Here is a 255,676-nt window from a genome sequence, read left to right on the forward strand (position 1 = left end):
GCCAACACTCCAATTATCTACTAAGCCAGTATTTAAACAAACATTATTAACACATTTACATGTATACATATTAGTCACCTAGCATAATCGTCTCTGGCGATGCACTTTATACGTTTTTTTTGCTCATTAGTGACTCCTTGGCTTTAAATATATAATCTCCCTCTGCTGGTAATGCAACTTCTGCATGCTTGTCCATTTCATGTTTTGGAGAGGCAAAGCATGAAATGGACACAATGTACCGGCGTGTCTATTGCACGTATTACATGGGACTCTGTGAGAGTCAGAATGAAAAACTATATTGGGCATGCTCATTGGGTCGGGTCAGACTGTCATGGTTTGCTGTACTCACCTTTTCCTCCAGGGCGCTGTCTGGGTGTTTGGGCCATCTTGGACTCCACGCTCACGCACTACTCACCTGCTGCTCATCTCTGCTAATTGCTTCAGGCAGTACTTAAGGCCTTGGTGGAGTGTTGGTCCTCGGTGGATCGTTGTACTTACTTCCACCTTCTTGGACCCCCGCCTGTATTCCCTGGACCCTACCTGGATTAGCAAGAGTGTGAATGAGGCACGGCGTGGATTTTGGACTGAGTGTGTTTTGTATCATGGGCTAAGTGAAGAGGAGTGTGAGTGTGTTTCCTCCCCCAGCCTTGGACCTTCCCTTGGAATCCCTGGAGGCCACTCCCCACATTTGCTGTATATGTGTACATATCTCACCTGCTGCTGTAAATAAATCCTTTTCTGCATGCACAGCTCTGAATGCCACATTTGAATTATTATTTTTATTGTTATTAGTATCCCATTTCGTTTAGTTAACATATTTTTGTGCTACTACTTCCCTACTTTAAATCTTCCGTGACAGGCTCCGCCCTTTTTTAATGCCATGATTAAGCCCACTGTGATGCATTTGCCTCCAGTTACACCCCCACATACTGTATCTGAGACTTTGCTCAATTCTTTCCATCATCTTGGATAAACTCTATAAATGTATTAACTATTGCTTTTTATTGTTTCTTTAGAGCTGTTGCCTGTTCCTCAGTTTCTTGAAGTACATGGACCTGTCCCTCATTGTGAATCTTTGGTTTGAACGTGTGTGAGTGGGCAGGCCTTACTTTGTCAGAGGTTTTCCTGGATGCACATACTCTCAGCAGTTCCTGTTTGATCCGTAACTGGTACACCTGCACCAGATCGCATCCCTCGTGAATATTTAAGGACTGGCTCAGTCATCCAGCCTTTGCCAGATTCTACAGCTCAACACTGGTATCAGATTCAGCCTTTTTTTCTTTCCTAGTGTGTGCCTGAGCTTCTCTCCCCGTCTCACATTGTCATGTGCCAGCCAGTCGGACTGAGAATTCACTCTGAAATAAATCTCTCAGGAAAACCTCTGTCTGGGATTCATCCGTCCCCTTGCACACGTCATCCTAATAAATAAACCTTGAATTGAGCTCCCACTGTTTGTGTCTGCAATTTTGACTCTGCTAATTATGCTTCATTCATGTTATTTGAGACATTGACTGTTTTACTGAGCAGTCCTGCTTGGTGCACTTTCCTGACCTGGAACACAGCTTGCACCTGATGAATAGTACATTTTTTTGTTTGTTTGTTTTGCTGTTCTGGACCCTGTTTTGCATAACTATTTAAATCCTTTAAATTCTTCCTTTTAAATTCTAATCCTTGTAGAACTGCAACCACATAAGCTAGCGCAATAATTCTTTTTGCATATGAAACCGGAGGAGTTGTACTTACATTTTATGCCATCAGCTTGTCCTGATCAGCTGTTCATAACACTTCCTACATTGGAATAGCTGTTAGCACAAACTATCGCATGTCTGCCATTTCCTGCCCAAAACCGGAAATGACATCATTTTCACGGAAAATGTAGTTTTTTATCTTCGGGGCCTTGTAAGCCTATTCTGGTGTTTTTAAAAGTCGTGTTTGACTTTATGCTTTTCTGTATAGTTTCTGGGATGCTTAGAACTCAAATTGCACTGCTGGAAATAGTTTATTTTGATGCACTTTTTTTTTTTTACAAATTTACATGATATTTATTTTTGGTTTTTCCTGCAGTGTATAAAAATTGGTATATCTGAAAATAAAACTATGAAGACACTCAAAATAAATTTCCTGTGGTGGGAAACTAATTTGTGCTACTTATTTGTATTTACAGTTTTGAGGGATAAACCTCTTAAATTTCTCTAGCTATGTATATATATATATATGTAAAAAAGAAACAAAAACGATTTTCAATTTTTTGTAGTTTCTTTCCACTTTTTTGCAATTTATGTAGTTACTATGGACTTAATGCATACATATTATTAAAATTTGGGATATAACAGTTGTATTGATGTATAGCAATTTGAAATGCTCCCAATAATGGCACTACAGCATGTAAAAATATAAAGATAAGCTCTGGCGGACTTGGTTCTATGGTAGGTAGGGTTAAAGTGATAATTTGTAAAACTATCCCTTTAAATTACTAAGAGGTACCTGCAGTAACTGTCTGCTATTATTTGAAATAGAATAACATTTTACACTTGTTAATAAATAATCAGTCCTGAAGCAGGGGTGCTTTTGAGGAAGTTTCATAGAAGTTACCTTTCTTTGTGAAGCCACGGATTGGACCATTTAATTTCATCAGAAACTGGATTTGATTCTTGAGTCATATCTCTTCAAAGATGGCGGTGTCAGCCCATGGTGTGCAGATTAAAAAAATTATCATCAAGTAGGAAACTCTGGATTTGGACCAATGCCTGCAAAACTCACCTTTATCTTTGGTAAATAGCATATGATAACATTCTAACATGGTGGGAATAAATAATGCATCGATCAGTTCTGGTATGATTTTTGTTCAAGCTGACTTCCTAGAAACCAGCCAAAATTAAAGCACTTATTATACCAACCCGTTCTCACTCCCAAAGCGTAACATTTTACGCTAGGTGACAAATCGTCACCATATTACGTTTTCGGCTACCCACCACGTTCCTAAATGACGACCTCGGAAAAAGAGGAAATATGAGAACCGTCTGGACTGAACCTACACATGTTCGCTCTTTTTCTTCAAATCGCTTAGAAACACGCTATTTAACATCATTAAAGTCCTGGTTAAGGCCAGGAATAAGGTTATGGTCAGGGCTAGGGATAAGGTTAGGTTTAGGGCTGGAATACAGGGCTGGAACGTCTACTACCGCGGGAGCGTCATTGCACTGGATTCCAGCCATAACCCGCCGCGTACCATAGGAACGCCGAAGGTCTCCTTTCGCGTTCCTCAGGAACGCCGCGGGACGTGACAAAACGTCGACATGTTACGCCTCGGGATTATACAGACTAATAAGTAACTCGGAGAGCTGCTGCATGTTTTGCATTCTGGAGTGGGCATTCTAAAACTTCTTGCGTACATTTATGTTCACTAAGAGCTCACAAAGAAATGAGTAATTATGGACGTGATTGTTATGTTTATCACTCTGCACCTGCAGATAAATCACTTAATTCTAACAAACACTTCATGAGAGAACGAAGAGGCATCTGTACAAACATTCTGGGATGCTACTCTTTTGAATCAACTTAAACCACAAAGGATGTAAGCAAAACATAATAGTTCTCTGTCCTAATGTGCTGGCCATGGTTATCCAGTGATTTACATAAATACATGCTAAACAGAAATATTCCCCGAACAGTTCGTAGACAGCAGATATATTTGTTACTAGCAATTTACTCTAAAATCCCAGAACTGTTTTCACAAAAATCAAATCAAATGTGTTTGGTTATTTTCCTCTGGAAAGAAAACTCACCAGAGTCCACTGACTACACTGGAAAGAGGCTCTTCTGGCCACATTTGATTTGACGGACACTCTCACCATTTCAAATTAAATACACTAGAATTTGTTTCAGCTGAATAGATTCGAAGTGAAAATGCTTAAAGACATGTGGCCTAAGGATGAACAGTCCTTTTCACGTGCTGCACATTAAGGTCTCTGTTTCAGAAATAGAAGAAAAGCAAAGGTGCAAATTGCACAGTTGTTCAGTTTTGTGCATCTTGCAAAGATAATCCTGTATAATATAGAATTAGAGATCAGAAAATCATACAAACATTTACTGAACCTGACTGTTTTCCCCAATAGAGTGGCTGAGCAGCAAAAATCATGTCTGAAAAGTCTAGAGATTACAGATACAGTTACAGCTATTGTATGCACACAAAGGGACCGAGAGTAAGCCTGACGAGTGAGAGAGACAGAAGCTGATTTTTTTTCATGAGTCATCCAACCATTACACCTCCGGTTAAGAAATCACCAGACTGTGTAACCCTTCATCACTAAAGGACTTTTTTTGTATTACTCAGTGGTTCAATAAGTAAGCAAGTAAGACAATTCTGCTTTCCTCTGCATTCACCTTTTTTTTAAGAATTATTTTTGTTGTGGTATTAATATCTTAAAATATTTTATATTATTTGAAGTACCATGCTTTGCCATTATTTATGCTGTTTCTTTATAGCTTCTCGATTGCAAGAATCCATGTTTTCCTGTGTGGCAAATCATACCTGCGCTATATTTAGAAAGGTGGATGTAGAAACAGGCTGTATTACCTCATGTAGCTTTCTTCTTGTGGACTGTACGGTTACATTTTTTTTTCATCAACATTCCAACTTCAGCAATAGTGAGGGAAAAAACATTTCTTTGTTTTCCAGATACATCAAAACATCAGGTTTATTTACCAAGGCTTTATGCAAATATGATGACCTGCAGACTGGGCTCATGTTCAGTTTCAGTGAATAAATGCTAAGTGGCAGCAGACTTTGTAAACACATTGACGCTCTGATTTGTTTTCAATGTAGCTGTCACAAAAAGAAACAACAGTGTAAGAAAAAAAACACACAAAAAGACTACTGTCAGGTTTGTTAAAGGCGCTTTTTTCTTCAACTTGTTTTACTGAATAGCAACCTGATAGCTCTTGCAGATCTCACACATAAACCTGTGATGTGAGAAAAAATGCAGTGTCCTTAATTTACTCTCTTAAAAAATGCTGCTGTCTATCTGATAACCTTTCAGCTCAGATCCTATAAAAGTGTATATCTGAATATCCGTTGTATCGTGAAAACACAAAGCCCCATTCCAAACGAACTTCCCGACGTTCAGCACGCAGCGGTCATCTTCCTCTTGAGCCTTCAGGAGGTGCACATCGCTGTCTTATCAAGCAGCGCTTGGCCCTTGTGGAGATTATATTTACTCTGTGCTGCCGTAAGCACCTTTCCTGACAGATTATATGAATTAAGGCCTTATTATGGGCTCTGGCCAGGAGCTGCATGTACCGGTGATTTGTAATAAGGGCAGTGCTGAGGTGAGTCAGCAGCAACTGGCCTGATTACAGCAGCTGGACCTCAGGAGGAAAACCCGTGGCTCATCTGCGGCAAACAAACACCGCATGAGGGGAAGAACACTCCATTAGCTTCTTTGTACTTTGTAGGCAGACGCGGTTAGACAACACTTTCCATTCATAAGGATCACATTTGAAAAATGTCATCAATAATGGAATCTGTAAAGTAACTTGATGTCGCAGGAAGAAGAAAGACAGAAGAGCCATTTTGGTTCATAGGAATTAGACAATATTTTATATTCTTTTGTAGCAAAATGTTTTCACACATAAACAGGTTTTTTTTTCTTGTTTTTGTCCTGGAACCTCAGGTGAGAATCATGACTATGTTGAGTCAAATACACACTTAAATTTATATCTTAGTTAGCAGAGTGGAGGGGGATGTTATATGATGTCACAAGCAGAGACGGCAGGTTAAAGGGTCACTTCACACATTCACTAAAATACATATTTCAACGTGTACCCCCAGTGTCACAAAAGCAAATGTTTTCTGGTTTTATTTGCTCAAATTCCAAAATAAGCATCCTTGAAACTTCAGATGAAATAAAACAGATGGGAATAGATTTAGGTTTCTTCTGCTTATAGTCACAATGAATTCAATTTCAAAATCTTTAGCAAAACAACTTGTTTTAATATGTAAGGTAAAATGCTCTCCGCTTATAATAATGAGTGAAACTATCAGGATATAATGAGAAATTAATAGAAATGAAACCAAAAGAGGGAGGATGATTTGTTGCATGAAAGTGGACAATATAGATAAAAATGTACCTAACTTGTTTTTTTTTTTGTGACTTTGTTGCATCGTTGTCATTAAAACCAACTGTTATTGGCAAATTAGGCAGACAAGTGTCTGCAAACAAAATACCTGAGATACTAAAGTAACGTGCTGATGATATTGGGTAATCTGACTTATTCTGTTAAGAATAAATAATAAATGTTATGAATCACACGGTCTGTAGCACTCATTCATTTGCAGCAAAGACAAAAATCTTCAAAAATGTAAGCTAACAATTGTTTAAAAAGTTGTAATGTTTTGGCAAACATTAAATTGAGGGTAAAACGACATTTGTTGAGGACTCAAAATCTCAAAGATAAAGATTAACACTTTATTACGGGCTCAGTCATTTCGATTTTTTCTGTTCAGCATTGTGTAGGTATTCCTCAGGCTAGCAAATTCCTGCGAAAAGTTACATAGTTGGCAGTGATTCAAAGTGTTTCATACAGGTTTTCGTGGAAAACAATATGCTGGGAACAAAAAAAAATCAGACAGTGATACAGAAGCATGTCTGTGTAGCTTATTGCTGCACCTGGGCTACAGCTCTGGTACAGAAGAACATTTACACTGATATTGGAGGGTTTTGATGAGAACGGTTTTGCTGCTGCTGCTGCTGCTGAATTAGTTTTTGTTCAATTCATGAATCAGATCATTTTGGAACTGAACTGGAAAATGGGAACGATTGTCAAAACAGTAGAAATGTTATTATAAAACAATATATGGTTCTTAAAGAAGTAAGGACTAATATGGGTACTTTTCTGTCACTTTTATGCAAACAAACAAGATAATTTTGCAAAAAAAAAAAGAAAGAAAGAAAAAACTGTATAGATGTTTTTTCCTTATTTCCTTAGTTTTCTTTTCATTGATTTAATATCAATCAAACTTTTGAGTGTAAATCCAAAACTGCTGCTGGTTAAGTCGAACGTGGGTCTTAAGGTGAAATATGACATGTCTCTACTGATTAGAGTCACAACACTGACAGTTGGTAAATAATTGTGTGGTGAAAGCATAGAAAGAGCAAAGAAGGCAGAAAAGTCACTGCACAGGTATGTTTATATCTAGCCTTTGCCACAATAACACAAAGAATGTTTCGTTTTATAAAGGACTCCATGTAGATTGCTTTTGTTCAACAAACTGTGATGTGGAAACTGATTATGAAAATCCATATCTGGCTACAGGCAAAAAAAAGTGAAGTAAAATAATACCAATCGTAGTTTAAACATAACATTATTGCCATTACCAAGATGAATGTTATGTGCAAACACACCTACACATTGATTTTATGTCATTTATGCTCTCACTCTCTTATTTGCAAACTGTGGAAGCTGCCATGCTGACCAACAGAGACTGCCCACGAGAGTGAGCTCAACAGTAAAACCTTTGGATTTAAAAACAAGGTTGTTTTTTTATGTTTTATAATGCAAATGTAATATTTTAAATGACACAAAAGTAACTCCATGCCTCAACTGTCTCAGTCCTAAATGCACATGTGGCTTTCTGGAACAAAGTGCTATCCCTGCAACTGAATAATAAGAATAATAAGAAAAAAGTCTCATTCATCCATTGGAGCAGTGCACGCTTCGTCCCATAACCCTGTTGCAATCATCTTGAACAAATGATTTATGTCGTTGGCCACTTTGTAGGTATTACTCTGAATTTATCATTTATTTTAGACACATTATTAGAGAATGTTTGTGCTTTTTAAATTGCTGAATTTATAAGCTCATGATTTTAAAGCTCATTTGGATATACTGTATGTCATATACAGTTAAACACACTTAATGTCAGCAGTGTGGCTCACTGGCTAGAATGGATATACTGTATGGCACGGATACAGTGCAACTCAGTATTGCGGCAAAACATGTAATATACACTCTGGTCCACCGCATCCATTTCACGCTTTGCCTCTCCAAAACATGAAATGGACACACATACAGAAGTTACATTACCGCATTACCAGCAGTGGCAGATAATATATTTAGAACCAAGAAGTCAGTAGTGACCAAAAAAACATATGCAGGACATTCCAAGGTCCTTAATCGCCACAAATGGTTAAGCTAGGGGGCTAATATGTATTTACATGTAAATGTGTTAATAATATCTATTTAAACACTTTACTGTGATTCTTTTCAAGTTGGCTTGAAATAAAATATCTCCCTCTTCTTTTACTGCAGCTTACTGGAACTTCGACATGCGTGTCCTTTTCACGCTTTGTAGAGGCAAAGAGTGAAACGGACACGGTGGACTGGCGTGTCTATTGCACGTTTTGTGGTGATATTGGGTTAAACAATGATTAAAGCTTTAGGTAGACAGGGTCCTGATCATTTTTGTAACAGATGTAACAGATCTATAGAAGAGATACATTGTTAAACTATATATATATTGGTCTGCATTTTCCAACACCGTTGTATTGCACTAGAGGCAAAGCTCTCTGAAACCATGAGCAAATAAAACCAAGATTGTCTACAGTGTACATGCAGGAATACCACTTGAGATAAGTTGGACAATAAGTATTTTAGTCATTTGAGTGGCTTGACCCTTTAACAAAAGCCACTCCTCCACTCCCATTTCAGTAAGCCAACTAACAATGATCAAGTTGGTACGTCACAGTAAAGCACCTTCTCACTGTTTGCTTCACATAAAAATAAAAGTACTACTGCACGATTGCCCCCTTCCCCCATCCCCATTTACATTCTCACCCAGTTATTGTACAAAAAGAATGCCAATATACAGAACGGTACACCTACTGTAGGGAAGAAACGAAAACCGATGACCATCCCACATGTTAAAATGCAGCAGAGATCCACAGAATATCGAGAAAGGCATTAAAATGCAGAGATGTTGCAGTTTTGATCAGCAGTAATCTGAGTAGAGTCTAATTCAAAGTATTTTACTGCAATGTACAGCCCTGTATGAAAGAGAATGAAAGATAAATGGGCTCTCTGATGGATCAATTGAAATAATACATAAACCAACAAAGGTTCTGTATCATGTAACTTGGTGAAATGTTTGGCCCTTAATGAGTTATCGTTCCCCTTTTTTCCTTTCTTCTAAGCAGCACGATGACCTTTATCAAATGACAAATTCCTCCATTTAACCTGGCTAAATGAGTAATTGCCATACTCTCTTGTTTGTGTTACCTCATGAGAATAACAGCCTGACGATAAAACCCTCTTTTTGGCAGCTTTGGGCAAATGATTAAGTGGGCTTGATGGATTTCAAACACCATCCACGTCCAGTGACTATAATATATCTTGATAACATCTGAAACCGTACCCTGAGGCGAACACTCTGTTTACATCAATGGGCCTTTTGCCTGCAGGGACCATTGTCACCAGGGCTAACCTATGGGGAGAGTATCAAAGCACTCAAACTGACATTTTGTTAGAGCAGGATTTAACCTGAGCTGGAAACACACTGGATTTTGACTGGATGGCAACAAATAGTTTTTTGACAGCTTTACAATCAAGCAAAGAACTTTGTGTGTGGAGCTGTTTGTGTTCAATCTTAGCTGTAGTCCTACTTGCTTTAAAATAACAACGTACGATACATAACCTGAGGTACAAATACAAGACTGGCTTGCTGTGGTTCATTGTTATGGTATCTAGAAAATAGGACCATATTGTTACTGAAAATTAATCATGTTATCAAATTGAAAGTGTTTGCAATGGCTGTATGAGAGATGGTAGCCTCTACATATGTGTATGTGTGAAAGGGTCTATTTGTATGTGACCAACAGCTACAAACTCAGTACCGAGATGTGCTTCTGCTGATGAATTGCCTCAAATAATAAATAGTAAAAATGATAGAAAAAATGACTGAAAATAAAAATGACTTTGTTTTAATTTTCTACTAGCTCCTCTGGTCTTTCTACTGTTGCAGTAGTCCCATTTCATGCTGAAGGTCCATGACATTATGATCCACTTCACCACAATCGAGGCAAATCCTCTTGGTATTCAGTTGTTTTAATAAAGACATAGTAAATCCACTTAGAATTTCTTGTCTTTCTTTCCCTTTTCTCCCCTCAGGGATAATCTCATGTACCCTGTGGTTTGGGAAATATTCCTTGTGGGCCATTTCTGCAGTGGTTTTAAAATGGGGACATTTTTCAAATACAGTTTGACACTGTCAGAGATGAGATCATGACCAGGAATCTATTGATTTGAGTGTCTTATATTGTCACTTGGGTTAGCTTCATGCAGAAGATAGTTTCCCTTTGGGATATCCTTCACTTTTCACTCATGTTTCTTTTATTCTCATATAGATTTATTGTTTGGTCATGAATCTCACATGTGGTCTTTATGGTCTTCAAACCGTGCTCTCCATTACCCACTCGGAGCTCTCAAAACTGGGCTTCTCATCCTCACTGTCATCATACTGCAGCAGCATGCCATTAACAGACAGACTGCGTTTAGTCCAGATATTACTGATCCTGCGTGGGTAGCTGCTGCGACTCTGTGTGGCCCCTACGTGACCCATGTCAAACGAATGGCTCCTCTTTGGCTTACCCTCCTGGGGGAGCCCTAGGATGCGTCCCAGCATGGTTGTGGACTCTGCCCTTCCAAGCAATGGTTCTTTATCAGACGGTGGTACCACAGCCACTGCCATAGCATTGGAACTGGTGGAGGGTCCAGAAGTCCCTGCGCCATCTCTCCCTGCCCCTCGCAGCTCCAGTGAGGTGAAGGCCCCTAAAAGGTGGTCCAAGTTTGGGCGTGCTTTGGGGCCGTGCCTCCTGAACTTGTTGCTGGGCAGGGTGGTGCACTCACTGCTTTGCATGCTGTAGCGGTCACCAGCCCCTCTTGCTGTTTGGCTGTCTAACGAGTTAGAAGAGGAGGAGGACGAAGAGAGACTGCTCTGGAGCGATCCACACTTGAACTCTACCATTTCCTCACGCATGACCACCACTGTAGATTTGACCTGTGGTGGGGCACCGTTGAACCTGTTCATTCCTCCGTTCGTCTGAGAGTATGTGTTACTCACAGTGGGCAGTTTATTAGTCTGGATCCCACTCGTCACCTTATAGCGAACCATGAGGATAATGATGAAAACCAGCAGTGTGGCCACGATGATGCCACCGATGACCAGGATCATAGTGCCACCCATGAAGCCACTGTGAATAGACTGACACTGTGGGTAATCCTCAGTGGTGACAAATTGGACACAGCCTACAATATTGGTGGCAGTGAGAGTCGTAGCAGTATCATCCCAAATGGCCAAGACACACAGGTCATACTGCATCCCTGGGACCAGATTAGTGAGTACAAAGGCCCTGTTAGTCATGGGAATCATTCTGAAAACAGAAACAGAGAGACGACATTAAAAATACAGACTTCTTGCCACAGGGATTCAAAACAAGGCCATAGTGCCAAAATGTTGAAAGTAGTTTGAATTAATATCTTATGCTTTGACATATCAAGGAAATAGTACACAATTAACCATGCTAAGTAGTTATTTATATGCACAAAGTAATTCAAAAAGATGACTTCATTGCTCCCGGTATATACCATTTGATATCCATGCAAGCAAATAGTAATGAGATAAATAGTGAATGGACAATTTTTAAATATTGTTTTGGCTAAATGTAATATCTTGTACAATCCATTAAACACGCATTAAGTTGTTTCAAGTCAATTTGTTATTATTTCTGATGTTTTAATATGACTGCTTAATTAAGCTTCAGTGCTTTTTGAGTTAAACTGAAACTCAAATCTGCAGTAAGTTAATTGCCCAAGAGCTTTGCCAATGAAAAGGGTGTTTTCAAAACCTGTATTTTGTTGCACAGACAGCAACTGCTTTTATCCACTCATTCATCTGGATATTTGATCTCAGAGACATTTAATTAGTAAATCCTCTTTCTCCACGTGTCAAAACATGTAATTTAAAACCCTGCGCATGACTTTCCAACTGAATGCAGTAAAGTTTTTTAAGTGTTACAATTGTCTTGCTTCTTTGTAGGGTAATTTGCTGTGCTTGACAGGTCGCACATGCTGCCATCGAATCCAAAACTTCAAAGTAGTTGGATTTAAAATGCTGTTTTGATGCTAAATTAATAAATCTCTGGTAATGCCAATTAGTGGACATGCACAGTTTAGAAAATACTTTTTCTGTGTTTAGGATACTTTACGTATAATTTGACGACCACTTTCAGCTACCGTGCCCTAGACCATTAGATTTTTAAAAATCTAACACAGGAGCAGTACCATAAGGAACAGGTTGCACCTTGAAGTGACTTTCTGTGATTTGGAAACTGAACTGAATTAAACAGAATTAAATAGAATGGACGTTGGCCATTGATCTTCTGCCAAAAAAGACAATAGATGAATATAATTGGCCTTCAATCTTGCTTTAACATCATGGTTAGAGAAGCCTCAACAAACTTTCGAATCCAAGCCATTTTTGAGGGGTGTATAAAACATAATGTATTTCAACTTTTGATTTGAAAATGTATCATATTCCAACACAATTTTGTAATTACATGTACAATACAACAAATAATTTATTGATGTGAAACTGGAAAACACTGGGGTAAAAAAGGTTTAGACTCCAACATACCCATAAGGGCATGTATAAATAGATTCCTCAGTCATTCATCCATTGTTGCTTGCTGTTTTCTTATAGCATATGTGTTGAAAGCTTTGATCCCTCTGAAGTGCCTCCACCAAAGAGCCCAGACACCAGCGGGGCTACAGTTCATTATTCATCCTTAATTGCCTCTTTCTCCCATAACCAGGAAGAAGCTGTGCTTCCTCACATGTTCCAGTGGACTCATGCAATCCCTCCTCTGCTCCACATGGCTGTGATTGATTTTTAATCATGCCATTGTTTCAGTGCAGGCAGTGGGAAACTACATCGGCCAGCTAGGGGTGCACATATGCATGCTATGAAAGGATATCAGTATTAATTCAGAAACAGTAGTTGTCCTGTCTTTTCACATTATCTTTTCCTTCCAGTTTATAATGTGTATTCTGGTGTGCAGATAAATGAATTGCTTTAGGCCATTTTTTCTTCTGTATATAAAGTACATACTGAGGATTACATTAAAGAATAAAGCATCAAATCACATGGTAAGCAAAGTCAGTGCTCAACACTTAAATTAATGGCTACCAACTGTGCACTAAAGTGAAGTTAAACTAAGAAATTCATCCTTAAATCTGCATTTAAGAACTTGCATGGTTTTAATATCTCAAACTAGCATTCAAACAAATAAATGTACATGTTTTGTTATATGGGGCCAGTCTTGACTGACAACATCAAGAATGCAATTTAAATAATCTCTTTCCAGGGAAACAATTTTGCTGCTGCGAATCACTGAATGAAAAAGGAAAATACATTTTACAAAGCTTACATTAGCCTTACAGTTGCAGTTTTGTACAAATTAGAGAAAATTCATAAGGCCGTTTACTAGAACACAGATGAGTCATCCACTGTTTCTGTCACTGGGATGAAAAAAAATCTCAAAATTCATGTTGTTCCCTTTTTCTGGCATGAAAAGCTGGCACTAAGTATGAAAGCAAGGATATCAGATAAACAGCTTATTATTGAATTTACAGTGATGGCAAGTTGCATTAAAAGCATTTGGGCAGAGTGATATCTTTCACAATTGCTGTGCACAGTTCTATTCTTAGAATCCTAGCTAATACCCAGCCGTTTGGATTTTCTTATTATTTCATTAGATCAGGTATTGGTGATCAGATATGGTGTTTGATAGAGAAAGTAAGCCTCAGTTATCAGTGCTAGTAATGAAAATGCTCAATTTCCTGCCTAAAACAGACCATAATGTGGTAATGTATAAACTTCAGCATACTAGTCATTCAAGGATCCTTCAGTGAGTTTCTTTACATAAGTTAACATTAGTTTGAGGAAACAAAACACATTATGTGGCAAAAAAAAAGGTGTAGGGGGTCGGGTTAGATCAGTGAGTGAGCAGACAACCATATGCCGTATGGCCGGAGAGCACTAGGCCCAAGTTAGAGTCTGACCTGCGGCCCTTTGGTGCATGTCTTCCCCTCTCTTCAAAAAAGGCCAAGTTGTCCTATAAATTGGGACTCATACTGTATGAATAAATCTGATTGTTGTTACTCATCCTTTAACCTCCTAGGACCTGGTGTCCACATATGTGGACATCACATATTGGGTTGCCTAGAGTCTAGACCACAATACGAAATTTAGCTCTACGAGGGCCTGATATCCTCTTCTCAGAAACTACATCAGGTAAAAAGATAATTCTTTGGTTTTACATTCATCAGGTCCCAATCAGCCAAAATAGCAAAGACAAATTAAAAATGCATGCAATGAAAGAGTTGGGGTCTTAGGAGGTTAATGTACCTAAATGCATCAATTTAATATTAAACAGCATGGCTGTATTTTTGTATTTCCAAACAGTTATCTTTGCTGAATGTTGCCGCTTTCACTGTCTCATTTGACATAGGAAATTGATTTCACAGAGCCCAAAGATCTTCAGTAACAGTCTCCAAGCTCACACTTTATGGACTTGAGCAGCTTAAGAAGGATACATTGAAATGAGGGTCTATAATCCTTTTTCTTCTTGGATTTCTAATTAATGGTTCAGGGCAAGGATTGCACTTTGGATTGCACTTTTTGCTTAAAAATGTGAACACAGCAACCCGTCAATTCTTAATTTAAACAAAAAAATCTCAAGAAGGATTAAGAAAAATGAATGTTGATCTTCAAGTAACACTTCAAAGGAACTGACTGTCTCAAGTACTCACCCACCAAACAATTAACAGCTGAGAGAAGAAATCCAACTGTATGTATTCTAAAGCTAAAGATTACACTCAAGACTCAGTGTGCCACTTTGAAGAGAGAGTTTTTAGCCCATACTTAGATGTAATCAAGTTTCAGTAATCACTCTTACCTGTAAATGAGGACTTCATCTTCAGAACAATTGTACTGAAGCTGATACATTTTGACCTTTGGAGTTGCTTTGCTAACACTCCACTTGACCAGAGCAGAAACAGCGGTCACTTCTGATACAGACACCACCTTCTCTGGAAGAGTTTTAGGCTCCCCTTTACTGATCTTAGTAGAGCTTGTTATGTCTGACAGGCCTGACTTGTTCTGGGTGGTACGGTTTGTACCATTACTCAGATGGGGGAGTTGAATGATTGATAGTTCAATGGACGCTGTAGATTCTCCTGCAGCATTAGCAGCAATGCAGGTGAATGTACCGTAGTCCTTAGATGTGGTAACTGTTATATCCAGAGTCCCATTTTCATATACAGTTGCTCTGGAGGAGTTGCTAATCAAACGGTCATCAGGAGCAACCCAATGCACAGTTGGCATTGGATCGCCAACAGCTTTGCAGCGCAAGCTAGCTGTCTGTCCCTCGAGCACGAGCAATTTGTGTGTATGTTGTGTGATCAGAGGGGGCTCACACACAAATTCCTCCTCACGAACAGACCAAAAGTAGCGTCCCTTTAGACTGGCAGGAGAAGCACAGGTTTCCATATCGTCCTCCCGTTCCAGTCTCCGAAGCCAAAGCACTTCACAATTGCAGTGCAAAGGGTTTCCACCAAAGCTTAGTGAGAGCAGGGGTGCATATGGTGTGCTCATCACCACATTGCTCTGGGAACGTGCAAAGATAGGATCTGGAGGGAGCTTCTGAAGACGATTAGAGGTGAGGTCCAAGCGTGCCAGTTTGTCGAGATCTGTAAAGGTTCCCTCAGCAATGAAGGAGATGAGGTTATGGTCCAGACTCATTTGATGGAGGTTAACCATCTTTCGGATGGCCTCCCAAGGCACAGTGCGCAAGTTGTTATATGACAGATCAAGATCCTCCAGTGTCAGTAACAAGTCATCAAAGGCTACTTTAGAGATACGGCTCAATTGATTGTTGTTGAGGATCAGGTGTTGCAGGTTAACCAGTCCTCGGAGGTCATCTGGTCCCAGTTCAGTCAACCGGTTACTATCCAGGTGTAACGATCTTAATGTCTCCAGGTCAATAAATGAGAAAGGCTGGATGTCGCTGATGGTGTTCCGGGACAAAGTGAGATCCACCAGACCTGTCATATTGGCAAAGTCCAGGGTGGAGATCTTTAGGATGAAGTTGCCACCCAGCCGGAGCTCCACAGTTCGCCGGTCAATGTCTGGTGGAACAAAGAGCAGACCTTTGGAGGGGCATAAAGTCCCCAAGGACTCTGACAAGTTCTGGCAGACACAGTATTTGGGACATGCATGGACCATCGTAACTGCAGTTCCCAGGAACAGGAGACTGATGACCACTTTGTCCATGTTAGCTTATGCAACGAGGACCTGAAAAAAAGAAAAACAAAACAAAAGATAATCAGAATCAGAATACTTTATTGATCCCTGGGGGAAATTTACAACTTAGTTGTATGGAGACTAGTTTAACTACAGTATTACTACAGTATTAGCATTGGTTAGCTTAACATAAAGAACAAACTGTCCAAAGGAAACAAAACTGGGCTGATTAATATATTTTATCTCTTTCTAAAGGCTATGTCATGTTTGGGAAAAAGATTGTGACTTGGGTTGAAATACAGCCATTCACAACAAGTTGATGTGATGCCTTACTTCAATGGTTTTAAAGATGTAAACAGAAGACACTTGAATCAGAAGACTAAATCCAAACACCATACTTTTAATCCAACAAGCTAAATATCATTAACAGGTGACTGAAAATGAAAATGTAAGGTCCAAAAAACAGACAAAAAAAAAAAAACAATAAGATGCACAAAAGAACAAAAATACACAACAAAAATGTAGAAACTGGGAAAACACAAAGAACACTAGTTTGAAAGGAGAAAATGACATAATGGTGGAAACCATTAACTGCTTAGTACAAAACATAAAGATGATCAAGCAAGTTGATGGTAAAAGATTGTGAAGATAAGATATGGAGAACAATAATTGTATAATACGACCGTATGTAACAGAATTAAAACCCCATAACTATGACAATGACCAAGCATCTTTTTGTGACCCACTGTGAATGAGACCATTCTAACCATTGGTGTAAGGAGTGCATCAGCCCAACAACGCAAAGAAGACATTGTGCCTCTCTCTCAGATGCCAGTGGCTTTGATATAAAGACAGCATCCCACACCCTAGTAATGAGGACACGCTTGAATTAGGGGAACACAAACACACAAGGACGAAAAGTTTGTCAAAAACAAGGTGTATTTTTTGTTACAGTGCTCCATTAAGCTTTATGATCAAAACTAACGTTATACATTTTCAGTTGCATGTAACTTAATGAGCCTGTGTGATCATGGATTGTGTACAGGGTTGAGAGCCATAAAACCAGTTCTGACAGAATGCCAGTATAGTCTTTGGACCATATGGTCCAAAAGCGCTTGTTTAATGAGCAGGTCTGATATTTATGCTTGAGAATATTTTACATTAATATTCTCTATTATAACCTTCATATGCATGTACTTTGCAATGCAAAGAAGGTGTGAGAAATCACACGAGGATTGTCTGAATGAAGCTCAGGATTAAACTGTGCTAAGAAGCTATTTTTAATGACGCACATGCTTATAAGCTGTCATTACAGATACCGACATACATGCAGTGGAAACTAGTTCAAGTGTAGGGTACCTGAACTAGTTTCCACAACAAACAATGCATGTTGTGTTCTTTCTTGGGATGTTACACAATTTTGTTAAGACAAAATGCAAAAGTTACATGAACTACTCATTTACTACATTTTTTTTATGCTGTGCGCTATATATGATTTTACACAGTTTTTCTCATTTGTTTCCTTTTTTCATTGTGTCTGCACCATTGTAGTCAGAAATTTGGAAAGAATATTACACAAACCACATGTGTTAGACATGGAAAAAGTCAGCCTGCCTCTGTACATTAACAGTCCTCACACCTGGCTGACTGCTCCAAATGGATGGCCACACTTGACTTCATACAGCTAGCTTTTAATTCCCCCAGATATTTGTATCATTAATTCCTAATACACTCAAAACCTAAAAATCAATTTCAATCATCCTTTTTTTTTTACATGAGCAATTTTGATTAATGGGAAACTCTGCCTTGTAGTCTGCATGGTTCTCTCTAGAACCATGGAAGCATGGTTGTAATTTGTTTTACATTAACTACGTCAATTCAGATATTCATTATTATGTATGTGTGAGGTGCTAGTTGCAGCATTGTGACTTATGTGTGACTACCTTGCAACATCTCTTCATGTGTAGGCTGTGCTTTTCAATAACTTAGAAGAAGAAATATATGACTATTTTTTCTAATTTACAAAATCAATCTGTAATCATATCACAAATGCTTCCTCATTTGGGTTGTGTGTCACAGTGAAATGCTTAGAAAGCTCATGCAAAGTGGTTTGTTTTTTTTTTTGCAATACTCACTTTCACCAAAGAAGTTAATTTAAAAAAACAAAGCCAAAAAAACAGCGGAACTACCAAAATTATGATCCACAGTTTTGATGAGGCCAAATGGTACTATAAACCTTTTAATACCAAGAAGAAATACAACACAAAATTCTTAGAAATAAAAAAGCAACATGTTATAGATATATGAGAAAGAGAGAGAGAAAGAGAGATTTCTCATTTTTCAGTTCACACAGCTAAAGTCCTTTTCTTAATTTTTAGTATCGTAGAAAAAAGCTACAATGTGGTGCTAATATTTATGCTACAGACTTTTCTGAGGTTTCACTGTCTCAATCCTAATGTAACAATTTAAAATCAGCACTATTTAAAACTGTGAAACTCTGTGCAAAAGGTTTTTCTTTTAGCCAAGTACTGCAGGCTGGATGCCTACTGTTCTGACCCTCTCAGCGCTCTGAAGCTGATCCCCAAAAGGCCTCATGGTGAGAGCTGTCAGTGATGACAGACAGGTTGTCTCATGTACTCATTTTAATGGACACCATCTAGAAACAGCAGCTGAAAAGTCCTATAACCTCAAAGAATCTGCCTTTATATTTTATGTATCGTTTTTCATTGGCAGTTTTTCACTTGAAGGGTACAATTTTGGTGGGTAAATATTATCAAAAAATATAGAAATTCTGTAGAAATTCATATGTATTAGATATAATCTCAGAAAGATTCCTAGTATTATCTACGTATATTCAACGTGTATTACGATTACTGGGCAGAGAAATGTAGGCAGAAGAGATTCAGAGGTGACCTTTCAGGAAGAGAAGAGGTTCACTCACAAAGGCGTACAGTATAAACCGTGGACCATGTTTGAGGCCCATATCTATTTACTCATGACCTTTACCAAGCCTGCACCACCATCTAAAATTTACTGTAAGGGACAAAATAACAGAAATACCAACAAGGATATGTTCTATACAGTTCCACAGTACATCAATGACGCTGACATATAGTTCAATAAGAAGAGATCATTAGAAGGAATTGAGCATGGTTTATTTATGTACAGAATTCAATTTGAGGTATTTGGCGGTTAGACCTCAATGGGATTAGGGCAGGACCCCCTGGAGTCTAAACGCTGGTGGTGGAGATAAAGATGGAGTCTTGAATAGAGCCTGAATAATTAGAGATGGTGATCGGGGAGAGGGTTAGTTGGAGGAAGGAAACTGCAAGACAGACACAGTGAGATTTAAAGTACGCGGAGTGAAGGCTGATTGGCCGGCAGAAAGCCGATTGGACTAGACCAGTGATGTCACAATCAGCTTGACAGTGTGGGAAAGTGGAAGTGACTACAGATGAGTGACTACAGATGTTCCTTATTGATCTTACAGATAAGCTTCTGTGAAATTAATTCAACTTACGACACAACAATAGAAGTCGAACAAATAGACACAAAGTGTTCATCTACTTTGTTAGATATTTTATAGACATATATTTTATTGTAGTATTTTTGTAATATACTATATGTCTATGATTGCATCAAAAGTTCAGAGATCTTTTAGCACTGGGAAATATTCACCTTTTCAAATTTTTCGTATTGGTTGCTGTCTTTGTATGAGACTCTTTATCCACTTTATGTAAAAATGCCGCCCATATGTACTTTTAAACAGAATTCATGAGCAATAAAAGCGATTATTTTTTCCTGAGGCACGTAATATAGAATATTATTGCACCATTAGGAGCTTCTGCTTGAGCTCCTTGAATTTAGTTTCATAAATGAATTTATAAATCCATGAGCAAATGCAGTTTTCAAACTTCTTGTTCTTGTATTTTATCGGTAAAGGTTCCACACAGTAATGTGGAGAAATGCGAGATTAGAGTAATTAATGTTTTTTTTTTCTTGTTTTGTCCATTTGCTGAAAGAGAACATGTATTATTGGAAATTATTTTCTGTCAGAAACAAACCAGAAAGAAATCTTATTGACTGCTAAAATGCACTGATTGGACAGCTGATGGCTTTCAGTCAGTTTGAACTAGATTGAAGTATTATTCAGGTGACCCCAAACTTTTTATACATTATAAACTGAGTAAGAAATCTAGCTGAAAGCAAGGTATATACTTAGTTGTATGGAGACTAGTTTAACTACAGTATTACTACAGTATTAGCATTGGTTAGCTTAACATAAAGAACAAACTGTCCAAAGGAAACAAAACTGGGCTGATTAATATATTTTATCTCTTTCTAAAGGCTATGTCATGTTTGGGAAAAAGATTGTGACTTGGGTTGAAATACAGCCATTCACAACAAGTTGATGTGATGCCTTACTTCAATGGTTTTAAAGATGTAAACAGAAGACACTTGAATCAGAAGACTAAATCCAAACACCATACTTTTAATCCAACAAGCTAAATATCATTAACAGGTGACTGAAAATGAAAATGTAAGGTCCAAAAAACAGACAAAAAACAAACAAACAATAAGATGCACAAAAGAACAAAAATACACAACAAAAATGTAGAAACTGGGAAAACACAAAGAACACTAGTTTGAAAGGAGAAAATGACATAATGGTGGAAACCATTAACTGCTTAGTACAAAACATAAAGATGATCAAGCAAGTTGATGGTAAAAGATTGTGAAGATAAGATATGGAGAACAATAATTGTATAATACGACCGTATGTAACAGAATTAAAACCCCATAACTATGACAATGACCAAGCATCTTTTTGTGACCCACTGTGAATGAGACCATTCTAACCATTGGTGTAAGGAGTGCATCAGCCCAACAACGCAAAGAAGACATTGTGCCTCTCTCTCAGATGCCAGTGGCTTTGATATAAAGACAGCATCCCACACCCTAGTAATGAGGACACGCTTGAATTAGGGGAACACAAACACACAAGGACGAAAAGTTTGTCAAAAACAAGGTGTATTTTGTAAGTGGAAATTTGTTGTACAAGGGTAACCATCACATGAACATGCTTACACAGCTGTGTTGCCATCTGTTAGACAAAAATCCGACTGTACTATATAGGTTGAGTTAGCCCTGAGGGAGATGACGGTCACTCTGATGGTTTTGCCTTCCCTTGGCACCAACAAAGCCTTGTCCGCATCAGTTTAATTCCTAATGCAGGTAAGCCAGGCTGTAAACGTCAGGACAATCTATGTTATACAAATTTTCATTCTTTCTTCGACCCATTGTCGTGTTAAAAGAAAAAACAATAAAACCTCTAGCTGAGTCCTTTCACCGAGATTTGTCCTTTTTTGCCTCAGTTGTCAGCTTTGTTCACAAATCTTCCAATACATTGCTGTCTCCTTAACAACGGGAAGAGAGCGCAGTGCAGACGGAGCTGGACTCTCGAGCATTACATCTTTCTCTTTCTTCTGGTATGCTTTGATAAAACATGTCACAGGCTGACAGCTCAGTAAGCCTGACTGTGCTACATACAATCCACTGATGTCATGTTGCATCATTTGTGGGTGCTGACGCTCAAAGTAGTGACAACAGCTCTCTCTCACTACCGTACGGGGTTGCCAGCACATATAAAGGTGCCTTACGCAGGTGTAAAATGACAGGCTAAGCAGTCTTCTTCCTTTCATGTAATATAAATCTTTTGATTTGATTATTAGAATATATATGTGAGAGTATATACAAGCATAAGAGGACAACTGCTCACAGGATTTAGAAAGTGAATTTTGCAATTCTGGAATAATCTCGACAAAAGATGGAAATTATCAGAGTGAAAAATGGAGGGAGGATACAATGGCTGAAACCTTCTCTGGATGTTAACCAAAGTAATCTGTGTGCTCAGTCAAACATACGTGTTGCACAGAATTGCCAGTGACTGGTAGCAAAGAAAAGATTAACTGAATAGCTCCACCTTTCCAGAACACAAAAGCCAGCTACTGAGGATTACATCAACCAGCTGTGAGCTCGTCTTTTCAGCTACCTGTCCTGACAAGCTTCTCAGACATGGCTCTATGAATTACATGCAGTCCTGTATCAGACTTGAACCTCCTGGATAGCTGCACAAGCAGACTGAGGCAAAGCTTGGAGGGAGTCTTGGCACAACAAAGTTCTGTTGTACCAAGAGTTTTTTTTCTTTTTCAGAAGGGTGCTCTGATGTTAAATTGGAAATTTCACCACTGCCAGCTGATTTTTGGATTCTAGAGACAATTTTTAAGTCTGGACAAGCTTCACTCTTGAGGGTGACAAGTGTCTAAATCCTGTCCAGACTTTCCTTCAGCAGATTCACACACACAGCCTTTTGTCTATAGAGATAATAGAAAATACTTTACTGTAGGATACTAAAGGAAGAAATGGGATCAAGCTATTAAACTGTTCTAAGGTCCTTTCTGTTCCCCATCTAAATCTGCACACTGCGTGTTATATACTGAATACAAAAATACAAAACCAATGATGAACTGAGTGTTGGTACAGTCAGTAGAGAAATGACAGATACAGATAATATCCTAAATTTAATGATATTTGTTGTAAACCATAAAACACTAATAAAGTGATTAAAGGACTGTAAATTTAGTTAGCTCTTCTGTGCGCTGTGGTTAAGCTCCATGCTTGGCACCTTTCTTTTTAATGAGGACAGAGTAACAAAGTGAGAACAGTTATTTCTGGTGTCCAGGAAATGCCAGTGCAGCATTAAGCAGTCTGGCTGGTTAATGGTGGGCATTGGGGCACTTTCTCTCTTTTCAATTATCCAGAAAAAAACGAAAAACAAACTCTACTTATTCAAGTTAAACATAAATTATTGATCCATCTTCTTCCACTAATCCAATTCAGTGTCATGGGGCAAGAGTGCTGGAGGCTATCCCAGCACAAGAGGCAGGGTATACCCTAGACAGGTTGCCAGTCCATCACAGGGTCAACAGAGAGAGCGAGGGAGAGACAACTATTCACAAAATTATTCACAAAGATTACGCAAAGACATCTGCCAATTTTCCCAGAACTGGACTTCCCAGGAAATTCGCCACATGCTCAGACTGCAAAATAACCCAAGAGCGACATCAGATACTCCAGACCTAAGTTGACATGTTAAACATTAAAGGTAATATTAGAACACTTGGGAAAAACACTGAAAGACTTGTCTTTAAAAAGATACATAAAAGCTTAGATTTGAGAGAGGGTGTACTTTCTTTTCATCATGGCTATATTTCTATAGTAGTAGCCAGGTAAGTACTTTAATCTTTGCAAGCAGGTGACTCAAGACTGACCAATTAAATCTAATCTAACAAGCTGTATATATTTTATAGATATACAAGCATTTCCCAGCCAGCATTTTTTTGTATTATGCTGGTGTTTATTTCACTGCTCCTAATGATGGTTTGAAAAAAAAGGAAATTCATATTTGCTGAGAAGGAAACTAAAAGTTAAGAAAGCTACAGAAAAAAACATCCCAAAACAAAACAAAACCAACTTGTCATATGTTCATAAATCTGTTATGGAAGAAAAAATATTACCAGTTGTATAGTTATGTTTCAATCTTACACAAACTACTCATCTCTTCTTGGTTTCTATCAGTCTCCTTTCCTCTCATTACAGACAGAAGTTATTCAAATATATCTCAAGTCTGAGATGAAATCTAACTGAAAGACATAAAATTTCCAGGATGTTTAACTATAAAATGAAAATAAAAAATCCACACTTTGCCTTCAGCCTCACACAGCTTATGAAGTCATTACACAATTAGACGGGGCTATGTAAGACACAACTAAACAGATCTATTCTTTGTGGGTGGGTAAAGAAGCAAACTTTGATATGGCAGACTTAACTTTTGTTGAAAATGAGACGTTCTTGAAAGCTGTGTTCACTTCAATTCTTAGTCAGTGAGTGTGTTAGCTGTGGGCTACAACTTCAGCCCTGTGTTTGCTACATTTTGGCTTTTAAAAGTAAATTGAATTAGTTGTTAACAGCACCTTTAATGTACAAAAAAGAAAAGGATCACTATCAAGAGTACCAAGAGGGATTTGTTTTCCCCTACGCTTTCTCTGTCTTAGATTTAAGGATATGTATTTCCAATGAACATGTAATATTGACATCCTTGCAAAGTTTAATTCACACTGAATCTCTGAAAATATCAGTTACTGATGATGTTGAACTTATTTCCTGTTGTTGCTGTTATTGCTTTACATTTCACCCTATGTAGCAGTTTTGCGTCGTGTTTCTCAAATAAGTTGTCTAATAAACGAACCAATAGTTCAGGAAAAGAAAGCCTAATTGCATTTGAGCAAAAACAAATCTCCCTAAGCTTTCTTTTCAGCACTGTTTGCAGCATGCACTTGCTGATACATCAACATCTTTGACATCATTAACATTTGCAGGGTGTGAGTGGGTGTGTGTAAGTTCTCTGTGAGCATATGAGTAACCCTTTGTTTTACTGTTTCTTCCCTACATTTTCATTCATCACACATGACAGCCACGTCATAAACAAGTCATCAAAGTAGCAAAAGGCAGACATGTTAAAGCTGTGTAGGCCTACCTTCTTCATTCCTCTAGTTTACCTTTGTCATGTGCTCAGTGCAGGCATATCGCTGACATCCAAAGGCAAACACATGTTGTCACGCACGTGATAATTAATCAAAGAATACTCACAAACCCTGCAATAAAGATAAAGATTTCCTGCCCTTGCACAGAAATGAGTGCTAACAACAGGAGGTGGGGTGCGGGGAAGATGGCGGGTACTGTAGGTGAGGAAGGGGGTGGGGGGTTGAACACCCTCAAACAGCAACAAATTAATTGATGCCAACTTGAGGCCAGCAGTTAGAAATGTGACTGTTCATCATTTTAAAGCTATTTTCTGACCCAATTAACCTTTATCAAATTAGACAATGTCCATCTATCGCTGTTGTTTTGTCTGGCATAATAATATCTCACATGCTAAAATTCCATAATGTTTTCAAGTCTAAAAAAGGCAGAGAAGCAATTTGGACAATGCTAGTGGTCTTTAGATTAAAAAAAAAATTAATAAAAATGTTAATAAGTTTTAAGATAAATTAAGACGTGAGCTGCCAGAGTCTTAAGCCAAGTAAGAAGCTTGATCATGATGGCTATACAATGTGCACAGGCAGTCTGGAATGTCTGATATGAGCTTAATTCATATTCAGCAGATAATGTGCCAGTGGAGGTGAAGCTGAATCATCTGAGCAGAACAGGTTGCACTGAATTGTCAGGGATATTGTGCAACAAAAATGTGCCAGAAGCATGATTAAGACGCGGATCCTGCAGATGGAGAGTCGGGCTTTGACAGGGTTTTATTTTCTTTTCAACCACCATAATGATGTAGGCTGCTTAAACCATCTGGAGGTTGTCGCACAGTGACACACACTTGACGCCGCTCCTCCTAGGTAAAGAAATTAGCTGGTGACATCGTTGTTGGTCACTGGCATTTCAGTCCCGTCACGTGAGAGTTGTAATTACTCAGATTCTTTCACTGAATGCTTCAGTTTGAATTTTAGCTGGCTGAGGCAGTTTCCCCATTGATATCGTTTTTCAGCAGATGTGTTGAAAGCTCGCTGTGGGCAGCTCGTCCAAACAAACTACAGTGAAAATGCTGATCATTGAAAAGCTGTCACACAATTATTTTATGCCAAACAGTGTAGCAAAGGCTCAACTATACCTGTATGTGTGACTTATCCGTCAGGTCTGTTGTTAGCCATAAAGTTAAGACTGCAGCAAAGCAATTAGTTTAAGAGGAGAGAGCTACAGCAAACCAAAAAGAGTCTGTAATCATGACTGCACCACAGTTTTTACAGTCCTTTCATTCATTACTTTTTTATTTTCATGTTTAACCATGTTTAGTTTATATAAAAGGCCCTGAATAAAAAGTAAAAAAAAAGCAACGAATAGAGAGAAGAATCACAACAAACTAGCGTTTTAGAATATTGTAATGACAAAATTACTAAAGAATTACCCAATTCTGTAGCTGCTAATAGGAGGGGTTTAGTAGTATACAAGGATATATTGTAAAATTGTATTGTAGGGATGAGTCAGTATTCTGTGCACTTTCAGAAATCTCCCACTCAAATTTGACTTTAAAGCTATATATATAGTTCCAGTGGTGGATACGCTCTTGTATTCATCACATAACATCCCTCACACCACCTGAGGCAAGTCATAGGTTCTGCTCCGTATCAGACTTAAATGGGTAATTGACAAGTCATTGCCTACGCCTCATGCTCTTGCTCCCTTTATCCAACTAAAACATCTTACTTGTGTCTCTTATTCATTCAATATTTAGTTGGCCTCTTGCACAATACTGCTGAAATTTCAGATCAGACCTTCTGAACCGTTCAAGTGTGAGATGGAGCAAAGCGTAACATATTCAGGGTCATGACAGTGTACATGTGTATCTCTGCATTATCACTTTTTTTGTACGTATTCCTATGCTTGACAGCATGCCTAACACGAGAATCAAGATCCTGAGACACACAAGGCCTGAGGATAAGAAATTAATAAATATGCAAGTTGTGAAGTCATATTTTATTCATAGTGATTTGCCTCAAGCCTGAATTATACTTTTTGCACCCACGAGTCCGCTAGGGTCCACTCAGCTCCGCTTGACCTGAGTGAAAATCTCCATCAGATGGTGAGTAAAAGGGTCTGTGTGGATGCCAGTGTTTGCCTGAAATTTGTAACCTTGCAGACTAGACCATGGGGAATTTAAATTATGCCATTACAATGGACAAACTACACATTCACCCCAGCTGGTAGACTTCAAGCGGACATCAAAGAAGTATAAAAGGAATGATTGCTCATCTGTTGGGCCTTGAGCTGACTGTGTCTGTGTCTGCAACACAATCCAGGCATCAGTGTAAAAAAGCCAAAAGGCTAATGCTGTAGGAAAGAAAACATCTTAAAGACTCAAAGTTCTCGAAAATCTACAGTGAATTTTTATATGACAAACTTTTGGGCAAGTAATTATAATAAGTACATTACAAAATCATCTTGTATCTCAAATCCACATTATTTATTTACTGGGTTAAAAAAACTTCATTCTTTCTTAATTACACATCTTAAAAGATATAAAAACTTGATCCAACATAAAAACATAGTTTTGAACATTTCACATGAAAGATTTTCCTTACTTTTTACCGTGGTTTTCTCACTGTAGCTAATATCATATAGAAATGCTCTTTAACTTTTATTATGATAAAGATCCCTCTGCTTCCTCCCACTAGCTGCAACACTTAGTTGCAGCGATGCTAACAAGCCCATTTTTTTCATAAAAAATATCTTATATGCTAAACTCAGTGATCCAAATAAATTAGTGTCTGTTGTTTGTTTTGAAGCAAAATACAAATACACTCCTTGTGCAGAGGATATCTAATACCACTGCTAGCAAAGCTACAATCAATCTGTGGCTAATGATGCCCCACATTCTCTCACAGGGCCTAAACATGGAGATGATTATAGCAGTTAGGTATGTCTGGCTCTTTCCCCAGAGGAACATTTTGAATTAATTGCAGACTGACAAATAGTGAAAGTCCCCATGCCCACCCTTCTAGCCCTAGGTCAAGCACAAAATGAAACAAATGGAAAAAGTGAAACAGGGGAGATGTTTCTATTAGGAAGGCACACTATTCAACAAAGGAGGACTGGGAGTCGAATTAATACACATAAATTGCAGTATTTGTCCTATGAGGTAAGCATAGCTTCTAGATAAAAAATGACTGTGATAAACTACAGCCCATTGCTCAGATTTTCTATTCACAATCACTATGTGAAGGAATATTTAGATTTTCCAAGGTCAACTTTTACAGAGTGCCTCTTTGCAAGTTCAAACACACATTTCCTCACCTTTGTGCCAGTATTTGATAAACAGGCCACTCATAGAGCTTTCATATTAGCAGTGGATGAAACTACAGTGTAATGGTCATTTTTTAGTGATACAACCACAAAACCTATTAGCATAGGTAAGGGTTTCCTCAGTCTATTTAGGGTATTTTTTTACTTATTGTTTTGTTTTTACAGAAAGTGAGTTTAGGGGAAAAAACCCAAAAGGCAACAATAACAATAAAACTTCAGGTGCACAACTTCTGAGTGCACTCTGAGCACAGTGGCTCCCATCATTTGTAAATGGGAGATGTTTGGAACCACCAGGACTTCCTAGAGCTGGACAAACAGCTTAGGTCAGGGAGGTAACCAAGAACCCAATGGCCACTCTGACAGAGCTCCAGTGTTGCTCTCTGAAGAGCAACACTGCAGGCTGTCCTTTTGTGTGTTTTTTTTTTCAGAAGGCCTGCAGCACTTCACGAATCAGGCCTTGTAGAGTGACAGCCTGACTAAAGTTTTCCAAAGGCACTTGAAGGGCCCTCAGACCTTGAGAAACAAAATTCTCTGGGCAGATGAAACAAATACTGAACTCTTTGGGCTGAATGCCAAGCGTCATGTTTAGAGGAAACTAGGCACCACTTATCACCTGACCAATATCTTCCCTATACCGAAGTATGGTGGTGGCAGCATCATGCTGTGGGGATTTTTTTGGCAGCAGGAACTGGGAGACTAGTGACGGAAAGGTGAATGCAGCCATGTATAGAGACATCCTTGATGATAACCTGCTCCTGGGTTTTCTGAACCTCAGACTGGAGAAAAGGTTCATCTTCCAATAGGACAATGGCCCTTGAGTGGCCCAGCCAGAGACCAGCCTTGAACACATCTGAAAAAAGATCTGAATATGGCTATCAACCGGTGCTCCCAAATGAAACCTCCCCTAGAGGAGAGAAGAATGCAGAGAAGAAAGGGAGAAACTGCCCAAAAATTAAGTTTTGTGTGTGTGTTCCTACTGTACCCAGTCCAGACGTTAGGGCCTAAATTAAAGTAGCTGGTTGGGTTTGCAGTTCACAATTTCTGAAAGCTGGTGATGACGACAACATATTACACTGACAATTAAAATTATGTGTAAAGGCTTGTTGTTTTCTATGGGAAAGCATATAATTCCACATAACATGGCTCAGCCATGGAATATATAGGGTCATGATCATTTCATGTTTTTCTGTGAGACTAGGGTGTTCCACTTCTATTGTATAGTATATTCTTGGCACTGTCCTTCAGACATTGTGAAAAAAAAATCCTGGCCAGTGGTCTCCCTGGACACTCCGTCAAACCCCCCCCCAAAAAGAAAAAAAAATTCAAAAGAATCTCAGAAGGAATAGAACCAGCTCACTCGCTCTCTTATCAGAGGCTGCCAGATGCCAACCCACAACATCATCCCACACACAGCCTGAAGGTGCACCACAACATGGAGCCATTGCAGTGGGGAGTGAGAATGAGGGGGAGAGTGAGATACAGTAGAGAGGAGGGTGGAAAAGGAAGAAAGAGATGTATAGCCTAGGAACATTCAGAAGGAAAAGTGGATCACGGTGCGAAGGAGGGTCGACTGGAGCAGAGGGAGTCCGGGCAAAAAAACTTATGGAGACCAATCGCCTTTTCCCCCTGCTGTGCCCGATAGGCTAAAGACCAAAGAAAGGAGAGAAACAACTGTAGATATTCTCTGTTACCATGAAAAGAGAGAAAAAATGTGTTTTATGATGGTTCCCACGTAAGCTTTGTGGCAACAGTAAAGATGATGCAAATCACTTGTGAGTAACAGCCTCCATCCATCACCCTTGTTACAGCTCCAATGTATAGCACAACACCAGCGGCAAAGCCACTCAAGCTCACATTGTATGCAAAAGCCTACAGGCTGTCTTTTTCTGTGGGTGGAAGATTTTCTTAATTTTACATGTGGAAGGCAGAAAACCTTTTACCAGAGTGAGACACACTGTTTGATCAAGCCATCTGTGATTAGATTTTGACAGGCTGCTCAAAGTGTGCTGGTTGACAGCCTCAAAATTCAATTTTATTTCACTTTCTCATGTGCTCTGCTTAAAGACTACCATCTATGGTGACATTCAGATGCACACACAAACAGACACACACTCATGCACACGATGGCTGGCAGCTGTTCAGTGCCTTAACTTCTTTTTCAAGCCACCAGAAAAAGCTGATTACTGGCACCAGTCATCCTCCAACCAAACGGCAGAGAGCTAGCAGAGTATGAGAGCAGAACATTTAAGTTTAAGAGGAAGACAGAGGAAGACAGGAACATACAAGAAGCTGTCATGGAAAGCACTGAGCCTTGTATAGATACATAATTTGAGCGTGCCAGGTGAAAGAGAGAGGGAGGCAGCTTAATGTGGATGTTTTAAATGGTTAAAGCAACACTGTCAAATGTCAAAGAATAGAACTGGTTGAACCTGATTAATGATGAATAGCTTATATAACAAAAAACAAGCTAAGGTGCTACTTAGCAAAGTACAAAGTAAATGGCCTGTATGGTAAATGGCCTGTATTTATATAGCGCTTTCCTAGTCCCTAAGGACCCCAAAGCGCTTTACATATCCAGTCATTCACCCATTCACACACACATTCACACACTGGTGATGGCAAGCTACATTGTAGCCACAGGCGCACTGACAGAGGCGAGGCTGCCGGACACTGGCGCCACCGGGCCCTCTGACTACTTAAAGGCATCGTAAGAGTGGCAATCATATGGTTATTTAGGATAATACATGATGTACATAGTTTAGAAAATGCTTCAAGTCTCAGTTCTCCATATTCATTAGTTTTGGTGTGTGAATCTGGACTGTAGATTGCAGATTGCTACCGGCATAGTTTTTGTAGTGGTAGCTTATCTGCTACCTTGGTTGTAATGACTGTTTTGATTCTATTAGATTGAAGCAGTCTGGTCAATGTTCTCTGACCTCTTGCATAAAAGAGGTACTGAATATTTTCTCATTTCCACGCCACTTTCTGTAAACCTTACAGATGACTGTGCAGGAACAAACCCTTTGGGATGATCTCCCTGTTGGAGCTCAGTCTGGGGGGAGTTATTTTTTCTCCTCGTCTTTCCTCATGTTGTGCATTTTCCATTGTTATACCTCTCTGACCTGTCTTCCCCATATGATGTTGTAATGTATGTATGGTTGGAAGGGTAAGATGGCACTGGCAAAGGTCAGTGGTCTTAACCTAACAAATTTCCCACACGTGGGACTAATAAAGTTTATCTTATCTTATCTTATCTTATCTTACTTTAGCTTCCTCTCAAAGACATGTGTGTGGTTCGGTTAGCTGGTAGCCACAGACGTGAAGGTGAGCATGAATTCTTTCCCGTAGATATTTGTTGGCCCTGCAACAAATTCCAGTCTGTACTTTGCCTGTTAATCTCGAGGACCATTAGGATTTGTATTTAACAAAATCATGTAGACTGATAAGATAATTCATTTTTAAAACAAGTCTGAAACATGACAAAAATAACAAAATGCACTACAGAGTGATCTCCTTTTAAATCAGTGTATTAAGATTACCATGCCACAACTCTTAAAGTATTTTTTTCTAATAAGATGAAATCATACAAAATCTTCCAGCAGCTGTAAAGTCTGAAATGATCAGAAATTAACTCATATATTCCAGTCATACACTGATATGAAGTATATTGACCTTATTAACTACTATTGGCCAACTGACAAATAATGTAGCACTTGCCAGTCTCAGTGGCCCATGTATTTGTTATTCAACATCAGTTGGAAGTTTTTATTTTCCATTGTTCGATCTCTGAAGTCCGAGTTATCGTCAATGCTGCCTCCATCCCTAGTCCTTACCCTAAGGATTGAGTGCAGGGTTCAAATTGGGGTCATCACTGACATTGGCTTAGATCTCATAGGGATACCTTATCTGACCTACTGACCTCACAGTAAGGGAAGTGGAAGCTTTACTTATTTTGGCTGACCTGCTCAAACAATGCAAGCACATGAAATGTCTAGACAGTCAGAGGGAAAGTGTTTGCAAGAGGAATTAATGCTGCCATCTGTAATCCAAACTTTACCCAACACGGAGAACTCTAAAGTGCTAAACTCCACCCATCTGTCAGTGCAAGAAGGATAAAACAAATACCAAGAACTGTAAACAAATATAAATTTAACCCAAGCCTATCCTCAGATTGAGAGAAAGCTAATCAGTCTGTTGACAGATATGATATGAGGTGATTAGTCTCCATTTGTGGCTCGCAAACACTCATGCCAGGAAAATATGTGGCTATTCAGAAGACTGTCCATATGGGGAATTGTTATATAATTCATACTGCATGTGTTAAAGAGCTTAAGCTTGCTGAATGAGAGACAAGAGGCTTGAAATAGGGTCCCTCATATACAATGAGTCTACATGTTTGCAAAATGGCTGACAGGTAGAACTCATTGAAGAGAAATATGCCTGGGACAGAGGTACACAATGGGGGGAGAATATGAAGGGCACAAAAGTAATCAGCCAGCTGTCAGCCAGCTTTTTGTCAAACAGGAACATGTCTGATGTGAATCTTCCATTGTAGGGAGAATGAAGGATGTTTCAAATGTGTTTGAAGATGAGCTGCTAGAATAGATTCCCATCAAATCAAAATAATCTGCATGAAATTCAGAAAGCCAATATTCCTGCTACAATAAAAGGATTAACTTTTGTTTCTTGTTTCTTATTCAATATGTGATTTCCTTTCAAAGTCTGATAAGAGTCCATTTTAATTAGTATCAGCAATAATAAAAGATAATGAAAGAAATCAAAGTGACGTATGATTAAAGCTGGCAGCAATTTGGAGAATCGTCCCTTTGATGTGAGATGCACTTTGCTGCATATTCTGTATAGTGATATAGTGAACGTCCCTGTCACAGATGCTGATGCCTCTTTTTGTCATCTTCCATCAGTGAAGGCTTGCGCGCATATACATCCAAATAAATAAATAAACAGTAGCAGGAAAATTATAGTAGGCTTGAAGATAAATACTTTTCAGAGTCTCCCCACCTCTGAACTCTGTGGGCTTTGTGGTGTCACCAGTATATAATCAACTTGTGATACTGGAGGCAGCAAAGGCAAAGGCACAACTCTGTTATTTTTATTTTTTTATTTTTTTTGTTTTGTTCTGTTGGCGTCATCTGTTAGAGTTAAATTTCTAATTCAGCTCTCTCCACACTACATTCTCTTCTTCCTGTGCTGCATCACAGTTCAGAAAACAGATGTCTAAAAGTAACCATTTCAAAATAAAGTCTGGCCTAGGTTCTACTAATTTATCTTAACAACAAACAGGCTTTTTTTTACGATTGCATTACCACCATGGTTCAAATGGTATAATCCGTTAAGGTCTGACTAATGATAAATCACACGTAGCATTAGTATCAGTATGAAAATTGGGTTTTACGACTACAGCTGCAGAGCACATAATGCACACTGTGGCTCGATAAGCTGTGGGGATGATTGTGCTGACCATAGATGCCCATTCAGTAAAGTATATTGATTGAAATACAACATTCAAAGCAAGTGTCAGAAAGAGCAGTGTGTGTACTGTCAAACTCAGTCTGGAGGCCTCCTGAAATCCATTTATCGATCCTTGCTGGATGCTCACTGCTTCTTTTGACAAGGTACCCTCAGAAGGATGTCATTGATGCACAGTACTTCAAAAATCCTATACTCCTGCACCACGTAAAGCAGTTTGATTCTAAACTCTAGCTCTTTTGTACCTTATTGTTCTCTTTTTAAAGGAGTCCTTTAAATGTTTTAACAATATTAATGATCTGGAACAATTCTTTCTTCACTTTAAAGAGAACAAATCTTACTAACTTTGAAAATCTATGCTGAGGACATGTCACCTGTGAATTATGTTTGTAGTTAAGTGTTCGTGGTGTTTCTTCTCTTCATCTTTTCAGATTTAAATTAGATTCGATTTTCTGTGTTGGTTTATTTCTTGTCCTCACTGCATTTGAATCTCATAGACTCTGATAACTGTACAATATATTTTCCAGCACCATAAGAGACATCTGGCCTCATATACTAAAGAGGATTTGTCACCAGTTAGTTCCTTTTTTTATTCTGTCTGTCATTTCAATCAGACACTTTTTGAAAAAGTGCTCAATTTTTCCCACGCACTTGTGAGAACATGTTCAGGGGGATAAAAGAAGACCTTGGACTCATGCTTTCCTCTCAAAAACATTTCCAAAGCATAAAAATAATGCAGAAGCTATGATGCAATGAGAAGCAATGAAACATGTTGGACTACCATATTTCTGTCTACATACTTGTCCACAAAAGCCCTACACTTGATGTTGTACTGAAATTGAAAGCTAATCACAGAGGGGAGACAGGTGAGGGACAGCACCAGGAAAAAGAAGAAAGTTGAAACTGCAAATGATTTATAGAGGAAAAAAATGATACAGTATCACAAAAAAGATGCTCTTTCTTATCAGGATTGATCTTCTGCCTTTTGACTCTGTGTTAAACAGCAAAACAACTTTTCTTCCTCTCCACAGTGAGAAAAACACATCTGACAAAAGCACATGCCCGCTTGTGCAAATTTTAGCAGCATTAGCTGAGCTCCGGGGGGGTTGTCACACTGAATAGGGGAGTGGGATCAAAAACTTAGCGCTGATTAATTCTCCTCTTTTTCAGAAACTCTTCAATGTGTGCAACAGGTTTGAGCAACAGAGATGGCCTAGTTTGATTTAAATTTCTTTAGCTGATGGGTGCCGCTGCAGAGGGTTTCATTTGTGGACTGAATCTCATTAATTATCACATGAAATCACATCAATAAAACACAAAGTAATCCCGTGGTAATAAGTAATTACATCAAGCGATAAAGAAATATTCTTGTTGTTGTTCCAGTTGAATGCTGCAATAATAATATTCATCTGCTTTGATCAAGTAAGAAGACCTGCTGTATTAAACTAAAACTGGGTTTGTAACTTCACCTTGACTGAGCTTCGTGACCCCTGCTGCGACTAAAATGGTAAAATGGCCTGTATTTATATAGCGCTTTACTAGTCCCTAAGGACCCCAAAGCGCTTTACACAACCAGTCATCCACCCATTCACACACTGGTGATGGCAAGCTACATTGTAGCCACAGCCCCCCTGGGGCGCACTGACAGAAGCGAGGCTGCCGGACACTGGCGCCACCGGGCCCTCTGACCACCACCAGTAGGCAACGGGTGAAGTGTCTTGCCCAAGGACACAACGACCGAGACTGTCCAAGCCGGGGCTCGAACCGGCAACCTTCCGATTACAAGGCGAACTCCCAACTCTTAAGCCATGATCGCCCCATAAAGGACGAGAAAATCATGTTGGAAATGTTTGAAGATTTTGAATTTTTAACTACATAAATAATAAGTTTAGATCAGGGGTAGGCAACACTAGGCCTCGAGTACCAGTGTCCTGCAGGTTTTAGATATCACCCTGGGTCAACACACCTGAATCAAATGATTAGTTCATTACCAGCCCCCTGGAGAACTTCAATACATGTTGAGGAGGTAATTTAGCCATTTGAATCAGCTGTGTTTGATCAAGGAAACATCTAAAACCTGCAGGACACCGGCACTCGAGGCCTGGAGTTGCCTACCCCTGGTTTAGATCAACTTCCAGCTTGAAATAGTTATAATATACAGAAACTTGATTCTACAAAATACCTGCCTGTATTATGAAGCACTGCTGAAAACTCCAATTTAGAGGCATATGGCAATAATTGTGTAAAAGGGTCATTTCAAATGCATTGATGGGTTTTCCAGGATTAAAATGAAGAACAGTCAGGTCAGTCTGCATTACATTTTTCTGGTTTTAATGACTTCCTTTCAGTGATGATAACTACATCCGTCGTTAAACACAAGAACGCGTTTTGTGCTCTGGATTTTCAAAGGCGTCACTTGAAGCTGCACTTGCTGATGTCTTCATAACGACAATAACAACTACACCAGTCAGCCACAATGTGGATGACATTTCATAAAAATTCTACTTGGAAACTTTATTTTCCATCAACTTTTTTCTGCTTCTGAATTTTAAGAAGCAAAAACCAAAACACTTTAAAAGAAAAGACAATTTCTCTTTAATGAGACTGTGTTAAACTCCAAGAACACTGGGACTTACATTTCCCATGATACAACTCTGTGGTGTATTTCTTGTAAACACTTGTCTTAAAAAGTCATTGGTTCTGGTTTGTTATGCATGCTTTCAATTAAAATGTGATATCTCTAAGACAGCACTGATGCCGCTTAATTATTTATCCAAATTTCACAAAGATCCTCGAGCCTAAACATTGAACTGACTTGTAAAAAACGAAACATTTAAGGGTGACAAATGAGATCTGTGCCTGTAGTCTGATCTCACACTTCTTTTTTAATTACCAAAGGTGAAATACCAAAACAGTCATCAGTAATCTGAATCTGAATATAAAGATGATATTTTGAAATCAACAGATCTTAAAGGAGACAAGTTCACATTTTATTTTTGGACTTTACAAAAGTTACTTTGCATGATACACAAATGTAGTTTCTGTGCTCAAATCGCCACATTAGGGATACTCCCTCTGACAACATCAAACAGATTCAAGGAGGGAAAAAACATGTATGAAATCAAGCATTTAAAACAGTCTGAAGCCTGACATTTTCCCCTATAATGGCATACATTGATGTCAATATTTGGATAAAGTCTTTCCATGCTTAATAGGAGCAGCAACCATTGTGAGAGGATATACTGTATTTTGCAGAAAATATGTAAAAGCTTATTAGGTCCACTTTAAAGAAAAAACCCCATCAGTAATGCAAACCTTTGAGCTCATTAAATTCATGTTGCTCTGACACAGACTCAAAGACTTTTATTTTGTTGCACCAGACGTGGGCAATGTCGAAGGCGACAGAATGTAGTAATGAAAAGAATGAATAGGGATAAAACAAGTGTTACACCCACCCACAGTCCTCACTAATTTAGTTTCTATTCATCTTCATAAAGCAAAAGACAAGAGCTGTGTGGGTTTGCTGAGTGTTGTTCCTTGATAATTAGATCTGCAATAATGTTGTGTTGGGGAAAAAAAAAAAAGCATCAGTCAATCAATTAATCTAGTACTATTGAAAACTAGACTGATGTACCGTATCTGGCAGTGGGGTAACATTACACTTGTTCAAAATGCATATCAGTTGTTCGTTTGAAGATAATAACACACCCACTAGCAAACTACATCAGCGGGGGGAAGAAAAGAACTAGGCATGAGAGAACAAATGGCCTGCTAAAAGGACATTTCTTGCAGTGAAGATGCTGTATGCTCTATACTCTACATGTATCTTGATATCTCCTTTGGAAATCATAACGTGGGACATGGGGCAGATCAGAACATTTTCCATGGCGCCAGTGAAGTAGAAAGAGCTTCTAAGCCTGATATAGATACTGTAATTGGTTGATCTCTGGAGTGTAGTAAGGCGGAGAAAATTCTCAAAGCAGAAAAAAAAGGAAAAGGTTAGAAAGAGGAATGCTGCAGCCAATCAATAAGGAGCTGCAAGTAGAAATAAACCAAAGTAATTGAAAAGGAGTGGCATGGGTGGTTGTATTGTTTTTTTTACTATGTTAATATCGATGATGGGTCATTCAACTTCATAAAGAGTGGTCAGTATCGCATTTGAGCCACAATTGTGGTCTCCTGGAAGTTGGGAGAAAATAGGGTTAGATCTGTATAGAAAATTATTATTTTGCAGAATGGTTTTATAGCAGAACAAACTGGCAAAAAAACCCAACAAAAAACCCCAAGGCCAACAACAATGACGACAACAAAAAAAAGCACATAAAGGATACACAGTAAAGGAGCCATAGAAGCCAACATTCACAGCCAATTCCTTGGTATGTTTGGAGATTTGAAAGCTCTCAGAAGCATCAATGGTTTAATAATTAAACTAAAAAATGCAGCAGCTTTGCAGAATAATTGAAAGTGGTTTGTGATAGAAACAATGTGTGTGGCTGAAATTTATTTTTATCAGCGAGGTGTTATTACGAAATTGTGTTCTATTGTATTTTTATCTGTATTTACTGTACAGCACTTTGGTCAGCCTTGGTTGTTTTTAAATGTGCTCTATAAATAAACTTGACTTGACTTGACTTGACTGAAACGAGGAAAAGGTTTTTCCTTGTCCATTTTAATCACTTACTGCCATTACATTTTCTCAGTTTATGGGAAAGGGTTTCATTTGGTTTGTTTTAAACTCACTCACTCCATGTCTTAGCCTTAAAATCAAGTGATCTTCACACATAAAGAAGAGTCTGTATCTAAACCACAGAATAAAGATGCACCACATGGTTAGTGAAATTTCACCTGATAGCTTTGAGCTGAATGTTTTGGTTATCATCACCTGGGTATTTTGAAATCAGACATGATGTGGGAACCCAAGGGACTTTCAAATGGTGAACTTATTTTTTTTTCCAGTGGGGTTTATTACTTACAAAACTGAACGTGTGAAACAGACTGTCACCTCATAAGGAAAGTATTTACTTAGGATCAAACAAGGAGAAGACCAGATTTGCCATAAACTTATCCACACTCACTTTCCACTTCATTAGGTACACTTGTTACTGTTACTGTCAGCTGCTTGTTAACATAAATATTTAATTAGGCAATCTTATGGAAGCAACTCAGTGCATTTAGTTATGTAGACATGGTCAAGACGACCTGCTGAAGTTCAAACTGAGCAGAATCAGAATGGGAAAGAAAGGTGATTTGAGCGACTTTGAACATGGCATGGTTGTTACTGCCAGACAAGCTGGTCTAAGCAACTCAGAAAGTGCTGATCTACAATCTACTTTCCCACAGAACCATCTCTGGGGTTTACAGAGAATTGGCTGTAATAGCAAAAATATCCAGTGAGAAGCAGTTCTCTGGAAATAAAATGCCTTGTTGATCCCAGAGGTCAGAGGTGAATGGTCAGACTCTTTCAAGTTGATGGGAAAGCAACAGAGACTCAGATATACTTATTACTACCAGGGTATGCAGATGAGCATCTTTAACCTCACAGCATATAAAACCCTCTTTCTTATATCTGGACACTCTTGTCAGTTATAAGAAACGCAGGCTACAAGTTACTCAGGCTCAACAAAATTGGACAACAGACGACTGGAAACATTGCCTAGTCTGTTGAGTCTTGATTTTTGCAACAAAATTCAAACCCGTAGTTTGACATAACGAACATGGATCAGTCCTGTCTTGTCTCAAAGGCTGCTGGTGGTGGTGTAATGGTGTGGGAATATTTTCTTGACATGTGGCGAAGCTCAAAGCTCAAATCATTTCAAATGAGCTTGTTGAGAAAGACCATGAGTTGACTTTACTCAAATGCACTCCACAGTCTTCAGATTTCAATACAATAGAAGTTGCCAGCAAGTGTATATTCAGGCTGTGTTTGCAATGCAAATCTGATGACCATTAAACATGGGCTTATTTATACACAGTCTGTGGTCTAAATAAAACCTAGCAAGCTATTCTTTTTCTTTTTTCTTTTTTTTAAGTTTCAATCAAAAGGCAGTGCAGATGTTTCTTTAACACATCTAGTTCATTCTGTCTGTAGATTAGTCCAATTTTCATTCAATCTTTTTATCTCTGATTATGCAATAAAAATGTAAAAGCATTGCGTATCTAAGAAAATGTGTATACTTCACCCAAAGGATGTTAGATTGTTGAAGTTTCTAACATTGATGTTTGAAGTGAATTGTGCCACACTAAAAACCAATAGCGACTGGATGAGTAATTCAACACAGTTTATGTTGTTCTCACTGGAAGTGGATCCCATAGCAACTCCAGCAGCTGACTTCTCCCTCGGTATCTTTGATCACTTTTCTTTCATCTTTTGTGAGCCTGGGACGGGCACAAAATTGCTGCATAGCATGATATATGACATTCCATCTCAGCAGCGTATGAAAAATAAATTAGATTTCCCTACACCATTTCCTGATCACCCCAACCCCCCTCTACCACCAGCCCTCCCTCCTGTCATCACACCTGCCTCTTTCTTCCTGCCGATGCATGTGGCCGCTCAGCTGCAAGACACAAACACTCAGAGTGTGTTCACACCAAGTATGTGTGAGGAGGTTTTTTGTTTCAAGCTAGAAGCCTTGATTTGTACTTTGAATGGTAGTAGAAAGAGCCAAACATGGACAATTTCCAAGACCTGTAAAATAGGTGTACTGCTATGGCACTTAGTAGATAGAGTGCATTATTTTACAAGATCAAATTGATTTTAATTTTACACACTGATGATGATGACCACCTGTTTTCATCCATTCAGTACTTCTGTGTAACATCTGTGACTGTAGCAGCAGACGACATTGTATCAGACATGTTTTGAATTTTAGGCTGTGAACAGATTCAATCCTGACAACCTAACTGTGACAAAATCTACTCTGTCATGGCATATCATATTTTCAGGCAGAAATAATAAGTGGTTAGGTTTTCCTAGGGAGCCATGGGAAGAAACAGAGGCCTCTTTCTCAAATTTTCAAGAGGATTCACCAAATCAAAGCTCCTTTGATAGGTTGTTTTCCAAACATATTTGCATTTCTTAAAATTGTCATTCACAATAGAAAACAGAGGTTGTTTAAGTCAGCTTAGCTAACTTACATTATAAGACCATGCCAATCTTAACATGTTAGAGAATAGCAAATACATTTGACAGATTTTTCTTTTTGTGTGTTTTTTGTGTTTCAGCGGGCTGTTTTTCTGTTTTAGTGAGCATTAGATTGTTGACAAACCCAGGTTAACCACATTTCCCTATGCCTCTTGTATGCTAAGCGAGCAACAAAGAACATGGAAAACATCTACCATTTTAGATGCTACAATTTCTGCTCGTCACTGTTGTGAGTTATTCAAAACGTTAAACTTGCAAAGCAAAGACTCCTACAAAAAGATAGGAGATATACTCTTAGAGAGCTAAGAAGTGCTGCACAGGGATTAGTAGATGTGGATTTGGGTGATGGCTGCTTTCCTTCACAATGCACATGTCCACTGGGCTTAAAGTTTATATAGAATATTCATTATAAATTACAGCTTGGAGGTTGTGATACTTATTGTACATTTGTTCATCTTACTTAGTTATCAGATGATTAATTTGAAGCAGATTGCAATTAAGTACAAGAGAAAATGTAGATGTTATCTGACTATAGCAAGGCTCCTGTAATTTGAAAGTTAACATCTGTAGCATGTGTGCCAACAGTTTCCATTAACATTTCAGTGTTCTTGGAATCCTGGGATGAAAAGGGGGAACTAACAGAAACAATGCATGATGGATTTCCAGAGACATTCCAAAGAGGAATGCAATTACTGAGTCAGAGCTTGTCGGCTCCCCTTACTGTTGGTCAAAAATGATTTAGCAAGCTTTCACTCAGTGAGGTCTAAAAATATGTCCTCATCTATCTGTGTTTTATCTTCTCAGCCTCAGGAGTTTCCTTTTCACCAAAAAAAGATATTAATGAAAATATGTGACGCACCATCTTCCACGTCACAAAAGACACCTATGAATCATCTTGTACAACTGCACTTTACTTTATATTATGGGCATTAATATAATCACATTACACTGTATTAAATCCATCCAATCCAAACCTGTGTTAGATGTATAAAAAAGGTATGTCAGAGCCAAAGTACCAGCTTCAAATGATTTGTAACAGTTTGATTCTCTCAGTGCCAACAAAAACCAGACACAAATCCATTCTCTTTAAGTACTGTATGCTCTAAGCTGGACGTACTTTGGATGAAAACAAATCCCCCGCAGCTCTGAATGTAAGCATTGCTTTGTTTCATTGCAGGGCTTACTAAGACTGAGGCCAAATGGAGAAAGTAATGATATAAAAATAGAAAAAGTGGAAATAATTCTGCATGTCTTCAAATATCTCTATTTTTTTCACGAGCTTCATTTCCTTCTGAGTGAACCAGAATAAAGTGTCAAAAGCCTAAGAGCATCGCATTGAATCTCCTGCATATCATGATGGATTTAAAGTGTGCATCAAGAAAGTAGGACAGCTTTCACAGAGGCTCCAGACTGATGCTCAGTGACATCACTTTCACAGCAGAAGCCTCATTTTGAAGCATTTATAATCATAGAATCGCACCCATAATCATCATCACACTCTGCTGCACCTGCAACCTCTTCATACGTTTAATGTTATATTCAGATGTATAGGTGGAATAATGGGTGTCTGCATTTAACAACTTATCAGACAGCTACAAATGGTTCATAGTATGCACACTGTCAGTTTTTTCAGCACATTTATAGCCATCAGAATCCCATTGTGCAAGTAATTAAAAAAAATAAAAAAAAGCTCTGTGAGTAAGTATAAGAGAGGGCAAATATGTCCTAAACTGAGAAATAATTTGAGTTGTCAAATATACAAATACAAACTAAAATGCTATATTAAAAGTATTTAGTCAGTGTATCACTAAAGTGACTAAATGCACTAATTTTCAGTTACGTCCCTGTTCCAACTCCTTCTAAGTAATCCTTCTCAGTCAGTTGTGTAACTCTTTAGGTTGGTCAGGAATTTAACCTTTAAAGGAATTTAACATTTGGAGAACATTCTTGTGTGATTTTTGAGTAGACTGATACCTACTTAGGCAATAAAAAGCAACCTGGAACACTAACTTTAGCATATATACAAGAAATAAGGCAAATAAGTTAGTCAGCTAACTGCTGACCCCTGACCCAGGAAAACTTTGCATAGTTCCCTTAAGAATTTATTTGCAAAATCAGCATTTTTATTTGATTGTGTTTCAGACTGAACAGCTACTAAATATTGACACCAAAAAAATCCTTCACACCAAATGAACTCCATTCAGAATAATCACAGCTAGTCACCCTCTTTTTCAACAAGTCATTACCATCTTGATTGGCTAATTTTAGCATCTCCCTGTTTGATGGCGGAGGTCATTTTGAATATTGTTGTACTATTACTGGGAAGTTAAGGCTTTGACGCTTGGTATGTGGTGATTGATTGACACTTGCTATCCCTCCTGCATTCCTTGTAGCTTAATCATCTAACATTTGCTCACGTGTGAATTCATCTTTGTTTGCATTACTGTAAGTTTTTACATTTTTTTTTTTACTTTAGTCTCGCTGCTTCCAATTTGGGACCTTAGCTGGAAAAGTTAAAGTTGGTACAGTCTAAAAACTGCAAATCAGTGTAATTAATTGGTGGGACATGAATACATGAACCTATATAGAGAGTCTGTGGTGGAAACAGCAAGTGGTGTTTATTTTTTCCTATACTAATTGTATAGGCATGATATTGGCATCCTTAACATTGGCTTTCTTAATGCTTGTTTCTATAATTCCAAGTCTGTCAATCCAAAAATCACTCCAGATAACTCTTTGAGTGCTTTGTGCATCACCCTGTAACTCAAATATAAATTTGAACAAGTGGGCACTTCCATCTGCTGATCAAGATTATGTGATAACGCTTAAAGCCCCCGAATAGCTATCGTGTCAACATTGTTCTGTCAGGAGCGGGACTGTCGTAGTTTCACTGGAAACAGACAGTTACTGCCCATTTTTGTATTCATATTTCACAGGGACTTCAGACAAGAAAATCAAGATGAATAGGTAGGTGTGTGACAAAAATGTAACACAGGCAACCTTGAGACTGATTTGGAGCAAAGCTGAATGGTTTCTCCTTTGCTATTGTGAATGTTTCGGTTTAACACTTTATTGAACACTCAGCCAATAGGATTGTTTATCTATCGAGTAATTTTGTCAAAGTTCTGCAGGGTCTCAGAAGATATTCAATTGTTTTCAAATGCAGGGTAATAATTTCCTGAGTAGATGTACTCTGACATGCAAAATTGGTGGAATATTTCCCACAGTGCATCCAAATAATATCATCTCACTGCTTATGTATTTACCCACCTTACATTTACTTTGTAGGCATTTGTCTCTGAATTTAGAAATCATCAGGGTTTTCTCTTTCAAACTTTGAAAGGCTCCCTGCTGAGTCACTGAAGATATTATGCAACTATTTTCACAAAGTGAGCAGCAGTAATATTACGAGCAATGACCCGTGTGTGTGTGTGTGTGTGTGTGTGTAAAATTGGTGGTGCGTCACTTTAGATCATCAATATGATGTTAATGTAGTTATTAAACCTTTTCACCGACAGACCATACTAAAAATTACTCTGTAAAAACAGAAATATAGCACACACGTTTTGGTAGGTGGTTAATTGTGCAAGAACGCAACACTTTTAAGTCCATTTAATTCACCTTTTTGGCAGCTAAGACAGGCTATGTACATGACAGGTGAAAACTAGAATACTTTGTGCCTGCAATGACTAAATAATATGCAAGGCCTAATATGTGGAGGGCAGTGTTATTAGACTGTTTGACTTGTTTATGTTCTCCACATCTGTTATGGAAATTTTTAGGATATATTTTGACAGTTTCACTTTATTTCAAGACTTTGAAGAAAAGAAATGCTCACTAATGGCTGTAAGAGTCTGGTAGGAGTCAAATTGGGATTTCCTACTCAGGGCATTTAGGTATGGGGTAACAGCTGTATGTGGGAATGAATTTAATGGAAATGAGAGAAAAGAGGTTTCACTTGATGACAGTGAGCTATACACTTAATGAGACAGTCGAATATGTTGACATAGCTGCTAATTCACTGAAAGAAACTACAGGGTATTAAACACTGTAGTTTCTTTTTTAGCCATTGAGAGAAAGGTTACATACACTATAAAAAGAAACACTGTGCACTATCATGTCTTTCTTACATTTCCATAATATTTATTGGATTAAATATCTTTTGAATAGTGGATATCCTGCCAAGCCCTCATTTTGTATGTGTGCTGGGAAAAGAAAGGTCAAGGACAAACTATTCCTGTCTCCGACACAAAAATTGACAAAACGAGATCAAATCTTACCTATATTGTGCGGTATTTTGCCATATGGTCCCTTGGAAATATCTCAAGGCCACACATTCACACTCAAAGTGCAAGGTGAAGAATTAGCCTGGACAAAATAAAAGAGAAGTATATAAGAAGCCAAAAATGAAAAGGTCACCAAAGTTCAATTGCAATATACTTCTGCTAAGGACTATTTTAATTAGGAAGAACACATGCGGTGACAAATCACACTTCATATCGTACATGTCAGATATATGTCTGTGCGAAAATAACTTTGTATTGTGTGGTCTGAAATAAGGCCATCTGAAGTCCATCGCAAACAATACAGGTGTTATCATGCATACTTGCTGTGAACCAATCATGCCACTAAGCTGAGAAACCTTTTACAATTCAGGGAGCGCTATTATGATTTATAAGGAATTATCTGCTTCTCAAACAAAAGCCTATAAAATCTTCTTAAAGCACAGTGTAGGAGGGAGGGAGATTAGATTGGTTTATGGAAAATTATTGAAATAGAGCACAGCAGGGTGTTTGTGCAGGGCTGCAGCTCCCGAGTGACATTATAATCTCTGCAATGACTTAATGCACATTATTTGTCTCTTTTCTTTCATTTTTTGCGACCAGTTGTCCCTACAAGCTGTTTGCCTTTCTAAACACACAGTCTGGAAGCTGTGCTATGTCTTTGCCGTCTGTGGGAGTAAGAGTGTGGGTGTGTTTGAATGCGTGTCTATGAATCTGTTTGGGCACAGATTCATGTATGTGCTGCATTACAGACTTAATGCAGGATATCATGCATAACCATTTTTTTGTTCTTACATGCATTATATGCCATCTACAGTGAACAATATAATCTCTAAGAGTGTGCTTTGAAAACATGGTCTTGCTGTAAGTGATGTTCAGAAAATTAATGACTCTTTCTTTTCTACATTGATAACAAACATATTGGTATTCCACTTATCCTTTAGGGAGTATCACTTCTCTCTTGCTTTTTAATAAGTAAGTCAAATCAGTCAATTGAAGTCCAGAGGCAGGAGAATCCCCACAGTCCTCAGGGCATCAGCACCCAATTCGAAGTTCATTGTTGTACAGACTCCCCCATAGTCTCCAGATCGGAACTCAGTCAAATCCAACCAGTAGCAGTTCCCAGTCTAGAGCTTAGCCAGCCACACCCAATATTAGATTCTAGCTCAGGGCACACAATGATGCGTGCTGCGACAAAGTTTCTGGGCTGCCTTTCCTCAAGAGTCTCTCCATCTAAAGTAATGCATTATCAGGGACTGTAACATCTAGTCCTTCTTACTGAATCAGAACTCTGGAGTGATCCAGTGACCGCTGCAAAAGGGCAGCTGACAATCAGGGAAAGACCAGATGACAGCCTGGAAAGACTGCTGACAGGAGGGAATAGACCCTAATGGGGCTGGTGTGGGTTAGCGCCTCATACCAGATTCTTACTGAATCTTGCCTAACTACACAAAAGCCAAACGATCCAAATTCTCTAGTTTCAATTTTGTATTTTTCTGGAACCGAATCACGGGAACAATCACCTCAAGGTTCTTTATATTGTAAGGTAAAGACTATACAATAATACAGAGAAAACCCAGACAATCACATGACCAAGCACATGAGCGAGCACTTGGAGACCGTGAGAAAGAAAAATCCCTGTTTAACAGGAACAAACCTCCGGTAGAACCAGGGTCAGGGACGGGTAGCCATCTTTTCATAGCTAGTCAATGCTCCCTTTCACTGAAACCCCTTTTTATCTACTGTTCTCTTCTTGCCTGTCTTCAATGTCTCATAACACACCTTGTTTCATTCAGGTTCATTTTTCTCCTGCATCCCCTTTCCTCATCATCTCACAATGACAGGCTGGTGAATTGAAGGTGTCCAAGAGCACTACTAGCTGTATTTTCCATCCAGGCTAGATTTTGCTCATCAACAGTTGTCACAAGACCAAGGAATCCTACAAAAAGAACAACCTCAGCTTTTAGCTGGTCCCCAGTTGGACTTGACCTGTCAGTCTCAGTGTTACCAAACACAGCATGCACCACATACTTACCTAAGAGAATTGATCTGACTTCCTGGAATATTTAAGGTGAAATGATCTGAGAAGGTGTGTGGTGGGTTGATGCTGATCATTTGAGATTTCCCCGGTTATAATGTCATTATTAGCCTTTAAGGCACAGCAGCCAGGGAATGCAAATAACACATTATTGACCTGCTGTCATTAACTGTCTGCATTTAAAGACACTGCTTAGAGCAAATAACCTGCTGTGATGCCCATTCAGGCTTGGAAAATGACTGAGGGAATTGAGACTTTCAAAGATGCCAGGAGAGCAGAGTTTCATTATAACAACACAACAAGCCTATTAATAAAATGTATAATGCATTTGAAATCTGTTTGCTCCTCTTTCCGTGTTTCAGTCACCATCAAATTGATCTTTAAATAGTTCATTTACAAATATGAACTTAATATGAATGTAAAATCAGCAGCTTAATGAAGTGGTAGTGAGGGGACATTCTGTTTCAGCAGCTGAAATCAAATCTAGTGAACCAGCAGGCAATGAAGAAAACAGCTTGATGTCATAGGTGCTCAGAGAAACCATTTCACTGCTATTTGAATAATCTTCAGGCATTGTGGACATAATATGTAGTGATATTATTATGTGACTGTGCAATGGGAAAAGTTTAATTAGGTTTTGGCACAAGAACAAAACAATCCTGACCAACAGGTGTATCATCATCAGGGCAAATCCACCTTGACCTACAGTCTAGACTTTGTAGTTTCTATAAAACCAGCTTGTTCTTAGTCCCAGGACTATGTCGTAGTTTCTAAGCCACTGCCATGTCACAGATATATGCAGGATGTTCTCACACTCTATGCAATTTGGCATGATTTCAGTGACGTATGTAGCTTATAGCAACATTAGGGGCATATTTTAGTAAAAGATCCTTATTTGGACTAAACCCAACTGAGATTTTTGTGACTAAACTTCACCAGCAAATAAAAATGAAATGAATGAATCTAAGTGGAAAAAAGTGCAAAACATGAAGGTCCAAACAGGAAATAAACTGTGATCTTGAGAAGATATGACTTTTCACCATCACCTCTCGAACCTGAAAATACAGACTGAGGAGGAAGGCTGTGATCTAGACAATCAGCAATGCTGAAGCTGGTTAGAAATTGTTACTAAAAATATCACTCCGCTTCCTCCTTTATCCCTGTCATAATTGCAACACCCACTAGAGACCAATGTCTTCTGAAGACAAATGTGTTATCGTGTAAAGTTTTTCACTGGTTCTTTGTTTGAATTTTATGGATCGGATTTTGCTATGAAGCATTATTTCCTGTTTAATAGTTGGTAATAAGAAAAAGGGATCACAAGTCTTTAATGAAAATATCTGGATATTGTGGATATTATAGCAAAACTCTGCTCACTGAAAAAACGAATTGTCAGTAATATAATGCATTTTCAAGTTCCTAGCAAAGATAACTAGTTCTAAAAAAAGAAAGAAGGTCAATCTTGGAATCCATATATTCAATTAAATAGGGCTGTTGATTTTTGTAGCATTATTTGAAAGACAAACTATTGAATCTGGGTGCTTAATCTCAGTATGGCATCAAGTAAAATGAATAAATTCCATTTCATTTGCCTTCTTTGAAATTTCACTTTGAGGAGTTGAGGTCTGGCAGAACAGATTGCCGTCTGGAAGAAAATAACATGAGAACAAAACAGAGACTGATGAAGATTTTAATGAAATGTTCTGTTCGCTTCAAACTCCAGACGTGGCTCACTGATTGGCATTCATGCTTGAAACCTGGAAACACACGGTGTCCCAAACCAGTGCCTGACAAAAATGACAGAATGTACAGTGGAAAGTTTTACCAAGTATATCCAAATTAAGATGTTTTATGATTCATTTGAAGGGTTTATTCATGTTATTATCAAGGCCAGTGGCTAAGAAATATATTATTCAAAATAGGGACGGAGAAACATACTTTTAGACTTACTGTAATTCCAGATTTATCAGCTGTATCTCTTACCTGTTACCTCCTACAATTACTCTATCATTTTACTATTAGAGCAACCAAGTACATATTAAGAAATAAGACAAAATGAAATAGTACTACAAGACTACAAGTAAAACGGACAAAGTTTGCTTGTTTATTCCCTTGTGAAATGTATGTTACCTATAAGCCAAAAGACCTTGAGAGAGTCCACACAGGCACATGTAGAACATGCAAACTCTACAGAGAAAGGCCTGACCCAGCCAACAAGTCAAACTAGAAGCGCTTTTGCTGTGAGACAACAGGAGTGAAAACTGCACCACTCTTCCACCCTCCCCCAAATATTATTTATATTAAAAAGCATTATGAAAACAAGATTTCAGCTCACAACATCATCACCTTGGGGACATGACCAAAATACTTGCAAGTAGGTTTCAGTTTTATTCCTCTAGCAGGCATTGGTTAGCTCTGGATTTGTTTTTAACGTTCAGCTTCTCACTGGGGTTCTTTCCAAGTAATTGCAATGGCAGTTAAATGGATATTCTTACATTCCCACCCCATTTTTTCAGTATGTGCTTCAAGCTAAGACTTCCACTTATTTTAATTGCAGAACAGTGTCTTGTGCTCTGTACTTGACCATTTCACATGAGGAAACTGTATATTTGTCGTTCATTTTGAAAGATATGTTTTTCAGTAGGAACTAAAAGCCACTGGTAAAATATCAAGAGAGGAACTAAGGCATTATTGATCTTTTCATAACATTCGTTGACAAGAGAAACACCAGCATTATCCCTAAACATCAAAGGCAAAGCTATGGGCTTTCAGATGTTGGGCTTGCTAAAAGGATATCTTCAACCATTAATGTAAAGCATTAAAAAAAAGAAAAGAAAAGAAAGACTTTAAATATCAGCTATCATACATCTACTATGTCTACTCTGGCACACTGTAAGTGAGTTATTCATTTTCTCTTTTTCAGGAAAGTGTGTTTCAGTCACGAGAGCTGTTGGGAGCTGGCAGGCTTTTACCATTCTGGCTCAAACTAAAAACCCACTTTGTGACCACAGCATGTTGGTTTCTTCATTCACTCATATTTCAGTTCACTTTAACTTAATAGTCAGTTTACACCAGTGAGGCTACAACACATGCTGTCATCCTGTCATCCACATTACGCATCATTCAGTCATTATTAACTGACTCACGTTCAACTTAAAAAAAAGAAAAAACAACAGAGGAAAAAAAAATCACACATAAATTCTTCCTCCGCAATCTGCCTCGGACTTACACGCGTCACAAAGATGTTAGTGGGTTGAGGTAAGAGACAAACATGGGTCTCAATGACAAGCCAGGTAAACCCCCCGCAACAACATGCTACACTGCACCTCCCGCTGAGAAGTGTAATCACATTTTCTGCCAGGGTGGTTCTAGTGCCCGTGAGAAAAGGGTTTATCGAAACACACACACTGTCATTATGCAGTCCGTGTGGTTTCCCCTCCATATCTGTGACCACTCATCCAGCCAGTGCAGTTTAAAGAGCTTCAAAGCTTCAGAACACACACACTCGTCATTACACTGAAAGCACTGGAGATAACAGACAGAAGAAAATTGCAAGGCAGGTGAGGGATGTGTACTGAGTGGTATTTGTCTGCTTTTGAGCACACATACAAGGATCTTGTGTTGAATCCTTCAAGCAAGACCTTGAAATGTGTATACCTACACAATAGCAGCAGCCATGACCTAAATAATTATGTTTTCGGATTGCCCGACAGTATCATATTCATAAAAATAAATACACTGCAAAAAATATTTTAAATTATTTACAATTTGGCCTCCGTAATTCACTTAAGAGTGGGAAGGTCAAAGGTCACCGGCATCTCAAAAAATACATTTTGGTCATAACTCATACACCAGTTCTAACAAATTTCCATACAAATTCCAAATACTATGAACTGATGATTTGATCATTTCTTGGGTGCCTACCTATTGATTTCATTCAAAGACTTTACTTCATTCTGTATATGATACGAATGCAGACAGAACAAAACCAGAAGGGAGTAATTTTTGTTCCACTGTCATGAATTGATCATAATGGTGACTTAATCTATTCCACTGCAATCTTAAAGCCTCTCGTTGATTTAACTTGTCATAGAGCTGACAATTTTTCTGTAATCGGTTATTTTTAGGGCCTTTCTGTCCAAGCACGACTGCAAAATCTACAGTGAAGTGATTTCCAAATGGCATCCATACATACACTGGTGCGTCATTAGGTGAATAAAGTGTGTCTTATGATTTTGTGTCAACCCTATATTATTATTATCACGATTACTATTATTATTACAACATACAATTGTCTATAAAGCAACAGATACGTACTGGAGTTTACTATATTGGCACTTTGTGGGTGATAGGTGTGTATGTTTCCATACCCCACTTCATAAATTGAGAACAGTTTGTAACTTGGCCCTGGCCTTCAGAGTCACCACATTTCAACCAACTCAACAAATGAATAAAAGTATTACACTTTTTTAAAAGTCTACTCCTTCTGGGGGCCTCTGGATGTCTGGAGTTTTGATCTCCTCCATACCCGCTTCACACCCTGGAGGACGGGGCTGTGGCCCCCCCACACTCCCTAGCAGATCATTACATGGAGAAACCTTTGGAATGCAAGCATGCTGATCCACACAGGTATGCACACATGGGTATTCACAGACGCGGACTAAAGCTTTCTTGGCTGCTGCCTCAAAGCACACTGTGCGCTGTCTATCTTGCGTGCTGCACAATATCGTTTATTACTTAGTAAATACTGATATCTATGACTAGCTAGTTTATTGTGATGGTGCTTTGTTTTCTCTATTATTATGTTGCTCTTTGTTGTTTGCTGTCTCCTCTGTTTGTTTTTGTTTGTTTGTTTGTTTGTTTTTTTCCTCCATACAGGTGACCCAGGAGTTTTTTTTTTTTTTTCTCTCTCTTCCCCCCCCTTCTCACTGTCTCTTCTCCCCTTTGGTTTTCTTTCTTTCTCTCCCCCTCTCTCTCTCATTCATTCCCCCTGTCCTATTTATTAAAAAAAAAAAAAAAAAAAAAAAAAAAAAAAAAAAGACAAAGGATGAACTGAAGCTCTGCCATCACGTAATGTCGCATACTGCTGTTTCTGATGTCATTTAAAAAAAAAAAAAAAAAAAAAAAAAAGTCTACTCCATCCATTATAGTTATATTTTTATTTCTTTTACTTTTTGCCAGGGACGGTTGGTTGATAAAGCCATGGTTGGTTGGGTATCAACATGTATTTAACCCATAATGTGAGCTTATTATTTAAATGTTTCTTCTGCAACTTTCATTATTTTACTGTAATAACTCTAAAAGTGGGCTAAGAAGTTCTTTGGCCTGCTTATAACTTCAAACTATGTTATATATCCCTGACGTCTAGGCATGGAGAAGTATGAGCATGTTTACTCCAGTTTGGATGACACAGTCAGATTGGCCATCTGGAGTTTTTTTTTTTTTTTTTCCTTGGAGGTTGGTGGATGTGTTGTCCAGCAGCGAGCCAGGTTAAGTTTAAAATGCATCCCTCTGTGATATTGGCTGGTGGCTGTCATGAGTATAGTGCATCTTTCTACCCCCAGGTAATGTTACTTTGGTGCCATTCAGACACTGAGCAGACAGTAATATCTAATGTTTAATGTAAAAATGAAATGAAGTGTAAAATTGAAAAAAAAGGAAAAAAAGAAACATCCCTGGGGCAAAAGTGGCCTTATGCCACAAATTGATTCAGTCATTTTGGCATGACAACAACTACTGTCAGGACAACAGTGCTCCCAAAAACATCCTCAATTCAGCTAAATACTTTGTTCTTTTGCCTATAATGGCTCACAGGATTTATTCCCTCCTGAAAGGTATCTCAATACAGATCCACAGCTTCAAAATGTGAAAAGCAGTCCTAATTTATATTGGCAGGTGCCAGGATCGTTAACCAAAAGAGCTTGAAAAGAAGATGAAAAGAGCCAGCAAAGCAACTTAAACAGGCTAACACAATCTTCCCTTTTCAATATGTATTGATATAGTTTATTTAAATGGAGTGAAGGTGACTCAGATCATTAGGTAACGCTTCAAGGTTTCAACTTTAAACTGGCCAAGTTTCCTCTGCACACCCATCTTGAACAGAAATGAGGACCACCGCCTCCACCCTTTGTCTCCCTGACACTAAGAATATTTATTAATTTAAAACATTTGTCTTTTTGACCTTCATTTTTTTCCTGTGTTTGGGCAAGATACACATATCTACTGTAGATACATATACTCGTGACATTGTAAACAACTTTAATGAGCACAGACAGTTTAATCACACTTTTTGCTAATAAACTCTTGACTGAAAAAAATGCTTGGAGAGGACACATGAAGCACATTCTTTTTAAAATGCTAACCATCAAACAGCAAGTCTAACATTGACGTGCACTGTGGATTCTTTGTGGAATCTAAAATATGAAGATTTTGGTTGATTTAGGACTGTTTTGTTTTACTTTATGAATCTACTTCTGTTGTCTCACAGTTCTGATGTGTGAAGTTTGCATGTTCTTCCTACATTTGCTTGGGTTCTTTCCAGGTACTCCAACTTCCTCCCACAGTCTAAACAACAGGATAGTTTCCAGTAACCCCACTCCACCCCACACCCCCTACCCCCATCATGGATGGATGAATGGATTTGCCAGTGAGTTAATAAGGCCATGATTGCTATATTATTTTCACTAAGCAACATAAACATTCCTTCTTGATTATTCATTAAAGAGAGAAATCAGCCATTTGATTGTATTTTTGATTGTAATCTTTTCCTAGTATGTTTCTAATTAATCTACCCAGCCCAGATTTACATGCATATTTGCTCCATTACATTAGTTGTAAAGGTGCTGATTTATTTTAAGCAACTTTCAGTGTTTTTATTTTATAGCTTTCAATGAAGCACTGGGGAGGGAAAACACATTTTGAGAGCCTGCCTGCTGCTAAATTGGCAAATTAAAACATCTATAATTGCCACTCTGAGCATGTGGTCAATTTAGGAGTCTGTTTGGCTCCTGATAGCCTGACTTCTAGTGTCAAAGACTTTAGATGTGCATGTTTGAAGAGTACAACCCTTTGTATATTTTACAAAAATGGAAAGAAAATTTTAGATCTGTTGCTTGTCTATAACTTCTTCCGATGGTTGTTTTGTGATAATGTGGACCAGAGTAGAGCAATAGAAAATTCAGAATCTATGAGTTTGGACAACTTTGGACAGATTTCTTGACAATCACAGGAGCTTCACTTGAAACAACTAAAAATCAGTGTGCAGGCTTGTGCAGATACTCCACTTACAGTATGTCCTTTCTTTTAATAACAACCTGGTGTTTGTGCATAACCAAACCTGCCAGGATTCAAATCAGTTCTGTGAAATCAGTTTTACTGCAATAACAACAGATGGGAATTTAAAATTATGTGACTGTTTGTAGAAAACATGCATTCCCTACTGTGGTAGATGGGCCACTTTTTGAAAGCTATTTTAATGAATAAATACCTCACTTTGCAGTTGATGCGGTCTAGATTGAGGTTCAGCTTTGGTAGTTTTCATTTTTTTAATGGGGTAGTAACGGTGCATTTACTTGTATTGCAAAAGCTGTCTAAAATATAATTAGACCGAAAAACAAAATCAGACTGTGATAAAATAACTATAGAGAGATACTTGTTCATGACACATGAAACGCACCTAGGTGGTCTGGATCTACTATTTATGCACAATATTTTTAATGGTCTCTTGAATCAGCAGAAATCAGTTTTTGGAAGCTGACTAATCAGAACAGAATGGGCTCATTGGGGCCTTGAACAGATAGGAGCCAAAACAGCCTGAGCTCAACTGAACTGTTGCAAACAGGCCACAAAACATATAGAAAGAGTGAAAAAATATATTGCGTACATTGAGTGATGACATATAAATTAGACAAAGAATGAAAATGAAGGTTTCTTTAAAGATACTTCCTTATGAGAGTATGAGAAACAATTAAGTTATTCTCCACAACCCATGTCACAGCTGGTTTCACTACAATTCTGTAAATGATCCCTTTCACTCTTGCTGGTACCCATATGTTGGGAATCATTTGTGACTTTTATGTTGTTTTTCCTGCCATATGTCAAATGCAACAATCAGTTGCAGCAGTGAAACACACTGGAAACCATTTTTACTCACTTATTGCTATTAAATATTATGTTGACTTTACCTTTTTTTAACCAGATCAAAAAATTTCACATGTAGACTCCATCCATTTATCCGCTTATCCTTATTAGGGTCACATGGGTGCTGGAACCCACCCATCTAGACACATAATATTTAAATAAAAGAGTAAATTGTGTAACAAAATGTCCCATGTACCAACAATTTGCTAGAGTTACACAGTTTTAAATGACAACTTGTGCTCCATTCTGTGGAGGATATAAAGAAAACTGCTGAGTCATAATTAGCTGTTATCACCTAGACAACCCCTGGTTTTTCATCGTAATACCTTGTCATACACTTAACTCCTCTGGTACAGTATTTCACATCTATTCTCTTCCCCCTCTGGGATTAGAAAAAATCCTTACTACCAGTCATTTATAAATAGAACACCTCATCAGCCTGTGCATATTTTTTGACGGAAAGCCAAAGCTTCTCAACTTTGTGATTCAGTCTGAGAGCGGATGATTTTCATTCTTCAAGCCCATCTCCTGCTGCCTGTCACTGGCATTTTAGCACCGTTTGTCAAAGGGCTTTATGCGATTGGATGGGCATGATGCATCACCAGGATTTTCAGATGCAGGTTGGACGACGGTGCTCCCGATTGGTCTCAGTTGTTTCCGAGATGAATCAGAAAGGCTTTTAATAAGGAAATCCAAAGAGCTCACGGGCTGTATGGGTAACTTCAAAGGGAGGTTAATATAGATCCCTCGAGCACTTGCCACTCTGCCACAACCTTTACACAAGCTGAAGAGCAGGCAGAATTGCATTAAGTCAAGGAAACTCAATTTTTCAGCCTATGAAAAGTATATTTGTTTTTGTGCTCTCAGAACTTCAGGGTGAATTTGGTATAGCGCAATAAGATAAAACACAAAGAATAACAGCAATAAATGCAAGATGGATGCTGCCCGGAGGCTTAATGTGCAGTATCAAACAGCAAATACACACATAACATTATAACTATCCCTGCAACTCAAAGAGGAATATCAGAGTCCAAAAGAAAACACTTTAGCTCCAACGTAGGTGAATACAGTGTGTGCTAAAGGCCAGCTTTATAGTATAAAAAGTAACGTTGATAGAAGCTCACAGAGAGTCTGTAACAAGCAGCATGAGTGCAATCCAAGCAATTTTCCCTTCACCACCAAAATGAAGTGAGAGTAGCTGCCTTTTCCCATGTTATCTGGTCCTGCAGCTGACAGAGACATCAAAATCCTGACACACATACTATATTGCACATGGCAAATTCATGTCATCTGCACATGCTGCCAAAGATGAAAGCTAGAAGTCTGATACAAGGCATGTGGGAATAGATGTACAGTAATGAGAGCCCAGGGGCCTGACTTAATGAGCAGGATTAGTGAATCGTGATAGCGCTCTTGTGTGCAGCTTTAAGAGGGGTGATGAGTCGGGTAGTGGTGAGAACTGGACAGCTGAAGGAGTAGCAGTTTGTCAGGTAGAGGACGGGCTCACCTCAGCTACCAGGAAACTCTGAGACCAACAGAATAGGCCAGATTGTAAAAGCTGACAAGTGCAATCAATAGATCGCAAGTTGATATTAACTTGCTATCGTCTTTTTGATTTCCTGCTGGGATGGGACAGAATAGGAAGGCCATTCCCAGGTTCAGCAAATTTGCCATTTCTTCTCCTGGCTGCAAATTTTCAAGGTTGATTTTACATAGACATTGTGACCTTAGAGCACTTTAAAGTAATTTTAAGTTAAATTCAAATTAAAAGAGGCACTTTGATACTTCACTGTTACCTGCTACAGCACACGGGTATGAATGACTGCCATTTATCGACAAAAATGTTGCGAAAAAAAGGTTTTTGCTGAAAAAGGATTTATGATTTATTTCTTTTCATGTTCTATAAAAGTTCTACATTAGCCAGATTAGAAACAAGATGTATATTAATAAAAAAGAATTTTGTTTTAGGTTATAGTTCCTGTAATATGAGGTGTCTTTTATTATAGAACTATAACTCTGAGTATTGTCAATGGGTTAAGAAATTACAAGCATGATAACTAACCATCAGTTTCTGATCTAATGTGTGATTGGTAAAAATACTGCTCTTACATGTTGAATATCTGCTTAATAATTGACCCTCAGATTAGAAAATGTCACAATGAAGGTCACATAAGCTTACATGGGATACAGGTGTTACTAGAAGCTTTGTGAGGTAGGCATAACCTACAGGGTTACTTGATGAACTATAGTAGGGTCATATGGCTCTGTTCCCATACTTAATACAGGGTTTCTGAGAAGATTTAGTCATTCAAAGTATTCAAAGCGTCTTAAGCAGACATTATAGCCTGAGCCAACCTGAATGACCTACTAAAAGAAAACATATAGCATGGACTTTAGGTCATACAGAAATAAATATTTTGCCCTTCATTTTGGTTTAATAACTTTAGTAGTTTTAGGTAGGGGAAGGTATATTTTATCTTAAAACACCAGGTTTACTGTTTTAAAGCAAAATGTTGTGATATTATTTGATGATTATGTACAATGTAGGATCAAAGTGGGAAACAGTCTGCAACAAACCTATATAGTATTTGTGGCTCACGAGCTTCTCATTTCGTCATATTTTACTTCCAAGGAGACTTTCTTTTAATTTATTAACAGTTAGTTTCGAGCAATAGTTCTCCAGGCTTTCTGAAGGTTTTTCAAAGATTTCTTTGGACAATGGCTGCTTCCTCACTCATTTTCAATACCTGACTATTTTCCTTTTTTGCTTGTTCGTTTATTTTGTTAAGCCGCTCACCAGTGTGTCCTGTGAGCCATTCAAGCATAATACAGAAAGGGGAAATTCAAAGGATCAAACAGTCAATGTATATTTGCACATATTCAAACAAACTCTGCTCCTATTACCAATTTTCCTGAAGAAAATTATGAAGAAATGAGTGGTGACTCTGGATTTTTGCACAGTACCATATAACACCATGCCTGCAGCTTTACCTTTGTTCCTGGCGACATCTCTAGAGTCAAAAGGGGGGCTGACACAATGAACCTAATATATGGGTCATATTATGCTCATTGTACAAGCACCTTGCACAGGTGCTGTACCACAAATTGAAGTAAAGCCAAAGGCCAGACAAAAGGTTCACACAAACTTCATAAGTAGCTCCTTAAAATGTGAACTCAACAAAAATCATTGTCAGGAATTTTCAAATAAAAATTCAAAGAAGAGCACAAACAATAAACAGAACATCCATCACTCAGGTGGTGGTGATTTGTTTGATTGAGAGCCAGTGTATTCTCAGGCTGGGCCAAACAGACCAAAGCTGTCTAATACTGCTGTGTAGAGGACTGAACAGGCCTCTGTGGAAATGTCAAAAGATGAAAAACACATAAAATATCAGACAAATATATATCTTTCCAAAAGAATATTTGAATGCTGGACCAAATAAAGAAAATAAAGAGCAGGATACATCAAGACAAACTCCTGGGATAGACAACAAAATTCATTTTCAAAGTGAAGCTGACAAGATGACAATGCTGGACAGATATCTGTTAGATTGAAACATTGCTCTGTTAAATTAAATTTGCTGGTGTCTATGAGTGCACTGTGTGTCAAACACTATATTTAACACATAAATGCATCCACAGTCTACTGTACCACACTCGGTTGTCTGCCTAAGCTCATGTTATGATTAAAGATAATGGACCGGGGATGGTGTGGGTGGAGAGGTGTTAGCTCCCATCCGATAACACATTTGCAGACCAGCACTCAGTATTTGAGAATCACTATTCGAGGTAACATTCTTAATAGCAATGTTGCAAACTCTGTTTCTCAGAGGAATTCAAACTATTGGCTATTAGATTTGCCAGCTTGAAATTAATTTTGTAGTACGCCTGTAATATTCTACGACAGCAATGTTTTTACTGTAAAAATTACAAAGCAGCGTGATCTATAGTGAAACATTTCAAAAACTGAAGTGTAATGATATGTTATAGAAGTATAATTATGTTATAAAATTATTTTTAACAGGTTCAATCTGCATGTCCTCATCTACGTACCAAAGATTTAGTTCCTTTGCTTTGTTTTTTAGTTTTCTAGAATAACACAGTTCAGCTATCCTTTGTACTGGACAGTTACCAAAATGTTAACAACTACCCTGAGAATGACCACTAGCTTGACCTAACCAGTTGCTAACATTGCCCTCAGCCACATAAACACCAGAAACCACACCACACAACATATAACTATTAAACCACGTCTAAATTAATCATCTGAAGTTACTGCTCAATGATGCCACTAAATGGTAAATGGCCTGTATTTATATAGCGCTTTACTAGTCCCTAAGGACCCCAAAGCGCTTTACATATCCAGTCATCCACCCATTCACACACCCATTGTAGCCACAGCCACCCTGGGGCGCACTGACAGAGGCGAGGCTGCCGCACACTGGCGCCACCGGGCCCTCTGACCACCACCAGTAGGCAACGGGTGAAGTGTCTTGCCCAAGGACATAACGACTGAGACTGTCCAAGCCGGGGCTCGAACCGGCAACCTTCCGATTACAAGGCGAACTCCCAACTCTTGAGCCACGATCGCACTAGTCTCTGTGCTTCTCCAGAGTCTCCAGTCTCCTGGATTTTCTGCAATATCACTCTACAGTTTAAATCCTTTACATTGAATTTATGATAAATAGCGGGATGTGATGCTTGTCTTGATTTTGCTCAGATGAGTTATGGGGTAGTCTCAAGCAAGAGAGTGTGACTCAGGACTAATGTACCTCAGGACAATGCTGTATTATACTATAAGTGTATAGAAACTTCCTGGTAATATTGATTTGCCTCAAAGGCATTTACAATATTCAGCTGGAGTCACAATAAACGGTACATTAAGCAAATTTTTTTTTTCAGGAAAATATTACAGTACAGTTTACTACTCTAAGGGTGCTAAAAATAACTTTTGGATTGTTGGACTTCAATATAAAATATAAAACGTACCTTACTGATCTGACCTATATTAACTGAGCTGAACTGAAACGAAGCCCAGTCAGCAACCACAGACTGTCCAAAAGCTAAACCTAAAAATAAAACAACACATGCCACATTTTGGAATGAGAAGAGAAATATAGGTCTGCCAAGTAAAGCCATTTACTTGGCAGACCTATTTGGATCAACTTTCTGACTCTCTCAACACTAATTCTGGTCTCTTAGGTAAATACTGTGGATATAATTAGGTAAGCTTTCTCTAGGTTCACAATTCAGCTTATTGGACTTGCTATAATTAGACTCCTGGAAAGAGCTTTATCTAAGACAGTGAGCTTTACTGATGATGGTTTACATTTCAGTGGAAGAGCAGAACAGTATAAATAGCACTGCCAGTTTTTCCTAAAGCTTCTGCCTAACTTCAGTAGCACTGTTTTGTGCTTCACCTTTTGTGGTGAGGCCAACTGATGCGCCACAACACCTTTTTTCCTTTTATTGTCTAAAAGATTAGTTTTAGTTGATCTGTCTTGTTACTCTATACTGTACAGTAAGTATGAAGCAATTTGAAGTCAAAAAAACAAACAACCAAGCAAAAAAAAAACAACTTACAGAAAAACAAACATGTCCATGACGGTCTTATAGAAATCAGCTCAGTTCTTCTGTTATGCCTGGGGTATGGTGCCTCCTTACCTGAACTCTTTATCTGTTTTCTCCCCCCGAAAGCTAAATTGAAACAAGCACGGATTAACTCAATGTCACGGTAGCTTTGTCCCTGGGATAATGGGGGACAATGAGCTCCGCGGTGACAGCAGTAAATGATGCCAATTTTCTCCCAGAAAGAGAAAATGATAGAACAAGAATGGAGAGGAAGAGTTTGGGGAGATAGCTTAAGACTCTAATCCAACTTTGTAAATCAGAATGCTTGGGGGCTTTGCTGAGTGTTTTTCCTGTAGAAGTGATTCATATCATCACATCATTGCAATGTAAGCAGTACAAATGCTGGCTGAGGGCTTGTGACAGGATGGTTTTTAGAAGACTGGGTAAATGTCACATTTTGGAGAAAAGAAAATTTGACATTTTTCTTAAGGGAATGAAAAGGTTCAGTTTTCTCCTACTGGTAGGAGTGAACACTATGCAGTATAATTCTCTATACTGTGAACTTCTGTTCCAAAACTGTTCATATGTTTGGCTACCTTTGGCCTTTGTTACTCACTGACAGAAGACCCTTATCTGTAGCTAGCACATCAAGGCTTCAATTGACTAGATAAAGGAATCCTTTGGACTTATTTGTGCAAAGCAAGCAGTATTTGATAGGATGTCAGTATTTGAAGCCTTGGTATGGAAACGCTTTAATGTATGACAGCTAATCTTTTTAGGCTAGTTCATTTAAATTGTGTATTTATGCTTGCTTTACTTTTATTACATTTCACAGAAAACCGAGTCAGCTGTATGTTTGTTCATTTTTCATTCTATAAAATGGAGGATAGTTCTTATCTATTATACAGTGGTTTTTTTTTTCCTTTTCATTTCTGGCTGCCCAGCACAACCTTTTAACATCTGAAGATATTAAATTTTTTTTTATATTGAAGTTACATTAAAGCTGTGTTTATTTTCATTCATTACATGAAGGAACCTTTAAAAAAAAACAAAAAACAAGCGCGTCCATGCTCACAGGTGTACACACGGGTGATCACACCCACAAACTACACCCTTTTTGGCTCCTACCTCAAAGCACACTGTGTTCTGTTGATCTTATGTGCTGCACAATAATGTTTAATATTTAGTATTTACTGTCATATTCCCATATATCATTGTGATGTTGTTTATTCTATTACTTTTGTTCTCTTCTGCTTGTTTTCTTTTTTCTTTCTCAGCAGGTGACCCAGGTGATTGATATATGCATTTTTTTTTCTGCTCATTCTGTTGGTTTTTGTCTTTTGCCCTTCTCCCCCGTCCCTCTTCTCAGCTGTTTCTCTTTCCCTCTTTCTTTCTCCCCTTCTTTCCCCCAGTCAAGTCTGTCCCGTATTCAGTAAGTGAAAATAAAATAAACAATAAAAGGTGAATCAAATGGACCATTACGGCAAGGCTGGGATGATCAATTTGGTAAAGTAAATCCGTTGGGCATCTTTCTTTGCCTTTAGACAACAATTCTGATGGCAAAAGAGCCAAACGGGACAGGCAAAAAAAAAAAAAAAAAAAAAAAAAAAGCTGTGTTTATTTCTGTTATTACTGCCAGTTACATTTCTGACTCTTGAAGCTCCTGTATAGTCTCATACCTTTTGACATATTGCTCAGCCTTTTCAACATCATAGGAAATAATCTCTAAGAAAGATATTGGGTGACTGACTTATCGGCAAAATAGAGCTGCACACATATGCTCTGTGTTTTTAAGTTAGCAAGCACAATCTGCACACGGTCAATCCCTGACAGATGCCTGATAGCAGTTCAACATCCACACAGGGCTGACCCGGGAAGAGCTCCGCATGGACTCAGCAGGGGGATTTATATGATTTCTATCTCTGAGGTCTAAAAAGACATGATAACCTATTGATCTTAAACATCATGAGAAATGAAAAGAAGATTTACTGAAATGCTATGGATTATAAAAAAAAACCCCTCACAAAATATACACTGAGCACCAGAGAGAGAGAATTATACCAACAATCGCTTCAATATAAGCAGTCATCCCATACTAGGTCAGGCCTGCCTTTGCTCTGAAAATAGCTTTCATTCCTTGGAGTCGTGGACTCTGATGTTTTGGAAACCTCCCTTTAAGATTATGTGATGCTAACTATTCATGCTTATTTAAAAAGTGCTTCACATTCATGCTGCCAAGCTAACATTTTACCACATTCAAATTCAGACCTGCCAACTGGTGAGGTCCCTGACATCCACTGAACTGAAACCTGTCTAAAATTACTTTTGATTTATGATATGTTTGATTATCATGGTGGATGTTGTGAATGAAAGAAGGGTCCGGCAAAGGCTAAGGTGTGTTGTGCTTTCTGTGCACTCGTCACAATTGTGGTTATTTGGGTCATGGTATCCTTTCTACCCCACTTAATCTGGCCACTCTCCTCTGAACTTATTCATCAACAAGGAGCTGCAATCTGCAGACCAGCTGTTTGCTATGGGATCCCCACCATTCTGATAAAACTAAAAAAGCCCCCAAAAACCATTTCACACCCACACACACTCACAACATTCCCCCTCCATCACATCATATATTGGTGATTGGATTAATACCTGAATATTCAATCAAAAAGGTATTACTTTTTAAAGTGTTCAGTAAGCACACTTTAGCTGCATTAAACAAAACAGCAACAAAAGCATATCCCCATCCATTGGTCTATTTCTTGTCTTTCTTTTTGTCTCAGTAATATTTATTTTTTCACCATCATAACCTTCCTAATGGTTCTGCCTTCAAGAGTTGGCAAATTCTTCCCGCAAAACCGAATGGGGCAGCAGATTAAATATCTAACCTGTGTCCTCCTGTCATTTTCAGTTATGAGAAGAGAAATGGAACCCGGGACCTCGTTCATCTATCTGAAAAATACATCACACACATTTGAGACACAATGTGTTAAAGCTACACCAGAAACAAAAGCACAAAAGCCACCTAGCAAATCTACCCTTTACATATGCAGAAGTAACCAGGTTACTCTGACAAATCAGGAGAAATTGAACAAACACTGTATGTTACTGCAGTAGGTCAGTGTTTACTGCCTCTCCCTTGTCAAGCTTGTTTTGAAACTGTGGCTTTCTTACTTTATGCAGGATATGTGCTGCTTCCTGATTCATTGAGCATGTGGTGGAGTGCCCTGTACTGCGAATACACTGTTTTCCTTTACAAACGTCTAAATATTGGAGTAAGAGATTTAGTACTACATGACCCCTGCACCCTAGCAGTGCAGCGTGGGGAAGCAAGTCACCTGATAATTTGTTTTGTGAGCTCCAGCTACTACAATATTCACTGCTCTTTGTGGATTTAGCCAACTGAGATCAACAAGATATAAGCAGATGGTACGTGAGCTATATGGCTGATTTCCAACCTGTAGCCACTAAAGCTAGTATAAAGGTACAAATTCAGTCAGTAAATCTAATCAACACCACAAACCTTAAAAATAAATCAGTGCAACCAGTCCAAGACCTACTATGGATGTGAATTGGTCAACACTTACTGCCCTGAAAACCAACCCCCCAGCACCAAAGGTTTCTTGTCACCTACAGTATAGTGTAAAGGTCTAGCAAATAGAATGCTTTTGTAGTGAAAAAAGGGGTAATACCTTATTTGGAAAATTTGTTATTATTGTTATTTGTCCCCTTAATTCTCCAAATTATAAGACGCTATAGATTATTTTATGACAAACAGACAGCTAGTGTACAACCGTGCTGCCATGGTGGAAATACATCCATCCATAATGAGTGAGAAGAAATTCAAAGAGTCTCCAAACATCTTTGGCAATGAAAAAAAAAGAAACTAGGAGACATCATGTCAAACAGCCAAGAATTACAGCTGTCATTGATGAGCTAGCTGATGAGCTAAAAAAAAAAAAAAAAAAAAGTGAATGTTTACTGTCAAAGAAAATTATTCAAATTGCTTCAACAGCCAGAAAGAAGAATGTGTGAATCTGTGCTTGACAGAAAAGATGAACAAATATGGATTTCAGCAGATATGGTTTTACTTTTATGAGTTCAGTTAAATTCACTTTAATGATATAGGTCAAATTAACAACAACAATTCCCTCAAGGCACTTTATATTGTAAGCTAAAGACCTTACAATATTAGAAAGAAACCCAGACAATCACGCAATTCCCTTTTAACAAGAAGAAAACCATCGGTAAAAGCAGGCAAAGAGAGGGGCAGCAAGCTGCCCTAATTGGTTGAGTGAGGGAAAAGAGAAGAGAACAGAGAGACGGGGCAAAATACAGACCGTGGCATAGACAGACAGAGTTTAATAATTACTAATGATTAAATACAGTAGTGCTTAAACACACGAGGAGTGAAACTGGGAGCTGGTTCCATAGTAGAGGGGCTCTATCTCCCATTCTATGTTTAGATACCTTATTGATTGATTGATTGAATCTTCATTTTGAACATGTTGAAAAAGTACAACAAAATAGAATTAAAAGAGACAAATGAACAAAGCAAAACAAAAGGAAAACGAGCAACCACAACTCCAAATAACGTTCATGTTCAAAAAGGAGCAGGAAGAAGCATACCTTAGCAACCATAAGTAAGACTGCAGTCTAAGAGCAAAGTGGTCTGTTAAGATACTGTGAGGATAAGATGTTTTAAGATAAGATGTGGGGCCTGATTCTTTAGGACCTTGTACGTGAGGAAAGATTTAAATTGGAATCTCAATTAAACATGGAGACAATGAAGTGAAGCTAATATGGGAGAAATATACTTGCTCTTTCTAGTCCCTGCAGTGTTCTGGATCAACTGAAGGCTTTTCGAGGAGCTTATAACACAGCTTAATAATAATGAATTACAATAGTCCAACCTAGAATTAATAAATACATGAACTAGTTTGCAATGGAAGCTTTGCATGTAATCATTAGCTAATATTCATGTCTGGCTCTCTTCCACAGTATGCCTTTTGTCCTGGGATCGTGTGGTTGTTGGCATTTTCTCTGTATTATTCTAGGGTCTTTACCTTACAATATAAAGCAGCTTGAGGTGGTTGTTATTATGACTTGGTGTGATATAAATACAATTGAATTGACAGGTCATTGAAGGGCATCATGTGGTATTTAGTGCCAATTTAGCCTCTACATAAATTCCATCCTTAGAGAACCACAAGCAAGTCTGGTGCTTTAAGCCTGTATTTGTGCATGGACACATACACAATGTAACTGTGAAACTGTTAGGAGTTGCTCACATAGTCATTTCTGTAACATGAGCTAAAGGGGTCTTGATATTATTATTGCTTTGGCACATTGGAGTGTCAAAGTGTTTAACATGACAAAATGATGCACAAAATGAAAGGGTTTTTTTTTGTTTCTTTCTTTTCCAGTTGAACTTTTACAACTCCATTTTTTGTTGAAATTAAAACACTGAAGCACCCCAGAAACTCTATCATCAATTTGCACCTCCTGGGAAAATCAAAGCTCAGTTAACATTCTGTTTTTAAGTATTTTCAAAGAAATGGTGGAAAATATGAATAACTGAAGAAATTCTGCCTATACAAAAAAATAAAAAAATAAACATGTTGGAAGAGGCTACGAGGGAGATTAATAGAAACTGAATGCAAAGCAAAAGTGAACCTCAAAGAAGGATTAATTTGATGCAGAGCTCTGAGAGTTGGCAGGGTTCAAAAGTAAATTTTTGTTGGCAACGTGTGGTTGTGGTGGGGAAATATTCTCTTCCTACTTTAAGTACAGAACTTAAGTAAACTAACAAGTTAGACTCTACCACTATAGCTTGAATGACTATACTTTCTTGTGTATTATATTTGTACTCACAGTAAAAGCATCTGTTGTGTGGTCAGGTCAGGTATCCAAACTCATATTGATTCATCTTTATTCATACAACCACTCTTCTATGTGGTTCTCAATCACGTCTGTTAGGTGACCTAAAACAGAAGGTGCACAACAAAAACCCCACTGTTAGAAATAGGCAGTTATGTTCATCTGGTCATACTAAAAACAACAACAGTAAAATAATAAAAATGCTGAATTAAGCAACAGTTTTGGTATCTGGTGCCAAAAGCACACGGTTATATTGAAAGTGCACTTTAGAGTGTAGGAGGGGCAGAAAAAAAGAAAAAAAAAAACACCTTTTGCTTTCCGATTTGATGATTACATCACTCAAAGTGGATTTTTTTCAGTCTTCACAGTTAAGGGGAAACATATAAAGATGTATCTAAAAAGGTCAAACAGAGGCTGACTCAGGTCCAAGATGTTTCGGAAGAGGCCTCCCTGACCAAATCTCTTAGCTTCATAAAGGGAGGAAATGTGAATGGTGGAATAATACAGCTCTTAATAAATCTCCTCATTAAAATTCTGTGACCATGTCATAGCACATGTCCTCCCAGAGCCCACTGCAGCTTCTCATCCTAATGAGAGCAGATAAAAGCACCGAAAGTGAGGGAGAGAAAGGTAGACACAAGCTGGTTTCAGAGTGTTTATTTAGGCAAAAACTGTGTGTTCTGGCTTCAGGCTGCATCAGGTGAGGTGCACAAACAAAAAGCAATTTTGAAGTCCCATTACAATTTCTACTGTTCTTGTAGAATAATGCGTCTCTGCAAAAACAAGGCTCCTCTAAAGATCTGCATCTCTCAAGCACCCGTCTTTGCCAAATCTCACTGGATGAACCAGAAGGAGCCGCAATCTTATGGCAGCAGACAAGACACACCAAATTAAATAGTGTCACTTCGATACTGGATAATAAGCACTGTGTCGCAGTAGTCGAGCATAACAAAAAAGCAGATGGCTTGATCTCTGAAAATAGCCATTCTTTACAGTATCTCCATTAAAAGCTGCCAGTAGCTCCAGAGATGTGAAGCTTCTTTAAATGGTTTGCTCACATAAAATTATGGAAAACAAATATATTCTCAACTCAGTGTAGCCATGTTGATACTTTTTAGTCTGTTCACATTTTTTTTTATGTTTCTCCAAATGAACAGAAGTGAAAGTATTTTTATTAGAAACCAGAAATGGATACCCTAGACAATCTGCAGAGTACACAGTCTGCAGTTTTCTGATCATTCTTAGCAGGAGAAAGTACTTCTAATGACTTTGTCAGTGTCACTCAAGCTAATGGCTCATTGTGCTGCAATGTAAAACTATTACACATGTACCAATAGTAAATTAATTGTTTTGGCTTAATTCAAATGAATAAAGATACTTTAATATATCTACAAACACTGTCAATATGGGAAAAGAGGAAATAAAGTTGGATTTCAAGATCTAAGACGTCACCTGCTGCTCAGAATGGGGACACTGAAGTGGGGTCCTCATCCTTGGCACAGATAAACAGAGCGCAACTGATTACATTTCTTCACCTCTATGTCATGGTCCATCTAGACTGTGGACACTGTTTCTGACACATTTTCGCATCAAGTTTTTCAAATGATCACTTTTTCAGTGCTGTAGGGATGATACATGTCCCCACTCACTCTAACGGTGAGCCAATTTCTGCCTCCATCCCAAATAATCTGGGTCTCTATAAATTCAGATCATCTGTGTTCCATTCAGTCATAAACTATGATCTATTTAATGATAACTCATGTTAAGCCAATATGCTTTTTAAGAAAACTCATTGATAGGCATTGCAATTTTGGAATCTTTCTCCATGCACAGTGTCTGAATGTTGACTTAAGAATACTGAAACTCTTTCAGAAAATGTTGGGGTTTCTTTCCAGATTGTAGACACAGACTGAGAGTAATCAGGTGAGATTTGTATTTCCAAACATCACCAAACCTGTACACAAACCCATCAATATGTTCTCCATAATGTTTGGTGCATAGCTGCATGGATTTTCTCAGCACATCTGTCATTGTAGATTTGACACCACTGTTATGAGTGAGTGGTGCAAAAGCTCATTTTAAATGCGATTTGTGCATCTCAAGTGTCCACAGTGAGACACATCTGAACAAATCCAATTGTAATCACATTTCAAACCACCTAACCACCAAACGTGGTTTGGATCAAATGTGCAAAATGTGATTTCATGTTGCTTTTTAGTGTATAGGCCTTTCTAAAATCAATCTGGATACAATCTTGATTTGTCCAAAGTAAGAAAGGCCTAAGTAATCATTTCCACCTTTATGCAATCATTGTTTATTCCAGTGACTGGAATCTGCCTCACAGTGGAAATGTTTGCTGAATTCAATACAACTAAGAACACAAGAACACACACAACAATAATTGCTGTAACGTGTATCTTGTAGCAATTAAGAAGTTTATACACTTAAGCACAGGTAAACGTCAATTTCTCACTTTTTTCCTACTAGCTGGAAATTAATGTTTGAGACAATATTTGCCATGCAAAATATAAATTAACCTTTCAAGCTAACTAATCAACGACCACGACCGCATTGTTCATTAGGAAACAACAAATTCATGGGAATGTTAAGCTGCAATTCCTAATAAAAACTACAATCAGTGAAAAAAAGAGAAAACAAACTTTTCCTTTAGAGGCAAAGTGTTATGTTGTTGTGTCAAGTGAGTTCTGCCTCTGTCACGGTGACAGGCAGCAGCATATCCTCCCAAAATCCCATTGACAAGCTCTTTCTGCAATGAGAGATGTTACTAAGCCACAGAGATTTCCTGACTCCCTTGGTTGAAGCGGTTAGGTGTTGCCAAGTACACCTCTGCTTTCATTCTGGCAAAACAATATACTTAATGAGATTCCAGAGCCTGCAAGCAGTGTTCTCCATCTCTGCGTAAACCCACCTACGGCAGCCCAAGTGCCCACACTGGCTCGTGGTGGGCTTAACATTGTTCAAGTGCAAACAGGCATGGAGTTGTAAAAGTTCAACTGGAATTCAGACAGTTACAATTTCATGCTGTATAATTGAGGCGCTGCTGTTGGCATACATGTGGCGTAGGTCATCAACAGCTGTCACTCTGGATTATGGTTGATGTAAGAGAGTGAAACATGGCACACTGAAAAAATAATATTCTTTTCCTTACTTTTCCTTTTTATTTCTCAGCACCTAAAAATTGCTAGAGTGGTACAATACCTCTGCTGTGGTGGTCCCTTCCTTCATACACTCAACAAAAATATAAACGCAACACCTTTGTTACTGCTCCCATTCCCCATGGGATGGACGTAGAGACCTAAAATTCATTCCAGATACACAATATAACCATCCCTCCCAAACAGTGGTCACAAATCAGTCCAAATGTGTGGTAGTGGGCACATCTGCTATATTGAGATAATCCATCCCACCTCACAGGTGTGCCACATCAGGATGCTGATCTGACATCATGAGTAGTGCACAGGTGTACCTCAGACTGCCCACAACAAAAGGCCACCCTGGAATGTGCAGTTTTTTGCGCTATTGGGGGTCTGGGGACCCAGAACCGGTCAGTATCTGGTGTGACCACCATTTGCCTCATGCAGTGCAACACATCGTCGCATGGAGTCTATCAGATTGTCAATTGTGGCCTGTGGAATGTTGGTCCACTCCACTTCAATGGCTGTGCGAGGTTGTTGGATATTCGTGGGAACTGGTACACGCTGTTGTATACGCCGGTCAAGCACATCCCGAACATGCTCAATGGGTGACATGTCCGGTGAGTATGCTGGCCATGCAAGAACTGGGACATTCTCAGCTGCCATCTGCCCTGAACAATGTGAACCATGATTCATCCGTGAAGCGCACACCTCTCCAACGTGCCAGACGCCATCGAATGTGAGCATTTGCCCACACAAGTCTGTTACGGCGACGAGCTGGAGTCAGGTCAAGACCCCGATGAGGACGACGGGCATGCAGTTGAGCGTCCCTGAGACGGTTTCTGACAGTTTGTGCAGAAATTGTTTGGTTGTGCAAACCAATTGTTCCAGCAGCTGTCTGGGTGGCTGGTCTCAGACGATCTTGGAGGTGAACCTGCTGGATGTGGAGGTCCTGGGCTGGTGTGGTTACACGAGGTCTGCGGTTGTGAGGCCGGTTGGATGTGCTGCCATATTCTCTGAAACGCCTGTGGAGACGGCTTATGGTTGAGAAATGAACATTCAATGCACGGGCGACAGATCTGGTTTACATTCCTGCTGTCAGCATGCCAATTGCACGCTCCCTCATTGCTTGTGGCATCTGTGGCATTTTGCTGTGAGACAAAACTGCACATTCCAGGGTGGCCTTTTGTTGTGGGCAGTCTGAGGTACACCTGTGCACTACTCATGATGTCAGATCAGCATCCTGATGTGGCACACCTGTGAGGTGGGATGGATTATCTCAATATAGCAGATGTGCCCACTACCACACATTTGGACTGATTTGTGACCACTGTTTGGGAGGGATGGTTATATTGTGTATCTGGAATGAATTTTAGGTCTCTACGACCATCCCATGGGGAATGGGAGCAGTAACAAAGGTGTTGCGTTTATATTTTTGTTGAGTGTATAAAACAAGCTGCATGCAAGCAAATAAATATCAGATGCATTAGGAAAGGCAAGAGCTCATCCTGAGAACATCTGATTCAAAATTACTTTCATCAGTCATTATGCATGGTCATTTATGCCAAATGATCAAAATGGATGGATAATACTTTAATAAGAAATGAGAAATACTAAATAATATTCAAGAAATTACTTGAATAAAGAGTTTTCACTGTCAACCACAGATGTGCATCCACATCACAAATCTGTTGTACAAGCCAACATTTGAGGAGAGAGGAAGTCCTGGAAGTTTCTATTGACCTTGTTTTGTCTTTTACAAAACAAGGTCAAGCATATGCACATCTACGTGCATTCTCCTTATTCCTGATGTATTGATCTTTCAAATCACACCCAATCTCTTGCAAAGAGGCTTGTCATCAAAGCGTTGCAGATAAGCTGAGTATTCCATGACTTTACCTCTTTGAAAGAATTTGCACATGACACCTGAGCTGCAAATGAGGTCTCTCATAGATGTGAAGTCAAAAAGAATGCCACACACGTCCCTCTGCCCTGCTGTTGGCATCGTTTTGATCCAAGCGCTGGGAGAAGGGCAGGGGTGGATGGCGGGGTTGTACCTATGAATGCTAATAAATTGTGTCTTCAAAGACGTAACACTCCTCTAAAGTCACCTTAAACTCTTATACGAACAATATGTCTAGACTCAAAAGTAGGCCTGAAGATTATTTTCCATAACAGAAAGTCATTTTTACTTTACAGCACACAGTCCTGAAAAAAACAACAACAAACAAATCCTTCCATTCAACTAAATCATGAAAACATGAGAGATGTATGGTAGAGTTGAGAATGAGTGAACCTTTAGAAAAAGTTACCAAACAAACATTTTGCAATGCTTTGCTACCTCTCAACTTCATACATTCATATCCCAGCATGCAAGCTAGCACATTGTCTCACCCATTTAAATAGCTATTTTGTCATTGCCAGCACCCCAACTGTGCCATACATTATTAATATATGCATCACTTGCCTCACTTCTTTCATACTGTATGGGCATGCGTTCAGTCTTACATTACATTTAAATAAGCTCTCTGAACCACCTCTTCATTGAACCTACTGTGGTTTTACAACACTGTAGGCTCAGTGCAGGGGAGGTTAGCTTGACCTGCTGTTGGTGCTATCTTTAGCTTTGCAGCACACAAATTGTTGTTTGCCACAGAGGGCCTTTGGTTCATAATTCATGTATTTGAGCAAAATCAGCTTGAAAGGAATTAATGCTACCTTGGCTCCAACCAGCAACCATTTATTCATTATATACATGCTAAACTGTTGAAACCAGTCTTGCTGCTTGACCTCTCAGGAGAATACCGAGTGAGGATATGTGGAGAGTTGTGTTGTGAAGCAGCTTGTGTGGGGGATGGAGAGTGGTCACAACAAATTAGTGAAGAAAATGTATAAAATTAACTAGAAGCCTATGTGGAGAGCACATCTTCTGCAAAGGCCAATAGCCTATTTTGGAATTTTTGAAGACAGTGATCCAAAGCTGCACCCGATTTTATAGAGGCTCATTTTTGCCCATAACCCACCACGCTAGCAGATCTCAGGGAATGCAGCTTTGTACTTTTTTTTTTTTCCTCTCAATTCCTCCCCCTTGGCAGAGGAATAATCAAACATGGATTTTCAAATAACAGCAGGATGGAGTAACTTTAATGTAAAGTAGGCCTGTCTGCTCTGATCTCATAATACCAATATTTTTACCCAAGCTTTACAAATGTAACTACTATATCCTATCCCTATATGTTTATTATATGTTAATACCATATACTGCACATAATATGTGCAGCAAATACATTAAGCCTGTTGAACAGAACTCTATGACAGTGATGGTGATCTTGCAGCTCACTTGGTTTGTTGCATAGTAATCATATTCCTCATTTATGGTCTCAGTTACAAGCTTAATGTTGAATGCAACATTAAAAAGCATATGGTTCAATTAGAATCCAACACATGAAAGCTAATTCAGAGCATTAGGTGCATTCAGTTTTTAACTTGTGATATCTTGTTTTGTTTTTTTAAGAAAGACTCAAACACAAAAGGCTTTAAATTCCATTTCTTTTACACAGTCTGTGTACATGGTGTGAAATGGTGGGAAGGAAAGTGTAATACAGTGCATTGCACACAGTTTAACATCCCAACAGGCTGATGCAGAAATGAGATTGTGGTCTCATTTGCATGGAAGAGCTATGATAAAGCTGCATATAGTAATCGCCTGTGTAAACTGGCCCTCCAGTGCTGTACACAAGATGTATGCAAAAAGCAATGACATGTTTTAAAATCCAAAATTCTTTCTTGTTGTAAAATGTGTTTAGGAAGAGTATTGAGAGGAGGCTTTTATAAAGACGCTGCACCTCCAGCTCCTGTTTTCATTTTTGCTGTCAGGTTAAAATGCACTTGCGTCTATTAAACTCAGTGTACTGTAAATGTTAAAATGTATTAGACCCAAAATGAACTCCCAAAACAAGCTCATTTCATCTCCTGTCCTGTGCATTATCTACCCTGTTTACACTAACTGCTATTCATTTGCATACAAAAACACCAACTGACTCATTCATTTTAAACATTTCCTTCACACCAAGTTCTCAGTAAAAGAACACGGGTCCGAGCTGATGGACACATTATGCATGTAGGCACTGCAGCAGTGAAACTGCTCTCCTTTGCCAGAGGGTCATTCCTTGACGACAAAGGCTGGCATTTTCAAAGGTCAGCCCATACAGTATGAATACATGGGATCTCTCTTTCTAACCTCTGCTCGTGGCATGCAGTCTCTTTTGTTTCTTTTTCTTTTTGGCAAACAACCACTCGGTGAAAACGGCACTATGGTGTTGTTTTGACTCTTGCATTTTACGGTTTACAGAACATGCCTAAGGTATTGAAATGTACTCAGTGAATTATATGTCTGATAGCTTGTACCCTAAAAGCATCACTTGACAACCGCTTTTAAAACAGAGCTTGTTTAAAATAAACTAGGCTGTTTGAATGCCTTTCACACAGATGACGAATGCATACATTTGTCATCGAGACAGAGTTTTAATTAACGTCAAGGCATTTTTATTAACAGCAAAAGCTTATTAACTGAAAGGCCATTTGTTGTCCATTAATAAAAACAGGGAATAATTAAGGTTAAGTCCTGTCAAATTTATGGATTAAATTTGAGTTGAGTAATGGGTTAGTTAAGTGCAAGTAGTTTTGTAGTCACGGCACTAACTTGTAGTTTCCAAAGCCCCAGGGTACTTTCATTGTGACGGCCATACACTACATTTATCTTCTTGTCAGAGTTAATCACAGACAGTCAAGTGAAAAAACCAAAAATGTCTCATTTAACACTTCATCGGCAGAAAACACTTTCCCTATTCGGATATCTTTTGTATTTGAGTGCCATTTCTGGTTTTGTGCTTATCAGTGTGTGTGTTTGTTAATCATGACTGAAAATATAGTAAGCATAATTTAAATCTTACTTTTGATTACCTTCAAGGCATAAGGTTTAATGCTTTAAAGTAGATGTATGACAGTTGCTTCACAACTACAAGGTTTGGAGGTGTGAATGTTATAGAACGTTATGCCCTCTGACCTGGGTGGGTTTTCTCTGGGAGCTCTAATTTCCTCCCATATTAGGTTAAATGTTGGCTAGAAGAGTGAGGTGGTGAGTCATGGAAAGCATCAGACATGCAAACACATACAAGTCAGTACTTATAACCTTTCTAACATGTTTTTTTTTTTAACATAAACAGCTTAGGTAAGTAAGTAAGATGCTTGTCTCCCAATTTAACTTTTTTCAGTATTCTGTTCGGGACCATTCTCTAAAGAACCCAGCAAAAACCATATTTGAACTGTATAAGCTTGTGTGTTTTGCTTACACTGTACAGAATGATGTGCATTAAAGAAAAGTTTCTCCATATGAATCAAGTGACAGTAACTGAAACAAAGATTTGGAAGCCTCCTCTCTAGGATGTCTTTTACAATTGTGACTTAGACACAAACTGTTACAAAAATTGATATATGAAATATCTTTAAACAAGTTTTTAAAAGGAAAATCATCCATTCATTTTGCATCATTTCAGTGAGGATCAATACTTTTACAAAAAAATTAATCCATTACCTGATTAGAAATGCTTCACACGTATCAAATACAAATTAATATTCAAAGCAGAATATTTTTTAAGCATTTGCAAATATGCTTGGTTGAGGATCTTTAAGTACAATAATTCTGAAACTGCTTTATAATTTCAAAAACATTTGAAATGCGGTGTGTAAAGTCAAATTTTCCAGTGCTATTAATTCTGATAGTTATATTATGATTAAATTTAATAAATGGTTGCTTGGATCAAATCATCAAGTCATTAGGCCATTTCTTTGCTTTCACAATTCCCTCAGCTGTTGTAGCTTCACCTACATTTGTATCATAAAGGTTTGTAGCCACACTGGAGCTGGTCAGTGTGCCTGCATTATGCTAATAAGCAACCTCTGTATGTCACATTCTTGCACTATTGTAGGCGTTAAATGTGTGTCAAACACTCAAGCGCTAAATCCTTTATGACTTAGGAATGTCTAACAGCTATTTACAGATACATAGGTGTGTGTGTGTGTGTGTGTGTGTGTGTGTGTGTGTGTGTGTGTGTGTGTGTGTGTGTGTTAAAACAGATAATGGAGACCAGACTGATGGTTCATTTGTCTTTGCTGCTCTATCACTGAAACACATTCAGAGACTTTTGATTTGAGCAGTTGTGTATAGAAAAGCAGTCCAGGTACATAAGGCTTTTGGTTATGATGGCTGCACCTTTGATTGCTGTACCAGTGCTTATAACACCATCCCGAATAGTCTGGAGCTGTCAGGAGAGGACCATCACCTGTCACAGTGGATACTGGACTACCTCACTGGCCACCCACAGTATGTGAGAACACAGGGCTACATCTCTGACAGGCTGGTCTGCGGTACCAGGGCCCCGCAGAGAACTGTGCTGGCACCGTTCCTGTTCATCCTGTACACTGCAGACTTTTCTATCAACTCCCCAGGCTGCCATCTACAAAAGTTCTCTGATGACTCTGCCATAGTTGGCCTTATTACAGGTGAGAATGACTCAGAGTACACACAGTGGATTCGGGACTTTGTGGACTGGTGTCAGTGGAACCATCTCCTGATCAACTCAGAGAAAACCAAGGAGCCGTTGATGGATTTCCACAGGCGTGGATCCACCACACCGACACCAGTGGAAATCCAGAGAACTGGCATTGAGATATTGGACTCTTATAAGTACCTGGGTGTTCACCTGAACAAAAAACTGGACTGGAGTCACAACACTGATGCTCTTTACAGGAAGGGTCAAAGCAGACTCTACCTGCTGAGGAAACTGAGATGTTTTTTGACTCTGTGGCGGATTCAGGCATCTTCTATAGCGTTGTCTATTTGAACAGCAGCTTATCTAAAGCTAAGAGGAAGCAGTTGGATAAGCTCATCAGGCCAGCTCTGTCCTAGGATGGCCCCTCGACCCAGTGCAGTGCAGGTGGTAGGAGACAGAAGAACTCTGGCAAAAACAACATCACTCTTGGACAATGTCTCCCACCCCATGCATGAAGCTGTTGCAGAACTGGAGAGCTCCTTCAGTGACAGACAGCTGCATCGTGCACAAATGAGCGTTATTCCAGATCCTTCCTCCCATCAGCTGTTAGACTTTATAACCACCAGCGCTCCCAACAAACAGAAATAGTTGTTTACATCCCTGCTGTCATTGGCACAGTTTTTCCATTTTCTGTAAAAAGCCTGTTGTTTTGTTTAAGTACAAATATACAGCACATTGTGTACATTAAAAAAAAATTCTTATGTTGAAAATTGTCCTCACTTACTGTACAGTCACTATTTTATTTTTCTGTTCTTTACTTTTGTCTGAATCTGCACATCTACCTTTGACTTTGCTGCTGGAACACTTGAATTTCCCCAATAAGGGAGAATAAAGGATATTTCTATAAAGAATATTTGTGCAACACAAACATTTTTATTTTTTTCTCCTCATTTTTGCCCACCAGACAATATGTTTTGTGTTTTCAAGTTGTCTTATCAACATTTTTCATTGCATCCTTACAGGCTCAGGAGATTAAAGGAGGAAACGACAAATTTGTTTTATCTGTCAAAGTTTCTGGGGTATACAGCAGTGAAACTTGTACTAAACTCAGGAATTGACATTGCTGATGTTGATATGACATCAACATTACTTAACGATTTCACTTTTACCAATAATTACAATTTCTTTAAGCATTTCCGCAGTCTAGAGAAAATACGGAGGCCAGACTTTTCTGTTTGCTTGTTTATATTATGTGACAGTAAATTGTTTTTGTCACCAAAGCCATTAGACTAGAGTATTATGAACTTTTCAATTCCCAATACAATTTCATAAGACCACATATAGGACCGGGAATGTAACTGAGCACATTTACTCAGGAACTCAGATTTAATGTACTTGTACTTTAGGTGTTTCCAAATATTTTGAATTCAGTTATTGTACTTTGTCCTACATGTTATTTCTGTTAAAGTCTGAGTTATTTATTTTGCAGATTACTTGCAATATTATAGATCATGCTATTGAACAATGTGTACATAGTTAAAATCAATAGCATCTACAACATTAAAGAGATATCTACATCAAAAAATTAATTATGATCCAATAATGCCATGTATGTAATTCTGAAAATTCCACATAGTAAGTAAATTAAATGTAAGTACCATGAATATATTTTGATGAAACAGCCTGTGCAGTGATTGGGTTCTTCAGTAGTTTAAAAGTTCAGCAGAACTTTTAAAGTTTTTTTTTTCCAATTTGCAACGGAAGAGAGAAAAATTGTAATTAAAATTTTTAACTTTTAATTAATTAATTAATTATTTTTTGGGGGGAGTGATCTCCTTATTTCTTTGCAATGTCTCTTGGTGACATTTCATTAATGGAAGTTTCGAGCAGTTTAATCAAGGAGTCACTTCTTTAATACCTTCTTAAGCCCCATTTGGACAGGATTCGCAATGCAGCAAGCGATGGGGAAGAACATACTCGGCTCTTCTTTTATATATTGCTTTGTCCTAGATGGAATCTTGCAGGAATCAAGGTCAGATGCTTCTATAAATGTACTTGATGAAATCGAGTAAAATAAATAAATAAATAAATACTTCCTAGGGTCTTAGAATACTCAAGTCTAAACCTGAAATGCATATTAAAATGCTGTGTGATTGATACAGTATTCTAGTTTATTTCAAATAAATCTTAGAAGAAAGCTGCTGGAGAATCATCCTATTATCCTAGTGCTATCTGTACATAAAAAAATTACATCACAAAGAGAAACTCTACATTGTCTACACTGCTGTTTGTATAGTATGGTCAAAGAAATTACCAGTACCTATGTGTAGAAAACTCATTTGATGAGCTTCTGCAGAGTTTTCTTCTGATGGCTTTCTATTTTTTTTCCAATGGTCATTTTATATAAACTCTTTATGCTGGTGTTGCCAAGCTTCAGGCATTTTTTTAAGTTTAGCAAAATCATTCCACCTTATTCAGAAAAGTTACACTTCACACAGAGAAAAAAGAGGAGAAAGAATATGACTACTAAATGAGATCTAAATTAGTCTAGCAACTTGGGAATATTAAAATAATCCACCCTCTGCTAGAGGGATAAATCCACTCTGACTAAGCATTTGACATGCAGTATTTAAAGCCCTAATGATTAAATCAATCACAAAAAGATGGACATGGAGCCATATAAATAAACACATCTTTCTGTACCATAAAATCCTTTTAATACTCTTGGATTTACCCAGTGACCCCATGGAAAACAGTCTTCTATACGTTGTTTAATCCTATTTATATTATAAAACTGCTAAATTAATAATAAATAATTGAGAACGCTGAGAGGCGATAAAAAAAAAAAAAGAATTGCATATGGGTTGGTTCCAAATTGTCCACCCCTTTCGTGTTTGGTCAAGCCTTCAGTGAGCTGATTTACAGGCAGAACTGAAAATTTCATTACATTAAACAAAGTTCACTGACATAAGAAGAGATGTTAATAGTAAAGTAGCCTGTAAATGACTGTACATACAAAGGTTGGGCTGTGTCGCATGTGATTAACTTATTGAAAACACCCATAAAGTATTCCATTAAAAATTCAGAATGCTGTCAGTCAGTGAAATATGACTGCATTGCCTTGCCTCCCTTTGATCAAACAGTGATGTTTGTTGATAACAAGCTGCCTTCTGTTTGCAGAGCGCTGTAAATCCAGCTGCTCATGGCAAAAAACAAGTTGCTGAAGCACAAAAATACCAGAAAACACCCCAGAGAGACATGAATGAATAAATAGGGCTGGCTCTATATTTAGCTTCAGCATCAGCATGGAGTCAGCTCTTCTGATGAGGCAAATGAAAAGTTGCTCCACATTTGCATGAGGTGGGGCTTTTGTTGTCTGGCAGTACAATATATGTGTCACCAGCTAATTAGAGGAAGAAAAACACATCCCTCTATCAATAGTTCCTTTGATCAGGAAAACATTAGAGGTTTTGTCAGTAGTCAGTCACACTAAAATAAAAAGATGTCTTTTTCTCCTTTTTTTCTATTAACTGAAACTAGAAATGAAATAGATTTGCACATTTTATGTGCAGATCTGTTCTGATTCTCTAAGTTTTAATAGACTTTAAAGAAGAAATGTCTTGCTTTGCATTAATTGGAAGCATTCATTGGATATCTTAATGACCCAGTGGCCCCTGAATGATGGTTTAACCTATGGTTGTTCCCTTTGTTCACTTCAAATGATACAATATGACAAGTTTGCCAGTATTACACCCACACTTGCCTTATACATGCTGAAGCTTCATGAAAACGCACTCATGTAGCACAAAAAGATCTAGTTGATATAAATAGAACACATGTTTTGGGTACTAAAAATCATTCCCTTCCCTACAGACTCATGCACCTGCTCTGAACTATGTCATTGCTGTGAAGGCTTGGGTTAAATATTTTGCTAAAAGGTGAATAACCCCTCTTGTCAGATATTCCCCATCATATTTCCAGCAGGGATAGACCTAATGACATGATGATCAGTATGTGTAATGTTTGCCTGTTACCCTTGTAGTAGAGGTCTGCATTCCCGCGGCTGTCCCGCGGGAGCCGCGGGACCCGACCAGATTTCTTGCGGCGCGGGAATAAATTTCCAAATAAAATGCGGTAGCGGTCGGTAACTCTGGTGTAATTTGAACGGGAGCGGGCGGTCTGAAAATATAGCGTGCCCGACATTTTTTCGGAACAGCATATCTGTGATTTCCTCATTCTAATTGAGCACTGGTACAGCCAGTGCTCACGCCTGTTACACGCACTGAGCGCATGGATCAGTGCTTTTTGCACGTGCATTTTACTTGCACAGTCTGTGACTCTGTGCGCGCATCACCTGCATCAGAGCGCGCTTTACCAACATGGCAGAGCAAACTGAAGATGCAATTTCCTTGAAGGACGTTCAGCTGGGATTAGACAACGGTCAGTTTACTTTAAGGAAACCCACATCAGGCAAGTCTGATGTATGGGAGTCTTTTTCATGCGTCATAGACGCAAATGGAAAAAAATTACCCTTTGTACAATGCGATAAATGCCTCAAAGTTTTACCCTTTTGCAGTCACAAGACTGGAACCTCAGGTTTAAGGCGGCACTCATGTCCCATCACAAAGGGGCAAACAAAACTGGCATTTACTAAATCTTTGCTGGTGCCAGAGAAGTTTAAAAAAGAAACCAGAGACAAATGTGTTCAGTTTGTTTGCCAAGACATTCGACCGTATGATACCATCTCTGGAAAAGGCTTCACACAGCTGGCCCAACATTTGGTCGACACAGCAGCAAGAATAGGAAAATTCGATGTCTGTGAGATACTACCACACCCCACAACGGTGTCAAGAAATGTTGAAATGAGGGCTCAGAGTCTACGTAAACATGTTGTGGAGGAAATCACTGCAACAATATCGAAGTTTGGATGCGCTGTTACAGCAGACATATGGACAGAAACATATCGAAAAACGTCCTTTTTGTCTGCAACCATCCATTACGTTAATGAGCAATCTGAGCTACATTCAAGAGTGCTTTTTGCTGCCCCTTTTGACCCAAGCACCTCAAAGACAGGTGAAAACATTCGAAGGCACCTGCTGCAGAATCTCAGAGTGTTTGGCATTGATGCGAGAGACATGGGCAAAAAGATTATTTTTGTCACAGATCGTGGAGCCAACATGATCAGTGCCTTACGAGAATACACGAGGCTAAACTGCACAGCGCACATACTAAATGTGACTCTCTCCAGTGCGTTTGGTACTGCCATAATCGAAAAGTCTCCAGAGATCGCTAGCCTTCTGACTGATGTTAAAAAGTTGGTTACATATTTCAAACACTCAGGACAGCAGGGCAAGCTTAAAAAGTCACTGAAACAATCCATAGAGACACGATGGAACTCTAACTTTGACATGTTAAATTCTGTCTTGGAACAGTACGAAGACATTGCATCTGTGCTGACTGAGAGCAATAATTATGACAAGATCGGACGCATTAGCATCAGTACTCTTAAGTTACTAGTATCATTCCTAAAACCCTTCAAAGAGGCAACTGACGACTTGGAAACTGATAACACAGCTCCCAGTGCCTCACTTGTTCTTCCGTGGTCTGTGCGATTAATTGAGCACTGTACATCAGCCACAAAAGACCCTCTGCTCTCTGAAATTGCAACCGTCTGTGTAACACGGCTGAAAGAATTACTGTCAGCAGACAGGACCTCATCCCATTCTGTTCACATGCTTTATAAAATAGCAACCTTTCTGACACCAAATCTGCGAGGTCTGAGAATGTTAGATGAAAGAGGGCGACAGAATGTGATACAGGGAGTCAAGGAGATGATCGAAGATTTAACACTTAAACCCCCGCGAGCCATCATTTTAGGGATTCCTACCTATAAAACCCGGAGAGCAGTCAAATGGTGGAAGTGGAAGCTAAATTGGCTAGTCATTCATATGTATATTAGGCTGTTAAGTAGGAATTCTGGAGGGAGGGGAGTGGGGGTGGGGGAGTGGAGTGTTTCAGTTTGCCATCTTGGGGAGAAATCAACACACATGGGTGTATGTCCTTTGTTGCTGACATTTATTGATAAAAACAGTACAAAAAACCAACCATTTGTACACATATTTACAAATAATTCAACATTGTCAGCAATCACTCACAATCCTGGCACTGCCATGGTACCTGTAGTCTGCATTTACCACATGTGTATCTTTTGCAGTGAACACATCGCACAGTGGCCTGATTTTTCTTGCATTTCTGTTTGACCTGACACGTGGCTCTTTTTCCAGGGCTCGGTGTGGAGGGTTCTGCCCGAAGCAACTGATCTTTTCTTGCCTTCTTCGCAGCTACATGAGAGTGAGCCAACTCTGTTGCAAGCGCCACCAGGAAGTCCACCCGTCTTTCCTTCGTCCCGGTGCATGCTTGATACAGCACATGTGCATTCAGTGCTGCCATGTCAATCATGTTATAAAACACGGCGACTGGCCAGCGCCGTGTTCCTTTGCGGACAGTGTACTCCCGAACCATCTGGTCCATCACATCCACGCCACACTTTGTTTTGTTGTAAAGGGTGACAGTGTTTGGCTTCCTTTTGGTGGTGTTATCAGTCTGAACCACGAATCAACTTGCAAATGTTATATATGCAATCATATAGACATTGCAGTTTTTACAATGTGGGGATTGCACAACAATGGAGACTTTTGTAAAGCTCAAGAAACAGCTGTTTGTGTACCGATGGATTGATCTTTTGGGGGCACAATTGTGTTCTGTACATTGCAGAAAGGTTTTTGTATTTATGAATCCTCTCAAGACCATGAATTTGCACAGCTTGCCATGAACCAGCTCATTCTTTTGAGGAGTGATGTTCAAATGGGATCAATACAAATCACAATTTATGTCTACTGCTAGTATATACTAATGAGCCAAAACATTATGACATTTTCTATCTAATATTTTGGTTCCAACAATGATATAGATACATTTAATGCACAAGCATACAGCCTGTGTGAGTCTGACTTGCCACATAATTTATCACCAAATAATGTTTTGTCCCTCTTCAGATCTTCAGGCTGACTGACAGTGTCCCACAAAATAAGAAGTTTTGACGTTGCTACCCACTTATCTAATATTTTGGTCTTCATTAAAGCTGCTCATTTCCTAGTCTCTCTGTAATAAATTACTGTCTATTATAAATGAAACCCAGGCGTACACCATGTTATAATTTTATCACTTTACTTAAAAGTGGTTGGAATACTGATTTTTTTTATATGTGGTTAGGTGTAAGGATATGATGTGGATATAGGAAAGTAGTATATCTAACTATCTTGCCTAAAACCAGTGTTTCCCAAACCCTAATCATTGTTTCCTTATCCCCATCACACCACACTTTTAACCATCCTCTAGTACAACTTGGAGGTTTGCATGGTTGGATGGTTTCTACAGTCTTATCTGGACCCTAAACATATGTAATACTTAAAGGCACAAGTCCGAGTACTTAGTCTTGCACACCATTCAGGTCTTGAGAGTGTAGTGCACAGGGACAGCAGTTTGGCATGTACTGTCAAGAGCAGAAAATCAGGTCAAGTATGGGAGTTTCTAATACTGAATATTCTCAGCAGTGAGCGGATAGCATAAGCCCTAAGGGGGGAAACCTGTATCAGGCTACCCACCCTCCGAAATTGCTTATTTGATGGAAGCACTACAAATGTGTATAGCCTCCACTGAACTCATAAAAGTACTGACACAAATAATATGCAGTATCTATACAACGAACACATTTCTGGGTTTTGCTCTATTCTTCAACATCAATTTTTAGGTGATAATCAATCTTCAGGTGGTGATCCAACCTTATCTTTGTTTATTGGACTGCCCAATGCATTTCAGATTGACTTTTATAGGAAAGTTAACAGGAAGCCTTCTAAATGCATTACACAATGGCATGGTATTCATGTAAACTGCCGACAAGTCAATAAGCAATAAAGACAGTTGGGCCAGTTGGAGTTGAGGGACGATAGCAGATATAAGTTCCAGCATATGAGAAGTGTTTCACATATTAGATAGACATGAAGCTCTGAGTCATACCAGCTCTGAGAGAACAAACAGCTGTGGTTCTAATCATCACTGTCAACAGCACATCCAGGAACTGTTACTCAAAACTGAAGAGGCTGTGTAGGCTGCAGAATGTACTGTCTGTCTGTTTCTGTTTCTATTGTCGGCACAAATGTATGTTATAATGATAACTCATTTCATTTTGTTTTTTCTTGTGCCAAAGATGAAAAAACAGAAGAAAGGAATAAAAGACATTACCCATGCTGTTATACGAGAGCGTATTCAAATACAACTACTGTCAAACTAAGTCCCATTGTATGTGTTTGACAGTGACAATCACAGAAGGCTCTATTTAAAATCAAATCTGTATCTAAGAAGCCCTTGAGCTTTCAATGGGCTAAACGGCAGGTTAGGCAGACAGTGCACGTCGTAACACCATAGAAAGCTGAGAGTTTGGTTGTTCTTTTCACTTCTGGCTGACAGAAAATAGCCCAGATCCCCTTCCATTCTCAATCAATACTTTTTAATCAAGGCAGACACTTTTTCAGGTCACTGACAAGTTTTTGATGAAGAGACGTGTCTTTCGCAGGTTTTATCAGGGCCAAGGCTGAGATTTTTTTAACATCTAATTTCACATTCTGTTCAAGTCTTTAATAGGGCTTTATGATGGCTCAGAAGTGATCATCACTGTCTCATAAAATGCCCAAATACTTTGAGACAGTGATATCCATCTGTCTTTGTCAGAGATACTGCTACCTTATCTGCACTTGCATTTAAATAGCAACTAATAACTTAATAACTGGTTTTATTGCTTTCATATTAATATGCATGTACAGTGGGGCAAAAAAGTATTTAGTCAGCCACCGATTGTGCAAGTTCCCCCACTTAAAATGATGACAGAGGTCAGTAATTTTCACCAGAGGTACACTTCAACTGTGAGAGACAGAATGTGAAAAAAAAATCCATGAATCCACATGGTAGGATTTGTAAAGAATTTATTCGTAAATCAGGGTGGAAAATAAGTATTTGGTCAATAACAAAAATACAACTCAATACTTTGTAACATAACCTTTGTTGGCAATAACAGAGGTCAAACGTTTACTATAGGTCTTTACCAGGTTTGCACACACAGTAGCTGGTATTTTGGCCCATTCCTCCATGCAGATCTTCTCGAGAGCAGTGATGTTTTGGGGCTGTCGCCGAGCAACACGGACTTTCAACTCCCGCCACAGATTTTCTATGGGGTTGAGGTCTGGAGACTGGCTAGGCCACTCCAGGACTTTCAAATGCTTCTTACGGAGCCACTCCTTTGTTGCCCGGGCGGTGTGTTTTGGATCATTGTCATGTTGGAAGACCCAGCCTCGTTTCATCTTCAAAGTTCTCACTGATGGAAGGAGGTTTTTGGCTCAAAATCTCACGATACATGGCCCCATTCATTCTGTCCTTAACACGGATCAGTCGTCCTGTCCCCTTGGCAGAAAAACAGCCCCATAGCATGATGTTTCCACCCCCATGCTTCATAGTAGGTATGGTGTTCTTGGGATGCAACTCAGTATTCTTCTTCCTCCAAACACGACGAGTTGAGTTTATACCAAAAAGTTCTACTTTGGTTTCATCTGACCACATGACATTCTCCCAATCCTCTGCTGTATCATCCATGTGCTCTCTGGCAAACTTCAGACGGGCCTGGACATGCACTGGCTTCAGCAGCGGAACACGTCTGGCACTGCGGGATTTGATTCCCTGCCGTTGTAGTGTGTTACTGATGGTGACCTTTGTTACTTTGGTCCCAGCTCTCTGCAGGTCATTCACCAGGTCCCCCCGTGTGGTTCTGGGATCTTTGCTCACCGTTCTCATGATCATTTTGACCCCACGGGATGAGATCTTGCGTGGAGCCCCAGATCGAGGGAGATTATCAGTGGTCTTGTATGTCTTCCATTTTCTGATGATTGCTCCCACAGTTGATTTTTTCACACCAAGCTGCTTGCCTATTGTAGATTCACTCTTCCCAGTCTGGTGCAGGTCTACAATACTTTTCCTGGTGTCCTTCGAAAGCTCTTTGGTCTTGGCCATGGCGGAGTTTGAAGTCTGACTGTTTGAGGCTTTGGACAGGTGTCTTTTATACAGATGATGAGTTCAAACAGGTGCCATTCATACAGGTAACGAGTGGGGGACAGAAAAGCTTCTTAAAGAAGACGTTACAGGTCTGTGAGAGCCAGAGATTTTCCTTGTTTGAGGTGACCAAATACTTATTTTCCACCCTAATTTACGAATAAATTCTTTACAAATCCTACCATGTGAATTCATGGAATTTTTTTTCACATTCTGTCTCTCACAGTTGCAGTGTACCTCTGGTGCAAATTACTGACCTCTGTCATCATTTTAAGTGGGGGAACTTGCACAATCGGTGGCTGACTAAATACTTTTTTGCCCCACTGTATCTCTGATGGTTGCAGGTTATTTACAATTCAGTACCTGTGAAATTGTTCGGTTCTTCTTAAAAGTTTGCTAGGGAATGATGCAGGCTGCCAAAATCTTTAATGCTGATGTCATTCAAAGGGTGTCAGAAGACAAAATCTGATGAGAGTTGTTGCTCCTAAGTTTCTATTTGTCTTGCCCATTGTCCATAATCACCTTTCTCCTCATCTGGATGTGTGGAAATTATGATAAATATCATGTGGTGGTGTGGTGATATTACCAACTGAAATTATAAATGCTTAAAATAAGTTTTAAAGTCACTTTTAATCATGCTTTTGTTTTGGTTGGTTTTTCTAGAAAACAGCAACAACCTGGCACTGAATAAAGTTAAGGAAGGGAACATATCTATACACTAAGGACTAACTAGCTTATTGAAACCATGATAATAATCGCCATCAGGCTGGTAATCACAAAAGACATAAAATAAATAATGAAAGCAGAATCAATGCTGACAGATGTAAAATGAGAATCAAGGCAGAGTCCCAAAACAATGATGAACGGACGAATGACTACTAAGTCACAAGTGCAGTCACGACAAAATAAAATCTTACATTAAAGCAGGTGCAATTGATTCAGCTAATTAAAAGGGGCAACTCTTTGTGACTGTTTTCTCTTGTTAACAAAGACAGATATGTAACACACAGAAGTAGCTAATTTAGTCTAAACTTTTATTTCCCATGTGCCTATAATAAGGCTAATCAATTAGGAATAATGTGAATGCTCAGGAGCCAGGATGGCAAGAGATTTCACTGTTCCTCCCACTCTCCCAGCAGGGTGTGAATGCAACTCTTTAGAATTAGCATGCATAATGGCTAAATCTTTTCATTTTAATGGAGATTACTGCCATCAGTCGAATAATTGGCTCCGATGCACTAGTCACTTTTATTTAAGTCACTTTAACTAAACTACAAACTGTTGAACTAAAGAGACACAGTTTGGTGAGTCAGTGGTAAATAAATTCCAGACTTAACTACTTTGCTTAAGAGATTTTTTTTTAAGGAAAAGATAATGATGACATCCTGACTATCTTTCTCTGTCTGGAAAAGCATGATGAGTCATTTATTTTGACACTTTACAAGGGCATAAGCTACACAACTGAAACAACATTATGTCAAACCCATAAGCAGCAGAAAGAGAGACATAATGGTTCTTTCCTACACAACCACCCAACAAGATTTTCATGTTTCCAAAATTAACCTAGACTTTGACAATCACATGGAACAAAAAAAATCGGTACCTATAATAGGTAGTAAAATGTTCAAGTCAGAGCTCAGTAGAAAGTCATGTTGGATTTGCAAAGGCTAAAAGAAACATGCTTTACCAACTTCACTTTCTAGATACATCAAGCAGACAATAAGAACCAATAGGTCCTGCATGATTGTGATTGTGCAACACTGGCTGCATTATTACTGGAAACCTCCCCACTGGATGTAGCTCTTTGTGCTTAGTGTAAGTAGGCCAAGGATTTATATGAAAAAGTATATATTTTTGTCCTTACTCTATAAAAGTACAACCCAAATGGCATAACAAAATCCTTAGCCAGTGAACAATTGAAGATACTTTAACACTGTCTTACTCTGTTTTCCCCCAGAACTCAGTCAGCATGAGGCCAGTTTATCTGTATCTATAAAAGAAGTCTTATTTAGCACAAAACACTGCCTACTATAGCACAAATGAAAGAATGTCTAGGTAGAAATATATGTTAGGCCCTCAGGAAACCTCTAACCATATGTCACTGTTTTGACTACAATTACACACATGAGAAACAAAACCTTAGCTGGCTTACACGTTTCTCCTAACATGTGTGGCAAGTACATGCCTTCAAACACACCCACTTATCATTTTGATTAACTAGCTAATGCTTTACTGTTCACCAACCAGGGTGGAAGTTTTGGGACAAGTTCACAAACACTTGCTGAAGGATGAAAAAACTATTCAGAGATCTCACCATCCAGACATTTTCTGATCAAAGCTCAGTCAAAGTAGGCAAAACACATTTTGCTGCACAGAAAAATCTGTTACAGTTTCATCAGCCAGTTTTTATATAATCTTCATGACTGTGGGATGTAGCAGATTTTGTTTGAATGTCAAGTTTGGTTTAGTTCTTTGAACTCAATTTGCTTGGGCAACGTTTTAAGCATATCACATATTTCCCGATATTCCTTTCACAGATCTCTTAGGAGAGGCTTCCAAACACACCCACTCTCTGAAGATATCTGCAGTGGAAACAATACATCTCGGCTTTATTTAAAAAAAAGAAGAAGAAGATCTGAGCACATCACTTCCAATGCATTACAACATGTGCCTAGCAGTATTTTCTTCCTGTCAGAGAAACCAGCTATTTCACCAACTGACAGTCATAGTTATGCTGTATTCGATGGTGCATCTAAGCAGTACAAACAGTACATGCAATGCGTATTGATGTGATGCAGTAGTAACATAGTAGTGACCTGTAATTCGTAGGACAATCACATTGTAAGCTGAAAATAGTGTACCATATGCTGGATGCAGAACATAGACTGTATATAAATAGACATAGCCACCTAGACATCATGGAGTGTTTTCTTAAGCCAAAAGCTATCATATTTGAATTAGGGCTGGAGCACAAGCTCAAATAGCAAACTGTGTGCATGCAACACAACAACACTAACACATTTAAAAAAATAAATTTAGCTAAATAGAAATTTAAAACTGCAATCAAACCTTAAATTGATAGAACAGCTTATTCTCTGCTAGACAGTGTTGCCTGTATCGGTCCTTGTGGTGGAATTGAAAAGCTCTATTATAGAAGGTGCCCTGCTGTCTGTCCAGTAAGTACTGGCGGTCAAGGATTATCCAAAAGTGTATTGAAATGTGTCTTATTTGCAGCCAGTCACAGAGCCAGCCTTCTTAATCAGTTTAGTTAGTTTGACTGTATCACCAGACCTGACGGTGCTCCCCTCTGCTCCCCCAGCCGACCACATAAATGTATACTCAAAGCCACCACAACTGACTTATTATTATTATTATTAATTTTTTAGAAAATCTTCAGCAAATTGTTGCACACATTAGACGATTTCAACTTTCTTAGGAAATAGAGACTCCTATTTTTACAGATGCTTTCTTGTTTTTCCAGATCAGCAAGTTCATATGGAGACCCCATTATAGACACAGGTTGTGGAGTTGTCCGCCTCATTCTTTCCCTCATTTATACTTCCAACCATTGCAGAACTGTGCTACTGTAGGTGGCAAGTTGTAATGAAAGTCTGAGGTGTCCATGGTGTACTCACCAAAATTGAGGCACCATCTTCAACCATCTGTAGCATACAGCAAGCCACATTATTTGTTATATAATTCCATAAAAATGCTCTCAAAGGCACCAAACGCACAAATATAATCAAAAGCCCCAGCTCAGCGACTCCGATTAGTGGCAGTCAAGCTTAGCAGACGATTATCAGCTACACTAGCCTGCTGGTGCACCCGTCAATCAAAATGGCTAGGTTTAATTTTTCAGCCCCAGATGCTGCCACTTGATTTGGCCAAGATATACTTTTTTCTTCCTTTTTTGGTGACAGGGTTATTGATAGGTTTGTAACATAAACCTATTCACTGGAATGTTCAAGACAATTCAATTGCACAGCAAAGCAAGACACGAGTAGGCAAAGTTCTTTATGTTGCTCTCGTCGGCTCCCCCCATAACACTGCTCTTTATTGAGGTTACATGAGTATGTATAGGTTCATTAACACATGATGTCTTACATAGGTATACATGGGGACAAAGAATACCTTGTCTGTGTGTCGTGTAGGTGTGTGTGTGTGTGTGTGTGTGTGTGTGTGTGTATATATGTGTGTGTGTGGGGGGGGTCGATGTGACCCTGTGAAGAGTCCCCAAAGCTGGTGCCCGGAGTCTAGCGGTCCATCTGAACAAAAGGCTCTTATACTTAACCAGATACAGAGTAGGTGTCCTCCTATACCATAAATCAGTAAGAGCAGATATAACCTTTCTCCTGACCTTAAGTTGTGTGTGCATGCCAGAGTGCTCTGGGAGGCACACAGAGTCTCCACAGACTGCTACGGCTCAAACCTCTATCAATCTACAACTAATTATAAAATTCTAAGCATATATGAGTAAATATTTCCAAGCATAAATGACAATTCACTATATAAACCTGACAGTTATCAATACACAAAATGATCCAATATTTTCTGCAAGGCTATTTCAAAAGGGAAACTCACCAAGCAATAAAAAGAGAAATACTCTAAGCTACAAAACAAACAGTTTTTCCATTTAAACTTCAGTAAACCAGAGTGTCAGAGATTTACAGTTAACAAACAGTCAGGTGAATAATCAACACTGAGACACTTGTGTAGGTTAATGTGCTGCACGGGTGAAAAGCTCAGAGCAAATCACACCCAACTGCAGTATTCGTTTATTTTTATAGGTTACATCGTCAATATGCAAATATAATCACATTTCCTGTTACGCAGGTCCTGATGCTGTCTGTGTGTAAGCTGTGTGTAAGCTGTGTGTGTGTGTGTCACAAAGTATGTGTGTTGCAAGTCAATTTCTAAGAATAATATAATGCAAGTCATCTTCTGCGGATATGTATTTCTGTAGGTTCAAGGTTCAAGGTTCTTTATTTGTCACATGCATAGTTATCCAAGTATAACACACAGTGAAATGTAGCCTGACACACTCCTCGACATGTGCAAAAATTGGGGGGGGGGGGTGTAGAGGAAGAACATTATATATATATATATATATATATATACAGACATATAGTATATACACTGGGTGAATGTGCAGTAGTAGCAGCAAGCAGGTGAATTCTGTACATTAATATGAATAGACATCTGACTATTTTACAGGATAGACAATATAAACATATTTAAAATTAAAGGAATTGAAATGTACATTGTGCCTTGGTTTAGAGTGTCTGGAAGAGAGTCCTTTCTCCAGTCAATTATAGATGATGTGAGAGGGCGGGTGTGTGTGTTTAGGGCATGGATGGCTTGGGGATAGAAGCTCCTCTTGAGTCTCTCTGTCCTTGCCTGGAAGATGTGGAACCTTCTACCAGATTGCAGAAGTTGGAACAGTTTGTTGCCTGGATGGGACGGGTCCTTCAGTATCTGCGCTGCTCTAGTCCGGCATCTCCTGGTGTAGGTGTCCTGAAGCGGGGGGAGAGCAATCCTGCAGCAGCGTTCTGCTGTACGGATCACTCTCTGGAGAGCTTTTTGGTCCTTCACACAGCTGTTCCCAAACCACGATGTCATGTTCTGTGTGAGGATGCTCTCCACAGCGCCTGTATAGAAAATCCTGAGGATCTTTGGAGAGACCCTGAACTTCCTCAGTTGTCGTAGGTGATACAGGCGCTGCCTAGCCTTTTTGGTCTGGACCTGAATGTGGGCAGCCCATGTCAGGTCTGAGGAGATGTGGACACCAAGATACTTGAAGGACTGCACCTTCTCCACTGGAGCTCCATTGATGATGATGGGCTTGTAGTCTCTGTGCTGACCCCTTCTGAAGTCCACCACCAGCTCCTTGGTCTTGCTGACGTTCAGCTGGAGGTGGTTGTCCTGGCACCACGATGCCAGATTCTTCACTTCATCCATGTAGGCCGCCTCATCGTTGTTGGAGATGGCACCCAACACCACTGTGTCGTCAGCAAACTTCACAATGGTGTTGGAGCCATGGGTGGCCACACAGTCTGAAGTGTAGAGGGAGTAGAGCAGTGGCGAGAGGACACATCCCTGAGGTGCTCCTGTGTTGATGGTGATGCTGTTGGAGAAGCACCTGCCCACCCTCACCACCTGAGTTCTGCCAGTGAGGAAGTCCAACACCCATGCACACAGACGGCTGTTAAGTCCCAGATCCCTCAGCTTTGTGAACAGTCTGCAGGGCACTATTGTGTTAAACGCTGAACTGTAATCAACAAACAGCATTCGCACATAGTTACCCTGTTTCTTGTCCACGTACTGTACTGGTCTCTTGCGGTAAATGAACACAGAGTCACAGGGTCAGCTTCCTGTTTCTACAGAAAACTGTGTCTGGTGAAATATGTGTAACATAACATTTGAAGCATAATCAAAAAGCTCCCTAACACAGAGTCACCATCTATGTCCTTGAAGTCATCCAAAAACTCACTAAGTCCTTGTTTCAATACTTTTAATCACTCGATAGCCATGGAAACATGTTGATATTTCCTGAAAACACTTGGCATGTTAATTGATTATTAGTAAAAGATTATAAACAACCTTCAACTCAAATAGCTCTAACTACAACCAGTTCACAAAGAGCAACATTTCTCTTAATCTATATAATTTATAAAGATCAAATCAATATTCCCTTAGCTATTATCAAAATTCAGATTATGGAATAGGAAGTGTGTGGAGGTTGAGAGGTAGGTGCACTATGGAAAGAGCTGATTGACTTTTAACATATCAATTAGACTGGAATAATGGGACAGAATGACTATTTCCATTCACCCAATGAGTTCCAGAACACTGATTGGCTAACATTAGTGATATTCTGTCTTATTTACCATTGTTGCACTGAAGTTTTTGTATAGATTTCTAATTCGTGTAGTGATTAACACCTATTACATCTTGTCGCATGCTGCAAGAAGGGCAGGATGAAGAGTCTCCTAATTTAATTGTCTAACACAGTGATTTTTATAATATTAGCTGCTGTTGAGGAACTGCTGGAGTTAAGTGATGAGGGGGACTTAACGATCACACTACACACTATGCTCAGGTCCAACTGAGTCACAATCGGCCTACCTCTTTCATTGCCATGCTTAATCATGCCTGAGCGTGGAACACAGCAACACTCCTCAAACAAATTGGACATTGGGGTTCAAATGTGCTTGGGGGTAATCATCTTTCTGCCCACTTTCTTAAAGCCAATCAGCCTCCACTCTAGGTTCTTTAAATTGCACTGCTCATATTTCATTCTTCCTTGTATACTCAACCATGCGACCCACCTTGTCTCCATCCCCAACTAATGCAAGTCACTCATCCGGCCCTAATTCCTGCCACTGCTATGATGTCCATTGGAATCTAATCGCCAAATAGCATAACTGAATTCAGTATATCAATAAATCATGTTAAATTCCCTCTAAGGATCTCTTCTTATTGACATACAGTAGGAGGTTAAAGAGTTTAAGTTAATGAGCAATGGTTGCTGGTTAAAATTTTCCATGTTTTACAGTGACTGTAGCTCAACACCGATTCAAATCAGTGAAGAATATCAGCAGTTTGTATGCTGCACAACACACAACCCTGCTTTATTTGTCCATTAGTGTAGGTGCCGATTACATATGTGTGTAAACAACTCTGTAAACTTCCTATAAGGTCTAAAACTAGTGTTGTCAAACTATAGGCTCACCATAATGTTCCCTGGCAGCGAAACACAATTTACAGTCTCCCTTTGTTTCCGGCTGACCCTCCTTGTCCTTCACAGTGCCCTGAGATTCTAAACCTATAAAACAGGTATTATTTTCCTCAGCTAGTGACGTAACTTGTTGGAATATTTTACACAGATTCTGTGGCAGGTATCGGTCAGAAGGAGTTTGTTAGTGTATGGCCCTAACCTCATCTAAAGGTATCATTGAATCCATGACAGCTGTCTACAGTTACCAAGAAGTAAGGTAGAAACTGAGAAAATTATGGGGAGAACAAAAATATGAAACTGACAAAAGATTCAATGTCAGACTGATGAGTAAGGAAGAAACTTAAAAAAAGGCAGAAGGGAAAAGCTTTGAACCCTTAAAAGTCACAAAGGAAAGGCTTGACTTTACAAGAAAAATAAACAATATCAAAGCAGTTTTCACTCTTGATCATTCAAATGTCTGTAGTCTAATTATAGATGTAGAGTATGTCAGATGTAGCAATTTACACACATTTTTTCCACATCATTTTCTTTTGTAATGTCAATAAAAAACATGTGGCAGATCCAGACCTTCTTTTGTTAGTCAGACTGGGCAGATGGCGTGAGTAGATGAATGAATGACACAGTGTTCAGAAACTGACTCACTTCAGTTATTTTTTTTTTTTTTAAAGCAAACTGTTCTGATATTCTCCATGTTTAATACTACATCCTACAGACTGGTTAAACTGAAAGACTTAACCTATTTGATAAAACAGACAACTGCATACTTTGTAATTCGCTGATTTAAATCTGCCTCTTTTTTTAGTTGCACCATACCATTTCTGTATTAGGTACTAATATAGGAGAGTGCATTTACACAAGACTCATTTAATGAAATCAATCTGTTGTTTTGCCCAGTGCCACATGCAGAGCTGACTGCGTTCTGCGTATATTTGACCCTGTTATAATTTGTATACATACAGTACATGATATTTATTCCAAGCCTCTATTAGCATCTAGAAGTAGTTTTGATTCAAATTTAGGTCTTTTGAATATAGGAAGTAAAATAAAAATAAGGAAGAAATGACAGGAGGGAGGCTGGGAGCAGAAAAAATAATCAGGGGGTGAGGAAGGGAACAATAAAACCAATCAGGGAATCAAGGAATAAGAGAACTAAAGGAAGTAGAGCTTGATAAAACAGAATCAAGCAGAGAAGGCCGAAAGAAGAAAGAACAAGGCAGGGGAGGGAAATTCAAGGAAAAGAAAGAATGAGGGAGAAAGAAGGCTAGATATAAACTGAGGGGCTGAGGAGGGATGATCAGGTATTGTGTGAAATCCTTGTCTGTTCTTACTAATGACTGGCTAAAATCCCACAATATAATTGGGAATAAAATGGGAATAAAAACGTTTGACTTCCACACATTGAGTGCATTAGTTTATCATCCTGACATTTAACAGTTTCTTGGTTAATAATGCAGCTGTGAGATCAGCCTGAGGACTATAAGTTAACTAATAAGTGCACAACTAATGCCACTGTGTGGTCAACATGAAACCTTAGTGCTTGCTTGTTTTCAACACTTTTGGGGCATGATTATAACAAATAGATGAGCATGATGAACTAATCTTATTTCACTTCAATCCACCCTTAAGACCCTGGCAAAAACACCATGTTAATTTGAAGTGGATAGATTCATACATTGCTGCTTAGGGATATCAAATCCCTTCCCCCATGGGAATCGGTTAGAGGAAGCAATGTTAGATTGAGATGAAGTGAAGGCTTTGAAAACTTAGTAGTAAGTAAAGTTTTTGTACTATATTTAACCTTAAAGCAACCTTTGTAGGTGTAGCTCACTTACAACATTGAACTGCTAAATAGACACAGTAAACAAGATCCTGTCAGGATGTCTTTGCAGGAATGACACTTTAAAAGCTTTTTGAAACTGGCGTCGTCATTCCCAGAAAACAGCTGGATATCATCTTTATTTCCATAGCTGTAGCTAAATAACCTGCGACACGGCTTTGCTGGAGTTACTGTGGCTGGCAGCATTCAATTAAAATGCCTCTGTCTTCTTATGCAATTAACCCAGTTCCTTGGTGAGGCAGGGATCTATGGGGAAGCAATTAAAATCCAAATTCTTCCCAGTATGTGGACTTCATAGGGAAAAAAAAATCCTTGGACAGCCTAATGTTTGTTTGGTGTGTTGACTTGTGGTTTTCTTGTGGCTAAAGAGTTGGGAGTTCGCCTTGTAATCGGAAGGTTGCCGGTTCGAGCCCCGGCTTGGACAGTCTCGGTCGTTGTGTCCTTGGGCAAGACACTTCACCCGTTGCCTACTGGTGGTGGTCAGAGGGCCCGGTGGCGCCAGTGTCCGGCAGCCTCGCCTCTGTCAGTGCGCCCCAGGGTGGCTGTGGCTACAATGTAGCTTGCCATCATCAGTGTGTGAATGTGTGTGTGAATGGGTGGATGACTGGATATGTAAAGCGCTTTGGGGTCCTTAGGGACTAGTAAAGCGCTATATAAATACAGGCCATTTACCATTTACCATTTAGATATAAGAAATGTTAAGGGGGGATAAAGGACAGAAGGAAGGACAGCAGAAGCAAAATGAAAAAGAAAGCGGGGATTAAAATAAATGAGAGAGGAAGGAGGGGATAAAATTCAGAGCCAAGCAGAGATGAGTAAGGAAGTAAGAAATGAAGAGAGAAAAAAGAAAGAGGGAAGTAAGACTTGCAAGATCAAGAAAAGGAAGGAAGGAAGAGTGTGTGTGTGTGTGTCTGGGGGGGGTTAAAAAGGGATGACCAAAGATGGAAGCTTACGTGAAAAGGATTAAAAAAAAAAAAAACTGGTGAAAGAATGCAAGGATGAAATGAACTGTCAATAAATACCGATATAAAACTCTATTATTTATCTATTAAGCTTATGATTATAGTCAAGCAGCAACAGAAAGGAAGACTGTCCTTCTGTTTATTTGTTCTCAAGTCAGACTCTGTGAGTTCGTGTGTGAACGCACTATGCACTGACCTTGAATTCCTCCCGCGGGCAACAAACAATCCAAAGTTGTTCTCTTCCTCCCACGGATGAATGTTGCAAGGTGACGTTTGTGTGTGTGCTTGTGTGTCTGTGTGTGTGTGCGTGCGTGCGTGCATGTGTGTGTCCTCCACCTCATCCGTTCACTTTTTCACCTGCAGGAAAACAATGCGGAGAGACAGGGAGCAGGATGGGATGAGAAATGGCACTGATCTTGGACATTTGTGTGGCTTCTAATCCTGTTTATTTAGAAGAAGAGAGACGAGTGGCCCTAGAAACCTATAGCCGAGGTCTGGAGTTTGCTCTGTTGTTTTGGGGGCCAGCATAATTTTGAAACCTGCCTCTATATTTGCTGGTTGTTTCTGGATTTATTATATCTAGTAAGATACATGCCAAGATTTCTTTATGACTGGTGTTTTGTTTTTAGACAATTTATTTGTTACATTTTAGGGGGGAAATGCATAAAATAAGCATAGCGTCATCACAATTTTAAAAATCAATGTTCCCAACACAACTGCTGCGATCATGAGGCTCACCTTTCTAATCTTTAAAGAGTGGCTCTAATAATGATCAGATCAGGATCTAAGCACACACAGTCTATCAAAATTAACTCATAAGAAAATCAGATACCTGTAAAATGTGAACTGTGTTTAAACTACCTCTTTAAGTTTTATTAAGACATTGACCTAAGACTGGACCTCTCTACGATCTTTGCATAGTGGCTGCCTTAAAGTGTTTTTACTTGAGCTATCAATTAAAAACAGTTCAACTGGTCTAATAATAAGGTTTGTTGTGGATTACTCAAAAAGTAATGCATTCCACATTATCCATTCCTTTTTTTAAATTTATGGGTCATGTTGCTTATTTAGTCTTTGAAGTAATAATACTTGTGTTACTCCACAACACACCCTGAGATGTTACATAATTACCAGTTAAATTTAGACTACTGCTCCAAACACTGGCACAGATCTCTATCCTAATGAGGAAACAAGGTCTTTCTATTAGTGTTTGAGCGCTCTAACACACTGACAGCAAAGTTGGTGAAATCCAGGTCAAGGAACACTTCACAGAAAAGTCTTGCCAGCTGTAGCAACCTTTGACTGCTTGGCTGGGGTCGGCATATACTTGTGTTTTTTACTAGTTTATGCTGGTATTTTGTCGTTGCAGAATCAGAGGGAGATCTGATTTTATGTACGTAGAAGTACAGTTTGGGTTCAGATTGCATTTTACCTTCTTATGCTTTGTAAGCTTGTACATTGCTTTACCATTTTCCCCTTCCTTCACACAAACTTTCCATCTGCAAAGACTGCATATAATTAAAGAACGCGTGTTTTGAAATGCTTTGTTATGCACTGCATTGTTTCTTTGCTGAAAAATGTGAAGTTGTTTTGGTATAGCTTAGATCTTTCTAATGAAGATAGTGTTTACTGATCGCTTATCATTGACTGGAAATCAGTGTGGTTTATTATTTAAAACTCACACACACACGTACATTTTAGCTTATCACTTTTCTCATTTTACCTGACTACGTCATGCCTGAACTTAGAGTTGCACTGCTGGGTAAGATGTGTGGGTATAGTTTCAATTCCAGGTTCACACCATAGGCACAGTTTTCTTCTAACCTTGAACCTACTGTTGTTCCCTACTGTGTGGCCCATCATACAGCCTTGGGTCAACATGGTAATAAAGGACGCTTCTTTGCGACATGCTGACTTTGCAAATCACTTCAACATGTTTTCCAGGCAGGTGCCCGCGGTGTACATCACTCAGCCACCAGCCAGCTTCTCTTGGAGCTAAGTGCTGTGCCAATTATTGCATGACACCACCATCCATATCTGTTCTCATGGAAATTCATAATTTATGACACATCCTCATTTCTGCCTCCAGGGACCTGAATGCTATTATCCTGCCAAAGTGAGATCTGATTGGGCAGCTGCAATCTCAGTTGCTTCTTTGAAGTCTCTTTTCTTCAAGTGCCCTTCTAAAGTCACTATAATGTATCATTGTCCAGCAGATATCCAGCGAGCCGCATAAACACCACGTATTGACTCTGAGTGGAAACTGTAAATCTTTGGCTGAAACCTTTAGAGTTGTCGGGTTAATGCTCTAATATTTAAATCCATATCTATCTGAACACAAAAAATCATCCCAGTTGTCAGAAGACACTCCCAAACAGACTGAATAACTACTTCAGTGCATTAATTTTAACATAAACACTCTGCCTGTAATTAGATATAAAGTTCACAAACATCTAAATGATGAATGCAGTAGAAAATGACTAACACTCAAAACACAAACACAGCCTGTTAGCTTTAAATCATAGTAGGTTTGTTCTGTTTGCCATTTGGTTCATCTTTCTAACATTTCTGTACTGTTAGCTTAACTTTTCCACCTTTAACCTTAGCTTGACTGTTTTAAACCTTAAAACTAATTTTAGCCTATTGGTTTCAACCTAAAAATAATAATATTTATTTCGGGTTTTTTTTTAAAGAAAGAAAAAAAAACACCACGAGTTTAAATTTAAACCTCGGTCCATTTTTATGACATGTGCTTATGGGCAGAAATCTGTGCCATCAGAAACTGAATTTGAATAAGTTCAATTTGAACTTGAATTGCTCAGATTGAATCTGAATTGTAACTTGAATAAATGCTTTTGAAAACTGAATTTGAATTAGTCTAATTTGAAATTGAATTTATGGTTTGAAAATGATCATCACTAAATTGAAATTAGTTTCTGTTATTTCTGTTATTATTCTGAAATTAGTTTCTTTTTCTGAAAACAGTTTCTGATGGCACAGATTTCTGCCCATATGTGCTGTAGAACATTAGTAACATTTTATGAACTTTTTGTGCGCTACAAGTTTGTAATGATTTACTCCTTTAATAATATTTGGGGGGTCATTTCAAATATTTTATAGAATGGATTTATTGTAAAGTATTCTTCCACTAAATGTGTCACAATTTATTGATTATTTTCAACTTATGGGATGTAGCTTGGCTATTCTTTTATTCTAGTATTATTATTTGCCAAGATTTTATATGAAATAATGTACCATTAGCCCGGCTTTTACACATATCACCCAGTAATGGCTTATATCCTCAGACATATCAACCAAAAACTCTACTTACATTCCTGAGTTATAAATATGTTATTAAAATCTATCATACAGTGATCATTATGCCTCCTGGCTGACTACAGTTTTTTTCAGCCAGCACAAAATGAAAGGTTAACAAGGGACGTTACATATTTCAATACATCCCTGATTAACATGAGTCAGCTAATGAATCATTCCTGCAAACCTTGTAGGTTGAATAGTTTTTGAATGTGCTTTACATTTTCTGCCGTGTAGAATACCAGTGAGTGATATTACCAGAGAATGTCATTAAGAACTCTTTGTTCTTTGGAAAAAGGCAGTGAAAAGATAATAACATTGCAATTTGTTATGAGTTGTCCTTGTGTAATTGTTTCCCTCATGAAAAAAAGACTTCATTGTTGTATGATTCATATAACACCAGTCACATCAAGCTGTCACAGAAGCTGCACAGTCCACCTTTACTCAAGTTTGAAAAACACAGGCAATTTGAATTTAGTTTGTGCTACCTGAGAATCTAACTGACAGTCTTAATCTTGTGCACTGACACTTATTTAAGAACTTAAGTTTTGCTTTTCCTTGTCTGCCCTTGTTGTTGCTCTATTCAGCTGCACACAATAACACCACAATCATCACACCTGTCAAACCCAATACTTCACAATAAGTCTCCAATTGTAAATGAAATGTGTCTATTTTCCAGATGGCTGATGAAAAATCATCTGAACTATAAAATTATGGATTTTAACTAATGCACACAGCTCAGAAAGTTTCAAACAAAAATCCACACACACAAAAAAAATTATGTTCATTAAAGAATTTTTATATATTATAATATATTAAAAATTTTCCTCTCGCAGTGAGAGGCGGTCTTTATCCTTCAATTCGGTGGATTTTTTTTTTTTATGTGTGTGGATTTTTGTTTGAGGAAGACGACAAAGCGGACAAAAAAAAGATCTGAGATCTCTGTCCAGTAGAAAGCAGTCGCAGGAAAAGCAAAGACACAGTGTATGACCTTCAAGCTCTGGTAGACGACCCGAATTGAAGGATAAAGACCGCCTCTCACTGCGAGAGGAAGCTTTTTAATATATTATAATATATAAAAATTCTCCTCTCGCTGTGAGAGGCGGTCTTTATCCTTCAATTCGGGTCGTCTACCAGAGCTTGAAGGTCATACAGTGTGTCTTTGCTTTTCCTGCGACTGCTTTCTACTGGACAGAGATCTCAGATCTTTTTTTTGTCCACTTTGTCGTCTTCCTCCCTCCACTATTGCCTTCACCCACACCCACATTTTCTTGAGTTCTTTTCTCAGCCTTTCGTATTTCTTAAGCTTCTCGTGTTCCTTCTTCCTGATGTCGCTATCAGTCGGTATAGCTACATCTATCACTACAGACGTCTTCCTCTACTTGTCCACCACTACTATGTCCGGTTTAATAGCCATCACCAGTTTATCTGTCTGTATCTGGAAGTTCCACGGGATCTTAGTTTGGTCATTCTCAACTACCCTAGACATCTCCCATTTTGATGTGCCTGTACACTATGTCAGCCACTTGGTTATGGCGTTCCATGTATGCCTTGCCTGCTATCATCTTGTACCCTGCTGTTATGTGCTGGATTGTCTCAGGGGCATCTTTACACAGCCTGCACCCAGGGTCTTGCCTGGTGTGATAGACCCCAGCCTCTATCAATCTTGTGCTGAGAGCTTGTTCCTGTGCTGCCATGATTAGTGCCTCTGCGCTGTCTTTCAGTCCACCTTTGTCCAGCCACTGGTAGGATTTCTGGATGCCAGCCACTCCCTCTGCAACGGGGACAGGGCCTTTCCTTGGTAGATCCCGCACTTGATGGTAAATTGTACAATTAGCTTAAAGCTGGCATTTGGTATTGTTTGCCACGTCTCATTGAGTTCCTGATGAAAGCTTTTAGGGTCCTGTGATCTTGTATACACTGAATAGAAGTGGACTACTGGAACAAGAAGGCTTAAATGAGGAAGAGTTGAGAACAGGAATATATATCATATTTTCCAGTCTATTGCTCTGTCATTGAACTACCTTTTTGGAGCCACTTCTTTTTAGGAGATAGTTCTTCAACTTTATTAGGAAAAAAGTTGGCTAAGAATGCCACAAAGCAATGCCACAATTCTTTTTCTCCTCACACATTTAGGTTATTAATAAACTTTTAAGTTGCACTTTATAAACTTTGGTTATTTTGCGTCAGAGCATATCTCCTAATTGCAGTTTGCCTCTTTGATATTTAACCTTATTCTTTTATTTAGAATTATTAACCATATAGCTTATAGACCTTATAGACCAGTTGTGATGTAATGCTTAATACACTTCAAACACATCTCTGCATTTCTAAGCCAAATATCTTTTATATCACTACAGCTTGAAGAACTTGATAAAATAAATTGTACAAATGAGGATGGAGGTTTAAAGATAAAGATCTTGGTCACACTAATGTAGTGCTCTCCTGCTTTTTGGGTAAATGAGGAGACCTACAAGAAAAAAAAATGCATGTTAATATTTCATATGGAAAGCTAATTACTTGTTACATCCTGCAGCGGGTGGAGGTGTTCTTAAGGCACTGTTGGATGATCTCATTAGTACTTTAAAGCCTACTAAGGCTTCCACAGTCAATTTGCTAAATGCTAGCAAGTTATAGTCTTAATAAACCAGCATGCACTGGGTCCAGCTCAATGCTCGAGAACACGGCAGTCATTTTTACAGTTTATATTTTCTCGTTCTGCTCACTGTGACGTTATAATCTAACACAATCTAACAGACCACACTGTGGCTGCGACATTCTGCCCTCATGTGTAAAGAAACTAATCCCGGCCTCTGACGTCGAAATATATCTGTGAATGCGCTGAAACAAAGCTGCTACAATGGGCAACCTTCCAAGACTGTGACTGGACATGGTAAAACATATGTGAAAGGTTTAATCCCTCAAAAATGAAAAGAACAAGGAAAAAAAATCTAAAGCAAAGATTTAAAATGAAATAGAAACAGACCGCTGCCCCTTTTGATTATTAAGCATGAATCCTACTTATGTACTGCCTTTCTGGATATTTCCTGATCAAAGGTAAATTTCCCAAACTCCTGCCATAGAGAGATCTTAATACTTGTCTACAGAGCCAGCAATGGATATTTTAATGACGCATGCAGAGTTTAATGTGATTGTTCTGCTTGTCAGCATTACCTGAGAAAAAGCCTGTGGACTCATTTAGATCCTGCATACCACAGATCTGTGCAAAGTGCTTATGAGTGTACAGACAGATCTCAGGGATGCAAGCTTTTCCTAATGCCTTTACTGAGATTTTTTTCTTATTATAAGTCTAAGCTGAGATATTTTGGCATGTCGTGTCATAAGCTTAAGGCTGGAAAGAACTTGATTTGCAATTCTTGATCTGGACCAATAGCCAAGTCTTTCCTTAATGCTAGTGGTGGTGTCCTTATGGGTCAGAGTCTATTACAAACGAGAACCTTTCCTCACCCAGCTCTCCCTCTTTCACTGAAGAGGAAATACAAATGTCTTGTGTTGGGTAAACAAAAATCAGCCCAGTTGTTTCCTTCTCTTCTGTGATCTATTGCTGCCATGAAATGACACAGAATAAGGAGTCACAAGAAACTCCAGTCACAATGCACAGTGGAAAAAACCACTGCAAAATAAAGAGCGTGAAAAGGAAAGAAACCGATTTTTTCAGGATGACTGTGAGCTGAGGTCAAAGAACCCATTTAAATGGCTTCACTGCACAGAAAAACACCTCACAGTTTTCTTTGCAACCTAGAATGGCAGCTATGTCATCCAAAGCAGCGATTAGATTCAGTTAGCATTTCTGATATCACACAATAAGGGACCACTCAGAATAAATATGTAAATATTTAAATAAATGTGCATGACAGCAGAGCTCTGTTGTGAAATATATGCTGTAAATTTTATCATATGTGACAGCTTATATCAGCATGATGTGGTTTCCCATAATACTGCTGAGATTAAGTGATACGGTGCCATCGGTTTATTTCATTGGCAACTTCTGACTATCAATTGTGCTGTGGCAAAAATGCAGCAGTTATCCTTCTTTGCCCAATCCAGTTACAGCACACTGAACAGCACACTGACATAAGAGAAACAACTAGAAACATACTAGAGATACGACAGTAATGAGAGACAAGGAAAAAGTGACACCTTACATGATGAATGTGCTCTTTTTACTTCTTTCACAAGCTTTTATGATTGAAGCTATAGATGTGCCTATAGCTCACAGCATCAGCTGAATATATGATACTATGGATACAGCAGCTTGCTGCTCCTTTACCTCTGCCTTTATTTAGGCTTAGTTTCACAGAAATTCAGCATTTAGTCAACTAAATGCTGAAAACTGTAGTAGCTGCCAGCTGAATACTAACAGTATAAAATTTGACAATATTTAATTCATTGTTTCTTCTTATTATTCTTATTATTCTTATTGTTATTGTTATTATTATTATTATTATTATGCTATCACCTTCTATTTAAAAAAAATAAAGAATTTAATCTGGAGAACATACCATGTAAAAAACTTCAGTATTAACTTCCTAGACAATACACAGCAGCACAGCATTAATCTAACACTCAACAATGCCAGTTCGCTGCACACGCACAAACCCTGCATTAGCTGGTGTTACATCCAGTATAAGCTGATGTGTCAAAGTACGTCTCAATGAGCTTTGGCAGAAACAGCATCTGCTGCATATTTCTAATTCGGCTTTCTATGGATTAGAGGAATACACTGTATTGCATGGTAACACAAAATACTTTGAATTAATGCAAAGTATTAAGAAAATATCTTGAGTGATCTGATTATAGTTCTTCGTACTGTTTACTGCATTTCATTTCAAATGAATGAGCTTTACTATGATAAAGGTTGGTTGAAAAGGGATCATGTCACCCAGATTACAAACCTGTTAATGTAGCTGTATTACTTATTATGTCTGCACACTACTAATAAAACTTTAAATTACAGGGAATCTTGAACCAAACAATACTGTCCAATGAATCTGTACTCGGCTTTCATTTGTTCTTTCAATGAAACTGTCCTCCTCTTTGTTGTTTTCTGCAATCTTTTGTTTGACCCGTCGTTATGTTTGAAGCAAAGTAACCTCTAGCAGCTCTGTGCATAAATGAAAGTCTTTCAAACAGGTTCAATGAAAAAAGCATGATCTTTGATCTTGATGCCAACAATTATTATACAATGTAAATTACCAGAAAAACTTGGTAATAAATGGTTTAATAGCATTTTCTTGATTTTTCCTTTAAAAACCCTGAAAAAATGTAGTCAGGCTAGACCAAAACATTTCCAGATACATATTTGCTTAAGCATAAGCAAAACAGCAGCAGTTTTAAACTTCACTCTTTGCTTATGTTAGCTTGATGAATGCAATGCTGTGAAGCGAAACCCAACCAATAAAAAAGTGTTTCTTCATTTCCCTTTGGCAGTCTTGGGTTTGTGTGTCTTTACATAAATGTATGTGGGAGAGTCTAACAATGTGATGAACAATGTTACATCTTAAAGCGTATGCACCCACAAGAAAAGAGTACAGCCAAAAAACATTTTTATGTCTGTGAGCCTTTCTCTGCCCTCATTATTGAGACATCAGGGATCCATATGCCTCGCACACACTTCCAAATCCACCCGAAATACAGAGACACATGCATGGGCATAATTCATTCTCCCAGCAAAACAAAATCAATCATCATATTGGTTTTAGATGGCTGTTTGTGACTATCTCTGCACGTGAGGTTTGAGTCACGTGCCTGATCCTTCCCATTAAGCTAATTCAAGGCTTTACTCAGGGGCTACCTTTAAATCCTAAGCTTAAGAATAATATGTAGCGCAAAGAAGCCATGGGCAGTGAATCCACTTTGTGACACCACAAAAAATGCTTTCCTGGGCTGTGCCAGCATCTTAACAAGGCCACTGTTTACTCGCCTACCCTGGCAATAAGCGTTGCCAGTACCCCGGCAGCCACCTGTTTATGCCCATAGGTGGCTGTGGATCGGGGAAAGTGCTGCCTTCTGCTTTTCCTGGTCAGAAGTCAACAGCCTGCCATCACACTTAATCCATCCTGCAGAAAATTCTGAAATCCACTAGTAGTATTTCTAAGGGCGGCATGACAGCACAGCTTCATCTCCAATATTTCAATTGTTTTGAGGAACCATCATATCTGAAGTCCCCCCCCCCAAATGCTGCAGGTGAATAACTGCTCATTCTTCTCTTTTCTTTGCTCTTTTAACTCGGCTCTTCCTTCAGGCAACCCAAATTGAGCCAAGCTTGGCAGTCAGAGAAGCAATTTGTTAAAGGACTGTGGAGTGCACTTGTCTAATGTTTCATTAAATTATCCCTATTCACCCGCCTCTAGCCTGTAGTAAAGCCTCTTATGGCGGCATTGGGATTTCGAGCAGCAGGACTGAGGTCAGCTGCAATCTGATATTTCTTTCCGTGGATGGAGAATGTTACGGAGTAACTCCAGCTGGGGTTCCAAGGGTCAGTGCTTTGTTTTTCCATCATATGTGACACTGTGTCCCTCCAGCTGCTCAACAGAGGCTAACACAGACAATTAGGGAGCCGATAGCTACATGAGCTACACCATGTGCTTGTCTGTTGTTTCACACATTAGTGTTTTGCTGCACATAATTATGTCATGGTTGTTATTAGGTTCCTTGTGCTAAGTAGCTTATTAGTTTAGGTCCATATACACAGCTACTCTTAGAGACAATCAGATTCAAACTGAATTGTTTTGTTTCCCTAGACCAGAAATACAAGGTAGCCCTATTAAAGAAGCTAACGCAAACCACTGCCCTGCACTTCATGCATATCATGTCATGCAGCGTATTATTTCCTTTCCTCAGTTGTGTACAGTTGTCAGCTTCTTGGCTTATTCCCTTGAGGCAGAGCATTAGCATCTGTAAAGGTTGGAAATCTGCTATGGCTAATGTAGCTACAGTGTCCCAAGGCAGCTGTTAGCTTTTGCTGTGGTTTGCTTATCAGCAACAGAAACATGCTTTGATAAAGCCTGAAGCAAAATAGCACCTGAGAGAGAAAAAGCACAAAGGCTCCTTTACTGTACACCTACCACATGTTTAATCTATAGCAGAACTGTACTGCTAACCAGGGCTGATGTGGGACATTTTTTGGAGAACAATCTCCAAATTTTATTGCTGAATAAAAGACTAAATGTGTGCATAATTCTAGCTTTAATGCCAGCATGCAGCACTATGCCCTAATTCAGTGCATTAGGAATAATACAGTACAATGCGGTTATAATAGGTTCTCTCATTTGAAACTAGCTTGCAATGGAATGCAATTCATCCCATACAGGATTCTGCTCGTGGTGTGTTTTCTCTGTTACTGTATTTCAAATTTGTAACCCCTGCGTGTTAAATCTAGGTTAAGTCCCATGCTCTCTGACACGCTTTCTATGTGTACAATACATGTTAGCCTATCTCAGTAGTGCTTAGCTAATCAGTTAATTTACTTCAACACTAAGAAGCTCAGGTACATTTCACTACCATCCTAAACTGTTCATAACCAGGAGTGCAGCAGGTACTTAACACACCCACACCACAATTTCTTCGTCCTTTACTAAGCACAACCACATAATGCTTCTTAAATATCCACATTTTCAAGGAAGCCCAAAGACAGAGAATCCCGTACACCAGAAACTGGAATGAACACACTGCAGTAAGAACATATTGGCTCTGCAACCTTTGATCTCAGCTGGCATGACCTGAATAACAATCTGCCATGAGCAGGAAACCCTGCTGATCTATTCCATATGTTGAGAATGTAACAATATTATATCACTGACACTAAATGCACAATAAATTTTAGTACCATGTAGCTTTACACCTTAGGAGACGAGCAAGAAACTGGCACTAACTAAGTGAACATGGTCTGCTCATATTTAAGAATCATATAAGTAGTTAGTTATATTCTTCAGAGGCTCTGTAGTCTAGTCATTTACACATTTTCCTAACAAGCAAAACCCCTGGTCTGACATTAAGAAAACACATATCACTTTGGGGTTATGTCATGAACGGCATCTGGTGTAAAAATCTACCAAATCAAACATTTAGAGCTATCTTCTTTGTTGATCCAGTGGAATAAGGGAGTAGCTGAAATTATTCTACATAAGGTATATACTTCATTTTCATATCTGGCTATGGCTGTATCGATAAGTCTGGTGTGTAGGAGACTCTTCCAGCAAAATGTATTAGCTGACATGGTATGAAATTTTGTATCCCAGAGGATGGAGACTTAATTATGATCCACTGACATTTCTCGTCCACCAACTTTTCAAAAGCTAGAAAATTCTGTGTTTGAGCATAACATTTGGTAACATTTAACATAATTTAACAATGACTTATAAGTATCTTAAATCTAGACGGGTGTAATTTGCACACATATTAATGGGTTTTAGTTGACATTTGTAGATTTACTGTGGAATGCATTGTTGGAAAATCTCTGGAGAATTCCTATTGTTATACATAGAATCACTGGCGATTCCAAATTAGACATAGATGTGAGCATGAATGGCTGTGTCTCCGTTCTACCCCCATGATGACTGACGACCCTGCCTCGTTTCCTATGACATCTGGGCTAGGATGAGAGGTTGAGAAAATGGATAGATGGCTGTATTCCAATTACATTAGTGATCACATGTGCATCACCTACAAATGAGTAACGACTATTGAGAGGAATTTAATTAAAAGAGTTTATGAAAGAATATGTGTTCTTTGATATGGTAGATAAGGTCAAGGTAGAAACAATGAAATGTGTCCTTTTACCTTCTGGCAAACTGTGAGCATAGTAATAATAAGATTAAATTGCATTGTCTGCCAGAAAAAAATTATTGCAAGATTAACTTGAACCAATAATGAAAAGAAAGCCTAGCAACATAAATCAATCATGAGCATGTAATGACATTATACTGTGGGCCCGGTTGCTTTTTGCCTTTAGCTGTATTGTCTGTTTTCTCCCTTGACAGCTTTCTTTGAAAACAGCTAAAACCAACTAAGCCAAGATGTGATTGCCCTTAACATGAGACTCCTTCTGGATACTCCTTCCCTGTATCTTTTTACCTTTTTTCTCAGTGCAAATTCCAGTGTTTATATGCCTGGCTGGCTGGAAACCTAAAGTTATTTTACCCAGGGAAATGAGGAATGGTGGAGCCTTTAGTCATAGAACTGGTGCAAATTTGACATGTAGGCTTGTGTCTGTTTCTCAGGGAAAAAAAACTGCATCATCATTTCTCAAGTAGAGAATGCAAATAGTGCTGCATCGAAGCAAAAATCTAAACAAATTTTGAGCTGTGTAGTCAAAATTCATCAGCACTGAACAATTCTTAAAGCTATAAACATATTCTAAAATACACACAAGCGCCACTTTATTGAATTATACACTAGATTATTTAAACACAGGTTCACGGCTTGCAGTTGCTTTAAAAACCCACTCAACATGACGCTTCTCACTTCTCACTCACTGAAGTGTAAGATTATTGGGCAAACCATAAGTACACCACCCACATGAGCAGCATCTGTTGCTACATTTCCCACAGCCACACTGTTTAGCCTCACTAGACAACCTGGGAGCAGGGAAATTTAATTTAATCCATACCGTTCTAAGATTCACTTAAAGTAATTGGTTGATCAATGATTAACTTTTCCCTGAAAAGGTCTATTTATCCATTTGAAGTGTGAAAAAACAAGTCCATCGGGACAGAGCTAAAGTCTGGATTTAAATAACTGTTTGATGCCTTTTAGTAGATTTACAGTATTTGTTGACCTGATATTTATTTTTCTATAAAGGACCAATTAGACAATCTTTACTTTGTTCTGATAATGTTCTGTGTTATCTGTGATCTGCAATTTTTAAGACTTAAAGCTGCACTAGACATTTTTTAAAATAACAGATTAAATGACTGTAAGAAATGCAATACAAAGAAGGTTGCTTGTCATAAACATAACAGTTCCCTTGCAGCATCTTTCAGCTCATGGTTCATGTTTTACACCCTGCAGCTTTAACATTTTAGTTCACTGTGACAGTGAAACAACCCTAATCCTAGCCAGAAGCCATTTTTAAGATAAAAATTGTAACGCCAGCAACACTGAACTGCTTAGCATCTAAACATAGGCAAACAAATAGCAATGAGAACACTTTATTCAAAATATGAATGTTATTTCCAATAGTTGTAATTTGTATTTGGTAGTCTGTTTCAGCTCTGAGATGTTCATGCCCTTCCAGTCACCTTAATGGAAAGCCTAGGTCCGTGACAGCAGAATATCAGCGTCAACCAAAACAAAACTGTGAGAAATACTATGCAGCCCACTTGTCAATGCTTCCTTTTAAAGTATTGTGTAGCAACAAGGGCAATTGTAGGCTTAAAATGTACAGAAGGGCATCAGCTGGCACTGAGGTCAGCTGATATACTGGGAATGCTGGCTGAGCGCTATGCACAATTGAGCAACTTGTAGCATTGGTTTAAAACAAACTGGAGCAGTTAGTTTTGTTTTATATTCTTAGATTACAGTACTGCGCAAAAATATTGACCCACCCCATATTTAATATATATGGCAGGAGAACACGTAATATGCAGTATCTCTAAAACTATCCATCATTCATGCAATTCATTGAATTCACACGTTCCAATCATTTCCAAGGGCACATACAGTGGGGCAAAAAAGTATTTAGTCAGCCACCGATTGTGCAAGTTCCCCCACTTAAAATGATGACAGAGGTCAGTAATTTGCACCAGAGGTACACTTCAACTGTGAGAGACAGAATGTGAAAAAAAAAAATCCATGAATTCACATGGTAGGATTTGTAAAGAATTTATTCGTAAATCAGGGTGGAAAATAAGTATTTGGTCACCTCAAACAAGGAAAATCTCTGGCTCTCACAGACCTGTAACGTCTTCTGTAAGAAGCTTTTCTGTCCCCCACTCGTTACCTGTATGAATGGCACCTGTTTGAACTCATCATCTGTATAAAAGACACCTGTCCACAGCCTCAAACAGTCAGACTCCAAACTCCGCCATGGCCAAGACCAAAGAGCTTTCGAAGGACACCAGGAAAAGTATTGTAGATCTGCACCAGACTGGGAAGAGTGAATCTACAATAGGCAAGCAGCTTGGTGTGAAAAAATCAACTGTGGGAGCAATCATCAGAAAATGGAAGACATACAATAATAATAATGGATTGGATTTATATAGCGCTTTTCAAGGCACCCAAAGCGCTTTACAATACCACTATTCATTCACTCTCGCATTCACACACTGGTGGAGGCAAGCTACGGTTGTAGCCACAGCTGCCCTGGGGCAGACTGACAGAAGCGAGGCTGCCATATCGTGCCATCGGCCCCTCTGGCCAACACCAGTAGGCAAGTAGGGTAAAGTGTCTTGCCCAAGGACACAATGACCAGGACAGAGAGCCCAGGGATCGAACCGGCGACCTTCCGGTTACAGATGCGATTCCCAACCCCCTGAGCCACGGTCGCCCAAGACCACTGATAATCTCCCTCGATCTGGGGCTCCACACAAGATCTCATCCCGTGGGGTCAAAATGATCATGAGAACTGTGAGCAAAGATCCCAGAACCACACGGGGGGACCTGGTGAATGACCTGCAGAGAGCTGGGACCAAAGTAACAAAGGTCACCATCAGTAACACACTACAACGGCAGGGAATCAAATCCCGCAGTGCCAGACGTGTACCGCTGCTGAAGCCAGTGCATGTCCAGGCCCGTCTGAAGTTTGCCAGAGAGCACATAGATGATACAGCAGAGGATTGGGAGAATGTCATGTGGTCAGATGAAACCAAAGTAGAACTTTTTGGTATAAACTCAACTCGTCGTGTTTGGAGGAAGAAGAATACTGAGTTGCATCCCAAGAACACCATACCTACTGTGAAGCATCATGCACCCAGGCACCTTGACTACTTCAAACATTTGCAACTCAGCCACAATGTGGAAGGCCATTTAAAATTGCTAAGTTTTATAGTCAATCGCTACAGTCCTCCAAACTTCATGAGGCCTTCAGATTAGTTTAAGCACAGTGTGTTTCCATAACCCAGCAGCTACATCTGCAGCCAAAAATATTTCCATAAACATACTCCCAAACCATGTGGACTGCCTTCCCAAAAGATTTGGAGCCGTTATAGCTGTGAAGGATGGGCTGACATCATATTATACTCTATGGATTAAGTATGAGATGTCTTTCAAGTTCATGTGCGTGTGAAGAAGCGCCAATAAGTTTAGCAATGGTGTAACAATTTATTGAAAAATGTGCAAACATGCATGGATGAAGAATATTTGAGTTAAAGACCGAATTTGTATAACTTTAATAAACCTAAGCATTAATATTTGGTATGACCACCTTTATTCTTCAGCACAGCCTAAACTAGTTACAGTAGGTCAGGCAAGCTGTCTTTGAATCCCATTAAGTAGTCGATAGGAATGGTTTCCCAAGCTTTTTCAGAAAACATTCAGAGCTCTTGTTTGGATGCTGGCTGCCTTTCCTTGTGTTTTCTGTTAAGATGATCCCACCCTGCCTCAATAATGTTGAGGTCCAGACTCTAGTGAGGACAATCTATGACCAATAATGTTCCATTGTGTGTTTTTTCTATCCAGATATGTTTTTCTTGCATTAACAGTATATTTGTAATTATTGTCAGGTTGACAAATGAATCAAATGGTTTTCAAGCCTTTGCAGGATTTTTCCATTAAGATTCTGAGCTAAGCTGTCTGTTATTTGTAGAAAAAAAACTGGTTCATCCCTTCAGTTTATTGGCTTGTTTTATGCTTGAATGATTCATAGTCAGCTTAACAAACATAAACAAAAAAGGTCAGATAAAAGTACTGAACGAAGACTCATGACTTTTGCACAGCACTGTAAGTTTCTGTTTAAAGAAGGGTTACATTCACCATGTGGAACAAACCATACCTCTATTATTTAATATGTTAGCTCTTAAGTATCCAAAAATGCACTAAGACATAAAATACCCAAACCTATGAATCTATAAATGCTTGACCCTTCTGAATTAGACGGAAGTAGCATAATTAAGTATACATGATAAAACACAACTGATAAGAAACAAAAGACAACCAAATTTATTATTTGCTTCAAATAATTTACCATTCAAACTGTGATGCCACCCACTGGATAAGCAGAAATATGTTTTTTCCTTTGCTTTTAGATATTTTTCAGCCCTGAAGGCTCGGAGCTGTAGCTTCGACATTTGTGTGGTTCTGGGATTAAATTTTGGAAAGTTGGGTTTTAATCTTGCATATTCTTCTAAACCTAAAAAACGAATTAGTCTCAAATGCATTAAAATAAACCATAGTGTGTAATGCAATCAGCTCAGGCTTTTCCCTGTGGCTACATCCAGAGCTTGAAATAAATAAACTGAAATAAACATCATGTGTTGAATGTCCCCTAACTCAAAGTGTTGTGTGTGTTTGTTTAAATTTCATTGTGCACATTTTTAGAATTTATTTAACTAGTAAAACTAAAGGTTCGAGCTGGACTACAAGAAAGTCATGGCTCTGACTTCTGCATCCTCTGCAAGCCAAATAACAGACTGAGCATGCTCAGACAGGCTTACATTTATAAATTCAACCTGACAGTGATAATTGCTCTTGGTTTAATGTATCCTGAGAAGTTCTAGCTTTCTTTTACACTTGCTTCTTTTAATCACTCCTGAAGAAAAAAACCAGAAGATCCATCTATTATCTAAACCAGTTTGTCCTGTGCAGGAACAAGGAGGCTGTGGCTCACAGCGAGCCAGTGATTTGGTGCACATGGACAGGATGCAATGCTGTCAGAGAACACATTTGGGCAGAAAACTATTCACACTAACCTTTCCAATTAACCCGAGCTTGGACTGGACAACGTCGGGAAGATGTTTCACATTTTTCCTAGTTGAAGTCTTCATGACATCACAATGGCTTTCTCAGACTTGGCTATTCAAACTGAGCAGGATGACACTTTAAATCCATAACCAAAGACTTTTTGGGTTTCTTTCCTCATTCTTCCTTACACTCTTAGATCCTTACACTCTAGTGAGCAACCCCTTCTGTTCTATTTTTCTTTTCTTAATCCATCCATTACAAAATGTCAAATTTTATCTCGCTGAGTCTCTACAACACACAGCAGCTCTTGTGGTCATTGTCACAGAGGCCACGAGGAAGTGTTATTGCTGGATAAAGACCAGACGGCTTACTGTCACAATGTGGCTAGTAAAACATCAGAAACTCTGATTCTATTTTAGGTTGCCTGTAGTATCAGACTATTTAGCCTTGTCCTTGTATACCAACCATTTTGGAAAAATTCTTGGTATTTCTTTTGACGTATGTTTTGTAATTTCTCAGAATGATTAACCAGTATTAATGCTTTCCTTTCATTTTTATATGCATTTCTGGAGTTAAGGAGTACAAATTCAGTTCACAACTGTTAAACTTTGTTACCAGTTTTTTTTCTTCTGGTTACTCAAAATTTTGCAGTGAAAGAACATTATTTGCTGCTCTGAATGAACTAGTTTCTGAGGCACTTTAAGCATGATAAATTCCCTTAACTATATAAATCATTAAATTGATTGTAGACTATAATAAACAGCACTGATATTCTAAAGGGACTTTATATTACCCTAAATGTAAAAAACTACAATTAAAAATATTACATAATGTTATTTTTTTGTAGTTGATATATAGACTTTATGGGCACCTATATTACACCTACAGGAGCTTTTATGAAATCCCCATTTGATATGTAGACAGATAGATAGTAGATAGATAGCTAAGAGTAAGGACATTGCCAGGGCAATTTCAAGTGACCACTAGAGGAACTGGAGTTATTGGAAAGGAAAGGAAAATATATAGATGCTAAAAATCCCAAACTGGTTTTATTCAGCATCAAATTCAAATTTAAATCCAGATGTCCATTTTTTTGACAACTTGTGATGTTAAGGGTCTACCACTGGTAGTCTGTTATTTTTATCTTGTGTTCCACCAAAAAGAGCCCACAGGTGTAAAAGGGTAGTTATGCAAGTCATTGGCATGGTGAAAAAGTACTTCAAAAGGTAAGACTTACATCAACTCATCCTACACAGACCTAAAGATTTGTAGTCATATCCAACATGCCCTGGATTTTTTTTTAAACTACATAAAGAAATGTCAGTAACAATGAAAGAAAAAAAAATACAATGTTGCTGAGAAACAGTTATTGTAAACAATGAGCACTCGGAGTGCATTCTAGCTAGACTGACTCACATGTTACATAGCACTTAGCGTAACCTTACAAGTTACTTTGATACAAAAGCAAACACGTCTAATTGTGCACGCCCTACAGTGGGACTTTGAGTGCTTGATTTGACCTCCACAGTGGAATAACTGGCAGCTGAAAGCAAAAAGCTTTTACTTCACTTCTTGAATTAAACATACACCAGTGAACTCTCACAGAGATCAAACAAGCTACGTAGCAAACAAAATCCCAGACCAGAGATGTGTGTTTTCCCTCAAGGCTTAGTTTATTCATCCATAATTCCTTTAACCTCAATTAGACATCTGCCAACTAGAATAGAGCACATAAACGACTCTAAACGAGCCAGATTGTCTGCAATAGTTGAATAAAATGCACAGTTTCTGCCCTTGAGGTCCTCTGTTCACTCTGGAGCACTAAAAAATGAAAAGCTGTATGGTGTCAATGCCTTTAAGTGCACATACAGAGGCTATGTTGCTACAGTACATGAAGCATTTTCAAGAATGGTCTAGAGAATATTTTTATTCTCCATGACCAGTGCATGCTGAAGCCCTTCTATCATATTGCCTGCCTGCGGGCAAGCAATAAGAAAACCAAACTTTGTTTCAAAACTGCAAGCACCTCTAAATGTAAAGTTTTGCAGCAGTGAAAACTGACTCAGTTTGAATTCCTAACGCCATCCAAAATGCTCACAGCACCTCTGACAGATTTGCACTCTGTTTCTTTCAAGTCATTATCTGTGAATGTCAAACTGTTGAACTGAAAAAGAAAATGACCAAAAATGAAGCAAGAATTCCTCCACTGAGCAAGAACTGAGGGACTAACTGAGCAGATTTCCAGAGCTAGTTGCTTCACTGTTATGACAGCATTTACTGGATACTTTATTGTCACTGCTGAATAAAAAGAAACTCCTGTTAAAAAAAACACTCATCGTAAAAAGTACAATTCAGTAATTGGGGCAAGGTTGTTTCTTATTGTTAATTTTGATTTCCTAAAATTTGATTATAAAATTGGTGAGCAAGCTTAAAAAACTGTCTTGAATACCAAAAGACATCTTTATTATGTTATGTCTCACAATAGAACACAGCGAGAAGGCACTCTGAGGTTAATATATCGCTTCAGTTTTACTGGGACTAAGTAAATTAAGGATAGCATTAGTACGGGCAGGCCACAAACTCAAGCTTAGATGCAATCCTTTTAAATCAACTAATCTCAAAGTCAGGCCACAGCAGCTGATGGATCATCTTCTAACCTTCTACACATCCAAATCTCTATAGATCTACAGGGTGTACTTTTCAAGTTACTGTATACTGTGAGATTATTATATTATCTTATGCCACGTTATACCCCTAATTAAAGATTGTGAAATCATTATGTAGTTTTAGGTTGCATTATTCTCCTGACTTAGAAGGTGACAACTATTACATTTATTAAACTGATTTGCATTATTATATTAGTATACTTCTGATTCATAAGAAATACTGTTTTCAGAGAAACATGGCCTTATTTGTCTGATTAGAAAAGAACAGAACATACTGCACAGGAAGCCAAGCTCATAACTTTAAAAAGAATGTGGATGCTTAGGTTTTATGACTGTGGAAGGGGGGCCAAAGCAATAAGAATGTGAGAAACTGTCAGACACGTTGAGATCTGCTGTGACCCTCTTCAAGCACATCTCCCCATCCCGATGGTTAATGCTCAAAAGTGTTGTATGGAATAATGAGAATTGTATGGAATAAAGGGATTGTTGATTAAGCATTTATACACCGAGTGGTGTTCTTCCTTCAGCCCAAAGATCAAAGAATTGAGGATTTAACAATACCTTCAAGCTCCTTTTCACTATAACTCTAGCGTGCTTATGAGAGCTCTTTCAGACATCAGGACAATTAACAATTTTCCACATATATCACCATTCTTTCAGCTCAGTTTTGTAGCATCATCCACGCAATACTTTCATCATCGTCTCACACACATCGCCTTTTCTCTCAAAACAATGTGCATCTTTAATCATTCATCCAAATTGCAATTTTACCCTTCACTTATACATTCACACATTTATATATAACAAAAGACACTGACTGCCAAGATAAATTATTTCCATTACCATATCACAACTTCACTTCATGTTCCTCTAGTACTAGTCATCCTACCATTTCGACTAATTTAAAAGCATCTAAGCCCAGGTTTGCCCACGTTGCTGGTCAATTATAGCCGTTATCTGCCCGGGGCAGCGACCCGATTGCTAAGTCCTATCTTAATTTAAAAGCGCTTCCCGCAGTTCGACAGGAACCCCACCCCAGCGTCCTGTTGGCGTCTGGAGCTTTATGTAAGATTACTTGCCGTCCACGTTTGAAATGGTCACGCCCAAGGGCCCTCAGAACATTTTGCACCCCTAGGAAGTCCAACTTCCCGTCCTAAGTACTTTAAATAATTCTGGAAGCATCACTGTGGACTCTAACCGCCAGTTTATTATCTGATGCCCGGGTCCCACCCTATAATCAATGTGGGAATAAAATTCCCTGACCAAATGTCCTAATCTAATCTCTTTTCTTGGCTGACGTAACACACACATAACACACCAACTTCAAACATACGTCACAACAACTTTCAACTTCACCCTAAAATTAATCACAAATTTTATCAAATATCCCCAAACTTTACTTAAATTTATTTCTAATTACCCAAAAGTATCATGGACATGTCACCTGAAATCTACTTAACAGATTTTATAATTTAGTTTAATTTCCACTACTGAGCCAATTTAATGGTAACAATCATCAATTCAGTGGACAACTAATTTAGAATTCATCCAGTGTGCACAATTTTCAACAGGCTTGCGCTTACCTATACTCTTTTAGACCGGTCTGTTGTCCACCTCATATCAGATCGTACCTTAAGGTCCAAATTAGTCTTAAATTAGTATTAAATCCCAGTTCTTTAGTATTCTTTATGGCCAAGAAAGACACAGGGCTCAAAGTGGTCCTTTTACTTCAAAAATGATCTTTATTTTACATATCCGGGATATGGAGACCTGAACACAAAACACACAATGCCAGGTCTGAAGCACAAACGGAAGTCTAGGTATCTATATATCTATATACGTCACACCACTATAAGTTTCGATCAAAGACTCTGCTTAGTTTCACTTTCTGGCTGCAAAAGCATGCTCTGAAAAAGCATGTAATTTCCTCTCAGCCTGCAACCTAGTTTTACACTGAAGTCTGGGCCTCTCGTATATAAACCAATATAATCAGCATATAAGCATTTACGATTATATATTTATTACCTAACACCTTAAAGCTGTATGACTGAATCACTAATATGTCATCACTGATATCTGTAAAGATCTCTAGTTTTGGTTTCTCCAGCCTTATGCTTTCCACATATGCAAATGAGAAGGGGAGCAACCAACATCAATATAAATGATTGCTTATGAAAATATTTTTATTCATAAATGTATGCCACTTAGATCTGAAACAATTAATTAATGAATCACCTATGATAAAATTATGATGTGCTTTTCTTCTAGGCAGAAAAGCTTGAAAATAGCTCTTAATTGTGACATATTAACGTGTGACTGCAAATGAAAAACAAAAATATCATTGTTCACTGTATATACAATTAAGGTATGATGTTTTACTCCTATAGTAATATAGAGACAGGTGAGAGCTAAAATGCCTTACTAATACTCTACGCCTAAGCATTTTTCATTCTATGCTCCATATATGCTTCAGGCATATATGGAGCATATCAGAACTCTGAAAACAGGAAGTTAGAAGTTATGATTGTGCCCAAAAGGTCTCACAATATCACACTAAGGAAAACATACTAAGTCCTTGTGCTGTTGTGGACTTTCTACAGTGACCTTCATGCAATATTGAAATATTTTTAAAAGTCAATTTAAAAGGAACCGTTCAGACTTTTCAGTAGAGCACAAATGAATACAGCGTTGAGAGAGGAATGAAACATCTATAAAAATGAAATGGAATAAATTGATTTGTTTGTGTCCAGATGAGCACAGAGTGAACACCTGGTGCCCGTGTCTGGTGGAAGGCTAACACATGGTACCATTCTCTTTGCAGATGCTAATATCTGAGCTCTATTGTTGAAAAAAAAAAAAAAAAGAAAGAAAGAAAAAGAGAAAGACTGAGACCCAGGTCAAGGCTTCATTTAGCAATAAGGGCCATATGAGGATTGTGTTCTTGGGAAAATTTAGCACAGGGAAGTATGCGCACTGGATTCCAAACTGTGAATGATGTAAGCTATATGATGTTGATTTATACCATTGATTGTCCATAAATTAGGAGGGAAATTTGACAAAGCTTCCTTTTGTGTTCCCAGCCGCAAAACAAAATGTTCACCACTGCCCATTTATTATTGAAAGAAACAAATAATCAAGTACCAATTACAGAGTAAGTCAACAACAGGGAAAACATACTAATTTAATCCACTGCATGACCAAGGCATCTTGATAAGATTCAGTACAGGGATAAAACCACAAAACCAATAACAGAATCTTTTTCATTATGTTGATCTTCAATATTGTAAATGGATGGGAAGTGTTGCTCTGGGTGACTTATTCACAGCAAAGTAGAAGAATGAAGCTGATGTCTTTGCTACTCCAGAAATAATACAATAACAATTTCATCAGCAAAAGCTGACCATAAATGTGTTGACATCTTTTTCAGCACAATTTCTAAAAGGTTATACTTAAGGTTTGCACAGTTTCTGGTCCCTTGGAATGTAACATTTACAGCATTAGCCGCACAATGTAGGGATGCTGTTTTCTGATTGGTATGGGGATATACTGAAAGATGAGATATTTTGTAATTTTAAAGACAAAATTAAAGAATAAATCCAGCTGGTAGTATGATACTTGGGAAATAAACGATGGAATGGAAGTGAGTTCCACAACAGTGGAGCCACAATTTCAAAAGCACAGTCTCCTTTTGTCTCTAATTTGGACCTAGGTACAGCCAACAAAGACTGATCAGCTGACCTCAGATCATCATTATGTACTTTACAATTACACTGATAAATGTATTGTGAGCAGTTTGGGATGCGAAACTGGAGGAGCCAAGGATGCACTCCTCTACTTTTTAATTCCCACGTGACTTGTTCTAGTTCCTGAAAGATACCAACCCTAAAAATAAATGCTATCTGCTGGGTCTTCAGGTCCTCACATGCAGTAAATGAAAAGGATTTGGATATTCAATCCTGCAGCAAGCAGCAGAGCACTGGGTGTGCTTTGCCTAAAATTTAGTTAGCAGAGGTGGCTGTAGATAGGAGATAACAATGGCAGACAGCTCCTCGGGTTACATGCAGTCTCTCCATAGCAACCATATGTAATTATACTCGCACTGAGCGACTGATACTTTCAAAGTATTTATGCAGGACCTATTGTTTGATTTAAAAAAAAATGAAAAAAATAGAAGGAAACATTTAGTTTTTAAATTAGTAACATGGCAAACCAGAAGAGGATTGCTTATAATGTGACTTTATTCCATTCTTTTTTTTAAACATATTCTTCTTATGAAATAGGTAGAAGGTAATATGCTAAAAACAGCATGCCAAACTATACAGGACACTCCTTCACAAGCCTACAATTACTGATATATTCACTTTTTACAGTAGTACAAAAGCGCAGTAAACTTGACAGAATTACTTAAACACTTAACCATGTAGATTAGACTTTATTTTATAATACTTTAATGATAATCATAGCAGGATTAAATCAAAAGCTTACCATCTGGATCTGAACTTCATGCACATTCTAAACTGTGTAATTTCTATTCTGAGCAAGATTCAGTCATAAAAGTTGCATGCTTGTAAGCTGAGCCTTTCATTGGGATATCAAGCACTTTCTCACGAAGGCTTTCAGTCACTTTGCGATTTCAGACATATGTCCTCACAGACAACTCATGTCAAAAACTCTGACCAGTACTCATGAAAAAATAAAACATCTTTCAAAGAATAAAAGCAGGTTATGAGCTGTGATCCTCGTTAAAGTGTAATGACATGATGTTAACTCGGCTCAGTCAAAACAGCATGACTTCTGCATTGTTTTTGGTGCATGTATTCCCAGTCCACAGGGCTTTCTATTATTTATGACAGCCTACATCTAGGCTGCAGAAACTGGCAGTGGATTTGAGTGCTGGGCATGCTGGGAAACTGACAGATGACACCACTCTGCTGGTTGACACGCTTGGTCTCTCTGCTGGGGGAGGAGTGCTGAGCGAGAGTCGGCAGTCTGGTTCGTAGACTATCTTTAGGTATAATGCAACCGTGTGTGTTAAGCCTCTGCTTGACTATTAGTTTGAGCTTTCTTCCTCATGATAACAAATACCAGCATGTGCTTAAAGTCGCTTTCATGGTCTCTGTGTAAATTGTACTTCATACAGAAAAGAAAGAACAAAAACAAAAGTAACAAAGCATCCCTAAATAGTTTCAGTGTAATACGTAACAGTGATAAAGGTTAATGAGTAGCAAAACTGTACAATGGAAATAGACACTGAGCAATGAGTAGATGTCCCTGAAATTAAGACGCATTGCCAACCCTTGCTTTCTCTAAGAATGTCCCATAAAACGCTATGCTTTTGTCACTGATTTTATTTATATCAACGGCTTTAATCACAACTAAATTATGCTATTTGCTATTTTGTGTTGTGGAAACTTATTCACTAATGTACCATTTCGCACTGTATTGTTAACTGTTGAGTTGTTAAGTGATGTATCTAAAGTTAGTTCCAAAATTAGGCTTTTATTCTACAAATAAAGTAATAGTACAAATTGAGGATAAAAAACAAGCAAAAAAAAATGTCAAAGGTAAGCCTCAATAATAAGGTTAGGTTAGAGCTGGAAAACACCCTTACTTTATGCAACTCAAGATACACAGAATATTTAAAAATTAATTATTTTAAAAAAATGTCTTTGAGTGTGGTGGATTTAAGCTCTGCTAATAGATCTAAATGGATCATACCAATTTGTTTGTCTGTTATCTCAAACATTTTTATTACCTCAACACCCTGATGCAATATCCTATTTCACTTGAATGTTTGTCTGAACTTCTAAATTTAACTTGTGAATTTTAGCATGCGATATAATATTTCACTCCTCTTTTCAATATAGTTTTCATTTATTTCTGACTGTTACTTTTCTGATTTAATTAGCCCCATTCAATTCAGGTGCATAGGCAATAGTCATCTTAAAGTGCTTTGTATTGCAAGATGAAGACCATAGAGAGAGGTAACCACAACCATCAGACAGTTTATTATGATCAAGGATTTGGCGACAGTGGGGAGAAAGAACTCATTTTTAACAGGAAAAGACCCATGGCTCTTTTAAATTAGGTTAATGGCTAACTGAAGAGTTAAGTTAACTTGAAACTGAAGTTCAGTAAAAAAAAATTGCACTAAACTTGGCTTGCAAGGAATGATCTTGCAAGCCATGTTAAAATAAATTCTGTATACTCACCTGCCAATGTTAGCAGGTTTAACCTGCATTTGCCTTCAGAACTACCTTAATTCTATGTGGCACATATTCAACCAGGCACTTGAAACATTTCTTATCGATTACATGTCCATGTTGACATGATATTGGCTGCACATCCATGACTGAATCTCCCATTCCCCCACATTCCAAATGTGCTCTATTGGATTGGGATCTGGTGACTCTGAAGACTTTTTGAACTCATGTACTGTTCAAGAAATCAGTTTGAGATAATTTTTTGTCATTGTGTGCTATCATGCTTGAAGCAGTCTCAGATGCTTGAAACAAAAAAAGGCACCTGAACTTCTTTTCGTCTGTGAAGACATTTGTCCTCTCATTGAAGAGGCCTCTTCAGTACTAAAACAATTGACAGAGTCATGGGTACTATTATTGAACAGAAGTCCTGTTGTTATAGAACTGAAGAAGGCTGTAGCATTTAAATGATGCTCAGTTGGTACTAGGGGGCCCAAAAGTGTTCCCAGAAAATATCACACACCATTACACCACAAGCAGTCTCTCCCTCTGACTCAAGACAGGATGGATCCATTCTGACTCTGCTATCTCAGTGTTGCAGCAAAAATCTAGACTCATCAGAACAGGGAACATTTTTCCAATCTTGCATTGTCCAATTTTCATGTGCCTTTGCAAATTGCAGTATCAGTTTCCTATCCTTAGCTATCAGAAGTGTCAATAATGTGGTCTTGTGTTGCTGTAGCCCATGACCATCGTGGTTGAACATGTTGTGTATTTATCACATATGCTTTTCTGAATAACTATTAGCTCGAAGAAGTCTGGTCACTATCCTCTGATCCCCAACTTCAACAAGGATAATTTCATATGTCAGTTGTTAATGGCCCATCAGTATGTGGGAGCTATGCTGAAAATCCATGCAGGCAGTAGTGGTACAGATGTGGACCCTATGTTAATGCAAGCCATGTACAAAACATTATACCACATATACCAAACATCATGCAACAAAGGCAACTAGTTAAGAACATACAATTCCAATGGGTTGATTCGTTTTCTGAGATAAAGCTTCCAGAAGAAAAAAACAGCAATAGCAAAGCTGAGGTGTTTCCAGTAAACATAGATTTTAGCTCGAAGAAGTCTGGTCACTATCCTCTGATCCCCAACTTCAACAAGGATAATTTCATATGTCAGTTGTTAATGGCCCATCAGCATGTGGGAGCTATGCTGAAAATCCATGCAGGCAAGGGTGGGACTTTTTGATGAGCACACCATGTGCCCAATCACAAGCAAAGACAGACTGGGCTCATACCATTATGAGAAAGAAGGAAGGGTGGGGAGAAGTTCCAAAACAGCAAGTGTAGTGGTACAGATGTGGGCCCTATGTTAATGCAAGCCTGTTGGGAAAACATAAAATAAGCAGTATCTGGTACATTGCAATAATACTGGAGACTGCAACACTGAGTGTAGAATTTATAAAATTAGGAGTTGGATAAAGTGATACCTGTTTTAATTTTCAGCAATGTTGTATTGCAGAGGACAAAAGGTTTCAAAACTGTGCAGGCCTTAAACCTCATGTGTGTTCTCCCTAGTGGTAGAAAATCCATAAAAATAAGGCTTTTTTTGAAAACACTGAATAAAATAAAAATGCTCCCTGAAAAAGACTAAAGTTACTTTTCAGTATTGAATATCACAAAAAATAAACTATGTACAAAGTGTCTTTGAATGGCACAGATGCAGAAATGTCTGCATGTAGCACAGAGCCTCAGGCTCAGTGTTTAAACGAGTCTCAAAGGCCTAAATGTGCACTTGAAGCCATTTATATTCTTGATTGGTTGATCGGCTGCTCACCACAAACAAGCATAAATCTTGGACTTTTAACTGGATTTTCATAAGTTTTACAGTTTGTCCTAATGATAAAAAACCTCCCTTATGGCCATTCATACGACACAAAGTAATTAAGCAATAACCAATTAACCTGTTGAACCCCAATGCCCCCTGTACCAGGCTCAATAGGGAGAAGATCTGGTTTAACGGTATGTACCACCAGATCTGTTATATAAATATAGACATGTGTGGTATTCCACAGATATGTCAAAATGTCAGCTAAAAGCCAATGAAACCATTTCAGCAACCACCAAACAGTTAAAATGAAGCAAACTATTAAAGAGCAGGTAAACATATAGTGCAAAAAGTTGTAAATACAAAGCACGTATCCCTCTGTTCACATGGTGGCACATACACGGACATTCTGCCAAATTACAAAACGCTTAGCTATGTCCCTGTCATGAGATTTTGCAGTGAAGTATTCCCAGCTGGCATTGCCACTATTGTTCTAACTGTGCAACTATCAAAACCTTGCAAAACTCAGTTTGCTAGTAAAAGAGCTTAATCAATCAAAGCTCACACTGATTGCAGCTGAAATTTGTCTCCTAGTTTTTGGAGTTTTTTGTTTTTCCTCTCATCCTTGATTGAGATTGGATGCACTTTGTCATTGGACACTTTGCAGTTAATCAGCCTGCACTGAGCTGCGCTGGTCAAAAGGATCTTGGATCTTCTCTTTTTACAGACATCCACGGTTGCGTGAAGACATTCTGAATTTTGATGTGTGCGTCTGAGATTTGCACAGACAACCATAGAGAGAGGAAGCAATCGAAGTCAGGCAGGCACCCAAGTCAGTCAAGTCTTGTTATCCATGGGAAAAAAAATCAATGTTTTCCCTTCTTAGTGGGCTTGCTGCTCTGCACAGCTTTCACACACAACAGCAGAGTCTGAATATGTGGGGCCATGCTGACTGACATTTAAGGAGTCAGCTTAGCAAAGCTGTGTTTAAGTATTAATTAGAAGGGATGCCGTTTACTTTGAATGGAAACAATTAGCTGTTTTTGAGCACAGAATGAGTTGGGTCATAATTTCATGCCATTATATAAAACACTCTTACCTGATTATATTGGACCTACTCACTTGGGTTTTTGGTGTGCGGTAGTTTCCAATCTACAATTAAATTAAGACGTTAATGATATCACCATGTAACCATATGCACCTATCAGCTTGATTGTTTTCTGCACTGAAGCATATCAGCTACACCTGTGTTTCTCAATCTGTTTGATCATCAGAACCAATATTAAGCTGTTCTTTGTCTTTACTACTTAGCATCAATTTCAATAAATTGACACAGAGTATAAATTGGAGTTTTTGGATAGTCATACGATTGTTTTTAAAACTTTGAACAAATCATTTTATTACTGTCCCTATAGCAGCACTTGTCTTAATAGGAGGGCCCATTTTGTTGTTTTAAGTGTAAACATCATACTGATTTTATTCTTATGCCATGTACAAAACATTATACCACATATACCAAACACCATGCAACAAAGGCAACTAGTTAAGAACATACAATTCCAATGGGTTGATTCGTTTTCTGAGATAAAGCTTCCAGAAGAAAAAAACAGCAATAGCAAAGCTGAGGTGTTTCCAGTAAACATAGATTTTTCTGTACTCAGAAGTGGAGCTGGAGGGAAAAAGAAGGATTGATTTTCTGCTTTTTGTGTCTTTAGTCTCTTTTAGCAGTGCTTTTTATGCAGAGGTGAGCTCGAGAAATATACAGATCGTGTATGATGTTAAAACTACTTAAAAGTAAGGTGAAATACATTTTGCAACATGTCGTTTAAAGACATCAGGTCAAGACAAACATAACTTACACAATATCAGTATTTATTATGTTATGTTTATATCACGGTAATTTTATATCCTTATATGTGGAAATATATGTAGAAAGGTTTCTATTCTCTGCCATTAAATAAACAACTGCATACAATGACATGTTTGGTTTTCATGTAAGATGGGTTAGATAAATAAGCTTCATCTCCATATAGAAAACAATCTGCCACTGAATGATTTCAAGAAACATCCATCCATCCATCCGTCCGCTTCAGCTCATCCTTTTCAGGGTTGCGGGGGGTGCTGGAGCCTATCCCAGACAGGTCGCCAGTCTGTCGCAAGGCTAACACAGAGACAGACAACCATTCGTGCTCACATTCACTCGTGCATTCACACCTATGGGCAATTTTGGATCAATCAATATCTCAAGAAACACTTCAGAGTAAAATAAAATCCATGAATGTGACAATATAGGACTATACAATCCTTTTTAGCTTTTGAATAAAGTTTTTACTATTCTTTTACTAATTTTCCTTTTATCTTTCTGTATTCCCACACACTGCATCCAACCAGTAAGATATACTTTTAGCCCACAGACTATATATTCTTAGATCCCCTTATGTTTCATACCGTATCTGTGGTTTACATTGAATCACTCCATATGAGCGTTTGATAAACTATGAATGCAAAAGGAAAGTCATGTTATTTAACATTATTTACAACCATGTATATCAAAGACTTTTTTGTACACCTAAACATAAGAAACAACAGTGGAAACAAAATTAATGATGTTCTGTTTTGCTGCTCAAGTTTCAAAGTCCTGCACAAACATGCATAAAATGAGCAAGAACACAAAGAAATGCCTGGAAAGCTTGACTGGTGATGATAGGAAAACCTCCAAACATGGAGTGCTAAGTAGGATGTAGGCTACTGTATGTCAGGGATGGGCAACTCCAGGCCTTGAGGGTCAGTGTCCTGAAGGTTTTAGACATTACCCTGCATCAGCACACCTGAATCAAATGATTAGCTCATTACCAGGCCTCTGGAGAACTTCAGGACATGTTGAGGAGGTCATTTAGCCATTTAAATCAGCTGTGTTGGATCAAGGACACATCTAAAACCTGCAGGACACTGACCCTCGAGGCCTGGAGTTGCCCACTCCTGCCTGTATGTTGAGGTAGGTGTTTACCTAATGAGACACAGGTGGGGCATAAAAGGGCAGGGAACCAAGGCAGGAAGTAGGACTACGGGGTGATTGTGGCTCAAGAGTTGGGAGTTTGTCTTGTAATTGGAAGGTTGCCGGTTTGAGCCCCGGCTCGGACAGTCTCGGTCATTGTGTCCTTGGGCAAGACACTTCACCCGTTGCCTACTGGTGGTGGTCAGAGGGCCCGGTGGCGCCAGTGTCCGGCAGCCTCGCCTCTGTCAGTGCGCCCCAGGGCGGCTGTGGCTACAATGTAGCTTGCCATTGCCAGTGTGTGAATGTGTGTGTGAATGGGTGGATGACTGATTGTGTAAAGCGCTTTGGGGTCCTTAGGAACTAGAAAAGCGCTATACAAATACAGGCCTTTTGCCATTTAACACAAGGGTAAACAGGAAATGAAAACCAAATCATGTGTACTCTTCAATTTATCAAGTGCAGTTTTTTTAACATAAAAAAAACTGAAGTAAATAACATTGTGTGGGATATCAAATAACTGACTCTGTTCTCTCAACTTTAGCAGCGCAAAGTAATGTTAGCGTCACCAGCTAAGTCAACAGAGTGGTGCTATGAGACAGCTGCAGTGCTTAAGGTAGAATTTCAAACAGTATAATTCAATTCAATTTTATGTATATGCTGCCAAATCGCAATAGCTGCCGCCAGGGGTTATATATTGTAAGGTAAAGACCCCACAATAATAATCAGTATAATGAGGGGATTACTTGTGAAAAAAACAAAAACAAGCAGGTGTGGTTGGGGATGGAACCAGAGTGATCCTTTATACTCGTAATCCTGTTACAGTATTTATTAGTGCTGTTAATGTAATGTTTAGCTTAAACATATTGCACTAGCATTTAGAATATTGTATTATACTTTTGATGAAATTAGCATGTCCAATTTTCTTTCTCCTGTTTCCCTTTACAGACACTTGCTTCTTTTAAACACATCTCGAAATCTCCAGACAGCGAAGGAAGTGACCCTTTTTATTTACTTAGAATAACAGCAGACTTTCACAGTTTGGTTAACACGTTTGCCTAATAGACACAAGATCCCTAGTTCAAGATCAGGAGGAGTCACCCTGGGAAGGGTTTGTCAGGAAGGGCATGGGGTGTAAAAAAACCCTTCTTTGTCAAAAGTGTATGCCAACCACACTGCAAGCTATTGCTAGCTACACACTATAATTTTGAAAAACAATGTTTGATTAAGAACTACCTTCAAGTAAGCCTGAATATTTCTACACACATAAAATATAACAACTCTTTATGTATTCATGGAGTGGAGTGATTGATTTAAGTTGGTATTTTATGTCTGAATAATAGGAATGTCTTTTTGTGATTTTAATGCATACTGATTCACTGAGTTTTATGACCTTGGTTTGTACCTACTAATATAAGCTGTGCAAAGAGAATCTGCCTCATGCAAACATCACAAGATTCACACAAGCTACACATGAAAGTGTGTAGCTCATTTTTTGTGCTTTTATTCATATATACAAGAAAAAGTGATTCAAGCTTTGACTAGTATTCTTGAAAAAGATTATTCGCTAGGCACCTGCCAAATGCCAGTCTTAAAGCATCTCCTTTCCATTTCTACTGTCACCAGTTAAATTCCATTAACATAAGTAATTGAACTCATTTTACCCCTGTGAAAACCCATTTGACTTCTAATCATAATCTGATTCCTAATTTTAGGCAGCAGGAGATCAGTGTCTTCTCTTTGTTTCACTAGCACTGCTGGACTTGTTCACCTGAGTGTATGAACATCTTTTTTCTGCATAGGGCCATTATCAGAGCTATAACAAAAGAACATGACGGGCCTGTTTCTCCTATCTTTAAATCATCACCAATATGTTATGTTTACACAACCACTTCACACTAATATACTTGGTGAAGTCTTCTGATGGTGTACCGTGCTCCAAGTTATGTAAAGCATTAAGACTGAAATGGTAATGCAATTTCAAAAGCAGTGGGGTTGTATTTCTTCATTTAAGGTATAATGTGTTTCTTGGTCCTTCAAGAAATAAATATTGCCTCAATACAGCTCATATAGCAGATTTTCCCCCAACAAACACTTTCTGCTAGTGAATAAACATAATGAAACAGTTGCAGCCCAATCTAAAAGGTCATTCGAACCATTCATAAATGCCAATGGCATTAAGCACGTTAAAGGGTATCAGAGCAGCCGCTGGGGGAGAGTAAGCGAAAGAAGGGGAGCTTTGACATAGCTGAACATCAGCCTTGTCTGAAGCCAAACTACCACAGTTATCAATTCAGGCCTGGGTACAAAGATGCAGTGTGTTTCTGAGGCCATGTCTGGGCAGAGCTGGCCCTATGTAGTGTTTATTAGTCAGTAACAGCTCTCTTTGCAATCTTGTCAGAGCCCAGAGGCAGGATGAAGCAGCAGAGGCCAGCTAAGGCTGTCAGCGCCACCGAAATCAAAGTACCTCCACAGTTTTATCACAGCACAATCTCCTGCCATGACACCGTCACCAATGTTGCTGTCTGAGTTTGCACGCCACTTTGAGCAAGATCTGGTCTTTTAGTTGGAAAACACGAGGAAACATTTCTCTACTACTGGAAATATGATTCAGGTACTACTGGACAGTAAGCACTTTTTTCTAGTATATATATATATATATATACTAGTGTGTGTGTGTGTGTGTGTGTGTGTGTGTGTGTGTGTGTGTGTGTATATATATATATAAACAAATCGTCTCTGTGTGAACTAAAATAATATTAAAAATAATATAGTATAATAATATAATACTAAAAATGAAATACTTTCCCTAGAAAACATCTATAAACTGGTCTGAAAAAGACTGAAAGGATAAGAGCAATGTTGACCTGATAATGGTGACATGGAGATATATTTTTAAATTATCTAGAGAAATTGAAAAAGATCCACTGGGCTGTTTGTTCATAATACATAAATATCCAAATTCACATTTTTAATAAAGACGGAAAGGGAAACTAGAGTTTTTGCTCGCTGGCATTTCTCACACTTCACAAAGCTATTCCAGAAATGTCACAAAACAGATTTTATGAGTAAAGTCATTGCAGCTTCTTAGATTTAGTCAGAGCTACTTAAAAAAGTACAGCTGTGTCTTCTTCACATGTTCTTTAGTTTCTTCTTTCTCAAGAAAACCTACATTTTAATGTCACATGTATTTGAAAATCAAATTTTAAAAAAGCTGTTGATTTGACTGGAGAGGAACCTTCAGTGATGATGCATGAGGCTTCTTCATCCTCAATAGAGGATGAAAAACCGATTAGACAGACTGGGATTGGTGCTTGCCTAAGATCAGCAGGTGCCTTGTTTGCAAGAAGCAGTCGACACCCCAGGACTGCCCCACATGCAGTGCATTGCAGAAAAGAGCATGCAGGCGAAAAATTGTTCCTCTAAAATGAGCTGCATGATGGATGGATTAAGTGACACTTTTTTTGTTCTGCCAGTATGGAAAATCTCAGTTTGTGAGCTATTGTTGCAGAGGACTAGCAATTTACTCAAGCAGAAGAATGAAGCAGCAGTTTTGGGGATAATTTGCCTTTTAGTGAAACTGAATCATGCGAATAAAGTAAAGCTCAGCTCAGGGTCAGCAGGACATTGTTCACTGATTATCTCCTGGTATGTTCATCAAGTTATTTCAGAGAGAACACTGTACAGTGCTTAAGGCTATTTTTTTTAAAAAGAATCTCTGCAAAAGGATCATGTTGAGTGTGGAGAGCTGTATAATGAACGCCTCTACCTATAAAATCCTCATATTAAGAAAAAATGTAAAAAGAAAGTCTTTCACAGAAGTCAAAGAGAAAATGAGCATTTTCTTGCTCGCTTCTCATATTTCCTCCATTAGGTCTCAGGTGTATGTAACCACTGAATCACTGCACCCTCTGTTCAGACGGTCTAACAGAATGACCAGTCTGTGCTTTCGTATGAGTCAGAAGAATCTCAAGCCTTCCTGTTGTTTCAGTACAGCTTTTAACACCCTCAGGCTCAGCAAGGAATACAAGCAGTCCTTCATTTCAACCCAACATATTTTCCCAAATGATGGTTTCACGGCGTGTTGGCTCAAAACTAAAAGTTAAAAAATGAAAACAAATCTAGAAGAATGAGGGTAAACAGAATTGAGCTTAACAGACTTTTATGGCCCGCTCTTCATGTTTTTTTGCTTGAGGCCAGCAGCTCAAAGCTGTATTAACCACTACTTCCAATGCATTGAGAAACCTGTTGTCAGATACTATACAACTAAAACTCTTTGACGTCCTACTTCAGAAAACAGCAAATAGGTTCGGTTGGAGCTAAAACTGGGAAAGTCTGACCCATTTCACACAGTCTCAGGTCCAGTCAGTGTGTAAATGAATATGTTTTAAGAGAACATTTTCCTTCCTCTCCTTGTGAATAAAACAAGGTATAAAACTTTAATGTAGAGATGTAACCTTTTTTCAAAAAGGTCAGCACTTGCATTGGGATAATAAAAAGAAAATCTAACACGCTATAGTAGAGATTAATGAATGAACTCACTGGACCACTTTTTGCCATATCCATACTAAAGTGATATAACTAATATGTATGAAAGACTTTTGTATCTATGTTGATGTATCCATTAAGTGTTGCCTTCAATCGACTGTGTTGGACCATTATAACACTCATGGCACTCATTGGGTGTCATGAGTGTTAATAATGATTTGAGCACAAAATTTAGAACATTCAACTGATTAATTTTGAACTTCTCAGACAAATCAAACACTTAATTTAATGGAACTACCAGCTATGTAGGTAATGTTGGAATAATGTGACCGGGGGTAAGTGCATGCACAGCATTGTTCTGAAGGGTAAGTGCATCTTTAAGATAGCATGTAAGTCTGTCCATTCAAGATAAGGCTGACACAATTGTCTACACCAGAGAGACTAAAACACATTAAAAGACTAATGTAGGAATCTATTAGGTCAATTGGACTTTTGGGCAGAAAAGACTCCTTTGTAATTTTTAAACTGTCCATTATGAGTCTTACACTTCTACAGATATTGTTATAACCAGTTTTCTCCTATGAAGTACACGATCTAAAGGAGAAGCTGATGCATTACCAGTTGTTCATCTAGCAGCCATAAACATAACTGTTATGAGGTAGGTTTAATCCAACTTTTTAGTGTTATTCATCATTTATTGTTTTAATGAATGTGTCCTCGGTGCAGGATTAAAATAAAATCCCATGGTCACTTGTCAGTTTACTCTACCTGAGCAGTGACCTTTAGGAAGAGCTATAAAACACTCTGCAAGAGTCACTGACGTGAACATTACACCCAGGAGTTCAGTCAGCATATACGGACTTCTTGTGGCCACAACATGTCAGTAGATTAAATGCCAGTAAGACCTTAAGGCCACTCTTAAACTACTGCATTAAAACAGACTAATCACTGTTAAATATTCATCGGGTAACTATTTGTTCAAATAATTATTTTACCTTCTCCATCAGTTCGTCTGCGTGTGTGAGAGTAAGGGGTTCTTCCTGTCTTTTTGTATATCTATTCAGCACCCACTTCATACCAGGAACAAATTGAGGCTTTGCTGAGCCTGTTGACATCTAAAGGATAGCCTGCTGTGGGATTATACAGGCTCATCGCCTGAGGCTGTGTGGCTTTCCTCTGTGTTTGCTTCACCGGTAAAAGGCAGAGACATAATTCTAAGATATTGTTTGTTTCTTTTTTTCTTTTTATGGCACTGATCTTCTTTTGGTAGCAAAAACTTCAACGTCTCAATTACAATTCACAGCCACTACTTTAAACTGTGTATCCTGACTGATATGGCCCATAACCACAAGTTTATCAGGCTGGGACACAGTTGGCATTCGCTATCACACATTCAGCTCCAGCAGTGAATTATGTTTTTGCTCTGATTTTATTTTTTACACTGTCAGTGAAACATGCTGTTTGTGTTGAAATTTGCAGAAGCACAAAATGATCACCCGAGGCCCAAGGCGTTACATTCTTTAGCACTCACCTAATTTTCCTATTTTTGGCGGTTTCCTCTTCATCCCAGGATATGCTTGCCAGCGGCTTATTATAACTAATTACGGCACAATTACACCACTTCATGTAATCATGTGGAACACAAGCCATGCAGTGCAACACATCTTAGTTACAGTTAAAGGGAAGAATGCAAGCTAAATGACTCCATTCATATTATAGAAACAATATCAGCTAGACTTGGTTAAACCAATGTTTGTTAGCACATCTATATATTATCATTGCTTAGAAACAGGACTAAATAAGAAAACAAGGGGCCAAATAAGGGACTTTGTTGTAACACCACTGCCTTGTCTCAACATCTCCTTAGGCAGCAGGACACTGGGTTATGGCAATATTGGGATGGGCTGTCTCCTAAGTTATCATTTATCTCACCCTAAAATTATCCTTTTCCTAACCCAGTCACTGAAAGTGAAAGTAAAAGCAGGAAAACCTAAAAGATTTAGTGAAAGAGAGAAAAGAAAGCATAAACAAGTGCAGGGCACAAAGGTCCAAAATGGGAAACAAACCAGGATCTGGTGGCTGATAAATCTGCAGATTTTTACAGACCTGATACTTCTTGGTGGTTAAATGTTCCAGCCCCAAAAGATACCTTGTTTGTAACGCTGACGCAAAGGGGACATTTAATGAAATTGTATTATGTGAGGCAAGGTGGACATGAAAACTCCGAAGCCAGATAGCTAACAAATGTCTGTAAAAGAAAAGAATAAAAATGTAGTAATGGCAAAGTATAAATCTTACCCTAAACCTAATTCAGATGCTGCGGTGAGACCTTAACAGTGAGATGCATATAAGAAAAAAAACCCAAAAAACAAAACAATGAATGGAAGCAGAGTTAAATAGAACAGCTGTGTGAATATTACATCTGAGAGCATGGGGCATGTAACATAGCCCCTTTATCTCGGAGGCTAATCTTCTGCATTGTAGCCTGCTTTTAGAACTGCATTTAGAATGCATTATTTTTCATGTCAGTAAACACACTGAGTTTGAGGACTTTGAAGAAGAGATTACATAATGGTTGACTGCTGGGGTGACTGAAAAAGACAACTCTGTACTAAGCACAAATGTAACCAGCCTGAAATTATTTTACTAAACGATTTGAATATGGATAATTTGTTTGCAACCCCATCTATATTACACTCTATCAAGATAAGTCCTGTCAAAGAAAACGGGGGGAAGTGTGCGTCAAACTCAATTTCCAGTGACAATCAATAAAATCAAACCACTCAGATGTGTGCTGTTGTAACACAGAGAGATTTATAAGGGGAAAAATATTTTACTGTCTGAAGCTTCACAATTCCTCTCAACTGAATGCCTAATAAACAAGCAAAGGAAAGGTTGGTGTTCAAAAGCAGCGCAGAGGGAACACTGTGTGCATACTGTAGGCTCATGCTGACTATGAGACGTAAACTCACTGCTGTGAGACAAGGACGGTGCTTTGCAAAGAACCCATCAAGAGAGCAATCATCGGGGAGGACCCGAAAGGAGCACGGCGAGATTAAAAGACCTGCTATCAATTTATCAAAGACGCCGCTGAGACGGAACTTCAACTTTAAGGCAGAATTGGGACATTTTCCACCTAATGACTGCAATTTATAACAGAGCATGGACAACTCTGAAACTAAAATCTTGAGAGCCAATTATAATAAACACTTAAAGTTGCATCCTTGTGAAGCGTACTTGTTGATGACGCTACCGACTGCACAAAATATGCTAATAACTCCTGAGAATTCCACTCAAACGAACACAAATGTATACCGCAGAGCTCAAGAATATGGTGTGGCACATGTCAAATGGGATTTAAGGTGCAGTAGAAAAGGAATGAAAAGATGTCAAGAAAACATGAAAAGAATAATGCTCCTTGTGTAACTTGGCTAACAACTTTGTTATAGAAAAACAAGCGGAGCAACAAATTTCTTGTCTTCTTCTTTCATTTACCACCTTGACAAACTCTGCAGCAGAGTAAAGATAGTTGCCTATGTGCAGTAGCATCTGACCTTTTTGGAGCCAGTCTGGGCGACTCTGGCTGTCTTACTGTGAATAATAAGTGGGCCTGCTCTCTCTTTGACCACAGACCTTCATCCAGACAGTGATTTCACACGTTTGCCAATGCCAATGACTCATTACTTCTGTCTTTTGTGTGTGTGAGTGTGTGTGTGTGTTTTTCGCACTCACTATTTCTTTATTTTGCTCAGGGGCTTAGGAAGATAAGCTGTTCCAGCCCCTCTCTAAATTACAGCTCCTTCACTGTAGCGACATCCCCAGCAGAGCCTGAATGTTATCACTCCACAGCGGCACGAGGAGCTCTCCATTTTAGATCTCTGGAGCTAAACAGTTTTTGTTGCTAACCTTGGGGCCCACTGCACATGAGCAAGTAAGAGGAGCAATCCTGATGGAGCTGCTGTCATGCTTTTGGTGATAACTTCAGCAGTGTCTGTGTTTTCTTGCAGTGCAGCAGGAAAAAAGTCAAGGAATTTGTAGGTGTAAATTTAACAAGCAGCATTCAAATAACACAAACACAGTTTTGTCAGCCTGTTTATACATTAATGATATATAGTGAGTTCGCTAAATAATGTATTGCTCACTCACAGGTTATGCTAACATTAATATTTACCGATAGATGGAGCATCTGAGCCAACAGCTCATGTGAGGTGGCACTAAGATCAGCTTTTATCTTGACCTTGTTCATCTAAACTACAGCTATGCTAAATTAAGTTGACCCTGGTGTAGGGGTATTTTTTATAGAAAACAAGTTGGGAAAAGGAGGGACATTTGTGACAATGCCAGCAGCACAACCACAACTCTTACCATCAAGAAGCAAAATGTGTCTTGTATCAGGGATAATCACTTCTAATCGCCATGTTGGCAGACATGTTTGCCACCTTTCCCCTCTGAGGCTGTGATCCACAGAGTCTGTGAGCTGTAATTTACTGTAACAGGCAAGGGTACATTACACTTCGAGGTTGTTGATAGAAATCCATCTTACAGTCAGCTCTAGAGTGTGACTTGAAGGCACAGAGAGTAACAATATAAAGTCTTTAGAGCAACACTCGGCTTTCTTTTCCATTTTCCTTTCAGTTTTACGAACATCAAATATTCAGACATACTGTATTTGTAAAGAAAACAAAATAGCATATATCCCATAAAGCATATTTTTATCCTGTATGAGACACTGGAACCCACATGACTGCCTTTTACTTTCAGTCTATCAGCTCTACTGAACGTTGTGTGAGCAGCAAAAGGCTTAACTCACAGGCTTTTAAAATGTAAAAGTTAGTTGAAATCCTGTAGCTTGAGTGGGCTAGAACTGCTGACTGTGATGAATGAACCCACCATTAAATGATGGGCGCCACTGTATTCAAAAGTGCAGCAGTAACAACAACAGGGAATTCGTGTGGGAGGGGAGAAAAGGGTCACAGTGAAACTAAAATGCCAACTCTCAGTCTTTACAGTCCTACTGGGTCTGGAATCGAAACAAAGAGAAGAATGGGAAACATAAAAGAGCAGGGAGGGAGTGAGGTTATAAGATGAATTTACCTTTTGTAATCTGATGCAGTGTAATTTTTCCTAATGTATTTAAAGTGCTTAGTCGTGATAGCGAGAGTTTTAGTCATATCCCAGACGTGCTGTCATCCATACCAGTTCTATAATCATGTCACCAGAAAATACCCCACTTCCCACTGAATTGCTCTCGAGTTTCGCATCCGCAGTCTCTGCTATCTGTGTCCCTACGATCATATTGGTTAGTCAGCAGTGACATCTTAATGTTCCGACTTGTGTTTCACAAAGGAAGGGAGCCGTCGCCTGTGCAAGCTCCCTGAGGTTCTCTAAAAGCTCCACAATGGCTCTACCTTCCACAATATGTAGCTCACTTTGATATACTCTAGAGTCAAGAGCTTCCAGCTGTGACCAGCAAGAAGAAGCCACATCAGAGTAGTGTTGTGGCCAACCCCCAATCCAGCGCAGTAAGGTGATATAGCAGATGCAATAGAATGGCTCTTTGTGAAAAGTTAAGCTGCTACCTAAAGGTGATGAAAGGTGTATGGCAGGCATTTCATCTTCAGACATCTCATATGTAGTAAGTCGTTGTTCTCCTGCAAATATCCACTAAAAACTTGTGCTAAAAATACTTCTCTCAATGGGAACTTAGCACTATGTAGATGTTTTACAGAATACTTTTTGGAAAGAGCTCCGTCATTGAAATAATGCATTAACGACATGTCAGACAGTTCACAATGAAAAACCATGCCCACACTGCTTTATTTCATTTTTAGGATTTAACTTGCTTTTCCATATATTAAAAAACCCCTGAAACATTTCCCTAAAATCACTAATCATTCCACCAGTCTTAATGTCCGACCCTATGCTCTAAGGATAAGAGACACTTGGAGACTTGTCATATTTTAAAATTCCTTTGGCACCACCACTCATGAGTGAGATTTAAAAAAAAAAAAAAAACTCAACAAAAATGAGGAGGCCTTTTTACTGAATGTTAGTAACTCGGTAACCTCCAAACCTCCATCCTTCTTCATTAAGTGGCTTTACATGTATGTATGAGAACATACCGGATTCCAAGACCTCCAAAACCTCTGTGCTTTTACCCCCACAAAAACAAACAAAAAACTGCGGCTTATTCACCAGCAGTATTTTTTGATTGCTGCTTTTTGAAAATACCAGCACTTAGCATTAAGGTTGAGGAAAGATTGTGGCCTAGCAAGTAATATATGGTTAATTTATTAAATGTTAAGGTACTGTGATGGCTGCATGTACAGCTACACAGTGGTAATACCCACCATGTTAGTGTAGAGGCTTATACATTGCATTCACATTTGTCTTTAAATATAGGAATTAATTTACAGGACAATAAATGCCTGGTTTTGGCTTAGAATTAATTCACATATCCACATAACACTGCATTCTAAAATAAGTACGCACATTTTAGTTTACACTGTTATGTATAATTTAATCTTTGTTTTCTGAGTTACCTTAGTTGCAGCTGCTCCAGTCCCTTGATTGAGGACCCAAGAGGTGGAAAAGGGGCGGAGCGAGCCTTGATGGAAAGCTGCAAACTGGCTCATTCCATGACTCGGGACCATGGGGGGGGGGGAATTGGAGTTCATTATGTCATTAGTTAGGTTTTGTGTGTTTTACCCCTTTTTGTGGGCTTATCAGCCACTATTTAAGTTTCCCCTTTGTCTGGTTAAGTTAGGTCGGTTTGTTTGAGTTACCAGTATGGTTTGTTAACTTTGAGTAGAGGGCTGTTATTTTGACCTCTTTTATGGGCCCAAGATTTTGACTCTTTTTGCATGATTTAACCAATTATGTTTTTGGGTTAAATAAAAAAATCCTTTTTTGACTTTAACCTGTGCCTAAGTTTCCTTCGCTGCTCGGTCCATCACAAGTACTAAATCACTTGAGGAATAAAGTCACAGTGATTGCCTCAGTACATGAAGGACATAGTACATCCTGTTTTAGTACTTAAGCAGGAAGTAATGGTTTTGCTTTACAGAGAGTTTTCTTCTAGGCATTCAGGCCAGTTTAGATATAATGTAATGGTTTTGGAGAGAAGGACCCAAACACTGGACATTACAAACAAGTAAATCCAAAATCATCCAGGAAAACAAGGAAACAGCACTAGGAAGTGAGCCGTAAAGCTTGATTCCTGCAATTTATAAGACAATCTGGTAGGTGGAAAGTGGAAACAGGGGAGTGTGTATACTGTTGTGATTGGCTGACTAAAGACAAGTGGAAAAGCAAAAAAAAGGCAGGATGCACCATGGATAACAAAATAAACAGTGATCAGACAGTATTGATAGGAATCCAAAAACAGGACATAAAAAGCTTAATTGTCACAATTGGAACGTTTTTTAGATATTCTTCTTATAATTAGCAAATCGAGGATAATCTGTAAATTAAAGAAGGCAAAGTGTGGTTAACAGGTTCCTCAAGATAATTGAAACATCACCTCTGAGTGACCATAAGTCATATTCATAACTACTGTACTGTATATTGCTGTCAACATTAAGGTGTCTGTTGGGTTTATCTAGGCACAAACCCCGCTCGAACAAAAGTCCAAACTGCACGACAAAACAAGACAAGACAGAGCTCTTTGTTGCACTCTAAATAAAGAAAGCACATTTTGTCAGCACAGACACAGATAAAGGAAATGTTAGAAGGTTGAAAATAAATCGTCTGACTGTCTGGCCTTTTCTTCATATTGATAGCCATATTAGGACACATAAAGGCAATGATTATATATCTATATATTTTAGCACAATATAAAAAATATCAATTCAACAGTGTCTTTACTTGGTCTTTTATTTAAATTGTGTGGTTCTCAAGGTGTGATGTAATGGACATAAAAGCAAAACTATATTCTACTGAGTTGGAAAAGGCCTCTGGGTTACTTCATTCAAGTTCTGCCGGTGGGAAGCTCCAGATGCCACACCTGAGACTTTGGAGGCAATTGGTAAAACAACAGCAGACTTTTTTTTAATGTTGAGAGCTACTAATTGCAATTTCTTCTCAAAACACTGATGTGTCACGTGTACCAAACTGAATTTAATAGTAGTTCGATAAAGGAAGCGATGGAAATAATGGTTGCAAGCAAAAGTGGGAAACAAAGCTGTTGGATTTTTTCTTATTAATGGGTGGATATTTGTAGTTTGTGTCAAAAAACTGAAAAGAATAAGTGATGAAGGCATAGGACTCTACAGATGAAAACCAGAATAACTTTTACACATGACATTGGGCGTAATTCATGGTGTCCATTATACAAACAACAAATCACAGCTGAACAAGTGTAAAGAAACCTTAAAACCTTCAATGGATATCAGTTTTTCACACATATTCCATCTAATCTAGAGAAGTTAGATAACATTTAAAGACCATTGTGTTCTGAGGTGAGCAAGCAAGAAGACAAACACGCAACGCCAGGAAAAAAATAAAGAAAGGAATTGCTGGAGCTATATCTAGGGGCTCCACCCCAACAGCTGATGTCTCCAAACACTACATCAAGTGTCAGCTTCACTCTGCACATATGCCGCACTCCAGCAGCTGGGCTGTAGTCAACATGAATGCAAACAAAAGACCAACACAGTGACAACAGTAGTGATGATTAAATTCATTAGGGAAATGTCTCCCTGTAATGCATGGCAATTTGAGGTGAAGAAAGCACATGAAAATGCCCTGCAGCTGCACTCTCTTCCTGAGTGCTACTTTTCTGTACATTCATTATTTTAGCAGAGATCAAACGTATCTGACTGCCTTTACACTCCTCCCAGCTTCAAGCTTAGATCCTTTTCTTTATTTCCTCAGCATTCTGTGCATCCATACATCTTTCTGTTGGTGAAGGTGAGCGAAGAAGCCATGAGGGAGAGTTTTCTTCACATAGCAGATGAGATGCCACAGAGGGTTTAAGGCTAAATCCCAAGTTATTTTCCACTTAATTTTTGAACTGCTATTGCCCTCCATAAAAGCTATTCCACTTACGCTAACAGGAATTGATCCCCTCTCTATTATTTCCCTGTGCCTTGCTTAATAAAAAAGTCCTCTAGTTGTCATTCCTCCTACATCGCTCTCATAATTTCCTTCACAAAACAACAACTTTCTAACGTTCTCTGTGAGCCTTCTGTGCACGTTGAGCTTCTCCCCACGGTAAAGCTGCCCTACTTCTGAGTGCGTCCTAAGCATCCATCTGCCATACTCGTAAATTGTGTTTCCCTGCGATTGCAGGTTATCTCATTTGTCAAAGCAGGCCTATCAATTTCACCAAGCAGTCTCGACAGAAGGCATTAGCCCTCCAGCGTCATTCTGGCATCAAGCATTGACAGACAATAAATGCTAGTGATATCAACATATCAGATGAGCACTGCTGACAGTTCTGTTGGGACTGTTAGCAATGAGCAACTAAAGACACAAAAGCAATTCATGCTTTTGTTGTTTTCTGGCTACAAAGGAATGCATATCAGTTAAAGGAATGTAAAAAAGCTTCAAATTGCTAAACTTAAAGCAATAATTGAAGGCAAACAGCTATGTGCCTTGTGCTGCATGTTAGCTGATAGCCAAGCATTAACAACACTGAAGGAATAATTTGAATTAAAGTTTTAAGATTAATGCCTTACAAATCCTGGATCCTACAGTTTCCAAAAAGGAATTCTAACACCTTTAGCAGAAACATTCCCATGTGTTTCAAACGCCGGGCCCTCTTCTGTAACACAGTTGCTCAACACTACACACTCACCACACCCAGTCTAAACCAAAAAAAGAACTAGTGACATCACAATTCCTGTAATGACGTCATTCTTCACGAGCCACATGAGAAAGTGTGTAACTGCTGAGGCTGAGTAGAGCCATTCACTCACAGATGCATTCAGGGTTAGAGCATATGAGTGTTTTCTGTTCCTTAAAGTGGGCGGGCCTTGGTTTGCAGTAGATAATTTATTCCTGAATTAGAATCTACCACTGTTTAAATCAGAATCTATTCCTCTTTGTTTATTGTTACTGTCAGTGCAAACTGATTTAACCATGATTATTAATCCACACACATAAAGAATGTGAATTTCTGTTTTCAGTGTCATTGTACAGTAACTTTGACAAGGCATAGAGAAGGTTGTTTATTTGTTGTTGTTTTGTTTTTTCATTGTCATTTAGTATAAAGTACCAAATGACAATGAAAACACTATGACAACATAAATGAGGGCACTTGTTCAATGACCTCAATAGAGAATAGCAAACATAGCATTGAGACAGACATTTCTCTTGAGAGCCAGTGAATGATGGTGAGCAAGTCCAGGGGTATATCAGCCAAACAGACTCAGACTTCAAGTGAATAATATGCGCCTTCATAGGTTTTTGGTTTATAAAGAGTTATGACTTAGATATCAAATGAAATAATAGCTTCTGCCTATTATTTAGGATTTATTTCAAGTATGCACAGGGATTTCTTTTGATTTTCTTTCTTTCTTTTTTGTAAGAAAGGCTCTCTCTTCACCAGAGCAATCTTGATTTTTTATTTATTTATTTTTTAAATAATTCAATGATTACATTGTGAGATAGTGATTTTCATAACCATCCGTTTTCAGAACAATTTGATGTCCAAACATCGCCTCTATGCCACCACCAATACTAAATAAACAATCATAATAGATAGCTTTTCCAAATTCTCTTTATCTAAACACAAGCACCTGGACAGTGCAATGACTGAAAAATGGTCATATTAGTCCTACATAAGCTATTCCTGCTCCATTCAGACACATTGCACATTTGGACAATGAGATGGACTGTAATAAATTAGGCCTACGTGGCTCTGGGAATAAACAGGGTGTGGCGCACCTGTCAATGAGTCATTTTGCATCAGAATATTGCTTGTTTTTGTTGTTGTTTTCTGAGTAAAGGCTGTTGGGTCTCTACAGTAGATGATTTCCTTTTGTTTTATTTTATTATTATTATTTTCTTTTTACAGAAACTTCCTCACTCTGTGTGCTGGAAAGAAATTCTCCATGGTGGGGACAGTCTGGGTTGGGGCGCAGCCATCGATGTCGATAAAATATCAGTACAAATCCCTCTGTGGAAAGGAAACGCTCCCTCTGGGCGCAGTTTGACTGCGCTGTCCGTGGTGCTGAAAAGACTTCAGCGGCCGCGGAACAGGTTCCACCTCCGGACACGGAGTTCGTACTCCGTCCCCGCAACTGCCAAGTAATCCACAAGAGGGTGGTGATTACAGTGGGTGGTGGCGTTGGAGCCTCATGGCGGCCATCCCTTAACCACACACACACACACACACACTCCCGCATTTGCGTACCTGCCAAACCAATATTTTCGTTGGCGATAACCAGCACATATCGGACATGCGATTAAAACCTTTTATTCTCTCTCTCTCTTTCTAGCTCTCTCTCACTGTCTCTCTTTCTCTCTCTCTCACACACACACACACACACACACACACACACACGCGCGCAGCAGCAGCACCAGTCCATCCGTGTAACTTAAAGGGAGTTTAATAAACGTCTCAGCCTACTGTAATCACAGGGGGACGTTTTGGAAAGAGTAGGCTAATCTCTTCCTTCCCTCAATCCCCCCCCCCTCTCTCTCTCTTTCTCTCTCTTTCTTTTTCTCTCTCACTCACACACACACACACACACACACACACACACACACACACACACACACACACACACACACACACATTTGCAGACCAGCAAAAGGGGCACGTTTATGCACACCAAGAATTAGCATGCATCGGACACAACTCCCCATCCTCTCAGCCTTATGTCCAAGCGCAGTGTTATTTTTCTACATAGGTACAATAAAGAAACGTAAAAATACATTAAAACACAGCGTAAAGCTCCGACGTTTCTCCGCCGATCAAGTTACTTTCTGAGAATACCTGTAATTGCCCAGAAGTGTGAGCCACTCTTCACTGAATTAACACAACGCCTGCCTTAATTCCGCAAATACAATCGAATGATGTATCACTTGGGTTTAAATCCATCATCGGTGTATTAGAATCACACTAAAAGATGATTTGTAACCAATAGACGCAGCACATATACATAAAAGACAATGCAATAAAACTGTTAAGTGCATCTTCAATCCCCGTGTAGTGTAAGACAGGCAGAACTCTTGCACGAATCGGACATTTAAGGTTTCGACTTACCTTTAAGGGCAGGAAAGTATCCATTATGTGCCGCCGCGAGCTTTAAACGGTACACTCTTTTTTTTCCTGCTTCGAGTCTAAAGCCGCTCCCTTCCCATTCATGCACTAATTCCAGAAGAGGAACTGCAAAAGCAACTGCCCGACCAGCCGCATATCGCTTCTTCTCTCGCTCCTGACAATTTTTCCCCCCACCAGCAGATGCTCTGGAAAAACCTGCGCTTTTGCCGGGAGCCAAGCTGCGACACAGAGCTTCACAGCATTTTTTGTAGTTTTTCCCTTTAAGTAAAAATAACTAGCTCGCTGCTGTGTGGGCTCGTCTGCATATTTCCATGTGAGAGTGCAGCTACATGGCATAGGCGTTTGTCTATTTTTTCCCCCCGCGGTGCAGTAATTACTAGTGTTCACGTCCTTGGAATCGGTTGCTTCTCTTTTGTTCCTAAACACTTATCCAAGCAGAAAGAATGTCTCCTTTTAAAACGAAGTAAAGGCCGTAAGTCCAGAAGAAAACTTTCTTGTTTGTTTTCAGTGATTCGGAAGTTATTAGTTAGTCCAAGAGTGAGCAGATGGCGAGACGCGAAATCTGCGCCAGAAAGACTGCAATGGAGCGGCGGATAACCCTAGATGGCACAAACACCATGAAGTATCACGGAGCCCAATGGACAGGCGGTGGATGGGGGAGAGGGGGGCAGAGACAGGCAGGTCACCCAGACGTGCAGTGCATGTATGCAAACACCCACTGTAGCGAGTTTGTAGCGATAATTGCGCGTAAATAGCCACTTTGGCACGGTCCACAGCAAGCACCGTTCTGTCTGCAGAGGATTAACGATCACGGATTAGCGTGTGCTTAGGGCTCACTGCAACAAAGTAGCCTATCAGGGCTGTGAGCGAGCCTGGTTCTGTAGCATGTTGCAATCTGTATGAGTATGTGGGCATTTTTCCTGTGCATTACCCTACCTGCAGAAGCTCTTAAATGCTTGCAGGTTGCATTCTCTTTGACCTTCAAAGACCAGCAGAACTCTTTAAACAATTAACAGATATTACACAAAAAGTGAAGAAGGGAATGAACTGGTAGATTTACTGTGGTCACAGAAAATACATGAATTAATATTTAGAATAATCAGTGTTTCCCCATTAACTGAACTGTGGAACTGTTCTCTCAGACCTTTTTATTCTTAAGTTTCTCGTGTTGCTTTTTCCTGATGTCCTTTTTGGTATGGCTTCATCTATCACTATGGCCATCTTCCTCTGCTTGTCTACCAATAGCATCTCTGGTTAGTTAACTCAGGCCAGAAAACATCATAGCAATCTTCTATTGTCCAATTTTTGTGAGACTGCATACATTTTAGCCTTGTGTCCCTGTTCTTATGTGACAGTGGCACCAATTGTGGTCTTCTACTGCTGCAGCCCATCTGTTTCAAGGTTCTATGTGTTCTGTGTTCAGGAAAGCTCTTCTGCTTTTTTTTTAGCAGTAAATGCTTGTTTGAGTTACTGTTGCAGTCTTAGTCACCTAAAACACCTTTCTTCCTTATTCTGATGCTCCGTTTGAACTAATTCTATGTGTGCATATCCACCAAGTTGCTCCCACGTAATTGGATAATATGATATTTGTGTTAATGAACAGTTGAGTAAAGATCAAAACAATAAGCTCATTAGCTTTTAGGACTGTAAGGTGCGTAAGGTGTGCCTTCCCCGGGTGGTTCCTCTGGTTACAAAAGACTTAGATAAGAGACAGTCAGATTAATACGTGTGTCAGAATATTTTATTTTGGAATTATCAATTTTCCTTTTATTGTGAAAATACTGAAATGAAATACAGCAGTGAAGAGGTGACATATTGTTCATCATACTTCTGTTTTTTTCTCAATCTATTCATAGATAAAGAAATGCTCAGTATTTAATTCTATATGCATCTGACTCTGAAAACATCTGACCAGTTAGAACTTACATCAATTAACTATTTGAATTTAAAAAGGGTTATTTTTCATAATATCCATAAAAGTAATTAAGTATGAGAGTGATTAAACAACATAAAATATGTTTTGAGCTGTTAAAGAGCCACAGGACTCCAATCACAACGTTAGGATTAAAGGGATTTATTATTTCAGCACCTAAACTATATTCTGATGCCTAATGTGGAAAATGATTTTGGTCCTGCACATGGGGAAAATTGCTGCATTGGAGCTTAGTGACAGGAGCATTTGTTTTTTATTCCAGGTGTAGTATTGCACACTTTTAAATCAGTTGTTCTTCATAAGCCTCAAAATAGCTCACAGCCAAATCACAAATAATGAAAAGTGAAAGTGTGCAAGTGCATATTTCTTTGCATATATTCACTACATCAATAGGACATTTTTTTCACGTTAACTCAGTTCAATTCAATTCAGTGTTATTTATATAGTTCCAAATAACAAAATCATTCACTTCAAGGTGCTTTATATTCTAAGGCAAAGACTCTACAATAATACAGAGAAACCTCAACAATCAAACCCCTATGAGCAAGCATTTTGGTGACAGTGGGAAGTAAAAGCCCCCAGCAGCCTAAGTCTATTGCAACATAACTAAGGGTGGACTCAGGGTCACCTGATCTAACCGTGACTATAAGCTTTGTCAAAAAGGAAAGTCCTAAGTCTAAGCTTAAAAGTAGAGAGAATTTCTGTCTCCCAAATCCAAGCTGGGAGATGATTCCACAGAAGAAGGGCATGAAAGCTGAACGCACTGCCTCCCATAGTACTTTTAAATATCTTAGGAATCACAAATATGCCGACAGTCTGAGAGCAAAGTGCTCTATTGAGATGATATGGTACTATGAGGCCTGATTATTCAGGACCTTCCATGTGAGGAAAAGGATTTTAAATTAAATTCTGCATTTAACTTGCACCCAGTGAAAAGAAACCAATGTAGGTTTCCATGGCAATTTGATAATAACTTTAGACGTTTGGATCTTTTACTTCAGTGTAAGCGTGTAAAACATATAACTCACATGCCAGATGGTCAAAGTTAGTCCAAAAGTGAGCTTATGCTATTCTAACTAAAATTTTATAAATAATCCCAAATGAATTATCTCTTTATTTTGATAACAACAACAGTAATGCTTTTTTTTAACAGTGAGCAACAAAATATGCAAAACCTGAAAAAATCTTGCTGAAATTACTTTTATTTTTTCTCAGGGATGTTTCCCACTTTTAGACTAGTTGTATTTCTTTACAGTTAAATAATTAGGATAAAAAAATAATTCAATTATTATTGTTGTGCCCACCTGAGATCCAGTTGGGTTGTATGTAACCCATAATCTAAAAATTGTTACACCACTGATTCTGTTCATTGTACAAAGACTTCTATAGCTGGCAGTGACAGCATATTTTTATATTAATCACCAACACAAATTAATTATATATATAGTGAATCAAAGTCTTTTAAAAAGTAGTGTTCAAATGAAAATATTATGACCAGACTTGCAGCATTATGTTGAACACAAACATATTTATCTGTCTTGACAAGAAATTTATGTTTTTTTTTACCAAACTATTTTCTAGTATAAACATTTGTTATACACTCGTGAGTGCTAACACAAGCATTCAGTTGAAGAGATGATGGTCATGTGACAGTTAATTTGTGTTAGGTGAAAGCAAAGCTTTCATGTTACTTCATAGCACTAAAGTTTTGTGTAAAGGATTGTTCCTTTATAGCGAGTGTAATGCTTACTTACATTAGGTTAATTACTATTTTTGTATCCACTGAATTGTTTTTGTATCCACCTCGGGAATGTCTGGAGGAGGCACAAAAATATGTTCACTAATCCATTAAATCCACAAAGGATCAATAGTTCAAGCTCTTTCAGAGTAAAACAAACATTATAGTATTACCTATTACATCCAGACTACATTTTAAAAACATGAAAGTAAATCCTGTTTTTCATAACCAGGTATTTGCTGCCGCGCTAGCAAACTGAAGCGAAACCATATTCAGTCAGACATACTTAAAGTTAATGAAATGAAATCCTTTGGTATTCAGCAGTTTGAAATAGTGCTTTCAAGGCTTTTGATGAGTCTATTTTCAGACAGTGTAATTAAGCTTGATCTTTTAGTACCATTGATTTATTTCTTGATGCTTAAAGGAGGTCAGAAAAACAAGTGGTGCCATGATTGGAAGGTTGTCAAACATGGTAAGGCAGTTTGTTTGCTAAATAATTCATGGTCAAGGTGCCAAAGCTTTGCAATATGAACATCATGCAATACAATTCTTAACATTTCTTGACGTAATCATCAAAACAAAATGATTGCATATAAACACCATTTCCTGGACTGAATATGGTCTTCTTCTACACAAATCAGATTTGTCCTGATCTTCAGAACCAGCAACCTTTTCACGTGTTGTTAACTCCAGCTAATTATCTACAAGTTAGCAGGTTTTTTTCTCCTCCAGTGTTCCTGAGCAGAAAAGATTCTCTGGCAGCTGTCTCGTAGCTGCTAGTCTCTGTAGGTGGAAGTCTCCTCCTCCCCCCTCTCATCCTTTTCTTTTGCCTTCTCTCTGTTTTTTATCGATGCAGACGGTGGGGGACATAGCTGCTGTGCCTCTCTTGCCCACTGTGCTATTGATCTGTGTTTATATCCCTCTTTTGAGATCCACTTAAAACAACATTCTGATGGCAAAAATATCCAATTATACCAATTAGTTAAAATACTCATAAAATGATTCTTTTTAAAAGACAGAGATGTGACTGTATGTCATCTGGAACTGTGTAGATATAATTTAAACAGTGACTTCTTCACTTATTGTAATTTCTTATTGCAGGAACACAGTGTACAAATAATTTAAGTCAATAGAACACACGCAGTATTTCAAACCATGGTTCTCATTTCACGATATTTTATGGCACCAGTGAAAAGGCTAATAAACTACACTGTCTCTTATTTCATCCTGGCACATATTTGTAGCAGTACTTGTTGTGACTCTTGTGTGTAGACTCTGAGCGACACCGAAGTCATTATAATGATTCTAAACAAGGCTTTTAGTTGCAGTTAAATTACAGTAAAGGAGCTGTAGGTGTCCCTGTGTAAATGGAACTGGAGACAAAGGGTGCCTCATTTAGTTAATGCACATTTCATGACCAAACTGTCAAAATATAATTTGCACAGACAGATAGTTGATGGAAATAAACAGAAACGTGTTGTGGAGAAAAATGTTAAAGGACACAAAGACAAGATATAAGAAATCTTGTGCATGTGCTCAACAGCAAACATGTCAAATCCATGGCAACAAAGGCAAGAAAATAAAAAGAACAGGTAATGAGTTAGACAAATTCAGCCAAGACAGTGTGATTATGGTTTTCAGGAGGATGATAGAAAACAGAGGCAGGACTGAGAGGTCCGGCAGCACTGATGGAAGTAGTTCAGACAGACTGACGCACTTTGATATACTCTTTAAAGCACTGATTCACCTTAAGCTTTGGCCTTGCTGCAGTTAGCCTCCATTGCCACTTTAAAGATTTGAAGTTAAGGTTTGTATTTTTTACTTTTAATTCCATTATTGCTTTTGAGATTTTTTTACAGGAAAACTACTTGTCTGTCCATCCAACCATTTTTTAAACTGTTTATCCAGTTCAGGGTCACCGGAGTCTGGAAACTACGCCATGTGTAGGTTTACAGAGACAGGTTTCACGCCCAAGGGGTCTGGTGCTCCCTGGACATGACAGGATATGCAAACCATAACAGGGATAGCACAGAGAAAGAGAGAGACAGCCAAATACACTCTCACATTCACACCATTTGCCAGTTTAGAATTAGCAATTACAATGATATACATGTCTTTGGACTGTGGTAGGAGGTTAAAATACCCACACATCTCCACACAGAGAAGCCCAAGCTGAAACTCTGAAACTCAGACTCTTACAGCTCTGAAGTTTCCTGTTAAACATGGCCAAAGTTTTAAATAATGAGGCCAGCATGTGCACAGCTAGACGTTGAGAGGCCAAAGCTCAGGCTACAGACTGTGGTTTTGTCTTGTTTTTATTTGTGGCTCTGAATGTCATCACTGAAATGGGATATTTGTCTATCATCATCTTAGGGGTACAGCCCGTCCTGTTATCACAGAAGCCCCACTAACCACTGTTCATTTTGTTTGTTTGCAAAGGGCAGTCAATCAGCTGTTAACGCTGGATGAGAAGTCTCCACCTGTATTTACTCTAGAAGACTCTATAGCACTGAAAGGAGTCCAATACAGGTGAGTGAGTCAGAGAAGCTCACTTCTGTTTGATGCCAGGCATCTGGGTGAGCTGTGGAGGATTTGCTGAACTTGACGGTAGCTGTATTTTACTGGCTGCTAGCTATTTTTAGCCTCTATTAGTTGCTGTTCGCAGGCGTTAGTGAAACTTTTCTTTGAAGCTGATGTAACATTTTTGGGGGATTCTGATGCTTTTTGAATAAACTCTCATATAATGTGAGAATGCAATCAAACAGTTTATCAGAGGGAAAATTTATGGGCTCACCAAACAATTAAAACACAATAAAACGTTTTTTAAATGATCAAAAATTGATTTAAAAAATGTAAACAAATATATACAGCCTAATGAAAAAAATCCCCAGTATCAACTATATTTCCTTCTGCAAGACAAACATTTGTTTATTCATTTAAATTCAGTTGTATTTATATTGTGCCAAGTCATAACAACTGGAAGTTAGAAATAAAAACAAGGGCCTACAATGGCAGCAGAATCTCAGTTACAAATATGTAAGTTTTACATAATCTTCAAATTCCCGATTTGAAACAGACATGATTTATAATAATAAGAATTTGAACTTGTGATTTACAGTCTCATTTCCAGGGCTCTAAATTGCTATTTTGTCAAAGCTGCTGCCAAGGTACAAGGTGTCCTTTGGCATCAGCTGCAGTAATATTGGATGCCAAGAGCAAACACTGGTAACCATGTTTTACAAAGAAAGGTTCTCCTGTTTACAGCAAACTTCTTTGTCAGTTTCCTGGTTACCATTTTGTGCCCTGCAACAGTGAAGATATCAGCAAGATGGAAACTCTGGAACATATGTCTATGTTCTCAAAGCATCGATTTCAGATGGTATGGAACCTAAAAGTCTGAAGTCTTTCTGATTAGATATCCAGCTTTTCTGAACCACAACTATTTGTACCAGGAGGCAGTGTAAAAAAAAATCAATTTTTAAAAAATTCATATTATTTTCTTTTATTATTGTAGCACTTTCCCATGTTTTCAATCTAAATACTGACTACATTACTCTACTCCAATCATCTTCTTTCCCACCTCCTTTGAGCCAATCAGCTTTCGCTTTGCATGGTTTAAATCTGTGCTCTCTGTCATTCTCCATTTCCAACTGCCATTCGTGCAGTCCACCTCCTCCCCATCTCCATCTGACAGACACCTCAGTCAGAGCTCCATCCAAGCCTCAGTCTTCATCTTCTAGACTCTGGGGTGGTCCTGTCCTAAATCCTATCACTGCTGGGATTCCATTCTGCAATGATGGGTCATCAGAGTCCAATCACCACATATATTAATTTCTCAATCTCAGTAAATCCTGTTCAGTTCTTTAAAGTGATCTCTCCTTATTGAAATAGCATAATTACCATTGAACTATGCACTTTGTCAAGTATATTGCCATAGCGTCTGTTTAGGTTCACTTCCTAAAATCCCTGTCATGGTCCGGAGTCTGCGACTCCGTGTTTATGTTTAGTCTATTAGTATTCTGTGGTTTTGGTTACCTTGGGTGTTTGTATTCTTCTGTTCATGTTCTGTGTCCCCCAGTCTGTGTTTAGTTGGTGTGTTATGTCATTGCGTGTATGTGTTTCCTGTTTTATTGTGAAGGTCTGCATCTTATGTGAGTGTTTTCAGTTTGCCTCCCTAGTCTCGTCACGATAATCACTCCCAGCTGTGTTCCCCACCTGCGTGTAATCTCCCTGTGTTCTCTGGGTGTATTTAAGTTGTGTCTTCTGTCATGGTAGTTGCTGGTTCGTCTGTGTTGTTTCCCCTCGGTCTTCCCGTATGTATTTCTCCGGACCTCCCTGCATCCTCGTTTCTGGTTTGTCTTATTAGTTTACCCAGTTTAGGTTTCCAGTTTCATGTTTTGTCGCCACCGTTGTTTGTACTTACCCACCTATGTGAATAAACACTCACCTGCACCAGAGCTGCCGCCTTTTGGTCCCTTTCTACAATTCCACACGGCTTGCCCCGGCAATCCGTGACAATCCCACATTAAAATGTGAAGCCTAGAGCTTCTTATAAATGCATAAGTTTTTTTTAAGCTTTAAAACACTGGTCATCGATTTTGTTTTGAGTTTTACTGTATCATAAATTGCACACTGTCAATTTATGATACTACATTTACTTAAAGGAATACAACATGCTTCAACAAGAAAGTAAGATTCAAGATTCAAGTTTCTCCCTTATTACTCCTGATAGTTGCCTTATGTCTTCTTGCCTGCGTCCACTTTTGTGTTTTAAAGTTTGATTTATAAATGCTTTCTTTATTCTGTAGTCTTTGGTAGTTCATCCTGACTCACAGAACCTTTCAATAGAAGGCAGAAATCAACAGAAGGCACTTTGATGCAATAGAAAGTTAGTGGAAAGTCACCCTCCGATGTGGATGCACTCAGTCTGTATGATTTGCACATTCATTATTTTTTTTTTTACATTAAAATGTCACCTTCAAAAATGTTCTAGCACAGCCAGTCTTATGTACAGGAAAATAATCCTAATAATCAAAAATCAACCAGTAAATAATGTCTGAGTTTGTTCCCTGAATGATATAAAAAAACACCTTTAGTGGAAGCTAAGATTCAATCACTGAACACTTACATTTGCAGGACTTGTGACAGTTCTTAACAGTAATATCTATGGGGAAAAATTCCTGGCTTCCTTCTTGTTTTGTTACTTGCCATGGTAAAATGCCACACAGCATCTCAATTCCCACAACTTGTCAGTATGAAACGGGGAAGGATTTTGCTGTTTCACCACTTGACAGTTTTTCTCCTGCATGCTTTTATGCCAGGCTGACAGCATTGTTGCGAAGATGCATGGCCCTGATCCTATGTTGCTGTGTTGCAATCCATCAGAGGTGCAGAGGATAGAGTTCAGCTTGTCTCTATGTTTCTACTGATCTCCCATCTTCTGCACAGAGTCGATTGGAGTATCGGTGCCTGTGGCCAGCTGGCACACTGACATCTGTGCAGTAGAAAAGTTAACCACATAGCAACAGGATCATCAGATAGAATTAAAAAAAAAAATCTCAATGATCTGAATTAAAGGCATGACAAATTTTATGGTCATGGCAGTTAATCTTGTTCATCACAATCAACCCGATGACCTTTTATGAAGCCTCATGGAATTAGCTGCAAGTGATTGATGCTCACTGCAGCCATATCGTGTTCATAAGGCCATGAATGATGACAGGATTAGGTAATTGTTATCTACTTGTAATGATGTGGGATCACATTTTTCAATGACTGTAGCTTCTAATTAATGTGTTTGTAAGCTTATACTTTGATTTCAAATCCTGACCTTCATACTGTAGATGTCTCATTATGCACAGAACAAAGAAGTTTAATGATTTCATGTTAAACTGGCATCAGATAACTTAAATATATAATGTAAAAATGTATAATAATATCAGCTTTATAAGTTTGGACATGCTTCCTCTTCTTTATATTCATTTTTACATTATAGAACAATAGTAACTAGTTCATTTATGAAATAATGCATAATAAAGAACTCATAATTTGTAGTAAGAAAATATTCCTATACGTTCTTTAAAGTTGCCAGCAGCTGCTGTGTCCTTATCATTGTCTGGAACCAGCAGCATCACTTGAATGACTTCAAACTCATGCACTTCCATCTCAAACATCTCAGTTTTTTTTTCTTACCTGATCATTGTGAAGGTCAACTCACTGAATAGGCCTTTTGTAAAACAAAGCTGCTCTGCTTGTCTTTCTCAGTATAAAAAGGTCTACAAGATGCACCCTAGGTGTGAATGAGTTTGTATGCTAATTGGAATGTCAAGCTACCCAGCAGTGATTGGCTTCTGGCTCATGATAGTTTGTTATATAAGCAGCCAACATGGCGATTGCCTTGGGTAGAAGATTCATTAATTTTCTTCCAGTTCCATCCAGCCAGTCCTGGTTCTTCCTAGAGCCCTTGCTAGGTGTTTTGCTTGTTAGTCTTAAGGAGTTTGTGGGCGTGTACTGCCATTTCTTTTGACCTGGATTTCTCTGTCAGTAAGTTATGAAGTAAGTGGTTATATTTTGATTTGTTGCTTTTAGGTATGTCATCTTGGTTACAACACCCCAAAGTGATTTTAAATGCCCAAAACCTTGTGAAAATATTATCAGTTAAACACACAATATATATTTGTTTTACGAAGTTCTTATTGTGGCTTCTCGAGACATGAAAGTTTGGCTTTCCTTGTTCTTGTTCTGTAGGGATGCTGAAACACAGGATGAGACAGTAGCTTGTCATTTACTTTTTATATATTTTTTTATACTTTGATCTCATAACATATGTATGCACATAAATATAAAACATGCCATTTGTTGCAATATAGCAAACAGACTTGTTTTCAAGACATCTAGCCTTAAACAAAAAGCCAGTCCATGTTCTTCTCTCTCTGAAAGAATAATCTCATCTGTTTTATTATGTAGCGCAAATGATAAATCTCTCGCACGTGCTCTTTCATCCACATGAACAATTACTGAAGCAATGTAGTCAGTGCCACTGACACAAAATGATGAATAAACCAACCAGATGACAGTCAGTACCTAAATCAGTCAATCAGTCAAGATGCCACCCTAGGGAGACTGAGAGACATCCATCTTCTCATGACAGCCGATTTATTTACTGACCACTTGATCCAGTGGGAAAATGTGTTCATTTGCTTTGGAGCAAGAGACAAGAGCCCCACTGTGGAATGCTAATGAGACACTGAAGAAATAATAAAAGGTACATACGATACTTCTGGAGATTTACTGTTTCAGTTTTGTTATTCTGAAACCTTGAGAGAGGTGCATGCTTTGATACTGTTTTGGTCTCTCCCTCTTTTATTACTACATTCCCTCCGTTGTGGTTGTTATAGATTTAATAAGAGAAATCATTATAGGATAGGAGCTTTTACCTAAACTCACTTTTGAAATACATTCAGAACAAGGTTAGAAGCAACCTCGCTGCCCCAAAAAATTAATTAATAAAAAAAAAAAATCTATATTTCTTTATATGTTTTTACTGCAGAAATAGAGAATGATGAAATGTGAAGACCCATGGTCATCATTATCACTCAGCTATTACTACACATTAGAGATGGCACGATACCACTTTTTTATGTCCGATACCGATACCGATATCATAAATTTGGATATCTGCCGATACCAATATGAATCCGATATAGTGTTTTTTAATCAACAAAACTGTTTTTTAAAATATCTTGCTGCATTTTGAAAGTCTGCAAGTTCATACTCAAGTTTAAAACAACAACTACACTAAAGCTATTCTGTTATACCTGTATACAAAAAAAATATTTCATAGTTCAGCAATACTGATCAATCTAATAAACTTAGACCTACACCATCCTCCCTATTCTGGTATTTTAAAGAGTACTTAGCGTAAATATTAAGCAACCTAACTAATAGGGTTCCAACTCCCAGCAACAACAAAAATAAATAAAGAAAAAATAGGGAACCACCCCTCACGCTCCACCTCATGATGCTTAATCGACGTAATCAACCTTAATTTGATGCAGTGTGAAAAAAAATGCACAGAAATCAATTATTTTTCAAGAAATATTAAGTAGATTCAACATCTTTCTTCAACAAAATTGCAGACTGCACAGATGGTACCTTCCCAAAGGAAAAAGTACTATAGCTTACTAGGGTATATATATTAGACTTAATAGTCACTATATACAGTAATTGACTTCTATTCATTTTACATCAAATTAAAACTTTGTGTGTCAGATAATTATTTATTAAAAGCTAGACATTTTAAATGAGAATAAGAAAGAAAAGTATGTCTTTGTGCCCCCTTTTCCCAGTTAATGCCCTATCGGCCCCCCTGGCTAAACTTTGCTAGATCCGCCCCTGTACAGTTACCAGCCGTCAGCTACGTAGAAAAAGATCCTGGAGTAGAAAGTAATATTAAATACATTCTAACAACAGCTGATCAAGCTTAAACGTGCTGCTGTTGTTCACCCGCTGGTTTCCTCTTTCTGGTGCAAAGTGGGCCAAAAACAAAGACAGACTCGCGACAGAAAAGCCGATCAGCTGATCATTTAAGCAGTTTCACGATTGAAGTAGCAGCCGGAGAGCGAGAGGCAGTCGCTCGTTAAGCTTAACGCAGGAATGCTTTACAAACATTCAGAGATGGACTTACACACTTGCTTTACTTCTCTCGGGGATAACTTTGTCGGAGATGAAATGCCGGGTTGCTAGCGAAGCTCCAAATGCTATCCAGACCACCGACAGGTCCCGCATGCCACAGCCGCTCTATCACGTGATGCATACTGCTCCGACATGCTAACGTTCTGAGGTGAGTTACGGCGTGTTGCAAGTTTTGTGAGGTGCTTTCGTGATATTTAATGGATCGGATTACATTTTTTATTTTTCTCTGATATCCGATCCAGTCATTTAGGTCAGTATCGGACCGATACCGATACGTAATATCAGATCGGTCCATCTCTACTACACATATCACTATGTGATGCAGTAGCAGTCAATATTTCTTGGTGAAAATGTATTGAATATTGAATATCAGCAATAAAACTTCACAAATGCGAGTAGAGATGTAGCTAGAGTGCACCTGTTGGTTAAAAAAAGTCAGTCCCAGCTGATGATGACTACCTCAGAATCTACATTTCACTCTTTCCTTTACATTCCTCCCTTGGCAGAAGGCCACAAGAGCAAAAGATGAGGGAGAATTTTGTTTTGTTTTGTTCTTTTGTGATGGAAAAAAATGCATAGAGCAGGATACATTAAAACCAAAGAAAGAAAGAAAGAAAGAAAAACCCTTCCCACTAGCCATCATTGCATAGCATTGCAGAGAATGGCTATTTATCACCCAGTAAATATTGTTTAAAGTAATACTAATTTTAAGCTTTTCATGCAGGGCTAACAGGCAGGAAATGATGCTGCATTTTACTTTTACACTACAACTTTTAGAAAGGGTAAACTATAACTGCCAGAGGACTGAATCAGATTGTATCCACAAGGGTCAGACTACTGTGGTTCTCTCGGGTCAACAGTGGTGCGTATCTAACATTAGTAAAACCACAAACTAGCAACAGTATAGAACAAGAGTCTGATTCATGGTAGCGTGAACTCACAAACAACAAAGCACAAGAGATCTGCTGCTACAATCTGTTTTTGGTACTAGGTAAGTAAAAATTTGTGCAGTTTTATAGTACTTTTTTACATTTAAGTTTGAATTTGATGCCAAGATCTAAAACTGTATTACATATTCCGTCATTACGGTTTCTTTATCAATATTTCATCATTACATCTCTATGTGGATCAGTGAATATAACAATGCTGAGAAAGAGCAACAAAGTTAACAACAACTGTCAGACATAGCTTGGAGAGATTATGTAAAACACAAGTTTTATAATGATCATCTTTTTATGCTTTCTCTATAAAATCTTCTTTTCAAGCTGCTGTCAGATTCTCACCTATGCATTTGTCAGCATAAGCAGATTTTCAGCAGCACTCCTGATTTTCTTGCCAGTACAATTGAATGTTTTCAGCATCTTTCCAGGCAAATTTCAATTTGCCTCTTGCAGTTGGCAATTACCTCCTCACGTCTAAATGCTGACAGAGCACTGTGCAGTAGCTGTACTGTAAGTTAGAAATACTGTACATGGCTATATAATATAAAGCTGATCGGCTGGTGGAAAGGAAATAAAAGAGTTGATGAACAGCTGTGGTGCATGGACAATAAACCCCATTATTCAAAAGTGGATGTACTGTGAAAAACTGGCACACTATTTTATTAGCCCATATGCACTCATTAGATAAGGAAATTTGTGGCCCTGTCTTTTAACTCACACTCAATCAGACTCCTGTTGTTGTGCCGCAGGAGTTGTTGTAGCTTATCCTTATTAAATCATTTTTATTTTTCATATAATTGCATTATAAATATCTCATTTGTTACAAATATTGAAGAGGTATAGGTCAGTGACATGCATTAGCAAAGGTGACTAACTGAACTCTAAGACTTAACCAAGTGAGTTATAAAACAGTTATTTTTGTTGCTAATAAATTATACAATTTTAACTCATTTGATCTCTAAGTGACATGCACAATGAAGAGCACACTGTGTGTATACTGTATATCTGTCTGGGCTTAAACTGTTACTGCTTTGAAATCAAGTCCTTGAGACATCTCTGACACCTCTTGCAAAAGAAACTTTCTGAAAAAAGACAATTTTGATTATCCAGCTCAACTGAGGAGACTAAAGATAATGTTCATCAGTAACAGCTAATATTTTTCTAATGTGTGTCAAAAGCTCAAGGTGTCCTTTATTTGTTATATTTGTCATGTTTTTGAAATGTACACATGGGAGGCAGACTGGATGAACAAAACACGAGTCATTTGAAGCTGATATAATGGCCCAAATACAGGAATCTACAAGGGAAAAAAAACCTGACTTCAAAAACCTAGCAAGGAAAAACACAGGGATTTTAATAGACACTCAGACTGAGGGGAGGGGCTGGACTAGTTACATGCTTAAGATAAACATGAAATTGGAAACAGGATTGAAACCATATCAGAAGAAAGAGAAAGTAACACTAATCACAAGAAAAAGGAGACAAAGATATACCAAAATCAAACCAGAAACGATTAATGACCATACGTGAAATACGGAAATGAAAAAAGTGAAAATGGAAGTCATGTTGAGCATCTTCATGTGCGTTCTTTATGAAAACACCACCACCTGTAACCAGAAATGGACCTTGGAAGAGAGAAGGGTTAATAAATGTTAAAACTATAAAAATGCTTCCACAAATAAATAACTTTAAATGTTATGTTTGATTGGGTATATTTGCAATAATCATTCACTGAAATATCATTTAACAAAGTCTTCATAAAGTAACACGAACAAAATAACACCTTATAAGAATCACCTATATAAGAATCCTTGAGCTTCTTCACAGCACATGAATTGAAACTCCAGCAAACAAACTCTGGGCACAGGGATCATGAATTTATTAGCTAATCCCCAAAGCAAGAAAAGAAAGTTATGGATGCAGTGTAAATAATAAAAGCCACTGTAAACAAAATAACTGAGTGTGTTTTGGATTTATAAATATAGCACAATTTGAAACTACAATGTAATAAAAAAAAAGACTACATTATACCTTTGTGGATGACAGTATTTGAAACCAAATAACCAATCTGAGCTGCCGCATGAGTGTCTTTTCAATCCAGTCCAATTTCTCTATCTGCCTTTTTTTTTTTTCAGGGTCACCAAAAGGTCTGGAGTATCTCCCAGTGTGCACTGAAAGAAAGGCAGGAAACTGCAGCTGAATTTACAGTCATGTCTTCATTTTGACATACTGTATTAACACAATTGATCTAAAATCAGACAAAAAAACATAGAATCCGAGTAGAAAGTTATATTTTTTACTGTAACAACCACAAACATGTTTAATGAATCATATTTCATAACTTTAAATGCAAATATAAATTGTCAATTTTAAAATTTTAAAACTTTGTTGTTTTGCAAACAACAAAGTTATTTGCAGCCATTTACCTTTTACCCCCTTTTTTTAATAACCATTTCAAACTATTTACAGAACAATCAGCTGTTCTGCATTCAATAAGATGCAGCACAAATTATTTGTGCCACTCCAAAAAAATTATTTCTGTCCACTATAAAGGAGAACATCACAGCCTGATACCTGCAGGCCTGACAGCAGCAGGTGTATCACTCCTCATGTTTTCATTCAGCAGTTGCCTCATTGTTCTGTCACTCCTAAAACTTCCCCCTCTCCCTAAACAACCAAACAACCATGTTGCCATATCATTTTTTGATTGGTCGACAGAGGTGGCACCAGTGTACGGCAGCCTCACCTCTGTCAGTGCTCCCCAGGGTGGCTGTGGCTACAATGTAGCTTGCCATGACTGTGTGTGTGAATGGGTGGATGACTGGTTGTGTAAAGCGCTTTGGGGTCTTTAGGGATTAGTAAAGCGCTATATAAATACAGGCCATTTACCATCTTCATTTCTACCTTTTCACTCTCCTCTGTCACTTTTTCCCCATCCATAAACACTGCAAATGACTGACAATCCTGTCGATTACAAACACCACCTTTGACAACATTAAAGCTCCAGATCGATACATAATTACCAGCAATTTAATTATCCATTCACACTGTGGGTAAACTGCTTCTTCTATGAAAGAAAAAAACAACAACTAAACATGCTTTGTGTGTTGATTCTTAGAAAAGAACACTAAAAGCCAATTATGATTACATTAGTCTAGTCATGCAGACAGGACATGATGATGGCTCAGCAGGCTATGCTGGGAGCCTATTATTTACCTGGGTTGGGCTTTTATTTACTGCATGCATTTATTTCTCTTCATACAAGCGCATTTGCTAACCTTACCTAAATCCAACAAATGCACGTTTCAGAATATGGCAGTTCTTTGAAAACAAGATTAGAGAGAATTTGTCTGACAAGGTGCAGACTGATGGTTAAATCCCAAACAGCCGTATACATGCAATGCTCCATTCGTTTTACTGGGATTTTACTCCTTAAATTGAAATACTAACACAGCAAACATTAGTAATCCTGTTGGTTCAAAGAGAAGGGTCAAATTCTGAATAAAAAGATTGTTTTTTTTCTGCAATGGTGTCAGTTTCTTTCCTTGTAAAAACAGATTTTTTTTTCTTCTCGCATGTGTGTGTTTATATATATTTTTTTAAAGCAAGAGGCTAATCAATCTTTATCTACACGTAACAGCTAATGAAAAAGATAGCAAAAGCTCTGTGTAAAAACTATGATCCAAGTTCAACCTGAAAGCCTCTTTGAACCTTAGTTCCTTGTGGAGACCAGTGGCTTGAAGTCACTTTTATAACTACTCAAAAAGACAAGTTTCACTGCTAAATAAATAATAAATCTCTTAATAATCCTTCTTTGTACTTGTACCTAGAAATGTTTTTCAAATACATGAAAGAGAACTTCATTAATTTCATACTGCACTTTCATACTGACTTTTGAGATAATCTCTTCAAAGAAAAAAAAAGATAAGGATGAGGTTGAGACATCTTAACTTTTAGTATCTAATGGTAGATCTAGATTCTCCTGCTGTACTCATAATCTGTGTAGCCCACTTTAAGATAAATATTTCTGTATATATACACACATTGGTGTAGCTCTGCAGTTTTCCATCTGACAAAGTCAATTTAAGCTCTTCTTTAAGGATATACTCACTTTTAGGTAGGAGTCGTGTGCCCCAGATGACCATATTGGCAAAATCTCCCCTATATTACATCAGAAAGCAGAAAGAGGCACTTCTAGAGTCATTCAGTAAAAGCTCCAAATTCACTAATAAACAATAACTGTTGTCCACGTCGCCAGGCCAGAATCAGATGTGGAAAACTGTGATTTTTGTTTTTTTATAATGATTCAATGCCGATGATGTTATAGAACTCAGCTATAACTAGACCTACTATTAGTGGCAACAGGTTTCATTTTAATAGCAGTTTGGTAGCATGGCTCCTCCAAAGGGGAAAGGGTCATAAATGTGTTGAGAAATGTGAGAGAGCCATTATCTACCCGGACCACGTCATGTCCACACTGAAACAATTAACCAGAAAGCCAATTTAACTGAGCACAAATCTCTCTGTGAAAGGTTTGTGTTTTACTGCTAAAGGTGAAATGCTGACATTGTGGCACCTTGCTTCTTTTATCTCTTTTTTGTGGACAACTTTGTCAGGCTTGTGAACAAGTGTGCGCATTTTTATTTATCTTCAAGAACTAGCTGCTGCCCTGCCTCCTGCCCTTCAGAACTGCTTTGAAAGACCTCAAGCATAAAAAGATACTGTCCACCAGACAAACATCAAACAGATGACTGAGGAATGTGGCTTACATGCATACAGTGTGCAAAGGTTGTTATGTAGGAAGAGTAGAGAGAATGAAACTGGTTGAGAGATAGGGATGGGTATCGAAAACCCGTTCTTGTTGAGAACCGGTTCCCACTGTTTCAATTCCTTGGCATTGTTTGCCATTGTTGGCCATTTTTGCAAACGATTCCCTTATCGATTCCAGTCGCCCCGAATGATGTCACCACGTTGCGGAGCATCATTTACCTGGCAGGAAACATGGCGGCTCAAATCCTCAAAAGTTTGGTTATACTTTACGAGAACGGATGACAACAGGGCAACTTGCAATACTTGCAAAGTAGATATTTCATTTAAGGGAGGAAACACTACGAATATGCAAAAGCATTTGCTCACAAAACACGCGGTGACCTTAAATGAATATCATGTTTGTAATTCTGCTCTGGACTCGTGAATCTCAACCCAGCAGCAGCGGTAACGTTTGCACATCCTCTCCCATTAATGCGGCAGGTAAATAATCAACTAACAGTGCATATTATGTTAGCGTGATCTGCCTTATTACAAAACCTGCCATTACTGTGCATTTAGGTGACCATGATGAGACAGACAGAGTCTGGCTGGCTCAGATGCTGGCAGTTGTCGCTGCAGTCTACCGGTAGCGTCTCCTTTCAGGCCAGGATAGACGAATGTCACCGAGCAGTGACTAAGTTTGTGGTCAAAGGCTTGAACCCATTTGCCACAGCAGATGCCCCCGATTTTCGGTAAGTGAATGTGTTTAATTGTAGGCAGGGACATTACTGGATATTCTTGTGTAATTGCTACAAAATAATTTATGTTAAACTTTGTTATTGCTACAGAAGAATATTTATTTTATTATTTTACATTTACAATTTCTTTTCCTGGGGACCCTGTGACACCCCATGGAAGAGCCATAGGCTGTGGATCTCTTAAGATCTCACTGCTGGGTTTGTAAGGCCATGTTAGTCCTAAATTTCTATCTTGTTCAAAGAGAAGATATAAAACAAAGTTCTAAGCTAATCGACCTTAGTGTTCTCCTTTTTTAAAAAGAATCGATAAAGAATCGAATCGTTAAACAGAATCGGAAATGGAATCGGGATCGTGAAAATCTTATCAATACCCATCCCTAATGAGAGATCACGTGTGCTGTGTCACTAACAAGTTCAAACTTTATTACTAAGAGCATTTGCTCCTATTAGCTGCAACAAAAAGAACACCCAAAGATCAGAGTTAATTACTCTGAATGTATTATTTAAACAAGCCTCAATTATGATTGTAATCATTTTGGCTTTCACAGCAAAACTTTTTTTTTCTAATCACACTTGTATGATAATTGGATAACATGAAGCAAATTTCTTTCTGTGTAAATAATGGGAAAAGTGCGAGTTAGCTGCACATTACCTTTTCATTAAGTGTGCAGATCCTGCACAATCACAGGGGAGTTTACGGTTCACCAGATGGACTGATTGCATAATGCTCCTTTTTTTCTTCATTTTATAACTATTACAATACAGTAATTATGTCAGTCAGTCCTGGAATCAATTTCTTACAGGCTTTGAGGTCTGTATCCTGTCAAACCATTGCCTATACAAATGAATGAATGAAGGAATGAGCTGAATTAATGAGGAGTTGAATATGATGATTAAACAGCTGAGTCTTATAATGACTAGAACATAGAGAATAAGCAATCAATAACAAGGCAACAAGGCCACTGTGTGGTCCTCACACACACACACACACACACACACACACAGTTTGCTTTGTTCTTATTCACAGGTTTTGGTTCTATCTGCAGAAAAAGTATGTACACTGTATAATATCAGAGGAATGTTTGAATAAACCAGATTCAGAAATGATCTTTTAAATGTCAGCGCTGGGTAAATTCTTTCAGATTTTAATACGCTAATTGTTTTAAAAACCTACCATTTAAAAAAATATTTTGCTGGTTTGTTGTGTGCAGAAAGTCACAGTGTACCATGTTTTTACTGATCATCAATATTCAAAATGATATATTTTATACATTCTATTGAAAATTCTACAGGAAATGGCAAGAAACACTGTTACTTCCCAAAACATACCACAGGTAGTGTTTGTGCATTGGGCTGATAATTTCTTACAAGTATACAGTATTTTCTCTACTCCATTACTAAGTATGTATAAATGGACTATCAAATTGCAATATGAGGCCAAAACTGGACTCTTTTCAGTGAATTGAGTTATTGCACAGTGGGAATTCATGGAGCTGGACATAGAGCTGTTGCACACAACTATTATTAAGAAATTCAATCCTGAAGTATTTTTAGATTCCTGCCCTGGAAGTTCTGTCCTGACAACTTTTATTATTACCACATCTGCACTGGATGCTCAATCAAGCGTGTGTGTTGAAGCAGCGACCATTCAACTTCAGTTACTTTTTGGAAAAAAAAAACAGAGTGACAAGGAACTAAATCCAAAGAGTACTGGTAATGTTGATATGGCAAAATATAAAAAAGAAAAATAAATTTTAATTTAGAAAGTCAATTTATCACTTAAGCTCATGTGTCCTCTATGTACCAATTTAAAGTCAGCAGTGAAAACAAAGATATACACATGTAAGTGGTCAAAATCTTGTGATTTATAAATATTGGCTAATTTAATTTTAAAAAATTTTTCACTTGTGTGGGCTGATGTTAACTTTAACAAAATGGCATAGGTAGAGTGATGCCAATGAGTAATAAGGATGTATCTACATTTCTACATCAAAATGTTTGGAATAAACCCTGAAAAAAAAATGAAATGCAGAAAGTAGTGAGAGTCAAACCTTCTGATTCTTCTCCCTTCACATTCCTGCTAGTTTCACCAAAATGTGTGATGCTTTTCCCTCCTGTGTTAAAAGAAATGCTATTATTGATATATTTGTAGTCTGACTGTTACATTACCGAACTGAATGAATCTTATGTCTCCATGATCTGTGACCGACTCTGACACAGCTTGAATACCATTTGGTCAAACAATCTGTGACCCCCTCCCCCAAATCCTTCTTTGACAAGTTCAGCTTTGACATGATGTTTTTGCTGTGCTCAATGCTGCAAGACTGAGTACTGACTTTGAGCTCCCATTTGCTTCTGTTACATTGCATTTAGATGTTTTTTTTTTATTCAAAATTAGCCTGGGTATTAGCCTAATATTGTCTAGACTGTATCACTGTCACCAGTGAAGTGATTTAAAATTGCTACCTGTTGACCAAAAAGACATCTATGTAAAATGTTGTCCAAAAGAAAGATATAGAGCTACACTGGCACACTTTAGGCACTTTCCCCCACTGAGCTTTATATTTGTTTTGTATAGCACCTTGCACAGGTTTTCATATGACAAATACCATCTCTACAGTGAGGAACAGTGGTGGTCGCAAACACCATGCTGTGGGTGTGTTTCTCAGTGGCAGGACACTCAGTGCAGTTCAAGCTGAGTGAAGGATGAAAGAAGCCAAATGCAAAGTGTGACAGGCTTGAAGGTGGAGTTGACACAAATTTAGGTTTATACATTCATGCAGAGTCAAAGAAAAAGTCAAAATTTCTGCATTTATTGTTCAAAGGAAACATACACAGGAAGGTGAAAGACACCAAATGAAATGCATGAGGCTGACTCAGAGGACGCTGGCTAATTGAGAACAACTTAAAAAAATGCTGAGGAAAAATAACATAAAGAAAAGATGAAAGAGAAACAGGACTTACAAAATAAAACAGGAAATGCTTCTTCCTAATCACTGGACTGTCATTTCTTTCATTGAATACAGAGATACGAACGAAGAGCTATTCCAGAGTGCAGAGACCTGAGCCTGGATGCTAGTCCAACGCTAAGGCAACAAACACTTAAGTGGCCTCATGCTAAGACTCTGCCCTTGAGTGACCCAGCCAAAGCTTTGACTTAAACCCTAAATGTGGAGTGACCTGAAGGTTGTAGTTCATGAATACTTCCCATCTACTGTGGATGTATGTCAAGCTGTGGCTTCACGGGACTTCCCAAGCAGGGATAAACTGCCTAAGACGTGTTCAGAGGAAAAAAACAACAACAAAGCTGGTCTCTTTAAATGCACCCAACAGCACTTCTAACAAGTATTCAATTAAGTCTAAATACCTTTACCTTTGGTAAAGTAAAACAACAAAAACAAAGAAACAAAACAAAAACAAAAATAGCACTGAGCAGGATTTTTTTTTTTTTTTTGGAGTCTGTGTCCTGCACAGGAGAGTTATTTCAAAAGCTTTATTTTACATTCTTTACTTGCTTCACTTACAGTTCATTTTTGCTTATTGGTTAGGTTTTTTAAAAAAAGCAATTCTAAGATGGAGTGCAGAGGTACACAGGCGTGTAGGGAGGACAAGTCAAGGTGTGGCTTGATAGTTCTTGACAACTATATTAATACTGCTATATACAACTACATAAACCGTATGAAATGATACAGATTTTTTATAGTATCAGTCCTTTATAGTCTTTCTAACCCTGTAAAAATACTAAGAAATCCTAAGAAATTGAAAGGAAAACCCAATTCTTTCATACAATCTCCAGATGACAGAAATTATAATTAGTATGATATATCAAAGGTTCTGACTGACCTTACTAGGGGAAAGACTAAGACCAAGTACCTACCATGTGAAGAAAAAAGCCAAACAAAAACAGTAGATTGTGTCTTAAAATCACATCATTTATTGGGCAAGATGTTAACTAATGCTACCAGTTTCTAAGTGAGATGATGCATTTTCTTGAAACATAGCCTTCATCAAACATTGCTGATGTGAATATGAACAGACAGAAAGTGTCTGACAAGGTGACAGCAAGGAATGGTAGTCAAGGAATGAAAAACATTGAAGGTGTCATGTTAGGACAAAATGAGGACTTGTGTTGCTTCTGTGTGTCAGTGAAGTTTCCATTTTATTAGTTATTTTTATGATACATTTTGAGAGTTTTAGACTTGTACATTAAGTATCTATATCATAACTAAATCTTTAACAAATATTAATTTATTGTACACTTTTTGTATGCACAAGACAAAGTACAAGATTACTACACAAACAACAAAAAAAATAATTCCACATGTTATTATTTTTGTAAGATGATGGTTGAAATGACCAACTGTCAGTTCCTGGAGAAATCCTTTGTGATGAAATTGTATCCACTCACAGGTAGGGATGGGTACCGGTATCCGGTGCCATGATGACACTGGTTCTGACATAAACGGTAGTAACCAGACCGAAAAGCAGCGCACATTTCGGTCTGGTTAATTTCGGTGCTTTTTTTTTTTTTCCTGAGATGTCATACACTTTGGATTCCAGCCAATCATTTAACTTTGCAAGCGTAGTAGGCGGGCCCAGGTACGTAGGTTCTTTTAGAGCAGAGCTACAGATTAAAAACACCCAAGGCGAAGCGGTCAAAAGTCTGGCTGTACTTCACAGCAAAAGATGCAAACTCAGCAGCCTGCAACAAGTGCTTTAAGGTGATACTGTGCAAAGGAGGTAACACTTCGAATCTGATGAAACACCTGGCGACACTTTTTTTAAAAGCCGAGAAATGCACCGTATTTGATAGCTTGCTGCAAGACCTCACACCGAGTGCAGGTGTGGTGCCTGTTATCAGACCCGGAGTTTGCAACATCCCCCAAAAACCCGAAGAGGAGAGTCCTGGCCCCTAGCCCTGCCAGTGTAGCAGAAATGATGACGTATGATGATGATGGCAGCAGCAGCAGCCGTTCTTCTCTGGGTGAGTCGCTTAATGTTGTTTGTGTGTAATTTACGTTGAGTAGGCTAACCACGTTATTACATTAATGCATGTAAGGTGAACTAGCAAACACCCTTGTAGTTACATGCGGCTGTCTTCTTGTTTGATGGCAGATACTACCTTCACCCTGGCTGTTGTGATATTTTGATACCATGGTAGCATTTACAGGATATTGTTTTATAGTGATATTATACAGGAAAACTGTTACTCAATAAGGCCCATTTACTAGTTGTTTTTCTCTTTCTCTGTGACCCAAGAATTAATGTGTAAGAATCACAGGATGGTACCTCAAGGTCGAAAATACCACAGAGACGAGACCACTTCCTTACTCCCATCCTCCCTTCCTTATCTTTTAGAAAAGAGCTTGTTAAAGGCCAGGTGGTTTGTTTCAGAATTCACTAATGAAAGAACTCTGTATTCTATGTCTAGGAGTGTATTTTGCTGGAATGATCATAAATTGTAGCTGAACTGATAAACTACACAAAGGATACTTCTTTGCTCAGAAGGCAGGAAGACGTTTCCTTATTTGGTCTGTACCGGTTTGAACTGAGAACCTGCTGACACACGAACCTTTTTTTTCCTCTATATAAACTGTTGTATACTGAATAAACCTTTGAGTTGATTTTGGAAGAGCAACCTGAAGCAGTTTCTGTGTCATTTTGTTCTCCCAAGCTACTCCCGGCGCTGTAACTAACCTGCTGAACGGCATACCTGAGCTTACTTTGAATAATTAATTTTATACAGAACTCTGCTTATCGGTGCTCACGCCTTGGAGGAAACCCGATCCATGGAGAAACCCGGGACGGAGATTTCTTTCACTGGCCAAAAAGGCTAAAATGACCAAAGAAAAAGTAGAAAACAGTTAAACATGAGAGGTTTTTGGACAAAGTTGGTGTTTTTTTTCCCCCATTGATTAAGCACTGCTTCCAGCCAAGAGTGATACCATAAATCCCCTATAGCTGCAGAAAAGGCTAACATTGTTATCTTTTTACAAAAAAAACAGCTAAACATGAGAGGTTTTTGGACAAAGTTTGTGTTCTTCATTCTTTAAGCACTGGTTCGAGCACCGTTTAAGCACCGGCACCGTTTCAAAAGTACTGGTTTGGTACTGGTATTGGATAAAACCTAAACAATACCCATCCCTACTCACAGGGCTTTATTTCTCACAGAGATAAGGCAAAAGCAGGAATGCAGTTTTTTTCTTATGAAAGAAACTTAACAAGGCCATCCAGTTGTTTAACTGAACCTTCAGAGCAACGTTTTGTTTGCCTCCACAACGTTTAAAGCACTTCCAAAATCTCCTCAGAGTTAAATTAAAGCCAATCTTCCTGCTTTGTACTGTGTGTATTGTTCAGTATCTCACTTTGATTAGTGTTTTACCCCACCAGTTCTTTTGTGCTTTAAAAATGTGCTTCTTCTTGAGGGTAACAGCATCAAGTCTTAAACATAATACTTGCACAACAAAACCACAGTCAAATTGCTTAATGGTACCACATTTTTAGTTAAACATAGTGAGAAGAAGCATAAAAGACACATACTGAGGCCAGATGCATTAAAACGCGATATTTCAGAAGGTTTTGCACTTCAACATTGATTCAGTAAATCCAAGTTATCCTTTTTTAAAAAGGAAAAACATTTGAACACAGCGTCCTGTGGAATGTGTTAATCTAAAATCTTTATACTCTCTATGTCAAATCCAAAAGAGGTTGTTTATTTATCAGTCAGGGTTCAGTCAAATAGGAATTTATCACAAAAATAAATAAACAAATAAAGCCAAGGTCTTCTGGTTGGTGTGTAAAAATGTCTTAACTGTATAATTTCTGACTACTTTTTTTTCAGCAAATTAAAACGTTTTTACTATTTGGTACAGACATAAAAAAGACTATCCACATGACATGTCGACTCCCACACTTGCTAAGGATGGCTGTAGACATGCCTGTATTCACCTGTTTACAAAAAAAAAAAAATTTCTCTCCCTGTTAATATTATTTGCAGGATAATTTACTGGTGCCTTTTGAAGCATTTAAATTAATTATGCCCCCAAAAAACTTCAAAAAGTTACTTGGTGAATTTAATTAATTGAATTCAAGATTAAGAGTCTTCCAGCAGTGCAACTGTCTGGGTCACTTTCTACTTGTCACTCAAAGCTGCCACACCACTCATAAAGATTGATCTTAAGTCTGTGATTGAATAAAAATTAGATTTTCCGTTTGTTTGTTTTTAACCCCAGGAGTTGCCAATTGCACATAATTAAGTGATTAATAATTAAAAGTCCATCTCCACCTTATTAAAGACTTGTAGATGTAGAAAATCATGAACCAGTCATCTAAGGGGAGAGCATCTTTTAACATTTCTTGCGTAGAGCAAACAACCAACCACCAGTGAAACCAAACAACATGCTAAGGAAGAGAAAAAAAAAGTATGACTAAAGCCGCCTGACTTACAACCTAAAGTAGATTGGGGATGTTAACACTCCTGAGCCAGCATTCCTTGCAGTGATGCCAGACAAACTAAAGAGGTTTTGGAAAATAACCATTCCCTCTGGGAGAGATTTGGCCTACTTCCAATGATTGATCTGAATCAGAGGTACTCCTTACAGATGTCATGCTAGATTTAGATTCTAATGGGCTGTCAACTACAATCAAAAGAAGGACTGGCGACATGTAAAATGACACATTGCACAGATGAACACATAAAGTTCAAAAACCACTAAAGAGCCAGAGAATTTATATTCTAACACGTGATGATCTGCGCTTCATATTAGCAACAACACCCAGATCTTCTTTTGTGTTCGACCAGCAGGCTGCTTGGAATCCTTTGTGCTCTTATGATTAATGGTAACAGCATGAATGAGTACAGTGTAATTAGAGTTTATCACAGATGAGCTGCTACTTTTTACTGAATTTTGAGGAAGGCTGTAACAACAAGCTAAAAATAAAAAAAACTGACAACTACTCCTAATGCACCAGACCGGTTTTCTTTTCCTTTTCTGTGTCAGGGGCCTTCACTTTCATTCAAGGATATGAGTGTTTATACTGAGAATTATGGATTGCTCATTATACAAACATTGTATGCTGTATACTTGCTTCCAAGAGCAGAAAAACTCATTCAGTTACACCTCTATTCCTACTGTGACCATAGAAAACAAGGAGATATGTCATGCATCCACAAACATATGGATGTATTTTTACTGTTTTATGTGGTAAAATAAGGTAAGTATGCTCAGTGATGAACGTGTCATGTCAGTGCAAGAATGCACAGTTTGATTGGTCTTTTTGATTGTACGCTTTGCAGACAGTGATCAAAAGTTTTGAAGAGCACAAACACTTGCCCAGTGTCTCTGTTTTACGGTCTGTACATCTCGTACTTCAATATTAATTTCTCTCCCGCTCTTTTCTAGATCATCTAAAAATAACACTTAAATCACATAACACTAGCTACATAGTGTTATGATATTTACCAGCTTTTTGCTGTTTTTCTTCTTTACTATATATAAGAAGTTGACGTAGTCTCTCCATTCATCCATTCGTTTTAGACCGGGTAAGAGTTGCTTTGCATTTTTATCATATTGTTTGCTAATGTAAGTTTTGTGTTTCAGACTTGAAATAAGTCTGCCTAAAAGCACTGGTGGTCAACTTCTGTTGTTTTAATGTGTTATTTTGATAAAAGTAGCTTACGTTAACTTGATTTCACTAGTAAGCATTAATTGCAAGATCATCACAAACTGATCAACAACTATAAATTTATTGAAACCATCCTGAAAGTTCTGACATGCAATAAACACACCAACATATGGACTAAACTGAGAGGTACCTTGTTTTCCCAGTCACAGCAATATTGGATGCCTAGAGATAATATTATGTTGTGCCTTTGGCAGCTTGAAGATCATGGTTTCTCTCCCCTTTGTCTCTTCATGTGTTGCATTCCTTCCATCCATCCATCTATCCCTTCATCCATCCCTCACCCCACCTCTATCAGTTCATCCAGGAGTACATCAAGATTTTCTCAAACCAGCCGAGAGATATAGTCTCTCGAGCAAGTCTTGGGTCTTCCCGGGGCCTCTTAGTGGAAAAACCAGCCTGGAATACCCCACCTGTCCAGGAGGCATCCTAGTCAGATACTCAAACTACCCCGACAGCAGTGGCTCCACTCTGAGTCCCTCTTGAACGACTGAATGAATTCACTCTTCAAAGGAAACTAATTTCTGCCGCTTGTATCTGAAAACTCATTCTTTTGGTCACTAGACCACAAGTGAGGGTAGGAGAGTAGATTGACCAGTAAATTGACAGCTTTGCTTTAATGCTCAGTTCTCTCTTCACCACAACAGATCGGTACAGACCAATACATCTCTCGCCTCATTTGTGAACAAAACCCTGACTTCTTTTAACTGAATTTTTTTTGTTTTTCATTTTTCCTCTCCCCACTCTTTACTTTAGCTTTTACTGGCTCAGGCATTCAAAGCCCCCTCCACAATTTTAACCCTGAACATCTAAAAATTATCCTTACCCACTGTGTTTAAATAAGACAGATAGATAGTCAGAGATCCATTAATGGTCATTTTAAAGTCAGACCCTGTCATAGGTCATACACCACTCTCTCTCAGTTGCATTGCACTTATTGCTGACTGGACCCTAATTGGTCATTGTTGCAATCCATCTTATTGTATCCTGACTCAAAAATGTAGATTATGCAAAGATAATAGACTATACAAAAAGAGGTTATAGGGTGGTTATGGGTCATAGAGTTCATCAGTATCATTGCACAAAACTGATATCTGTTTTAATTATGTAGTGAGTTAGAAAAATCAGTTTTGCCACAATTTTTGCATTCTGCACATAAAACCCACTACAAAGTACACAACCAATTGTCTGTAGTAGTTTTATCTACTTCTAATCTCTCCATACAACAAAGCAGATGACAGAGAACCTGAAGATTTTACAAAAATTGGGACACAGTAGCCTTATCAAGAACTGAGGCCACTGCCTGAATAGATAATATGTATTCAAATATACTGTATAAGTAGCCCCACATTGTGCCATACCAGCAGAACTCATTAACATGACTGCAAATTAAATAAAGGCTGCAAGTGCTGCAGTGGGAGAAATAAAATGGTCAATTTATATGCAAATCGCAACCTTTTACAGACAAGAGCCAAAAATAAAACTCCTTTCCTCACAAATATTTTCTGCATTACATGTAATGATGTACACAGCATAATTTGCTTGACTGTTGGTAGACTTTTTGTGTATAATCATTAGGCCTTCCTAAAAATGTCAGCCCTTCCAACTTTCAACCCATGCTAATGTGAAAGTCACTAAATAACCTTTCAAAATGATTTAACAATATTTATGAGCTAGCTCAAAAATGTAAAGGGGATTTTTCTCTGTGTTTTTGGAGAGCAACACATTAGAAGTGCACTGTAGCAATGCCCAAGCTTAGGGCGGAAAAGTGGCATACAGTAAAGTCTCCTCTCGGTCAAATTTACAAAATACGGTGCAAATGAACAAGCAACAAAAGGTTCTCAGGTGTAAATTACATGGATTAATAATAATTTGCTTACTGTGAATTTATTTTTGTAACCAGTATGTGTCTGCTTGTGTGCTTGCTGTTATCGGTATTATTCATACTGAAAATTGTGAATGATAAAATATGTCTTGTTTCTGTTGTATTTTATTGTACATTAACAATTAGCTGCAAGATACTCCTTTTTTTCCTAACAGGTGCCCTCAGAGCAGCCAAGATGATCTATAAAAGAAAAGCACAAAAAATACAACCTGTGACCATTAAAGTAGAACTTTGGTTGGGCTTCATCCTTATACTTTAAAATGCATTACCCCAGTCAGCTCAAACCCCAGTCCTGCTCAGGGGCTAGCAGCAACATGAATGTAAAATGCAAGAAGAAGAAGAAGAAGAAGAAGAAGAAGAAGAAGAAGAAGAAGAAAAAGAAAACCATTTTCTACTAAAATACAACAAATTCAAATTTTATGTCAATGCCTGAGAGTTGCTGAAAGTTTTCTATACTGCCAACAAATCCCCATGAAGACATGTTAACCTGCACAGTGTACACAGTATCTTACAGGGCATGCATACTGATGAAAATCAGACTTGCCCTAATGTATAGAGTGAAAACAGTGCCAGATATTTTTATATGTACTTCATAAGCCTTGTATATACAGGGAGTGCAGAATTATTAGGCAAGTTGTATTTTTGAGGAATAATTTTATTATTGAACAACAACCATGTTCTCAATGAACCCAAAAAACTCATTAATATCAAAGCTGAATGTTTTTGGAAGTAGTTTTTAGTTTGTTTTTAGTTTTAGCTATTTTAGGGGGATATCTGTGTGTGCAGGTGACTATTACTGTGCATAATTATTAGGCAACTTAACAAAAAACAAATATATACCCATTTACATTATTTATTTTTACCAGTGAAACCAATATAACATCTCCACATTCACAAATATACATTTCTGACATTCAAAAACAAAACAAAAATAAATCAGCGACCAATATAGCCACCTTTCTTTGCAAGGACACTCAAAAGCCTGCCATCCATGGATTCTGTCAGTGTTTTGATCTGTTCACCATCAACATTGCGTGCAGCAGCAACCACAGCCTCCCAGACACTGTTCAGAGAGGTGTACTGTTTTCCCTCCTTGTAAATCTCACATTTGACGATGGACCACAGGTTCTCAATGGGGTTCAGATCAGGTGAACGAGGTGTCCATGTCATTAGTTTTTCTTCTTGTATACCCTTTCTTGCCAGCCACACTGTGGAGTACTTGGACGCGTGTGATGGAGCATTGTCCTGCATGAAAATCATGTTTTTCTTGAAGGATGCAGACTTCTTCCTGTACCACTGCTTGAAGAAGGTGTCTTCCAGAAACTGGCAGTAGGACTGGGAGTTGAGCTTGACTCCATCCTCAACCCGAAAAGGCCCCACAAGCTCATCTTTGATGATACCAGCCCAAACCAGTACTCCACCTCCACCTTGCTGGCGTCTGAGTCGGACTGGAGCTCTCTGCCCTTTACCAATCCAGCCACGGGCCCATCCATCTGGCCCATCAAGACTCACTCTCATTTCATCAGTCCATAAAACCTTAGAAAAACCAGTCTTGAGATATTTCTTGGCCCAGTCTTGACGTTTCAGCTTGTGTGTCTTGTTCAGTGGTGGTCGTCTTTCAGCCTTTCTTACCTTGGCCATGTCTCTGAGTATTGCACACCTTGTGCTTTTGGGCACTCCAGTGATGTTGCAGCTCTGAAATATGGCCAAACTGGTGGCAAGTGGCATCTTGGCAGCTGCACGCTTGATTTTTCTCAGTTCATGGGCAGTTATTTTGCGCCTTGGTTTTTCCACACGCTTCTTGCGACCCTGTTGACTATTTTGAATGAAATTGTTCGATGATCACGCTTCAGAAGCTTTGCAATTTTGAGACTGCTGCATCCCTCTGCAAGATATCTCACTATTTATGACTTTTCTGAGCCTGTCAAGTCCTTCTTTTGACCCATTTTGCCAAAGGAAAGGACGTTGCCTAATAATTATGCACACCTGATATAGGGTGTTGATGTCATTAGACCACACCCCTTCTCATTACAGAGATGCACATCACCTACCGTATTTTCACAACCATAAGGCGCACTTAAAAGTCTTAGATTTTCTTCAAAAAGTACGGCGCGCCCTATAGCGCAGTGCGCCCTGTGTGTTGTAAGGAGGACGTAGTAGAGAACACCATGAGAACGCTAAAGGGTGAAGTGTGTGCGTTGACTTTATCGCACATACCTGTATAAAAGAACAGGTATGTGCGTTATGCAGGACATCGTTGTTTTAACAACCCTGAAAGTGGCAAAGAGACACGCTTACGAAGCACAGTTTAAACTGAAGGCCATCAGCTACGCGGAGGAACATGGAAATCGAGCAGCGACGAGAGAATTTAAGATTAACGAATCGATGGTTCGCAAATGGAGGAAGCTAGAAAACAAGCTCCGGCAGGTCAAGAAAACGCAGTTGAGTTTCCGCGGACATAAGGCGAGGTGGCCCGAGTTGGAGGAAAGACTCGAGCGGTGGATCATCGAGCAAAGAACGAGCGGGAGAAGCGTTTCGACGGTCACCATTCGGCTAAAAGCAGTTTCACTTTCACTTTTTATGAAACGGTGCCATTTTTCCATCCGGACCAGGACTACGGTAGCGCAGCAACTTCCAGCGGATTATAAGGAAAAGCTGGCCATCTTCCGCTCCTACTGCAGCAAACACATCGGCGACAAACACATCCAGCGATGGATGCCGGATGGAGACCACAGTTTCACCAAGAGTGGAAGGCAGCGCCCGGCGAGTTACGCCACAATTTGCCAATGGATTGTAGATGCTTGGGCTAACATGTCTGCTGGCACTGTTGTTCGAGCTTTCGCAAAAGCCGGCATCGTTTCCGAGGAGCCGCACGGCACGGAAAGTGACTCTGACGGTGAAGAAAGTGAACTTGGCATGTTTGATGGAGATTTAGCGCAGCTGTTCAATTCAGACCCAGAGGATGAGGACTTCGATGGGTTTGATTGATGATAAAAATGTGAGTACCAAACTTTGTTTTGCTCCTGCTTTATTTTTAAATACGCACACTTGTATGCTTGTGTGTTGTTGATGATGACGATTACTGGTAATAAAAATGTGAGTAAGGTACCGAACTCAGGTTTGCTCCCGCTTTATTTTTAAATACGCATACGGTACTTGTATGCGCCCTATGATCCAGTGCGCCTTATGTGTGTGTTAAATACAGTAATGGCACACATAACTGAGACTGCGCCTTTTAGCACAGTGCGTCTTATGGTCGTGAAAATACGGTAATATGCTTAATTGGTAGTAGGCTTTCGAGCCTATACAGCTTGGAGTAAGACAACATGCATGAAGAGGATGATGTAGACAAAATACTCATTTGCCTAATAATTCTGCACTCCCTGTAATTATACGATTTATTGTGATGCAATAGTTCCAAAAATCACACTCAGACCTGTGCATACAAACACAAATCAACATGCAAATCATCTCCAGACTGCTTTCCTGTGGGTAGAAACAAAAAATGTGCCCACAGTTGAATGGCAGGAGGTAGTATTTTGTACAGATGGACCCAAACAATGCTAGAGGGTCTCTGGTGAACACCATGACTTACCTCAGAGGAGATCACTTACTAATTTAATTGCTTTATAGCCTCTCAGATGAGGTTTTATGTGAATTTTTTTCCTTTAGTCAGTGTATTTTCCTTTTGCCTCAGTTGAAATATCAGTAGCTAGAAACCTAAATTAGCTTGCTATTGTGTGTGTGTTTTTTTTTTTTTTTTACTGTTGATGTATAATCCTGCTCAAAGCTTTCTAATTTATGTATTATGTATTTATGTATGTTTGAATTCAATTTAAATCCAAATAAAGATTTCTGTGTGCAGTGAAGTTATATTAGAAAGCTTGGGTAATTTGAACAAGAGAAAACATAAAACATAAAATTGACCTGAAATTCTATCGTAAATATTACAGATTTAAGGCATTTAGTCTATATTACAGAATCATTCTCAAAACATCAAATCCAGAAACCTTCAGAAGTTTATAATTTGTAAATTAGAGACAATTAGAAACACAATTAGAAACTGTGAAGAGAAAACAGACTCAAAGATATTGTATGTACATGGGCGATGCCCCGACACGATCCAATCTGTTCTGCACTAACATGTGCACTAGATGTGTCACAGAGGAATCGCGCGGGGCGTCAGTACATCCTTTATTTATACTCAAACAGCTTTAACAACAATAGGTGTGGCATGTATAGAACTCAATAACAACTCCTTAAAAGGAGGAACCGTTAGCTTATCTGTTGAAACAGAAAAAAGGCGTTTAACGGTCATAGCACAAATTCTCTGCACGTAATGTCTTACTTCCCTATTCTGCAGTTGTACAACTCATAAGCTCTTCTTCCTTTAAATGAAGCTACAAAATAAACATGACACAAAAACTCAAAATCTCCCAACAGAAACAAAAAAAGAGAAACAAATGATTTATTCATTTGATTTTTGTTTAAGTATACACATTTCTCAAAAACAAGAAAATAATTGTATACTATACTTTGTCTAATGAACAAAGTCAGTTCATTAGACATACAAATGTAGCCAAGATTTTAAGATGGCGAGCCAACTCACTGTTGCACAGTACCCTTAGTGAAGGAAACCACATCTTAAAAGGTACTGATCCGCCAAGTGTTGCAATGGCTTTTTGAGCAGCAAGCTTGTTGTGTTTGAACAACAGCGGTGGACCCACCCATTCCTCAATATGGTCCCTAACCTTCATCAAATTCAAAATCTGAAGAAACTAACAGGTGAAAGGTTCAGCTGTTTGCTGGCTACTGTGAAAGCATCTCTCCCTTAAGAGATACTAGTGATCAATGCCCACACCTCAGCTCTCTTTGCTCTGTGCAGGCACTTGAGGTCCTTAAACCCAGGGTCAAGTGCTGTGGAAATCTTTATATTCTGCTTGTTTTGTTCTCCTCTCTTCCCATGTCAGTGCTGAAGGTCTGCTTGAACTTGAGTATGTAGGCAGGTCATTCTCTGAAGTTTTCTTCACCTGAGACGATAGTCCACTTTACCCCCTCATGATACAGACTTCTCTCCTCCACGGAGTTCAATAAAATATCTGCTATTCAAAATCAATTAAACTGCAAGAAAACTATTCACATTTACATTAAGTCCTACACAAAAAGCAAAACATCATTTAGATTTATGTGCAGATTGAATAAAGCAGTCATGACTGGTCTTTTTTTTCAACAAAAGAAAAAAAAACATTGCCATTTTTTTTCATTAGTACAGTTGCAGGTTATACTTGTTTTCTATCCTACTTGACCTGTCTGCATGATTTGACATACAATTTTCTACCTCTCCAAGAAATAGAAAAGGTAGTTGGCCCAGGTGGAATGGAATTCATATGGATCTCATTGCTTTCGTTGCTTTTGACATTTTTGCTTCATTAACTGACATGTGGAGCAACACACAGTTCTGTCCTTGGACATATTTTGTTTAGTAGATATCTATTGCCACTTGCCCCATGTGACCTGCATTTTTAAGAAAGTACCCTAACATTGCTATCCTGATGGCTGCCAGCTGCATGTCTCATTTACTCTGTGAATTCCTCCATTACTACCATCAAGGACTAGATGGCTTCCAATTTCTTGCAAATTAACTAAATACAAATAAAGTACTTTTTACTAATAATGATTATGTTTCTAACACTCTCACTCCCCATTTTGGCTAATTTAGGCAATTTGCGAGAAACCTGGGCATTATCTTTGATCAAACTCAATCTAAACAAGCATGTCAGGTGTCCTGCTATACTGATATTGGAAATATCTGTTTTATCCCAAACAAGTGCAAACCTAAACCATATCTATGTATATAAGATTATTGCAAATCACTATATACATGCTTAAATGATGCAGCAGTTTCTTGTCACTGTACAGTATGAAACCCATCAGCAAGGATTTGATGCAGGGAACACATTATTCCAGCTTCATATTCGCTACAGAATCCAGTTCAATAATTTAATTGCTCCATCTTACATCTAAAACCCATGAACAGTCTATTCCACACTCATGTCCTTCAGATTGTGGTGTTACAGGTTCTTTTATAGGCTTTTACCATTTTAGCCTAACATTGTGGAAAAAACCTGCTCTCACTGATACACAGTGAAACAACAGTTATGTCCATGTGTATGACTGCATAATGAATCCTGCTAATTTGTTACTTCAAGTATATTTTGATGTTAAACAGTTTGTAATGTTATTTAGCTTTTAAGGCCCTTTACCCATGGGTCATACTTTTTTAGCAGTATCGCAAAACATTTTTTCAATGCAAAACAATTAGCAGGATTTTGTGAAGCACCACTTTTCTTGTAATATTGTTGTATGAGGGCAAAGAGCTGCACTACAATTTATGGACTCCAAGACCTTAAGGTTCCTCCCCTGTGAAATAGAAAATGTTACTTTACACCTTTTCTCCTTTAGTATTCTTGGATATATGATTTTGCAAATTATTACCAGCTTCCATAATCACCTCACTGATGCTCACCTACACTAAGGTACCCCCGCTGACATTTAAATCTGCTTTGCCTCCTAGTCGGTCAGAATGGTAATGTATTTTATGCATTGCTCTTAGAAACAAAACACTAATCAATAAGATCAGTTTTCCGTTATAGGATATATGTTACAAATGGGGGGAAAAGGTTCAGTAGTAGGACATTAACTACTACTTCCACTGTCAAAGATGACACACATGAAGCATTTGGAATTTGCAACGGGAGTGATGGTGTAAAAATGTGTCTGTCCATTGCACTCTTCAGCCTACATCAGAGCACAACAACACCCTGGGGCATGACCTCAAAGTCGAAGCAGGGGACGTCACCCACCATTTGTTCTGAAGCAGATATATTTTCACTTGCACAGAAATTGAGTTTGGATCCAAAGCTTCTCTATAGGGCTGCACACTCTAATGGATGTCCTACAGTGTTTAACAAGCATAGAAAGAAGCATGAGGGGAGGAGCAGAGAAGCACATTCCTCCTTGAATAGCCCTCAGAAGCAAAATCATAGACATGTATTCAGATACACTGTGTGGTAGCTCTTTGTAGTTGACCCCACTGTTCTTGGCATTTTCACAGACCACTTCATGCAGTTGTACATGGAATACAATACTCCGAAAAGATGTAAGATATTTTCCAATTCTAAGAATTATTAACTGGTTTCAAACTTTTCTACATTCTACAGACTGACTCACACTAAACTTTCATGCTGCTATTACTTCATGACCTATCCAGTTTTTATTCTCCAGCTTTATAATTCAACGTACATATCTGAGATTTGATTAAATGTGGGAAATACAGAGAAGGTCAGTTAAATTAAGAAAAATCCAAAATAGGGTATGCTAAATACATTTATTCTGCCAGAGGCCAGGGGCTGGTGCCTCCTAAAAAATGTGAGACAGAGTTTACATTTTTTGCAAAGAATATTCAGAAAGACAAAGTATAAGGATGTTGGTTTCTTTTGAAAAAGAGAGCTGATTTACCTCCTTTACACAAAAATAGTAGGGATCATCTGCCTCACTGTAAACACTTTAAACACAGAGTTTGTTTTTACTAACCCTTTAGTATGAAATATGAATGAAGGCTTTTTTTCCCTGTTTTTTATTTCCTCACTTGAAGGTAAAAACTCTTGAAATGTGTGTGACCACTACATTATATGTGTACAAGTTTCAGAATGAATGCATGCTCTGGGATTTGCTTTCAGCAAAGTGAGTTTTGCAGGATCAGGAAGTCTCCCATTGAGTGAGTTTTGAATACTTCCCTGTTCAAAATGTTTTCCAACTATAAATCTCTGCTGAACTATTAAATTTAGTGTCCAGTGTCAGGAAAGGGAGGGTTCAGCCTTTAGAAATCAAAGAAAGAAAGTCAAAGTTGGAAAACATTTTGAACAGGGAAGTATTCAAAACTCACTCAATGGGAGACTTCCTGATCCTGCAAAACTCACTTTGCTGAAAGCAAATCCCAGAGCATGCACACAATCACTGATACGTTTCCTGTGTTGATGTAAGCAGCGCATATCAGCATTTCTGTTGATCTTTTCTCTGCTAGTTCTGTGAGTTCCTTTTGACATCATAACATTATTAAATAATACTCATTGTTTTGGAATTGGCGGTCAACTAGTACGTCTAACTCAACCTGATCCTAGTTGGCCGTCCGACTGCGGTCTGGAGTGTGGGGCCTCCCTGCTGCTGCGGAGTCGGGGCGGTCTGCCTCCCCCCACCGCAGGGAAAAGGGTAACACCACCTGGGTCTGGGTGCAGTTCCCCCCCTCCAGGGGAAAGGGTACCTAGACCCGGTTCGTAGAGTACGCTTGGGGAGTGTGATCGTGTGTACAGCGTCTCTTTATGTCTGTCTCCACGTTGGTTGAGTGTGGAGTAAGTGCATATGAGAGCATGAGGGTGGGAATGGATGTTTGTATATGTGTGTGCCTGTATGTCTGTGTCTATATGTCAGGTTGGGTGTCAGACGCCACCTCTCTGGGGACATCTCACGCCCTCCAAGGTATGGAGGCCTATCTCCCCCCACCACCACTTCCCCTACCAGTGGCGGACTCCCTCAGACATCGGTGCGTTGGTGGTTCTTTGTGTCCGGGGATGGGCGTCCAGGTACACACCGGCTCACTCCTTGGCGGCCGCTTATCGGGGCCTGGAGCCTGGGGCTCGCTCAGGCCACTTCGGAGGTGGGGTGCCCCCGGCCTCTTGGCCTGGGGCTCGGTCACTCAGGCACGGCTGGCTGCCGGTGGAGCTCACGGGCGCGTCACTGCAACTCCCCCTGGCTTCTGCTCCGCGGCTGCTGAGTGAGCCCTCATCTGGGACTCTCCTCAGCTCTTTCTGCGACAGTGGCGCAGCTGCCCCTCTGTTGGTCTTCCTTGGTCTCTTGTGTTCTGGGGGCCTCTGGATGTCTGGAGTTTTGATCTCCTCCATACCTGCTTCATGCCCTGGAGGACGGGGCTGTGGCCCCCCCCCACACCCTCTAGCCGATCATTACATGAAGGAACCTTTTAAAAAAAACAAGCGCGTCCATGCTCACAGGTGTACACACGGGTGATCACACCCACAAACTACACCCTTTTTGGCTCCTACCTCAAAGCACACTGTGTTCTGTTGATCTTATGTGCTGCACAATAATAATGTTTAATATTTAGTATTTACTGTCATATTCCCATATATCATTGTGATGTTGTTTATTCTATTACTCTTGTTCTCTTCTGCTTGTTTTCTCTTTTTCTTTCTCAGCAGGTGATCCAGGTGATCGATATATGCATTTTTTTTTCTCTCTTTTTTTTTTCTGCCCGTTCTGTTGGTTTTTGTCTTTTGCCCTTCTCCCCCGTCCCTCTTCTCAGCTGTTTCTCTTTCCCTCTTTCTTTCTCCCCTTCTTTCCCCCAGTCAAGTCTGTCCCGTATTCAGTAAGTGAAAATAAAATAAACAATAAAAGGTGAATCAAATGGACCATTACGGCAAGGCTGGGATGGTCAATTTGGTAAAGTAAATCCGTTGGGCATCTTTCTTTGCCTTTAGACAACAATTCTGGTGGCAAAAGAGCCAAACGGGACAGGCAAAAAAATAAATAGATAAATAAATAAATAAATAAATAAAAACCTGATCCTAATATAAATTATTAATATAAATGATGTTTATCATCATCCATAGCTGGACTGGCCATCGGGGATACCGGGCATTTGCCAGGTGAGCCGATGGTGATTTTTCGTTTTTATGGGCCGATGTTTTTTTTTTTCTTGTTTTTTTTCGTAACGGTATAAAAACTGAAAGGCGGTGGATTGGCCAGATGCTGGCAGATGTGTAAAAATAACTCAATTGTTTGGTGGTGGCTATTGCGGAGCTTCCACAGATTCAGTAACATTAGCAAGTGGTGGAGGCCAACAGGTGAGGCCGGTCCGAGTATCAGGGGAACTGAACTTCAGGTGAGAAGTTAAGACTTGCAGTCTATCTGGGTCAGATATAAACCAAGTTTAGGTGTCGTTTATTTTCGTTGTGCTGACTTCTTACAGTCAGTTACAATAACTCGTACTGTATACTAGCTAGCATGACAGAGTTTCTATACAGCTGGGTGGGTGCTATGATGTTACTGATGGTAAACTTTATTTTATTCATAAGGTTAATTATTAGAGTTGCCAACCGTCCCGTAAAAAACGTAATGGTCTGGTATTCAGAGAAAATATGTGTTTCATATTGAGCTGAAAAGGAACGTGATTTGTCCCGTACTTCAGCTAGAATGAAAAAGACACTGGAGTTATTCTGTGTCTTTATGCTGCACAGCTATTTCTTCTTCTCTCATTCTCTCCCCCTCCCTCCCCTGTTGTTATTTCAATCATGAAACTGATCAATGATCAGCTGATCGGCTTTTCTGTCGCAAGTCCCATCTTTCTTGTTTCTTTATCGCTCACTTTGCGCCAGAAAGAAGAAAGCAGCGGATGTGGCGTTAAACAACAGCAGCATGTTTAAGCTTGATCAGCTGTTGTTAGAATTTATATAATATTAATTTCTAGTATCAGCTGATGTTTGCTGGAGCCACAGCTGTAAAAGCTGCTGGTCATGATATCGGTTTGGATATGTGGTGAGAGGGAAACATGAAGATGAAACCAGGAGATGTCCTTACTGAATCATCAGAGCTGAACAGATGATGGAGTAATAGGGTTACCTTTTAGGTGACATGAATGAGTTGAAGGGAAGTTATGAACTGTTTCTGAGAAATAACACAAGGATCCTTTTTTACACTGACATCTGGTAACTGTGCAGGGGCGGGTCTAGCAAAGTTTTGCCAGGGGCCCAGGTAGGGCATTAACAGGGAAAGGGGGGAACAAAGAAATACTTTTCTTCCTTATTCTCATTTCAAATGTCTCTTCAACAAATAATTATGTGAATATTAAAACAAATGTTTTCATGTGATATAAAATGTATAGAAATCCATTATTGTACATAGTAATTTTTTTCAGGGTCCCATCATAATTTCCTCAGAAAATGAGTACTGTATATGATGCCAGTATTTTCCCACGTTTTCTAGATTCTGTACCAGTACTGTGTAAAATGGCATCAAAAAGTCAATTAAGTTTTATTCTTTCTCACCTGTCTTTCTGTCTCTTTTCACTTTTTAAAGGTTGCCATGTTAGAAAAAATATTTTGCCCTGCCATGCTTTTTATTGATGTGGTAAATGAATAGTTTATGAAAATATCTCTAAATCTGTCATTTATTATTTTTAGTATTCAGTAATGATCATGTCTCACCTCTAGTCTTCTCTGTCTTAATTTCAGGTTTCCTCCATGTGTTGTAGATAGTTCAGGAGGTTAACTCGACCAAGCAGTCTGTCAGGAGTTGTGTCGTGGATGAGAGGAAGAAGGAACCCAAACGCAGGACTCGCAGGTGGGTGAAGACTGGTGAAGATTTATTATAAGGAGTGGATGAACAGAGGGTAAACGGACACTGACTGGCTGGACAACTGAATGGCTGACTGACTGAGGAAAGGCACGGGAAGGACATCACATGAACATCAACATCATCAATGACACGACAGAGAACTGGTGAAACCGAGGAACTTAAATACAGACAATGATTGGAAACAGGTGAGTACAGGGCTGAACATAATCTGACTAATGACGCGGGAGACAAGCTGACACGGGGAAAAAACAGGAAGTGAGGACATTAATGTGGCGAACTAAACTGAACATGAACAAACTGAAATCACTGGGTCAACGACCCAGGAACCCTGACACAGTCTTTGGGTTTCGGCTAAGTATTGTTTAGAATACCAGAATAGGGAGGATGGTGTAGGTTTAAGTTTATTAGATACATATATACCAACAAGACGGTGTACATCACTGTCACAACAGCATTTGTTTTCATTCAAAAGCTTTTTCCTGTAATACCTGGTGGGCAGTGTTGGGGAGTAACGGAATACATGTACCGCCGTTACGTATTTAAAATACAAAATATGAGTAACTGTATTCCGTTACAGTTACCATTTAAAAAGGTGGTATTTAGAATACAGTTACTTTGTTGAAATAAATGGATTACACTGTGGTACTTTCCTGTTTCATTTTGTCGCGGGTCAGGACTGTTTGGGTTTTGTTTGACAGCTACGTTCTGTTGTTCCAGGCGGCAGCGTTACGGTTGCCATGGTTACAGGGCGACGCTCTCTCTCTCTCTGCGACTGTGTGTTTCCTGGGTGAGAGAGCGCCTTTTCGTTGTTGTTGTTGTTGTGCTAAGCTAACAGGCAGAATGCTACAAGCATAGCTCTAAAGAATGTAGCATCATAGGCAGTGTTGTCCGTGCTGCAGGGAGAATGGACTGCCATACACGTTATGTGTTTGTGAGCGCGAGGAGGGAGAAAAAGGGGAGTGGAAAAGTACGAGCTGTCATCGAGCAAAAACGGGAGCTGGAAGCATGTAAATATAATAATAACCACTTCAGCCAAGAAGAGTGCCTGACGAGCCCAGTTGTAAGTAAGCTATTAAAACTCGACTGTACACCGTGTTCGTGTTTTCCTCCGAAAACTATAAGTTCCGTTGGAGCAGCCTTTCAACGCCTCTGTCTGTCTCTCACAATAAAAGTTGACCCACACAACAAAGTAAAGCTATTTTTCGGCTACGAGCCGACACGGACCCCGCCGTATTAGTCAGAGGTCCCTTTACTACAGTTCGGAGTTGCGGACCTTCAGTAATAGTAATAAATCACACAGCAATAGTACATTCACGTTGTTGTAAAAAGCATGATAATATATTAAGTAATCCAAAGTATTCAGAATACGTTACTGTCATTGAGTAACGTAACGGAATACGTTACAGAATACATTTTGGGGCATGTATTCTGTATTCTGTAATGGAATACATTTTAAAAGTAACCTTCCCAACACTGCTGGTGGGCCAGTCTCTAATCAAAATGCCCGGGTCGATTTTTTTGTCCCAGTCCAGCCCTGTCATCATCATATGAATCCTGTGACGACACATGGTGGTGGCACTAGAATGCCATTTTAATGTTCAACTTTAACAGTTCACACAAAGCAAACTCATAAGCAATGATGAATTTTTGGACAAATCAAGAGTTTCATTGACTCGTCAAGCAAAAATCCCAGAAACCTTCACATAACTCTAGATCACCTGCAGAAAGAATGGGATAAACTCTCCTAATTCATGTGTCTAAATACTGCTGAGACTACTGAGAGATGTGCACCTACTAAAAATAAAAATTTACAGTGAAATAATGCACTTAAAAGAAGTACACTGACATAACTCAGCTCTGGTTTGTAACTGTAAGTGGCCAACTAAACAATCCAGCTTGGCCAAGTGAATTTCTTTGCAGTGTGAAAACTCCTGAGGAGCCAGGACATGTGCGATTTTAACTTATCACTTTTTGGGCAAGGAAGCATGGTGTTGTGAGGCTGTAAGAATTGCTCAGATCATGAGAGTGAGTATACAAATTTTTCTGTACCTGCAGACTGAATCATCATCAGTTTTAAAGCATTCTTAGTGATGAAGATAGGATCCAAGGCCTTGCAAACAAAAAAAACCCACTGGTTTAGGTGATAAAGCTAAGGAGAGAGATGTAAACACATTTCTCTGAGTTGAAGCAGTAATGACAGGAGACTGACAGTCGAACAAGTGAGATATATTGAAATTGAACATATTTTTCTTGACACCTCAAGCTGTTCCCCATCTGTTTTCTGAATGGATGGTTCATTAAATTTGAGCATTTCCAGAATGTACATGTACTTTACACTAAAAGCAAAGGAAAAAAAATTTGGTTGTATTTTTATAGGCTATCATGGGATGATTTTACTGCTTCAGCTCCTCTGAGATCTAACTGGGTTCTACAGACAAATGAAATAAACACCAGGCCATTGTCATGATTGGAGTTTTATACCTCCAAGAATGTAATATGTCAAAGAAGAAATATTATTAATGCCGTACAATCCGGGAAGAACATACATTCTATCTATTAGAAGGAAATGAAGCACTGGTCCAGACTCTGTATGTAGGCCACCCTGCATACTTATTTTAATTCCACGCTAATGCCATATTGTCACATTGTGTCATTCTAAAGGAATGAAAAGGCTCTGTGTCTGACATTAATACTCAATTTCTGACAGCTGCTTCTAAAGCAGTTAAGCCAAACTGATGCCTTTAATGTCCCTTTTATAATAAAAAGGAAAAGCTTTGAATTTATTTAAGCAGCACTGCATTCAATACCGTATTGTTGTCTGGGAAGGAAACGTGCCATGTCATGTGTTCACTGATAAATTTTGGCTATAATTGATTATGATTACAGTTACATGATAAAAACTAATATAATTATCAAAAGTTAATTTCACGAGTATTTCAACAATGGCTAATTTTGCCATTCTGCCTCTGTACACCACCACACTTTTTAAACAAGTCAATCAAGATTTGATTGAAGTGCAGATTTTGAGCTTTAAAGTCACACACAGCAAAATCTCCAGTGTTAAATTAACACTAGAGAGTGTCTATATGGGTCCACACCTCTGAGTGTTAACTACAACACTGTTGAGTGTTAAATTAACACTTTTGACAGTGTTATTGTCACGGCGAGTGAGGTGAGCCGTGTGGAGGAAATGAAGGAGGATCCAAGTGCAGGCAGTCGTGAAGGTGTAAAGGTGGTTTATTGAACATGAAAGTAAATACAAACGGCAAATGGAGCTGGAACTAAACTATACTGGGATCAACTAAACTACAGAGCACAAACCTTAACGAGAACTACCAGAAGAGACTAACGGCGGACAGCAGGGAGAACACGCAGATGAGGCAGGGTGGAATACACAGACGGACCAGCAACTACAATAACGGAGGACATGACTTAAATACACCCAGAGAAACACAGGGGAATTACACACAGGTGGTGGACACAGCTGGGAATGATCAACAAGACGAGACAGAGGTAAAACTGAACACACTCACATGAGACCCAGACCTTCACAATAAAACAGGAAATGAGAACACCACACCAAGACGCAGACCTGACACTGAGAGACAGACAGAATGACACATGGAACCTGAACTAAACTAAACGTGAGATACAACAGAGAACAAATCCTTAAACATGAAACTCAAATAATAAACATCATAATCATCATCATAAACACAACAAGAGAACAAGAAAACAATCCCTGATGCAAACTAAAACCAAAACATAATAACCTCAAACATGGAATAACAAAAACATGAAACTCCACATACTGGGTCCAACGGACCCAGACCCGTGACAGTTATATGTTTAAAAGTAACCTAGTCTGGGGGCGCTCCGTCTCTGGGCTGGGGCCCGGGCCGGGCCTCGGGGGCTTGGATCCTGGTTGGTGTGTTGCCGGGGTTGTGGGCGGGTGGGTGCATGGGGGCCCGGCCCTGGAGCGGGGTGCCGCCGGTGCGTCGAACCACCTGGGGGGCTCTTCAACTGGTGGGGGAGATGGTCACATCTTGCAGGAGCTTTCCTCTCTTCAGGAACTCTCTCTGCAGGAGGGGGAGATACAGGAGAGGTGGAGGAAGATCTCAGCCTGGGCGTTTACTGTCTTATGTAGTCTGGAAGATGAGTGGATGGTGGGGTGGGTGCAGTTTTCTCTGTGGTGGGGTTGGGTGGACTGTCCCGGGCTCTGTGGGGCCGGGAGGCGCTGCTGCACTGGGCCCCGGTCTGGATGGGCCTGGGCCCCCTTTCCCTGGCGGGTCGCGGAGTGTGGGAGTGCCTACTGGGGTCAGCGGGGGAGCTGGCCCCAGGGAGGGGTTACCTGCCCCTCCGTTCCTTCCCTCCCCATCTCCAGCTGCCTCTCTCTTCCCGCTCCACCACAACCACCCACACATGCAGGGCCTTGGAGTGGGGGTATGTCACCAGGGTGCAGAGGAGGCTACCCCCCCCCTGTCCCCTTCTGGCTGCCTCTGCCTCAATTTTATCCCACAACTTAGACATTCACATTATTCACACTCTCATTACACATACATATAGGATCTTGGGGGTGGGCACAATCACGGAGTCCAAATTACCATCAGGGTGTACACCTCACCCCTGGCGTCGTTGCCCACCTCTCAATTTTAAATACACTTAGACATTGAGGGCTATCAGGAGGGACTATGCGCTTACCTGCTGCTCCTTGGCAGGTAGCTCCATGCCCTCCTGGGTTTTAATTGCACCTTAGAACACACATGCATCAACACTACAATGAGCGGGTGGAGGGAGGTTTGGAGTCTTCTCCCACCCCCATTCTCTGCGGCCTGCTGGAGCGGGAGGGCTAGGTGGAGTTGGCCGTCCGACTGCGGTCTGGAGTGTGGGGCCTCCCTGCTGCTACGGAGTCGGGGTGGTCTGCCTCTCCCCACCACAGGGAAAAGGGTAACACCACCTGGGTCTGGGTGCAGTTCCCCCCTCCAGGAGCAAGGGTACCTAGACCCGGTTTGTAGAGTACGCTTGGGGAGTGTGATCGTGTGTACAGCGTCTCTTTATGTCTGTCTCCACGTTGGTTGAGTGTGGAGTGAGTGCATATGAGAGCATGAGGGGGGGAATGGATGTTTGTGTCTGTGTGTGCCTGTATGTCTGTGTCTATATGTCAGGTTGGGTATCAGACGCCACCTCTCTGGGGACACCTCAGGCCCTCCAAGGTTTGGAGGCCTATCTCCACCTACCACCACTTCCCCTGCCGGTGGCGGACTCCCTCAGGTGTCGGTGCGTTGGTGGTTCTTTGTGTCTGGGGGTGGGCGTCCAGGTACACACCGGCTCACTCCTTGGCGGCCGCTTATCGGGGCCTGGAGCCTGGGGCTCGCTCGGGCCCCTTCGGGGGTGGGGTGCCCCCGGCCTCTCGGCCTAGGGCTCGGTCACTCAGGCACAGCTGGCGGCCGGCGGAGCTCACGGGCGCGTCACTGCAACTCCCCCTGGCTTCTGCTCCGCGGCTGCTGAGTGAACCCTCATCTGGGACTCTCCTCAGCTCTTACTGGAACAGTGGCGCAGCTGCCCCTCTGTTGGTCTTCCATGGTTTCTTGTGTTCTGGGGGCCTCTGGATGTCTGGAGTTTTGATCTCCTCCATACCTGCTTCACACCCTGGAGGACGGGGCTGTGGCCCCCCCCCACACTCCCTAGCAGATCGTTACATGGAGAAACCTTTGGAATACAAGCGCGCTGATCCACACAGGTATGCACACGGGTGTTCACTGCTCGTAGACCCAAATTACACCTTTCTTGGCTGCTACTTCGAAGCACATCTGTCCTGCGTGCTGCACAACAACATTGAATATTTAGTATTTACTGCTGTTTACACTTAGCTAGATTAATGCGATGGTGTTGTGTTTAGTATGTTGCTTTGTTTTTTGTTTTTTTTGTCTTTTTTTGCTTGTTTTCTATTCTTCTCTCAACAGGTGATCCAGGAGATTTTTTATTTTTTTTCTCCCCCCCTTTCTCACTGTCCCTCTCCCCTTCTGTTTTTCCTTTCCTTCCTCTTTCTTTCTCCCTTTCCTATCTCTCACTCATGTCTGTCCCGTCTGTAACATCTGAAAATAAAATATAATAAATAATAAAAACAAAGATCGACCAAATGGACCAATACGGCAATGCCACGATGATCCATTTGGCAAAGTAAATCCATTGGGTATCCTTGTTGGTCTTCAGACAACAATTCTGATGGCTAAAGAACCAAATGGGACAGGCGAAAAAAAAAAAAAAAAGTAACTTAGTCAGTTTTGAAGATTAACAATGGCTAACACTGAGCAGTGCTGATTTTCTAACACTGGAATATTTCTAACATTTTGAGTTATTTTCCAGTGTTAGAAAATCAGCACTGCTCAGTGTTAGCCATTGTTAATCTTCAAAACTGACTAGGTTACTTTTAAACATATAACACTGTCAAAAGTGTTAATTTAACACTCAACAGTGTTGTAGTTAACACTCAGAGGTGTGGACCCATATAGACACTCTCTAGTGTTAATTTAACACTGGAGATTTTGCTGTGATATACACAGATTAGTGTGTAACTATTACCTTCAAACAAATTGGTTCATTCTCATGAACTTAGAGAAATACACAATACCCAGTTTATTAAAGCTGACATATCGCAACACCATCTAGAACAAAGTGGCTATTCTGACTAATCTTGTTTTACATATGTGGCTAGAGACCAGTACCATATGTAGTACACCTTATAAGTTACTTTTAATTCAATTCAATCCCAAATAGTTTTTTCAAACTATATATGACCATTTAATGTTTGTGTGGGTATATTTTTATAATGTCTTTCTCATAATGTCTTTCTTCTACTCCACCACTGCTGCATTACATTCTCCTCAGGTCAAGCATCATCTAACACACAAAAACCTGCTTAAACAGGATATTTATTCCCAATAAAGTCGCATTTACTTATGTCAGCAGATTACATTGGGATTAGTTTTAATACTTGAATGCAGTCAATGACTGCCTAACATCTATGACCCATGCACATGGACTCATAAGCCCATGAACCTTCGACGTGCTCTGCTAGACCATTACTGCAGCTGCTTATAGCTGCTAGTTTGTCGGTCTCTCTATCTTCATTTTGTCTTCAGTAACTAAAAAAGATGCACATTTGGATTACAGGGTAATTAAAAGACCCACTGAAGAACATAGTATTTTGGGCACCAGTATATGGACTGTTGATTGTGTATTTTTCAATCAATTCAATTTTATTTATATAGCGCCAAATCACAACAAATATACAAACTATACAAACTAATAATCAAGCTACAATCAAGCTATATAGTTTAGCTAGGAATACATCCACTTAAAACACTAACTAATGTACAAGAGGAGTGAAATTAGAAACTGAAAGTAACCACAAAACATGATAAAATAAATTAACAGTGAATATCATAGACTTGGATAAAGCAACTGTGACTTATTGAGTGAATAATTTAAAATGCATACATGACAATAAAATGTACAGTATTGGAAGCAATCAGCCACAAGCTTTGAAAATAGTAATACAGCTGCAAAATATTTTATTGAAAGGATGCAAAAGGGGCACAAAACACTGTCAGAGGTGAGCCCAGTCCATTTATTCCAGCATTTATTTTCTTTCTTCATAACCACCTTTATTTGTTTTACTGGCATGTTTAAATATAAATAAAACATTCCATAGAGATAAAATGTGGGAAAATCCAATAGCACGAACACAAAGACATCTTTACGAATGTAAGCAGTGTTTATAGAGTGTTTTTCGCACTGTATGTGTGTTTATCAGTGTTTACCACAGCTACACACTCTATTTGTATCACCTGCTGCTGCCAAAAGATTCAGTAATAGATGTCTCTCTCATCTCAAGAGCACCTTTGTTGTACTCCTCAGACCACGTTTATAGTGCTATAATTTGCATACATCACTAAGACAGATGAGAGAATAAATAGTTCCTTACAGCTGGGTATTATTTCGGCTAAATTGGGGCGTTAACGGTTTGGTCTTTTACTCTATACTGTGTCTCCTGCTGATAATAAAATACACAGTTAGGCCAAATTGCTGAGTTTAGCTATTTATTTTTCAATATAAGAACCCACCTATTCCAGTATTGATCGTAATTTTAGTGTTTTCACACTAGTGTTTTCTGATTTTTTTACTTCAGTGTGACTCTGAAAATAAAATATGGCACTGGGAAAATAAGAGTTTACACATAATCCTCTAATTGAATAAATTCACCATTCCATGTTTGCATTAACATAAATGTAAATATACACATTCTCTGTACTTATGAGTTCTTGTAATGTCACAACATGCATTAAGTTGCCATAAAACATATAGTTTCCTCCCTGCCTCCTTTTATATGCTTTCCATGATGTGGTGTGATAACCTCGGTCAAGACACCTGACAGAAACATAGTCCAGACAACAACAGTAACTGTGGGGGCTTCATTAGTGTGCATCCAGTGGCATTTGGTAGGCTCAGAGCTGAGCCTAGGATGACCCATATTCCTACCCCCTTATCTCTGATTGCTGCACTGTGGCAGGGGCTTGATTAAGTGTTTTCAGCCACTGTGCTGCTGCTCTTGAAGTGTGGTGGGAAAAGTGAAGGCAAGCATTTGACTTTCAAATGAGCCTGGCGGAGCTAAACTTGGAAGCCACATATAGGGGGACTATTCTTGAGCACTGGAGACAAAGAAAAAAGAAAAGAAAAATGATGGGGAAGTTTAAAGGAGCAACACAAACAAAGGATAAAGGTCTAAGACAAGACAACAACCAAGAGTGAGAGCCATGTTACTGTGTCGAGAAACTTTTGTGTTGTGAATGAACGCATGCAAGTTGAAGCCTCGCTTTGTAAAGTGAAGGTATTGCAGGAGAAAGGATTGTGGGGGGTGCACTGAATCCATTTCAATGTAATATGTGTCATTCAGCCTTCTGCCAAGGCACTGTGCTATTTGTGGCCAGAGCGGAGAGGGAAAGTTAATGATTGCTCATAATGATTGTCAAAGCCAGAACAGCAGTTAAGGTGTTTTAAGTGACAGTGGTGATAATATGAGAATTCACACACTAACAGATTTCAGAACTTGCACAGTTATTGTCAGGAGTTCTGTCACAGATTAGTTTTAAGAAGGTGCAAATTGCCTCCAGTGTTGATACAAACTTAGAACCTAAAAGAGTGAGAGGCAATCATTAGATCCCAGTTTAAAATATTCGTGAATAGTACCATTTTAAAGTTTCTCACTGTTAAGAGTTATTTTGACTGTGTTAAGTGTTAATTGCTGCATACATGGTGTAATCACACTACTAAGAGCAGGGTTATAGTGGTGGTGAGGTCACAGAGGAAGTCAGACTTACATTGTATTCTCTAACTGCTCCCTTATTTACCTGGGACTGCCACAGCAGATGGACATATTAAATATGATTTTTATACTGGATGCCCTTCATGATCAACCGTGCCAGGGACTTGTCTCCCCCTTGTCCTGTTTTTTATGTATGATGCTGATGTGTTAACCACCATTCTATGAAAGAAAATATACAGTAAATGTATGCTAGAATCTCTGGGATTAGGACCTAGTATCTTGATTTTTGTTCATGTAACTTAATAGTACTTACACCAAAGCTTTAATTTTTGTAAGTCAGGGCAGCTGACCTTGGACACTTCTCTAATTATTTGTATACTCAAGTTCACTACAATAAAATGGCCCAAAATTGTAATTTATTACAAAGAATTTATTCATTACAGAGATTACAAAGAATTCCAAATTTCTTTATCTAATCACAAATGAGTTTCTAATTTCTGGATAGAGATTGGCAGTAGCTCCTCCAGGATAAAAGCACTAGACCTAGGTGAACTTAGCCACTAACCTGCTTGCACTCAAGTAATCAACCTGCAAACAATCTCACTCCTAAACATGCATGCACATTTAGTTTCCTTCCTTGACAATAAAATCACAACATTTACACTAAAAGGTTTAAAAAGGACATATAGCATTAAAAAGATACCAAGGTTTCCAGCCTATGTTCATGTTCACCCAAGAAGGAAAAGGAGCACTGTGTTCAATGACCAACAAACAGTTGTAAATTTCATACACCAGCAAAAAACCTGGGTTACGTTTACTTTCAGCATTTCCAAGTTTCTCTGTGTGTTGATATTCTAAGGTTTTATTTCTCATCTAGTTCTGTTCTTGGTTTCAGTTTAGATCGTATTTCTTGAGCCCTTCATGTCTGGTCTAGTTCTGTCTCTGTGTTTTGCCTTCCATCCTTCTGTGTCAAGTTAGTAGTAATTCATCAGTGTTTAGTTCTTTGTTCTGGTTCGCCTTGATTTTCTCTCTGTATTCATGGTTTCTTCTTTAAGCCTTCTTTGTTTTACTTTCTGGATTCTGTTCTCAGAAAAGATTGTTTGTATTCCATCCCTCATTTTGGTTATCATGCTTCTCTGTTCTCATGGCTGGTCTAGTTTTCATTTGCCTGTGATGTTGTTTTAACTAACTTACAGTTTTATTGTGCTAGTCCTCATCCTGTGTTTAGTTTTGCTTCTTTTGTATTGTTTCCCTTGGTTGTTGTCATCTGCGCTCCCACCTGTTTCCCATTCTCTCATGAGTATTTATTGTCTGCCTCACCCTCTGTTTATTGTCATGTCTTGGAGTCATAGCTGTGTGCGCCATGCTCTGTGTTTCCTCATTCTCTAGAAGTGTATTTTCCCTAGTACCATTTTTACAGTGGTTTGTTTTTGAATTTGTTGAACAGCCAGCAATAAAGGCTTTTTTCCATTCTACTTCCGATTCCTGAGTTCTGTATTTTGAGCACACCCTGCCCCTTACACACTGACTAATAATTTAGTTAAACAACTAGGAGAATAGTGGTGGCGCTAACTGTGTTATTTCAAGCTTTCTATCATTTTTAAATATAAATATTTAGTGTAGTATTGCTGTGAGCAACAAAAATCTCACATGATGAGCTATTGCTACATGTTCCAGTAAAGGTAGGCAAATATGCCCCACACTGATGTTATTATCATACCCTACATGTATACTATACTAATACTATTTATTTCTGCTACTACTTTCAGGCAATTGGTTGCATATTGTGTGATAAAGAATCTAATAAAACTTCAGCTTCAAACAGCTGAAGCTTCAAATTCAAACATGTGGTTAACATGGGCCTTATTTTCAGCCCAAACCTCTTTTCTTAAAGCGCACCATACAGAGAGTGAAAATTAGAAGTCTAAAAACCTCTTGAATGCCACTCTTTTGGTTTGGTCTTCAGCAACAATCCTTAAACTGAAAATAGATTTATTTATTTATTTTATTCTTTATTTATTTATTTCTTTACTTTACTCATCTCTGTCTCATACCACCATCTCTCTGGGAGAAATTTTTTTTTCAGTTGCATTGGGTTCATTTTTTATAAAATGAGTTTAAAAAAAGACTGGCAGTAGAAAATGAACTTGCAAGTAAAAGCAACAGGACATTTCTTTTTTCAGTCAAACCCAATAATGCAAAGTGACAAGTGCACAAAGCAGCAACACTGAGTGCCACCACCTGGTTGGCTCTCATACATTTGCATATCACCCAAATGTCGCATCTACTTCAAATTTGCCACTGAGTGATGGAGTGTTGTGTACTATTGAAATGAATAGTTACAGCTGCAGCAAACCAGTCGCAAAAGCAGTGGTGGGTACAACCTAAACTGAAATTAGGTTAGCTCTCCAATGTCGTTGTTTCAGTGGCTGCATATTTAGGTAAATCTTGTGCTTTAAATAAGGGGTTGACTTTTTAAAACCGCTAATAATAAATGCTATTGAAGGAGTTTTCATTTTACACTTAAGATGTAACAGCTGTTATAATTACAAGTGAAAAATCACAGCTGTAACTGAATCCTAATCATGGATCTCAACAGATCTGCTCTGTGTCACAGACGTTAGTGTGTGGAACACCTGCACAGATGAAATGAAGAAAAGTTCATCAATACAAAAATTCACACAATTGTTTAAAAATAATAAATTTGTTAGGAGGTGGTGGGTAGGTGTATTGTTGTTGTTTGGGTTTTGTTTTCCTTTTGGTTATAGGTAGGCGAGGCGGGGCTTGATGGCATTCCAACACACCTGCGACGCATCGGACGTCATCAGTGAGCGCTTTTAGGGAGCAGAGTCACGGACGTCTGGTGTCGGAGTATTGTCGCTGTCACAAGTGGTAACGAGTTAGCACAGGCTGCATCTGTTGATTTTAAGCTCTGGAGCTGTATGTTTTAAGGATCCACGTTTTGCCTGCTTCTCTTTGTCTTAGCCTGTTCCATCGCCTGCCCGCCTACCTAGGATTTTGTGTTGGCTATTGTGGATCCGCGACGGAGTGCCACGTTTCATCAGGCTGCGATCACCGCAGCGGCTGTGGTTTGGGTGGTCAAGTAAGCTCTCCAACTCTCTCTGTCCACTTGTGTTTAACGTTCGGCTATCAACGGTACGCCATAAGCTCTGTTTTGTTCCTCGCACACTTTAAAAAAAAAAAAAAAAAAAAAAAGGGGCAGGGATAGCTCAGTAGGTAGAGTGGTGGCCCCATGATCGGAAGGTCGGGGGTTCGACTCCACTGAACAGCTACCCTGAGGTACCCCTGAGCAAGGTACCGTCCCTACACACTGCTCCCCGGGCGCTGCACTGGTGGCTGCCCACTGCTTCACTGGGTGAATGGGTTAAATGCAGAGGAACTATTTCCCTATGGGGACTAACACGCACACTTTTTTGTTGTCAGGTAGCTCCGGTGCGTCTGCTGCCTACCTGCATGCCTCGGCTCCGTCTCATCTCCTCGGTGTTTATCTCCTGGCACATTTTTATCCATCACTGTATATAGCCCCTTACCTTGTAAATATCCCCCCTACTCGTGTATATAAACTTGCATCACAAACTATTTTTGCGTCCGTGTGTGTGTTTCTGCCACGTAATCCATCTGTGTAATCCAGCATACCTGACAAAATTGCATGAATATAGGAAATCTTCTAAGTGACTCAGAGTTGTCTCATCGTGCTTTACTGAAGCCTTGTCCTAATTTTTATAGATCAAGGCAAGAGTGCCCTAAGCTTTAAGTGTCCATTAAGTTGTTTGTCATATAGATATAAAAAAAGCTCACAGATTAAGCTGGTGTTAACCACAGGGTTTTTCATTTATATAAAAATGTAGTTTGTTGTTGTTTACATGCTAAAAATAGTTTTATTTGTGTATGTTCATGTGTTGTATATGAGTGTAGACTTGTGTATAGTTAAACATGTATGGATCATATAATGTCGAATTCTGAATATGGATTTTTAAGTAATGAAATTTGAAATAAGGGAGTAGGAACAGGAAAAGTGTAAACTTCATCCTACTTTTTCGAGCACACATATTTTGTAGACATAGATATATACATGAAAACAGTTAAGTTTTTCTTTTTTCTCTTGTTATTTCAGTTATATTTGCATGTTCGAAATAAAATTCTACCCATCCATCTAACCATCTACCCATCTAACTATCCAAAGTTTTCACTTCACTTTGTGAACTTTCTTCACTGTGTTCCTCTAAACTACATTATGAATAAATTTTCCAAAATGTATGAAAGCAAAAAAAGGGGAAAACTTGTTCCAGAGAGTACTACTAAAGGATATACTTTATTTTTTTTATTCTTGTAGCTCTCTAACAGAAGTAATTCCTTTAGGTAAGGTAGGATTTACAGTCAAATGTTCTGAGCTTCCAAATCAGATAGTTTAAATTTAAAAATGACAAAAAAATAATTTTGGCAGATCAAGAGTTTATTCTAAAGTTCCTCTTCGTTTTTCAGCACCAAAGACATCATAAAGGTAAAGGACTAGGAAATGGGTAGCATGGAAGCAAACCTTAACTCCTTCAGACAATGGAAAACTATGAAAGAGAAAATATGCCAACACAATGTGCAAACAAACTTTCAGCAAAACCAAACTAACAAACAAAAAGCCTTCCAAACATACTTTTAAACAGTCATTAGAAAATACGATGGATGCCACTTTGGTTTTCTTGGTTGACACAGTCCCGATTTATCTGCAGATACAAAATGTACTGCGTGTTAAAATACATTAACTACAAAGTCATGCCAGTTGTCACTAACAATTTGACATTGAATGTCCATGTACACAAACACATGGTCACGCAATGTCATGTTGTATTAAAGCAGGCTGAATAATAACAGGAAAGAAAAAAATCATGAATTTCAAAAGTGCAGCTAAGCAAACTTGGAAAGGTCCATTAGCAGTGTTTACCAAACTGAGATGCAACCATGACTTATGCCAACTTAAAAAACTGTTCTGTGACACAAGCAATTAAAAAAACCCAGAAAAAACAACCCTTCAAGTAAAAAGGTCCAGTAAATCAGACGTCCAGCCATACTTGATCCCCAAAGCTCAGGGCTAAACTCCAGAGAGATAACCAGCTGAGCTATCTAGCAGCTTTGATGATACTGTGAAATTTCTCTCCAGTGAAGACTTACTGAAGCGCCACTTGGATTTAAACCCTGAACGTCTGAGTTAAAATTCTGTTTTAACAGTTAGACTGTATCTTTAGAGGACAATACACCCCAAGCTGAGACCCAAAACTAACATTTTACACAACCTACATCACTGTGATAGTTACAAGGAAGCAGGGAGCTCCAATGCCATTTTATTGATAAGTTATGACTGTTTAAAAATTTATTCAAGAATAAGGTTCAGAATTACAACTGGACTTGAACCTCAATCTTCAAGTTAGACATCATAAAGCATAACTTTAGTTAGGCAAAATATCCATCAGCTTTGATGAAGGTGTGAATTTCCTGCAGATCGGCCATTAAATATGAAGTTTGCAGTTGGTGAAGTTCCTTCAACCAAAAAAACTGGGGCAAAAATCCTCTAAGACGCATAAAAAAAATAAACCTGTAAAAAGTATAATAAAATCCAGAGAGAAGATCGCTCAAGTTCATATTTTTATTTCTGAAAGTTCTTACACAGAAAAAAATGAAGATATTGTTTTCACTCTTTTTTTCATTTTTAATCTTGTGTTTTGCACATCATGGAAGTAACAATGTTCATTTATCACATGTTAATTTAAAAAAGAAAAAAGAAAGACCAGTTTCAAGATTGCATCTAATGAAGTATTGTCACAATGTGTTATTTATAGTTAAGCTAAAATTAAAGCTCTGAATACTTTCCTCTCCTATTTTGTACTTGTTCTTTATGGTGCTTTCATGTATATGTTGTCATAACACAGTTTGATTTTATGGCAGAAATAAGCACGTTAGAGCCTGGTGTAAAGTCACTTTCCTGAACTCGACCTTTGGATCCAAATAGAGTATTTTTATTAGAATTATCTGAAAAATAAGACATCTTATTCTACAGTCAAAAACATCTGCGTTCCAGTTGTATGTCTTAACACAGGGTAAATGGCCTGTATTTGTATAGCGCTTTACTTAGTCCCTGTGGACCCCAAAGCGTTTTACACTACATTCAGTCATCCACCCATTCACACACATATTCACACACTGGTGATGGCAAGCTACATTGTAGCCACAGCTGCACCTGTATAATGCTAACACTGAAGCTTCAAAATGCACTAATACAGATGGTTACATCACTGTGACTAAGTACATATTTCATGCATAGTTTGAAAGAAAGACTGATGTGCTTTCCCGAGGCTCTGAGAGATTCTGCATACAATAAAACCATCAATTTCCCAGTGTGAATGTTTTTCATTAACTTCAAGGAAATCTTAGATTCTCATCACTGTACTGTTCCTTCCCATGTGCTTATTTTTCTCTCATTTAGCATTATGATTTAACCTGATAACTGCAAAATTACTTTTCCAAGATTAAAATTCCAATAAAGCTTACTGTAGCAGTTGCGAAAGAATATTAGTACATATGTGGCATCATTGTATACAGTATTTATTACAGTAACATTTCACCCTATTGGACAATTTGAGGGCTTACAGATATGTATTCCCCCTTTTTGAATTATGTCTGAAATATGAAGCACACTTCAGTGTAAATACCTTCCCCCCTATTCATCACAGAAAAAAATAAAATGATGTTTTCCAGATCTAGTGGTGAAAATGAGCCCTTAAACCTGATATCTGACGCTTTGACACTCATCGCTGCACATGGCAGGCGAGCTCTTAACCTTGAGTCATTACACTCGTTCACCGTGTCAGATGAGTTCCAGCTAACAGCACAGGGAGGTGATTTGGTGCATGCATACAGGCCACAGAGCGAAATGGCTGAGGCACTAGAGATGAAGTGCATGCTCAAATCTCCAGCCAGTATCCCAGTGAGAGACAGGGCCAATTTCCTCCAAGAGCGCTTGTCTCCTCCGCCAAGTGTCATGTGTAAGGATGAGACAACTCCAGGACTGCCCGAGATGTCTGATGAGCCAGGATGTGAGAATGAGGAAACTAGCAAACATTACTCGGGCAGAAATGCGCGATGTTCTCAAAACAACACCAAAAACAACCCCGCACATGCAACTCACAGTTCCAAAGGAGTCACCTCCATCCATCCAACAGTGTTTGTGTTCATGTGAGTTTTTGACAGAGTTTAAAGAGTCATTCAGATCTATTAGCAATAAATAAGACACGTCGATTATATTTAGCCATAGCACGAGGAAGAAAATGTGTTATACCCACAGTAGAGTAAGAGGATCAAGAAAGAGTCATCACAGCAATCACTGATAGCTGTATGCTCAAGGTTAAGGGACACTTTGAATTGATGGATAAGGTATCTCGAACATTTTTCTGTGAGGTTTACGCTAAAGTGGATCTGATTCTTGTCAGAATGAAGACATAACCTAGTGAATTATAATACTGATTCATCTTTTTTTACAGGCTGTGACCAAAGCTGAAAAATGCTGGTTTTCCAGAATGGTGCTTCTGTGAACTCACTTGGTGGATGTTTTACAAAAGGAATTTGTGAGCAATATGTTAGTATAGATTATTATAATTATGCCAACACTTAGTTTTACAATTTCCTCTTCTACGTTTATCCATGGGTCACAATTGTGAGTTAAAAGGGTCAAAATTACAAGAAACAAGCTTGTTTGTTAGATTCCTCATGAAACTGAATCCTGCAAATATTTGCAGCTCCATCATTTTACTATCCCTTTACGGCAAAAACAGACAGCTGTGTAGCAGTGAGTCTAAAATAAGGCACTGTGATGGTGACTCCCTGAAGTGCAGCTGAAAATAAAATCAGCGGGAATTGAAACAGTAGATCAGAGTATTTTTTTTTTTTTTTTTTTATAAACAATTGAGAGTAAGCAATTATGGATAAAAGTCCCTCTGATCTCATAATTCAGAAACACTAGCAAAAACTTAACTCTATACAAAGTAGTTCAATATTTAATTAGCTTTATCCATTTATACAGTTTCAGTGATGATTTTGCAAAGACAGCACCTTTGTTTCTGAACATAAAAAAATCACTTACTTAGTTAATAGCTCTGCTATAAGCTGGTGGGTGAGTAAAATCACAACATGGAGCAGGTAATGCAATGCTTATGGAAGCTGTAAAATACAGAGAGAACTACAATTATCACCTTCTTTTTTCAAGTGTGTAGTTGGAGTCCACTGATAGAAGATGATTAATCCAGGGTTATTTACTGTCACAACAAATATATAATATTATTTATCATTTGTTAAGTCAGTGGTCTCACCCCTACCGCCACTATACACGTATACAGGTATGCATATAGCTGCTGTTATTCAAGAGCCAACATGAATTGATTCGGTTTCTATGAGTCCAGCTACTCCTGTGCCAAATCTATTTTTAATTTTTAAAATTGTAAACTAAACATTGTGTGGATGTAGTTGGGAAAATAAAAACACATGAAAGTTATCATGGTGGAATTTGGGAAACGCATGGGTAATTTGTGAAATTTAAAAACATTTTAAACAGACTAAAAAATTAACTGAGAAAAGTATTTGCACAATAACCAATGATGCTAATAGTTAGTTGTAGCCCCATTAACTGACTAACTAATAATAATCATAAATTTAATTATTATTATTAGTGACAAGCATTAGTACATAAGTTTAAAAATGACTTATAACGAAAAGTTGTACAATAACAGTATCTATCTATACAGATATATACAAACAAACAGACAATGCTATTCCTGCTCTTTTTTATATCATCAGGACTCCTGTTATCACAGTGGATGGAGTCCTTACAGCAGTGCTTCTTAGCACTGTGAAGTTAATTGCTTTGACCTGGCCTCCCAGGTGCAAATCACTCCACGATTAGAAGGTGTCAGTGATCCCCTACCTCTGCCTGCCACACAAGCACACACTGCACTTGTAGACCAACTCACACACCATTACAGTTCTTCTACACTCCACCTTTATTCTGTGTGAGATTCAATTACAAGTAAAACACACCAGTAGCTGAAGGTAAGCTAGAATATCACATGCAACCACTGCAAGGCACACTTCATTCTCTGCTGACAAGCAACATCATCCAGCAATAAAATTAAATGGACACCAATAAACTGTTTATTCAATCATCCATTTTTTTTTAAATATTTTAGCATATTCATTTCACACTTTTGTAATTTTGTGTAAAAAATGAAATAAAAAATTAGATCACCTAGTTGAGAACAGGCACCATGTATTAAGCATGAGTCCTATGGTGCATGTCAACTAAACAGTTTCATGTGATTTTAGGACTTTTGATGACTTTCCCAATGCCGCGTGCAGTGACACAAATCATTGTTTCGCTATCATACTTTGCCTGTATACATATATAAGATCATTCGTTTATATGTTTTCTTTTTTCTTTGGTTTTATCATTATTCCTTTGGGATATGATGCGGCAATGCTCGACAGACATCTCTTTGAAAGATCTGTCTGGACACTTTATATAAGGGGTCTCAGCAATTAGAGCAGAATGTTTTATTCCAATAATCCCAAGATCCTTTGATCTGCAATGCAGATCAGTGGCATGGATGAAAGATGGACTAAGCAGTGTCAAATTCTTCAAAGAGCAGCTTGTTTCTAATAGAAGCCTCAACATGTCCGTCTATGACATGGACGTAATAAGAGGACGAAACGTCACAGAAGAGAAGGCAACAGGACTGACAGAGCCCGAATGAGCAGGGAAGGTCCTTATAAATGTTCCATTAAGTTTCTGACACCTACAAGAAAACAGAGACATTGAGATCCGCTTCTCTTGAACACTGAGGAAGCCCTTCATGCCACTTAAATCACACGGGTTTCTCAGTATTAGAGACATAACAAATTCTTTATCATCTTTTCAAAAGAGCTGAGAACGTTGAAAAGAAAAGTATTTTGAGTAAAGAATCTGCCATCCTCTTATCACAGAGTATTTTAAGATGTATTTTAATGTATTCAAGTCATATTTTCAAGGCTGTATGTGGTACATGCTATTACATGCTACCCACTAAATCTTTATGGAAACACTTCAACAGTATGATAGAGTTGTGCAGTCCTGGATGTTTTATCACAGATCGGTCTGTCAGTACAGACAAATGCTGTATCGTCTGGCATTCCTGGCATTTTTTCTGGAATGAAAGGAGCTGAAAAATGAATGACCCTTACTGGCAATTATTTCCAATTACAAAAAGAAAAAAGAAAGGCAGGTAGAATTTTAGCGAGGTCAGCATGACAGCATCAGGAAACTATTGTTTTTTTCCTCTCATAAATCTAATCTATTCAGCTTGGTTTAACTTCATATTTTTCTCTAGTAATTTCTGCATGGATCTATTGTCCAGCAGGGGGTCCACCCAGAGTTTGAGCAACATTGCGTTAGCAGAACAGCAGTAAGCATCATAGCTGCTGTTTTTAAAGACATCTCTTCTTCACACAACACTCCTATTGTCTTAAGCCCCTTCAGTGTTCCGATCATTAATAATCATCAAACCAACTTTTTTTTGATCGTCTTCCCCTTGCAAACAGTAGGCTTGATCAGAAGGTGAACTAGGCCTTACAACCAGAGCTGTGTGCCATAGATAACATTTCTCTTTGCTAAAACATATTGTTGGACCAGGTGACCAGAATCCTCCCTGTAATAGGTCTAGGCTGCTGGGGGCTTCCCAAGATACACTGAGTGTTCTTCACTCACCTTTTTCACTCATTTAATCATTAGTTATTGTTAATCTCTGGCTCTTTTCCAACTTGTATCTTTATCTTGTCTCCCTCCCCTCACCCTAACCTGCTACAACAGAGGTTTCTTCTTGTAAACTGGAGTTTTTCCTTCCCGCTGTCGCTAAAGTGCTTGCTTATAGGGGGTCATGTGATTGTTGGGGTTTCTCCGTTTTCTCTGTATTATTGTAGGGCTTTTAGCTTACAACATATACCCACACTCTATTACATTATTCAGGAGTAGATCTATTCTACCAGGAGTAGAATAGTTGATCTACTTTAGTAAAGCAAATTTATAATTAAATCAGATTATCTGGATAGAAATTTCATGTTGTGATTCTTGTGTACTGGATTTTTATTCAGTGACAGCAGCTTAAATATAAGTACCCCAAAGAGATACAGTGCAACATAAAACTGCTCTAAATACTATCGTAAAATCTTACAGCTCCCACTTAAAAATAATTGGCTGTTCCAAAGACTTGAGGTCTTGTAAATGGAGAAATTTAGGAATAAACAGCAGAGAAATGCAGAAGATTTCTCAATTAAAACTGTACTTTTAGTTGCTGTAATTTGGATTAAAAAGAGGAACCAAGTCAAAAGATCGGAGGAGGCCGCGGTCAACTTCTGTTTAACTTCTTCACCATGCTGATTTTACTACATGGCTAAAGACCCCTGCACTGTTGCAAGCGTCTTTACCCCTTCATGCACTGGAGGAGAAAATTATATTCATCTGAAAGTTGCGCAGTATTTAAATACTGTGGGAATAAAGCAATGTGTGGCCTTTTCTTGCTATGAAAATATTTGAAGTGTGAACAATTCTACTGTGCCAGAAGCATTTTTCGTGAGTTCATACGGTATACAAACTACTAAAAATTAACATCTGCAGCTAAAATTCTTAAAGTATGTATATCTATTATTTGCTTCACCAATAGCTTATAAGATACCTGAAATTATCTGCAGATAACTTGATTTCAGTGATCTCCTTTGTCAAAGACTAAATGACTGAGATTACCACGATACGGATATTTTGCTGGAGCAGCCCTGTTTGTTTACCGTCAGATAAGATCACATTTTATTAGAAGCTATGGCATGAAGTGCAGAGCAAAATCAAATTATTTTCAACAATGGGCTACAGAGATAAATATCCTGCATCCAGCAGCTCTTTGCATGACATTAATTCTTTGGCAAAGATTAGCATTGTGTGTACAGGAAAGTAAAGTCGAGTCGTTTGTCTTCGGCTCGGTCCCTTCACTTGGAATTAATTGTTCTCCATATGTGGAAGAAAGAGAAAGGATCTTACTCTATCCAGACTTCGTTTGTTATAATTACTGTGTCTACAAAAAACAAAAGAACATATTCTGATGTGTGGGATAATTTGACCCATTCATCAGCTCCTGTTGTAATCAAACTGCTTGCCAGTTCTTCTAACAGCAGTGGGACCAGAGCCATAGACAGTGATACTGAGGCACCTTTGTTGCTTTCATCAACATTTTTGGATGTAGTTTGATACCAGTAATTATTGTCTAAAAGCACCATACCAAGTCACAATCAGACTCCAGGAGTGACGTAATGAGTGCCGACATGAACGTTCCTGGTTTCCCATTTCATCTTTTTAGTATAATTATATATAATTTGTATGTTCCAATAAAATATTTCCTTCAAATGTAGAGAAATTCATATTCACACAGGAATAATTAGAAACATTTTAATCTAACCACTTAAAGCAATTCCATGTAATTTCAAGATGCTGTTTTTGTGCTATGTTCCACCATGGTCCTGGTCTTTAGACCAAGGCTTCTGAGGTGCTGGACATTCAATTATTAATTATTAATACATATTTTCTGTTTGGTTTATTGTTTACATTTTGATCTTCTCTAGTTCTGAGTTTCAGCTTTGATTTTTTTTAACTGTGTGTTTTTATTTGCTCTCTCACTATTCTCATCCTCCTGGGTCTGGATTTCCCTATTATTGTTTCTACTTCCTGTTTTACTTTAGTAATTATTTGGTAATCACTTGAAACCTTCGTTTTTCTCTCGCTTCCATCTCTTTGCTTATCTTCACCTGTACCTTATTCTCCTGTGTTCAATTCCCTGATTACCCTCATGTATAAATAGTGCTGCCTTTAGTTTGTTTTTGACCATCTGTGCATTGGCCTGCAAAAATGGCTCTCATTTTCTTCACGCAGTCTGCTTCTGTGTGTTTTTGTTTGTGTCCACTTCTTCTACACTCTAGTTTCTTGATAGATCAGCACATATACTTTAGAAACTAGACATCCCCCCCCCGAATAGTCGAAAAACAGATGATGTGGGTGTAATCTTTAAACCTACAGTATTTTGAATGACCAGCAGGGAGTTTCGTCACTCTGGTTGGAAATCTTTGGGGAAAAAAGGTTCTTGTCTCACTTGCTTTGTAACCTCCATTAACAGCTTCCCATGGAGCTTATGGTCTCAGTCACTAGATTAGAGGGTTACTGACTACAACATGATGTTCACTTTAAATATTAAGGTCCACACACATACAAGCCAAAATGGAGTATATACAAAATATACTTTACCATGTAATTGACAAGTCACTGGCATATGATGTTGCAGTATCCTTTGTTCCTCTCATCTGGTTTAAAAATCAAAAATTAAATTTTTTATATAATCACACGAGAATATTCAAAATTGGACAAAAGCATAAAACAACATTTCCTAAAATGCCATGCCTCTACTTTAAATGTTAAAGACAAGAAAAGCACATTTACACAAGGAACAAAAGGAATAGCTGAAACTCAACTCTGAATCATAGAGAGAAAATCTGGCAAGAGAAAAACTGTTAGAAAAGATGTATATACACTGGGCTGAGGAATTAGCTGAACAAGGGCAATGTATAAAATTGACGGGGAAAACAAATGGACAGAAGTAGTTCCATGAAAACCACAGACTAGATAAATAAAACTAATTAAACTAGTTTACTAAATAAAACTTTATTTTCAGAATTCAAACTAGATGACACAGGGATATAATGCAAGTGTGAGTCTTATATTATAAAGTTCGTTTTGATTTGAATGTTAAAATTACGCCCCCAAAAGATTAGTACATACAGTAACATGTCTGACTTTGTGCTGTTATAGTTTCATGGGTTGTAATTTTATTCAAGTGCTGAGTCATATTCCTTTGTGCTGTTACTAGGCTGAATGAAAGCTTTGTCCAAGCAAGAGATCAAAGTCTTTTACCTTCCTGAGCCGTTTCCTGCTTCTGCAGTTAATCTCTTCAGTGAGAGGAAGATGGAATATTATCCAAAGCAGCAGTATAAGAACATGAGAACAAGGTAGGAACACTTTAATAGGCATTGCTACTGAATTTGTACTATAATAATCAACTCAGGGTTACAATTTTATGTCAGTTATTATTTGTCTAATACTGTAATGTTATTAGTGTACCTGAAAACTCCACATTACCCACTTCACCACCGTTTATTTGGAACAAATCTGTCATAATAAATCCACCCCCGAAAGCTGGTGGAGTCCATTTATTCCATTCTCTCTGTATGATCAGACATTTCCTTGGGTGAGAGACTTGGAGAGAAGCCAGCATATCTATCCCACTCTAATCCACTGATGGGCTGAGAAGCTAGTGACCCATCACATGCTGTACATCATTCACTGCTGACTGCAGGGTGCTCATGTTTAAGTTATGAACAACAGCAGACTGGGAATCTTAATTCTTAAACTGTAACTCTAGTGGGATTAAACTGACAAGACTATTGCAGAGATTCCCAAAAACAGAACAGTTTGAAATGACATAAGAAACGTCTTTCCCTTCCTGCTGAGGAACCTCAGGCAAATTCAGCAGAGTTAAAGATACAGCCTGTGGGTGTGTACATGATTTCATATTAACAAACCGGTTACAGTATATGTTTTGGTTGTCCTTTTCTTTCTTCTTTTCTAGCTACATTCATGAGAAGTCACACAAGGGGAAAATTTAGGATGTGATAGCGACACATCTGGGCCTAACATGGGCTACTTCGGACACTAACAACAGCATTGTTATGGCACTTTGATTGCTGGAACTGGTGAGCTTACATGGGTCATGGAAGATGAAGTGTGGGCCAGATGTAGCTCAGAAGTTATAAGCAAGACTTGATACACATCACGAGTGATTTCTGGGCTACATTTGGTAAACCTGGCATCAGTCACTCTTTGTAAGTCAGTGCCTTCAGTTAGGAAAACAACATAATACTTCAAAGACAATTAATGAAAACAAAAAAGATTATCTCTGGATCTGAATCAGTTTCACTTCCTGCTAATTTGCATCCTATAGCATGGTTAGTAAACCCACCATGCTCTTAATAGAAGTCATTGTACATTTAATCAAAAAGAGGTTGTTAAAACCTTTTGTAATGACTTCAATACTAAACAGAGCTAGTTGAGTACCACCTCGTTTAAACTTAACTGCACAATTGATTCTTACCATTATTGTCCATTATGGAATCCTTGGATTGTAAATACATAGAGTGCACAGTATAATGGATTATGGCAATTGTTTCTTCTGGGTTTTTTTTTCTCAGCTATGCACAGAAGACATCTACACGATTAATTATCTGGAGATTACAATATAATGTTGCTGTATTTCAATAGTTGAATTGTCTGTCATTTTTCATTGAAGTTGAATTCACAGTGCAGAGCACAGAATACATGTGCATGCATAATTCATTTTGGTGAGTGTATGAGACTTCAACATATGGTATAAGGTGAAGAGATCAATCCAATTTAAATTAAAAATCACACAGAATTATCTGTGCTTTTATCACCAAAAAAAAGAAAAAGAGATTACAATATAATAATAAAGTAAAAAGTTGGCTTTTATCTAACTAAATTAATTAAAGTAGTTAGAAGCACATTGTACAAATATAATAAAGCTTTCTTACGATCCTCTTTGTCCTGATGGTAAGGCTAACAGGATCATTCTTCTTGTTAATACCACACAGTAAGTATAATTGCTGTACTCTGTAAGTTTTAATAGGTTCCTTGCACTTAACAGTTAGTGATAGCATCCAAAGATGCTAAATCAGCAAGCAGCTCTCGTATGTCCATTGGTAATTATTTCTATCAGCCTTGAAGCGCAGCTGGTGTGAGTTTAAGCACTCCAAAAGGTATTGGTGTACAGAACCTTTCTCATTTGCCATACTAGCCCTGGGCTTCCCTTCTAACTTGCCTATAGAAAGCCTTTAGGGCACCTTTCCTGTGCTGGTTGCAATTATTAAGTGCAGGGTTCACATTTTCATATTACTAAACAGCACTTATCTTGTTATAATTTCATTCAAAGGTGCTAGCATGTATTAGGAGACAACTTGCAAATGTTTTATGCAAGTTCCAAAAGTTTCCTCATAGAGTTATAAACAGAGATTAAAAAACAAAATAGTGTGCAAAACAACACAACATTTGCTTTTGTGTGCGTTTATGTGTACAAAATATATACATGAACACATCAATCCGTTTTCTTCCACTTTTCTGGGGACGAGTTCCATGGGCAGTAATCATGGAACCCTAATCAGGAGCTCTGATCTCCCTCTCCCCTGCCACTTTCTTCACCTTATCCCAGGAAACAGGTATTCCCAGACCAGATGGGAGATACTATCTCTTCAGCATGTCCTGGGATCTACCCCGGGACCTTCTCCCCATAGAATATACCCAGAACACACAGAAAGCGTCCTTATCAAATGCATGAACCACATCAACTGGCTTCTTTCAATGTGGAGGAGTAGCGGCTTTAGTCTGAACCTCTCTTGAACGACTGAATTTCTCAGTCTCTCTCTATGGGAGAGGCCAGCAAACTTGCAGAGAATGTTCAGTTCTGTTGCTTGTATCTGCCATCTCGTTCTTTTGTTCAATACCCAAAGTTTGTGATGTCAGCTTCACTTTTATGCTGAGCTATCTCTTCATTAGGAATAAACCAGTCATATCTCTGTGGATTATTATTATTATTAACCTTTATTTTACCAGGAAAAGTCCCAATGAGATTAAAAACCTCTTTTTCAAGGGAGTCCTGGCCAAGAGGCGACAACATGTTAAAATTAATGGATGTGGCCTAATAAATGAAAACATTTAAATCTGAAACTATTTTTAAGAAAATTAAAAAATATATTTTTTAAGTGTCTATTTATCAATCTAGTGAGGATATGGCAAGCAAGCTGTATAAACACTCCAGGGTAACTGCTGAAGGAGCAAGAGGTAAGCTGATCGGGGAAACACAGAACAGATGAGGTGGGACTGGGAGACAGGAGCCTAGATATGAAAAGAAAGACTGAAGACCTTTTCAAGGGTGAAGAGGTAATACACAGAAAAACAAACATGGCTCTGAGTAGAAGCCTGGCAGATCTGGATTGTGGATTGGGAACCTCTACACTGATCTCTCACTTTCCATGTTGTAAGTGAAGTGAAAGAAAATTGTTAGCCTGGGGCTAAGGGAACTCTAAGAGTGTGGCTAGAATTACTGTGGTGAGCTTAGCAGAGATAGTGCCCCTCATTCATTTTCTATGAGTAGTGATAAAACCCCCATGAGGTGCACAGAATGAGTACAAGCCTACAGCTAAAATAAATCTGTTAGCCCCCAGTCAATGGAGCTCTTCAGTCACTCAGCATTTGGCAAACTAAACACACATGCTGAGACCATTATGTTGAAACCATACTGAAGCGTAATGGGGTCAAATAAGGTTCTTAGCTGATGACCCGCAGGGTGTTAGAATGGTGTTTAAACAAATGCTAAACAAGCACATTTTCAGGAACCAGTTAAGTCCATAAGTATTTGGACAATGACTCAAATTTTGTGTAATATATGTGTAAATATAAATATAATACACATGTAAATCCAACAATAAAGATGTGATTACATTTCTGCTTTAATTCAAGAAGTCTATACAAAAGTAAGAGGTTATTAACTGTAATTCCTAAACAGCTACTGCAATACTTTTTGTCAAACCCCTTGAAGTGAAGCTGAAAGTGTGTACTTCAGTCACACATACATTGTGTTGGTGTACAGAGACAAAAAGATAAAAAAATTTCATATTAAGTTTATCACGGTATGTCTGAGAATGTCTGCAGAATTCTACAAAACCTGATAACTGTGTGTAAGCAATCCACAATTTACAAAACTAAAGGCTGAATGCTTTGAATATATATGAAAAATGGACTAAACTGAACATTTTTTCTGTCATTACGAACGTAGACGACAACTAACCTATAAATTTGTCAGTCTAGCCTAAGCCCACCCTAAAGCATAACCTACTTTACTGTCGTTTTTTTTTTTTTACTCTAATTGGGATCCTAACTTAATGTAGCCCTCTAACGCAGAGTGCTGCCCTCAGGCAATGTAAAGATTTGAGCTCCACGTCCAGTTTTTTTAAATGATTGCAAGCGGACAAAATACTCAAAGTATCAAAGAAGAGTCCAAGGAGTTGTTATCAACAATCTTTGAAAGTGGAGGCTGCTTTTCTTTTCAGTGGAGCATCTAATCCTTCTTTATGACAATTTCAAGCAAGTGACTGACAGCAACCAATCACAAACCAGTTGGGGAATAAATATTTTTTTTCTTCATGACTGGTTGTTGCTAGATGGTCACCTGTGTGACTGGGGCCTTACATTTACTCTGTTAGCACATAGCTTTATTGGGCTGTCAAATTAAGAGATGGCAACTCTGTTGCCTTTTATTTTTTCAATTACAAAGATTTTACTATATAACCACATTACAATGGTAAAAATAAATAAATAAATAAAAAAAATGAAGAATAAAGCAAAATAAGAAGTACAATTAAGTGATATGTCTGTACATTTGGAAGACTGGAACAAAGGAGGTGACAAAGAGACATTTGTATTCAACAGTTGTTTCAGGAGGAACACAAACAATTTAAGGCTGGCAAACAATGTCTAATGCAGGATGCAGCAGATCCATTATTGTTATTTTATGGAGTTCACCAACAAGTGCATTTGTTTAAATTAATTTTGAATTGGCAATGATTGTAACCTACGTGTTTTACTGTTATAGCTGAGGCTTTGGGGCACAGTTTAACATAAAGCAACTTGAGGGCAACATTAAGTTAACACGTCGCTTTCTGACTTTGCTTAGACACACAGAGGGCAAAACACAGACCTTACTTTGGCATTCATGAGGCTGCTGCCTTGAATGATTGATACACCAGAAATATAAACGCATCTTCCTCAGGTGTATTAGTACTCCATCAGAACAAACAAGCTTCAACTTGTTTATATGCTGCCATGGTTCAGATTGGTCTTTGGTTATCCATGACTCATGATAATAAGGAGATGAAGTTTAAATCTTTCTTGCAAAGAATGCTGTCACATTAATGCAACTCATTATATCGCTAAAAAAACAAACAGCTAACCATTTATAAATTCTCAAGTTACTACATTTAAATCCATAGTTTAAATCAATGTAATTTCAGTTTTATCTACGGCTATGTATTTCAGAATCAGAATCAGAATACTTTATTGATCCCTGGGGGAAATTATTTTTTGTTACAGTGCTCCATTTTAAACCAACATTAAGACAAGACAGACAATACGCTAACTAAGAATAGTACAATATATACATATATATACATACATACATACATAAGTCACTTATAAATAAATATTTGGAAAAGAAACATGTGTAGTTGTAGCAGCAAACAGTGTGTTAAGTGGATGCGTTGTACAGGGAGATGGCCACAGGCAGGAATGATTTCCTGTGTCGTTCAGTGATGCTTTTCGGTAATCTCAGTCTCTCACTGAACGAGCTCCTGTGACTGACCAACATGTCATGGAGTGGGTGGGAGGTGTTATCCAACATTGTCTTTATCTTGGACAGCATCCGCCTCTCCGACACCACCTTGAGGGAGTCCAGCTCCATCCCCACAACATTGCTGGCCTTACGGATCAGTTTATTAAGTCTGTTGGCATCTGCGACCCTCAGACTTAATAAACTGATTTATTTATTGTCCTTAATTTTTATTGTTAAAAAAAAACAATGTTAATGATTCTATTTTAACCAAAATAACATATGAAAACTATAATATGACATTCGCAGAAAAGTATGCTAGAATAGTGGCTTTTGGTGTTCAGAGTGACCCACACTGTTGTAAAGACTTTCAGGCCCCCAAAGGTATAGCAAGTGAATGTCAAAGTAATTGCAGATCTAAGCTTTCCATGCATTTAAATTCTCTATTTCCAGAAAAGGACAAGGACACTAAGCTGCAAAACAGAAACCTTGAAGATGAATAACAGCCTTGCTGTTTTTTTCCGCCTCATTTCCATTACAAAGCTCAAGTCACTTTGTTATCACAGTTGAAAAATTGCACGACTTTTAGCAAACAAGTAGGAGTCTATTTTTCTTGTGTTAACAAATGTCCAGAGTTTGAGCAGAAAAGGCCAAACAGAATGACACGAACATCTGAGCTGCTTATAACAAGACTGACTGTGTGTTGGCCTGATTCAAAACTTAACAACATGACATAAATGTAGGAAAACAAAGTTCCTTAACCTTGACAAATATTGTCTTAACTTCTTCAAAGACAACTTTATGTGCAGCTGCAACCAAAAAGGAAAAGCCACTTTTGACTTTTCTGGGTACTCACTTGGATCTCTTGCACAAACTCCCCCAAAAAACAAAAAACACTGAATGAGATTTCCAGCCACTGAAAGAGTGACACTGTAAAGTTTTAGAATGCTGCATGCTTTTATTACTGAGCATAAACCCCCAATATGCCCTGTGGGAAATGCACAGAGGTGTTAGACAGGAAGGAACATGTTGATCTTGAGAAATATGAAGACACTGCGAACATCTTTATAAAAAAAATCTACTGCAACACTTGGGAACATGTTCTGTCCTCGGTGCTACTAAAATTGAAAGTATCTACGGGCTATTCAGAGTTCAAGAGTAAGACAGTGTATGGATAATTCTTATGAAAAAAAAAAGCTTGGAGCTAATATTGACACTCCTAAATGAGCAGCGAATTAGTACCCAGTTATTTATCTTGCCGAAGGTCAAATGAATCTATGTGAAGGTCACACCATGACAGTTTCAAAGTTTCAAAAGAAAAAAAAAAGTTTCCTTATTTTTAGTCTCTTTGCTTATGTCATGGTTCGGCTGTGTGGCAGGCAGGAGGTTGGACTCACAGGACGTAGGACTCACAACATGGGAGGTTAACTGAAAATGGCAGCTTTATTGCTGGGAAATCCACCATAACATAAACTCACAAAAAACAAACAAAAACCTTGAGCATAGGAACTAGGGACTGAAACACTGGAAAACTAAGCGGGATCACAAGAAAATAAACCTGGAACTGAGAAGCTAGGAATCTAAACAGGAGCACAAAGAGGACCACACAGCAGTGAGGGTGTACAACACAACAAAGGGCAAATGAAAACATGGCTTAAATACACAAGGCAGGAACAAGGGAATGGGAAACAGGAGGGAAACACAGCTGGGCCTAATCAGACTTAATGACAGAAGGGGAAGCAAAACTAGATACACTGCGCCCAGGACAAGGACTATCAAAATATCAGAATCAGAATCAGAATCAGAATACTTTATTCATCCCGAGGGAAATTAGGGGTTACAGCAGGCAGCACGCTAATGGCGCATGCGCACTCACAAAGGAACCTTCTGACCAACTTTACACAAACATCACATTGGGCAGACATGTCAGAAGGTAGGCTGATAGGAAAAAAACAACGAAAATACACTACATGAGGTAAGAGGAGGAGAAAAAAAAACTCCACTCAGACTGAGCTCCTAGTGGGAGAACAGTTTGATAAAAGAAAAAACACCTCAGCACAAAAGCACATGACTATCAATACACCATAGAAACACGAGACAAGCAACAGGGGCGGGTAAAGGGTAAGAGAGAGCCGGCGTAGACAGCGCATCCGGTCCTGCAGCATCTGTGCTGGTCCAGTTGACTGCTATCATCCCCGGTAGGGCACAAGCATCGAAGGCGTTGGAAAGGGAGGGGGATGAGTGAGTGCTTATCAGTGTAAGTGTGTGTGTGTGCGTGTCCATAGTTTAGCTGAGACAGTGTCCTTCGGCCTATCAGGCTAAGTAAACAGTCCTCCAGCCAATCCAGGTGTCCTTCATGGGGCGGGAAGAAAAGTCATCACACAGTCGTTATCAGGGAGTTGTTTTGGTGGGCTCCAGCCTTGGGCCTGCAGCTGGGGCCGTGGTGTCCAAATGTTGAATATTGTTGATTTCTCCTTTGTGAGCAGCTCGAATTCTAGCACTCCGAGGCTGGTCTCTCGATCTCCCGTTGAAGAGCTGCGAGCCTCCCCATGATGGTATCAAACTTCTGTTCCGTGGTGTTGTCAGTCTTTTGATTCTGAGACCTCACAACTGCAGTGATCCGTTCCGCGATGTTTTCCAACTGTCGCTCAAGGGTCTCATTTTGAGCAGGCCTTTCTCTGATGTTTCCCCTCATACGCTCAATGGTGTTGTTTTGAGCCTTCACAGCAGCTGTAAGCGTCTCCAAGGTGTTGACCATATTACGTTCGTTGTGAGAGGTCGCACCTCGTCCCGTCGCTTCGAATCCAGCGGGCAGCCTTGTGGGGGTTTGAACAGCCGGTTCCGCTTTCTTATTTCTCTGATAAACCAGGGCTAAGCCAACGCCGATCAGCATGAAACCTGTTATCATGGTTCCGAATAGGTAGATATCTTCAGCGTCCTCGATCGACAGTCCCGCCAGGCACACGGTCCTCCAGTTCTGCCACCTGTCCATCGTGTAACCGGCAGGGAAAGTCCCTCCAGGGCACTCAGGCTCTCCCGAGCCCCGACTTCTCGTTGAGAAAAGGGTGTCAATAGCACTCAGAGACCAGTTGATCAAATCCATAATTCTCTTTTAGGTTTAGAGAACGACAGTGAGAGACTGTCCCAGGGAAAGTAAATTCACACAAGACAAGACAAGGACATAGAGGCGAAGCAGGGAAGATAAGGGTGAGGAGGAGAGGAGAAAGTGCGACCGCCTTCGCTGAGAGCTCAAGAAGAAGGGAAAAACAGGAAACGAGACATTCACAAAGATGTGGACTTAACACAGAGACACGACTGACTGGGGAGACAGAGGGAACATGGAGACAAGATGAGAAACATGGAATAAGGGGAAGTCAAAGAAACGGGAACCTAAAGCCTAAGAACAAAGAATATAACATAAATATAATAATGAGAATCAAAACCATGAATAACAATAATGAAAGAAGATAAATTAATCCACAACAACATAACAGTTTAGCAAAGAAACATCGTTGTTTCACATGAGCTGGCATTCATCAGTTTGTCTATGTGGCTAAATCTATTAAAGTTATTTAATATTTCTTACTAAATAAAACATTTTAATGGCTGGAAAGATTGGAGAAGTGAATTAGTAATAATTATGTTTAATAAGAACCATCACTCCTGGTATTAAAAGGTAAAAAATGAATAGCTTTACTGGCTATATCACAGAATATATCTAATTTTGTGAAAGGTGGATAGAGTACTAGTGAATGATTTTGTGGAGTGGTCTGTTAAAAAATATCTTTTGAATGTGATCTCTGAATGAGATCAGAAAGCTGATCAACTTCAGTACATGAAGTGTCTATCCTCAGCCAGGATGCTGATGGAGAAGTACAAATACCTGGTCGTCCACATCAACAATAGAGTGAACTGGAAGGCCAACACAGGCTTTACATAAGGGGTGGATGAACAGGCTTTATTTCTTGAGGATGTTGAGATCCTTCAGCTTGTGCAGCAAAATGTTGGAGATTTTCTCTGTCTGTTGTAACGGGGGTAGTTTGAAGTGTGCTGGATGAGCAGCATCAGAACTGGTTACATCTAAAGATGGAATAAACTGATTAGAAAGGCTGGCTCTGTGTTTGCACTTTGGGTGCAAACTGGACACATTTGAAGCGGTTGTGGCAAAAAGATTACCAAAGAGACTGTTATCTGACATGGATAATCCTGACCACCCTCCTTACTGGACAAGCAGTAGAGCTCCTTCACTAACAGACTGATTCAGCTCAACTCCCACAAGGACAGAAGAAATCTTTTGCACCTCATGTAGTATCGCTCTACAATCCAACACATTGTATATTAGGGTATTTAGCATAGTGAAAAGCAGAATGGGAGCCAGAGCCTTGAACTTTCAGGCCCTTTCAGCCCCTTGGATGCACGAGATAAGATAAGCCTTGAAACTTTTCTTTTCGATAAGGTGACTCTGAATCATTCTTTTGTTATCTTGCAATAGGCCTAGGCTGCTGGGAGCTTGCTATGATGCACTGACTTCTTCACATACTGTTTTCACCCTGTGTATGTATTATTTATCTCTGGCTCTTCTCTTCCACATTGTGTCTTTTGTCCTGTCTCTTTACCCTTACCCCCAGCTGGTCATGGCAGTTTCTTCCTGTTGAAGGGGAGTTTTTGCTTCCCGCTGTTGCAAAGTGCTTGATCAGGGGGTCATCTGAATGTTATGGTTTTCCTTTACCCTACAATATAAAGTGCCTTGAAGTTGTGTTGTGATTTGGGTAATGTATAAATAAAATTTATTTGAACTGTCTCACAGAGAATCATCTGTTTTCTCATTTTAACATTTTTGTTTCAATGTAGTTTTTTTTTTTTTTACTTTACTTTGAATTTATTTTTTCATGAAATTCACTGTTGTAACCAGAGTCTCCCAAATCTGTGTTTAACAAAGGGGAGACTCTGGTTGCTTATCTTATCCTGGGAGTTGCAGACATGTATGAGAATGACTTGCAAAAGTTGAAAAAAAAAGGAGAAACTGAATTTCTAGGAAGAACGAGAAATAACTAGATGATTAAAGTGTTTTTTTTTTCTTGGCTGTGTTAGCAGCCTGGATCAAGGCACCTTACTGCACAGGATTATCTGTGCTTGAGCTTGAACCAGGGGCCTCATAAGATGTGAGCGTCTATTTTGTTTTGTTTATATGAATCATGAGGCCCCTGCTAGAAAAGAGGACTGACCGCAACAGGCATATATAATGATTTGTTGCACCTTTGCTGGAGGGATGCCAATAACCATGCAACTAACATTACAGCATTTCATATACCTTCATTTATATGTGGCTTTGCCTGCCACAAATTGATTTTCTATTTTTGGGGCTGCACATCCCCCCTCACTCTCTCTGATATACTCTCAGACAGATGCCGACACACCTGCAACACGACTTTTTTTCCCCCCAGTGCACACTAACCTCCTTTTCTGAGATCTCTCTGAGCTTTTAACCTGCAGTAGCATCACAGTGCCTATACTTAAACACTTAGAAATCAATTGTGTGTCTACATAAACTGGACCCTACAGCATTGTTGAGGCAACCCTTGCTTGCGGACATGGACTCTCCAACCATTTTTGGCCACAGCACCTCTTCATAGATCATTTTAAAAATGCCGCTTGGGCTCATTCTCGGTCACATAAGCCAAAACATTCAGGCTTATGTTCAAAATACAAAGAAAAAAAATCCATCCATCCTTTTTCTTCCATTTATTTTGAGAAATAGCAGGAAATGGATGGAAATTGGCCTGCAGCCTATCCCAGCTGTCATAGGGCGAGAGCGGGGCATTCCCTGGACAGGTCGCTAGTCTGTAACAGGGCTAACATAGAGACACAGACAGTCATTCACATTTACATCTATAGTCATTTTAAAATCTCCAGTTAAACTAAGCCCACTAACTGCATATCTTTGAACTGTGCGAAGCTGGAGTACACGGTGAGAGGATCCAAATTCCTAACAGAAAGGTGCCGGCCAGATGGTGGATTCAAACCCAGATTTCGTTTTGCTTGATGTGCTGACAGGTGGTTTTTGTTTTCAAAATGATACACATCTGCATTACACAACGGGAAAAGCATCTTCATTATGTTGTTTCAGCTCATTAAGGGATTTATCTGATATATTGTTTTGTGTGTAGCTGCTGTGATGCTGGAAAACTTCAGAGCCATATAAGAGGATGTTAGAGTAACACAAGTCAGTAACAGTAAGTAAGTTACTGTTAAGTAACACAACACAGTCACTTTTCTCTTATCAAATTGTTGATAGGAGAAACCTCCTTGTCCTGAATTGAATGTCACTTTATCTTCTGTTGTATGTGGACTAATATGAGGAGTATGTAGGTATTAACTCTGACATATCGTTACGTATAAAGATTAATTCAATTTTATTTATATAGAGCCAGTTTAAAACAACAGCCATCTTAAGACACTTCTAAGGTAAAAAAAAAAAAAAGAAAAAAGAAGCAACAATCAGACAATCCCTCAAAATGAGCAGTTGGCAAACAGGAACAGGAAGACAGCTCCAACAGGATCAGGCTGAGGGAGGGGCATCCATCTGTTGGGACTAGTTGGGACAGTGAGTTGAAAGAGAAGAAAAACGAGAGCGCACCAGATGAAGAGCAGAAAATAAGCTTAATGACATGCAATAGTGGCCAGTAAGTGCAACAGCAGTGAAAAGACAAAGGGAGACGCAGAAGAATGCTCAGCACATCATAAGACTAAGCAACATAACTAAGGTGGCTTTTGGTCACCTGATCAACCGCAAACTATAAACTTTACCAAACTTGACATTTTTAAGACAGATGTGTTCCCAAATGTGAGCTAGCTTCACAGGAGAGGTGCAGCGTGAAACCAAAGTACTCCTCTGGGATTATATGATGTCTTTGGTCTTTGTCTTTTTACAAGATTTGATCATTCAGGACTCAGAAGGATGTTGAAATTATTTCAAGATTGAACAAGTAGCCCATTAAAAGAAGCTAATATAAAATATGATCTGAGCAGCATTTTGGATCAGGTTTCAGAACAACCTGATAACAAAATTTAACATCGTACAGTGTACAAGTAACAAATATGTGAACTAGTTTTTTCAGTATGCAGTATACTGTAATGTGATTAACTAATCAAAATGTCATACTCTCAGTTCAGTTCACCACCATGCTGTGATGGTGCTAAAATAGTAATCAGTATTTCTATGTTGACACTGATGAGCTTAAACAATGACATTATTGTCATGAACCGTGCGTCTCTGTGCTAATTCATTTATTTATTCCATATATGTGTGTAAGTTTTCCAACCTACTCTCTTGTTTCTCCTGGTGTAAAGAAAGAAAAGACAGTTAAAGGAAGTCGCATAAAAGTGATTTGACTTTGGAACAGCCAGAAGGGCCTCACCTGTGGATCTAAAGTTGAAAGCTGGCTCATCTGGGGTGAATAATTCTGATCTGTAGCTTTCCATCAGAACCAGACATGCTTTAAAAGTGCTCAGTTAATTCTTAAAACGCTATTAAGGTTTAACTGATCCAAACTGAGCCACGAACTACTAAATTCTTAACCACCTGGAAATGCAAGAGTGGTCGAGCCTGTAGAAAGTTAATGCATGAATGATTTATTTCACAATATGATAGCACTGGTTTAATTCAAGAGATGGTTTTCAGTGTTCATAACCCAGTTATAACTCAAAGCCAAAACTACTTAGTAGTTTAATTGTCATGCTAACACACTGAAGCCCGGAAACAGCAAAGAATTAATTTAAGTAAGAGCCATAAAATTATAGTCTATATACTCTTTTCTACAGCATATATTACTATTAACTGTGAACAAGCTGTTGGTGGTATATGAAAGCTGAGATTAATCATCTTATGTAATTTTATATTCACTGCGGGTGGAGATGGTTAATTACTTTCTGTGTAGTATTTAATTTGTGTTTCAGTTAAGAGCTGTTGCTGACAGGTGATGTAAAAAGCAAAAGATAGATCTGATAGATTACTTGTGGTTGTGGTTACTAAAAACCTTAATTAATGACCTCTAAAGGGAGTTGAAAAATAGCTTTGTGTAGCTGCTATTTCTGGTCCTTTAAGTGGGACCACAGGTGCCTTTCAACTGAATATTCAAAGAATGTTAATTTCCTGAGAACTAATGACCAAGAACTTTCCCAAGGCCCAAAGTTCCTCCAGTGATTTGCATTTACAGAGCATGGGATTGACCCAATGAGTATACTGAATAATCAGAAATACAGTGTATTCCCATTTTCTTTGAATTTTGTCCCCTACAAAAATGGACAACAAAGACTGAACTCGTCATTCTGAGGCTCAAAGTAAAAATATCTTTGTAGATCAGCAGCATTTTGTGGCATTTAGCACCCAGGAGCAACTTTTGAGGGGTCTGTGATGTACCTGCCAGAAGAGTTTCAGGCTTTGATATTGAAAGTTCAGTATCGGGCCTTTGGGTATCTTAAAGGCCACTTAACAAATATAAGTGCAATGTTAATTTTCCATTAACTTTTTTTTTTTTTGGACAACTGTTGTAGTGAGGTGTTAATAACTATATAACAACCCACTATTGACAATTTGCATTCCACAATAAAAAAGTCATTGTTGCTTCGGCAGCGGTCCCCAACCTTTTTTGTGCCACCGACCAGTTTATGTCTGACAATATTTTCACGGATCGGTCTTTAAGGTATCGCGGATAAATACAACGAAATAAAACCAGTACTGGTTCCAGAAAAAGAAGATTTGTTTATAACACATTGGAAAAGACTCAGGGAAACCAAGTTAACGATAAAAACGACAAAAAATAACGATAAAAAATGATTAAAATCCTGAAATCCATAAATTTCACACCCGAGCCTCAACTCTCATGGCTCGGTACCAAATGACTCATGGACCGGTACTGGTCCTTGGCCCGGGGGTTGGGAACCGCTGCAGTAAATTACAGCCTTCAACTTATAGCTTTATGTCTGTACCAGCAGATAACACAACCCAGGGATGTGTCGTGCACCTCAGGTGAAGCTGACAAGCTGCTGAAGTACCTTTGTATCTCAAAGTCTGTATCTTTAGTCCACTAAATAGCAAGGAAACAAAAAAAACAAAAAACAGTTCTCCTCGCCCAAAAAACAAGCAAACCAAAAAGCCCCACCGCAAATTCTCCAATTCAGAAGCACTTCAGAGATGACATCCAATCAACAAATAAAACCTTGAAGGTGATTAATACTTTTTACCTCCTTTTTTATAATAAATCAAAACACACCTGTGATCTTCCTTTAGTCGTCACTGAGTCTTAGCCTCCTCCTTTCCCACAGGAAAGCTCTGTCATGGTGAGAGTGCCACAGACGGGTGTCAAGACCTTTGATGTTTCTGAAGTTGACAGGTGAGTCCCAGGGCATTGTCACTTCTCTCACACTGTTATCTCTGTGCAGATAACAGCAGGATCTGTTAGCAGGTGCCATTCCAAGGTGTGTGGGAAGAACCTGAACTGGGTTGGCAAACTGCAGATGACACTTGAGCTAAAAGGTGATGACTGACAGGAGACAGATGGGTGCTACAGTCTGTCACAGTTTCAATCTGCAAGGAATTTCTAGGGAAACGTTACAGGTATTCATGTGCACGTGGTATAAATCTTTAATGTGTGCAGCAAAGCTCTAAGCAGAAACATATGTTTGAATTTATATAAAATCTGACATCACTCTCCAGTTAGATAACCCAGTGATAACACCTATATAACAATATGTTAGCCTGATTAAAAAAATAAAAAAATAAAAATCCAACTTCTCTACCAGCTCAGCCCAAAACCCATTTGACTCAAATGGAAATATTAATAGTTAAAGCCTCTTCTAAATTTTACAAATTAGATTATATTATATATATATTCACTTTGAGAAATGTGAATACTGTATCTAAGAATCACAATGTTAGCCCCAGGGGTGATTAAAGCAAAATTATTTGAGTTTTAACCACTTGGGGGCAGCAAATATCTCAATTATATCCACAGAATCTGTGTTTGTGCGTGAATTCTTACAACACAATCAGCAGTTTAGCAAGCATGTTAGGCCATTGAATGTTTTTCTCTGTGTCAAATACACTAGTATGAGGTCATCATGTTGTGTAGAAATCAGCTGCCAATAAGCTCAAATGAATCGTTTGTAGTATTTATATGTAGTAGTTATACTGTCCACTGCTGGGTGGTCCGGAAATTACAAACTTAAACAGGAACCAAAATAATAAGTTGAAAAATAGTAAAACACTTTAGAGAGCTAATACGTACTCTGTTCAGTGATGTCAATAGTCTTACAGCTATTTGTTCTGCGGCTAAAAGAACAGTGGAATAGGGCTACTAGAGGTTTAAAATAAAATTATAATAGCAATTTATGAAGTCAGAGAAGGTTACAATAATAAGAGAAAAAAAATCCCAAATTTCTCACAGTTTAAGTTCTCATTTTTTTAAGTTCAATACTAAGGAATAGTCTAAAATTCTAAGGTTTTATAAGGTAAGTGTTCTTATTTACCTACAATGTAAAAAGCATAATGCTGTTATCCATGGTACCCAGGGGCATAAAAGGCTCATTAAGTTCCAAAAACATCAGGCCATTTATAATTTTTACTAAACATTTCCAAATGGAAATAAATTATTTCTTGGAGATTATTTTCCATGGGGGATTCGGTGTTATTCACTTCATAAGAGGTACTTCAAAGTTAATTTCACACAGAAATGGTTGACATTGTTTGTTCACATGCTACAGTACTGGATTTGCCTGGGAGTTGTTATGTATTTACAAGTGGAAGCACAGAAGCAATTAAAGTAAACAGTTGAAACCTAAGTCCCATAAGTCCCAGTGTTGTCCCATGTGCATGGTTATGTACATCAGTGTGCTCAATACTCACAAATTTAAATATTCATAAAGGTCCAAAAATAGGTGATATTCCTATATTTGGACCTTTACTCTGTCTCATCAATGTTCATGTTAGCTACAGACAATGAAGATAAACACATTTGATGACCCAGTCAGAAGTTTAGTCACTGACTATTTTGATTTTATTCATTTGAATATATATTAGAAATGCAACACAAAAATTTAGCATCCAGCGAGGACCCTACGCTGACCCTACGCTGACCCTACGCTGTGTCACTGCATCATTTCATGTTTGGCACTGATCAGCACCTGCACTCATGTATATATCTTTCTACGTAGCACTCATAATTCTTATTCTCATGTATATATCTCATGTATATCTCATGCACATATCTTTCTTTCTACATAGCACTTTAATTCTTATTGTTTGCACTGAAGCACCGCAGCAATTTCCTAATGTTGTAAACCTCAACATCTGGCAATAAACCCATTCTGATTCTGATTCTGAAACAAATGTGTCAGATTAATTGGCAATATTAAGTGTAAACTGCAGATTTTTTCTTCTTTTTTGGATTGTGCTCAACTCATGAACAATATAAATGATGCTTCACAGTATTTATTTGTTGTGCTGTCTTAACATTATTGATCATAGCAGCAAAGACTTGACAGTTGGCCAATATGAGAACACCATACTTATTCATACAGCAAATGTTTTCAGTTAAGTGTGATTTTCATCATAATCATGAAAAAGTAGACATATTCTAATGATGATGGCATATCACACAGGACTGGTGTGAATTACCTTACAGTTTCTGGCAGCTGCACTATATAAGATGTCGTCATATAAATATCCTTTCTGACAAGTGTGTGGAAACCTGCAGCAATTTGAGCTTTAAGACTTGACAGTATAGCATCAGCTCTGACAGCTGTCCAATCAAGGTTCAAGGTTCAAGGTTCTTTATTTGTCACATGCATAGTTATACAAGTATAACACACAGTGAAATGTAGCCTGACACGCTCCTCGACATGTGCAAAAATTGGGAGTAGGGTGTAGAGGAAGAACATTATATATATATATATATATACAGACATATAGTATATACACTGGGTGAATGTGCAGTAGTAGCAGCAAGCAGGTGAATTCTGTACATTAATATGAATAGACATCTGACTATTTTACAGGATAGACAATATAAACATATTTAAAATTAAAGGAATTGAAATGTACATTGTGCCTTGGTTTAGTGTCTGGAAGAGTCCTGACTCAGTCAATTATAGATGATGTGAGAGGGCGGGTGTGTGTGTTTAGGGCACGGATGGCTTGGGGATAGAAGCTCCTCTTGAGTCTCTCTGTCCTTGCCCGGAAGATGCGGAACCTTCTACCAGATTGCAGAAGTTGGAACTGTTTGTTGCCAGGATGGGACAGGTCCTTCAGTATCTGCGCTGCTCTAGTCCGGCATCTCCTGGTGTAGGTGTCCTGAAGCGGGGGGAGAGCAATCCTGCAGCAGCGTTCTGCTGTACGGATCACTCTCTGGAGAGCTTTTTGGTCCTTCACACAGCTGTTCCCAAACCACGATGTCATGTTCTGTGTGAGGATGCTCTCCACAGCGCCTGTATAGAAAATCCTGAGGATCTTTGGAGAGACCCTGAACTTCCTCAGTTGTCGTAGGTGATACAGGCGCTGCCTAGCCTTTTTGGTCTGGACCTGAATGTGGGCAGCCCATGTCAGGTCTGAGGAGATGTGGACACCAAGATACTTGAAGGACTGCACCCTCTCCACTGGAGCTCCATTGATGATGATGGGCTTGTAGTCTCTGTGCTGACCCCTTCTGAAGTCCACCACCAGCTCCTTGGTCTTGCTGACGTTCAGCTGGAGGTGGTTGTCCTGGCACCACGATGCCAGATTCTTCACTTCATCCGTGTAGGCCGCCTCATCGTTGTTGGAGATGGCACCCAACACCACTGTGTCATCAGCAAACTTCACAATGGTGTTGGAGCCATGGGAGGCCACACAGTCTGAAGTGTAGAGGGAGTAGAGCAGTGGCGAGAGGACACATCCCTGAGGTGCTCCTGTGTTGATGGTGATGCTGTTGGAGAAGCACCTGCCCACCCTCACCACCTGAGTTCTGCCAGTGAGGAAGTCCAACACCCATGCACACAGACGGCTGTTAAGTCCCAGATCCCTCAGCTTTGTGAACAGTCTGCAGGGCACTATTGTGTTAAACGCTGAACTGTAATCAACAAACAGCATTCTCACATAGTTACCCTGTTTCTTGTCCACGTGGCTGAGAGTGGTGTGTAGGACGTGGGCGATGGCATCCTCTGTGGATCTGTTGGATCTGTAGGCGAACTGCAGCGGATCTGTGGTGTCTGGGATGGAGGAGGAGATGATGTTCTTCAGCAGCCTCTCAAACACCTTCATTACTACCAAGGTCAGTGCAACTGGCCGGTAATCGTTCAGGGATGAGGGTTTGCTGTTCTTGGGCACAGGGATGATGGTGGATCTTTTGAAGCATGTGGGGACCACAGACTTCGCCAGGGACTCGTTGAAGATGTAAGTGAACACACCTGCTAGCTGGTCAGCACAGCAGCGCAGCAGACGGCCGGTGATGCCGTCTGGCCCCGCCGCTTTCCTTGTGTTCACTCTCCTCAGTGCCACTCGGACGTCATGCTCCGCGATGCTGGTCACCGGTCTCTCGCTGATGACGTCACTGTCCTCGGTAGTCAGGCGGTAGATAGCATTAGCCGCCTGGCTAACCTCGAAACGGGTGTAGAACCGATTCAGCTCGTTGGTGAATGCAAAGTCGGCGTTGATCGGCGCAGTGTCCCTGGCTTTGTAGTCCGTAATGGTGCGTAGTCCGTGCCACATACTCCGTGTGTCGCCCTGGTGGAAGCGGGACTCCACACGTTCCCGGTACCTGCGTTTGGCATCTCTCACCGCGCGCCGCACGCCGTATGAGGCCCCTTTGTAGGCGCTCATATCGCCAGTGGCGAGACCCGCGTTGTAGGAGGCGGTCCTGGCGTTTACTGCAGTGCGGATCGATCTGTCCATCCACGGTTTCTGGTTTGGGAATGTGGTGACTCTCGCAGTGGGGATAATCTCCTCCGCTAGCATATTGACGAAGCATACTGCTACTTCCGTAAACTCGTTGATGTCGACTGCGCATGCTCTGAACATGTCCCAGTCTACGTCGTTGAGTGCGTCCTGTAGCGTAGCAAGTGCGTCCTGTAGCGTAGCACTATGGAGAAAGTCCTCTGTATAGCTTTAATTTGACAAAGTGAAAAATAACACTGCATGTGCCTGCTGTGTGAAAAAATATATTTTAAAAAAGCGCTCACATTACGATCAATTCTAAATATTTTCAGGTACTCCGTTTGGAAGGGGTTAAAAAAAAAGTACATGCTTGAAAAAAATAATGGCTCATGATCATCACAGTATGACACAGTCAGTTAAACTGCAGGCCTCGGATATGCCTCCCCAGACCATCACTGACCCACTGCCAAACCAGTCATGCTGGATGACGTTGCAAGCAGCATAACATTCGCCACAGTGTCTCCACACTCTTTCACATCTGTCACATATGCTCAGTGTTAACCTGCTCTCATGTGAGAAGGAAATAGTGTGCTTATGGCAGACCTGCCAGTTCTGGTGTTCTCGGGCAAATGACAGTCGAGTTGCACGGTCCTGCGCACAGGTCCCACTAAAGTATGTCAGGAGCTTACTCCATGCTCACGAGTCTTTTCTAACAATTTGATCACAAACATTCACAAGAGTACAATGCTGGAGGTCATCTTGTAAGTCTCTTGCACTGCAGCCTCTGTTCTTTCTTCCACACAGCAGCAGATACCAATCCTGCTGCTGGGTTGATTCCTATCTATGACCCTTTCTAGTTTGCATCATGTAACAGCCAGTCTCCTGGTGTCTCCTCCACACTCTTGAGGCCTTGCTGGGAGACACAGCAAACCTAAAGAAAAAATATATGTTCTCACTAAGTTTGCTATTGACATAAATCCACCCTTACAGTATATGTTGTCACTTTGTCAGCATATATGGAAGTTCCATCCTGGTAGAGCTAGATTATCTGTACAAACTAAATGGGGTGGGTTACCATCTCATGCTACCAGTAGTTATAAAGACACAAAAACCAAAACTAGAGGAAAAAAAAAAAAACACAATCCGAAGTAATAAGAAGAGAGAGAGCAATGGTCTATGGGCACCACATGCTCAATGTGGGGTTTTTTTCTCTTTTCATTTAAACTCAAATGAAAAGTCCATGTCGAGGCATTCTTAATTTCATTCATCACCAGAATAAAAGGCACTGATTATTAAAACAGTGTCGTAAAATCGAGCACAGAATTTACATTTCCACTGCAGTCACATAATCTTAGCCAGATAATTTCAAAATGTATATTTCCAGTTGTCTGCTTTACACTCCTCTGCAGCTGCTGTCTCATCTACATGTGTAAACACTAAGTACATGATGTATCTAGTGTGTGCGAATGTTAGTGTGAGAAACTATAATTAAACAGAGGAACATGACAGGTGACGTCAAGTTTGAAGGCATGCATTTAACTGCAAACCAGGTAATGACAAAGAAGGTGATACAGATTACATTTTGTAGTAAAAATTAACAAAATAAAAAAAAAAACCATCAGACAATGAACAGTAAACAAAGAGAATGTAAGTTGGTAGCCTAAGGCATTTTGGTATCTGTTTCATCACAACAAAAACCATCAACAACAACATTATTTATCCCGACAGATGGAAGTTGGAAGATTTTTCCAGAGGTTGGATGCAGCAGTAGCAACAGCACGGTCACCTCTGGTCTTCAGCCACGACCTAGGTTGCACCAAGAGCAGTTGACCCGATGATCTTAGGGTTCTCCTAGGGTTATTAAGGGCTAAGGAGTTCAGCTAGGCGCAGTATTTTTTATGATTTTAAAAGTAAGCAATTGTCAGCAATCAAGCAATTAAGCAGTTGTCAAATTCTTTAGAATTTGGGCTAATATGTGATGGTATATGTGATATCTGCAGCAGCAGAACCATCACATATTCTGCCTCAGAGGACCGTTAATTCCATTCATATTATCACAGTTGTCCTTTACCTATAGGAAAACTAACTTCTGACAACTGTGAGCAAATGCCCAGTTACACTGTTCACAGCTAGCATCACATGTGGCATGTGTTGGAGTTTCCAAAGGTTTAGGTGAACCCAGCAAGCACTTGTAGGTATTCTGTTCAGGTACTAATGTTACATTGTTGAACACCAGCAACTAACACAGATATACATCTGTGTGAAATGCATGTGTTGCAAAGGGTTTCTATCCTGAGGGATACGTAATCCAGCATTAGGTTTGTCAGGTGTCCTCTGGGATTCCTCTTTTAAACTTTTTAGATTGTTCTCCAAAGGTTATGTAATCTTTTCTGGCCTTTGAAAGGGACTCCAAACCTTAATATCGAACTAAAGAAAGAAGCTTTGTCATAACTCATGAGACTCATTGCTGTTGTTCTATCTCTACTGAGCTTCACATGCTCATTATTTCAGTCACACTCGTGTTTTCACATGCTTGAGAAGCATCATTTTTAAAGCCTTTTTCACGCCTGTGTGGTTTGCCTTCAGGTCATCAACAGTCAGGTAATATTGCATCAGTTTAGAAGAACAACATAATCATATATGGATAAAGATATAATTCCATTCTGACTTTTGTTCATTTTAAAGACCTTCCTGGGCTAATTCCCACACAGGGAGCTTCTTATCTTCAATCAGCAGCAGTGAATCAGAATCAGAATCAGAATCAGAATACTTTATTGATCCCTGGGGGAAATTATTTTTTGTTACAGTGCTCCATTTTAAACCAACATTAAGACAAGACAGACAATACGCTAACTAAGAATAGTACAATATATACATATATATACATACATACATACATAAGTCACTTATAAATAAATATTTGGAAAAGAAACGTGTAGTTGTAGCAGCAAACAGTGTGTTAAGTGGATGCGTTGTACAGGGAGATGGCCACAGGCAGGAATGATTTCCTGTGTCGTTCAGTGGTGCTTTTCGGTAATCTCAGTCTCTCACTGAACGAGCTCCTGTGACTGACCAACATGTCATGGAGTGGGTGGGAGGTGTTATCCAACATTGTCTTTATCTTGGACAGCATCCGCCTCTCCGACACCACCTTGAGGGAGTCCAGCTTCATCCCCACAACATTGCTGGCCTTACGGATCAGTTTATTAAGTCTGTTGGCATCTGCGACCCTCAGCCTGCTCCCCCAGCATGCAACAGCATAGAGGATCGCACTGGCCACCACAGACTCATAGAAAATCCTCAGCATTTTCTGGCAGATGTTGAAGGACCTCAGTCGCCTCAAAAAATAGAGACGACTCTGGCCCTTCCTGTAAAGTGCTGTGGTGTTTTTAGCCCAGTCCAGTTTATTGTCAATGTGTACTCCAAGGTATTTATAGTCCTCCACAATGTCAACACTGACAGTGGCACCATTAGTAACTGTCAGACTAATCAAAATGTGTTGTACAGGTATAGCAGAAAATAAAAGCCATGTGACCACTGACATTTAACTGCTGCTCCTGTGCATGTGCGTGCATGCGTGTCTGTCTGCGTGTGGGGGGTGGAGGGACCGAAAGCATTCCAGACAAAAGGAAAGTTCAATACGCTTGACAAGGGTCTCTCAAATTTTTAAAAGCTCCGTTCTTGAGGTCGATTGGGGTCCTCAAAGCTCCTCTGATTCTCAGCGTGAGTTGAAAATAACAAGCTTTATCTTTCTCGCAGGCTCTTTTTCTGTATTATGAGGTCTATAGGGGACTAATCACATGGAAACATTTGAAACAAGGTAATCTCAGGGTCAGGCTGCCTTAGGTCACTGTCTCACAGGGGTGCGAGAAAATAAAGTACTCACAATTTACTGTGAATTCAGTTTTACACCAAGAGGTAAAATTCATTTTTATAAAGCTGGAATTCGCTCACAAATGCATTTTCATAGTCTAATTCATTTAATCTCTAGATTACATAAATATCTGTAGCACAACTGGATAATTATACATTTCAAATACAACGCAGGTAGCTATCTAATCAGGGAATCAACTCACAGTCTAAATCAATTAATAAAAAATATGTGACTGATAAATGTTTGCCTTTTAAATTGCGGGACAAAATGTTGTATCATCCAGCTCTTGCAATTAATGCTCACTTGGGAGATAATGAGTGGTTATGCAATACACAGCAAATCTAAAATTAACAATTTAAATAACATTTGAAGAGTAGACACTGATGTTCATATGTCTGTCACGGGCCCACAGTTTATACTGATGGTCTTTTCCAGTCTATGGAACATGCATTTTATTTCATTAAGGCCTGATGGAAGATTGCTCAGTTTTCCAGACTTCATTAAATCTCGCCTTCAGAAGTTTATAAATGGGCGAATTAAAAGTCATGGCAACATGCTGAACCTGAACTTCCCATTTGCTGTGGAAAATGTATAGACTGTATATAAAAGATGGACATTTCACTGCGATGTCACATAATTAAGTGAAATTCTAATGTGAGAAAGTGAAGCTGAGGGTTTTTGCTGTAACCAGCTCACAGTTTAGATGATGAATGTGAGAAACTAGAAACCAGAAACTAAGGGCTATTGCATGAGGCAAGGGAGAGTTACAGAAACGTACTCCCTGTTTTACTGTCGTTTTTGATTCGAACATCATGTTGTACTCACCCAGGCTTAAAAGTAGTGAGAAACAAGTAGTAAAGAGTTCACTGAATCATACATAGAGCAAGACTGTGCTGCCACTAAGCATGTGATGTAAAATGGGTTGTTGACTCTCATATTTGAAGCCGGCATGTTAGCTGCATTGCCGATGCTAATTGTGTTAGCATGTCAATAGGAAACTCCATGTGTGTTCTGCCCTCCCTGTACGTTGATGCCCAGTTTGGCAGATAGATAAACAGTTCTTCAAAAGGAGAGGCAAAGGCTTCCAGTTCTCATTGCAGGGTTTATTTGTCTCCCTAATGAAGGCACTGTAAAACTACAAACATAAGAAAAGCATATTAAAACATACATCTGGAACATAATATATTTCTCACATTACAAAGTACAGACTGAAGACTTAGCAACTTGAACTATAGCTGGTATAACCAAGAAAAATAAATGAAAACATGTTAACTCCAAATCCCGCTAGCTTGATGCTAACACACAATGGAATTTCCTATTGACATGCTAACACAATTAGCATCGGCAATGCAGCTAACATGCCGGCTTCAAATATGAGAGTCAACAACCCATTTTACATCACATGCTTAACATGAACACCGAATATAATCGTACTTACAAGCATATATTTCTCATGCTCCAGTACAGCCAACTTCAGAGCTAATATTTTGTGTGCTGGTATCAACTTGGCCAGACTCCATGAACTTTTCCTATATTTACTAGAGAAACTTGAGTACACAAACCCGCTTCCTCCCCCTAGTGGGGTGGTGGAGCTACTGCACCCAGCAGTGGCAGCATAAAAACAGTAATTTTCCTGTAGATGTCTTTGCATTCAAACAAAAGAAGCTGCCCTGACCTGGCAGAACACAGGTAACTCTGCATCAGCTACATCCATGTTTTATAATACTCCCTCTGGGAAAACTCACAAAAACGATGGACATCATGTCTAAAGATACAGGAGATAAATACATTCCACATAAAACAGGGAAATAGCTACAATGAAGGGCACAGAAGGACACGGTGACAAACACAGACCCAGATGAGGTGACACAGGAGACATGGACAACATGCAAATACAAAAGAAGAAAGAAAAGAGCAAAGAACAGAGGAAAACCAAAGGACACAGAAGAGACAATGACACATCAAATAAGATTATAACAAACCACCCACTATTACTGAGACTGTAGAACTTTCAGGAAATTATTTTTTACTAGTAAAAAAAATAATTAAAAATTAAAAATAAATAAAACAGCTATAATTCAGTGTACAAATGACAGAAAATAGTACTGACAAGCTGCACATTGTTAGGAAGTAGAAACAGAACAATAGTGCAGACGTTTCATTGAGTGTCATCAGAGCTCCAGTCAGTCATTGCAGGTGGGGGCGGGGGTATGAGATTGGTGGTTGTAGGGACTGCAAATCAAATACCCTTGAATGGTGCATTAGAGCAAGAAAAACCTACACTGGGTTCGTTTGAAGAAGTCTGGAAAAGGTTTCGCAGACATTGCATCACCGCTTCTGTCTGTCTGTCTGTGTCTGTGTGAGTGTGCATACCTGTGTGTGTGTGTGTGTGTGTGTGCGCGCGCGCGTGCTCACTCACACACTGAGCCGTACTGTATGTGCGCAGTTCACATCACAAATGCACAAACGCAAATCCTCTCTCTGACTAACTCATGCTCACTCCCTCTCTGATCAGAGTTCAAACAGCGGTTTGCTGGGTATTTTCCCCAATGCACTTCATTACTGAGGTTGACAAGTTTTAGATCCATGTAATCCAGAACATTATTTAAAATAGGAATAATAAATATCTAAAACCAAACTAATGTAGAACTGAAATCATGGCTATGTTTAGACCCGGCATGATTTGCAGTACCTGGCATGATTTACGTACATGTACAACTATAACACATAATTACTTTAAGCCTGACTCAGACTAAAACATTTAGCCTTCTAAGGGCCCTGCACACCCACACTGAGGTGCCTCCACTTACCATCTTATTAACCCTCTGCTCAGGTTCAGGTTGAAGTTGTGTGGAGCTGTAGTGAGAATTACATGAGGTCAACACAGTTCATATAAAGATGATAAAGGTGTAAGTTGTCAAACCCTGCAGGTGTTACAAAACTAACAGCCAGAGAAAAAAGTAATCTGATTACTTTTTTCGAGTAACGAGTAAAGTAAGGGATTACTATTGCAAAAACGGTAATTAGATTACCGTTACTTTCCCGTAGGAACGCTGCGTTACTGCGTTACTAAAACCGTGATGTTTTGCGAGAATGTCTCACGACAGTGACGTAAGCGAGTGCGCCGTTAGTGACAACAGCTGTGTGCAGATCAACAATGGATCACATATCGATTGTGGGAGAGAGTATGAGCGTGCAGCGTTTAAAGCGTGGAAGTACTGACCTTACTTTGAGTTTGATTCCATAAAAAGTGACAAAAACATTAGCGTCCATCGTGCGTGGGAAGAAAACTTCTTTTTACAGCGAAAAGAACCCCTAAACTTCCAAGGAAGCACCGAGAGCGCAACGACGTAATGGGAAACTCACAGAGACACTGCCGTATCCTTCCACTGACCTCTGCACACCTGCACCAGGGTAAACCTCCGCCTACCGCAGTCCTGCTTTACAGGTGAAAATAGAGCAACAGGACCGCTGAGTCTTTGACTTTATTTATGTTCTGCTGTGTTTTACTTGCATCTATTTGAAAGAGTGAGTGTAAACAAAAAAAATATTTTATTTTATATGCTGGAATGTGCAGAAAATAGGTTTAAATGTTAAACTCATTTATTCAACTCAGAGAATGTTGCATATAATAAAATTTTTGAGGAGGACTTTTGGGAGTTCAGCACTCAGGTGACCATTCTCCGTGGACAGTGGATTTGCTACTCCGCGTGCAGACAGGAGAATGAGAAGGTGTCAATCGGAGTTAAGCTAAAACAGATTCTGTCTGCATATCCTGCTTATGCGGCGGGATTGTCGGAGGATGTGCAGGATTTTGTTCGCACAGTTTTGCCACTGCAGCAGCATCAAAACCGCGAACAGGAATCACTGCCGCTGCCTTACGAGCCTGAGACGGTTCGTGTCGGTTCGCTGAGACTCGCCACAGCGTCGCCACCTCTCAGCTCATCAGTTTCCACACCCTCGTCACAGTCTTGCCACACTCTTGCCACGGTCCAGTGCGAGGAAGCACTGGACGCCATAGATTTGGACTACGACGAACGTCAGTCAATATTCAGCGCTCTATTGGAGGAGGAGCTCCAGTGGAAGCCATGGCTCATTCCAGAGCACGAGCACTCTTTCTGTGGAACTCGACTGGCTCTCGGGGGTCCCCGGAGTTACCAGGGACTTCCACCCATTGCTCCGCCGTCTTCCACTCTCAAGAAAAAGCGGCGTGCGCGCCACCGACGCTCCGCACCACAAACGAAAGTGAGTGACTATATTTTGGCTCCTCATGTTTCTTCTCAGGAGAATATTAAAGCTAACACTGCCTTACCAGTTCATGAGCCCGGCTATAATGAGACTGTTTATGATTTTGATGTTGCTAAGACTGAGAATATTTCGGCCGAGTCTTCCACGGACCATCCTATCCCTTTGCAAACTTATCCCGCTTCTCTGTGCGTTGATCATGCCACGAACTATGCTTCTAAGAAGCCTAATTATGAGACTGTTTGCACTGGAGATGCTAGCCATCAGGCTCAGCTAAGCTGCTGTAGGACTGCAAATGCTAAGACTGCTAAACATGAAGTGGACGGCGGGTTCATTTTTGATAGATCCGTTTTTGTCGACCCTGTATATGTTGACCCTGAGCCTGCCGTTTCTGCGACTGTTTTTTCTGAGCCTACTCCCGTTCCTGCTCGTGTTTCTCCTCCCGGGGCAACTCGGGCCCAGCGTACCTCTGCACCCGTGTCTGTTCCTCGGGTGGGGGAGACTGAGGCCCAGTTGGCTCCCGCTCTGGTTTCCAGGCCGGCTGAGGCTCTGACCCTTTCTGCACCCGTACTTGCTCCTCGGGTGGGAAGGGCAGTTGCCCAGCCGTTGCCGGTACCTGTTCTGGTCCCTAGGGTGAGGGCAGCCAGGATACAGCCCGTCTCCGCACCCGTACCTACTCCTCGGGTGGGAGTGGCTAGTGTCCGGCATGCTCCTGCACCCGTCCCTGTCTCTACTGAGGGCTCAGGAGAATTCGGCCTGCAATCCACACCGCCATCGCCACTGCATGCCTTTCAGTCGGTAGTTCGGTCGTCAGCCCTGTTAGCAGCCCGGCCAGTAGCTGACATTCCTGTGCTTCCGTTAGCCCAGCCCTTAACCCACTGTGCAGCTCAGTCATTTGCTCCATCACCTGCTCAGCCTTCTGTCCAGCCGGTGGTCTCTACCCCTGCTGGTCATACCTCAACAGCTGGAGGGCCCGAGGAGCCCGTCCAGCCTCCTGCCTCGTCAGCTGGAGGGTCCGAGGGGCCTGTTCAGCCTCCTGTCTCCACTGGAGGGCCCGAGCTGCCCGTCCAGCCTTATGTCTCGTCAGCTGGTGGGCCCGAGGAGCCCGTCCGGCCTCAAGCCACGGCAGCTGGAGGGTCCGAGGGGCCCGTTCAGCCTCCTGTCTCCGCTGGAGGGTCCGAGGGGCCCGTTCAGCCTCACGCCGTGTCAGCCGGAGGGCCCAAGGAGCCCATCCGGCCTCAAGCCACGGCAGCTGGAGGGCCCGAGGAGCCCGTCCGGCCTCATGCCACGTCTGCTGTACAGGTTGCTTCTCGGCCTGCTAGGAATGGCGTGAGCTTTCTCTCCGCCTCAGACTGCCTTCTGCTTCAGCCGTCTCTTCCTGCTGGAGGGCCCGAGGAGCCCGTTCAGCCTCATGCCACGTCTGCTGTACAGGTTGCTTCTCGGCCTGCTAGGAATGGCGTGAGCTTTCTCTCTGCCTCAGACTGCCTTCTGCTTCAGCCGTCTCTTCCGGCTGGAGGGCCCGAGGAGCCCATCCAGCCTCGGGCCATATCAACTGGAGGGCCCAGGGAGCCTGTCCAGCACCATGCCACGTCTGCTGGGGGGCCCGAGCCGCCCGTCCAGCCTCACGCCTCGTCAGCTGGAGGGCCCGAGGAGCCTGTCCAGCAACCTGCCACGTCTGCTGGAGGGCCCGAGGAGCCCGTCCAGCACCATGCCACGCCTACTGGGGGGCCTGAGCCGCCCATCCAGCCTCACGCCTCGTCAGCTGGAGGGCCCGAGGAGCCCGTCCAGCAACCTGCCACGTCTGCTGGAGGGCCCGAGGAGCCCGTCCAGCCACCTTCTGCTTCTGCTACGCCTGGTCCAGCCTCAGCACCTGCTCCTGCTTCGCCTGGCCCGGCTTCGGCTTCTGCTCCTGCTTCGCCTGGCCCGGCTTCGGCTTCTGCTCCGCCGTCGCCTGGCCCAGCCTCAGCGCCTGCTTCGCCGTCGCCTGGCCCAGCCTCAGCTCCTGCTTCGCCGTCGCCTGGTCCAGCCTCGGCCTCTGCATCTGCTACGCCTGGTCCAGCCTCGGCCTCTGCATCTGCTACGCCTGGTCCGGCCTCTGCATCTGCATCTGCTACGCCTGGTCCGGCCTCTGCATCTGCTTCTGCTTCGCCTGGTCCGGCCTCTGCTGCTGCCTCGCCTGGTCCGGCTTCGGCCTCTGTTTCTATGTCGGCCTCGCCTGGTTCTGCGGCTGTGTTGCTGTCGCCCAAGCCTCGTTTTGCCCCTCGGGATCGCCGGCCGCTTTCCGGGCCGTCAGCTGGACATCGTTGCCGTCGGTGCCGGCCCCCTGAACTTTTGACCTCTGACCTGCTATGCTCTCGACCTCCGGGTCGACCCCCTGAGCTCATGGATTTTGGACTGCTGGACCGTTGGCCTCCTGGTCGGCCTCCTGAACTTTTGAACTTTCTTTCGTTTTGCTGTCGGCCCCCGGGGCGGCCGCCTGAACCGCTTCGCCATTCGCTCCTGTTCTGCCGGGTTCATGGTCGCCCTCCTGAAGCTGGGTCTCGGACTTTTGTGCCCTTGTTGTTTTTGGCCTGTGTGCTTCTGGTGCTTTGTTTCTGGTTTTGTTTCCGGCCCTCCAGCCTGGTCCCCCTCCGCCCGCCCCGGGTGGGTTGTTTTGTTTTGTGTTTGTTTTCTTGTTGGTTTCGGGCGTCTGGAATCCGCCCTTGAGGGGGGGGCTCTGTCACAGGCTGGGTCTCTGACCCAGCGCTCCGAGTTCATTTTTGTATATTTCTCATTTTGATATGTGATTAGTTTTTGTGTCATTTCCTATCTAGCTTTAGTTTAAGCTGTTATTTATTATTGTTCCCTTGGTTTTCTATGTTTTGGGTTCTTGTATTATTCTTCACGTATTAGGTCTGTTAAGTTGTGTTGTCATGTCTAGTTTTAGTATTTCCTGTTTTATTCTGACAGTGTCATGTGTTCTTTGTTCATTGTATTTAGCTTTCCTCCTCCTGGTCCTGTCATTTAGGTTTATGTCAGTCAGCTGTTTCCCCCATGTGTCTCCACTTCCCCTGATCACCTCATGTATGTATTTAAGCCCTCTGTTTTCTGCATGTCATTGTCGGGTAGCCTGTTTACCTCACCTCAGTCATAGTTCTAGTCTTCGTCTGTATTTCCACGTTAGTCATAGTCTTAGCCTGTTTATTTCCACCTCAGTCATAGTTATAGTTTTTGGTCTTAGTACCTTTAGTGTTTTGTTTCTTAGTGTTTTGCCAGTTCGTTTTGGTTTCCTGGTTTAACCCTGCCATCATTTTAATAAAGCCTCACCTTTCTGTTAAGACCTTACTACTCCTTGTCCTCATCTGCTTTTGGGTCCTGTTTCCACACACATCGGCGCACCCCGCCGTGACAGATTTTTAGTTTTAAGTTCACACTTTGAAAATATAAAAGATAGACATGACTCTACTTACAGTCATCAACTGAGTCAGGACTCCTGTGCTTTCATGTCTTGTTCGTTTTTTGTCCTTTTGTCTTCCTACATTCTCCTGCCTAGTCATCGCTTGTTCACTTCTACGTTATGTTTTGTTACTCTTGTTTCTTGTTTAGGTGTCTGTCTGGTGTCTCTCTGTGCCAATTAGTCATGCCTCCACGTTTGTTTACCTTTTTGTCTTTGTCAAGCCTGTGCATCTCAGTCCTGGTCTTTGTATTAGTTATGTTTCCTGTTTTATTGTGATAGTCGTTTGCCTAGTGTGCATTATGTTGAGTTTATCAGTTCAATAAAGGGCTTGCATTTAGTTAAACTTCCTTCGGCCTCTGCATCTGCAATCATGGATTCTCACTCCTCATAACTTTTTGCACCATTTGCTCTATGGTAAAAACTTACTTTAAAGATAAAAAATAAAAACCTAAAGTAGATAATAGGAATATATATCCCATACTTCCTGAGTTCCTTGGTGCTCTTCAAACTGTGATTCAATTTGCATTAACTTAACAAGCTACTGTGCGCAACTTGTATTGATTTTAGCATTCAAAATGGAAAACCTCCATATATGACCCCAGCTTCCAATCCTTATATAAACATTTGTAAGCCTAAGGCTTTGTGTCCAGGTGACAGATTGCACTGCTTTCACTGACAAAGCTTCCAATTATGCTCAGAATTACTTTATTCATCTTGAAGATAAAATAAATTATGTGTCGGCCCTGTTAAGGACCTCGCAAGATCAGATTACAGAGACGTCACTGAAGCACATTTCACCTGTGCACATCTAAGATAGAGCCTCAATGTGACTCATTTGTATGTAAATACAGTGCTGTGCTCCTCTCCCTTTTTTTGTCAGGATTAATTCAATTTGGTGAATAACAACATAAATTGAGATAATGCATGCTCTCATTACATCAGCTGAACTTATTTGATAGCTGTAATAACTTTATTTCATTACATGCCCAAATAGATATGTGAATTGAATATGGGAGGCATTCAAGGGTGGAGAGGAAAACCTATAGAGATAATTTCCTAAAGTCAAGTGAAGCAGATCTGAAGGCTCATCATCTCACAGCTCTACAAAAGAAACTTTGTTCCTCAAAGAGATGCACAGTTATATAATCTCACTTTTATCACTTGGGCAAAACTGACTGCATGTATACACATATATATTTTTTTTCTTAAACCTTAATATGCTTCCCAAAATTGTTTAACTGTGTCACAGCAGGAGGCTCTTTAGCCTGCATTAGTATTGTCACTTTGTAACAAAACAGTTGACTTTGGAGTTGACAGGGATTCCTGTTGCGACACCCCTGTAGTGTTTTCACAGCTGAAAGATTAAAAATAGTCTAGCCTTGATTTGGTTCCATTATTAAACATATCACATTTCTGCAGTGCATTGTCTGTTGCCAGGCTTGGCAATGTGTTTCATACACAGTAGAAAGTCATCTCTCCCATGAGTGCCGTGCACTGAAAATCACAGCATAACTAAACAGACTGGTCTTCTCAGTTATTTTGGCTCTACTATAACCTTCATGATTTGTCCCAGCAATTCACTCAGCACACAGCCACCCTGGTTTTTCTATGCGAGGTGTAATCGAACATTAATATGACAGCATGTATTAATCACACAGACTCCCATGCCTCATATGTGTTACAAATCGAACAGGGAAGTGATTTGAAACATCCTGAGATCCATTTGAAACCATTTCTTCAGCAAAGTATCACCTTCCCAATTAAAATAATGGTTAAAGAGAGAATTATGCAACAGCTGATAACCCTCACACTTATCCACTAAATAGCTAGGTGACTGTCAGACACAAAGACTGGTAAGTGATGACGAAGCAGCCTGGTTATTCCCTAATGACCCTGCAAAAAAAAAAAAGCTAAAAATAAATGGCAACACAACTTCTACGTCTTGTATTTCCTGAAATTTGTAAGTCCGATTGAACACAGAAATTCAAAGTATAAGTCTGAAAAACATGTAAATTCTGTTGTCACCTTTATATAGAGCCAACTTGATGATATTTTGTGTAACACTGTAAAAAAATATTTTAAACCTAACCGTGACTTAAACAGCAAGAGAGATGGAAATGGAGTGTAGGTGCAAATGACTGTTAGGATTGTTTAGCTGGAAGACTTACTGGTTTTGCTAACTCACAAAAAAGAAAGTTATTGGCTGAATATGGTTAGCATGTTAATGCTTAGTTCGCTAGCTGTGGCATGTGAACTAAGGCTGTATCCCAATTCAGGGTCTGCAGCCCTTAAAGGACACATTTCAAGGCCGATTACGTCACAGCGGCGCGCCGAAGGCTGTCCCAATTCAAAGGCTGCTCGAAATGCGGCCCTGAAATGTGTTCTTCATTTCCCTGAATTTTAAGGCTGTGGTAGTGTAGACTTCGTGGTCCCATATATCCCACAATTCATAGCGCGGCAGTCGGTGTGGAGAATTCTGCCGCAGACGGCAGAAGCGGGGCGGCCGAAGAGTAAACTGTGAAAAGTAAGTACTGAATATTATGTTACTTATTTATGTGCAAATGTTTAATAACGAAGATCATTAAAACATTACTGTTGGCCACATGTCGGCAAAGTTATGTGACATTAGTGACGTTTGTACTAACTTGGTTTTAAAGCCTTTACTTTAAAATATTCGCCGTTCAATAGCTGAGCTTAATCCTACAGAGAATGATCAAAGCTCATGTAGAAAGAAACAAACAAATGAACAAAATATGTTCTCCTTCATTTCTGTCAAACAAAGCTGTATGACATGTTTCCAGCTGTTAGTATCATGGTTGCTAGGCAACCTGGGCAGCGCAACGGAGGCTAGACCGTCCCATTTCACAAGCCTCGCACTTCCGGCCTTAGCGGTCTTTAATTACGCGGCCCTTGAGGATCGTTGAGGCTGCGTACTTTAAGGCTGCAGACCCTGAATTGGGATACAGCCTAAGAGTCAAGCAAAAAGTCCCAACTGCAATTCTACGAGAGTGAACTCGCTGCATACATAAAAAATAAAAACAATGATTATACACTAAAAATGTCATTGTTAATATTTGCAACTGAATAAAACTGAGAACATTTTAATAGCAAGTTTAACAACTACTAGTGGTGTGTGGGAAGGGTGCTCTGGGATTGTCGGGTATTGGACACTTTGTTACAGGCTTTTTGGTCCCTGTACAACTAGTCAGGCTTGTTTCCAGTGATTGTTGGACTCTGCCGTGGCTGCCCTTTGTTGCTAATTCTGTTCACATTTTTTTTTAAATTGACATTTAGGAATCACTGTACAATACCATCAACTTCAACAATTTGTCACTACATGTATTTTTCTTTTTTCTGTATTTAAACAACTAAAATATCCATACAAAAGGAATGAAAGAAGAAAAAAAAGAAAGAAAATAGAAAAAGAAGCAAAGCAAAAAATACAAAAGGCATGTAGGGAGTGTGTTTTTGTTTCCATTAATATAACTAATATTTCCTCTAGTCTTCTAGTAGTTAACACCGTCAAAATCAAAAACTAGCCTGCGTTTTTTAATATAGTCCATCCATTTCTTCCATCGTGATACAAACAGGTCCCTCTTGTAGTTCAGATCTACTGTCATTTTTTCCATCCTGTTCACAATTTCTATGCATAGAATTTGGTACAGCCAAGGGAGAGAGTCGGACTCTGGTCTTGTCTCTGCTTTTTGTGGATGATCTGGGACAGTGAGCTATGCAACAGAGTGTGAGGGACCTGAGAAGAGAATAAGCTCCTCCAAATCAGAGGCCATGGTTGTTAGCTGAAAAGGCTGGAATGCCCACTCTTGTTGTGAATGAGTCGCTGCCCCAAATGGAAAAGTTGTGGAAAGAGGGAGATTGAAGGAAGAATTGGTGTAGCATTTCTAGTATTGTGGATTCTGTACCAGGCTAAAGAGAGCTGACCCAGAAAGAAATGTAGATATTGACCAAAAGAATAAGACTGAAAATAGAAGTGGCAAAAAGGGGATTTTTCCAAATGATGACCAAGCTCTCCTTTAGGGATCGGATAAGGAGCTTATGAATGTGGGAGGAGCTCAAAGTACAGCTGTTCCTCGTTTGCAGATAGGTGCCAAATTAGGATGCTTCACCAGTTGGGGCAATCTGGATCTGGATAAGCAGAAGATGAATGTACAAAATGTTTTTTGGTTTGGTTTTTTTGCTTTTTGAGGCATGGATGCTGAATTTGATGAACATGTTTTCAAACGTTTGACAGACAGTTCACCAGGTACAGAAGGCTACAAACTACCTCTGGCACTGAAAAACGATAACACAGTTGTACTTGCATTTGTATATGGGGAATTTGTTAATATATTTATTTATTTCTATTTCTGTTTTTTTTTTTAATTTGGAAGATGTGTATTGAATAATCCTCTGCATTGTATTTGTATAATTTCTGTTTTCTCCCACAGAATGAATAAAAACAAGAGAAGAACAGGAAACAGATCATTACGTTATCCCATGATATTTGTTAAAAGTTGGTTTAAAGTCTGTACAGAGGGCTTGCTTTCACGTATGTACAATTGAGATCTACAAATAGTGGACACATTCTCTACCTCTATTAAAAATGCCAGCATCTATGCTCGAGGATGAAAAAAGATGCTTCTTTTTCTGTTGACTTGTGTTTGTACCAAACACAAAAAAGAGAAAAGTGAGGAAAGCAAGAAAATGCTGTGTGAGGCCACTCAGTGCGAACAGGACTAAAGACGGGGCGTTCAGTAGTGTGGGAAATGCACACAATGGATGAGGAGAAGCAACACCAATATGTCAAGATATCCTCTGCAAAATTTGACTTTTGAGCCAGCAATTAGTGAATACAACACTGATCTTGAATCATAGCAGAAAGGCTGTTGGTGACTTTATGCTACCTAGCTTTAGGATGTTCTCAGGTGAGTGTGGCAGTAAGTTGTAGACTGCCTCGCTGCACCTTGTCTAGAATCATCCCAGAGGTATGCTGAGCCATCTGGAATATGTTGCAATTTGTTTTCTTGCCATCTGAAACACAGTGGATGGAAATTTCATGGGAGTTCTCGAGAATCTGGAACTACTCACTGTGTCTCAGTACTAATGACGGGAAGCATTTTGTCATCCCCCACATTCATTACTACAGCCCACAATTTACAGGGCATTTTTGTTGGGTTATTTTTACAACTATCAAACTTCATGGCTGAAGTTCTTCCCCATCCTTTTTTTTCTGTGGTAAAGGGACTCATAAACCTCAAACTGAACCTAATTTCACTCCCAGGGCGCTAACTTTGTCAGGATTTCTGCAACCTTATTTCCAAACTGCTGTTCCTCTGTCCAGTTTTCCCTGATATTTTTTTTTTTCTTGGGTGGAGAAAGATGGCATTCTCAGTGGGAGTGGGATGACATTTTCTTTTGAGGGATTTGGTGGGGGAAACAGATCATATTTGGATGCTTTGTAGTGACTGTGAGTGCGTGATGACTGTTGGGGTCACTGGTGGGGGGTGATGGTGTGAAGTACAGTCTTGTGGATTCCCACTGTCAGGAACTTGCTGTGCTGGAGCTGTGCTTTTCTTTGCCTGCAATACAGAAACATAATATAAAACCATGTGAACAGGTGGTACAGTACACATCTACATCAGACAAAAGAAAAGATCAGTCAAAGGAATAGTATGGCTGGTTCATCAACTCATGACTTTAAATAGATCAATGTTGTTACTTTGTTTTTGTTGACAATAGCAATATTTATGTAATAATACCCTACAGGACAATCATCTGAAATCAGAGTGTGTTTTTATATAAACGTTATGAACAGAACAGAAAATGTTATTAATATTACCTCCATTGGAAAGTTAGAGTAGATTTCCCAGTGTTTCATATCGCTAAAAAGCAAGCTAAATAGGGACACAATTGCAGCAACAGAAACATCGCCACCCGTTGCGTCACTTCTTCCTTTTAACTGCTTTCACCAATTTCTCAAATATTTCCACTTCTGATGACACATCACTGCATCTCTTTCTAGGGTTTGGGTAATTCCCCTCCACAAGTTATTACACATTTAAGTGTCTTTCTATTGTTTTAATGAACAATATTAGAAATGTGGATAGCTACGAACACTGTCATCATCTGTTGACAAATACCTGCTTTGAAATTCCCATGTTAAAATATCTAGTGTTAGAAAGGAACAATTTTACAGCTTGGTGGAAGAACAGTTTGGGTCACTATAGTAAAATGAATGTTAACAAAGCTTGCCGGTAATCTGATAATGTAGCACTCTACCTTCTGCTCTAAGGCTACGTTCATACTGCAGGCGAAAGCGCATCAAATCCGACTTTTCTGACCCAATACTGTTTGCTCTGGGTCTAAACAGAGCGCGTTGTGTTGACGTCTTCTTTTGCGCATGCGGGCCGCTTTGAGGGTTCACACTAGAGCGCGTTTGCAGTCACATTTTATTTGTAGTGTGAACAAGCAGACAAAAAAATTGGATTTGATCAAAAAATCGGAATTGTGCATTAAGACCTGCAGTGTGAACATTGCCTAGATCAGTTCACATCTGGCTCCAGAAAACAAAGATTTGGGGCTAAAACAGTGATGCCCCTGATGTCTCAGTAATATAACATTCATATATTAGCCATTTTTCTTAGTGTTGACTTGCCACCTGCTGAAAAGTGATGAAGTAGAGTGAAAAACTTTTTTTGGCATTGTGCAGTATGTGTTTTGGCATGTTAGCAGTTTTGGTGTAAGTTATACAGTTAATTGATTCCTTTAGCCATCACAACAAACCGTTACTCTAATGCTGCTCCTGCCATGAAGGTAGTTAGAACCACATATTAGATTATTTCTCTCTGCTGTTACCAGACCTTAAATCCTTTGTGTTCTCTCCTCTTCCAGTTTTAGAGTAATTCACAGTTTTAGTATCCCTCATTTATCACACTGTCTGTCTGCTTCTCTCACTCCAGGTTCTTATTTTCCAATTTCTCCAACTCTCCCCCTCTTTGCCAGTCAGGACTGAAGCCAGAGTAAACTTCCCTGCAGTGGAATACCTTAACTGTTTGTAGGGTTTGGCTGCCCGTCTCACTTCACATCAGAAATGTGATTATAAAAGTGTGCAGAAGGAAAACTGTAATTCTTAGCCCCTTTTCTGCACAGGAGATATGAGCTGGTACCCATGAGATTCTTGTTCAATCTATTCATCATCTTCTAGTTTTGATGTTTTTCTTTTTTTTTTTCTTTTTTGCTGCAGTTTTTCAAAGAATTAGTGTGGGATAAAGCCACTGCTAGCGCTGTCTGCAACTTAACACTTCACTTTGGCACTGAAGCTGTCAGTCTTCCATAATGTGCCCTGTTTTAATAAAAGCGGGTTCTATACCATAGTGCTGAATCAACACTTAAAGTAGTATGTAAAGAGTAAATTCCTCTTTGTGAATTGTGTTTTGAAAGTAAAATGCATGATATATTGTTGATATTGACTCCAATAGGTAATTCCATCTTTCAAGGCTTAAAATCAAATCATAGAACTAATAGGTCAGATTTACAACACCACTTACCTTTTAGACCGGATGTACCCCTCCTGTGTAACTTAATACATTTTGTTTATATTGTGGACTGTACAACAACCTGGAATTAACACACAAAGCACATGCAAAATAACAAAACTCAAATTCTATAACCAAAACTGGAACAAATAGCTAAGACTCCAAATCTTAAACAACAGGCACACGGAAGAAAAAGAGGCCAATATAAGCAAAGTATTAAATTTAGAAGTCTGGGTGAAATACCCAGGACCATAACATATTTAGGGATTTACAGAAGACAGCTGGAGGGTTAACAGTCTCCACGTTTACCCTGATTGTTTTTGAAGAAGACAGTATCATGTTTTCTTTTCCTCCCACTTCCCTGCACTTGAAGTTCGAAACATCAAACATCAGCTTGAACTTCTCATGTATCACGAGGAACTGTTGTTGTTCAGAGTGAGACACAATAACAGTCTTTGTAATCAAGCTAATTAAAAAGCTTTTGAGAGCTGACATGAGAAATAGGATGCATCTATAAAGATAAGCACACACAAAGCCCAGAGCACATGCTACAATATTAACCCTCTTAATTATCCTGACTTTAAAGGGCTCTGAATTTAAAATATATCTGAAAAAGTGCCTTTATGCTCTTTCCACTGACATATTTGACACCTTTAAGTGTGTCTTAAACAGCAAGTGAGTGGGGCATCTGAGCAACTGGACAGGTGTACCTAACAAAGTGACACTACTCCTTGAGCCAGTAGTATCACAGGGCTAGTGGGACTAGTCCTGCGGTTAGCAGGACTAGTCCCACTAGCTCAGAGCTGCAGTGAGACAAACTTAACTGAGGGATTTTCATACAGAAAATATGGAAACTCAAGAACAACAGTACCTTACTGTGGAAGTTAAAGGTTCAGGGTTTGCCCTTTGTTGCCCATGATATTGTACTTTGAAACATTTAATATCACTGCAATTAAATGGCAATCTGTTATGTATATTATTAGTATTACTGGAGACAGTCACTGTATCTCCTGCTTGATGGTGTGTAGTGAAGTAAGAGCCTGCATATACAGTCAAATAGTCAGGCACCATATTTTTGATCGATGAATTCTTACCATCAAATGCAGAGATGAACAAGGTGTCTTATTCATCATGTTATACCCATATTCCTGTGATTTAGTCTGACATATTCTGAATATCTGGTAACTTTTAGGATCATCAAAAGAATTTAAAATACATTTCTGAGAGTGTGAACAAAGCTCAGCTGCTCAGTGATAGCCTTCACTTGCAATGCTGATCTACAAAAAACTGTATCACTGTGCACACCTTTACAGCTGCATAAAAATCAGGGTTATTTTGGACTTTTAATTATCTAAGTTTTTTTTTTCTTTCATTTTTACATTTTAAACATCCAATTACAATGTCTGGGACACAGTGGGGTTTTGACTGGTGTGCTACTAAAGCAAACCACAGATATGCTGTTTCAAAGAACAGATAATAAAAATAATACAAGCAGGAAACCACCCAAGCATTAATCCTTCTAGAAAGGACAAATTAATTAGCTTAAAGGTCTGCTGACTTTGATGTGTTCAGACTGTGTGGGTTTGTTTTTTTTTTTTGTCTCTTCCACCTTTCATGCTGATGCAGAAATCATCATCTGAATGTCATCGCCTTATGTGACCATATTCAGATCTTGAAAAGAGATCGATATCTGCGTGTTTGCGTTGGTGGGGACCATTTGACATTTCTGCCATCTAGTCATCAGTAATTCATTGCAATGCTATGTTCTGAGAGCTCAGCTGTGTGGAACAAACACACAGCTGCTATCTGCAAAAGTCTTGCTGGCTACCCGAAGTTGAAAAGATTTTTTCGGCAATTAAATCACGAAAGTAACTGTTAACAAGATGGTGTGCAGAAATACAGTCAGAAATGTGGTCAGCTGATACTCTCATTGGTTGCTAGTTAATGCAATTTTGTTGCACACTTTAAGATAACCTTTAAGGCTGAATTATTGTCTGTTATTTTAACTACTTACAGTATCCACAACGTAATTAAGAAGGGCTATTTCAGCTACTTATTTTATTTAAACTGTAACAGATTAGATTCATATGAGGAATGTATATCAATTTGAAGGAGCCAAGTAGGGTAGAGCCACGTCTGTATAACTGATGGCTAGTAATTCAAAACTCAAGCTTGCAGAGGTATTATTGGCAGAGGTGCTCAAGATCCACAGGCAGCAGGAGTTTGTTTAAACCTGAGAATCCAGGTTAACCCAACATTATGAGACACTGTTCGTATGAACTTCATGTGGTGGATGCAATGTTTCAGCTTTCTTCAGCCATAACTGCTCACAGGTTATGGTCAGGTAACTTTTGTGCTCACTGTTATTGACTTATTTTTTTCAAGTAGGCCTTTAAAGACTTAAGGTATATTTGCCTTTCTTGCTCTGTGAGTATCCTGTAGTGTCGGGTAGCAGTAGAGCCTTTGGGTCCTGTGACCTCCATAGAATTTCACAGATGCCAGATTTGATCGAGATCAGGGGATCTATAAAAATATTCAGGTTAATAGTGTGTGTGTGTGTGTGTGTGTGTGTGTGTGTGTGTGTGTGTGTGTGTGTGTCATAGTAACATTTATAAGAATGACAGCAAACATTGCTCTGTAACAAGATGAACAAGATGATTATTATAAACGATACACATTTTTAGTGTTGCATTATAGCACAGGTTATATATTTCTAGTGATACACAGTGTTTCCTCCCCACAGATCAGATCTCCGTTGGATACTATAAGCCCAAACACTGTATATGATCCTCATCCACAGAGTGAGTAGTGGATTCAGCTCTCAGGCCTAAATCCGCTCTCTCAGCCAAGCTGGTGTTAATACAATGAGATTTGTGACTCCCCTGCTACAAGCAACAGGCCGAGGCGAGGGAAAGCCAGCCATCCAGATCAAATGACTCAACTCTCTAGAGTGCTATGTGCTGTCAACATGAAGGATGCCATCCTGATTTGTTTTGATTAGTGGGTATAAATCTAAGGGAAACAAAGCAAGGAAAGAAAGCAGAGGATTCCCTCGTTTATGCTTGTGTGCATAATGGTCTGACCACTGTTGTATGACACACTTGATGTTGTTTTTCCTGCACTCATAGATCACTGACCTCTTCATTTGGGAGGACACATGGGTTTTTTTAAAAGCGTAAAACAAGTAATAGACATTCTTTTTCTTTTTTTTTCCATCGTGGAAATCCCTGAACAATCTTTAAACCACATCAGAAATGACCTTCTATTGCTGTCATCATTTCCTACCAAACCCATTACCAGACAAGTCATCTATAGAGATGAGAACTCACTACTTTCTCTGTTCTCTCTCCCTCTCCCCTACACTGAGAGCTAAGGTCCCACTAGACATATTCTCTCCTTGAACACTTAATCCAAGGTCTAAAAGTCAGGACGAATGAGGTTTCTATGTAACTTGAGCTCTGTGTGCTTCATTACAAGCACAATTGTTCAATGAAATCTCTTGGGTGCATACTTGTGGGTGAGGAGTTGAAATGGTTTTGAAACATTCATACTAAATTTATTTACTATATTCCATGGTAAATACTTGGATGTCTATGTCCTGTAAAATATGTTACAAAATATTATATTTACATTAAATGTGTCTAAACACAGTAATTTTGTACATTTAATTTTGCAATTTCAATTTCACCCCAAAAGTTAGGATGTAAAATATAAAAGAGAAAAAAAAATCAGAATTCCATGATTTGAAAATAATTTGAAGTAATTTAAAATCCGTGCTACCAGGCAAACCAGACATAATTTCATATTTGATTTGATACCATCAACGAGTCTCATGTCTGCGGATTTATCAGGAAATGCGTGGAAGATGTCGTCCCATCCAGAACAGTTAAATCCTTCCCAAATCAAAAACCCTGGATTAACGGAGATGTTCGCGCGGCACGGAGCACCGCCTTTGCCTCCGCGAACACATCGGACTACAAACACGCACATTACCAACTCCGGAAGACGATCAAAGCAGCGTGAGTACAGGGACAGGGTGGAGCAACAGTTTGACAACCCTCGGAGTATGTGGCAGGGACTAAACACGATCACAGACTTTAGAGGGAAAACCAGCACACCGCAGACCACGGCCTCTCTGTGTGAGGATCTAAACGTATTCTACGCTAGATTCGACACAGCGAACACCATGAGACCGGACAGTGTGCGCACCGCGGATGACGTCAGCGCGCACACTGTGTCTGAGGAGGATGTGCGGAGGTGCTTCAGGAAGGTGAACGCACGCAAAGCTACTGGTTCGGACGGGATTCCCGGCCGTGTCCTCAAGTCATGCGCGGCTCAGCTGGCTGGAGTGTTCACGCACATCTTCAACCTTTCCCTCTCTCTGTCTGTAGTCCCAGCCTGCTTCAAAATGGCCACCGTCGTCCCTGTACCCAAATCCTCCACCATCTCCTCATTGAACGACTGGCGACCTGTAGCCCTGACCCCCATCGTAAGCAAATGCTTCGAGAAGCTGGTCAGGGACTTCATCTGCTCTGCACTACCCGACTCACTGGACCCTCTACAGTTCGCATACCGCCACAACAGGTCCACTGATGATGCCATAGCCCTGACACTACATACTGCCCTGTCACACCTGGAGAAGAGAGACACGTATGTGAGAATGCTGTTTGTAGATTACAGCTCAGCATTCAATACCATCGTTCCCTCGAAGCTGGACAGGAAACTGCAGGATCTAGGACTGAGCAGCTCCCTCTGCAGCTGGATCCTTAGCTTCCTGTCTGACAGACGCCAAGTGGTCAGACTGGGCAGCATCACCTCATCCCCCGTCACACTGAACACTGGTGCTCCACAGGGGTGTGTACTGAGCCCTCTCCTGTACTCACTCTACACCTATGACTGCACGGCCACTAACAACTCCAACATCATTGTGAAGTTTGCGGACGACACTACAGTGGTGGGTCTTATCACCAACAGTGATGAGACAGCTTACAGGGAGGAGGTCAGCGCCCTGACCCACTGGTGTCAAGACAACCATCTCACCCTCAACGTCACAAAGACAAAGGAGTTGATAGTGGACTTCCGGAGGTGCAGAGAAGTACACACCCCCATCACCATCAACGGCGCTGCTGTGGAAAGAGTGAGCAGCTTCCGGTTCCTTGGTGTACATCTGGCTGAGGATCTTACGTGGTCAGTACACACAAACAAAACAGTGAAGAAGGCGCAGCAGCGCCTCTTCTTTCTCAGGAGACTGAAAAGATTCAGCATGAGCCCCCGCATCCTCAGGACCTTCTATCACTGTGCCATTGAGAGCATCCTCACTGGATGCATCACCACCTGGTATGGCAACAGCACCGCCTACAACTGCAAAGCTCTCCAGCGAGTAGTGCGGTGCTCTGAACGGATAATTGGAGGTGAGCTTCCCTCCCTCCAAGACATCTACAGGAAGCGGTGCCTGAGGAAAGCGGGGAGGATCATCAAGGACTCCAGTCACCCCAGCCATAAACTGTTCCCGTACCAGCAGACTGAGAGACAGCTTTTTCCATCAGGCCATCAGACTGCTGAACACTTCATAGACACCTCAGCTTCACTACTGGAACTTTAACATTATGCACTCCATACTGTACAGTAACGCCACTGTTTTGCACATGTCTCACTCTGTATATTTTATTTTATATATTTTATTTATTGTTTACTCTATTTAATTTGTAAAATATGTGTACACACACACACACACACACACACACACCCCCACACACACACGTAGAAAAATATTTAGTATACACATCCAGAAATGCATATACTATTATATATTGTACATATATTTATTAGTTTCAGATGTAGCCATTCTTGTATTTTGCTTGTTTACATTATTGTATTTTGCACAACTCTGTTGCTTGTGAAGCTCGCACACAAGAATTTCACTCACATGTGCTGTACCAATGTACCTGCACATGTGATGTGACAATAAAAGTGATTTGATTTTCATGAAATTGGAACTGACGCAACAGAAGACTGGAAAAATTGTGCACTGCTTAAATAATACCTGGTAAAACACATGAGAACCAATTAGGTTATATTGGTGGGGGTGGTTATATATATATATATATATATATATATATATATATATATATATATATATATATATATATATATATATATATATAACACCCAGCACGCCCCTGCGGGCGGTTTATCCTTCAAGCTCGGGTCCTCTACCAGAGGCCTGGGAGCTTGAGGGTCCTGCGCAGTATCTTAGCTGTTCCCAGGACTGCGCTCTTCTGGACAGAGATCTCCGATGTTATTCCCGGGATCTGCTGGAGCCACTCGCCTAGCTTGGGAGTCACCGCACCTAGTGCTCCGATTACCACGGGGACCACCATTACCTTCACCCTCCACATCCTCTCGAGCTCTTCTCTGAGCCCTTGGTATTTCTCCAGCTTCTCGTGTTCCTTCTTCCTGATATTGCTGTCATTCGGAACCGCTACATCGATCACTACGGCCGTCTTCTTCTGTTTGTCTACCACCACTATATCCGGTTGGTTAGCCACCACCATTTTGTCCGTCTGTATCTGGAAGTCCCACAGGATCTTAGCTCGGTCATTCTCCACCACCCTTGGGGGCATCTCCCATTTTGACCTCGGGACTTCCAGGTTATACTCGGCACAGATGTTCCTGTACACTATGCCGGCCACTTGGTTATGGCGTTCCATGTATGCCTTGCCTGCTAGCATCTTGCACCCTGCTGTTATGTGCTGGATTATCTCTGGGGCATCTTTACACAGCCTGCACCTGGGGTCTTGCCTGGTGTGATAGACCCCAGCCTCTATGGAGCTTGTACTCAGAGCTTGTTCTTGTGCTGCCATGATAAGATAAGATAAGATAAGATAAGATAAGATAACCTTTATTAGTCCCACACGTGGGAAATTTGTTTTGTCACAGCAGGAAGTGGACAGTGCAAAAGTTATGAGGCAAAAATTAGAATACAATAAGAATAAATACAGTACACAACTGTACAGAATAGAATAAAATAAAATACTATATACAGTAGAATAAAATAAAATAAATATACAATAAGATAAAAATAGAATACAAATACAAATACTATATACAACTGAGTAAAAATACAACGATGACAGAAAGGATTATTGCACTTAGTATTATTGCATATGTATGGATGTGTGTGCTTGATCAGTTAAAGTCTTTATTATGGAGTCTGACAGCAGTGGGGAGGAAAGACCTGCGAAATCTCTCCGTCCCACACCGTGGGTGCCGCAGTCTCCCACTGAAGGAGCTGCTCAGTGCTGTCACAGTCTGCTGCATGGGGTGGGAGATGTTGTCCATCAGGGATGACAGCTTAGCCGCCGTTCTCCTGTCACTCACCACCTCCACTGGGTCCAGAGGGCATCCTAGAACAGAGCTGGCCCTTCGGATCACCTTGATGATTAGTGCTTCTGTGCTGTCTTTCAGTCCAGCTTTGTCCAGCCACTGGTAGGATTTCTGGATATCAGCCATCTCCTCTATCTGCCGGTGGTACATACTGTGCAGGGGCCTGTCCTTCCATGATGGTTCCTCGTTTCCCTCCTCTTTCTTGGGTTTCTGCTGCCTGAGGTATTCACTGAGCACTCGGTCAGTTGGGGCCATCTTCCCAATGTATTCTTGGATGTTCGTTGTCTCATCCTGGACTGTGGTGCTGACACTCACCAGTCCCCGGCCCCCTTCCTTCCGCTTAGCGTACAGCCTCAGGGTGCTGGACCTGGGGTGAAACCCTCCATGCATGGTAAGGAGCTTTCTTGTCTTTATGTCAGTGGCTTCTATCTCCTCCTTTGGCCAGCCTATTACCCCAGCAGGGTACCTGATCACGGGCAGGGCGTACGTGTTGATGGCCCGGATCTTGTTCTTACCATTCAGCTGACTCCTCAGGACTTGCCTGACCCTCTGCAGGTACTTGGTGGTTGCAGCTTTTCTGGCGGCCTCTTCATGGTTCCCATTCGTCTGCGGGATCCCCAGGTACTTGTAACTGTCCTCTATGTCTGCAATGTTGCCTTCTGGTAGTTCAATCCCCTCAGTTCTGACTACCTTCCCTCTCTTTGATACCATCCGACTACACTTCTCCAGTCCGAACGACATTCCAATGTCATTGCTGTATAGCCTGGTAGTGTGGATCAGTGAATC

The 255,676-nt window shown here is 39.3% G+C and overlaps 2 protein-coding genes and 1 long non-coding RNA gene across 6 annotated transcripts; all 3 read right to left on the reverse strand.

Annotated features, from left to right (window-relative positions):
• Positions 1-5,570: 5,570 nt before the first annotated feature.
• Positions 5,571-145,670, reverse strand: LOC146551962 (leucine-rich repeat and fibronectin type-III domain-containing protein 2). Of its 4 annotated transcripts, XM_085258184.1 has the most exons (6): positions 144,788-145,670; positions 97,413-97,573; positions 66,813-66,922; positions 45,191-45,278; positions 15,012-16,408; positions 5,571-11,426 (listed from the first exon to the last, which is right to left on the reverse strand). In XM_085258184.1, exons 5-6 carry the CDS (start codon positions 16,385-16,387, stop codon positions 10,445-10,447), a joined length of 2,358 nt encoding a protein of 785 aa, XP_085114310.1. In that variant the 5' UTR covers positions 16,388-16,408; positions 45,191-45,278; positions 66,813-66,922; positions 97,413-97,573; positions 144,788-145,670; the 3' UTR covers positions 5,571-10,444. The 4 variants fall into 4 exon arrangements, with proteins under 4 accessions (XP_085114310.1, XP_085114309.1, XP_085114311.1 ...); XM_085258183.1 differs by lacking the exon at positions 97,413-97,573; XM_085258185.1 differs by lacking the exons at positions 66,813-66,922; positions 97,413-97,573.
• A 70,265-nt stretch (positions 145,671-215,935) lies between these two features.
• On the reverse strand, positions 215,936-217,751 carry LOC146551963 (uncharacterized). The gene has a single exon (XM_085257092.1). The coding sequence runs from the start codon at positions 217,612-217,614 to the stop codon at positions 217,006-217,008; it is 609 nt and encodes a 202-aa protein (XP_085113218.1). The 5' UTR covers positions 217,615-217,751; the 3' UTR covers positions 215,936-217,005.
• Positions 217,752-233,375: 15,624 nt separating this feature from the next.
• On the reverse strand, positions 233,376-233,853 carry LOC146551964 (uncharacterized). The gene is made up of 2 exons (XR_014890074.1): positions 233,730-233,853; positions 233,376-233,426 (listed from the first exon to the last, which is right to left on the reverse strand). It is a non-coding gene; the product is annotated as an uncharacterized LOC146551964 (long non-coding RNA).
• Positions 233,854-255,676: the final 21,823 nt, after the last annotated feature.

The sequence above is a fragment of the Mchenga conophoros genome, linkage group LG19 (assembly GCF_057382185.1).
Source record: "Mchenga conophoros isolate Kocher_MC1m ecotype Shallow Benthic linkage group LG19, M_conophoros_male_GT1.1, whole genome shotgun sequence".
Classification (NCBI taxonomy): domain Eukaryota; kingdom Metazoa; phylum Chordata; class Actinopteri; order Cichliformes; family Cichlidae; genus Mchenga; species Mchenga conophoros.

What these genes read in the sequence shown, in the direction of transcription:
- LOC146551962 (XM_085258185.1), bottom strand. Translation starts at nt 16,387, where the DNA reads ATGGACAAAGTGGTCATCAGTCTCCTGTTCCTGGGAACTGCAGTTACG. An exon ending in GATGAAGTCCTCATTTACAG is followed by an intron (nt 11,427 to 15,011) that starts GTAAGAGTGATT and finishes TTCTGTTTTCAG; the next exon opens with AATGATTCCCATGACTAACA.
- LOC146551963 (XM_085257092.1), bottom strand. Translation starts at nt 217,614, where the DNA reads ATGGATTTGATCAACTGGTCTCTGAGTGCTATTGACACCCTTTTCTCA.